The sequence below is a fragment of the Schistocerca cancellata genome, chromosome 1 (assembly GCF_023864275.1).
Source record: "Schistocerca cancellata isolate TAMUIC-IGC-003103 chromosome 1, iqSchCanc2.1, whole genome shotgun sequence".
Lineage (NCBI taxonomy): Eukaryota > Metazoa > Arthropoda > Insecta > Orthoptera > Acrididae > Schistocerca > Schistocerca cancellata.
In genome coordinates this window covers 1,038,768,080-1,039,056,437 of record NC_064626.1, presented here as the reverse complement: position 1 = coordinate 1,039,056,437, position 288,358 = coordinate 1,038,768,080, and the positions used below count along the sequence as shown (strand labels likewise).

The 288,358-nt window shown below is 42.8% G+C and overlaps 1 non-coding gene across 1 annotated transcript; it reads left to right on the top strand.

Moving 5' to 3' along the window:
* The first annotated feature begins 214,272 nt into the window (after nt 1-214,272).
* Nucleotides 214,273-214,375, top strand: LOC126097113 (U6 spliceosomal RNA). Its single transcript, XR_007522091.1, has one exon. It is a non-coding gene; the product is annotated as a U6 spliceosomal RNA (small nuclear RNA).
* Nucleotides 214,376-288,358: the final 73,983 nt, after the last annotated feature.

Genomic DNA, 288,358 nt, shown 5'->3' with positions numbered 1-288,358 from the left:
AGCTTCTATCCTCTTCTTGTCCAAACTATTTATCGTCCATGTTTCACTTCCATACATGGCTACACTCCATACAAATACTTTCAGAAACGACTTCCTGACGCTTAAATCTATACTCGATGTTAACAAATTTCTTTTCTTCAGAAAAGCTTTCCTTGCCATTGCCAGTCTGCATTTTATATCCTCTCTACTTCGACAATCATCAGTTATCTTGCTCCCTAAACAGCAAAACTCCTTTACTGCTTTAAGTGTCTCATTTCCTAATCTAAATCCCTCAGCATCACACGACTTAATTCGACTACATTCCATTATCCTCGTTTTGCTTTTGTTGATGTTCATCTTATATCCTCCTTTCAAGACAATGTACATTCAGTCCAACTGCTCTTCCAAGTCCTTTGCAATCTCTGACAGAATTACAATGTCATCGGCGAACCTCAAAGTTTTTATTTCTTCTCTATGGATTTTAATACCTACTCCGAATTTGTCTTTCGTTTCCTTTACGGTTTGCTTAATATACAGATTGAATAACATCGGGGACAGGCTACAACCCTGTCTCACTCCCTTCCCAACCGCTGCTTCCCTTTCATGCCCCTCAGCTATTAGAGCAAGGCAAAATTTCAGCTTTACTATAGCAACCAACTGCAAATTAAATTTCCAAGCGCTGCAAGGTCTGATTATTTTTTATGCTACTGTCAGCACCATTTTAGGTACGAGGCGTGTTAAGTAAGTACCGTTTTGAAACTTTAAAAAAGGCGTGTTAAGATATCTCAATAATTTTGTTTTTACATGAAAGCCTGTAACTTAATCTACTTTTCTACATAATTTCCGTCAATATTGAGGCACCTGTCATAACGTTGTACCAGTTTCTGAATACCCTCCTCATAGATGCCTGCTGCCTGACTTGTTAACCATTGCATCACCACTGTTTTGACTTCGTCATCGTCTTGAAGACGCTGACCGCCCAGGTGTTTCTTCAAGTGCAGGAAGGTAGTCACTGGGCGCAAGATCGGGGCTGTACGGAGGATGATCTAGAGTTTCCCATCGAAAAGATGTGATGAGATCTTTGGTCTTCGCCACATGCGGACGGGCATTGTCTTGCAGCAAAATGATGCCCTTGCTCAACTTCCATGGACTGTTGCTTTGATTCTGGTTGACGTAGGCCACCCATGTTTCATCGCCCTCAACAATTTGGCTTAAGAAATCATCACCGTCATTGTGGTAACGCTCGAGAAAAGTCAATCCACTGTCTAAACGTTTGGTTTTGTACACATCCGTCAACATTTTCGGTACCCAACGTGCGCACAATTTTCGGTAATTCAAGTGCTGCGTCACAATGTCATACAGAACACTACGAGAAACATTAGGAAAGTCATCCCGCAAGGAGGAAATCGTAAAGCTTCTGTTTTCTCTCACCTCATTGTCCACTTCCTGCACCAAACTTTCATTAACGAACGAAGAACGCCCACTCCGTTGTTCATCATCCACATTTCTGCGGCCATCTTTAAATGCTCTCACCCACTTTCTTACCATTCCATCACTCATAATGTTGTCTCCGTAAACTGTACAGATATCACGATGAATATACATCGCCTTTAGGCCTTTAGCACTGAGAAATCTTAAAACAGCCCGTACTTCACAGTCTGCGGGACTCACGATTATCGGAGGCATCTTAAACATTCAATACACAACGTAAACAATGCAAAATTAGACACTAATGGCGTCAGTACGTAGGTTAAGGTACAGGCTTTCATGTACAAATAGAATTATTGCGATATCTTAGCACGTCTTTTTTAAATTTCAAAACGGTACTTACTTAAAAAAACACGCCTCGCACATTATCATCCGTGCATGGCTAGGCTTTCTCACCACAGTACACAGTACGAAACCTTCAGCAGATATGAACTGAACGAGAGTATTTTGAATACGTATGGTGTCACATGGCTTGAAAATATCCATCGTAACCTATTCCGAACGCGAAAAGCTGTTCTGATGGATCATTTTATATTGGAACCAGTTCCAGTTCTAACGTAATCGTCAGATACGAAATACACGTAAATCTCAGCCAATGTGTTTTGGCTCCAGCCATGATATCAATGATATCAAAAATACCATACACAGCGTCTGTTAATTTGATAAGAACCGGATGATGAAAATTTTTCGTACCCAATGGAGATCCGTTGCGATTAAAATAGTTGCAAAATAAAGTGATTAATCACAGTTGTTTTTAATAGTGCACTTTGTTTTTAGTAGTGCACTATGGCTATCAACACAGAAACCAGAATAATCTTTTTGAGATTTCCGGTGACGCTTTCCCCCAGCAGGTAATTTATCGGTGAATTTGTTTGCAGCCAGTTATCGACAGCTTTAATACATTTGAAGATTACATTTGAAATCATAAAATATGAAGTAACGTTTATTTGCTAATACTTCTGCGCTGAATACTGTCATCTGACAGACCTTTATGAGCAAACATACTAGTAACACGAACGCATTTTACCTAAATTTACATTTTCGTATAGACTGTAAAGTACGTCGTTACTTAAAAAAAAATACGTATCTATTATGACAGACAGAAACTATTTACACAGACGAATCTATATCCCCAGGGCGCATTAAAGTACGATATGGGTTCCATTCGGTGTGTAGGTACAGGTCTACAAATACAAAACAAACCATAAACTTCTGTAAGAGTTATGATACATCCACACAGTAACACTTTACTTAAAATGGTATTCGAAGGTGAGCATAGAGTTATCTGACACACATGAATGAGAATAAATGTACACACTCAGTCCGATTTCCCTACGCAAAGACACTCGAATCATCAATTCCCAGCGAAAAATTCATTAAAGATGTCATGTCATCTACATAGAAGTGCATACATTTTTCAGTACTCAGATTGTCAGTAAACAGTAGGTAACTCTATAGCACATGTTTTTGATAAAAAAATAAGCCGATTACATTCTGTTTTGCAGAACCTTAGAATTTTCGGAGTGGAGCTTCTTTGATATTATTTCTATCAGGTAGAGGCGTCAAGAGCAGAAGTAATACTGAGATAAAATTTGGCTGCAGCAAATTGGGTACTTTGAAAATAACATTCTTGAATTTATTATCAGACATACAAAGTTCTGTAAATTTGGAGGATATGATGATTCTTGCAACACGTAGAGGATCCTACACTACTTAGCCTACATACTATTGTGCGAAATAGTAGTGCTTCTGTTATTAATAAGTGTGATGTAGCATTCCTTCGGACATTCACGCATGCCGGTTAAGGAGTCCCCTCGTGTAAAGTGGGAAATCTGGATTCGAGTACCAGTTCAGCATGAATTTTCACCTCGGCATTCCAATATAAAACCGAAGCTGGTTCATATTAGCAACTGTGAACAAATTTCCTGTACATAGCATCACCTGAGGCTACGTATAGGCTGGTTATCAACATTGCTGTCTTGTGATAGCCAACCACAAATCGATGTTCATGACAGTCAGTGTTAGCATTATCTGCAGAATGTTTAGCATAACACATAAGTACGAATTTTTAAACTAAATTCAAAATGGGTACTTACGCCGACGAGCCAAATCATTATGACCCTGCCGACAGCGAGACTAATGCCTCCTGGTGGCTTTTCGGTGACGTGACGTGGTAAGGAAAGTAAGCAAACGGAGCAGAAACGAATGGGGGACCATTCTAGCGACGATACGGGGCATAAATTGGGAAAAATTATCGTATGGCATTGGTGGCCGGCAGTCTCCACCTGAAGAAGTTCGGCTGCCAAGTTGCAAGCATTTTCAGTTGACGCCGCACTGGGTGACTTGCGTGTCGATGATGATCAAATGGTGATTAGAACAACACGCAGTCTCCGAGTAGAGAAGATCTCCATCCAGGTCGGAAATAGATCCCGGGCTCCTCCATGCCAGACGCGCTGACCACTAAGCTAACGAGAGGAGTATAACTGGGGAAATACACTGACATATGTGACTCTGGCAGAGGGCGTACTGTTATGGCCCGACGCCCGGATCGAACATCTCGTAAACGGCGAAGCTCGGCAGCTGTTCGCGTACTACTGCCGTGAACATCTATGGAAAGTGATAAGTGGACGGTGACACCACCGACAACCGTTCAGTTGTTGGACGTACACGCCTCGTCACACAACACGGAGGTCGGGGACTTGCACGCTCTATAAAGGATAGACGGCGATCTATGGCAGATCTGATGCCAGAGTACAGTACTGTTGCAGACACGAGAGTGTCCGTGCACACCGTTTAACGCAAATTATTGGACATGGAACAACGCAGCAGAGGACCCCGACGTGTTCCTATGATGAGTCAGTCATCATGAGCTACAACTCGAGAGGGCATGAAATCTTCTTGATTGGACCGTGGATCTCGTTACACCGAGCAGACTGTCGTGTCCGGATGCACCGCCTTCCAGGCGTACGGCAGCTCGAAAGACGCATCGCGCCGCACAGGCAAGTTAGTGTCGGTCGTGATTTAGGCCTGCTATGGGGGACATTCACCTGGGCATCCATGGTACCTGTGGGCTATGCGAATATTATTGTGGAACCTCTGCATCTCCTCGTCCTTGATGTCTTCCCAGACACCGATGACATTTTCCAACAGGATAACTGCTGAGGACGAGAAAGTACTGTATGTTCAAAAATGTTTAAATGTGTGTGAAATCTTATGGGACTTAACTGCTAAGGTCATCAGTCCCTAAGCTTACACACTACTTAACCTAAATTATCCTAAAGACAAACACACACACCCATGCCCGAGGGAGGACTCGATCCTCCGCCGGGACCAGCCGCACAGTCCATGACTGCAGCGCCTCAGACCGCTCGGCTATCCCGCGCGGCAAAGTATTATATGAAACAAGAAAATGTGTCATATGTACACTGGTCCGGAAACACTTTTCTTACACGTTAGGACTCATCTCCTTCAACACTTCAAAGACCGTTAATCATTGGAAGCAAATGGGAATAGGATATACCAGCGTATCACATAAAACTCTCTTTTTTTCGAACAAATTATGTAGAATGATCTCTTGAATACGCCTAAGGTAAGTTGTAATCTTTAGATTCACCACCTAAAGATACAAGGCACTGAAATGGACTGCCCTGCCTAGAGTTCCGATCTGAACCCAAAGGAAAATGATTTAAAACGTCGATTTCGCTCCAGACCACATCGGCCAATAGCAATGCATTCTCTGGTTTTGGCTCTTGGGGGAGAATGGGCAGACATCCCTCCATAGAATGGAATTTTCACTCTGCAGTGGAGTGTGCGCTGATATGAAACTTCCTGGCAGATTAAAACTGTGTGCCGGACCAAGATTCGAACTCAGGACGTTTGATTTTCGCGGGCAAGTGCTAAACCATCTGAGCTACCTAAGCACGACTCACGACCCACCCTCACAGCATTATTTCCTCCAGTACCTCGTCTCCTATCTTTCAAACTCCATAGAAGCTCTCCTGTGAAACTTGGAGAACTAGCACTTCTGGAAGAAGGGATATAGCCTGGGGGGTTGTTTTATCCTTTCTTCAAAAATGGTTCAAATGGCTCTGAGCACTATGGGACTCAACTTCTGAGGTCATCAGTCCCCTATAACTTAGAACTACTTACACCTAACTAACCTAAGGACAACACACACATCCACGCCCGAGGCAGAATTCGAACCTGCGACCGTAGCGGTCTCGCGGTTCCAGACTGTAGCGCCTAGAACCGCATGGCCACTCCGGCCGGCATCCTTTCTTCCGCAAGCTTCACAGGTGAGTGGTGCTTGTGTATCTCAGATGATAGAGCACTTGCCCGCAAAAGGCAAAGGTCGCGAGTTCGAGTCTTGGTCCGGCATACAATTTTAATATGCCAGGAAGTTTCATTCCGCCACAGAAATTCGGACGCCTCACTGAAAGAATCTCTAGCAGAGTCCAAGCCGTTGTAAAGGAGTAGGAATTTCACACCCCTTACTAATGTTGCGTAATAGGTGTCTGGATACCTGTGAACAGATAACGTATATTTGAGAAACATCTATGTACGGTGCTCGGTCTGAACAGTACAGGAAGGAAGTGAAACCAGAGTTGGCGCCGGCCGCGGTGGTCTAGTGGTTCTAGGCGCGCAGTCCGGAACCGCGGGACTGCTACGGTCGCAGGTTCGAATCCTGCCTCGGGCATGGATGTGTGTGGTGTCCTTAGGTTAGTTAGGTTTAAGTAGTTCTAAGTTCTAGGGGACTGATGACCACAGAAGTTAAGTCCCATAGTGCTCAGAGCCATTTTTGAACCAGAGTTGGCGTGTGGTCGATACGAAGATTCTTAAAGACAGAGCACCGGTTCTGAATTCAGAATGGTGAAGAATGTGTTCATCAGTGGTTTTTTTCTTTTTTTTAAGGATTTACGAAAACAGCAGTTATCTAAATTAGGACGCCCGCACCGTGATGTGTGCCCCGCGCCTACTGAGCGCATTTCAGTGTTTTAACCACTGCATCGCCTCAATCAATCAAGAGGGTGTAAAAGAAACCTTACGTCTTCGATTATTTAGCTTGGACAAGATATCATTAGCATTTGGAGAGCGGAAACAAAGTGGTGCGATCAAATCAGTGCCGAAGACGCAGGTCGCTGTGTTATCGCTCAATCTAATCGCCGCGCTTATCCTCCTCGACGACTGTTGACTGCATTGAAACCCATGATATTTACAGAACAAAATTCTTGCTCGATCGCTTATATTCTTCGTCATTATCAGTAGCCGTTGCTGAGACCGCAGAGATAAGTTGAATCTCCGGGAAATATCACTCGGGAATCTCGAAAGTTGACTTGTCTTTCCACGGTCGTTAAATACTGGAGAACTTGTAAAACAAAGATGATGATAACAACATTCGTCAATGTGAATTACCTGACGTTAACAACTACTATGCTTTCTACCCCTGTTAGAAAGGGATACACCTAAACAAAAGAAACCTTTATGTATTTATAATTGTCTCACTCTCTAAAGGTGAAATGAAGTCTTAACGTATGTCGTGTTGTCACAATAAAATGGTTACAACTCAGACATAAAATTAGCCGAATTATATTAGAAATGAAAATTAATTTACTTTAATAACACAATTCGAAACCCAAGCGGCCGTGACTCAAGATGTAACGGCGAACGTCACATGGGGACTGCCGTTGACATACGGCGGGAAATATGCAGTTCTCAAACCTCTGGAACGGCAGTTCGTATCTCGCCACTGAAGCACACATTACGCAGCTGTCTGAATATAGCAGTTACCTCATTTTTCTGGTCATGGACTTTCATATGGAACTGTGTTGGATTGTACAGAATGTTCCCGATTATATGGCTGTATATTATGCGTGTATAGTTCTGTGATTTCTTAAGAAAAAAATAAAAAATATCCTGAAATCAACTACAATTGGAATAAACATTTTCGTTTAGAATATTCTGTTTTACTTATGACTCATGTTATACCACGCTCATCTTCTTCCCCATGTGGCCTTGTCCCGCATCGGTGCAGGGTTGGTGGGGTTATTAACGGATCTGGCACGGTTAATTTAAGGGGTGGTCGTATGCCTTTCCCGTAGCCAGCCCGTTACCCCCCCCCCCCCCCCCCCGGGGCAGGAAATGTGTACCCTCATGTCTCCGTGTAGTGCGATTCACATGTAAGTGATAGAAAGTTTTCTAAATGTCTGCAGATAGTGTAACTGAAGCGGGACTTGGGTAGCAGCTCGGTTTATAACTAGTGGTATACGGGAAACCTCCTGAAACCATATCCAGGCTAGCTGGCACACCGACCGTCACCGTTAATCCACCGCGCTGATTCGATTAGACAACGGTGCACCTCCCCGTTCCCGTAGCGGCGCTTTAACGCGCACGGCTATTCGGGCGCGTAATAGTGTTTTGGCTGTCTGGAAATTGAGAACCGTCGCTAGAAAAAGTGAATGAAGTACAGAAACATAAAAAAATTGGATGATTATTTTCCGTAAGTAAACTAAAAGCAGTAGGTACGAAATGGATAGTGTTGTAAGGATAATTTTCTGCATTTATATCTAAACTCTACAAGCCACTTGTGGTATGTGGCGGAGTGTACTTTGTGTACCACTGTCATTTCTTTTGCGATACCAGTCTCGAATGGTCCGTGAGCAAAACCATTGTTGGTAAGCCTGTGTGTAAGCTCAAATCTCTCGAATCTTACCTTCATGTTTTTTTCTTTTTCCGCGAGAGACAAATAGAATTAAACAATACATAGTCTGAGTCTTCTAATAACAATCCTCCTGGGACCTTTACCAGTAACCTACACCGCGCAGCAGAATGCTTCTCTTGTACCGTCTGCCAGTAGAGTTGGGTGAGAATCTCTGTGACGCTTTCACAGTTATTAAATGAACCTGTGACGAAATGCAACGCTGTCCTTTGGATCTTCCCTATCTCATCTATCAGTTCTATCTATTTCCGGCCGCTGTGACCGAGCGGTTCTAGGCGCTTTAGTCTGGAACCGCGCTGCTGCTACGGTCGCAGTTTCGAATCCTGCCTCGGGCATGGGTGTGTGTGATGTCCTTAGGTTAGTTAGGTTTAATTAGTTCTAAGTCTAGGGCACTGATGACCTCAGATGTTAAGTCCCATAGTGCTTAGAACCATTTGATCCATTTCAGTTTTATCTATTACGATCCCGGACTGACGAGCAATATTCAATATCTGTCGAACGATGGTTTTGTAAAATTGATTACACATTCTGAAAGTCCTCCGAATAAATTTCAGTGTAGCATCTACCTTACCTGCGATTACTTACATGTGGTCGTTCCACTTTAAAAACGCTTCAGATATATAATGGATGTGAATGCATCCAGTGATTGTTCTACTGTCCCCTTATCATACAATAATGGCTCTTCCTGAGTATTTACGTGTATTACTCTCATCTTTATGTTGAAGTCAACTGTAAATGCCTGCACCAAGGGCTGACCCTGTAGTGTTGAGGCTTCTTTACATACAAGGTGATTTTTACTAATGTTTGAAAACCTCCGAACCGACGTAGATGACGCCGATAGAAGTAATTTAATATGTAAATGTGATGTGTTGTATACGTAGAAGCTACAAAATTGTCTTCGCTGTAAGCAAGCAAAAGCAGTTATTATTTTGTATTTATTTCCTTTTGTCCTTTCTTGTTTTGTATACATACTTTATTCAGTAAAGAAAGCGTAGGTCGTTTACCACTAACGGTGCCTTTCTGAAACTTCTACTTATTCACTTGTGACGCAATACGGTAAATTTTTGTTATACTGTACGCTGCAAATTAACCAGCAGAGACCACGAGCCCGGTAAATGAAATAAAAATTCTTACATCAGCAGTGAACACAAAACTTTCTAACGCAATGCACAAACCACTGTCTGGAGGAGGCAAGACTCGAACCCTCAGCCCGACGCGCTAAAGACGTCCATGCTTGACCTGGGTTGGGACGATCAGATGCGAGTAACATGTAAATATTGCTGTATACTTTGAAAATACTTTCAGCACAAAAATTATGTACTTTTGGTTATATGCTTCTTTCGGTTACCGTTACAGTCTCGTTACTTAACTGGGATAATCGGAATTCAGCCGTTTATTGTTATGGAAGATTCTGATTCTGGCCCTCCACCGGCAGCGATTTTAAATCACGTTTATTGGGGTCGTAACTTACGTTTTCTGCTGCGTTTTCGGCCGGCCGCTGTGGCCGAGCGGTTCTAGGTTCTCCATTCTGGAACCGCGCAACCGCTACGGTCGCAGGTTCGAATCCTGCCTCGGGGATGGATGCGTGTGCTGTCCTTAGGTTAGTTAGGTTTAAGTAATTGTAAGTTCTAGGCTACTGATGACGTCAGATGTTAAGTCCCATAGTGCTCAGAGCCATCTGAACCATTTTACTGCGTTTTCGGTAGTCGATTTACAACCGATGTTGGTTTCCACGGACTACGTGGTTCGCGACAGTAACCTGCCTCGTTTGTGACAGTCTTGAAAATTTTCAAGCGAGCTTAAAGTAATTTTCAGGCTCGCAGCCGGTCGTAGTTAACTACACCCCGCAATATTTCGACTGCGTACCTCCAAGTCATTCTCATTTGAGTAATCGAACACTGGCCAAGATGTCCTTCGTTCCGCAACTACCCGACAGACGGCGCTTTCGCATGTGGAACCGTGGAACTCATATGTTCTTCGTTTTGCCGCTCGCCGCGGCCATCGGCGTACTCTGTCGTCTTCGATTTGAGGAAATTGTACACACTGATAATTCCACGGATTTTTAATAACAGAGTCTCATAAAGATGTCGCTGTATTCAGAGTCCATGGACTGTCCGAAGGAGATACAATTTTCGACAATGGCAGATTTGCTTGTTAGCAAAAGGCAAGTGAAGCGTTGATGTTCGTGCCTAGTTTGTGTCTGTCTATTACGCAAAACACAGTTTCTCCGAAACTGGCATAGATTTCTGCTCCGTCCCACCAGTCCACGAAACGGCCATAATTACCGATAACAACAAAATATTCCACGATGAGAGAGCGCGCGAGGCGTCGCTAACCTGTAGCACGTCCGCCGGTCTTTGATCGTCGCCGGGAGAAATAAATTTCGGTTTGACGGCTCGGAGCGGCTCATTACTCAGGCGAGATCACAGCGCGGTCGGCACTGGCGCGCCATTTATCTGGGCGCGTGCACCGTGCGTGTCCCGGGGCCGCGCGCGCGCAGCGGACAGCGCGCCGTGCGCTACACGCCGGTAGACGCCGCGCCGGGTTCGCCTCTTCCTTCCCGTAGCAGCCGAGCCCGGCCCGGCGCGGCCCAGCCCGGCTCATTACCATAATCGAAGCGGCCTGGCGGCCGGACTGTTGCGAATCGTGAGTTGTGGCTCCTTATTACAGTAATTGTGCGCGCGCGCCGGCCGACACGCCCGCGCGCCTCGCTGCCGGCCGCACGCCTCCGCACCTGGGCCCGTGTCGGCCTGATGATGACGGTGCACCGCCCCGCCGAAACTGTACCAACACACAGCCTGCTCGCCCTGTCCTACGCAGAGCCGTGCCGAGATGATCATGCGCCGCTCCTGGCAGAAGTGCCACCTCTTCCTAACCCTGTAAACGCTTCAAATGGCTCTGAGCACTATGGTACTTAACGTCTGAGGTCATCAGTACACTAGAACTTAGAACTACTTAAACCTAACTAACCTAAGGACAGCACACACATCCATGCCCGAGGCAGGATTCGAACCTGCCATCCTAGCGGTCGCGCGGTTCCAGTCCGAAGCGCCTAGAACCGCTCGGCCAGAAAGGCCGGCTCCCCCAGTAAAACTAATATACTACCAGAAATGAACATTAGAATACCTGGAAAGACCATGTCGATTTTTATCCGATGACGGTATATGCTCTGCTGTAAGGATCATGAAAGAAGGTTGCGTACGTGGAAGATGCTTCGAGACGCTGGAAGGTTTCAGATAGACTATATAATGGTAAGACAGAGATTTAGGGACCGGACTTCACATTGTAAGACATTTCCAGGGGCAGATGTGGACTCGTTGCTTCTGAACTGCCGATTAAAACTGAAGAAACTGCAAAAAGGTGGGAGTTTAAAGAAATGGGACCTGGATAAACTGAAAGAACCAGAGGTTGTAGAGAGTTTCAGAGAGAGCATTAGGGAACAATTGACAAGAACGGGGAAAAGAAATACGGTAGAAGAAGAATGGGTAGCTTTGAGAGATGAAATAGTGAAGGCAGCAGAGGATCAAGTAGGTAAAAAGACGAGGGCTAGTAGAAACAGAAGAGACATTGAATTTACATGATGAAAGGGGTAAATATAAAAATGCAGTAAATGAAGCAGGCAAAAAGGAATACAAGCGTCTGACAAATGAGATTGACAGGAAGTGCGACATGGCTAAGCAGGGATGGCTAGAGGACAAATGTACGGATGTAGAGGCATACATCACTAGGGTTAAGATACATACTGCCTAGGGGAAAATTAAAGAGACCTTCGGAGAAAAGAGATAAAAAAATGGCTCTGAGCACTATGGGACTTGACAGCTATGCCCATCAGTCCCCAGAACTTACAACTACTTAAACCTAACTAACCTAAGGACATCACACAACACCCAGTCATCACGAGGCAGAGAAAATCCCTGACCCCGCCGGGAATCGAACCCGGGAACCCGGGCGCGGGAAGCGAGAACGCTACCGCACGACCACGAGCTGCAGACATAAAAGAGATCAACTTGTATGATAATCAAGAGCTCATACGGCAAACCAAGCAAAAAGGTGAAAGCAGTATATAGAGGGTCTATACAAGGGCGATGTACTTGAGGACAATATTATGGAAATGGAAGAGGATGTAGATGAAGATGAAATGGGAGATATGATACTGCGCGAAGAGTTTGACAGAGCATTGAAAGACCTAAGTCGAAACAAGGCACCGGGAGTAGACAACATTCGATTAGAACTACTGATAGCCTTGGGAGAGCCAGCCCTGGCAAAACTCTACCATCTGGTGAGCAAGATGTATGAGACAGGTGAAACGCCCTCAGACTTCAAGAAGAGTATAATAATTCCAATCCCAAAGGAAGCAGGTGTTGACAGGTATGAAAATTACCGAACTATCAGTTTAATAAGTCACAGCTGCAAAATACTAACGCTAATTCTTTACAGACGAATGGAAAAACTGGTAGATGCCGATCTCGGGAAAGATCGGTTTGGATTACATAGAAATGTTGGAACACGTGAGGCAATACTGACCCAACGACTTATCGTAGAAGATAGATTAAGGAAAGGCAAACCTACGTTTCTAGCATTTGGAGACTCAGAGAAAGCTTTTAACGATGTTGGCTGGAATACTCTCTTTCAAATTCTGAAGGTGGCAGGGGTCAAATAAAGGGAGCGAAAGGCTATTTACGATTTGTACTGAAGCCAGATGGCAGTTATAAGAGTAGGGCTGCACGAAAGGGAAGAAGTGGTTGGGAAGGGAGTGAGACAGGGTTGTAGCCTATCCCCGATGTTATTCAGCCTGTATATTGAGCAAGCAGTAAAGGAAACAAAAGAAAAATTTAGAATAGGAATCAAAATACATGGAGAAGAAATAAAAACTTTGAGGTTTCCCGCTGACATTGTAACTCGTCAGAGACAGCAAAGGACCTGGAAGAGCAGTTGAACGGAATGGACAGTGTCTTGAAAGGAGGTTATAAGATGAACATCAACAAAAGAAAAATGAGGATAATGGAATGTAGTCGAATTAAGTCGGGTGATGCTGAGGGAATTAGATTAGGAAATAAGACCCTTAAAGTAGTAAAGGAGTTTTGCTATTTGGGGAGCAAAATAACTGATGATGGTTGAAGTAGATAGGATATAAAATGTAGACTGGCAATGGCGTTTCTGAAGAAGAGAAATTTGTTAACATGAAGTATAAATTTATCAGGAAGTCGTTTCTGAAAGAATTTGTATGGAGTGTGGCCATGTATGGAAGTGAAACGTGGACGATAAATAGCTTAGACCAGAAGAGACAAGAAGCTTTCGAAATATGGGGACAAGAGGAATTTGTGGCACAACTTGACTAGAAGAAGGGATTGGTTGGTAGACATGTTCTGAGGCATCAAGGGATCACCAGTTTAGTACTGGAGGGCAGCGTGCGGGGGGGGGGGGGGGGGGGGTAAAAATCGTAGAGGGAGACCAAGAAAGGAATACACTAAGTAAATCAGAAGTATGTAGTTTACAGTAGTTACTCGGAGATGATGAAACTTGCACAGGATATAATAGCATGGAGAGGTGCATCAAACCAGTCTTCGTACTGAAGACAACAACAACAACAACAACAACAACAACAACGACGACGACGACGACGACGACGACGACGATAGATGCCACCTGGGTGGTAGATGTACTGATAATGGTTTCAACGCCATCCGCCAGCAATTAACACAATGGCATATCTACCAGATCACCATCTTTGTCTATCCTTTAATAGCAAATGTTTACAGCCAATGTGGTGCCAACGTATGAAGCAAGCAGGTAACCATGCCACGGAGACGCATTCGTGCTTCCTACGGCCAAATGAGCCATTTTGAATCGGGTCAAATTGTAGCCTTCCGAATGGCGGGATCGACCCTTCAGAAAATTGCCACACAAGCTGGATGTGCTGCGTCAGTTGCGCAAGGATGCTGGTATCACTGGTCTCGTGAACATTCTCACACCTGTAGACGAAGTTATGGACGTCCAAGCAGCACAGACGCCCGCCACAATCGACATACTCTAAGGGCAGTAGTGCCGGATCGTACAGCTATCTCAGCACTGATAGAGGGTTTCTGAGCTCAGATATGTCATCACTGACTGTTGCGAACTGGTTATTGCCGGCCGAGGTGGCCGAGCGGTTCTAGGCGCTACAGTCTGGAACCGTGCGACCGCTACGGTCGCAGGTTCGAATCCTGCCTCGGGCATGGATGTGTGTGATGTCCTTAGGTTAGTTAGGTTTAACTAGTTCTAAGTTCTAGGGGACTGATGACCTTAGAAGTAAGTCCCATAGTGCTCAGAGGCATTTGAACCATTTTTTGAACTGGTTATTAGCAGTGAGACTACGGGCACGCACACCTCTAGCCCATCTTCCACTCACACTCATATGTAATGCGGAATTGAATACTGAATGTCAAGAGAGGCGGACCTGCCAGTGCGGGATATTATTGTGCAGTCAGTAGCGATGCAAACAGCGGAATTGGTTGGTGGGGGACTTTGAAAGTGGACTAATCATTCGATGTTATCTGAGGAACAAATCCATTAGGGGCATTTCAACCCTTCTAAGGCTGCCAAAGAAAATTGTTGCTGATGGGACTAAAATGGAAACGGGAGGAAACAATCAGAGCTAAACCAAGATCGGGCAGACCTCGTGTACGGAAGGGCAGGGAGTCGAACATTGCCGAGAGTGGTTATAAAAATTTCATGGAATCAGCGGAAGGAATCAATCGTGCTGGTAAGAGTCCACTGAGCACAGTGATTGTGCTTATGAAGATAAAAAGAATGGCGCGAAGTGTTTGAGCCGTTCTACGTAAGCCATACACTTCTGTAAATGCTAAGCGACGGTCAATGTGACGCTGTCGGACAGTGGATGACTAGAAACGAATTAATTGGAGTGATGAATCACGCTCTATCCTGTGTCAGCTCGGTGGATGGGATTTGCTTTTGGCGAGCGCCTCGAGAATGCTACTTGCCATCATGTGTAGTTGAGCAGTTAAGTACAGGTGAGGTGGCGTTACGGCATGGGGGTGCTGTTTTGTCATGGTTGGGTTGTGGTCTCCTTAATGTGCTTAAGAAAACGTTAAGTGCTGGCGAATATGAACATATTTTGCAGCATCAGTAGAGAGTACAGTAGAGGAATGTACAGAGAGCATTATTGTATCAGCTTGACAGTGCACCCTGTCATAAAGCACCATCTAATTCCTAATATTGATTGATCTGCCCCGAGTCCCGATCTGAATCCAAAGGAAAACCTTTATGATGGGTTACAACATCGACTTCACTCCAGACCCCAGCGTCAACATCACTGCCTTCTCCGGTTTAGGAGTTTGAAGAAGAATGGGCTGCCATTCCTTCACAGACTTTCTGACACCTCACCGAAAATGTCCCCAACAGTGCCTAAGTCGTCGTGAGGGCGAAGGGTGTACACACTTCATATTGCTGTACATTAATAGGTGTCTGGATACTTCTGAACAGATTGCAAGTAAGGGTGGACGCACGATCGCAGATGCCTGATCAATCACGCTGCAGATGATCAATGACAGAGCGCACGTTTGTTGGCACGAGAGTACAACTTAGGTGGACAAAGCATAATTGTCTGTGAGCACACCGACTAACACCAATCGTATCAGCCACAGATAACTGGAAGCTTTTATAGACAACCTACATCAGTAGCTGTGGAATGCAGCATGATCAGGAAGCGTTCATTTTGTACCGAAAATATGCACAGGATCAAATTTTGTTAGTGACATTTTTGTAATCTTAGTAGGAAAGGAATCGTGCTGTTGCATTCAAGTGCACGAAGGTTGAATCACGGGCTGGTAATTCATATTTTCTTAAAATTCGTTCAAGCCTTTTCATAATCATTGTAATTCGCGCAGTCTTTGCCCCATTTTATAATTCTACGCACGACTGAAAATAATGTGCTGTGCTATATATCTGCTTCCTAAGTCGGCTTGTTCCTTTGTCTCATTTCACAACGTCTCTTATTTCGCTCGGCATATGCGAGCTGAACCTATCCGCACTAGACGTTTGTGACTGCTTGAGTCAATTACAGCTCCTAGACGGGTTCTCAGTCGGCTAAGTGCTATGGAGCAATATGTCTAGTCCGGTTGTAGCTACACGTTGACAATCTTGGCCTGCTCTTCAAATACCAACAGACGTTTCAAAATGGAGTTAAATTTTTGAACACTCAAAGTTAAATGAGCTATGCGTCTCTAACCTTGTCACAGAATGTCGTTGCTGAATTTCGATACCACTAGAAGGGCACGTAAACACAAAGTAGCAGAACTCCGGGGACTCCAATACTTGAAAGTTAAACGGCGCAACAATGAATTTATATATGTAGTGCAACGCTCGCAAACGTTCGTTCACGGCAAAGAGGTAGCAGTCTAAAGCTTTTAAGAGCGCACTATTATAAGAAATTATTTTGTCTACGAAAAGGATTGTTTGTAATACTTTTATTCCGACGTGATCTATACACTGTGAATCCACATAGCTCCATAACTGTTGATGTGTTTAAAAATAAACAGAAACAACTAAGTCGTAGCTTCTTTTCTTTCTACTGGTAACGATCGGTTTCGGTTATCATAACCATTCGAATAACTTAGGGGATTGCAGCCAGGAGACATCTTGTCGAAGACGTCACACAGCTGCATTCTCGTAAGTTATTTGAGCATTTTATGCACTGGGAGAAGCTCAAGGTACATCATATCCATTAGCTGACCACAGTTAATTAACCCAGATCGTACGAGAAGACGGTGCCTCGGAGCCACTGTGAGTTATCATGAAGCAGTCATCACCGACTGCTGAGCAGTTATTACCTATTCTTGAAACTTCTTTGCCGATTAAAACTCTCTGCCGGAAGAAAACTCGAACACGGGATCTTTGCCTTTCGCAGGCAAATGCTCTATCGTCTGAGCTATATAAGCACGACTTCCGTCCTCACATTCATATTTCCGCCATCGTGCTTGTACAACTCAGCTGGAGAGCACCTGGCCACGAAAAGCAAAGGTTCGAGTCCCTGTCCGGCACACATCTACATCTACATCTACGTGATTACTCTGCTATTTACAATAAAGTGCCTGTCAGAGGGATCATGCTGTCTCTCTACCGTTCCACTCTCGAACGGCACGCGGGAAAAACGAGCGCTTATATTTCTTTGTGCGAACCCTGATTTTTCTTAATTTATCGTGATGATCATTTCTCTCTATGTAGGTGGGTGCCAAAAGAATGTTTTCACAATCGGAGGAGAAAATTGCTGATTGAAATTTCATGAGAAGATCCCGTCGCAACGAAAAACGCCTTTGTTTTAATGTCTGCCACTCCAATTCACGTATCATGTCTGTGACACTATCTCCCCTATTTCGCGATAATACAAAACGAGCTGTCTTTCTTTGTACTTTTTCGATGTCATCCGGCAGTCCCACCTGATGCGGATCCCACACCGCACGGCAATACTCCACAATAGGGCGCACGAGCATAGTGTAAGCAGTCTCTTTGGTAGACCTGTTGCACCTTGTAAGTGTTCTGCCAATGAATCGTAGTCTTTAGTTTGCTCTACCCACAATATTATCTATGTGATCGTTCCAATTTATGTTATTTGTAATTGTAATCCCTAAGTATTTAGTAGAATTTACAGCCCTCAGGTTTGTGTGGCCTATCGTGTAATCAAAATTTAGTTGATTTCCATTAGTACTCATGTGAATAACAATCTAAGACGGCTACTCAGATTGTCTCCTATGTCGTTAATACAGATCAGGAACAACAGAGGCCCTGTTACACTTCCTTGGGGAACGCCGGATATTACTTCCGTTTTACTAGATGACTTTCCGTCTATTACTACGAACTGTGACATTTCTGACAGGAAATCACTAATCCAGTCGCACAAGTGAGGCCATACTCCGTAGGCACGCAGTTTGGTTAGAAGACGCTTGTGAGGGACGGCGTCGTAAGCCTTCTGGAAAGGTAAAAGTGTGGAATCAATTTGACATCCCCTGTCGATAGCACATATTTCTTCATGAGTATAAAGAGCTAGTTCTGTTTCACAAGAACGATATTTTCTGAATCCGTGCTGACTATATGTCAATAAATCGTTTTCTTCGAGGTACTTCATAAAGTTAGAATACAGTATATGGTCTAAAACCCTACTGCAAATCGACGTTAGTGATATAGGCCTGTAATTCAGCGGATTACCCCTACTTCCCTTTTTGAGTATTGGTGTGACTGGAGCAATTTTCCAGTCTTTAGGTACCGATCTTTCTGTGAGCGAGTGGTCGTATATAATTACTAAATATGGAGCTATTTTATCAGCATACTCTGAGAGGGACGTGACTGGTATACAATCTGGACCGGAGGCCTAGCCTTTATTAAGTGATTTAAGCTGCTTTGTTTACCTAGGATATCTACTTCTATGTTTCTCATCTTGGCAGTTGTTCTTGATTGGAATTCAGGAATATTTATTTCGTCTTCTTTGGTGAAGGAGTTTCGGAAAACCGTGTTTAATAACTCTGCTTAAGTGGCACTGTCATCAGTGACTTCACCGTGGTTATGGCGCAGTGAAGATATTGATTGCTTCTTGCCACTGGTGTGCTTTATTTATGACCAATCTCTTTGGGCTTTCTGCCAAATTTCGAGACAGAATTTCGTTGTGGAAATTATTAAAAGCATCTCGCTATATTTCGAAGTTCTGTAAAACTTTGCCAATCTTGGGGATTTTGCGTTCTTTTAAATTTGGCAAGCTTTTTTCGTTGCTTCAGCAACAACGACCTGACTCGTTTTGTGTACGATGCGGGATCAGTACCATCACTTATTAATTTATGTGGCATATATCTCTCAATTGCTGTTGATAATATCCCTCTGAAAACATTCCACAACTTTTCTGCACTTACATGATCAGATCGGACTGTCTCTTAAAAAGACGTCAAGAGCATTTTTATCAGCTTTTTTAAATAGATATACTTTGCGTTTCTTTTTGATGTGTGTAGGTGTAACGGTATTCAGCCTAGCAGCAACTGCCTTGTGGTCGCTTATCCCTGTATTCGTCTCAACACTCACTATTTGTCCAGGTTTTATGTGCCAAGAAGTTTCGTATTAGAGCACCCTGCGTTCCAGAATGAAATATTCTTTCTGATTATTTGTACAAGCAAAAATCGCTGACGTTCCAACATGCTGTTAAAGTTTATGCGTTTGGCGCATTTCTTGACACTTACTGCGTATTGAACAGTGTACCCAAATATCCGTAAGCCGCACAAAAATGGTTCAAATGGCTCTGAGCACTATGGGACTTAACATCGGAGGTCATCAGTCCCCTAGAACTTAGAACTACTTAAACCTAACTAACCTAAGGACATCACACACATCCATGCCCGAGGCAGGATTCGAACCTAAGACCGTAGCGGTCGCGCGGTTCCAAACTGTAGCGCCTAGAACCGCTCGGCCACACCGGCCGGTGTAAGCCGTACATTTACAGGGAGCCTGTGGCCTGTAAATTTGGTCCCTTTCATTCCGTAGCACCGAAATACGAGCTGGTCGTAACAAATTTTCGAGCTTATTCATCCTGCACTTCCACCATTTGTTGCCGACATCTTCCGCTTCGTAATAATGATATTTACAAGTCGCTGGGCGTTTGTGACACTCACTTTTACGTGTTCCCTTTGCGGCTTTAGGAGACAAAAGCAATGTTCTCTGCTCGTTCGACAGTGAATCCGATGCTCAGCAGTCTATAATTACGAGGCTGTAAAGCCACTTGACGACAATTAGCCACCTATCCTGACCCACCTCCCCTCTTCTCTCCGTCCCCACACTCACTGACCGCCCTTTCAGTGCAGGCATCTGCTCGCGGTTGTCTGCGGAACTGCTAAGAGACACCCGAGGTGAAACAGCCCGCGAGACGTCTAGTGATAACGGTTTGCGACTGTCTTCCGTTAACCCGGAGCCGATTCCCGCGAAAATATCTCCGGCGGACAGGCGGCAGTAAAATTGTTCCCGGCAGCTGCACACAATGGCTGGAACTCGCGCTGCCAAGGAAGTGCCGTCATATTACAGTCCTGGACTGCCTCCTGGCTCCGCGAGGTATACTTCTGTCCCGAAGTACTGCTCCAGTCTGCAACCGCGGTGGTGGTGATGCGCACCGCGACGGTAGCCTGTAGGTGACCGGTTCTTCCTAGCACAGATGTCCTCAACGCACGGTTGCGCCCTTATGAGAACGGTTTCGTACTGTACTAACCTAAAAATATCATTAAGTGAAGCAAGAGACTACAAGGGACAGAGGGGGGAGGGGGAGGGGGAGGGGGGAAGTATGTTTCCTGACGCAGGAATATGATAAATACTTGTCTTAGAGGTAACGAATCGCCACACATCGAAAGATGGCTTGCAAAGTACATAGTGTAACCCAAACTCTACTGTCAAAATTTCGGTGACAGTTGTGGGAAACTTTCCTAGTATTCTTACATAACCTCGTCAGCCCTTATGTAATATATATGCTACACTCAACTTCTATTTTCTCCTAGCTTACGCAGTAAACTAGACTCTCTGTGCTCAATTGCAGCATACACACATATCAAAAAATGTTTAGCATCACCTCGGTTCCGAGAGTTCCGGAACCTATACAGAAAATTGGAATAGAGATAAACGTAAACATCGTTTCTGCCCTTCTTATTGCTCATGAAAACCTTACATTGCATTTTGTACCACCATACAGCGAGACCTTCAGAAGTGGTGGTGCAGATTGCTGTATACACCGGTACCTCTCATACCCAGTAGCACGTGCTCTTGCATTGATGCATGCCTGTATTCGTCATGGAACACCATCTGCAAGTTCATAAAGGAACTGTTGGTCCAGATTGTCCCACTTGTCAACAGCGATTCGGCGTTGATCCCTCAGAGTGGATGGTGGGTCACGTCGTCCATAAACAGCCCTTTTCAATCTACCCCAGGCATGTTCGATTGGGTTCATGTCTGGAGAGCATGCTAGCCACTCTAGTCGAGCGATGTCGTTATCCTGAAGGACGTCATTCACAAGATGTGTACAATAGGGGCGCGAATTGTCGTCCATGAAGACGAATGCCTCGCCAATATGCTGCCGATATGATTACACTGTCGGTCGGAGGATGGCATTCACGTATCGTACAGCCGATAGGCTCCTTCCACGACCACCAGCGGCGTACGTCGGCCCTACATAATGCCACCCCAAAACAGCAGGGAACCTCGACCTTGCTGCACTCGCTGGACAGTGTGTCTAAGGCGTTCAGCCTGACCAGTTAGCCTCCAGACACGTCTCCGATGATTGTCTAGTTGAAGGCATATGCGACACTCATCGGTGAAGCAAACGTGATGCCAATCCTGAGCGGTGCATTCGGCATGTTGTTGGGCCGATCTGTACCGCGCTCCATGGAGTCGTGGTGGCAAAGATGGACCTCGCCATGGACGTCAGGAGTGAAGTTGCGCACCATGCAGCCTATTGCGCACAGTTTGAGTCGTAACACGACGTCCTTTGGCTACACGAAAAGCATTATTGAACACGGTGGCGTTGCTGTCAGCGTTCCTCCGAGCCATAATCCGTACGTAGCGGTCATCCACTGCAGTAGTAGCCCTTGGGAGGCCTGAGCGGGGCATTTCAGAGACAGTTCCTCTGTATCTTCTCCATGTCCGAACAACATCGCTTTGGTTCACTCCGAGACGCCTGGACACTTTCCTTGTTGAGAGCCCTTCCTGGCACAAAGTAACAATGCGGACACGATCGAACCGCGACATTGACCGCCTAGGCATGTTTGAACTACAGACAGCACGAGCCGTGTACCTCCTTCCTGGTGGAATGACTGGAACTGATTGTCAGACCCCCTCCGTCTAATAGGCGCTGCTCATGCTCTGAGCACTATGGGACTCAACTGCTGTGGTCATAAGTCCCCTAGAACTTAGAACTACTTAAACCTAACTAACCTAAGGACATCACACACATCCATGCCCGAGGCAGGATTCGAACCTGCGACCGTAGCGGTCGTGCGGTTCCAGACTGTAGCGCCTTTAACAGCTCGGCCACTCCGGCCTGTATCTCTAATACAGTATCCAAAGTCAACGTCTATCTGAAGGAGTTCTGGGAACCGGGGCGACGCAAAACTTTATTTGATGTGTGTATAAGGGGCAATCAAAAAGTTTCCGTTTGAGGGCGCGGCTGCTACGTATTGCCAGCGTAATGGGACTACGTTGCGGGTATACAAGCACCAAAGTGTAGGCAAAGGATTAGGGTGGCATTCGTGTCTTTCCGACGTGCGTGCGGTAAATGTGGAAACGCGAACTATGGTGACGTTATTACCAAAAGCGTCCAAACAGGACTAACATGCTGTTATTCTTTACTTGGCTGTGGTAGGACAAACGCCAGTAGACAGCCATGGGGGAATGAAGAATAAGTATGGGCCTGCTGCTTCATGATAACGCACACGTGTGCGGCAAAAGTTAAGCGAACTGAAGTAGGATACACTCGAACAACTGCCCAGTAATTCTGATCTCTCCCCATGCGATTCTCACGCCTTCGGTCCCTTGAAGGCCTTTTCAAGGATCGTCGACGATTCCTGTCGGACGCGGATGTTCAGCAGGCAGTTACGGACTACTTCACGAAGCAGGACACTGTGTTTTACCTAACGCGTATCTTCAACCTGTGCGGCGGTGGGATGATTGCCTCAATGCTCACAGCATTTTATCTGATTAGGATACCGTTTTTTTGATCGATCGGCCTTTATACTTTACACGATGTGCTTTCTGTGCATCAGCTGCACTCGATTCTGCATGTTCCCAGCAAGCAGCGTCAGCTTGAAAAAGCTGTTTGTCGCAGCGTCAGCTTGTCTCTTAAAAAATGTTGATTTCTGTTCGTTTTTAGCGATTTTGAACTAGAATGTGATTAGAATGTCCTGCCAAATGGAATAAGTGGTTTTTTATTTCAGTGGTAGCCACCTGGTCCCTATCGCCCATTAGTGGGCGTTCCAGTTATCGTGGTCGGCAGCAGGCGGTAAGGATTATAAAAAAACATTTTAATTGAGTTTTTATAAAGCTTTAACCTAATGTATTTGGTAAAGTAATTATTAATATGTGCTTTAACTTGCTCTAGCTTTGCTTTATGTATTTTATAAGGCAAAGTTGCTTTTCTACTTCATAGATTACCACTACTGTGGAACAAGTGGGCAATTAGAAAATTTCCTTACTGACAGAGATACAAAGGCGCTAGGTAAAAAGGGTTGACTACCCCTAGTTTATTTCTTCACAACAAAACAACGATATATTTGTTTCGATGAAGCGCTGGGTCTACATTCGGCAGCGACGTATACTTGTATACCTCCACATTTTTCATAATTTTAGGTTTTTCACTTCGAGTTTTCTGAATACTCCACACATTTCAGTTATTTTCTAACATAAAAATTATTAGTTTTGAGCATGTCATAATGTTGGTGAATAATACAATTTTTTTAAAAAAATTTGCATTTCCTTCTTATTTTGTGCCCGATCAATGCATTGTCCGCAAATATAAACTCTTCATACATAAAATCGACACTCTGGGCTGAGGAGGACGAGGAACACATGGTCTCCGATGTGTCGTTACGGAATGACTGCACTTCACCGTATAATGCACAGACGATATTAATGTCCTTGGCGATAGTAGTGATATGGGCGTTAGGCGGTCCTTTAAGGCATGTTTCTGCGTCTAACATTTGATCTACTCGTGCTGGAGACATCATCAGAGGCAATTGTTTGGGCAACAGGTCCTAGCGTTTTGTCTTAAGCGAGTTAGGGGAACTATGGAAAATCTAAAACAGGATCACTGAACGGGAATTTGAACCCCCGTCATCCCGAATGCGAATCCTGTGTCTTAACTACTGCGCCATCTGGGACAGAAAGGAGGGGGAGAAGGGACGGAGTACTGAGGAAGAATGGATAGTGTGAAGGGCGATAGGTCGGAGGGACAAGGGAGGAAAGAAACTCCGCCGCTTCTTCAGTGAAGCATTCCTACATGACTTTTATTCTTCTTACTTTCATGCTGGTGGAGGGTATAGAAAATTGAATTGCTCGTGACAGATGAAAACAACAAGTTATGCTTCATCTGCTTTATTGATTCATTTGTACATCAAAAAATATACATGAAGAAAAATTTCTTATGTTTAACTAATCTTAAATGAGTCTGAGGAGACTTCAGGAAGGACTGTTCAGATTTAAGTGCGAAGTCCATAGGCGCGGAGGACGAGAGCGGACTGGCTAAGATGGTACAGCATGGACTGCAGACGTTTTGGAAGGAACCAACAACGTGATACGGGTAAATCTGGATGAAAACTTGACACGCTGTCAACAACTCAATTATTATAATGTCTTTTATTCCGGTTTATCATTATTTTTACGATGACAGTTGATTTCTTTCTTACGAATATTTGTAGACTAATCACTGTGGCAAATCAATCAGTAGGCTTCATGTGCTGTACTCAGCGTTCATATTAACGAGGTGACTGTGTGCAATACATGAAACCGAATGCAACTACGATTTATCTGCACATGTTAGTAAACAACGAATCTCACTGTCTTTGTTAAAATAAATGCAGCAGCAAACTGAATTTAAAAAAAAGTATTAAATCTGGAAGGCCGTTTCTTTAAGCCAAATATTTCAGACTGCGAGACCAATATCTCCACGGGCGAGGTTTGGAACTCTCGACCTCTGATGTCGAATAGGTGTGCAGTGTCTCAATCACATTGCCAAGTCGTTCGGTGCAAGCCAAGGAACATTGTGCACAGGCATCAGAGAGGATATCATATCACCATAATTAGTAATGTGGTTATATGATGGCGATGCTAAAACCCAAGCTAAAACATAATACTTAACAATAGTTGGAAGCCATCCTGCTGAAACCTTATGAAAGTTTATTCGCTCAAAGTAATTAGAGCGTTTTCAAAAAAATGGTTCAAATGGCTCTGAGCACTATGGGACTCAACATCTTAGGTCATAAGTCCCCTAGAACTTAGAACTACTTAAACCTAACTAACCTAAGGCTGGATTCGAACCTGCGACCGTAGCAGTCCCGCGGTCCCGGACTGCAGCGCCAGAACCGCTAGACCACCGCGGCCCCCGGCAGAGCGTTGTCTTTATAAGGTTTTCCATCTTGCAAGTTACAAAAGCACTGCATTTTTCAGTGACAGAGATTGTCGACAAATTTTACTTGAACAGGAAATCCGTTACTGCCTTTCACCGTACTGCCCATTTTCATGCCGAGGATGCAAATGTTAGCTGCCCATGTTCGTATTTCAACCAAATGCCAAAAGAGAGAGGGAGAATTTCAGGTCGATAAATAAGAAATGCAAACTAGTCTTCGGGCTCGAGATAACAACAAGAAAACGGTGAGCTACTACAGATTTAGATGATAGGACCCGATTAAAATGTGCAGAAGAGACTACTATTAGAAATAAAGCTAGCACAAAAGTCTACGAAGAGTACACAGCACAAAGACACAGATCAGGGTCACGTGTAGGCCAGTTTCTTCGAGCTACGATCTACAGCCAGAAAGGTTTCCAGCTTCTCGGAGAGGAGGAATTACGCAAAAAAGGCCTGAGACCCTGAATACTACATTTTACACAGGATAATCTGCTAGTAAAAGATACTCTTATATAATTACTTCTTCTTACTTTACATGTCTTGTCATCTTCCGTATAAACGAATTACTATCTGTAAACATCTGAATAACACTTGCTTTTTGTGTGTACTTTGTCTCATATCAGTTTTGATTCACGGACACAATGTAAACATAACAAACAAATAAAATGTTGAAGCATTATAAGATGCATTTTGCTACTTGTAATCATTTCCAAAATGTAAAACTAGTACAAGCAAAAATTGTTTTCTTTATTACAATGATACGGTAGAGGATGAATTTTTGATGCAGTTACCGTGTCTGGCCGGTTGGTCGTAAATAGGGCGGACAAGGTTCTTGATGTTTATCAGAGAGACGCGTATTATCTGCGATGTTGTACAAATTTTGTCCATGTTTCATTATTTTGAAGAGAGTGTCGACGTGATGACAGCATCATACGCACTATGACTATCTTGCTCGTGCAGTGCCATCGACAAAGATAAGGAAATCACGTTAAAAATTTAAAATCACTCTTGGTAGTTGTCTTATTCGACACGTCTTCCCTTTTTCCGAGAACTATGTGGGAAGGAAGAATTTGGCACAAGACAGTTAATCCGAATCATATCGAATCATATTTTAGACCACAGAAAGGATGTAACAAAACAATTTTGAACTGTCTCATGCAGCAATAGGAACTATGTTGACGGGTCATATTAACATGGTACCTTTTAGTCATGGACTTGGTAAACAGAGCTAATAACGATGCTCAAGCAATTTACTTTTGTTTTCAGGAACTAAGCCTTAATTTAACGTACATGCCATTAAGTAGTCACTATAAAGACGATACACGTTTAACCCTTAGAAACATATTTCGCCTTCGCAATAAACAGTTAATCTTTCTTCACTTCGTTTCGTCTGCAATAAATAATTCTCGAGATCTGTCCACGCAATAATCTTTCAGCTAGAAAAAGTGACACATTGAAACACTACGCGCTCCTGTTCTCTGATAATCAATTACTTTTTGCCTTTTATACCGTTGCCGCTGCAGTGGAACTCCTGCTACAAGAGAACATTCTTTAAAACTGAAACAAAACTTCTGCTACGTTCCCGTAAAATTTTGAATGGCCATAGGGTCTCATAAAATATCAGCTATTCTCAGAGCAAGTTTTATGTATTTATTGGCCCTTTTTTCTCTTGTTAATTGTCAACTGAGCTTGTGCTTCTTTCCTTACCGAAATGCAGTTTTTTTTAACTTTTTCCTTACGTCACGTAAGAATACCAGTCTTTTATGACGAAAATGTTAAATTTTCGATTATAAAGAGACATTGTTATCTCTCAACGTGGATGCTTAACACCCGCGTCTGCAGCTCGTGGTCGTGCGGTAGCGTTCTCGCTTCCCACGCCCGGGTTCCCGGATTCGATTCCCGGCGAGGTTAGGGATTTTCTCTGCCTCGTGATGACTGGGTGTTGTGTGCTGTCCTTAGGTTAGTTAGGTTTAAGTAGTTCTAAGTTCTAGGGGACTTATGACCATAGATGTTAAGTCCCATAGTGCTCAGAGCCATTTGAACCATTTGAACTTAGCACCCGCAAAACCTGGAACACCGATGTGTTCGTTTCCGACTTGTACGTATGAGAACGTTATATGCACGTATTAAGAATTCATATTTCATATTTCTAAATACATAAGCAATTTTTTATCATAAGATAAAAAGCCAAAACACGGTGTGTGAAAATATCAAAAACAACCTCCCCGCGACACAATATTCACACTTTTTTAAACACGCAGAAATCTCAGACGTACCAATTTCGTAAAACGTCCATATATTATTTTGAGGGAAGTAGTACAGTTGTTCTGGATAAAAATGAATATCAGGATGTAATCTACCATTAGCAACGAGGGTATTAGAGACGGAAAACAACCTTGCGTAGGCCAGAATAAGGAGAGAGGAGGAAATTGCTTATTTCATTTTCCAAGTAACTTCTCTGTCATTCGAAATAACAGATTTAGAACAACCATAATCTGAAAGGTGAGACGTGGATGTGGACCTGAATTTTCCGTCCCTCTGGTGCGAGTGTACCCTCTTAGCACTGCGTCCTCTCTTGGACAAATTCGTTTAGCTATCGCCTTAACCACACGGAATATCCTCGGAGAAGCCCACAGAGTCTCGTTTGTCAAAGTGTAGAAAATGTACACTGAAAATCTTACTGATAAAGAAACGCCAGAAGCGCCGCAAATTCTGGAACCATCCAACGGGAAAGGCAGTGTTGTATCAACTAGTGGTGACTTGTTATGAGTCTTATCAGTGAATTTCATTTTTTTTAAATCAAGCAAAAAAATTTAAAAAAGAGAGAGAAAGAAAGAGCTTCTTTGGGAGGTTAGCCACAAGCGAATGGAAGGTATAAAATATCGTGAAGCGAAAGAAGGAGCCGGCTCACTGTTATCTGCAGCGCTGCATAACACATCGCATTGTCTCACTGGCGGAATGATATAAAACAGGACAAGATAAGAGTCGTTATGCCGGTAAAACAGCTACCGAATTTGTAAAGTTGCCTGAAATAGGGGCACGGCCTCAGTTTGCGGTTCTCAGTGCCTGCGAGAGAAAAGTTAAGCATTTACGTAAAAGCCAAGACATTCAAACTTTGGATTAGTCGTGCTATGTCGCTGAATGTTGTTAACAGCTTTATTTGTTAAGGTATCAGGCATTAATAACAGCCCTGTGTCTTGTACGCACGGAAAGGAAATAAATGCACTGACGAACGTCAAAAAACTTATGCAAATAAAGCAACGACGATTATCTCCACAGAGCGACAAACACTATACTCTCTGGCTCTGAAGGCCAGAGTAGCACTTGAGAAACATACCACGCAACAGAAACCAGCAGCGCAAAGAAAAGTATTAGTATAGGCTCATTTGATGCACCGGTAATAAGAATTACTAAGAAAGTGAAGAAAGCATGCATGACGTGCAAATAATTAGAGAAATCTGAAAACGATGTCGTTTACTGTCGCCAATTTGCGGTACTGAAGCAACGGAAAACGCAACATGTATAGAGAATAGAAAGTATGAAAGGCATTGAAAAAATTAAAATTCAACAACTTACAAACAAATACTCAAAATTAAGCCTTCTATTTAGTTATTATTTAAGTAGCTTTGTTCAAGACTGTACGCAAAAATGATCGTCGGTTAAGCAGTAGATGAGCGAAAGGTCCCTCCTTACTTAACGCTCCACATACAATACGTTGTTTATAGCGGTTGTCCATAGTTATACAGGCGAATGTCGTAGAGGATGCGATTTTATTAAATATAAAAATTTACTTTCATATAGCACAGCTGTGAGTTGTGATGGAAAAATTCACCGAGATTTGGTTCTTTTCAAAGATGTTTTAATCAGTCACTTAAAATAACATGACTACTGCACTGTAATACTGTTGTCGGTAGTCGCAGTAAACAATTTCATATTAATACTGAGACAGAATACTCACGAGTTATTGCATGTAGAAACATATGAGATGTTGGTTTTTGACCTTAAATTTATTTAAAAAAGGAATTTTTTTTAATAAAGTGGCATAGTGAAAACATGAACATCTTGTATGAAGTGGAAAAATAACGCAATGTATTACTCGTATGATTGTAGTCGTTGAATACATATTTTTAAAAACAAAATCCCAGTGGCAACTTGCTGTATTTTTGTAGGATTGCCCTTTTCAGAAACGAAAGAAAGGCATTGTTCTTCTTCTTCATCAGTAATGTGATGGTGACAATGACAAAAGTACTTGTAAAATATAAACTTTCACGGCTGGAAATATACCTAATAAAATGTTGCGGGCTATTATGCCGTGATCGAATGGATTTCACCTTAAAACACAACGTTTCGTACCCATCTATGGAGGAAATTTTCAAGGGGAATCGTAGCTTCTTTAAATGTCGGGTTCGCACTCTGGTAGTCAGCATCGGGCCAGAGAGTGAATCGGACATTCAAAGAAGCTTCGATCACCCTTGAAAATTTCCTCTGCAGATGGGGGCGAAACGTTGGGTTTTAAGGTGAAATCCATACGACCACGGCACTATAGCTCGGAACATTTTAAACTGTGAATGACAAAATCTGTTGAGTTAGTCCATGACACTGTAGGAAATGCAACAGTAGGATGACAGGGCAGAGTGACTGTCATTAAAGCGGTTACACCAGCGAGAGCTTCTGAAAATTCCTTACTAGTACTCTGCTGACCCAGCTTCCTTCCAAGTGCTAATCCTCCCTACCCCACAAGCGACATTTGCAACAGAGTGCAGAACGATTCTACTTGCCACCAACGAATATCTCACGTGAGGACAGGCGCGGATCAAGGTTCGGTTCTGTCTCTCAGCCCCTCTGCACCCCTTCCACACAAACACACACACACACACACACACACACACACACACAAAGCACAACTTCCCGTAACGTTCATTTTTGGCGTAAAACAAATGCCTACAATTTTAATAACATGAACAACACCACATATTAAATACTTTAATATCATAATAAAAACGTATTTCCATTTGTGCTTAGTAACTCGGTTTAGCATAACTTCCAAAAAATTGTAATTCAGAAAAATATAGTATTTGAACGACAGCCTACTGATAATTTGAGAGGTACAGTGTGCATTCACCATTATCAGCACTACGATTATGAAGTCAGGTCTTCAGACGACGACTTTGCGACGTGTAAACGAGGCGAGTGGAAAGTCGTTCCACCTACGGTCTTGAGGCCGGTCTTCTACTTCCTTTGTAGAGGCTTCTTCCCTTCCTTCTTCCTGTGCTCTCGCAAATCGCTTCGGATTTGTTGTTGACAGCCTGTGAACGTGCGACTTAATCTGGCTTAAACGTTACCGGTTAGATCGAAATCGCATCCTAGTAGGCAAGGTGGTCTCTCAAGAAACTGAGAAGTGCATTGTGAAGCTACTGATTTCTAAAACTCCTAGCCATTTTTGAGATATTGTAATTCCATCTGAAATTTGGGAATTGATGTATTTAAAAAAACAGGGTGCTTCCACTAAAATACAGGTTTTTTGGGGTTTGGGGGTGGGGGAGGGGGTACGTGTTCGTAAAATTCACAAAGAGAAAAGAAACCACTGTCGTTTTTGCCTCGTTACATTTGCGAGAGGAACAACAGTGATACAAGGTGGCTCTGCAACGCACCATATTGTGGTATGCACGGTATGTACTCGTATCTGGAAGTAGATGTACCTCCTTCTCCGACACATTTCATTCACGTGCGCCTAGATACATGAAACAAGTTGAAGATTTCGACCCAACGAAGAGCTGAAAATGATAAATAGGGTAAACATTTCCGATAATATGAGACAAATACACGGGGTCATAGTCGGCGGTGACTCTGTGGACGGCGTATGAAAAACCTCTCCACATAGGAAGAAAGTCATCCATGAGTAATTCCCGATTGGTTAATCACTACACCGACCGAGGTGACTTAGTGGTTAACGTTAAGCAGCTGGTTTCATACCCGGGCTAGAATTCCGTGGAGTTGACTCAATGGTTGTGCGAATCGTGCGTGTTCAAATGTTCAAATGGCTCTGAGCACTATGGGACTTAACTTCTCATGTCATCAGTCCCCTAGAACTTAGAACCATTTAAACCTAACTAACCTAAGGACATCACACACATCCATGCCCGAAGCAGGATTCGAACCTGCGACCGTAGCGGTCGCGCGGTTCCAGACTGTAGCGCCTAGAACCGCTCGGCCACTTCGCCCGGCGTGCGTGTATCTTTATATAATATTGAAGAGCGTGATACAAAAGGCATTAAAAATTAGCGCCTACATGAAATTAAAAGATCCTGCTTCCACTAACTAATTTAGCTAGTCTGCGTAAGTGCGTCACCGACAAGAAGTATACAGAAGGTCGTGTATAAGTCTTTTCGTTAAGAAATTGACAGTTTTATTCCTAGATTCGTAATATTTTGTACACTTGACTCATTTTCCTTTTTCTTTTCTTTTCTTGTTTTAGAAGAAAAAAGAGATGATCACCATCTACATAACACGGCAATTTTTTTTTTTACAGATAATACATTTAGAAAACATTGCATTAAAATCGTAAAATATAAAATTTCAGAGTCGGAAATGACACACTTCTTAAAATATTCCGTGCTATTCTGTAGTGGGCAGATGAATCGGATGAATTTCTTTTTGAAACCAAACGCTTCGTCTCCATCTGCGCACGTGTTCTGGGAAGGACAATTGGAGTATTACGTCCCGTCGACAGCACCTTCGGTAGAGATAAGGCTCAGATTACGAATGGATGAGGAGGGAAAGTGGCCGTGGGTTTTTTCAAAAGAACCATCCCGGCATTTCCCTGGAGCGATTGAGAGAAATCGCGGAAAAGCTAACTCTGCATGGTCGGACGGGGATTTGAATCATCGTCCTCCCCCAAGCGACTAGAGTGCGCTAACCACCGAGCCACCCCGCTCGGCGACGGATTCAACGCTGCTAGACGTGCAACTGAAATATCTCACCAATACTTTGCTAAAGAATGGATACTCGTCTGCGGAGATAAAAATAGCGTTAAGACAGCCATGAAATGATCATAGCGATGTACAGGCGTCTGCAAAATCCAAGGTTTTCTTGTAGCTCATAAAAAAAACGTCGCTGACAGCATAGAAAAGATCTTGACGATCCGGAATATCGTTATGATCTACAAACCGACCCAGAAAATACAGAAAAGGTGGTCAAGGATGCTAGCAAAACCGCTGGAAAAAGCAGGAATTTTCAAGATACCGCGTAACTGTGCAGAGGTGGGCGTGGGTAAAAAGAGCGGTCAGGAAACGACTAAAGGAATACAAGGGCAACCGTTGAATGGGAGAAACTGCAGCCACAAGCTGATACTACGAAAGACTACACAGAGAGGCCAAAGAGATTACTAAACAACCCAGCATTTTTGAACGGAAGGGGGAAGGTGTGACACAATGACATCTGGATTCTGCTGCCGGAGAAGGCACGATAGCAATATTGGACTGTAGCAACCGACAACGGCCAGATTAGAGTTTTCAAAACATGTGACGTCACACGTCCGTATGGGGGCATACGGAAACGCAATTTTACGTCAGTTTGTAGCGATCCGCGTCTGAAGATGGCCTGCGCACATAGCGACGACATGTTGGGTTTTAACAAGAAATTCATTCCGCAACGGCATAATAGCCTGTAATACTTCAATAAGCGTGACTGCATTAAGAAACATACTACGGAAGCAAACGAGGGCTTCCACGACAAAAGTGAACATTAATGAGGGTTCCACCTGCCGAAACGATTAGGAAACACTGGGTTAAGGCAAATGCTGCAATGATTCCTTTGAAAAAGACGCGGCAGGTTGGCTTGTCCATCACTGTCTGCTTGTGCTGCGTCGTTCGGTATGTAATGACTTCACGGCTGACGAGACATAAAATGCTTATCTACCTTCCCAGCTACTAACTAGCACACTTTTCACAATATAAACGCAATCACCACACATTTAATATTATTATTATTGATATTATTAAAATATTTATACATTACTGAGAGCCAAGGTGAGTTAGAAGGTGAACAACTTTCTCACCTTAACAGAGCAATTAATCAGAATGTCAGACGCTACAGTAAAAGTTATACAATCTTCTGATGACTAATAAAGCATTTACTTAGTAACTGGTTTGTCGTGATATTGTACTAGTAAATCACTGTTCTGGACAGAGGTGTGGCACAGCCGGTTGTCTCTTCTGTCGCGCCCCCTCCACCACCAAATATATGTGTGTTTACTGTTATCGACGTGAAAGTGTGACAACCTTTTCGAAATGTTTGCGAATTGTGTAAATGGGGCGGCACGTGTCCACCAGCACGGTATTCACCTTGTCGGATGTGGGAAACGGCCTAAATTAAAACAGCGATCAAGGTGGACTGTTGACTGTTGGTAACGATCATTGACTTGTATAACGATTTTATGTCATTTATAGACAAAATTTATCGTGAGACCGAAATTTATCGGATCTTTTGTAGCTGCCACGTGAAAGACTTCACATTTTTTGCTGTTAACGGCCAAATGGCACTTTTCGCACTAAGCAGATATCTTGTCTAAATCATTTTCTCGTTCGATTCTAGCCCTTTCAAAACCAAGGGGGGGGGGGGGGGGGGGGTACTTTATGCCTACCTTCTGAAAAAAAAACTACAATCTTGTCAGTTGTCTTACGTTTTAAAATGCTGAAAAAAATATTTACTGCTTTTAGCGAGTTGTTCTAGCAGATTCCATACATGTTTGAAATTTTTCAATTAAACTCCACGCAAAGCTGTAAGTAATCATACCAGATGTCACTTTCCCCAGTGAACGTCGTATTGAATAATAGAGGTTCAGAGCTCTACCTACACATTAATATTTCTTTAAAAAATATGTTTAGAGTAAAATTTGGCAACAATGAAAGAAGTTGGCATTTCTTAATTCTTTTTTGTTTGTGGTGACCACGAAGTTGGTAGAACACGATATTGAAAGTACACTGATATTGCTAAGAGTGTGATAACAAGTATTTTCGTGTCCTGGGTCCTACTTACACAACAGTACCTCTTTAAAAAGTTTGTTGTTAATGTAACTCAATAATGATTGAAGAATTTTTTTATTTGCTTCGGTTCGGCATAAAGTAACACCCCCCCCCCCCCGTCACCCCCTGGTAACAGGCATTATGGATAGTGCCTTGGCACTACTAGGGTTAATGTTCGAAATTAATAATCTCCCCACCCTTTCCAACTCTGATCCTGGATACTCTCTTTTTTCTCCACGATGACTCATTCAAGAAACGAAGTCGTAATACTTTGTAAGGGGTCCGTAGGCCCTTACTATAACTTTGCACTCAGCACAGGTCGATAGGACGAACAATCGATTTTGACGTGTTGCGAGAGCGAGTGTCGAGATGCGCTAGAGTGGTTGGCGGGAGTGGTGTGTGTGTGTGGAGGCCATTATTGGAATACAGGGTTTTTAACCGAGAAGGGTGTCACCATCGCCGTGGTTAGACCCCTAAATAATAAATAAATACCGGGAAAGTGATGAAGTATCTTATAAAAGTGATCAGTGACGTTACTAGTACCGATATTTAGTTTCCCGTCTACCGCGTCGGCCTAACCTTGGAATGCAGTGTTGGATGCGGTGATGGATTAGCGTGTGACGATAATGGCAAATGAAGAAACCCTGTGCTGAGAGTAGCCGTAATTAGATATGTATGACGAAGGCAGTGGCTCTCTCCTTTTTGTGTTTTGAGAAGAATATTAGTTCGTAATTAGTAAAACTGTGTTGGTGTTCCTTATTACCATACATTCAGTATTATAGTATTGAACAGGACGAACTGGAAAGTAACAACTTCCGTAGCAGTCAATTCCGATTACCAGCCCCATTAGGTTCACGGTCATGTTAATAATAACTACTGGGCTGCTATTCGATCAGATCAGGTCGGGATAAAAACGGAGGTGTTACAACTTGCAGCTACGCACCTTGTGGTGCGCTGTGGAGTGCTTTCGGCTAAGTGTTTTGAGACTTTTTTTTTGTCGCAGAGGGCGTTTAACTTGAGTAATGAGAACACGCAGAATAGCATGTCAACGTGTCCAGCTGTAGCCAGGGTGGTCGCAGGGGGCAGCCACGCGAGTTAAAACAGCGGAAAATAAAAACGAAGCAACAGGAGTGCGGTGCGGACTCGGGACTCGCAGGCGGCTAATGCTCGGTTCAATTGCCCGGCGCAGGCGAGATGAACGCCGGCCGCGCTCCTGCTCTTCTTTTTCCCGGTCCCGCTGTGCTGCCCCCCCCCCCCCTCTACTTTTTTTTGTGGGCCCTCCGCCCCTGGCGTCGACGGCGATTAGCTCGCGGGCGCGGGGCCGGCCGCCCTTCCGCCACACGCCGGTGACAAAGGAGGGCCGCACGGCCGTTGACTCCGCTTCCTCGATTACCAGCTGAGGATTATCGCGCGGGATCTCGTTATTATTGCCTACAAACGCGGCCGCCGTGGCCATCCGTAATTACAGTCGGCAGGGTTTCCTGCGCGCCGCAATAAAAAATAATAACGGGCGACGCCGAGGGGACAAGCAACGGGAGTGAGAGAGAGAGAGAGAGAGAGAAAAAAAAAGGTAGGAAAAGAAGTAAAGGAAAGCGAAAACCGAGCAACAGCGAGTGGGACGACAGCGGCCGGCAAAGTGGCGGGTTAAAAGGCTGGGAGCCCCGCGGCGACAGCACCGCTTAAATGCGTGCCGTACCGCGATCTGGGCCGCTGCTATCCGCCGCGAATCGCTGGCACCCGAGGTGGCGATCTCGCACCGCCGTGCAGTGCCGTGCCCGGCCCTCGCTGGCGAGAGGGGCTACTTAGGCCGCGTCTCGACCGACTACTCGTTAGCTATGCCGCCGCCCGCCTGCCAGAAGATGGCTATCGAGACGCGAGCACGTAGCTCGGTGCTCAGCTTGCAAAGGGTGCAGCATTTCTGCACTGTTTCGAGATATACACTATCAAATTACGTACACACTGCTTTCTTTGCCGTAAATCTACACGATGTACTCCTCTGTCCAGTGACGTAAACTATGGCAAGGTAACTGAGGCACGTGTCCTGAGGTTGAAATACTTGTGTATATTGACACTTCTGCGCAGTTTGGTGCTCCTTCTCGGATAAGCGGCTTTTCGAATGGCTCTAAGCACTATGGGACTTAACATCTGAGGTCATCAGTCCCCTAGAACTTAAAACTACTTGAACGTAACTAACCTAAGGACATCACACACACCCATGACCGAGGCAGGATTCGAACCTGCGACCGTAGCAGAAGCGCGATTCCGGACTGAACCGCCTAGAACAGCTCGGTCACAGCGGCCGGCTAAGCGGCTTTCCGAAGGTAGCATATATGCACACTAAGAATTGGTTTCCCGCCTAGCAATGAAACACAGCATGCTTAAGTCTACGACAAGTGTTACTAGAAATTATTTTAATAAACAGTGTGTTAATGGTAAAAGTGCTGGTATTTCCATTGGTGACTGAGGACAGTGTAGTGAACAACGTTACATAAGTACCGGGTAATCAAAAAGTCAGTAGAATGTGAAAACTGAATAAATGACGGAATAATGTAAATAGAGAGGTACAAATTGACACACATGCTTGGATTGACATGGGGTTATATTATAACCAAAAAAATACAAAAGTTCAAAAAACGTCCGACAGATGGCGCTTCATCTGATCAGAATAGCAATAATTAGCATAACAAAGTACCCCCCCCAAACGATCGCAATACTACAATTTGCAGCCAAATAACTATACTTGTTACGAGTAGTATGTTTTTAGGTTGGTTAGTAACGTCTGTTTTCTCCTAGACAGTAGGTCAGGTATTGAAGTGTGGGCTCTTGGACACAAAACGGAGAGTTTATACTGACAGGCGTAGTCCTTTTAGCAGCGCATTTATGACCACACAGAAAACATCAGGTAGTAGATTACGTGACATGTTTGTAGGAAGACTGTAATATGCAGATAAAAAAAATCTAACACGCTGAAGCGGGTACATAGTAAATCACCAATTATCACAAAATCTGTATTTATACCCCTAACACCATCTATGTTGAAGACTGAAAACATTGTGACCTGTAACTTCTTTTCTGACAATTTATTTTACCTTTTTCACTTTAGTTTCCTCATCTTCAGACGAGATGTAGGTTAGGTTGGAATGCGGCAATTGGTCATGCTTTGGCAAAGTCTACGAATGTGAAAGAAGTTTAGTTCGAGGTCTAGGTTACGTTCGAATGTGACAGTAAAAAGCTTGGATGATGTGAGTGATTTGTGGGTTAGACTGTGGTCTAGGTTAGGATGGAATGTGACACTTTGGTTGTAAGTTGACCATACCAACGAATGTGAAGACAAAAAGCCTGGTTGGCGTGACAAATTGATGTGTTCCTCAGGCTGAGGTCTTGGTTAGGATGGAAGGTGATGGTTTCGTTGTGAGTTGGCGAAGCCAACGAATGTCAAGGCAAAAGACTACCTGAAGTGTCTTAGGCTCCACAGAAATGTCAACACATTCTATCTCCGCAATCTCCGAACAAGTATCACTCTGCACCATTGTCACGAACCCCGGGTGAAAAGAATTAAGGAGGACAAAAGATAAGGTGAAGTGAGAGGGTGTACCAGTAGGAGAAGAAGTTGTACAAGTAGTAGAAGTAGTAGTAGTAGTAGTAGTAGTAGAAGAAGAAGAAGAAGAAGAGTAAGTAAGGGAAAGGAGTGTGTAATGGGACGTCCTCCTCTCACATTACGTTTCCTTAACAGTAGTTGTTATACCAGTATTATTTTTCGAATTTTGGATAGGTCAGTATTATCTTAGCTGCTTGTCTAAAAACTTTCATATAATTTTATACACAGTATGTTATATTTCAAGCTAAAATTTATGAAAAGGAATTACTTTATTTTGGATGTTTAAATGATAAATACTACCTCTGAATGTACACTTAAAATTAATTTTTTTATAAACATTTGAAATTACAAATTATTTGGCCACTTAAAATTTCTATTATTAATTACGCAATCTAGTACTGTTTACGATCGTTATTTTTGGATTCGTTTATGAAATAATAATCATAATTAATAGAAATCCATTTGTCAAGCAAAATTCTAAACCCTTTGGAATAAGATTATCACCACAGAGTAAAGTCGTAGTAAGCATGCCTCTGATGTGATCGGATGTATTTTTGTATTTTGGGCGAACAATGTAACTTCGGCTTTGTTAACGTGAAAATTAAAAAGAATGTATGATATACTAAAATGTGACAAAATATACTATTGTAAAAACAAAAGTTCTGCAACAACAATCTTCAAAATTGTTTAGATCAATTCAACTATGAGAACCTAAAATGAGAGAATTTCTGCTTCATGAATCAGACCCCTAGATAAGAGGAACTGGAGACAACTATACAAGAAAAGATACGTAAACTAAACAGTTTATTGTCATCTTAGTCCTCTCAAATCTTCAGAAAATACTTTGCTTATTATGTACAATATCTTCAACTAGGAAGGATTAGGTGGATTACAACTGCAAGGCACAAAGATAGAAAGGGAATGGACATCTATGAAAGTATACCATGAGGAGATTGAGACTGACCTGTGTTGAGCAACAGTTCCATACGAAGCACCTCTACCGCCTACGGAGACGATTTCTCTCGTATTTTCGGCTCCTAGATGGAGACGGCTTTGAGCTGATCAGTAATGCAACAACGAAAAATGAATCTCTTTATTGTTGCTAGCAATACGATTTCAGAGCATATGTTTCTCGTGTTTTGAATTGTATAAAGGGCGATCAAGAAGTTTCCGTTCGAAGGTCGAGCAGTCCAGAATCTGTGTGCCAATCAGGCAAAATCGCCGTAAGCACTGAGGCAACCATCCCACCGACGTACCAGATTGAAGGCACCCGTATAGTAAAACACCATCTCCTGCTGCGTGTAGAAGTCCGAAGTGCCTGCTGCACATCCTCCTCCGACACGGATCGTCGACTATTCAAGGCCTTTTTTGAAGGGACCGATGGCGTCATAATCGCATGGGGAGAGATCGGGACTACAGGGCGAGTGCTCAGTTTCTCCCACTTGAGTTGACGTAACTGCTGCGTCACGGCATTTGCGATGTGGGGACGTGCGTTATCATGAAGCAGCAGCGCCGCTACACTGCGGTGGCTTTCGACAAACATTCTGGAACATACATCTTCTTCATTTTCTGACGGGTGTCTACACGTGTTTGTCCTTCGGCAGCCAAGAAAAGGATGGTCCTGTTTCGAGGCTTTTGGTAATAGAGTCGCCATAGTTCACGTTTCGGCATTACCGCACGCAAGTCGGAAAGGCACGAATGCTACACTAATCCCTTTCCTACGTGTCGGTGCTTGTATCCCCACGTCAAAGTCGCGTTACGTTGTATACACGCTGCAGCTCAAACGGAAACCTTCTGACTGCCCTTTATATCATACAAAAATTAATCCTTGGAACGTGTACCTTTTACTTCTTTGTAAATTCGTTTTGATCTCCATCAAATAATAAAAAAAGCTGTGGTATTTTGCCATCGGCGCCAGTTACCCTACGCAGATGCTATACTGGTTCTAACCTGATTCATTTGGTCTTCCTTGGTTATTCATTTGGTCTTCCTTGGTTCTGTTAAAGCGCCCCAGAGTACTATCGGAGTGGTTCACATGCTATGGCCACACTCTTACCTTTTTCTCGTCCATACGAGCGAGAGCTCTTCCTCTAAAGATCTAGATGCAGACTAGACGCCGCCAGACTGTAATCTTCAGTATTTTATACTGCCATCCTTTTTTGTTCGCACGTAAGAATCCTATATACGATTCGAACCTCAACCTGTTACCACGCTCTAGGCGCTCAGTCCGGAACCGCGCGACTGCTACGGTCGCAGGTTCGAATCCTGCCTCGGGCATGGATGTGTGTGATGTCCTTAGGTTAGTTAGGTTTAAGTAGTTCTAAGTTCTAGGGGACGGATGACCACAGATGTTAAGTCCCACAGTGCTCAGAGCCATTTGAACCTTTTTTTTTCTGTTACCAAGCAATCTTTCGTATTATATCAATACAACATAATAATTTACCATGAGTGGCTGACTAACGAACTAATACTTGGAATTCGAAAGTCCATATATGTAACTGCCTAATACGAATGTAACACGCGTACTGTTACTTGTTATACTACCCACAAACGTGAATTGAAAGATATGCAGCTAAGCGACTTCAGTCCTTCTAATAAATCAAAAATTAAAAAAAAAACTTCATTTAAAACTCTTTTCGTAGCCCTATTTCTTTTAATCCATTATGGATTAAAATGAACTGCCTATGACAGTGGAATATAATTTTGTGTGTTAACAGAATTGCTGCAACCAGTCACTATTGCTATTTAGTTAAAACCAATAACTAGTTGCGATGAGTAACTAGTCAACATCATGTGATTAGCTACGAGGTTTTACAGAAGTCTATCCGACAGTTCTCGTTCATAGGCGCCCAGCTGTGTAAAAATGGGGAGTTAAACAACGAAACAACAAAACTCATATGAAGGTCAAATACAGTTTCGAACTCCTTCGTGTCGATGTTTGGCGTAATTGTGCAGATAGAAGAAAGAAGCACATTAAGTCCACACGTCATGACGAGCGTTTTATATATCGTAGACACACTGACAAACGTTTTTCTAAGATTCATGATAATTAATGGAATTTTGTGGCAATAAGCGCGAACTTGACAAGGTGTTTACATTTTAGGAGGGCATACCAAACAAGGTAGATAAGAGACATATTGTTTTGGTGTCGAATGCCTTCGAAAAAATATGTTTGTTATATGGTATCGAACATGAGAGGTAAACATAGGAAAAAGGTCGTCTTGTGCTTGTTGTATAATAAATGCGAAATACAACATCAATCCTCTTCTCGTAACTGCAAAATCGAGTTACAGACCTTCCAGATAGTCGAGTGACAGATATGGGGCATTATACCTTTGAATAGACGTACAAGAAGCTTGTTACGAGATTCCAAAACGTGTTTCTAAAATGTAAATTCCGTTGGTGTCAGATAGAAACTTCGAATCTCACTAATAAAAAAATGGTTCAAATGGCTCTGAGCACTATGGGACTTAACATCTATGGTCATCAGTCCCCTAGAACTTAGAACTACTTAAACCTAACTAACCTAAGGACAGCACACAACACCCAGCCATCACGAGGCAGAGAAAATCCCTGACCCCGCCGGGAATCGAAATCGGGAACCCGGGCGTGGAAAGCGAGAACGCTACCGCACGACCACGAGATGCGGGCATCTCACTAATAGTTATACTGCTGTCACCTGACACAAAAACTGAAACAACAATTACGTACTCATGTGATGTAAAGTGTCACATTAAGTCATCAACACTACTGCTTCCAGGTGAAGGGAATCACCACGGTGGACGTGTGCACCATATACAGAAGCATATCATCCTATGCTATGTCACATCAGTAAAATGAAATAAAATAGCGTCAACAATACAGTACCCTTACATCATAAATTCTCTTGCCCATTTTTGCTGCCCATACTTGTTCAAATGACATCAAACCTATTGTGACGATAAATGGCGTGTCTGCGACACGTGCAACTTCCGCATGTAGAAAATACAGCACCCGACATCGATGAGCGACCAAAATTATCTTTTACCGATTTGCATACGGCGAAGTCTGTTCAGACGTTGGTCTGACCGCTTTGTTACAGTAGAAATCAAACAGTGTCGTTTTATTCCTGGCGCTGTGGGAGGAGATTAGTGTTTAACGTCCCATCGACAACGAGGTCATTAGAGACGGAGCACAAGCTCGGGTTAGGGAAGGATGGGGAAGGAAATCGGCCGTGCCCTTTCGAAGGAACCATCCCGGCATTTGCCTGAAGTGATATAGGGAAATCACGGAAAACCTAAATCAGGATGGCCGGACGCGGGATTGAACCGTCGTCCTTCCGAATGCGAGTCCAGTGTGCTAACCACTGCGCCACCTCGCTCGGTTTTCTGGCGCTGTGATTGACTGTTGTCTCTTGATGGATGACACGACCAATTTTGAAATAGTTATGTGAAAAAGTACTGTTGCATGTGCCTAGAATAATTTATAGGGACTATCTAGAATTTGAAGTAGCAGTTTAAACCGGATTCTCAAATCACTGCTGCAAGCCGTGATGAAATTGTGCGACTACCTACCAAGTGTTTCAATTGTTTATACAGACCATTGGCTGTGATTTCAACTATGTTTGGCTTTACTCAATCTGAACGGGATTACTTACGTGAGCGGGTCAGACAGTTAGTCAAATGACATGGGGTTTCGCAATAGTACTCCTTCCTTCGTTAAGGTAAGACACTTTAGCTGTACGGTGGTAATAACAAACACGTCGCTTGGTATTTGTTAGAATACTAAGAAATAATGTTTAAGGGACTTTTCCCGGCCTACATTCCTCTCTACAATTAATATATTTAGAAACGGTTAAGGAAATGTAAGATTTTTTTTTCAGTATCTGTATGCTAAGGATTACGCCTGCTACACTGCTGTGAAACCAGTACAAGGTGACTTTTCTGTAATGTATACTACGAGGTGGGATCTCTGGGACACCTATGTTTAAATCTATGTATTCCAACAACTCTGTCGGTAATAATTATGACGTCCCACAAAATTCTCTTTCCTTGATTTCTGATCTCTTCCTCAGCTCAAATCGAAGCTGAAAGAAGATAACCTTGGAGGCTGAAGGGAGACTGGAGCATGTCTGCTTGTTAGTGGTTTGCCAAAATTCAGCACTTCAAAGTAGCGAGATTAAATCTCTGCTTGGTGAAAACTCCGAGGTCATTGCCGAAGCAAATGGTTTATCATTCTTAACGCAAATGACATATATTAAGGTGCAACATTGAAAAAATGCACTATTATGCACAGTAGGGTAATATTATCCACTAAGGCAGGAAAAGGTAATGGATATATGGGAATAAATTGTAAAATGTGTCATGATAAGTATAAAAAAATCAAAATATGCAGTATGCTTGAATTTATTTCCTATAAGGTCAAAATATGCAAACGTGCACAAGAAAACTCTATCTTGCAATGACAATACGGGTGCTACTGATTTCTGTAAAATTATAAAATTTTATCTGGCTTTCATGGATAGCCGCGCCCGTTAGCATGCCGCATGATGAACCACTGAAACATTTAATACAGACGTAGAAAACTCTTTGATTTGTATTTAACTATCAGTCGCAGTTCTCGTGACACTGTCCTTTATCGATTAAGTACCTATCGTGGTAAGGATGCTATAGCAAGATGGTTATGTATCTCTTCTTCATCTGGTCTGCTCGTGTGAGGTTTCCTCTCTAACAGAAGACACGATCAACTCTTATGATACCACTACGAGAACTGCAAAACAGGCCTCCCTTTTGATGACTGATATTGGTATGTCCGACTAGAATAATGAGCTGGAAGTTCCCAGAGTTGGAATTAGCAGTCTAAATATAGTTTGCATACGCTGGCTGCCGAATATCTATGGTAAAACTGCGCCATCTTTCAAGTGTTTGCAGTGGTATCATAAGAGTTGATCGTGTCTTCTGTTAGAGAGGAGACCTCACACGAGCAGACCAGATGAAGAAGAGATACATAACCATCTTGCTATAGCATCCTTACCACGATAGGTACTTAATCGATAAAGGACAGTGTCACGAGAACTGCGACTGATAGTTAAATACAAATCAAAGAGTTTTCTACGTCTGTATTAAATGTTTCAGTGGTTCATCATGCGGCATGCTAACGGGCGCGGCTATCCATGAAAGCCAGATAAAATTTTATAATTTTACAGAAATCAGTAGCACCCGTATTGTCAATGCAAGATAGAGTTTTCTTGTGCACGTTTGCATATTTTGACCTTATAGGAAATAAATTCAAGCATACTGCATATTTTGATTTTTTTATACTTATCATGACACATTTTACAATTTATTCCCATATATCCATTACCTTTTCCTGCCTTAGTGGATAATATTACCCTACTGTGCATAATAGTGCATTTTTTCAATGTTGCACCTTAATATATGTCATTTGCGTTAAGAATGATAAACCATTTGCTTCGGCAATGACCTCGGAGTTTTCACCAAGCAGAGATTTAATCTCGCTACTTTGAAGTGCTGAATTTTGGCAAACCACTAACAAGCAGACATGCTCCAGTCTCCCTTCAGCCTCCAAGGTTATCTTCTTTCAGCTTCGATTTGAGCTGAGGAAGAGATCAGAAATCAAGGAAAGAGAATTTTGTGGGACGTCATAATTATTACCGACAGAGTTGTTGGAATACATAGATCTGATACTGTTGTATACGAATGAGAAATTAGAGCAACTTTTAGTGGCGAAGATGAAAAGGATATCGAATTTTTCAACCATACACTTTCCCAAATTTCCTCATTTAAGCATTAATCTGTCACTTCTTCCAATGGAGAATTTGGATAATTATTTACCAGCGAAGAAATGCTCCTATCGGAGCACAAGAAAGGCGAATATGCTCCTGTTCAAAAGACTGACTGGAAAATGGGGTACCAGCTGCCTCGTTCTACATTCCTCAGCACCTTTAAAAATTTTCCAAACATTTTGTCATGCGAACAGATCCGACACTCTTTTAAACATCTCATTTCCACAAGCTCCCCCAACCCACTAGTCCATGGCAGTAAGTCCACACACACTTGCCCATTCTCACTCACTTATTCTGCCCACCTCATTGTCATTATCACTCTGTGTCTCTCTGGTTGTCACCATTTCCCGTCTCAGAGCCACAGTCTCCTTCGTCCCGTCCTGCTAATACCACCTCCTCTCATTGTCACAGTCTCCCTCTCGCTCTCTCTTACTGCTACCATTTTATTTATTTCTTCCCACTGCTGCTATCTCTTCTCATTGTCATTGTCGCTCTCTTCTTCGCTGTCATTGTCATAGACTCTGTCTCTTATTAACACTGTCTCTCACCCATTTACACTTTCTCCGTCTCTTTATTCCTCTCTCACTTGCACTGTCTCCTTCACTCTTTCCCTAGCCCTGTTCTATGACTGTGAACTATGTTCCCAATGCCATGTGTCCCTCTCTTTATCTCACTCTTCCCTCGTCTTCTTCACTCTTTCTATACCACAACAACTGTCTACTATCGTCCAGCATTTATTACTTCTCCATCTCCCTCCCATTGCCACTGTCCCCTTCTCTTTCAGCATACAAACATGCGAATATATTCGCATACCAAACTTTTGGAAAAAAAATTAAAGATGATGAGGTATACGGAATCAGTCAATAGGAACCCCAGCTTCTCATTCAGAGTCTTTTAAACAAGAGCATATTCACTTTTTCTGTGCTCCGATAGGACCATTTTTCCTCAGGTTTCCTTCTTTTCTCTGTTACAGCAGGACATATCACTCATATGAAAAGAACTGTATGGGTCAGCAATATTTTGTAGTTTACTAATGTGAAATTTAATTTTACGTGCACAAAATTTTGCATGTGCTTCAGTATTACCGGATGGTAACGGTGACACTTTACAGCATATTTCTCCGTGCTACGTCGCTTTATAAACTACGTTTTCGCCTCTCACCGGATTTTACGTGTGCATTTTACGTCAATTACGGGAATTTTGAACCTCTGTATCTCAGAAATGTATACGGATATCAACAAAATTTTCGAGGTTATACGTGATCGAGATTTCAGGAATATATTGTAGAAAATTTATCCATTTGTGAGCATAGCCGTCTTCAAATCTGCGGCTCTGTTTTGGTACGAAAACAATGGTAAGAGACCGTTTTACGAGGTTTTCTAATGAACAGCCTACGAACTAACAGTGGCTACGTAAGTCTCTTATGGCCCACCGTAGACCACATCAAATGTAAAAGAACCAACCGATTTGCTCCATTTGCCTAAGGAAAATATTTTGACCCTGTACTGTGGGTTAGTGACACTAAGACGATCCTTCTACCGGATATACAAATGGTCTCTGGCCCAAGGGCTGTCCAAAACACTTGACCATACCACCCAATCACCAACAGAACCCGAGGTATAAGCCACGAAAGAGTTCCGGGTTTTTATGCGCGGAATTATGGAACATATTAGATAGTGCGATTTATCGTGTGGTTTTCAGTGCTATGAGTTTCCGAAGAGATATCCTGTTCGTCTTCATTGCAGCTCTTTTAATTTAAGCAGTGAAGTCGCATCTTTGAGAGAATTGGAATCTGTCAGGAAAGAAAGGAATTCGGAAGGAATTGGCTACGGCCTACAGTAAGGGACCAACATCGCTCCTAAATTGAAACTGGGAAACCACTGAAACACATTTTCAAGGTTGCTGGCGGATGGATTCGAACCACCTCGTCTCCCGAATCCAGGGGTTTCTACCTCAGCGCCTCAACGCGCAGATTACTCCGATCGTTGGAGAATTTGGAAAAACTGGTTGTTATACATTGTTTTAAAATAAAATGCATTAAAATGCATCACAACAAAACAAAGAATTATGATACTTGTATGTTTTTCCTTCAGTTCTGCATGTCTGATCATTTTCTTGTGCATGAATGCATGCATATTTTAAGATTTAATTGTGCATGGAATTCATAGCTTTAGTTATTATAGCATAATAAGAGCGTAAAAAAATTTTGGACGAAAAGGCTGGGGGAGGGGCGCGAACGCAGGACGTTGGCTCGGAGGAATTCAAGCAGCCCGCTGAAAAAATCTTTTAGAAATGGACTATAGACTGTGCTATCATCACACACCCCTGCTGCCGTCCAAAATCCCCTCCCCACCGTTCCGTATCGGAACTGGTTTTCATAATTGAGTACCGCCCGGGTGAGCAGACTAGGCGGTTTTTTGCCGTTTCGACTACTAATGACAGATTTTCGAGGAAATTTTCTAAAGAAATGGAACCATGTATGTTTCGGCGATATTTTTGTTCAAAAAATGGTTCAAATTGCTCTGAGCGCGATGGGACTTTTAACATCGGAGGTCATCAGTCCCCTAGAACTTAGAACTACTTAAACCTAACTAACCTAAGGACATCACACACATCCATGCCCGAGGCAGGATTCGAACCTGCGACCGTAGCAGACGCGCGGTTCCGGACTGAAGCGCCTAGAACCGCTCGGCTACCGCGGCCGGCTATTTTTGTTGATCAATGCGATATTCGGGCGACACAGGCAAGTCCTAGTGTGTTTTTATGCACATCTTTAATGTAATGTTATTTGTAATATAGTTTACTGAACTATCGCAACCCAAAAGCTCTACCAGTCTCCACAAAACAACTCCTGTGCTTAAACAGCTGTAGATAGGTAACTAGGCTTTTATAGTAATGCGTACATAATTGTAACTTACCGTAATGCAATGGACGAATCAAACAGTTTTCCTCTTCTCTCTTGTTACAGACTTATTCACTATTAGAAACTGTCGTAATAGCACACAGCACAAAAACAATAAACAGCAGCACTTACGTTAAATCCATCTGCAAGTAAGAACTGAACTGACTGACGAGACAACAGCTGAGCTCACGTAAGGCCAAAAATGCACAGTAGCTGGTCTTGGATAAATCAGGAATGGGCTACAATCGGTACTGCTATCGATGTAGCGGTAATTAAAAATCTACCAGACGCAAAAACTAAAAAAGAAAAAAAAATGTTCAAATGTGTGTGAAATCTTATGGGACTTAACTGCTAAGGTCATCACTCCCTAAGCTAAATTATCCTACGGACAAACACACACACCCATGCCCGAGGGAGGACTCGAACCTCCGCCGGGACCAGCTGTACCAGATGCCTTGCTGGCTATAGATAGTGCGTGTCCCTTTCTCGTCGTTGCTTGGAAATCAAAACATCTTTCAGTTACACTATACGGCAACTAGGTCGTGTGTAACTTCGTTTAGGTGATAGGGGTGATCCGAACCGCCCGGGCCCTCTTTTGGCTACGTCCTTGTGTGTGTGTGTGTGTGTGTGTGTGTGTGTGTGTGTGTGTGTGGTTTCTCACCAATAACAGCGATATGACTACATAATTATCCGCCTGAAGGTGATACGGAACGTAGTAAACAGAATGAGATCGAGGAACAACAGGAATTGTGTACAGTGAAATAGAAGAATAAAGGAGGGCAAGTAAGTAAATTATGAACCATGAGCAGCTGTTTACCTCAGACACCCATTATTGTTCCCATGTGAGTCCATCGCAGCTGCGAATACACGATTGCGGCGTCGAAGTCTCCCTGTGCTTCTCGTCTGGGAGGCTCCATTGCTGAGAAGGAGGGGATTAATGTTTAACGTCACGTCGACAAAAAGGTCTCTTAGAGACAGACCTCGGATTAGGGAGGGACGGAGAAGGAAATCTGTCGTGCTCTTTCACATGAACCATCCCTCCATTTGCCATAAGCGATTAAGGGAAACCATGGAAACCCTAAATCTGGATGGCCGACTGCGCTACCTCGATCGGTCCCATTGCTGTGTGGCGGAATTTACCGAATACATACAGCATATAAGCGAGATGGCTTAAGAACAAGTAACTAGACACGTGGTGCGAGCCAGCTAGCGGCTATGCTATCGCGTGCTGGTCGCCGAGAAGATCCTCAGGCGCGCCCTGGGCCACAACTTCCGTGCCGCTTGACGCATTTTTTCGGCAATTACCGCCGGCATTACGGTTTCCCCCGCTGGCAGTGACGGTCGGCGCTCGCGAGCAAATTAACGCACGCAGGAATCATTTCCATGCCACGCAAACAGGAGATTGGAGGTACCTCGTCACTTCTTTCAGCATCTGCATAATTTTTCAGCAGCTACATAGGGGGAACCTCGCTTTCCGAATTCCTTGCTTATGACACTTGACAGCTGCAGGAGAAATGCCCCAGGCTTGCAGTCTATCACCGGTATTATTCAATCTGTACACGGGACAAGCAGCAAAATTAAATAGTGGAGAAACTTCACAGAGAAGAAATAAAATCTTTGAGATTTTCCGCCGGCCGAAGTGGCCATGCGGTTAAAGGCGCTGCAGTCTGGAACCGCAAGACCGCTACGGTCGCAGGTTCGAATCCTGCCTCGGGCATGGATGTTTGTGATGTCCTTAGGTTAGTTAGGTTTAACTAGTTCTAAGTTCTAGGGGACTAATGACCTCAGCAGTTGAGTCCCATAGTGCTCAGAGCCATTTGAACCATTTTTGAGATTTTCCGATGACATCGAAATTCGCCAGAGATGGTAAATGAATTGGAAAATTAATTGCGCGGAACGGATAGTGTCTTGAAAAGATGTTGTAAGATGAGTACTAATAAAAGAAAAGGAAGGGTAATGGAATGCAGACGAAATAAATCAGGCGACGCTGAACGAATTAGATTAGAAAATGAGACACTACATGAATTTTACTATTTAGGTAGCAAAATAACTGACAATTTACATCTACATCTCCACGATTACTCTGCAATTCACAGTTGAGTAACTGGCAGAGGATTCATCGAAGCACCGTCAACCTATTTTTGTACCATTCCACTCTTGAACAGCGCGCGGGAATTTCGGACACGTAAATTTTTCCGTGCGAGCTCTGATTTCTTATTTTAGTATGACAATCATTTCTCCCTTTGTAGGTGGGTTCCAACGAAATATTTTCACACTCTGACGAGAAAGGTAGTGATGAAATTTCATGAGAAGATCCTGCCGCAACGAAAAAGGCCTTTGTTTAAACGACTGCCACCCCAACTCACGCATCATATTCGTGACATTCTCCCCGATTTCGCCGCAATACAAAAAGAGCAACCTTCCTCTGCACTTTTCCGATGTCATCTGTCAGTTCCATCTGATGTGGATTCCACACGGCACAGAAATACTCTAGAAGAGGGCGTACAAGCGTAGTGTAAAGCAATGTCTTTAGTAGCGCTGTTGCAATTGCTACGTGTTCTGCCAATAAACCGCAGTCTTTGGTTAGCTTTCCCTACTACATTATCTATGTGATCGTTCCAATATAAATTATTCTTAGTCATAATCCCTAAGTATTTAGCTGAGTTGACAGGCTTTTAGATTTGTGTAATTCATCGCTTAACAGAAATTTAACGGATTCCTTTTAGTATTCATGTGGATAACTTCACACTTTTCATTATTTAAAGTCAACTGCCACTTTTCGCACCATACATATATCTTGTATGTAATTTTGCTATTGTGTGGCGTGATAGAGGATGGGAGAGGTGATAACAACCGCAGGCTTGAAAACATTAAATCAAATGGATATGGTAAATGCAGACAAGAAGACTTGCACTGGATAGACTAGAGTGTAGTTCTGCATCACAAAAATTAATCTAAGGAATTATTGTAGGAATCTGATACGGTTTTCATAAGCAGATTCACGAGGCAGGTTTTTGTATCTCGTTACGCATTGTACACAAGTTGTCCGGCCGTGCACACTCAACGCTACCCTTGCGAAGCCGAGGCGGGTGGCTTGTATTAAATAATTCTTACAATTGGTTAGTACTTTATCGGTAAATTACTGTGCTTTAACTGGCAATCTCCCTTGACGGGCCTTGATGCCCCCTCATGAAACCAGTGGCATCTCGCCCCTGTATTACGCGATTTGGATAGCTTCGGGGTGTTTGTTCAGTTACTACATCCGGGATGCCGTTGCAAACAGTTGGTCGTGCAGTAAACATTTCAGTATCTCTTCACCTGCTTGTTCCAACAACACCTGAGCCACGTACGTTTCTACTACACATGCCTGCTTCTATGACACTGAGTGTCCATTGTGCTAATATCTATTCCATATTACGGGAATAACTTTTGCATATCACTGTCGTTCTTTATACGGTCTCTTCCCAACCAAGTTTCGTAATCGTCAGTGGGTTTTTATTTCTTTCGCTATATTATGTCTGTTGATTTTTCAACTAATAAAAGATTTGTTGTTAGAAAAGATCGACTTGGAACATGTGGATGACATACAAAATTAAGCCCACGGGCAATGACAAAACTTTCCGGAAAGACATTCGTTAACATGTGCAAACAGAAAATAACTGCGTTTTGCATCAGGTTGAGTCCACCTGTTTTCGTATTGTTTTCTCAAAATGCGGTCACGTCAAGAGAAGGGAGTAGTGACAGCATTCAGCAGTGTGAAAACTTGTTCTTATGACGCTTTAAGAAGACAATAAACGTGTTTTTGTGAAGACACACCACTAATACATAGAAGTTTTAATTGTTTATTACATCAGACCTTAGTGTGCAGCATATCCTAACATATGACAACATGATGGAAACACAAACGTCAATATTCCTTTTGCTCAAGTCGAATGACGGTTATTATTTATCGTACTGTGTAAAACTGGACGAGAAAAACAATTCAGTTGTACTCCGAATAAATTATTGTTGCTTTCATTTGTTAGAATGCACCTGACAAAGAATTAAAGAAAACTGTGCACACAGGAGTTTACATCTTATGATGTAATAAATGTGGTACGTAGCTATGGAGGCAATGTTGTGCCTGGCTTTCAATTCTGAGTACAGAGTTCACCAGCTATGTTGTAATATCTGTGGCTTTCTCTGACCGTCTTCCAGAATATAATTATGTGACAGTGTCGTAAAGAAATAAATCTGAAGGAAGGAAGATAAAATTTTTTACTTATGTCTCCAGCAAAAGACAGGCCCTCCTCTGAAACACAAATGCCACGCCCCCCCCACCCCCCCCCCCTTAAAGACACTCTTTGGGAAGAGTCTGAAAACTCATGCATATTTGGTGAGTTCGCCACTGGAAACATTACTCCAGAGACTACGAAGCCGCTGTAGATCTCTGTAATGTAATGCTGTGTGAAACAGTAGGACCATCTGTGGTTACATTCCTCTTTGTGAATTGTATTTCGTCCGTAAAACTAAAACTTACTACTTTGCCACCGTACCAGAAGTCATCGGTTCCATTGCACAGTACATTTCTCTGGAATTATCGTGAACTGTGTGAGAGGCACGATTTCTTCTTTTAGTCTATTTGATAGACACATTGCACCTTTTTAACAACACGCCTATCAGAGCAGGAAACAAATGCTTTCTCAGAAATCTTCACCAGAAGGCTAATTTAAGTGCATCGTTTCGGTATAAGGCGGGTGTCTTACTATCGCATACTCTGGCCGCGATAAGTGGATAGTTCTCTCTCTTGGTGTATGACACACATGTTATAACGTATTTGAAAGGAAAACGTTACGAACTTATAGCCGCCCGGCGCGCTTCTCTAAACAGTCGCTAAGTGGGATGGTTGTCAATCTCTTAGAAATCTAATTTTCGATCAGTTGTTATGAGGAAGCAAAAATTAATTTCTGGTACTTACAAGTGTAAAGTATTATCGCCCCTGTCTCATCGATCTAGGCGTGCAACGACATTCACATACATGGATACTTCTACTTAATGTTTCGAACACAGAAGACCGCATGATCTTACGTCGAAACTTCCGTCCACTGACTGCGTTCATCGAACACAAACACGCAATATACTAAGGTGTCAAGAAGAAGGCAACAAATCCGTGTACTTAATGTGAGGTATGTATTACTGACAGAAAACCAGAGAAAATATTAATATACTCAATAATACTGGAAGTTCACGGACAGCGCAGAGATTAAAATGATGTCAGCACATGAGTTTCTTGTACTGGTGCAGTTGAATAGTGACAAAACGGAGAGTAAAAGAAATAAACAGATGAAAAACGAACTGAAATGCTTAACTAAACAGAAATTTAAAAATGATGATTCTAGTGTACCGGATTGCGACAGATTACAGTCACAGTGAACTAACAGTTTCGATGTACGGTACGGAAAAATGCGTGTTGATACTGAATTGACAAAGTAGTCTTGTATTGGATTATAGTAGATAAAAAAAGACCGCAACGATGACGTTACTGAAGGTACATAGGTAACATTAAAAAACATCGAAGTGCAATATGGAAGCTTGCAGCTGAAGATAGAAATGCATGGAAAAATTATTTAACAGCCTATACAATTACAGACTACAGATAATGATAGCGATTCGATATGGGAACCACGTTGTCATCGGCATGTGTCTAGCAGGTAAAGAATTTCTTCTCTCAAATGACGGACCATGTTGCTGTCTATAAGTTGTAAAGCAGGTAGAAGACGTCTTCATAACATGTAGATTCTTCGAAAAATGTTCAAAATACGCAGTGTCTCTTGTGTAACTTAAAAGAAAGGAGCCACAAGGGATAAGAGTGGGCGGCGTCGGTGAACACTTGCAAAACCCAAAATCTAGCACGGTGGTGCAGAAAATCCCAGAGAGAATTTCACATCGAGGTAAAGTCGCCTGTCGCAGTTGCAATGAATTACATACACAGCTTACGGAGTTTTTCTTTAGTAATAACCCATATTGCTTTCATTATTATCTTTTCACTCGTAAAAGACCTGTGACATTACTTATCTTTAGACGCGCAAGGGAAGAGCTTGACACTTTAGACCATTAGACGTCTGGTTTTAATGTGCCATTAACAGAGGAAATCTGGTTCACAACCGTACTCTGTGAATCACTGTGAAGTGCATGGTGGAGGAATAGGTTCCGTTTTACCAGTTATCAGGGCATCTTTCCGTTCCACTCACATATGGAAGAAAAGTTTCTTAAACGCCTCGTGCTCGCTAGTCTAGTCTTCGCGATCTGTACGGGAGATATATGCAGGGGTTGTAGTATATCATCACTTACACTTGGATCTTGAAATTTAGTAAGTACACTTTCATGAACAAGTTTGCTTCTGTCTTCAAACCGTGACCAGTTCAGTTCTTCCAGCACCTTCGTCACACTCTGCCAAGGGTCTAACACATCTATAACCATTCGTGCTGAGCGCCTTTGTATACGCTCAATAACCCCTGCTTTCCTATTTGCACGAGTCCCACACTTTTGAGCAATATACTAGGGTGGGTCGCACAGTTGTTTCGTATGCAATCTCCTTTGTAGACTGCCTGCGATTCGTAGTAACCTACGAATGACCCGACCTCTGCAGTCTCCTTTACCTACGACTGAGTCTCTCTGAGCCTTCCATTTCATATCTCTACAAATTGTTACATCCAGGTATTTGTACGAGTTTACCAATTCCACCTGTGACTCGTTGATGCTGAAATCATAGGAGAATACGCTTTTTGTTTTGCAAAATACAAAATTTTACATTTCTGAACAGTAAAATCAAGTTTCCAATCTTTGCACCACTCCGAAATTCTATCAAGAACATCTGAACAGCTCTTTTCAGGCAGCACTTAATCACCGATTAGTGCATCAATTACGAGGTTACAGATAATATTGTCTGCAAGGCCGTTAACATACAACATGAAGATCAAGGATCCCAACACACTTCCTTGGGACACACCCTAAGTTGTTCCTACATTTGCTGGTGACCTCCCTTGCAAGATGCGTTTTCTATACGAAGAAATCGTGAATCCAGTCACGAACTTCACTTGATATCCCATTCTATAACAAGCGCAGGTGCGGCACTGTGTCAAAATGCTTTTAAGAAGTCAAGAAATGGTACAGCAAGAACTTCGTGCTGGTGTCGAAGTGGCGCAGTTTCTACCGAATGACACGAAATGAAGGGCCTGTGTAAACTCTTCGCGGGGACCGTGAAGTTCTGGCGTGCTTCGCCGACGCGCATTCCCAAGGGGACTCCAGCGTTGGGGGAGCGCGCGTGTTTTTTTTCAGCGGCCGGCTGCGGTTTTCGCCCGCGGCCGTGTTTTTCCCCGCGCGGCCGCCGATACTGTGTTATTAGGGGTCACCAGGAAGTGGGGGTGGCGGTGCGGGGGCAGGGGGAGCCGGAGCAGAAATCATTGCGTTCTTCCGGTGTTCCACATGACGGAGTAGCAGCGTCGGAGCGTGACCACGTGGGAGCGGCGCGCAACCCGCTCCGCGAGTGCGTACACTCAGCAGCTCGTCACCCACGCCATGAGTGTCAACACCTCCGCAACGTTACTACACAGGGTCTCTTTTACAAGGTGCTGAAAACACTCGCCTACAGCTGAAATGGAGAGTGTTAGTTGTGCCTCAACACGGTATTACTGCGGTGTCCGTGGTGTCAAAAATAAGGTATGCCAGACTGACATGTGCTGGTACAGTATCAGCACATCGGTTTTAGTTTCCTTCGGCTCACCTCTAGAACGCCTAGACCACATTCTTGTAGCGGAATAATTTATATATATACATTCTCTTTTCTACAGACAATCCTCGTCGTTCAGAAGAGGATGGCAAAAGATGAGAGCAGTCGAAAACGCTATTAAGCAAGCGATGGAGGAGTATTTCCGAAACTCTGACAGTACAATGTCTTTCGTGAGCTGAACGCGTCGTATTCCATCATGGGGAACTCGTTCAGAATAATTTCACTGGAAAACAACACAGTTGTTAAGGTGAAACTACTGAACTGTCTCGTTAACAACTACTTGTTAAGATTACAAACTGCCGCCGGAGACATTAAGTGTTCTGTAAAACCGCCAGTCTCGACTAAAAAGGCATTGTTGGTAGCTACGTAAACGTTCTGAGCCTACAATAAAACTTCGTTACAAATTGTTGCACAAAGGGATACAGGTAAGAGTTTTAGTTTTTCAGGCTCTCAGAAAATAAGTTATTGTTTCTATTACTTCTGATAAAACACTGCAATCGTTTCTATGAACCCATGTACTTATATACTCTGTGAAGTGCAACACAGGTGGTGCTTGGTATGGCAGCAAATGTTATGCTTTTTTCCCGTTCCAAACACCTACAGAGAGAGGGAAGGGGTGCTTGAAAGCTTCTGTAGGTATTGAAATTAGTCTGATCTTGTCTTCACGATCCCGCTGGGACAATTGGGGCTGAAGAATCTCTCTTACGGCCGGTTATTGAAATTTTATAATATCTTCAAGAATCTTCTAATTAAGGTTTGTCAACATACACACGACGCTCTTCTGTGAATCAAACAAATCTGTTACCATACGTGCCAATCGTCTTTGTTTATGTTCAGTATCTCCTGTTAGTTCCGTCTGTTATGGGCCCCACAGACGTCACACGTCTAAGATGTGCAACGCAAGTGATTTGCAAGCAGTTTTCTTCGTAGAGCGTATGTCTCAGCGTAATACTGAGTCTATAAGCAGAGTCAACAGCCAAAATTATTAGTAAAACGTCGACGGCGCAAATTATGCATTGAAGAATGTCCCACCGACATATCTCTGTAGGCAAATATGTCATAACAAAAAGGAAACGTAGGCACTTTGTTAAATGGTAGCCGTTCAAATCGAACAAATATTGTAATTTATTTCACAATTAGTGACACACTTGTTGTAGCATTGGCTGACATGTTTTTCAACTCTGAAATGCCTTGTACGACGCGTTTCACGCACGAAAACATGGACCGATTGTTACGTGAGAGTGACGATACACAGTCAACGATACGGTGATTCAAGATGTCATTGCAGATGCCACTGCCATTTTTCGTGGGACAGATCTACGCATTCTGGGCAACTGCTTGGGCATGTGGGCAGAGAAAGCGACAAGCACTGCGGACGGCGTCACAGGAGCGCGGCCGGTGCGGAGCACGTGCGCTGACAGCTGTCGCAGCGCGGCACTGACCTGCTGTCCGGCGACTTCGCCCAACGGCCCGCCCTTCGAGTTGGCAGCCACCCACGCCTCCGCGAATGTCTCCATAGCGCTCTGAAAGTCCATATTCGGCGCAGCGCGCGCAGGAAATCCCAGCGGGCGCCTGGGAGCCGGCGATGCGCAGCGATCCGGTGCGACGTCTCGCCGCACACGTCCCACCCGCTCGGCTGCCGGGCTCGCACTGAGGCGCGCCGTGCGCCTGCCGCCCGCCAGACAGCGCGCGCGTCGTCCGCGCATCGCGCTGCGGGAGGGGCGTGGCCCGCACGGGAGGGGCGCGGCCAGCGGGTTCGCGAAGGCGTGGCCTCGGCGCCGGGGCGGGCAGCGTCGCGAGGAGGGGGTGGCGCCGACCACGCCCAGCCGCCGGCAGCGCCACGCGGGAGGGGAACGGCGCCAGCGTCCCGGCGCTGTCAGACGCGCTACGCCGCCGGAAACGGGCAGACGGCCGCTGTCTGGGACGCAGCGATTCGGATAGGCCGCTGGGAAATAAACGCAAGACCAGCGTCAGCAACGCGCAGATTTACAGAGCGCAATTTACCTTTTTCCGCTTTTTCACAATACTTGTGTCATCGCCGCTCCCGTAATTATGTTTAATACTAAATATCAGATTGTGTCTGTTGTGTAGTTTTCTTGTAAGCGAAAGCTTACATTTTTTGAGCTCTGCCTCCGAAAACAGCTTATTTTATTTTATTTGCTGCGTTTTACAACTGAGCTGCCAAAAGTGATCGACACAGGCCAATTTTTTCACCAATATTAAACTCTACATGTACAAAGTATGAACCTTTTTCATTTCTTCTTATTTTAACAAAATTTTAACCATTAAGAAACTAATTAGGAGGATTAGGCAGCACACTGATTTTCTTTTTGTGCAATAACCACGCACCAAGGGGTATGAATGTGCACGTGCGTTATCGTGATTCAACAGCCATGAATTGCCTCGCTATATTTCAGGCAGTTTCCTTCTCACATGTTGTCCACAAAAATTTTCTACGTTTACCTTTTACTTATGATCTTCGAAATACTCTCCTCCACAACTGATACACCGCTCCCAACACCGTTTCCACTTCCGGAATCAGTCCTAAAGTTAACAATCTGTATACGAAGAAGATAGGAAAACGGGGAAGAGTTTAGATTTATACAATGCCACCACTGTTGCTGTCCAGGAGGGAGTGCTTCAGAAAGACTGAGTCTCTCGCTCGTGGGATCGTCCGATATACTACAAGTCGCCATGTATGGACAAGTGCCTCAGGTACTCAGATGGCGTGATACTACACGACGGTTAGGTTACTCTACATGGCAACGTGTCCTCTCCTCTATTTCCACATTTCTCTTACAATTTAATACTACTTTCTAATGAACACTTGTTTCGCTACTCTCTGATGACAATTCATTTAGTGATTCATCGTTTGTCGTTCTTCGTCTGTGTCACTGTCGTATATTCTGCTACCACTACTACTGTCTTCCGCGCTGCTACTATTGTCTGTGGAATCACTCGTCGCCTACGCTCGTTACCACCTGTTCTCTCGTCGCTTCAAGAACTCTTTATGCAGCGCTCTCGATATTGTGTCTGCACAGTCGCTGAGATGATCGGCCCACAACGCCTGCTCTGAAAGTGATTGTTATGTCGTTGTGTGAATTCACTAGTTGTTTTTCTTGCGACCAAAAGTCACGTTATACAAATACGTGTTTTGCAGTCCTTCTCTCTGCACAGGCACAATCAGCTTCGTGACGGAGGCTATGACAAAGCATACGCGGGTTTATGGCTCATGGGCGATTAAGAAATGAATCTTACCTTGGGTGGAAGTGAGAAGTTTCAACCTCAATCACTCTTTGATGTTGGAAAAGAATGCATATATCCTATGGCTCTTTCACAGCTGTCCCACTCCCTTTGCCACGAATTCACTCTCCGACTTTTGATCTCTCTAAAGGTACGTATTTCTGCCAGCCTATATGATGCTGCGTGATACTTAATAGTTATCTCTGTCGGGTACATCCCGAGCACCACGCACAGTGCCCTCCATTAAGGTTATGCCGAAAATCCCCGATAGCCGCATGAGCACACTCTCATGCCAGCACCTTTCCACCACGGTATTAGCCGCGGAGCGGTGTCGAGGTGCCCACATGCTGCCAGCAAAACGAATTGTTCACTCGAAGAGAGTGCAGTGGTATACCCGAATCAGAGTCATGGACAGTGTCTGGTACACTGTGTTGAACCTGTAGCTGTTCTGAAATGTTAACTAAAGTTTAATTCCTGGTTCAGGTTTATGCCCGAGTACCTTGTAGCCATGTTTCCTTTTACGGTGTTACCATCTAGTTTGTAATTTCCCTTTCAACATAATGTAGAAGACTTCATTTGCCACAAGGGTGCATCTAAGATGCCTATTCAAAAAATTCCGGAACTTATTCCGTAAAATTTTTCTACGCTTACCTTTTATTTATTGTGCGTGGCCCCTTCGAAATAGTCTCCTCCACAATTGATACACCCCGTTCCCAATATCGTTTCCACTTTCGGCAACAGTCTTGGTACGTCTCTTACTGAATAACGCGAAGCGCCGTGTGTGAATTTTCTTTTATCTCGTCTGACATTGCAAATCTTCCTCCTTTCAACGTGGTTTTCAACTTGGGAAAGAAAAAAAAAGTCCGAAGGAGTGAGTTTTGGGGAATACGGAGGATGAAACATCACAGTGATTTGGCTTTTTGTGCAATAATCACGCACCAACAGGGATGATTGTGCGCGTGCGTTAACGTGATGCAAGAGCCACGAACTGTCTCGCTGCACTGCAGGCCATTTCCTTCTCACATTTTCTCCCGACAGTAGCATCGATGAACAGTTTGTTCCTGTAGCACGAATTCAAAGAAAACTATCAACATGGCTTTGACATTTGAACTGACCTGACGAGCTTTTCTAAAGGTCTTGGAGAAACTTTCCCGATCCATTGTGAAGTCTGAACCTTGGTCTCAACATCGTAACCGTAGACCCACGTCTCATCATCAGTTACAATACTGTTAGGGAACATCTCGTTCTCATTTGTGCGATCAAAACACTCTTCACAGGCTGCGAGGCGAAGGTGATTTTGGTCTTGACTCATGAGCAGTGGGACGAACTTGGCGGCAACACGATGAATTCCAAGATACTGGGTCAGTATTTCATGACGTTATCCAATTGGAATGTTACATTCTTCTGCAATCTCTAGCATAGTCTTTGACTGGCATGCACAATTCCGTTGCCGTTCCTGGCATGAGCGTCTTTGGTAAACGTCGAAGGGTATCCTAATCGAGGGTCATCTTTAAGTTCCGTGCGACCATTTTTAAACCTTGCAAACCGTTCGTAACATCGAGTACGGCTTAAGCACTCATCTCCGTAGGCTTCCTACATCATTTAGTCTGTGCCTGTAAAGGTTTCCTTGAGTTTCAAATGGTTCAAATGGCTCTGAGCACTATGGGACTTAACATCTGAGGTCATCAGTCCCCTAGAACTTAGAACTACTTAAACCCAACTAACCTAAGGACATCACACACATCCATGCCCGAGGCAGGATTCGAACCTGTGACCGTAGCAGTCGTGCAGTTCCGGACTGAAGCGCCTACAACCGCTCGGCCACCGCGGCCGGCTTTCCTTGAGTTTCACGCGAAATTTAACACATACGCGTTGCTTCTCTAACTTTGCCATTTCGAAATTCGCAAACTGTGCGATACAACGTACCCAATACAGCACTGAACAATAACTAAGAGACATACAACAATGAAACTTCTGGCAGTTACATACTAAACACATACGTGTGCAGGGATGCCAACCGTATTCCACTCCAACACACCATTAGCACGAAATTACGAATTTTCCGGAATTTTTTGAACAGACCTCGTATTTCCGCCTCATCAGTTGCTCATGGTCTGCAATATTGCTGTAGTTTTCACTTCAAGCTGCTCTCTCGAATTAGCCGCTGTGGCAAAAAGGAGGTCGTCAGCATACACGACCACTTCTGTGCAACAATTCCCTCCCACTAATCTCATAGTAGCGCTTCAGTGGTAATGCTCCAGAATGTTTCGAGAATAACTGAATTAAAAAAAACACACTAAATTAAGTGGCAGCTAAAGTGTTATATTTTTTCGTGGATGTATCTATGTTTCGTAATTTAGAGCCCAAAAGCTGTTTAACCGGATATCTGCTATTTCCAGTGGCGAATATTAGCAGTTCGAGATGTGACACGTGATCTTACAACTTCTAAACTGTCTTTCCCGGCCCCAACCGACGGCTCTTCCTCTCCTGTTGTACGCCACGAGACGGCGTCCTGTATCCAGTGGGACTGGAGCTACTGAAAGTGACAGGTCAGTCTTTCTGTAATACTTCTAAATGGGTTGCGGTCGGGGCCTGCTTCGCTAATGTCCAAAGTGAGTGATTTTCTGCTTTTACGCGTCTACTCCGCAATTCAAGCTTAAAAGCCTAGCAAATGGTTCATCGGACCACTTCCACACTGCGTCTCTACCGTTCCACACTCGAAAAGTGCGCAGAAAAACCACATCTATTATGATGGTCATTTCTTTCTATGCAGTTGGGTGTCAAAAAAATATTTTCGCAATCTGAGGAGTGGGTGACTGAAATTTTGTGAAAAGATTTCGCCCCAACGAGAAGCGCCTTTGTGTTAATAATGTCCACCTCAACTCGCGTATTATATCTTGACAATCTCTCCCTTATTTCGGGATAATACGAAACATGCTGTCCGTCTTTGAACTTTTTCGATGTCCTCTGTCAGTACAGTCAAGTGAGGATCCCATACTGCACAGCAATCCTCCAGCCGATGATGGAAAAATACAATTAGGCAGTCTCTTTAGTAGATCTATTACATCTTGTAAGCTTTCTGCTAATAAAGCGCAGTCTAGGGTTCACTTTCCCACAACATTATCTGAGTGATCGTTCCAGTGTTAAGTTGTTGGTAATTGTAATCCTATAGGTATTTATCTGAATTGACGTCTTCTAGATTCGTGTAATTTATCATGTAACCGAAATGTAACGGTTCCTCATGACGTACCCTTTCCATTATTTAGTTGAAACGTCCCCTTAGAACAGTTATACAAGACTGTGCTTTAACTGACACACAATATTTTTAGCGCAACGCAATCTGACTTTCAAAAATCCCTACAAAAGAATGGCCCTGACTAACATTAAACTATACCTTTCACAAATCACTTACCTCACAAAAATCTTCATTACTCGAACTACTGCAATACAGCGAGCGCCACTACTGCCAGCTAAATAAAAGATTCAAACTACGGAAGGCACTAACAACTGATAGGCATAGTCAGCAAATGAAAGATTTTAATAGAGAACAAACATTGTATTTACCTTAATAGTCATAATATATGTAACAGTTCATAACATCCATTCTTACAAGTATCAAAACTCCGCCATTTCTCTCCCCACATCCACCACTGCTGGCGGCTCACCTCCAACTGCGCAACGCTACGCGCTGTTCACATCCAGCTGCCCAACACTACAATGGCAGACAACAATGCAAACTAGCCACAGACTGCCCACAGCAGAGCCAGTGATTTTCATACAGAGCGCTACGTAACGTTGCCAATAAGAAAACATAAACAGCCTACTTACATAAAGAAAACATAAACAGCCTACTTACATAGTGTCAATTGCAACTTTTAATACCATACAGCTATCTTGTCTGAATCATTTTGCAAGTGGTTTTGATCTTCTGATGACTTTACTAGACGGTAAATGATGGCATCATAAGCAAAAAACTAAGAGAGCTGCTCAAATTCTCTCTTAAATGATATATGAAGATTTTAGAACAGCAGACAGCCTATAACACTTCCTTGAGGAACGCCAGTTATCACTTCCGGTTTACCCGATAATTTCCTTTCTCACAGGAAATCAGGAATCCAGTCGCACACGTGAGACGGTAGTCCATAGGCACGTAATTTCATTGGAAGTCTCTTGTGAGGAACGGTTTTAAAAGACTTCTGAAAATCTGGATGTGTGGAATCAATGTGAGGTCCTCTTTCGATAGCACTATTACTTCATAAGAGTAAAGAGGCTGAGCTGCCCAACAACGATATTCTCTGAATACGTGCTACGTGTGAATAGATCGTTTTCTTTGAGATCACATAATGTTCACAGACGGTATGTGTCCAAAAATCCTGCCGCAAATCGACGTCAGTGATATGGATCTGTAATTCAGCGGATTACTTCAAAAATGGTTCAAATGGTTTTGAGGTCATCAGTCCCCTAGAACTTAGAACTACTTAAACCTAACTAACCTAAGGACATCAGACACATCCATGCCAGAGGTAGGATAACTACCCGCGACCGTAGTGGTCGCGCGGTTCCAGACTGTAGCGCCTAGAAGCGCTCGGCTACCCCGGCCGGCCCAGCGGATTACTCCCATATGCTTTCTGTTGGGTGTGACCTGTGCAGCTTTCCATTCTGAAGACACGGATCTTCCACCGAGTGAGCGGTTGTATATGATTGTTAAGTGTGGAGCTATGTATGAGCACATTCCGAAAGGAAGACTTACCTTTATTAAGTGATTCGGGTTGCTTCGGCACACCGAGGATATCAACTTCAATATTACTCATGTTGGCAGCTGTTCTTGACTCGAATTCCCGTGAAAGTAGATCTTTTCTAGCTCCTGTTGGAAATAAGATTTGAAAAGCACTGGTAGGAAGTAGGAAATGCTATTAATCGGAGCAGGAAATGATATATTCGAAGGGCCTGAGTTGTGTTCCTAAGGCTGATTTGATTATCTGACAGGACTAGATGTTAAAACATTTTCATGGAATGCCCCATTTTTTCAAAGTGCGCGTTCCCGTGCGTGGGCATGGAATTCTGACCCCCCCCCCAAAAAAAAAAAAAAAATGGTTCAGATGGCTCTGAGCACTATGCGACCTAACTTCTGAGGTCATCAGTCGCCTAGAACTTAGAACTAATTAAACCTAACTAACCTAAGGACATCACACACATCCCTGCCCGAAGCAGGATTCGAACCTGCGACCGTAGCGGCCGCTCGGTTCCAGACTGTAGCGCCCAGAATCGCACGGCCACTCCGGCCGGCGGAATTCTGACAGAGTCACTTGCGGTTTTGACGTTTACCGATATTGCGTATCCTCGGTAGGCCAAAATCTGAATTGTAAACAAGACGCACTTGGCGCAGCCTAATTGAAGCCAATGAATGATATTTCTTTCCGTGGATAACTTAAATGTTTTCAAAAAAGTTTCGGGCTTGCTACCTGTCATCATTACTTACAATGCGCGATATTTCGACTGTGATACTGCCACTCATTCTCGTGTGAGGCGTCAAAGACTGAAGAAAACTTTCCCTGTCTCGCAATTTTATTAGCGCGCTGTATTTACGACGGACTTTCTATAATAATGCAACACATGTTTTTTCTTAAAGCAGGGTGGTTTCATTCAAGATTTCAGTACAATGTATTATTCCTCATTCTTTTGGCTACAAAACACTATTTTTTAACATAATTAAAATGATCTAGGAAGCGATCCAGAGCATCCCACCCATGTGACCATACCACGCCATACCACGCCGTCTTTAGTGTCATGTCCTCAAAATCTTCCATAAACAGTTGTATGCATCCCAATATTAAGTTCATGACGGAAGTTGGAAAGGATGGAAAACTTCCGTTTTTAGATGCCTTGGACTACAGGAGGGATTATGGGACATTAGGACGTAGTGTTTATCGTCATTCGCATACGTCATACACATACGGACCGATATCTTCATGCATCAAGTTGTTGCATACGTCGTATCAACGCAACGGGGTCCTACGTACATTGGCAAAAAGAGCTTACGCCATCTTACATGCAGACAGTTTGACACAAGAAGTGGATCATCTATAAGCTGTGTTCAAGCAGAATGGTTATACTGACAATCAGATCCGTCGTTCTCTACAGATTGCACCAACAGGAGACAGAAGCAAATAGGTGGCATCCCTATCTTTTTTGGGGAGCGTATCTTCAAAATTAGGAAGAATTTTGAATAAATTTGATATTAAAGTGTATTCCGTCCGCCAGCTAAAACCAGAGCTCTGCTGGGCTCAGTGAAGGATGATTGGGGGTTGAGAAATTCCGGGGTCTACGAGATTCCCTGCCATTGCGGGAAAGCCTATATTGGACAAACGAATCGTACGATCCAGGATCGTTGCGTGGAGCACCATTGCCACACGCGTTTATTTCAGCTAGAAAAATCTGCAGTGGCGGAATATTGTCCTACTAAAGGACCACTGCCTCGTGGTATTGGGACTGTGTAGTGAAAGAAGCCATTGAAATCCGGCTGTCTGACAATATTATAAACGGAGATAGGAGGTATCCTTTAAGTAACAATTGGAGGTCTCTTCTATTTGAAACAACGGTCCCTGTATCGGTCATCAGAAACCGTGAATAATGTTCGATATCGATTTATCGTTTCCGCGAGCTTTCACCACCGGTGCTATGTTATGCCTGTCGCTAGAGGGCAGCTATGTTCGCGCACGCGTGGTGGACCCACGGCCGGTGTATAACGGAGCCGCCGCGGCGTGTTTGATTTCAGTTCCGGCGTGATAGAGAGACGGCCTACTCACCTGAAGATGGCGGCCAGGTGTCCAGATGTCGATATGTTCCGGATGGAGACCAGACTTGAATACAATCAGTTATTACGCCGGGAAAGTTTACGGAGCCACAAAAGCTAGGTATTTTACCAGCAGGCTATACTCTTTATCTGTCAACGGCCTTGCCGCAGTGGTAACACCGGTTACCGTCAGATCACCGAAGTTAAGCGCTGTCGGGCTGGGCTGGGTGACCATCCGGTCTGCCGAGCGCTGTTGGCAAGTGGGGTGTACTCAGCCCTTGTGAGGCAAACTAAGGAGCTACTTGATTGAGAAGTAGCTGCTCCGGTCTCGTAGACTGACATACGGCAGGGAGAGCTGTGTGCTGACCAAATGCCCCTCCGTATCCGCATCCAGTGACACCTGTGGTCTGAGGATGACACGGCGGCCGGTCGGTACCGTTGGGCCTTCGTGGCCTGTTCGGACAGAGTCTTTATATTCTTTATCCACTTTATGGTTTTTGCATTTAACTGTCAGTTTCCTTTTATACTACTGTCTAGAACATAAATTTTCTTCTGAACTCTAACTGTAGCTGGGCGAAGTCTTTAAACAGACTATCTAGAGATTATATAAGCTCTGTGTGTGTTTTAAACATACTCATTCTTAGTGACAGGTGATGACATCTCGATGATTGCAAATACAAATCAGTGTGGGTGCGCTTATGATAAAGTGAATGTCACTCTGAATGTCCAACCAAAGCATCCAGGAAAGACAGACAACTATCTTTCTTTACTTCCGTAGTAAACTGAATGCTCTTATGAATGGAGCTGAGGAGACGTAAAAATTACATTAACTTATCTTCTTTGTGAGAGCACACTACGAAAGTATTGTCAGCAAACATCCTAAATGCAGTTGGTTTAAAGACTGCTGATTCCAGTGCTCTCTCGTCTCTCAGAAAAAAAGAGAAAGAGAGAGAGAGAGAGAGAGAGAGAGAGAGAGAGAGAGAGAGAGAAGTGAGCCAACAAGCGAGAAAAAGGGTTTCCAATGCGATCCCACCAGTTTGCTTAAAAAATTCTTGGCTGAACACAAACTGAAACAAAGCAGTTATGTCCACCAGAAGTTTGTCATCATTATCATCAAAAATTTTGTGAGAGGGTCCTTTACACAGTGCTATAGTACGTCAAAGCTAACTAAATAGCCCAAGCTACTTAGACGAAGAGCTGTCAGACTATTGCTAAAATTGTTGCATTTTCTATACACCATGTAAAAGACCTACACCCTTTTAGAAAATATAAAGGTGAATAAAAAATAGATGCAGAAACCAGAATATGAGCCAGGACCCTCGATATCATAATTTGCGCCTCTATCCTCTATACTACAATTCACAGATGTCGCAACAGATGTATGCTTCATATCTTACGATGTCCTGAAGAACCACCCATATGTCATTAACGGTCATTTACTTGTCACAAATCGTACCAAAAACAGCGCAGTTATGACATTTTTTCACTGCATCGGTATCTTCGAGTGGTGTACTTACACAGCGTGCATGTTATTCTTCTAAAAGCACGAAGTACGAGAAGTCTTTAACCAAGAATATGTCATTTCCAGTTTTTTTGTTAAATGACACGTTTTCGAGAGATCTGCACGTTCCGGAGCGAATGGAATAACACATGTTCATAGCATGTAAGTTATAACATAAAAACCACCAGATACGGTTTTTGACTGCAAACGACGTAATACAATACGGCCTCTCCCAAGTTCTATTTGAGGCGAAGTAAGGCATCTTGCATCTCATTGGGCACATCCCTTTCCACGGATAAAAAATCTGACGTGTCTGATTCTGACTTTCTTGCTTGAAAATGCCCTACAACATGAAATTCCACGTTATACCGTCACAAAACCAGAACAACTGTTCGTCCACGAATGCTTTCACGTTTCGTCTGCGAACGGCAGGAATTCTGGTCACTTGAAGACTTTGCACAACGTCAGGTAAGCTTCGACGACGGAATGAAGAAAAGTTTTACATCCGAACGAAGTGTCGAATCCTCTATTTCAATAATGAAAGTGAACGCGCTTCGTCATTATGCATGAGAGTATGTTCAATGTAAGGTTGCTTTGAACATCAGAGTACTGCGCTAAGCATACTCATACATACAGCAAATCAAGCCCCTTACGGTAGACAGCGGACCAGTATCATGCCCTTCCCCTATTCCCTCCCTCCACATCAGCGAACAGTGTGCATGGAGAGCGATTGGCGGTAAGTCACCGTATGACTCCGGAATTCTCTGATTTTCTCGTAATGGTTATTTCGCGAGATGCAAGAGGGGGAAGTATTACGTTGTCCGAGTCTTCTAGGAACGTATCCTCGCGGAATTTTAACAGCAAAACATTCCATGATACACAAGGCCTCTTTTGTCGCATCTGTAACTGGAGTCCGGTGAGAATTTCCCGGAAGCTCTTGAGCCTGCAGAACAAAACCGCACCTAAACACGCCGCTCTTCTTTAGATCCTCTGTTTCTTCTATCAGTTCTACCTGGTAAAGGTACCTGACGGGGCAGCAGCAGCCTACTTAAGAACTTGTCGATGAGGATTTTGTAAGCTACCTCTTTTGTTTCTGAATTACACTTCCTTAGGGCTTTTCCAGTGAATCTCAGTCTGACATCTTCAGAGAGACTGTTGTGTATGAAACTAGCAGCGCGGGTTAACCGTGGGGCTAGGGCACCTTGCCACGGTTCGCGCGGCTGCCCCAGTCGGATGTTCGAGTCCTCCCTGGGTCATGTGTGTGTGTGTGTGTGTGTGTGTGTGTGTGTGTGTGTGTGTGTTTTGTCCTTAGTGTAAGTTAGTTTTAGACTAAGTAGTGTGTTAGCCTAGGGACCGATGCCCTCAGCAGTTTGGTCCCATAGGAACTTACCAGAAATTTCCAAATATACGCTATGTGATCAAAAGTACCCAGACACCCCAAAAAAACCTACGTTTTTCATATTAGGTGCATTGTGCTGCCACCTACTGCCAGTTACACCATATCAGCGACCTCAGTAGTCATTAGACATCGTGAGAGAGCAGAATGGGGCGCTCCGCGGAACTCGCGGACTTCGAACGTGGTCTGGTGATTGGGTGTCACTTGTGTCATACGTCTGTACGCGAGATATCCACATTCCTAAACATCCCTAAGGCCACTGTTTCCGATGTGATAGTGAAGTGGAAACGTGGAGGGATACGTACACCACAAAAGCATACAGGCCGACCTCGCCTGTTGACTGGCAGAGACCGCCGGCAGTTGAAGAGGGTCGTAACGTGTAACAGGCAGACATCTATCCAGACCATCGTACAGGAACTCCAAACTACATCAGGATCCAATGCAAGTACTATGACATTTAGGCGGGAGGTGAGAAAACTTGGATTTCACGTCCGAGCGGCTGCTCATAAGTCACACATTACGCCGGTAAATGCCGAACGACGGCTCACTTGGCGTAAGGAGCGTAAACATTGGGCGATTGAACAGTGGAAAAACGTGGTGTGAAGTGGCGAATCACGGTACACAAAGTGGCCGATCCGATGGCAGGGTGTGGGTATGGCGAATACGCGGTGAACGTCATCTGCCAGCGTGTGTAGTGCCAACAATAAAATTCGGAGGCGGTGGCGTTACGGTGTGGTCGTGTTTTTCATAGAGGGTGCTTGCAGCCCTTCTTGTTTTGCGTGGCGCTATCACAACACAGGCTTACATTGATGTTTTAAGCACCTTGTTGCTTCCCACTGTCGAAGAGCAATTTGGGGATGGCGATTCCTCTTTCAACACGATCGAGCACTTGTTCATAATGCACGGCCTGTGGCGGAGTGGTTACACGACAATAACATCCCTGTAATGGACTGGCCTGTGCAGAGTCCTGACCTGAATCCTACAGAACACCCTTGGGATGTTTTGGAACGCCGACTTCATGCCTCGCCTCACCGACCGACATCGATACCTTTCGTCAGTGTAGCACTCCGTCAAGAATGGGCTGCCATTCCCCAAGAAACGTTGCAGCACCTGATTGAACGTATACCTGCGCGAGTGGAATCTCATCAAGGCTTAAGGATGGGACAACACGATACAGAATTCCAGCATTGCCGAAGGAGGGCGCGAGAAACTTGTAAATCATTTTCAGCCAGATGTCCGGATACTTTTGATCACATAGTGTATGTGTGAAACTAGTAGGAGACTACAGATTTCCTACGCCGACAGTCATGCCCTGGTCAGCCTTTGGACGTTGACAAGTGACGCATAGTGGCGATGTTGTGGTAGGTAACACTGCACTTAATTGGCAGCTATAGAGTAAGCATGTTGCTAACCAGTCTGAACCAGTTATCATCCAATTATTCTTACATCGTAGTGCGACCAAGCTCATTTCCATTTTTACGCATTTTTCAACCAAAATTATCAAGTAAAAGTGTTGCATTACTTGTAGAACGCCCTTCGTATTTTTCACTTACGGGAAATACTGCCAGAGCTAAAAGACACATAGTGACCACGAAATAGTTGGATTCGACCGGTGTTCGAAGTATTAAAAGAAAACTGAACATAATATCACGACAGAAGAATAGAAAAGCTGAGGAACTAAATTTCTTTCTGTGAGGTCCTAAGGCTGACGGCCTAATGGAGTACATTTATCAAATATATGTTACTCTTAACGCGAATTTCATTTTGAAGTTGATTCCAACGATCAAATTAAATCAAAATTCTATTGCCCAATTTTCCATCAGAATTTTATTCGATCAGACTATTTTTCGTGTCGTTTGAAAGAGCAGAGATTCACGCCTCCCATCCGCGCCAACCGGAGACAGAACTGAGCAGCACTGAATGCAAGCTTGTGGCCGCAGTGTAAAGTAGGCAGTACGTCTGTTAACAGCAAGTACTGCCTGCGAATTGAACGAGTTTGCCTTCAGCCAAGATTGAAAGTACACACCGTTGACATCTGCACCGCCTTGCAGATATTTCCAGTGTAGTACAGATATAATTGTAACTAGGAGTAAGAAGTCACACGAAATACAGTTACTCTGTAACGAGTCAGCGCAGACCACGGCTCCCTTCTACAAAAATAATCAGAAACTGTTCTTCACTAACCTTTGAAATGTTGTCCGTTCAGTTCGGGCTCACAGTGTATAACAAACGTAACCAGTTAAATCTACAAAATTTTATTTTTAATTTTAAACGACAAATGTAGCTAACTAGCACAGCGTTATTCGTAAGGATGTCATCAGTTGCAAAATTTTGTCACATATGAAGACACATTTTAACCAAACATATTCGAATCATGAATAGATTGTATTGTATTGTATGTTAACCGGGGACCTAGTAACGACAGAGAGTCTCCGTCCCCGCCACAGCACAGCCCACAACGACTACCGCATTCCACTTCACCCCTCCGCTGCCCCACACCGAACCACTGTTTCAGGGTTATTGTGCGGTTCGGCCCCGGTGGACCCCCCCCCCCCAGGGAACCCATCACACCAGACGAGTGTAACCCCTATGTTGGCGTGGTAGAGTAATGGGTTTGTGTGGTCGTCCTTAGGATAATTTAGGTTAAGTAGTGTGCAAGCTTAGGGACTGATGACCTTAGCAGTTAAGTCCGATAAGATTTCACGCACATTTGAACATTTTTTCTGGACGCTAGAAAATGGGGTGGCAAGTATAAGACGTGTTCTTGTGTTTGAGTTCAATAGAGAGGTGACCGCAGTGGAGGCAGAAGAATTTGTGCCGCGTATGGGGATAATACCATTGGACAGAGCTCAGTAATAAAATGCCTTTGTGCCGGCCGCGGTGGTCTAGTGGTTCTAGGCGCCCAGTCCGGAACCGCGGGACTGCTACGGTCGCAGGTTCGAATCCTGCCTCGGGCATGGATGTGTGTTCTGTCCTTATGTTAGTTAGGTTTAATTAGTTCTAAGTTCTAGGCGACTAATGACCTCAGAAGTTAAGTCGCATAGTGCTCAGAGCCATTTGTACCATTTTTAAAATGCCTTTGTAGTTTGGAGGAGGATGGTTTTGACATTAGGACTCTTCACATTCAAGAAAATCTTCGGAGTTTGATGAAGATCGTTTAAACGCATTTATTCACAATTTTAGTGAAAGGGAGACGTGGAGTCAGGTGGTTCGTTGCAGAGTAATATTTCAAAAAACTGGATTTGGGCACTGTGGGACTTAACGTCTGAGGTCATCAGTCCCCTAGAACTTATAACTACTTAAACCTAACTAAAGCACATCACACACATCCATACCCGAGGCAGGATTGGAACCTGCGACCGTAGAGGTCGCGCGGTTCCAGACTGCAGCGCCTAGAGCCGCTCGGCCACCCGACCGGCAGTAATATTTCAGTTATGGTTTGTTCAACGTCAGTGTACTCGAGAACTTGCAAATGTGAAGAACATAATCATTCCACTATCGTGAGACATTTTTATGCAGTGGGAAAGGTTAAAAAATCGGATGTATGGGTAATGCACGCTCCAAGCCAAAATAAAGAAAAATCGGCGTCTCTGCTTACTCGTCATCAATTGACTCGTGCATAGCAGCAACTGTTCCTTTCATGTATCGTTACTGGTGACGAGGAATGGTGCTTTTATATTAACATACAGGAAAAAAGGAACGCTTGAGCAGAAACAAAGCAGCAACTCCCCGTACAAAGACGTGCCTCATCACAAAAGATAACGTTATGCATCTGGTGGAACAGTGACGCTGTGGTGTTCTGCGAATTGCTTCCCTGAGGTCTAACCATCACTGCTGACTTTCACTGTCAACAACTGAGAAGTTTTGCAGACGCAATCCAAAGATCAAAGAGCAGCAAGACTGTGTGAAGAGATGTTACTCCACGAAACGCCTGCCCACATTCTGTTAGACTGACAAAAAGCACTATATAGAAGTTGGATTCGGAAGTCAATTCGTACCCATCTTATTCACCTGATCTTTCCACCTTTTCCGCTCTTCATCGAACAACCATCGAGGAATTTCCTCCGAAAAAGGCTCGACGAGTTCTTCGCCGCAAATACACGTGATTTCTACAGTCGTCGAATCGGAAAGTTATTCCAGCTGTGGCAGCCTGTTGTACACGGTGAAGGGGAATATGTTATTGATGTTAAGTCCCTTTAACGTGTACGTGTGGTGTTTATTAAAACTTGTGCAAACTACGAACTTGTGCAGCAACCTAATTTGTTTGAAAAGCCGTGCATAATTAAGAACCAGAAATGTACCACTGTAATATAGTTGCTAAACTGGAATGATGATTTGCGGGCGGCAATGGCGATAATTAGCCTCCGTAGCTGAGTGGTCAACTAGATGGCTGTCATATGGGGGACCCGCGTTCGATCGATACCGACAAGGATTTCTACTTGGTGAAAGGGTTGGTACGGGGTCCACACGGCCTCGTGATGCCAATTAAGGAGCTACTTGATCGAACAGCAGCGGCTCCACGGTCTGGAAAGTCCGAAAAAAAATCGGGAGAGCGGTGTGCTGACCACATGCCTCTCCATACCGTATCTGCATGACGACACGGCGGTCGGTAGACATCCCGTGGGCCTTCACGCCCCTCGACGAGGAGCTCATTTTTAATGGCGGTGGTTAACGCTGTTTCATTACAGATCTCATAGCTGGAACTGCATTTTAGCGTTCAAGATGGGCGCCGTTACAGGCTTGCGAGGAAGCGTCGCTTACATAACACGCCAATATGGCCCTTCCCAAACTCATATTAATCGGTTCACAAAACTGTAGTGCGTTACTGTATCTGGGGTCTAACTGCATGCGTCGTGTAACATCGGCCTTCGACAATGCACGAAAAAGTGAAAGCGTTAGATCATATCTACGAGTGTTTAAACAATCAGTAAGCACGCTGTTTTTTCTCAGATTTTTCCGCTTTCTCTCAGTTAAAAAGCCAAGTATACTATCTAGTACTATCTAGACGCCGTCTTGTAGCCGTCATCTCTGTTGTATCCTTCAGTACAGAGTTACCAGCACTAATTTCATCTTCCACTGTGGATATGTAAATAAACGCTAAATCAGCAATTTAGTCATTACAACTCACGACTTATAGCGAGTAAAAGTGCCTGTATAGGCAGCTTTAAGTCTGTGTAATAGATGTCTGGAGCTGAACATGTGGACTGACGAAGAATTTGACGAGTGTAAAAAGCACAGACACGACCTTTATTAAATCTGTTGAAACGTAAGTATTGTATTCGGACAAAAGATTCACAGCGAAGTACAGCATATTTGAGCTTAATAGTTGCTTATTAATTAGTTAATATCTGGAGCTAAGTTGGAAGGGTTGTGCCGAACAGTTTTCATACCCATAGCATCAGTGTACCTTAGTGTCTCAGCGGTTGAACCAACCTACAAATCCGGAGATCTTAGATGCCATCTCCTCTCAGTCTTAGAATTTTTGTCGTTTACTTACCCCTTAGTTCTCCTCAGGCAGTGTTTATCAGTGTGAGAAACGATGGGTTGCCCGATGGTTTGGAGTCCATGCTGAACTGTTTGTCCCCCTATAAATGTTTGCGTAATACGCAAAACATGAACGCAAACTACAGAAAAGCGTCATTAGAGTGATAACTAAAAATAGTAACCGAGCTCCCTGAAAAGATTTTTTTAAACAGATGGAGATTCTAATTAACCCTGTGAGTACATCTACGAATCTGTTATGCACGTCAATAAATATAGCAGCACTTATCTCACGAGGAGCATCATTCATGATCATGGAACAATAACCAGACTAAACTTGCATTTACCAATTACGCTCAGACAGATATATTTGCTACGAAATCCCCAAACGGAATAATTCGTATCTCTGCCGACCGCGGTGGTCTAGCGCTCCTAAGCACTTCAGTCCGGAACCGCGCTACTGCTCCTACCTCTGGCATGGATGTATGTGATGTCCTTAGTTTAGTTAAGTTTAAGTAGTTCTACGTTCTAGGGGACCGATGACCTCAGATGTTAAGTACCATAGTGCTCAGAGCCATTTGAACCATTTGAATTCGTATCTTTCAAATATCTGCACCTGACATCGCTACCCATGACATAGTTGTCATAGAGCACTCACTAGAATGTCTCAGAAGGAAACCGCAACTGACTATATACTGAGACTTCAAACGCGTTAACTTATCTCAACTTGCAGCTGACGTGCAAGAAATAGTTTGGGGGACGTCTTCTATTCCCTTCCCGGACATACTTCGTGGATTTACTAACGAACTTACTCAAACTTATGACAAATATTTTCTCCTAAAGATCGGAAAAGTAAGAAGGAAACCTGAGCCCTGGCTAACTGAAGAACTAAAACAACTCATGAATAACAGAGATGTTGCAGATCTGGCATACAAACTGCGCCCCACGTCTGAAAATCATATTGCTTACAATAAGAATTGGAAAAGAGTCAGTCAAGCTCTGAAAAACGCAAAACTCGGGCATGCCCGTACATTAATAGACAACAAAGACAGGCCAGCTGTCCTAAGGAAAAACCTGTGTAGTCTTGGTACAAGCAGAGTAAAAGCTGCAGCTGATAGCATTGTCCCAGCTAATGAACCGAACCAGTACTTCACTTTACCTATAATCACAATTGAACCACAAACGAAACATAGACTCACTTATTACTTCATGGGTGTAATCGACTGTAGCTACGGAAAATTCTATCTAAAGCATGTTACTTTGAACCCCGACAAAAAATTCAGAATATTGGCTCAATTGGCTCTGAGCACTATGCGACTTAACTTCTGAGGTCATCAGTCGCGTAGAACTTAGAACTAATTAAACCTAACCAACCTAAGGACATCACACACATCCATGCCCGAGGCAGGACTCGAACCTCCGACCGCAACGGTCACGCGGTTCCAGACTAAAGCGCCTAAAACCGCACGGCCACACCGGCCGGCAAATTCAGAATATTTATGAGATGAGCATCTACTGGACTCGACGGCATCACAGTCCAAATGATGAAGCTTACTATTGACCCAATGCTGCCCACTATAGCAGATATCTTCAGCCACCCCTTAGCCACAAGTGTTTTCGCTGAGGCCATGAAACAGGGACTAGTTAAGCCATTTCCTAAAATGGACATTGTCACAGCACCCTCAAACCGACCTGTCTGCATTCTTTCAGATCTACAGCCCACGACCCACTAACAAACTACCTAACAACAGGCAGCCAACTAGGCGAACATTCAAACAATCTATGACACGAATACCAATCAGGTTTCCGTAAACATCAAAGCACATGTGCCTTAATAAAGGTAACAGATGACACGAAGCATGCCATGGCTGCACAGGAGGCGACCATCATGTGCTTCTTAGACTTCAGCAAAGCGTCTGACAATGTCATCTTCAACATTTTACTTGAAAACTTAGCAGCCTAAATCTCTCGGAAAGTGCAGTGCAATGGTTTTGCTCATACATGAGGTGTCGCCAACAATGCCTCAAGTCCGAAACTATACGGTCATAGTGCGACCCCCTCAGGGAACTCCCAGCCCCATGCCCTCATTCTTCCCCTCCCCTCCCCTCACATGACGTAATCCAAGGTGGGGCTCCGGGAATAATGGCGGGAAATACGCACAGTGTGTGTCGAGCTACTGGACTGGGAGGACCACACGTTTCCCTTTCCACCCCTCCCCTCGAAATGGCGGGAAATTGCAATTTTGGTAGGAAATTAAAAATGGCGGGAAATTCAGATTAATTGGCAGAATATCAAATTTTTTGTACTCACCTTGATGTCTGGAGACCAACTGAACTGGTCACAACAGCACCACCAGAATGCACTGTTTGCCACCCCATCCCCACTGGCCCATTTTCCCTCCCCTCTTCCACTTGTGAGGAAGCATCAGTCTGTGTTGGGCTGCCCAATAGGATGGATGTAGATATTTACTATTTTGTATACAGTGTGGAATATTGTTCATTTAAACAATATGAGTTGCCATTGATCGAGCGCTAGACAGTGGCTCCATCCACTCCCGTCAGTAATTGATAAATGTGGAGTGGATATCTTCGCTGCTAATCTGGCACTTGAGAGTTGCTCCTTCCAGTCCAGACAATAACATAATGTGTGAAACAGAGGTGGAAATAACAATAGAATATGAAGCTATCCATGACGTGCAGCAGAGGAACTTCCTACCAATTTTCAAGCGCATAACTGATACTAGACAAACGTAAACAAGGATAATAATAACAATAATAATGAAACAGTGTCCCTCTCTGCTACTGCAATAGTTTTATTTTCTTTATTGTATCGCTGGTCTTCAGCTGAAAGACATAGATCATAAAAAGAAGACATTAAAAATAACATAAAGGAGAAAATACGGTGTCCAGAGATATAAAAGAGGGGGGTGCATTATGAAGATAATAGACCAAAAGGGGGGGACTGTAAAACGGAGATAAAAACCATAAAAAAGTAGTGCACACAAAAAAACCACACACTGGGACAATCAAAAGAACACAAGGTGAAGCACAAGGCGAGCATAAAAGTATCGACAGACAGCATAGCACATAACAGTCACTGATAGAAACACTATGTACAAGTCCAGCACATAATTAAAATCACAGCTCTCGACGCACAAGAGAACAGCACCAAACACAACACTGATGTATCACACTGATGATGATGAGCAAACAGAGGATCTATCAGGCGCCTAGAGATGAGGGAGAAGGGAATAAGGGAGGGAGGGGAGGAGAGGGGGAGATGGGTGGTTGGCGCGCTGAAGAGGGCCAGGAAGGGAAGGACGTGGGAGGGAAAGAGTTGAGGATGGGGTGCAGGGACTCGGGGGGGGGGGGGAAGGAGGAAAATCCGCTGTGGGAGAAGGAGGGGAAAGGAAAAGGGGGCCCTGCGGGGGGGGGGGACAAGGCCAGGTTATAGTCTGAAGGAAGGGTATATGTCATGGCGAAGTTTATCATCCGGGAGGGGGAGGTGATGGGAATTGCCCTGATGAAGGAGTGGAGGGTGTGGAGATGGAGAGAGGGAGGGATAAAGCGATAGAGGCGCGGCAACAGGTAGGGGGTGGAGAGGAAGGAAGAAACCAGGGGGGTGGGGAGGATCAAGCCTGTGGACAGTGGAGATGTTGGAGGAAAAGGAGGAGGTGGGGGAAGGGGATGAGGTCGTACAGGAGCCATGTGGAGGAAGGAAGGCAGATACGGAAGGCAAGGCGGACCACATGGCGTACGAGGATTTGGAGGGCCTTGTAAAAGCGGGTGGGTGCGGAGATCCAGGCAACGCTGGCATGACATAGGATAGGACGGATGAGGGATTTGTAGGTGTGGAGGATGGTGGAAGGATGCAATCTCCATGTCCGGCCAGACAGGAGTTTCAGAAGGCAGAGGCGGGAATGGGCTTTCTAGTTGATGCTCAGGAGGTGAGGGGTCCAGGTGAGGTGACGGTCGAAGATGAGGCCAAGGTGGGGTTGCGACACTTTTGAGGAGCGACAGTTGTGAGGAGACCCGGCCGAACAGGTAGCGGGCGGTCTACAGAGACACCATGCAGGTAGCGCACCGCAGTTCAGTACTGCATCATCACATCACTGCCGTCACACAGGAGTGCATAACGATCGCTGCACGCATGAGGCAAAAAGCATGGCATCTACACAAGATCCGACCAATCCTGCAGGAGTATTTCTGCAAGAACATCATTTGCTAATGAACGATGGGAGCAAATTTTTACTTGCAGATGACGACAGAGGACCAAATGATAGGATATTGGTGTTTGCCAGCGAAAGGGGAAAATTCTGTTTAAGAGACTGCAATTCGTTCTTTGTCGATGGAACGTTCAAAAGCTCCAGCAAGCAGATTGGACAGTTATTTATTGTTCATGCCAATATTTCTAGTTCTGAGGAGGAACCAAACACAATTCCAACTGTGTACGACTTGCTACCCAATAAAAAGCGAGAAACATACTATCGGCTTTTCACAGCTGTTAAGAGCAACGTACCTGGATGGAATCCTGTAGCTATCATGATGGATTTTGAAGCTGCAATCATCCAATCAGTAACACATTTGTTTCCCGATGCAAAAATTAATGGCTGCAACTACCATTTCAATCAGTACGTGTGGAGGGAAGTGCAGAATTGCGGCCTTGTTGCTGCCTACAAGGAAAACGAAGAAATTCGTTTTCACATAAGATTGTGTTCCACTTTGGCTCACATTCCCCTTGACATGTTAGATGATGGGTGGCTGCGCAGTCAGGAGAGCACACCAGATAATGAAAAACTGCAGGTTTTTTGCGACTAATTTGTTGAACAATGGCTGGATAATGAAGACATGCCAAGAGGTATATGGAACTGGGCAGGAAGGCGTCACGGCACCAACAGTGTTTCAGAAGGAAGGAATCGGAGGATACATACATTAATTTCGAAGATTCATCCAAATTTTTACTCCTTAGTAAAAATTCTCAGAGAAGACGCAGAATATCATGGGCACCAATTGGACCGACTAATTTTAAATCTAAGTGGGAAAAGAAGAATGAAGTCCGCAACTAAGACAGATGAGATAGTTTCTAAGACTCCTACAAGACTCCAAGTTGACGGCAATATAAAATCATTCCTTACTTGCGAGGCCTATGCACAGAAATTACAATGAAAAGGAAATGGCTGAAGCTACAGCAACACTTGTAAATATTGAAAAAGGGCTTCAGTTCACGCCGATAGCCCTATTGTAAAAATTTTAAATAAATAATCATCCTGTAAATATTGTAAATAAATATAATGCGGGACGGAGAAAGACTACCTCCTCGTGGTGTTCTGTGGAAACGACACAAAGTCAGCTAAATGTCTCTAGCAAATCGTAAAAGATTCGCTAATGAAGTCTGAAAATTCGTAGCTTTTCTAACAGTCACAATCAGCATTTTTGTGTAGAGAATTTTAGAAACAATGTCTGTTTGAGTGGACGATTACATCTTGTTTCAATTCATAAATTGCATTCCTTAACGCTAATTGCTAGCAGGACTCATATTAGACCTCAGTACACTTCCCTGCGTGGTACGGGAAAATTGCGGTTTATTTCGAAATAATTAAAGAAAAAGTTTCTACCGAGAACCAAATTCTTTAGTTGGCTCCCCTTAATATATGGTAAAAGGCTGCCACTCCTATCATATCAAATTTTGGGTGAGGGGTTCAAAGATGGAAAACATTTTCGGTTTCTATATTTTCTGTAAAATACATCGTTAAGTATGAGGTTGAGCGAAAATTATGCCCTCTGTAAGATTAATCAGAACAAAAATTCCAATGGAAAAGGTCTTACGCATAACTGTTCTGCAACTAATGGTTGACATGATATCGTGAGGGCAAAATCAGCTCCGATTTCTAATTTGACTAAGGCTACTCTTCCTTGCCCAAAAAAATTCTGAAATAATGTAAACTGGTTGCACGGGAGGAATGTGAATGTCCCTCGACAGCTGCCCGGGCCGGCACAAGCAGAGCGTTCAGTCACACTAAGCGGCAGCAGGTAGTGGCCGAGTAGGTAGTGGCTTAGCATTTGCGACACAACCTGTGCCGGTCCCTCAGCATACCGGACTTCTCACAAGTGTCGCCACATTCCAGTTTCTCACAAGTGTCGCTTCTCACAAGTGTCTACAACTCGACCAAAGTATCTCAGGGTGGGGGTGAGCTGGGTCGGTCGACCACAAAGAGTGAGGTAGAAATCGTGGAGACGGAAGGAGTGGGTGGTGCGGCCTTTCATGATTGCCTGGGTTTTGGAGGGGTTGAGACGAAGGAACCACTGGTTACACCAAGTGGTGTACTGGTCAATGTGGGTTTGGAGGGTGTCTTGGGACCATTGAAGGGAAAGATAGCGGTGTCATCAGCATATTGGAGAACGTGGACAGGTGGGGGTGGCTTGGGAATATCAGCCATGTACAAGAGATAAGGGGAGAGAACAGAGCCCTGGGGGACGCCAGCAGTGGGATAAAAGATACGGGAGTTGGTGTTGTGGAGGGTGACACAGGATACTGCTGCACTAGTAACATCTTGCATCCTATATACAAGACTCCTGTAGCATTTGGGAATGAAACACGAGTCTAAAATAGGATTCTAGCCAACAGAAATATAGGAAATGAATCGTGCGATATTTATTACGAATATAGTGTCGTTAGCTAACCTGAACACGGTGTCTCAAGACAAAAAAGAAAACTGACCAGTCACCTCCAGTCATCTCCGTCTAGTCCAGCACAATCTGTGTACTGTGTTCCTGGAGAGCTGTCACGCCGAGAAGCCACCGGTCGCCGGAGGCCAGGCTAATCCGCATCTTTCTGTCGCTGCCCGACCCCTCGTTACTCCCACCGCCGACCGCGGCACAGAGGGAGTCAGGCACCAGCGGCTGGGGCGTATACAGATATTCCATCCCTGACGTAGACCCCATAGTTTAAAAAATCCAAAACGGGATCGTCGTTTTGTCAATCCACCTCAAATTTATCAGGTGAAATGTAGATGCCTTTCGTTTATACGAGTTATTTTCGAAAACACAAGAAATCGGACCATACACGCATTTTCACATTTACTGAAATATCGTTAGTTGTGAAAATCCTGTACAACACTATGGCATAAGCTATATTTCCTCTAAGCATTCTCTCATCAGGTAAAAAAATCTGTTCTTATCTGTTCCGTCCCGCATCACAGGGCTAGAACATTAAACTCTATTTTGTCCCATGGCGGAGGGCTAAGAGCGTCCTCTACGTCTGCCACAGGATGCCTCCTCACGTTTGAACTCTGTCAAAGTAAACAAATGTATCGTCACATACGAAGTCTCTCAAGGTAGAAGCACAGAATTTTTAAGTATCAGCTTCATGTTACATATCACTTTATGATTTCGGTAGTATAGCTGATTTTATTACGATGATCATGTCTCCCCGTTAAAAGATCTCGCCACAACGAAAAAACGCCTCAGCACCCACCACAACAACCTTCGAATCATATCCATGGTACTCTCGCCCTCTCTTCCACAAGCCAGGCACCACGTCATTGATATCAAAATGATAGGCTAATTAATAAATTTCGTCATGAGATTTCCTTTCCCTGTAGTCGGATTACATTCACCAGGTAACTGTTACAGACGATTCCATGACATTTCCGGAGGCTTTCCACAGGTTAGGTAGTCACTTCCTCCGAAACCAAAATGGTGGTAACCGTCGTCAGATAGCGAAGACATTCGAAGCTAATTGCTTTCTGTTTCTTCGTTTTCGTGCTGGTGGAAGTAAATCACTTAGAATTCAGGTATACTGCTCCCGAACTATTCCTGCTGAGACCTGTTGCTTTATGGGGGCAGTAGGATCTTTCATTCTCTTCCCCACCCCCGCGACCCCTTCAGCTCCAGATCACATGTGAACAGCTGTCATCGGGTTACGAACCTCCGCCCACGCATCAGGGCTGTTCTGCTCTCAGCTGAAAACCCATCACTCCCCAGATTCACAAAAGTTGTCCTATTCCTTCTCAGAAGGAGTGGGCGCTTAAAAGTCGCAGGGGTGTATTCCAGGATGTTGAGCAATATGTTTCCCCTCATCTCTCCTGCAAACCGAAACGTTCTTAGATGTGTTTTCGAAATAAACCGGGGAGGCTGACACATTGAGCAATAATAAAATACCTGTCTACTGACCGCAACATCCGAAACGTGTGCTCGCCTGCAGACCCAGGTTTCCCTCAGAAAAACGTTCCTATCGGCTCCCGCCAAATTAGTGGGCGAATGATTCGAGAACTCGAATGGGAATCCTTGGAGGGAAGGCAACGCTCTTCACGAGGAACACTAATGAGAACTGACATTTGAAGCTGACTACCACAACATACATTTCGCTTATGGAATCTCGAAGATAAGATACGACAAATTACGCTTATAGGGAGACATACAGGTAGTTTTTTACCCTCGCTGTTAGGAAAAGGAATGACTAGCAGTGGTACAGGATATCCTCCGCCACACACTGTACGATGGCTTGCGAAGTAAGCATATAGATACAAATTTAGTCTACCTTTTAAGATGTCAGTCCGTCCATTTATTGACACACAAAATTCCCAGAAGAAAGTTTCCTCTTATTTATCGATAAAACAAGAGACAAAACTTCAACTGCTGATGTCTTTCTGCAGAAACCTTCGAATTAGACTTAATTTTTCAAGGCAGTCACTTCGTGAGGTGTATGTGAGAGGTGGTAATATGTTTGCCCACAGCACTTGGAAGTAACGGTATAGAGGTCATCTCTCAACTGCCCTTTCGTCACAGAAGAGCTTACCTGCCGTATTCTCACGAATCTCCCAGTCTTCAATATACGGCTTTTGAACCCATCAGTTTCGACGAATCAGAGACGTCCCCCGCCACGTTACAGACCCCTGATAATTCTCTCTAAATACCATCACGCTCCGACAGCACTGTTCCATTAGTCAGAAGATCGTCTGGTCCTCCGGCCGTCACTGACTAGGTAGAAAGCTATCACAAGGAGAAAAGTAGCAAACTAACGTACAGGAGGAAATTCATGCAGAGTATACATGGACTGCCCAGAGGAATTCAGTAGCATAACATCTCTACAATTTATCGATTTCGAATGACTGATTACAACGAAGGGCCAGAGAAACAGGTACGCTTGCCTAATATCGTGTAGGGCCCCCGCGAGCACGCAGAAGTGTCGCAGCACGACGTGGCATGGACTCGACTAATATCTGACGTAGTGCTGGAGGGAACTGAAACCATGAATCCTGCAGGGCCGTCCATAAATACGTAAGAGTACGAGGGGGTGGAGATCTCTTCTGAACAGCAAGTCGCAAGGCATACCAGATATGCTCAACAATGTTCATGTCTGGGGAGTTTGGTGGCCAGCGGAAGTGTTTAAAACACAGAAGAGTGTTCCTGAAGACACTCTGAAGCAATTCTGACCGTGTGGGTTGTCGCATTGATCTTCTGGAATAGCCCAAATCCGTCAGAATGCACAATGGACATGAATGGGTGGAATTTGAATATATTAATACCTTCAGCTGCTGACGGGCGTTGATATACACTCCTGGAAATGGAAAAAAGAACACATTGACACCGGTGTGTCAGACCCACCATACTTGCTCCGGACACTGCGAGAGGGCTGTACAAGCAATGATCACACGCACGGCACAGCGGACACACCAGGAACCGCGGTGTTGGCCGTCGAATGGCGCTAGCTGCGCAGCATTTGTGCACCGCCGCCGTCAGTGTCAGCCAGTTTGCCGTGGCATACGGAGCTCCATCGCAGTCTTTAACACTGGTAGCATGCCACGACAGCGTGGACGTGAACCGTATGTGCAGTTGACGGACTTTGAGCGAGGGCGTATAGTGGGCATGCGGGAGGCCGGGTGGACGTACCGCCGAATTGCTCAACACGTGGGGCGTGAGGTCTCCACAGTACATCGATGTTGTCGCCAGTGGTCGGCGGAAGGTGCACGTGCCCGTCGACCTGGGACCGGACCGCAGCGACGCACGGATGCGCGCCAAGACCGTAGGATCCTACGCAGTGCCGTAGGGGATCGCACCGCCACTTCCCAGCAAATTAGGGACACTGTTGCTCCTGGGGTATCGGCGAGGACCATTCGCAACCGTCTCCATGAAGCTGGGCTACGGTCCCGCACACCGTTAGGCCGTCTTCCGCTCACGCCCCAACATCGTGCAGCCCGCCTCCAGTGGTGTCGCGACAGGCGTGAATGGAGGGACGAATGGAGACGTGTCGTCTTCAGCGATGAGAGTCGCTTCTGCCTTGGTGCCAATGATGGTCGTATGCGTGTTTGGCGCCGTGCAGGTGAGCGCCACAATCAGGACTGCATACGACCGAGGCACACAGGGCCAACACCCGGCATCATGGTGTGGGGAGCGATCTCATACACTGGCCGTACACCACTGGTGATCGTCGAGGGGACACTGAATAGTGCACGGTACATCCAAACCGTCATCGAACCCATCGTTCTACCATTCCTAGACCGGCAAGGGAGCTTACTGTTCCAACAGGACAATGCACGTCCGCATGTATCTCGTGCCACCCAACGTGCTCTAGAAGGTGTAAGTCAACTACCCTGGCCAGCAAGATCTCCGGATCTGTCCCCCATTGAGCATGTTTGGGACTGGATGAAGCGTCGTCTCACGCGGTCTGCACGTCCAGCACGAACGCTGGTCCAACTGAGGCGCCAGGTGGAAATGGCATGGCAAGCCGTTCCACAGGACTACATCCAGCATCTCTACGATCGTCTCCATGGGAGAATAGCAGCCTGCATTGCTGCGAAAGGTGGATATACACTGTACTAGTGCCGACATTGTGCATGCTCTGTTGCCTGTGTCTATGTGCCTGTGGTTCTGTCAGTGTGATCATGTGATGTATCTGACCCCAGGAATGTGTCAATAAAGTTTCCCCTTCCTGGGACAATGAATTCACGGTGTTCTTATTTCAATTTCCAGGAGTGTATATCAACGGGGACAGGTGAAAATGTGTGCCCGGCGGGCTCGAACCCGGGATCTCCTGCTTACAAGGGATACGCTCTATCCATCTGAGTCACCGAGGGCACAAAGGATAGTTCGACTGCATGGACTATCTCGCGCGCCTCCCGCGAGACCCAAATTCTCACGTTGTATGTCCACACACTACATTCGTAGTGTACCACCCCAACGCATTCAGTACTCGTGGAGGACATTCTTACCAAGTCCCGTAAGAGTTCGGGGAATATGTGTGCATCCGCACAGAAGAAGAAGGTCAAGGCCGGTGTTGCCAGAACTACATACAGACACCATATCCATATAATGCATATGAATGGGTGGAGGTGATCAAACAGGATGATTACGTAAATGTCCCCTCTCAGAGTCGTATCTAGACGATCAGGGGCCCCATATTACTCTAGCTGCACACGCCCCACACCATTACGGGGTCTCCACCTCCTGACATGCTGGGTCCATGGATTCATGAGATTGACTCCATACCTTTACATGTCCATCCACTTGATACAATTTGAAACGACACTCGTCCAACCAGGCAACATGTTTCCAGTCATCAACAGTCCAATGTCGGTGTTGACGAACGCGGGTGAGGCGTAAAGCTTTGCGTCATCCAGTCATCAAGGGCACACGACTGGGCTTTCGGCACCGAAAGCCCATATCGATGATGTTCCGTTGAATGGTTCTCACGCTGAGACTTGTTGATGGCCCAGCAATTAAATCCGCAGAAATTTGCTGAAGGGTTGCATTTCTGTCACGTTGAACGATCCTCTTCAGTCGTCGTTGTCCCCGTTCTTGCAGGATCTTTTTCCGGCCGCAGTGATGTCGGAGATTTGTTGTTTTACCGGATGCCTGACATTCACGGAACGTTTGTGAAATGGTCGTAAGGGAAAATTCCCACTTTATTGCTACCTCGGAGGTGCTGTGTCCCACAACTCGAGCGCCGACTATAACACCACGTCCAGACTCACTTAAATCTTGATGACCCGCCATTGTAGCAGCAGTAGCCGATCTAACAATTGCACTAGACATTTGTTGTGTTATGTAGGCGTTTCCGACGGCAGTGCCATATTTTGCCTGCTCACATATATCTGTATTTCAATAGACATGCCTATACCAGTTTCTTTGGCGCTTCAGCATATAAACATTCCTCCTTTACATGACGTAATCTCCTTTGTCGCATTCCTATGACTACCAAACTAGAAATACGACGGTGGAATGATGTCCGAGTGGTTGTTGAGAGCACAGTCTCTCTCTCTCTCTCTCTCTCTCTCTCTCTCTCTCTCTCTCTCTCTCTCTCCAAGTTATTTTTGTAACACAGAACTGAATAAAACTACGAACTTCAAAAACTTCCCTAACGTCATCTGGTAGAGAACTCACTAAGATTTTACCACGTCTCTCTCTTCCAATATATCCGGAAACAAATAGTGTGTGCATGTTGACATCGACCATACGTGCTGATCCGATTAAATATACATTTATCAGTCCACTGGAGCAGGCGACCAGTGATCGATGTCGCTTCCACAGACCTGTGTAAAGTTTTGTCGCCTGCACTGGAGGAAGACCACGACCCGCCAGGTTAGCCGAGAGCACTAATGCGCTGCTTCTTGGACTCGGGTAGGCGCGTCGTCCCCGGATCGAATCTCCCGGCAGATTAACGACGAGGGCCGGTGTGCCGGCCAGCCTGGATGTGGTTTTATGCCGGTTTTCCACATCCCACTAGGTGAATACCGGGCTGGTCCCCACGTCCCGCCTCTGTTATACGGCTCGCAGACATCCGAACACAATCGTGCTATTCAATGGCTTACACAAGACACAGAGAGCTGGAATACACAAATTCCGTCCCGGGGGGTACAACGTGGCGGTAGGATGGGCATCCAGCCACCCCTTAACATTAACCTTGCTAAATCCATTCCTAACCATGCCGACCCTGCGAAACTACGGAATAAAGGCACCAGCGAAAGAAGTGGCTCAAATGGCTCTGAGCACTATGCGACTTAACTTCTGAGGTCATCAGTCGCCTAGAACTTAGAACTAATTAAACCTAACTAACCTAAGGACATCACACACATCCATGCCCGAGGCAGGACTCGAACCTGCGACCGTAGCAGTAGCGCGGTTCCAGACTGAAGCGCCTAGAACCGCTCTGCCACCGCGGCCGGCGCGAAAGAAGTGAAAGAGGAACTGGAGGAAAGGCTTCTTATGTTGGTTTCATAAGCAGATTGAGTCATTGTTTTTTGATGTAACACACTGAAGCAGTGTATAATTACAGCTGTGTACACAGCTACATATTTTGTTTTTCTGTCATGACTTCAAAGTCAGTGTAAGGTGCTAAACCAACATTAACACATTTAGATCCGTTGGGTCTCATACAAAGCTGGGCATCGCTTTGTGTAAATTATGCTGCTCTCACAACACGCAGAGTGGTTGAAAGAAAAGACAGAGGCAGTTTTTCCTACTGACAAAAACGTGAAAGACATCGCAACATACGGAAACTGGAAGAGTTGGCAGCATTGTGGAGCGTTTCAAACAGCTGTCCAAAGACCTCTACACTTAATCTCATCTTCCACAGTTATGGGGTAGCAGATGACTTGGTGTTACGTTTTGAAGAGACCTATAGCACTGATACCTCATATTACAGTCACGTACATGATCACTGTTTCTGTGCTGGCCATCCCCGGAAGGTGTTGCTCCCACCTATACTTTCTCCATCTCAAACAAGTGGTCTCAGTCAGTCACTATGTAGTAATCAACAGCGTACCTGTGGACGGATGAGATGGAAAAGACGCCATCAATATGGAGTGATGTACTGTAATAAGCATCGCAGTTAATAGTGTGATCAGTTTTAGCTATTTTACCAGTTTTTCTGTAACTTCAGTGCCAACCAATGACAAAGCCACATGCTTCCCAATTTTTGTACCATCACTAAACCACCCCTCCACTACTTTACGAGTACCATATAATAGATTCTGATGTAGAGATGTGCTTGTGCAGTACGTCCATTAGTTGTTAATTCTTGGACACATACACCAAAGTATACCAGACAGCGTCCTATGTTGATGCAATTAGATTATCTACATATTTCTATCACCTCGATCACAGTGTGGAATTTAAGATTACGATTGGTCACCTTTCCCTATGTGGATGGGAGTCACAGAGTATTCCCGCATTCTTAGGATAAAGTTGGATATGGAAGATCTCCCCACACTGTCTTTGACCAACCCTCCCTGCAATACTGTCATCGATTTAATTTGCAACTAACCAGAAATAGGAGGGTTCTGTATCCATTACATCCCACATTACATGTAGTCCATAGCTGCCGTTCGCCGAAGACCGTTCCTCACGAATCATAGTCATGGCACCCATCTAAGGGCACAAGATCTCTTCAGATGTGTGCATTTCAAGGAGTTTAGCACCCGTTATTGGTGTACAGTAGATATGAGAGTGTTGTTGTGATGTAACAGACAGTTAGGAATAAACATGTGGTTTACGCATGATAGACGGTCGGAGTTTGAAGCATTTTACGTAAATCAGCTGTGCTATCAATTTTGAAGTATTGTTCTAGTGTCTGGGGTTAGTACCAAGATAATATTGGCAAAATGGAAATGACTGTAAACATAAACACATGCCCTCCTAAGGCTACACAGTTAAGCACTTAAACAGGCTATAGTGTATAAGCCATATGGTTTCCGAAATATTGGTCATGTGGAGTGCAATCCTCTTAACACTCTAATGCATGACATATTTGTCCAACATCTGATTTATGTCCACTATGTAAGTTTTCTATCCCTCTCGCTATGGTGACCGAATTTAACATGATAAAACTACTTCCTTCTACACGAAAGAAAAACGTACATGCTTTGTAATACATGCACAATAACAATATACTTTTTTTCGTGTAGAAGGAAGTAGTTTTATCATGTTAAACTACTTCCTTCTACACGAAATAAAAGCATAGATGCTTTGTAATACATGCACAATACACTTTCCTGAGATGTATAGCATAGAGTGCTCACATCTCATTACAGTTCAGAAATAATACACTACTGGCCATTAAAATTGCTTCACCAAGAAGAAATGCAGACGATAAACGGGTATTCATTGGACAAATAAATTATACTAGAACTGACATGTGATTACATTTTCACGCAGTATGGGTGCATAGATTCTGAGAAATCAGTACCCAGAACAATCACCTCTGGCCGTAATAACGGCCTTGATACACCTGGGCTTTGAGTCAAACGGAGCTTGGATGGCGAGTACAGGTACAACTGCCCATGCAGCTTCAACACGATACCACAGTTAATCAAGAGTAGTGACAAGCCAGTTGCTCTACCACCATTGACCAGACGTTTTCAGTTGGTGAGAGATCTTGAGAATATGCTGGCCAGGGATGCAGTCGAATATTTTCTGTATCCAGAAAGGCCGTACAGGACTTGCAACATACGGTAGTGCATTATCCTGCTGAAATGTAGGGTTTCGCAGGGATCGAATGAAGGGTAGAGCCACGGGTCGTAGCACATCTGAAATGTAACGGCCACTGTTCAAAGTGCCGTCAATGCGAACAAGAGGTGACCGAGACGTGTAACCAATGGCACCCCATACCATCACGCCGACTGATACGCCAGTATGGCGATGACGTATGCACCCTTCCAAAGTGCGTTCACCGCGATGTCGCCAAACACGGATGCAACCATCATGATGCTGTAAACAGAATCAGGATTCATCGGAAAAAAATGACGATTTGCCATTCGTGCACCCAGGTTCGTAGTTGAGTACACCATCGCAGGCGCTCCTGCCTGTGATGCAGCGTCAAGGGTAACCGCAGCCATGGTCTCCGAGCTGATAGTCGATGCTGCTGCAAATGACGTCGAACTGTTCGTGCAGATGGTTGTTGTCTTGCAAACGTCCCCATCTGTTGACTCAGGGATCGAGACGTGAATGCACGATCCGTTACAGCCATGCGGATAAGATGCCTGTCATCTCGACTGCTAGTGATACGGGGCCGTTGGGATCCAGCAAGGCGTTCCGTATTACCCTCCTGAACCCACAGATTCCATATTCTGCAAACAGTCATTGGATCTCGATCAATGCGAGCAGCAATGTCGCGATACGATAAACCGCAATCGCGGTAGGTGACAATCCGACCCTTATAAAAGTCGGAAAACGTGATGATAGGCATTTCTCCTCCTTACACGAGGCATCACAACAACGTTTCACCAGGCAACGCCGGTCAACTGCTGTTTGTGTATGAGAAATCGGTTTGAAACTTTCCTCATGTCAGCTCGTTGTAGGTGTCGCCACCGGCGCCAACCTTGTGTGAATGCTCTGAAAAGCTAATCATTTGCATATCACAGCATCTTCTTCCTGTCGACTAAATTTCGCGTGTGTATCACGTCATATTCGTGGTGTAGCAATTTTAATGGCCAGTAGTGTACTATGCTCACATCAGTCCTATAAAATGATTGCCAGCAATGAAAATTGCATTTAATGAGGAAACGGACAAATGGATAGCGGCAATATTTAACATGTGAAATTACACACCCTGCTGCACTAACTTCATAAACATTACAACTGTCAACAGGGTTTGCAGTCTCTCACTAACCTCTCTCAGTGACTTAGAAGAAGAGTTCGAAACATTTTATGTAAATAACATGTGCTAACAGTTCTGAAGTATTGTTCCGATATTTAGTGTCCATACCATTGCAACGTACGGGGGGGGGGGGGTTATTGTATAATTATCGATATACTGAAAAACATCTATTGGTAGTCTTAGTCGACCATGAGTTGCTGTCTGACTGAAGTTGGCTCTGTTTAAACGCGCGGTTATACCCCCAATATCAATTGCATAGAAATTACCAATGAACTCTAATTATTAAACAAAAATATGGTGATTGCTACCTACGAAATCAATAATGCGGTGATTAGCATATGATACCAAATTAAGATTTATTCAGGATGAGCAATATTTCAAGCATAACATGACAATACAATACACTCGCTAACCTAACTAGCCTAACATTGGCACAATGCATGCTCTTTTCTTGACTACTAAAGTCAACACTGAACCCGCAAGTGACTCTATTGAAGTTCTGCCTGAACGGACACAGACTCAGAGAGCGCCAGTCAAAGAGCTAGCGGAATACGAACTCATTTAGAATTAAAGTGCCCTACTTTGGCTGATGATTACTATTATCACCGTAATTCTCCCTGATGATTACGACGGTTGGCCCAGCCAACGTCGTGATGCCGTCTTTCCCGTGAGCGAGCTTGGCTTTAATCTCCAAAGTGGACGTGGTTTGCGGCCGTAAACTCCTGTACTCAAGTGTTCAATTGTGGAGTCCGTCACTAGTCAATACTCAAGCTACTTGCACATATGCCAAGAGTAGTTGGTCGACTCAAGTGCGCGGCAGCAAAGGTACACTTCAGATTGCATATGTCACCACAAGTTAGTACAAATCTGTTTCTCTCCTCAGAGGAACAGATAATGCTACGTTTGTGGAGTCGTATGCTCTACACTATTCAGACTTGGAGAGTAACCACTGGACTCAATGCCGGTAACTTCTCCAACCTACTTCTCTCCACGCTCTCCAAGCAGGGCAGCCAGACACCGCGACTGCTCTCCTCCACAGCCGACCCCAGAGTCCACCTTCAGAGTTTTTGCAAACCTGGCCGTTCTTCGCTGCATGGATCCGTGCGCGTTGGTAGCCAATCACGACACAGACTTCCATGTATCCGTGCGCGTTTGTACCCAACCACGACACAGAATTCTCCCGCGGTTACTGTTGCCGCCAAACTTCTAATACGTATCTTTACGCTCTCTGTGCCAATCCCGTCACAGTCTTCCGCAAATTTTCCACTGTGGCGCGAAATCGTCTTTGTCTCTTTCGCATATAGCTCATTCTCGCTTCTTGTTGTGATGGCCCAGCCTCTCCCAACGTCTTTGGTGGTCTGAAGTGCCAGCTGACAAAGGGGTCCGGCCGCGGCCATCCAGTTAGTTTGACATGACCTAAACACCTTCCTTAGGTGTTCCGGCCGTGTTCCAGCCTTTTAGCCCATCTCGTTAGTCTGACATGACACACACAACTTCCTTTTCTGTGTCCATTCTCTCCTACCGGTGGGCCAATTATCAATTATTATTCGGTGTATTAGTACTGATTTAGCATCATGTAAAATGTTAAAACTGCTACCTTACACCATGAAGATATATATAATATAGAAATGATTGTGGAACTCAAACAATTTCCAAGGGGTATATGGTTAAGCACTTGAACACGCTGTAATGCTAGAGCTGCGTAGTTTCCGACCTATCAGTGGTATGGAATGTGACGCTGTTAATATCCAGTGTAAGAAATACATATTTCCCTGCAAGTTTCTCTCCGATGAAAATGGAAATGAAATGGGCATATGGCGTCGTTGGGCGGGAGTCCCCATCCTGGGAAGTTCGGCCACAAGTGCAAGTCTTGTTTCAGTCGACGCCACAGTGGGCGAATTGCGCGCTGGTGATGAGGATGAGACGAGGATGAGAGCAACACAATACCCAGACCCCGAGCGGAGAAAATCGCCAACCCGGCCGGGAATCGAACCCTAGCCTGCTTGCATGGGAGACGAGCTCGTTACCACTCAGCTAAGCAGGCGGACTTCTCTCCAATAAACTACAGTGGCAAACTGTAACGCAGTAAAACAATTATCTAGCACACCAAAGAAATATCGATTCTTTGTAACACAAACACTACATAGCTTCCCGGAGGTGTATGACGCCTGCTGTTTACAAAGTTCAAGTTTGATTACGATTCGGAAATTGTGATACGCTCACAGCAGTCCTATAAAATGATCGTCAACAACCGGAAACACATATAAAGAAACAGTGACGTCTCACGAGGAAATAAATACCACAATCAGTAGCCAGACTAGATCTAACAGTGTTATCGCAGTTCACTACTCCCCTAGTAACCGTCCTCTTGCACACAGAAGTCATGGTCTGATATTAGGTTGTATTGGTCATACGCGGGATAATATTGCTGTTTCGCTTTGACACCATGTCTCTAGAATGCCTCCGCATATACAGGGTGTCTCATCTAACTCTGCCACCTCAAATATCTCTGGAACAACAGTAGATATTCAAAAACAGTTTTCACCAGCATGAACGTACGGCAGGGTCTTAGGAAACCAAACACTATGCAAAATTTTAAAACGTAAACAAATACTATTTTCAACACAAACTTGTGTATTTTTAAATGAACACCCCCTATTATTTCGTATGCTATCCCTACCATTAAAAATCACAAAAATAGTGGCGTTGGTTCCATCGCAATACGGCAATTACATCCCGAGAAACTACGAAGCGAAGTTGACGCTCGAAATACTGTAAATGAAGCGCACAACTAGCGCACGTTTGGGACTGGATGAAGCGTCGTCTCACGCGGTCTGCACGTCCAGCACGAACGCTGGTCCAACTGAGGCGCCAGGTGGAAATGGCATGGCAAGCCGTTCCACAGGACTACATCCAGCATCTCTACGATCGTCTCCATGGGAGAATAGCAGCCTGCATTGCTGCGAAAGGTGGATATACACTGTACTAGTGCCGACATTGTGCATGCTCTGTTGCCTGTGTCTATGTGCCTGTGGTTCTGTCAGTGTGATCATGTGATGTATCTGACCCCAGGAATGTGTCAATAAAGTTTCCCCTTCCTGGGACAATGAATTCTCGGTGTTCTTATTTCAATTTCCAGGAGTGTAAATGAAGCGCACAACTAGCGCACGTCCTGAGACTTAAGCGTGCACCTCACGCTGCCGGTAATCGTGATGTGACTGACGTACTACGTTAGTGGGGTGTTAATGTATGGTGTGATATTTTATGACAACACATCATTGGTCCACATGTCATTGTTGACACTGCTAAAGGGGGATAGTTTAGCCCCTTCTTAAGCTGTACCTTACTTGAATCGGTCCACCTCTTCATGTGTTTTCTTGTGGCTTGTTACATTTGCCGTCATCTAGTCGATATGCCGGCCTTCAGTGTTGGAGAAAAACTAGATATTATTTTAATTTATGGTGAATGTCACAGAAATGCAACCGCAGCTGTGACACTGTATGCTGAACGCTACCCACATCGGCGGTGCCCGTCACGTCGAACCATTGGCAACATCTGGAAGACACTCACGGAAAAAGGGAGCTGGGCTTCCACAAAACGTCGACGTACAACGCCAGCGACTGGTAATGGAAACGAAATTGCTGTTCTGGCTACTGCAGCGCACAATCCTCAGGTGGTTGTATGAGAAATTGCTCGAGGTGTACGAATAAGCCACAGTAGTATGTGCAGAATCTTGCATCGGCATCGGTTTCATCCGTTCCATATCTCACTACACCAAGAACAGTACGGGAATGACTTTGAATCCAGCATTGCATTCTGTCGTTTTGTGCTTCAGCAGTTGCAAGAACTCCAGTATTCGTAAGCAATACATTGTTTACGGACGAGGCTTCATTTGCAAATCACGGTAATGTGAATCTGTGGAACATGCACTACTGGTCTGTGCAAAATCCCCACTGGATTCGCCAAGTTGCTCATCGGCGACAGTGGAGTGTCAATTTATGGTGCGGTATCATTGCTAACTGTATTGTAGGTCCCTATTTTTACCGTGGAACATTAAATGGACAGCGATATGCATCATTTCTTCAAAACACACTAGCGCTCCTTATGGAGGATCTAGGATTGCAAACTCGTCTATCAGTGTGGTTCCAAAATGATGGATGTCGCATACACAATGCAAAAGTTGCCAGAGACGTTCTAGAAGCGACATTTCTACATAGGTGAATGGGGCGGGGAGGTACTGTGCGATGGCCAGCAGGGTCCCCAATTAGACTTCTTTATCTGGGGCACAGTGAGAGACAGAGTGTATCAAGAAACCCCAATGACAGCAGAGGATATGCAACATCGTATTACTGCAGTGTGTGCGGCAATATCTGTGGAAACTCTACTATCTGTGCAACACTCTCTCTTTACTCGTCTGCAAACGTGTATTGACGCAAATGAAGGGGACTTGGAACATATGTTGACGTGACACAGTTTCATTGATCAAGATGTGGGTGTAATTTCTATGCTGGATGTAATGGACAACAATACAGTTTCTGTGGGCGACAGGGCACTAGTAAATGTGTGTGTAGCAAAGTGAATTAAAATGTGTTACCTCTATTTGTAGCTCTAGTTGTCATTTCGCTAGAATAAAAATAGATTTACAATTTGAAAAACGTAACTTATCGTTGGACGTGTTACTTGTTCGTTTTTGTGGATTGTGCATAGCTTCCCATTGTGTGAGCCCCTGACACAGGCAGTGTGAGGTGCACACTTGAGTCACAGGACGCGAGCTAGCTGTACGCTTCATGTATTTCAAGCATCAACTTCGCTTCGCAATTTCTCGGGATGTAATTGACGTATGGCGATGCAACCAACGCCATTATCTTGTGATTTTTCATACTATTGATTGCAGACGAAATAGTAGGGGGCGTCCATTTAAAAATACACAAGTTTGCGTTGAAAACAGTATTTGTTTATGTTTTAAAATTTCGCATAGTATTTGGTTTCCTAAGGCCCCGCCGTACGTTCATGCTGGTGAGAACCGTTTTTGAATATCTATTGTTGTTCCAGAAATATTTGAGGTGGCGGAGTCAAGTGAGACACCCTGTATATACACTCACGCTCATAAATAAAGGATAATGCTGATACATGGTGAAACAATGCTCTGGTGGGCGGTTTGCAGGTTTAAATCACCTCGGGGTATGACCATGCGGTGCATTTGACCTGCGGTCGTCGCACGGTGGCGCTGGCAGCAGTCCACATATGCAGAGATGTGTTGGTGCATGTTAGAGTACGGTCCAGCGAGTAAGTGTGCAGACGTTTTCAGACGTGCTAATGGTGACAGTGTTAAAAATGACTAAAAGAACACAAATTGATGACGTTATGAGGGGTAGAATAACAAGGAGACTGGAGGCTGCTCAAACAAAGCAGGTCGTAGTACGAGCCCTCCGTGTGCCACAAAGTGTGATCTCAAGATTATGGAAATGATTCCAGCAGACAGGAAATGTGTCCAGGCGCTACAATACGGGACGTCCACAGTGTACAACACCACAAGAAGACCGATATCTCACCATGAGTGCCCGCAGACGGCCACAGAGTACTGCAGGTAGCCTTGCTCGGGACCTTACCACAGCCACTGGAACAGTTGTCTCCAGACACACGGTCTACAGACGACTGAACAGACATGGTTTATTCGCACGGAGACCTGCAAGGTGCATTCCGCTCCTGGTCACGGGAGAGCCTGTAAAGGCTGGTGTCTAGAACAACACAGTACATGATCATTGGAACAGTGGCCCCAGGTTATGTTCACGGACGAGTCCAGGTATAGTCTCATCTGGCGTGAACCAGGAACCAGATACCAACACCTTAATGTCCTTGAAAGGGACCAGTATGGAGGTCGTGGTTTGATTGTGTGGGGTGGGATTATGATTGGTGCACGTACACCCCTGCATGTCTTCGATAGAGGAACTGTAACAGGTGAGGTAATCGGGACGTCCTTTTGCACCAGTATGTCCGCCTTTTCAGCGGGTCCCACCTTCCTCCTGATGGATGATAATGCACGGCCCCACCGAGCCGCCATCGTGGAGGAGTACCTTGAAGCAGAAGATATCAAGCGAATGAAGTGGCCTGCCTGTTCTCCAGACCTCAACCCCATCGAGCACGTTTGGGGTGCTTTCGGTCGACGTATCGCTGCACGTCTTCAAACCCCTACGTCACTTCAGGAGTTCCGACAGGCGCAGTTGCAAGAATGGGAGGCTATGCCCCAGCAGCTGCTCGACCACCTGATCCAGAGTATGCCAACCCGTTGTGCGGCCCGTGCACATGTGCAAGTGATCATATCCCATATTGATATCGGGGTTCATGCGCAGGAAACAGTGGCGTTTTGTAGCACATGTGTTTCGGGACGGTTTTGTCAACTTATCACCAATACCGTGGACTTACAGATCTATGTCATGTGTGTTCCCTTTGTGCCTATGCTATTAGCGCCAGTTTTGTGTTGTGCCACGTTGTGTGGCGCCACATTCTGCAATTATCCTTAATTTATGAGCATGAGTGTATAAGAAGGTTATGAGCTTTTCAGATGAGTAATCAAAGCATCTATCTGACAGTAATCTATGCAGATGAACCGTGATGCTGTGAGTGATACTACTGTTTCGTCTACAACGCCAAGTTTATAAACAGGAGCTACATGTAATACAGAGTTCTGGTGAACTGTTGTGTGGTATGCGACACTTGTAGCTTCACCTCCTCTCATTGAATAGGACAATGGACCTCTGTTTTGTCATTGTGGACAATTTTGATTAATTAACACTATCGCAGAAATTTTATAATTTATGCCACTGTTTTGTAATTATTACCCCATAAACAATGTGTACTTACGGCATTAGCTAAGTATCTGAAAATGCCAGCCGAGGCTGAGCCATGGAAGCTCATTCTAAATAGATATTCCGCCGAAAGCAGAATTTTTGGTCGGCTGCCATATGAGGAAGGTATATGGCGCTCAGGGAGCGAGGTGAGATGGCTCGCAAGAAGCAAGTGAGACTGGGTCATAGCTGGGATATGATGACAGAGTTTGTGAAGGCCTGTATTGCCATGTCTAGCTTGGCGGTTGTGCCCCATGTTGTTCTTGCCCTGGCAATGCAATACTATTGTTATTATCCCTAAAGTAGACCCCAGGATTTGTTACATCTCAGGCTGAACTTGAAAGTAATCAATGTTACTACTGATGTAATATATGTCCTTACACTCTCAACCAATGCTTTGTGACCACCTTATCCTGAGCTTCCACTTCTTAGTGGTGTGAGAGAAAGATAGCCCCTCAATGACAATTAGAACCTTGCTGCCTCGGCGAACTGTAATATTTATATGTATGATGTGCTGTAGTTCTTGAAACATGAGCAAGCGCGTCGTTTTTCATAACACAAGCAGGCACGCGGTGCACTTCGTGCATATGTAAAAAACAGCTGTCTCTATGTTAGCAAGGTAGACATGTATGAACAACAGCACAGTTTAATCCTAGTTTAATGAAACGACGATAAAATAGGCTTACATTATGTGACCTAAATCACTGTTCAATTAATTTTTAAACTCTCATTATATCACTCAGTCCCCATGTACAAGTGTTACCCAGAGTAATGATCAACTCGATCCATTAAACAGCACAGTTCCATCGGATGTTTGCCAACCGCTTATTTGATAACTAACTATCTCGCAGATAACTGCCTCACTGTGGAACTGGAAAGAAGCAAGAATTTTTCATTTCTCCCACTTTCCAAACTCTACTGAAAGCTAATCACTGGAGGACTCAAGCCTCAGGATCCAGAGCTGTTTGCGGTATTCCATTTAATGAAATTGACTTAATACTTTCATTGTAAAAGACTACCCTTTGTGTAATTAATTTTTGTTGTGTCGTCTAGGGCGCAAATTGTTGAAGTGGTCTTATTGCCTTATATTTGTTAGTCGGCACTTGCTACTAAAGTGACTAAATTGGAGGTCCCCTTGTATTTTGGCCTCTAATTTACAACTTTGCCAGTCTTAAATGTAAATATTAAACATGGAGACTTCCTTAACATTATTGTACCTAGTCTGCATATCGGTGGCTTGTTTCTCCGCTCAGTGCAGGTCCTGTGAAGATCTGGTAATTGTATCTTAACTAATAGGATTTTCTGTATCTCAGGTGCGCATACCATATTTGTTATCTAAGTCTGGCTGGGTCCTTCCAGCCGCAGGAACATACTGGGGTCACTTTGGAGCATTCGGTCGGTTCCATTGGCTTCCTGGTTTTCGCAAAGGGAGCATACACATCAGAAATGCAAGCCGGTGCGTGTTACGGTGTCAAGGGTTTCTCAGTCTTTACATAGAGCCTGAATCTCAATACGTGGATCCTGTAGAAAATTGTTTATTGTCAGAAATTATTGTGTACACTTTTGCCTCTGTGGCTTTGAGATTTGATCTAACATGCGTATTTGCTATCTTCTCAGATGCTGATGTGTCTCCTGTTATAGTTTATAAGCGAAATAAGATGTTCAAACTGTCCATTTCTTTTGAAGTGAAATTTTAATATTGAATGTTTGTAATTTCTTTTCGTATTTGCGAGTTTGTGCGAGTTAGGGCCTCTTTGGATTTTTTCTAATTAATTATTGGTTTGTTTTCGGGAGTGACATCTATGCTCCTGGAAATTGAAATAAGAACACCGTGAATTCATTGTCCCAGGAAGGGGAAACTTTATTGACACATTCCTGGGGTCAGATACATCACATGATCACACTGACAGAACCACAGGCACATAGACACAGGCAACAGAGCATGCACAATGTCGGCACTAGTACAGTGTATATCCACCTTTCGCAGCAATGCAGGCTGCTATTCTCCCATGGAGACGATCGTAGAGATGCTGGATGTAGTCCTGTGGAACGGCTTGCCATGCCATTTCCACCTGGCGCCTCAGTTGGACCAGCGTTCGTGCTGGACGTGCAGACCGCGTGAGACGACGCTTCATCCAGTCCCAAACATGCTCAATGGGGGACAGATCCGGAGTTCTTGCTGGCCAGGGTAGTTGACTTACACCTTCTAGAGCACGTTGGGTGGCACGGGATACATGCGGACGTGCATTGTCCTGTTGGAACAGCAAGTTCCCTTGCCGGTCTAGGAATGGTAAAACGATGGGTTCGATGACGGTTTGGATGTACCGTGCACTATTCAGTGTCCCCTCGACGATCACCAGTGGTGTACGGCCAGTGTAGGAGATTGCTCCCCACACCATGATGCCGGGTGTTGGCCCTGTGTGCCTCGGTCGTATGCAGTCCTGATTGTGGCGCTCACCTGCACGGCGCCAAACACGCATACGACCATCATTGGCACCAAGGCAGAAGCGACTCTCATCGCTGAAGACGACACGTCTCCATTCGTCCCTCCATTCACGCTTGTCGCGACACCACTGGAGGCGGGCTGCACGATGTTGGGGCGTGAGCGGAAGACGGCCTAACGGTGTGCGGGACCGTAGCCCAGCTTCATGGAGACGGTTGCGAATGGTCCTCGCCGATACCCCAGGAGCAACAGTGTCCCTAATTTGCTGGGAAGTGGCGGTGCGGTCCCCTACGGCACTGCGTAGGATCCTACGGTCTTGGCGTGCATCCGTGCGTCGCTGCGGTCCGGTCCCGGGTCGACGGGCACGTGCACCTTCCGCCGACCACTGGCGACAACATCGATGTACTGTGGAGACCTCACGCCCCACGTGTTGAGCAATTCGGCGGTACGTCCACCCGGCCTCCCGCATGCCCACTGTACGCCCTCGCTCAAAGTCCGTCAACTGCACATACGGTTCACGTCCACACTGTCGCGGCATGCTACCAGTGTTAAAGACTGCGATGGAGCTCCGTATGCCACGGCAAACTGGCTGACACTGACAGCGGCGGTGCACAAATGCTGCGCAGCTAGTGCCATTCGACGGCCAACACCGCGGTTCCTGGTGTGTCCGCTGTGCCGTGCGTGTGATCATTGCTTGTACAGCCCTCTCGCAGTGTCCGGAGCAAGTATGGTGGGTCTGACACACCGGTGTCAATGTGTTCTTTTTTCCATTTCCAGGAGTGTATTTCCTGAAGTAATATTAAATGTTTAAAAAAGCGTGGTAGTAAATGCTTTTCATGTTAGCGCCCTGATAAAGGCAATCATTTCATGAGCATTATATCATTTCCTTGTTTTAACTTCCTTAGACAGATGTTGTGACATAATTAGAAGATTATTTATCTTCTTTCTTGTTAATTTTATAGAACACAATTGTGTGGCTTCAAATTTTTCCTTGTTGTCAGATCTAGGTCACTTAACAATTTGTATTTTTATCATATGGTAAATGTTGTTGAAGAGAAAGCCCCTGGGGTCCAGTCATTCCATTTGGGTCCTTTCCCGGACGCCCTAAGGGCGCTAAGAGAGTGGTTGTTTTGCTAGAGAAAGGGTGGGAGGCAAACATTTCTTCCCCTGTTGACAACACCTCTCACCATTCATTTGTTATATATGTATTACTATGTACTAGTAAATAGTATTTAGCCGGCCGAAGTGGCCGCGCGGTTCTGGCGCTGCAGTCTGGAACCGCGAGACCGCTACGGTCGCAGGTTCGAATCCTGCCTCGGGCATGGATGTGTGTGATGTCCTTAGGTTAGTTAGGTTTAACTGGTTCTAAGTTCTAGGGGACTAATGACCTCAGCAGTTGAGTCCCATAGTGCTCAGAGCCAAATAGTATTAATTAAGTTATGTATGCCAGAAAGCCGTTGCAAAGGATGGGGGCGAGATGTTTCCCGGGAATTTCATTTCTTGGACGTGATCAGTTTCAATATGAACTGATGAGAATCCGTCAGCAGGTGGGCTACGGAAGAGTAGTGGATTTGGCAGCCTGCTTGCACGCCGTTTCAGATAGACCGTTGACCCTCATTCTTGACAGCGCTATCGAGGTAAGTGGAGCACTTAACACTTGTTCAGCAGCTCTTGTATCATTGCCACGGAACTCTGAATTTCTTAAGGCCAGCCAACTGACCCGAAAGAAGGTGTCTAGCGTCCAGGCTCCACTTACTCACCTGGGTAATCGACCTCAGGCAGCCGCAAGCAAGCATGGAACAGGCTCGTTTAATTGATCAGTTGCTTGGCTAACTAGAGAGTTGAAGATGGACGTTAGCGTTCCAGTTTAGATGATATGGCATGGGGGAGTGAAGGAGGTGCTTTGGCCACCATGAAATTAGAGTAAATTAGTGGTTCCGAAGGGAGATAGCATGAAATAGACCCAGCGTCGAATCTTTCGCCAGGTTGCATAGCCATGTTGTTCATTTGCTTCAGGGAGTTGCTGAACTTTCTATTGATGATTGTGCAGGTTGAGTTTATCTTGTGGTTGTTTGCTTTGAGTTTCATGCCGATGCCGTTGGGTATGTCACATCGTGTTGTTCTCCATCCGTCAACGCATGAATATTTTCAGAGATTTTGCAGAGGCAAGGGTCATTGCATGGTTCAAGGAACGGAATATTCAGTTGAAATCATCCACCTTTCATTAATAGTGAAGTTAAGTGCAAACATTTCTGCCATGTGTGGGCCCCTGGGAAACCTCTGGCAAGGTGTATTGAGGAGATTCACACGATGGTGTCTGCCTTAGAACTACAGGTTGGAGAGTGTGAAATTGTCAAGAACATATTGGAACGTATGAAGTCTGACGATGGTTTACGTGTAACCTTTTCGCAGAAACCCTCGACATTTATGGAATTAAACGCCTTGGTCATTGACAGTTAAGGTCTGAGGTTTTCTGACAAGCAGTGTGGGGGACTTAAGTGAATATTACTTTTCTGATCAGGTAAACAAGAGGGAACCTGTGAACTTTGAGAGAGTCTAAGGTGAAAGTTTGTTTACAATGTGGCAAAAGGGAGCATTCTGTGTGTGAGTGTCCAATAAAGAGTGGGCCAAGGCCAAACTGCTGATGCCATCAGAAACAGGCAAGAGGGTATGCCCCCGTCCCACTGAAGCACAATGCTCGTATTAGGCCGGTAACAAGTCAAGTTCACTCCTCTGTTTGTGCCCAACTCGGTAAAGAACCTGTGTGCGCGTTGCTCGACTCTGGCAGCACAGTCTAACTCTTGGATTATAGTTGGTATCTTGAATTTAGAGCTCTTTCATTTGTGCATTTCGTCTCAGATATGTCTGACTATCAATAGACAGATGTTTCTGATAGGTAAGTTGCACGGCAAGCGTAGAACACTCGACTTTTCATCGTCAATGGTTTAATTGTAGTTATGAACCTGTATGTTAATCTTATTTCGGCACTTGATTTCATACAGCGGACTGGTCTGCTTCTTCTGCTGCAGCAGTCGTGCCATTTTTTATACCATTAGTAGTCGCTGCAGACCATCAGTCCCTGTTTAGATAAATATAGATTTATAACCAAAAATCAGCAAAGTAATAGGGAATATGTAATTTACTGTGCTTAAATTTTAATGGCAGCTTGGACTTGTACACGTCCTGAAGCAAGCAGGAAAGACAGCAACTGCAGCAAATCTCTTTGTCAAGTGCAGCTGTGTGTCTGTTGTTAGCAGCTTGAATTACTGAAGAGCTCATACTTCCAACAGTCAGTAGGGAATGGAATATGACCATAGGCCGTCGGCGAGTATGTCTTGCACAGTTGTAAGCAGCACACAACTTTTCGCACACGTCGACATTTCCTTTCGTTTTGTTGTTCTGCTTTGCTCATCTCTTCATAAACACTGTCATCGTAGTGGAGACTGGATACAATATAACGTTTTTGCCTTTTTTAGGAATGTGTGATACATGAGTGCAAGATCTTTGGATGATAAACATTTTTGAATCCTCTGGATGCTTGCTCGGCTTCCTGAATTCAAGTAGTAATTCCATTCTCCAAGAATAAATTAACAGAACAATTAACTAACCTGTGCCTAACAACACAAGGTAACTAATAGAAAATAACACTGCGATAATAAGAAACTCTTGACAATAAACTATAATATGGTTTCCATTTCACTGTATTTCCTAAAGGCAACAATGCAAATTACATCGAACGCCATGGGTCACGTAGGTCTGTCAGTCCGCAGCTGCCGAGCATTCCACCACCGCTGTCCTAATCCAGATGAAACAAAGGAGTCCGCAGACTGTTAGGGTTGAATTTTGCCCTTGTAAAATGATAGCGTTACGTTCTTGCGAAGGTTTTCAGTGGGTGAATAGTGTTCAGCTTCAGCACGCGAATTTTTAGATTAGTTATTAAGACTGGTCAGAGCTAGTGAACTTCCGAAAAGTCTGGTTCATATCCCTGACTCCTTATTAATAAATTTATTGCTACTAACAAAATTAAATTTAACATCAGCCTCATGCGGCGAGCTCCGTATAGTGTTCCCTTCCCCCAAGAAGCAAATTTTGTGGGAATTAGTGAACGGTATGCACCATGATGGGGTGATCAGACTCTCAACATCACCGTCTACCACCCCCATATTTGTTGTTCCTAAGGGGCAAATTGTGGAGTGCCGACCGGTCATGGACTATAGGGCGCTGAAACAAAAGGTTGTTCTGAAATCCGTTCCACTTTCCAACCTTCATAATTGTTTTACTTGGTTTCTTCACCGTGCTCGCATGAATCAAGCGTCTTAGCAAATTCGAACTGAGGACTCTAAATGTTTTACTGTCTTCGTGGCTCGACTTTAATCTGTATGGATTTAAGCGGGTTCCCTTTGGTCTGTCGACTGGAGCCGTAGTTTCGTCGCGTCTCTTGGATATTGTGTTGGGCGAACTCAAATTTAAGTCCGTTTATAATTACGTGGGTGATGTTTTTGACTGTAGTACCACATATCCAGAGCATCTCCAGCATCTGGAAGAGTTACTGCCCCACCTTAGAGGGGCTGGGTTCACGGTGCTGTCTATGAGACAGCGCTCACCAGGTCTACGTCGAATGCACAAAGACCGTCACTTGCGTGCAGGTAGAACCTGCTTTCATCGCTGAAGACCATGGCGCGCCATTCCATTTTCCCACGTGATCCTCTGACGGCACCAGGCGAGCCACGCACGTCGATACTGTCGCGTGACTGCAAGACGGGCTAGAGCAGGGCCGCACAAGGTGCATGCACCGGTGCATCGCACAGTGCAGAGTGCAGAAGACGGCTGCGCTATGTCGACGACGGTGCAGACCCCCCACTCCTCGGCTTTGCGCAACAGAGCTGCCTCTCACTTCCTTAGCTTGTGTCGCTAGCGCCGCCTGTCTCGACCTGTTTCAAAGCTTTTACCCTGTTGTCTTTGTCATTGCCAAATACTAATATACACTAGGTGGAGAGCTTAGTTTGGTGTACCGGTACAAAAGATTTTTATTTAAACTGTAATGGTAACAATTTTAAATTTGGTTTCAACACAAATGTATATTCCTATGTGCTCTTTATTTTATTTGCAATTAGCTACTAAGATCTGGAACAAGAGATTGGCTGACAGCAATTCTGAGAGAATTTTTTAAATTACAATTAGAAATACTCGCACGCAATCTAGTTTTTGTACAAGACAAAACAGAAAAAAACCTTTCACATACACAAGTGGAACCAAACATAGAAATAATCTTCGCTGCTTCTCTGTGTAACTTGCGAAATTCTTCCTTCGGCAAATTCTGGTAGAATTGGAGCAAACCTTTTGTATTGTAAAACACATCCTTTCGGTGAACATCGCTTTGCATATCAGTTAGTTCGAAATGTAAATCTGGAGGCGCATCTTCAATACCCATCGAAAAAGGTTTCACAAAAACATCGAGAATTGGCTGCAGGTAGGTAATTTCCTGAAACAATAACAAAGCCAATGTTAATAAATGAAAGTAATGTAAGCCGTTGTTTCGAAGTACTAAAATGTGATAGATTTTAATAAACATGTAATGTGTACTATTGGTTTTAATGTAATGTTACACTTGCATATGTAACGCAATTTCCTTCGTTTAGCTGTATGTAATATATAGGCACATTACCTGGAATCGGTCGTTAAACGCATTTTCAAGGGATTGTAGCACCTCGACGTATTTTTTAAAGTGCGCTTCTTCCTGCACAGATGCTGTCAAACAAAAACATAGTACCGTTTTGATTAGAGCGGTTATAAAAATCAGGCTGTTTTAATAAAGGTACAATTTGTATCTCGCTTACCTAGTTCAGGAAAGTGTTGCGTATTTTTCTCTGAAAGGTTGTTTTTGAGGAGCTTCAGTTTATACTGGAAAGCGTTTATTTTGATGATCATATCGTTGATGAAATTGTTTTCTTTTTGGAGTTTCAGACTTAAATTATTTAGGAGAGCCATAATGTCTGCTAAAAATCCTAAATCAGCTACCCATTCAGGGTAATGAAAAAGTGGCTCCGGACGTCCTTTGCTCTCCAAAAACTGAGCCACAGTGTGGCGTAGTCGAAAAATTCGGGAAATCACTTTCCCTTTGCTCAGTCAGCGCACCTCAGCGTGGTAGGGAATATCTGGATACTCCTCATCAAAGGAAATCAAAAATTCTTTGAATTGACGATGAGTGAGTCCATGAGAACGAATGTAGTTCACGATACGCACCACTACCTTCATCACATCTTGAAGACCGATAACTTTCGCACAAAGAGCCTCTTGGTGTGCAAAACAATGAACGGAAGGTAAATTCGGCATGTTAAGTTTTTTCCGCAGTAGACCAATAAACCCTTTTGCTTTACCGCACATTGCTGGCGCCCCGTCTGTGGTTACGGAAAACAGCTTTTCCCAAGGGAGTCCTATTCCTTCAGCTACCGTTTCAACAGCTGCTAAAATATCCACCCCTGTAACAGTGTCCTTCAACGAAATCATATCCAGGAGCTCTTTCGTTACATGTAGGTCGTCGTCCACGCCACGCAAAAATATTGCTAACTGAGCCGTGTCGTTAATATCCGTGGACTCATCAAGTGCGATGGAGTACGCTAGGAAGTTTTCAATTTTGGCTGCCAGTTGTTCATACAAATTCTCAGCAATGTCGTTGATTCTCCGATGCATTGTCATTCTGGAAAGTGGTATTCTGCTGTACGCGGGAGCTAATGTGGGATTCATTGTCTCTACTACGTCCAACATAATGTTTTTTATTAATGGCCCGTCCATAAACGGCCTCCCAGCTCTTGCTAAACGTAGAGCAACTTTGTAACTAGCTCTGAGAGTCCTTTCGCAACACCCCTCATCTTCTTCACCCTAAAGTAGAGAAAAAAAGATATGTTAGAAATAATTTATGCGAAAACGAAAACTAAGGAATCTAAACAAATGTTATTTCGTTTCGCGTGACCTTTAACCAAAATATATATGCTAAAGTACTTGCAACAAACCTCGTTTGTAGATACAGAATTCTCTTCTGCAAGAGTTTGCAACTTCTGTAATTCTTCCTCTCTGGCATCCCCTGTTATATCACTATACTGTTCTAAATGCAATTTGCTGTAGTGCCTTGCAACAGACGATTTTCTGACAAACGTAATTAGTGTACGACAGATTAGACATTTGGCTTTATCGTTACAACTCACAAAAAAGTGGGAGAGTTCCCATTACGGTTTAAATTGACTTTCGGCAATTTTCCCTTGTTTTAGAGCAGATGGTTCCATTATTCCGTTAATTGTCTTGCGCTTACGTATTCCAATGTTGACTAAGCCGTCTGGCAGCGCATTCGGCAACGCACAGCGTCGGCCTCACCTAGCAAGCCGAGTTGAGGCGAAGTATGCCGAGTTGAACCGATGCACTGTGCAGGCACTCGCTGCACCTTGCTTTGCACGCGTGCGGTTTTCCGTGTTCGTGCGGCCCTGGGCTAGAGGTATCTGTGCTCGTAGTCCCATTGCTAATAACCGGTTAACAACAGTTTCTGCTGACAAGTCCGAACTCACAAGTCGTCCTATCTGTGCTGGGGTAGCTGTACGATCTCAAGCTTCTTCCCTTACAATATGACGATCCTGGCAGGTGTCTGTGCTGCGTGGACGTCCAGAACCTTGTCTGTGGGTGGGAGAATGTTCACTTGACCACTGATAGCAGCATCGTTGTATAACTGACGCAGCACGTCCAACGTGTGAAGCACTTCTCCAAAAGAACAATTCGGCCACTTGGAAGGGAGCAATATGACCTCTTTCAAGCGCGCTCAGTTGGCTGTAGGAAGTACAAATGCGTCTCCGTGGCATGGCTGCCTGCTTGCTTCACACGTGTGCACCACACTCAGCCTTCTGGCTGTGAGCATTCCCTATTAAAGGGTAGACACAGATGGCGCTCTGGTAGCTATGTCACTACGCTCTCTGTTGGTGGACGACGCAAAAACCAATATCGGTATCGGCAACACACACACACACACACACACACACACACACACACACACACACACACACGCGCACGCACGCACGGGGCGTGCGCGCATTTTGTCCACTCGGAAACAGAGTATTGTCTTGTCCTCATCATCATAGACGCACAACACTCTCTACGCACGGGGCGTGTCCGCATTTTGTCCACTCGGAAGCAGAGTATTGTCTTGTCCTCACATCATAGACGCACAACACTCTCTCTGTGGCGTCAACCGAAAGGACTTGTAACTCAGGGGGCGAACTTCTGCAGGTGGGGACACCCAGCTATCAGTGCCATTGTATAATTTCATTTCATTCATATATTATGTCCGGAAAAAGGTTCCATTAATTACAGAGGATGTAGTACGCATCAAGGGAAGAAACAAATGTCATGGTCATAAACCTCATCTTCGGAGCTTGCCTGCGTGTGTATGAGGAGTACATCCTGCACACCGAGGACGTTAGTGGGAGGCAAATGAGGTGGACGACGTTGAAACCAATATCAATACATCTGCTTTCCTCTGGGCGGGATAAGCCATCATCTGATTGAAATCGACGTCATCTTTCTAGGCGTACTAATTTTTTTCCAGCAGCACACACACACACACACACACACACACACACACACACACACACATACACACACACATGGACCATGTGCATGTTTGAGTTGGTATCTACCATGCACCCATCTCAATAACGTGTACAGTATTTCACAGCGTACTGCAGAAGTTTATGCAGTGTACTGGTCAGATATGCTATTTTCAGCTTGTGTACCCGTAGTGTTTATATGACGCATTGTTTGTTACGACGCAACAATACATTATCGTAATCTGATTCTGTGTCCGTCACTGGGCGTACAACTCCCAATGGAGGCCTTCTATTCAACACCGGAGATGGCAGATACAGTCTTCTGCTACAGGCAAGCAGATGGAAGCAACTTACGGGCATATAACATTATATGTTGCCAAATACCCTCTCTGCCGTCACCGTCTGTAAAGATGTTTAGTACCCTGTTCCAGTGAATTTCGGAAACAGGATCCTTGCACAACGAACCCGGTTTCATTACAGAGCTCGAATCACTTGCACAACTGATATAGAGTAACGGATATTAGAACATGTGGAGGACAACCCTGGCACGAGTGGTTGCAAAGTAGCTTCAACGGAGGATGTTGCTAAGTCTTTTGTCTGGACAGCTCTCCATGAACAGCTGCTCTATCCCTACCATGTGCAGCGTATCCCTCTGCTGCCATATGACCAGCCCACCAGATTGCAATTCTACCAGTGGTTTCTCCAAACGTGTACTCATGATATGCAGTTCATGGTGAAGGTGTTGTCTACTGATGAGGTGGCCTTCAGGAGAGACTATGTTGCAAATTACCATTAGATACATGTGAGCGACGATTCCAACCTGCATGCACTTTGAGACGACACCAGCATGTATTTAGCATGAACTTTTGGGCAGCCATCCTTGGGGCAGACTGCTATGCTCTACTTTCTACACAAATCATTAAATTGTGGTAGTTATAGTCACTTCCTTTGGAACCAGTTACCTGTGTTCTTGAAGAATGTACCATTACTTGAACGACTGCAAATGTGGTACATATATGATGTGGCACTGGCCCATTTACCACTTCAGATGGATAGGTCGGGGAGGGCCAATACTTTGGCCTGCCCGTTTTCCTGGCTTTGATCCTGTGGACTTCTGGCTTTGAGGAAATGTAGAGATCTTCGTGTAAACGGTCCCCATAGGTGATATGGATACACTATGAGCACGCATGTTAAATGACTGCGACGCAATCCGGCAACAACCACAGGCAATCCACCGAATGCCTGATTCCTTGAGAAGTAGAGGGGAGAGCTGCACTGCAATGGCTGGGGGTCATATCGAGCACATTTTGCGAAGATTAGCGCACAGATATGATAATCAAGGTTAGTAGCGGTACAAGATAATAAGTCCAAAGGTATGTTTATAGGAATTCTTTTCCTTCCATTGCTGCAGATTACATCCCCTGTAAATAATGCAACCTTTTGGCGGTCATCGTGAAGTTGTCTATCTATATTTTTAAAATGTATTTTCGTTGTTGTTGACTGATAACAACGTCCTTTTGAGTAGTCCCCGCCCGGAGATCCGAATGGGGGACTATTTTACCTCCGGAATATTTTACCCAAGAGGACGCCATCATCATTTAATCATACAGTAGAGCTGCATGTCCTCGGGAAAAATTACGGCTGTAGTTTCCCCTTGCTTGCAGCCGTTCGCAGTACCAGCACAGCAAGGCCGTTTTGGTTAATGTTACAAGGCCAGATCAGTCAATCATCCAGACTGTTGACCCGGCAACTACTGAAAAGGCTGCTGCCCCTCTTCAGGAACCACATGTTTGTCTGGCCTCTCAACAGATACCCCTCCGTTGTGGTTGCACCTACGGTACGGCCATCTGTATCGCTGAGGCACGCAAGCCTCCCCACCAACGGCAAGGTCCATGGTTCATCTCTCTTTCAAATTCTGAAGGTGGCAGGGGTAAAATACAGGGAGCGAAAGGCTATTTACAATTTGTACAGAAACCAGATGGCAGTTATAAGAGTCGAGGGGCATGAAAGGGAAGCAGTGGTTGGGAAAGGAGTGAGACAGGGTTGTAGCCTCTCCCCGACGTTATTCAATCTGTATATTGAGCAAGCAGTAAAGGAAACAAAAGAAAAATTCGGAGTAGGAATTAAAATCCATGGAGAAGAAATAAAAACTTTGAGGTTCGCCGATGACATTGTAATTCTGTCAGAGACAGCAAAGGACTTGAAAGAGCAGTTGAACGGAATGGACAGTGTCTTGAAAGGAGGATATAAGATGAACATCAACAAAAGCAAAACGAGGATAATGGAATGTAGTCAAATTAAGTCGGGTGATGCTGAGGGAATTAGATTAGGAAATGAGACACTTAAAGTAGTAAAGGAGTTTTGCTATTTAGGGAGTAAAATAACTGATGATGGTCGAAGTAGAGAGGATATAAAATGTAGACTGGCAATGGCAAGGAAAGCGTTTCTCAAGAAGAGAAATTTGTTAACATCGAATATAGATTTAGGTGTCAGGAAGTCGTTTCTGAAAGTATTTGTATGGAGTGTAGCCATGTATGGAAGTGAGACATGGACGATAACTAGTTTGGACAAGAAGAGAATAGAAGCTTTCGAAATGTGGTGCTACAGAAGAATGCTGAAGATAAGGTGGGTAGATAACGTAACTAATGAGGAGGTATTGAATAGGATTGGAGAGAAGAGAAGTTTGTGGCACAACTTGACTAGAAGAAGGGATCGGTTGGTAGGACATGTTCTGAGGCATCGAGGGATCACAAATTTAGCATTGGAGGGCAGTGTGGAGGGTAAAAATCGTAGAGGGAGACCAAGAGATCAATACACAAAGCAGATTCAGAAGGATGTAGGTTGCAGTAGGTACTGGGAGATGAAGAAGCTTGCACAGGATAGAGTAGCATGGAGAGCTGCATCAAACCAGTCTCAGGACTGAAGACCACAACAACATTTTCGTTGTAGTGGTATCATAATGGATTAGTGCGATAATCGTTTTGTCGTTATGTATTAACAGGAACATTAAAACACGAGGAACAAACAGCAGTCCAGAAGCGACTACGCAACGCTGCTGCCGGGCGGTAGCAGTCAGCTCGGGCCAGGGCAGCGCTGTTGCTGCTGAGTTACTATTTATTTTCCGTTTTTCCTGTCCCTATAAACACATATTAAAAAACGAATATCGCACTAGGCAAATTGGAGGCTGCTCTATCGAATGGGTGTGAAAAATTTCGCTTTAACAATAATTTTGTTTAAAACGGGAAACAAACGGACGCTGCCATTGACGCTGGGCGTCGCATGAAAGGCAAGATGAGCTGTCTCTGTTTTGGATGACCCCAGCCACGCACTACAAAAGCAAATATCTGCCATAACACCAGAGAAAATGCGCCCGTCGACTCTTAAGACAGACATCCTTATATGTCCGCCGCTCGTGGTCTCGCGGTAGCGTTCTCGCTTCCCGAGCACGGGGTCCCGGGTTCGATTCCCGGCGGGGTCAGGGATTTTCACCTGCCTCGAGATGACTGGGTGTTTGTGTTGTCCTCATCATTTCATCATCATCCAGGAAAGTGGCGAAATTGGACTGAGCAAAGATTGGGTAATTGTACGGGCGCTGATAACCACGCAGTTGAGCGCCCCACAAACCAAACATCATCATCATCAGACATCCTTATATGCAGGGTGAGTTACGCTGGACATAACACTCCTTTTATTTAGTGAACGGCCACGGATTTCGGAAAGCGGTTTCCAGCAAATTTTAGAGCGTCGAGGGATACGTATCATTTTGTTTGGTTAATGTTTTTAACTCTCATATCAACGGAGATATTGAGGGAAGTAGGTTTTTTTAAATGGAACCATATACTTTTTGTAACTGCAATCGAAAGCTCTTGAGAAGACAATTATAGCGTTTGTTCTCGTTGACGTTGAAAGCTGTCTTAAAGAGGTTCGAGGAATGTCCAAGAATTTGAGAGCATCGTGGCCGGAATCGGCATTAGCAGTGCAAACACTACCAAGTAGAGCTCTCGTGCTATGGTGTGTCAGGATGTCGACACTTTTGCTGCTTTACTTTTCTGCATTGCACGCTGCTCATTTCTGCTCCAACATTCCTTGCGAGTTGATATGTACCCCAGTTAGGAGAAGTTGGATATAGCACTTTTATTTGGGAATGTAAAAGAAATGCCGTAAAAACAGTACAGCGGTATAAGGCTGTCTATCTGGATCGGTAGTGTCTGACGCGCCAGGCAGCTGCACGAATTATTAAGAAAGGAGGACAAGAAAGAAGACTGCAGCTGATACGGAAAACGAAGAAACTGTTCTGGCTACGTCGCTATTGAGTGCGCGCAGTGGTACGAAACATATTGCCAAGGAATGTGAAATCAGACAGATGAGTGTCATTCGCATCCTATATCGATAGAATTTCCATCGCTATCATCTGTCATTACGTCTGACACTCAACGACCGTGGTTTAGAACTTCGTACAGAATTTTGTCGGTTTGAACTTCAGCAACTGCGTGTGCTCTTTAGCGATGAAGCAACGTTTACTAACCATGCTATTGTAAATTTGCATAACATGCACAACTGGACAGCCCAAAATCAACACTGGCTTTGTCATGTGCCACAGCAACGTCCCTGGTGCGTAATCGTATGGTGCGGCATCACAGGAAGTTACACTCTGGGACCTTTCTTCATCTCAGGCATTGTAAATGGACATTCGTAGGCACACTTTCTGGCGAACATAATGCTGGTTGTTCTAGAAGAGGTACCACTGGATATTCGGCAGTGTATGTGTCTGCAATGCGACCGTTTCTTAGATCACTCGTCCCATGTTACAACGCCAATGCTGAATGAGAACTTTCCTGGACGTTGGATACGACGAAATTCTAATGTCAAATAGCCTGCGAGATCTCTCGATTTGACTCCTCTTGATTTTGTTCTTTGGGGAGCTCTAAAAGATGCAATCTATGACGAAGTCCCAACTACGCCAGTGCATGGTCTACCACATCATCCACTGTATGTACATCTGTTCATAATTCTTTCGAACGGCGATTGCGAATGTGCCTTTCAGTCGACGATCAACAGATTGAACACATGATTAAATAAACGATGAAGTTATTTTTTTAGAAGATAAAATTTATGTTATATGATGGTTACGAAATCATTGTTAATAAATTGTTTATTTTATTTACGTGTGTGTGAAATTGCACTGAAATGTCAAATCAATCGACAGCCTGTATTGCACGTAGCTTGTAACACTGTCATTAAGCGCTTATTTTCAGCTTGAGACGACGTTTCGTTAAAAAGAATAATTATTTTGTGGTGTCACCGAAGTAGTTTTAATAAAGCTTTTAGTTCAACGAATGTATCCTATATGATATAATTTAGAGCAATGTAGGTAGACACAGTTGTCCGGCAGCATGCATTTCACCTCTAAGAAGCACACAACAATTACAGGAAAAGATAGGTCAAATCATTATTCTGACATTTAGATGTTTAATAGAATAGTTACTTTTTCCAACGTATGAGAACTCCTTATTTCTGAAGAATGCACAGTTGGTTTCTCTGTTTCAGATCACGTAAATCTGAAAGGACAGATAACCATGAAATAGTTTTCCTAAGCCCTTCGTCATAAGCTAGATTCTCGTCTATGTTGTATTTCCAAATACAACCAAATACAACTTTCGTAGGTGAATCTGTATCTAGGTCGTACGCTGGTTCAAGGGAAAATAAAGATTTATCTCGTAGTGCACGTCTACGTTATAGTTTCACTGTCAACGTTAGCAAAGACTGTACGCTGTAACTGAGTTCTCAAGAAGAGCTATCGAATGTAGTTATAGGAAGTGTACGGTTCCGTTAAAAAAAAAAAAAGAGTACGTACCTTATTACCTCAGTTGATACCAATGCTAAAAACAACTAACCAAGCAAAAATATACGTACCCCTCGACACTTGCCGAAAACCGCGTTTTCATGTGTGTAACCGTTCACGAAATAAAACTACGTAACTCACGCTGTATATCAAAGCAGCAATGGTTTGTACGTGTGAGATATTTTTTTTAAAGCAAACACCTCTCTTGCGACAGCTCTGTGCAAAAGGTAAGAGTTTCGCATTGCTAATTGCGGGTGAACCATGTTGATTTCTCGAAATCTATCGGCTCAGATGCTGAATGTTGTGGCAGAATGGCCTTGGGAATACGTTTCAGTGATGTAGTTTCTGTGCTGTTTATGAATTGCATTTATCTCGCCATTGGGTGTAGCAAATCATTGTTTCATTCACCTAAAAGGCTCTATCTTACATGATTGTGCACTGTACGTTGAAGAACTGATCTTTGTGTGGGTACGCTAAAGGCAGCGTGTGTTTCATGTCACTTTAATCGATATGGGCTATGCTGATTTTGAATGTGTGGTGTTCAATAATAATCCAAGTTATTGCAAGCCTTACATCTTTTGTTTCAAATCCATACATGCCATATATTCAGTTGAATAAAATGCAATTCTTCTGAGAATGTTTTGTGTAAGTGTGAAAGCCACAGACTAAATATTTTCGTGGCCATTTCAATTTATATTTAATTCAGCACTACTTTTGCTCGTGAAGAATATTCATAAATAAGCCACTCTTTGTATTATTAAGGTACTTTTAGATCGCACAAGGTAGGTCACCTCAAGAAATTTGAAAGGGAAGCTGCATCACATTCTGATTACATGTTTTGTGATAGGATAATATTACAAGCTCACATGGGAAAAGACATTCATCTTCTATACGAATGCACAAACTTGGACCTGTATATTACGAACTCGAGAAAAGGTGGATGCTGGGAAGATTCCATCTGGTTTCAGTAAAAGGAAAGTTAGGAGTGAGCAGTATTAAATTATCTGAGATGTCAAATGTAACGTCCGTTGCGCTAATTAAGTATCAGGGTCTGAGAAACACAGCTGAGAGTAGTCAGACTGCTTTATATTAGCTAGGGCTTTATTATTTTTGTAAGCTGGACAACCTTTCTGTAGGACTTAATGACCACCACTGTTGCAATTTGGCCGAGCGTTTCTAGGTGCTTCAGTCTGGAACCACGCGACTGCTACGGTCGCAGGTTCGAATCCTGCCTCGGGCATGGATGTGTGTGATGTCCTTAGGTTAGTTAGGTTTTAGTTGTTTTAAGTTCTAGGGGACTGATGACCTCAGACGATAAGTCCCATAGTGCTCAGAGCCATTTTTTGTTGCACTTTAAAATACAGGCAAAAATCTTCACTACACCGACACCATAAAACTGCCTCACCTTCCAAAAATGATTACAACCGAAGACTGAAACTGCAACCAGCCACTGTTTCTGAATGAATGACTCATTTCACCGTATGGCTAGGTCCACCGTCAGACAGCAGTGAGGATTTCTCGCACAAATTTTGCAGTTTAGCCTGTAACTAACAGAATAATCAGGATACTGAGATTTACAAACGCTTTTGCGTTATGTACCGGTTCTATACCACGAGAAAGCTTTTTTTGTACGTTACAACGTAGAGGTCGGCTTCACGTAAGTGTGATACCCTGCATCAAGAATTACAATGAGGACAGCATGGTGGTCACGTGTGTTTATGTGTGTTATGTTTACATCTGACGTCGTGTCAGGAATGTGATTTAGGTGGCTGTAACTAAGAACAAGATGGTCCAGTGATGGTATACTTACACACCTACAATTTCTGTTTTTACAAAATTTCTTATTCCTCTCCTGCACCGTAGAATGAAACATTAGTGTCAACGTAAGACAGATTTTTTTATGCAGGATAATATTTAGTTTTTTTCTGCATTAACTAATTAACAAGTGACATGTCGAAACTTACCCTAATTTTTTTTATACGGGAAGAACCGTTGAAAGACACACAACGTCAAAATTTTAGCTTCTAAGACATAAAGCAAGTTTTTTTTAATGTAGAAATTTTCACAATTTCTACCTTGCCAGGCGGCTGGAGAGCTGTACGCCCCTACCGCAGCTGTAGCGGATAGTACATGTCCGCCGGACGGAGTGGCCACGCGGTTCTAGGCGCTACAGTCTGGAACCGCGTGACCGCTACGGTCGTAGGTTCGAATCCCTGCCTCGGGCATGGATGTGTGTGATGTCCTTAGGTTAGTTAGGTTTAAGTAGTTCTAAGTTCTAGGGGACTGATGACCACAGCAGTTAAGTCTCATAGTGCTCAGAGCCATTTGAACTAAGTACATGCCCAACAGGGAAACATATCCTCGGTTGACGGCACAGCGGTAGACAGGTAACGCGGCACAAGACGACCACAATTTGTAAAGCGAATTTCTGTTTCCTTTGATCGTTTCTCCAACACAGTTGTTCACAGTTACCATTCGCTCGAATCAGCAGCTTATTTAATAACAAAAATAATAAGTTGTTGCTGTTGTGATATCGCTAACTGTTAAGAATGGAGAAAAATTGAATTAATTTCCTTTGTGATTTATTGGCATATGCTTGCTAATGGCATCTTCTGTGTGCAGGTTCCAGAATATCACAGAAACGTGGAATACAATTAATGCTTAAACCTTGTAAAGACGATATATCAGAGTCCTCATTGGTGGAAGTCTTCTGTAATGTAATATCGCACACTGCCTTTATTTTCTTCCCTCGGCTAGACAACTATGTAACAACTACATCTGAAACAGTAGCCGCGCGGAATGGCCGCGCGGTTTAAGCCATCATTTCACGGACTACGCGGCCCCTCCCACCGGAGGTTTGAGTCCTCTCTCGGGCCTGGGAGTTGAAAGGTCTCTGTTGGATTACTTTCATGTTAATTTCTTAACTCTGTTGTCATTTACGGCATAAATTCCTCTTCTAAATTTACTGTGGCGTTTCTGACTATCTGGGAGGAGACTGAGTAGTGGAACGTGTTACTTTTACACATAAACAAGAACGATCTGTCACACTACCACACTTTAAAACACAGTTTATATTTTAATTCATGTCACACAGTCTCATACGGAACCTACATCCGCTTTCTTTTATATACTGTATATGATAAGATACTGTCATCCCCCTTCCCTTGTGTGTGAAAGGATGAATGAGCAAATGTATTTCTAGTTGCATGCTTGAGGGTAGCAGACAAGCCTGTCTGCTAGAGAACAGTAGGACCAACGTCGGAACAGGTAGCTACGCTTTCTAAAAGCAAAGAGGTTTCTATCCTTAGTATGGTCCTGTCCGTCATTTGTCATGTTGGTATAGGAAGCTGCCCCTCTGGCCACTTCCGTTTTGTATTTGTGAGCCACCCTCAGAAAGGGACCTCGTCAGTCTGTCCATGGCGAGCGTCTGAAGTGGTAAGATCTCCGGCTTAGTGCGTGTCTGCTAAGTCCGTAGGACAATGGATTTCTTAAGTTCAGCCTAAATGAAAATTTAATCACCTTTATTTCAGGTTTAGCTCTAAAATATCTAATGTTATCTTAAATTGCAGCGCAGTGTAATTCTCGTGTGAAGTTCAGAATATATTCCGGTAGTTGCTTTGTCACTACTTAGTGAGTGAAGTGGAACCACGTGTTGATCAGTAACTCTAACTAAGTTCATCAATCTTAAATGCGAATGTGCGTGAGATTATAACGTCTCGTCTTGACAATATTTTTCAATATAGCAACTTTTCTTTATGTTCAACCCACGTGGGGTGTACTTTGTGAAACCAGTACAATTGTTTGTCCCATCAGGTTAATAGTAAGACGATAGTAACCAGTTCAAGGTTTTTCTTTTGTAAATTGCTTTTAGATCTAATTTATTTTAATTATCAAAATTATTGTGGAGTTACACGCTTTGTGTAAACCAAGTTGACCACGTGAAGCATGTGGTGTAATCATCAAAGTAGCCCTCAGCTATTCTTTTCGGGAAGATTTCACAAAGAGTTAATATGAATTTAGTATACTAGTGTGTGGTAATTACATGACGGACAGGATTGTGCTACGAACGTAACTTCTTTGGGTGAAAATTGGATCGGTTGGTAGTGGTTAATTTTCTCTTGAATATGTTTCAACGTTCTTTGTGTGTTGTTTTATGAATGCAGTGTTGTATGCAGTCTCCCAATCTTGGCTCCATATTTGATGTGTTCCGTAAGATTACAATCTCACATTTTCACAATCCTAAATAAGGCACCAGTTTAGTTAGGAATTCAAGTTTAATATGCTGAAGTTTCAATGATCAATGTTAAAATAAATTTCCAAATATAAACTGATTTATTTCTTTTTATTTAAATTCTCTTATATATATATATATATATATATATATATATATATATATATATATATATATCACCGATTATCGTATGCCTATTAAAAGATTATAATTCATGTTAGTCTCGTTGGGAATTTGGTAAGCTAAACTGGATACCTGGTGAAACAGTTGCGCAGTAATGCAAGGTTAACTTCCCCAGACAGCTCACATCTTTTAACCCGCATTTTTTGTCTATCAGTTCAGCTTACATAGCAAATTAAAGCAACAACGTTACGGAGTGTGTGTTGTTCTTAGCGTTTAAGTTTCTTTAAGTTGTGTGTAAGTCTTGGGACCGATGACCTAAGCAGTCTGATCCTTTAGGAATTCACATACATTTGAACATTTTGCCGGCGGCCGAGCGACTCTAGGCGCTTCAGTCCGGAACCGCGCTGCTGCTATGGTAGCAGGTCCGAATCTTGCCTCGGGCATTTGTGTGTGTGTTGTCCTTAGGTTAGTTAGGTTTAAGTAGTTCTAAGTCTAGGGGACTGATGACCTCAGGTATTAAGTCCCATTGTACTTAGAGCCATTTGAACCATTTAGCAACAGTTCAGCTGCCAATATAAACTGCATGATATTAAAAAATTAATGATTTGAGATATTTTTGGTATTTTTTAAGCGCTTAAAATTCAAGTGCGTGCACTTCGTGCTACGTCTGCTTATTCGCCGATTCGAGCGCTTTGCAGGAAGGGCTGTGCAAACCGCTGTTGTAAGCGGTTCTTCGCTCTGGAAAAATGAGTAACTTCAACATTTACTAAAACATACTTACAGTTGCGCCTTAGCAGCTAAATTTCCGGCATTGCATTCCTTTCAGTGTATTGTACCTGCAAGAAAAATTTCAGGGTAGGTTTCGATACGTCGGGTAGGACCACTTCCTACTAAGATAGCTGTGGCATAGTACATACTTTTGTATCAAAACAAAATGACAGTAGCAGGAATATTTGATTTCTTAACTCTAGTGGGTCATTCAAGATACAAACAAGGATGTTCTGAATAAGTATTTATTTACAATACTTCCAAAAATATCATTTTTACTCCTTTTCCAGCAAAATGTAATATTTTCAAGTTTTCTTCATTGCTATTCTCTGTGCCTCCATGTTATGCCATGTGAGCAGCGAAAATTGATTTATTTAACTTGTTTAGACTGAATTGATCGATCTGTTCTTTGAATCGTGTGCTAAAATTCCAACTACTTCGGTCAATATAAAATGTAGATCTTGCAGAACAGTTCAATTTATAAATGTCGGATTTGTAGTAAGCTATATTCATAAATTTAAGTTGTGAATTAATTTATCTTTTATTTTATTGCAGTAAAAGAAAGCATACATTAAAAACGTTAGCTGGCTGCAGTTTTAATCTTCATTGATATTTCCGAAAACAGCTGCGGTTCTCTCAAGCCATCATCGACAAAATAAGTTTATAAAATATGTATATCGTCAAAGTAAGTTCATACGACGAGGTATTCGCCACTCGCCTTGGAGCGCTGTAGATGTCTACGACTGTTAACATACGCTCATCTGGCACTCGAAGACATAATTCATGCCATCACTGCTTAGGTCATCGGTCCCAAGACTTACACACAAAGTAACTTAAACTAACTTACACTAAGAACAACACACACTCCCAGGCCCGAGAGAGGAATCGAAACTCCGGTGGGAGGGGCCGCGCAGTCCGTGAAGTGATGGCGTAGACCGCGCGGCAATGACATAATTCACCTTACGGATCGGGGTGGCGACGTGACGGAATCACTACATTTACATGCCACACTACTTCCGGAAGACAATAACCGAATTACGGAGACCGTTTTTCGCTTTCGTGTTTATATGTTAAGGCCTAAAGCGGCTTTGGTAGACCGGTCAATACCGGTTTTCCGATCGCCGGTTGTTTTATATAAATGCCGCCTGGGAAACAGCTGTTCCGTCTTCTGGTTTAGTCATCACAATTTAATATTAGAGATGGAGAATTCCATGCTCAGTCTCATATTTCAACTTCTCTTTCACTGCAATACACGTCACTCCGAGAAGAGTAGTCGAAAATTGAGGCGTTGAGATCGAAAAGGGGATCTGTCACTCATATCAGCGCACACTCCGCTGCAGAGTGAAAATCTCATTCTGGAAACATCCCCCAGGCTGTGCCTAAGCCATGTCGCCGCAATATCCTTTCTTTCAGAAGTGATAGTTCTGCAAGTTTAGTAGGAACGGTTCTGTAAAGTTTGGAAGGTAGGAGACGAGGTACTGGCAGGTGTGAAGCTGTGAGGACGAGGCGTGAGTCGTGCTTGGGTAGCTCAGTTGGTAGAGCACTTTGCCGCGAAAGGCAAAGGTCCCGAGTTAGTCTCGGCCCGGCACACAGTTTTAATCTGCCAAGAAGTTTCGTCATTGAAGTTGGTTACAAAGTCTATATGAAATGCTGCTGTTAGTGAACACCTCAACCAATTTCCGAGCCAATATTGTGAAGGGAACCGTATGCTGTGGAAACTTGGAGTCGCGTACCTCACGAAAAGACATTGCTCAAAGTGGCAGATAAAGCCGTTTGTCTTCACTGGGACAAACAACACGAAGTGGGCAGTAGCTGACCCCAGTCGTCTAGTGTACCAACATTACAATTTTCTGTATAAAACAAAACCCTTACACGCTATGGAGACTCGCAAGATGAAGACATCCGTATTCAAGAGACTGCACGCCCTCGAGTGGCTTAGTATAACACCGTTTATCTTAATCCCATGGAAAACGTTCGGGACCTTTTGGAACAGTGGGTGAAACGCTACAATCAACATCCTCGCAATTTGGAAGGTTGTAAGTAGGCTGTTTATGTTTTCTTTATGTAAGTAGGCTGTTTAGGTTCTTATATTGGTAACGCCGCCGCCACGTAGCGCTCTCTGTATGAAAATCACTGGCTGTGCTGTGTGCAGCCTGTGGCTAGTTTGCATTGTTGTCTGCCATTGTTGTCATGAACTGCTATAGCTGGATGTGAACAGCGCGTAGCGTTGGACAGTTAGAGGTGAGCCGCCAGCAGTGGTGGATGTGAGGAGAGAGATGGCGGAGTTTTGAAATTACATATATTATGACTTTTGATGATATTAAGTGTTGGGCAGCGGCAGCTGGATGTGAACAGCGCATAGCGTTGCGCAGTTGGAGGTGAGCCGCCAGCAGTGGTGGATGTGGGGAGAGAGATGGCGGAGTTTTGATAATTTGTAATACTGGATGTCAATTATGAATATTAAGGTAAATACATTGTTTGTTCTCTATTAATATCTTTCATTTGCTAACTATCCCTATCAGTAGTTAGTGACTTCCGTAGTTTGAATCTTTTATTTAGCTGGCAGTAGTGGCACTCGCTGTATTGCAGTAGTTCGAGTAACGAAGATTTTTGTGAGGTAAGTGATTTCTGAAAGGTGTAGTTTAATGTTACTCAGGGCCATTCTTTTGCAGGGATTTTTGATAGTCAGATTGCATTGCGCTAAAATTATTGTGTGTCAGGTTAAGCACAGTCGTGTATAATTTGTTCTAAGGGGACGTTTCAAGGTGTTTGGCGTCTAATCAGCAATGAGTGACTTCAGCTGATACGTCATACCTGAATAACTTGTGGACTCCCTTTCTCGTTGAACTGAGGTCACAGTGAACGCGAGGCAGTGTTACACGCACGTCTTTTCTGCTGAACAATTATTGATAGCAGTGAAAGTATGCGTTTTAGAGACCACTTTATTTGAGCTTTTTTTCTTGTTTTCGTGGGCTCTAGTGAGTGGTTATAGAGAAAGTGCCAACGCCCTTGCCACTCTGGTAACGCCGAATTCCGTCAGATCACCGAAGGCTGTCAGGCTTGGCTAGCACTTGGATGTGTGACCGTCCCGTCTACTGAGCGCTGTTGGCAATCGGGGTGCACTCAGCCCTTGTGAGACAAACTGAGGAGCTACTTGACTGAGAAGTAGCGGCTCCGGTCTCGTAAACTGACAACGGCAGGGAGAGCGGTATGCTGACCGTATGCCCCTTCGTATCCTCATCTGATGACGCCTAAGGGCTGAAGATGACACGGCGGTTCGACACGTTGGGCCTTCAAGGTGTGTTCGGAAGGAGTTCAGTTTAGCGATTCACTGAGGTCCAGTGTGGGCTGTGATTACCCTGTGACAGCGAAACATCGTCATCCGTGAAAATAATTGGAAATACTACTATGGGGAAGGTGTATAACGTATCAGAGTTTTCAGCACATGTCATTAATCTAGATGAATTTGCAATAGAAGCCAGCAAAAAAAGGGTTGGGCTAAAATAGGTGGGATATCACTACTTCACCTTCAAATAACAATTACACAAACATTTAAGACGGAACGATAAACCAATCGAAATTGCGAATTTCACCTTCGAATTAATATTTGATCACCGTTTCATTCAGAGCCGTGACAAACGGCAGAGCAGCTCCTGATCGGAGTGGAAAGTGCCTTTAGACTTTACAAACGAGAGCGGATGCTTCGTAATTGACAGCAGTGGCCGGTTTAGTGGGAAATTCCGGAAGCTTCGGCCAGACACAGTGTCCACGAATAGCCCCGTCCCTGAGGGTCCATCGCGAAACCGCGCGGACGGCCAGCCATCAAGGAGGGGGTAATCCAATAAGACACTCATTACCTGTCCGGAGCGCAGCTTGGCGCTGGCCCGCTAATGTAGTTGGGCGCCGCCGCCGCCGCCGCCGCCGCCGCCGCCGCCGCTGCAGTCCCCGAGGTCGATAGAGCGGACGCCCAGGCCACGCGCCGCCCGCAGTCTGTCAGTGAAGACAGCTGCCGTGGGACCCGCCAGTGTACGTAGCGGAAGAGTCGCATCTACCCAAATATGTCTGAGCCGTCTTAACTGTAGGGGGTCCCCGTAAGTCATCCCACGAACAAGGGACACCTTTGAACTCGAACGCTCGGAACCATACCAAACCAAGCTTAGATTAACACTTGATTATAAAAACAAGTGGTCTGTGTCGTTTCCATGAAAAGCTCCGCACGTGTCTGCTAGCGCAGTCAGACGGTGGCATGTTGTAGCTGCACAAACAAGTGTACGAATTGCGTGAATGGAATAGCAGTACGAACTCGTCTCTTGGAGTGGTCACTGTAGAAACTGTGGTTACTGTAGAAACTGTGTTCAGTGAATCAAAACTAGACATGATTGTCTTAATGAGATTTCCGCGATCGTTCATTAAATAAAAATATGGCATTTCAGTCTTTTGATCGCTATTTTTTATATTCTATTACCGGTTTTAGGCTAGCTGCCCATCTTCAGATCTATCAGACAAAGTTAAAAATATAATTAACAAGAGAGATACAGTTAGTGATAGAAATATCTTAGTTACAAAAAGAAATTTTGGAACGTATTAAATGCCAACATACCATATATATCAGTTACAGAGTAACTGGTCACTACAGAACTATCGGTTCTCTGTCATAACTAAAGTAAATTTTAATCTGTTACAACCTTATAATGCAGTTTTAGAGAAATCTGATTGCTAACAGTAAAAAGTGCCCTCTACGTTTAAGAATTGTGTATATGTTATTATTTCACCGTACATATTAATGGCGATTATACTTTTTAATAAAACAATTTTTAAAGTAATAACATATGAATAATCTTTTTTTGAGAGGACCATGAACCGAAATAATTTACAAAAAATGGTTCAAATGGCTCTGAGCACTATGGGACTTAACATCTATGGTCATCAGTTCCCTAGAACTTAGAACTACTTAAACCTAACTAACCTAAGGACATCACACAACAGCCAGTCATCACGAGGTAGAGAAAATCCCTGACCCTGCCGGGAATCGAAACCGGGAAATAATTTACACAAATTTAAAATTTCTTTATGAAGAAACTTAAAAATATAGTTAAGATGTAGATATTCTTTCGAAAATGTGCGTTTCCTCTTCTTTGTTTTGATTGGTGGTGGAGAGGATTTCCCTACGTCAGAATGTATACAACGCCATATACAACGCCACGCCCCAACCCCTCTTCCGTCACGCCCAATTCACCTCGCCGCCAGTATCCTGAGGGCCGTTCCTCTGCACCTGGTACTTACTGGAGCGTGCTGTTGCATTCAAGAGTAAGCCAAAAACAGGTATTTAAAAATCTCATAATAACTCCTGTGCATAAAATCTCTTTGCTCATTAAGTAGTAGGCCTGAGGCTATTCTTTGACGAGCGCATATTTCAATCCCTTCGAGCACGTTGAGATATAGACTTTTTGGAGCTTTATGTAGTACCTCCATTTCTTCATTTATATTAGTCACTTCATGTTTACTACCTTTTACATGTGCTCCAAATGCTGTCCGATTGCTATGACTGCAATGTTCCCTGTATCGAATTTCAAAATTCCGCCCTGTCTGTCCTATACAGGGTGTTACAAAAAGGTACGGCCAAACTTTCAGGAAACATTCCTCACACACAAAGAAAGAAAATATGTTATGTGGACATGTGTTCGGAAACACTTACTTTCCATGTTAGAGCTCATTTTATTACTTCTCTTCAAATCACATTAATCATGGAATGGAAACACACAGCAACAGAACGTACCAGCGTGACTTCAAACACTTTGTTACAGGAAATGTTCAAAATGTCCTCCGTTAGCGAGGATACATGCATCCACCCTCCGTCGCATGGAATCCCTGATGCGCTGATGCAGCCCTGGAGAATGGCGTACTGTATCACAGTCGTCCACGATACGAGCACGAAGAGTCTCTGCATTTGGTACCGGGGTTGCGTAGACAAGAGCTTTCAAATGCCCCCATAAATGAAAGTCAAGAGGGTTGAGGTCAGGAGAGCGTGGAGGCCATGGAATTGGTCCGCCTCTACCAATCCATCGGTCACCGAATCTGTTGTTGAGAAGCGTACGAACACTTCGACTGAAATGTGCAGGAGCTCCATCGTGCATGAACCACATGTTGTGTCGTACTTGTAAAGCCACATGTTCTAGCAGCGCAGGTAGAGTATCCCGTATGAAATCATGATAGCGTGCTCCATTGAGCGTAGGTCGAAGAACATGGGGCCCAATCATGACATCACCAACAATGCCTGCCCAAACGTTCACAGAAAATCTGTGTTGATGACGTGATTGCGCAATTGCGTGCGGATTCTCGTCAGGCCACACATGTTGATTGTGAAAATTTACAATTTGATCACGTTGGAATGAAGCCTCATCGGTAAAGAGAATATTTGCACTGAAATGAGGATTGACACATTGTTGGATGAACCATTCGCAGAAGTGTACCCGTGAAGGCCAATCAGCTGCTGATAGTGCCTGCACACGCTGTACGTGGTACGGAAACAACTGGTTCTCCCGTAGCACTCTCCATACAGTGACGTGGTCAACGTTACCTTGTACAGCAGCAACTTCTCTGACGCTGACATTAGGGTTATCGTCAACTGCACGAAGAATTGCCTCGTCCATTGCAGGTGTCCTCGTCGTTCTAGGTCTTCCCCAGTCGCGAGTCATAGGCTGGAATATTCCGTGCTCCCTAAGACGCCGATCAATTTCTGCGAACGTCTTCCTGTCGGGATACCTTCGTTCTGGAAATCTGTCTCGATACAAACGTACCGCGCCACGGCTATTGCCCCGTGCTAATCCATACATCAAATGGGCATCTGCCAACTCCGCATTTGTAAACATTGCACTTACTGCAAAACCACGTTCTTTATGAACACTGACCTGTTGGTGCTACGTACTGATGTACTGTAGAGCAATGAGTCGCATGTGAACACAAGCACCGAAGTCAACATTACCTTCCTTCAATTGGGCCAACTGGCGGTGAACCGAGGAAGTACAGTACATACTGACGAAACTAAAATGAACTCTAACATGGAAATTAAGCGTTTCCAGACACATGTCCACATAACATCTTTTCTTTATTTGTGTGTGAGGACTGTTTCCTGAAAGTTTGGCCGTACCTTTTTGTAACATCCTGTTTAATAACTGTCACATTCAGCACATTTGATCTTATATACTCCGGAACTGTTGTATTTCATCTGCTTTGTCATTGCTGGTTTACGTCTTAGTCTACGTGCCATTTGCCCTTTATTCTAGAATGCCACAGCGATGTTTTTTGGAAAGCATTTAGCAATTCTTTCCGACGCACTCCCATTGTATGTGAGGGTGACAAACTTTTTCTTAACTTTAATTTTCCTGGAATCGTTACTGATACCCACGGATATGTTTTTGATCTTGTTAAACATACGTGTAACATCTTGTGTCCTGTATCCATTAGCTGCTGCTACTTGCTTAATCATCCCTAGTTCTTTCTGCAACTCATCTTCCTTTAGTGGCAATCTCAGGGCTCTGTTGCACATTGCATGAAAGTACGCTCTTTTATGCTGTGCCGGGTGGTACGACGTCGCTTCTATGGTGTTGTCGGAACAATAGCGATCAAAAGGCTGAAATGCCATATTTTTATGTGTTGAGTGACATTATGAAAAGAATTAATCCTACGGGTATGGTCCAAATATTAGAGACGAAGTTGCAAAGAGCATAATATGGGAATGAAATCGGAATCGAGGATAGAGAATTCGTTGATATACTATATAACACAATAATTCAGAAATGTAATGGGGATGATACAGAAAAACACGACGTTATGCTGGACAGATATACTGATTTTTAAGGGCAAGAAGAACCTCTGTTCAAGCAGTACACAGTGTTCATCCCCAGAGCAACAGGAACAGTCCAGTCAAAGTGAGAACGAACTATCTCCACCCGAACAGTCGATGCCCAGAGTTTTAGAAAATGCAATGATGAGCGAAAGCATTATGACCACTGCCCACGGCGAGGCTGAATGCCTCCTGGTGGTCTTGTTGGCACGTGACGCAGTAAGGAAGGAAAATGATCGGAAGCGACACTAATGGGCAGTCATTATTGCGAAAACAAGGGCCACAAATGCGAAAATCCACTGATATAAGAGGTTTTGACGAAGGGCACATTGTTATGGCACTGCAGCTGTAAACGAGAATCTCTGAAAGCACATTGTTATGGCCGTGCGGTTGGAAACTAGAATCTCTTAAACGACGAATCTGGTCGATTGTTGGCATACTACTGTCGTGAGCACCTATGGAAAGTGGATGGAAGGTGGTTGAAGGGTGGTGAAATAGGGAGTAGGACGTGTGATACTGGTCGACTACGTCTCATCACAAAACGCAGAGGTCAGAGGATCCCCCGCTGTGTTCAAAATGGTTCAAATGGCTCTGAGCACTATGGGACTTAACATCCGAGGTCATCAGCCCCCTAGACTTAGAACTACTTAAACCTAACTAATCTAAGGACATCACACACATCTATGCCCGAGGCAGGATTCGAACCTGCGACCGTAGCAACATCACTGAACCGCCTAGAATCGCTCGACCCCAGCGGCCGGCCCCCCGCTGTGTAATCCAGGATAGACAGCGATCTGTGGCAAATCTGACAACAGAGTACGATACTGGTGCGGGCACAAGTGTTTTGGATCACACCACTGAAAGGCCATTGTTGAACATGGAGCTCCACATCACACGACCCCTACGAATTCCTGTATTGACCCAACGACGTCGTTAGCTATGATTGCAGTATCGCTGAGTTTCCATCGTGGGCCAATGTAAACGTGTCGCCTGTAAAATGAATTACGTTTCTTGTTATATCAGGTCGATAGTTGCGTCTTACTCGCCGTCATCCAGACGAATGGCTGCACGAAACATGCACCGCACCACAGATGCAGTCCTGTGAGAGCAAAACTATGCTATGGGGTACATTGAGTTGGGCTTACATGAGATCTGTGGTAGTAATCGAAGGCATCGAGACAACAATGAACTACGTGAACATTATTGCGGGCCACTTGCATCGCTTCATTCTTGAAGTCTCACCCTACGACTATGACATCTTCCAACAGAATAATTGTCCTTGTTGCAAGGTCAGAATGCTGATACGGTGGTTTGAGGGGCATTATAGTATACTCATATTGATGTCTTGGTCAGCAAATGTGTCTGATCTGTACCCATTGGAACATACATCCGGCGCCAACTGCGTGCCCGTAAATCACCATCATGTAATTTGCGGAAAGTGCTTGACCTCTGCGTGGACATCTTGTGCCACATACTTCTGGAATCCTGGCAAAGTTTTGTAGAAATCCATACGAAGGAGAATTTCCGTTGTACTGTGTTTGAAAAGTGAAACAACACGTTATTAAACAGGTGGTCATAATGTTTTAACTCATCGGTGTATTGATGACAGCACATTAAAGAATATTTATGAAGATTATTCCAATGGTTGCTTCAATTCCTATGTCATACTAATGAGGCACTGTATGTGTATTAAAAGTAAATCAAATTGCAGATTGATTGTAAATTAGGCATCTAGCAAAAGGCGAGCAGGAGCTCGTTTCAAAGTAAACAGACTATCGCAATAACAAACTATAAAAGAGCATGTAATATCACAATTTGATAGAGCAAGGTCATATGGATCTGTAATTCCCTATTGGCATCTGCAAATGTGGAGTCTAGAAACGCCTAAAATGGTTGGCTTGGACAAATTGAAAGCTTAGATTTCTTTTATCGATAATCTTAAGACTGAATATGGCTTTTCAACCAGGCATATTGCTACATTTGTCACACATAAGGATATGGAAGTCGATAAAAATTTACATCAGAGGCCACAACAGTATGTGGCAGAAGTGAATATGGTTATGACAGAGCAGGATGTGGAGAAAGGAAATTTTTGGAGCAGTGACCAGAGTCAGTTCCAGTATGAAATGTCTTCATCATCAACACTGTCTCGCAGAGGAGAGAAAACAACAGCTAGTGTGTTGCAGGCTATACCAAGCTCTACCCACAACTACACGATTGATGTGGCTTTACCATTGACAGGAAGACTAACAAACAACCTGTACATCTGTTTCCTAGAGGCACAAGGCACTTTCGGGCCAAATATTTCAAAGGCACTAGATATAACCTTCTCACGAAACATTCGTGTTGAGGCAAGCAAAAGTCGAAAAATGACTAAAGAATACACGAAACGTTTTATAATTTCAGTCCTTGGAGAACATATAACAGGTGAAAATAGCCTATTGCTGTGTGATTCCTGATTAGGTCATACAGATTGTATCCTTCTAGATGCAAGTTATCCAAACAAAAATGCTATGTTAAAGATTGTTGTTGTTGTGGTTGTGGTCTTCAGTCCTGTGACTGGTGTGATGCAGCTCTCCATGCTACTCTATCCTGTGCAAGCTTCTTCATCTACCAGTACCTAGTGCAACCTACATGCTAAAGATACTGTCACTAAAACCACAAAATATTGCCAACCCCTTGACATCTAGTTCTTTCAGCTATATGAGCTCTGTTTAGAAGGATTGCTGATTTTGTAGGCTACATGTGCCAAACCATAAGTAAAGATACATGGTCGCTATTTCTTCATCAAACATCACCCTGTATATCAGTTTTCTGCACCTCATATTGCAATATGCTTAGCGAAAGACGAGTTATGACATGATATAGCCATATCACAATTTGAAACTGTAATTAGTGTGACATTTGTTATTGGAATCCTTGAATGCAAAAGGAATTTCAATGTAAAAGCGTGGCTTTAGTGGGATGTGCACATTGTCCTCTTCCACATTGTTTTAACAATTTCAACGAAATCCCTCATCTGTACTATGAGGCTTTGAGGACTAATATAAGGACTATCAGATGTGTTGGATAGGCCTATGTCTGTTTTACGCTATTATAATTGCTTTAAGTAGAGTGGCTTTAGTGATACACTGACATCATTTAATTATCTACAATTTCCCTTCTTTGGTATTGATATCATGTTACTTTGTTTCCCTATATTAGAATATTACTCGTAGTAGAATGCAACGTGTTCCACGGAAATGATAGAAACCACAGTCTTTTTAAAGGTGTACCTTGTAAGACCTTCTCTGTCTCCACAATCAGCAACACATGCTCACTTTCCCCTTTCCTGTAGCTCATGAACGGTGCTTCGTCCCCTTCCCCTCTCCCCCTCTCCTACCCCTTTCTCACCATACCACACACAACCGCTTCACTGAGACGCTGAAAGGTTTTTTCGTCTCGTCTGTGGAGCTTCCGTGGCGCCGCGTGAAGCCTCAATCATGGTCTCTTCAGTAGCTCTCACTCAGAACGTGAAAATGAACCTGGACCTTAAACTGGCCGAGAGCTTTGCACCTCTACAGAAAAAAAATCCCTTTTCCCGCAATGTGCACGAACGACACAATCTTCACGCCATCCTGAGCCGACCACAGGGCTCTAGAGGCGCTAAATCTCCCCTTCTACATGACATGTTTCTGGAATAAAAAAGAAACCTCTAATTCTTGGTTTTTTAAGTTTTCGAAGAGGGGGAAGGTGATTTTCTCCGAAGTTGCGTCGCTTCCAATGCCAACAAGTGAACAGATACAATCTAAATATATTTATCTAAATCACCTGTGCCTTGGAACTTCTTAGTCCTAGCTATGAGGTGTAATAACAATTCAATCTCTAAACGTTTCTCAGAAGCTGGAGTTTCTCATACAACCAAGACAGCCGATGGAAGTGGTTCACAGGCCTATTTACAGTATTGTGAATTTTTATTACATGTGGCTCTGCACACAATGCCCAGCTTATGACTCCATTCTGTAGATGCGTTTCTTCAGAACGTGGCCCCCAGCCCAGGCTTTGGCGGGCTCCATGGCAGGTAGCTTGGCATTGTTCTGCTGGAGACCTGTCTTGATAAGGGGCTGCCATGTCTGCTCTGTACTGCTGTGGACCTGTCCGGCAAGATTTGCTAAGGGACAGGCTTGCTGACAATTGCTTTCAGCTCCCAACATGCTGTTTCTACGAGCTAAGAACCATAAAAATACCTTATGCTTTTAGCGTCCAACCAGGCTCCATCAACGTCTGCACAGGCCATTAACATTCTAGAGTCTTGCTCAATGCAAAGCTGAGCACTAAGGTACAGTGGGTAGCGACACTCGCGAAGAAGGAAGAAGAAAAGAGCTTCCAGATTTTTTGTTATCACTGCAATAAACCTGGTCACACTGATGTAGAATGTAAAAAGTAGAATTTAAACACTGGATTGTAAAACATCTAGGTGTTACAAGTGCAGCCGAAATGAGCATAATAGACCACAATGCAAGGGAAGCTAAGAGTATGAAACATGAAGCGGTTGTGTGTTACCATCACAAATTGGCCATAAATTAGAGCCATAGATGCGAAGCAGGGAAAGAAATTACGACACCATATTGCTACTAACTACAAATGCAGTTACAGTTATTACCAGGTGCTAGGTTGCATATAACACTCATAAAAAAAGGGAAGCACACCAAAGTATCAATGCAAGGTGCAGTAGACACATTGGGAATTACGTACCTAAATTTAATAATGACAGAGTAAAGTGACAGTGAAGCACGAGTTCCATATCATAGGAAGAAGACTGGGTACTGCTTATGATGATCTAGTAGGGAGTGCCGTCCTGAGGACACAAAATGATGTAATTAGCTGTGATGAGAAAGCAATTAGAAACAGGGTCCAAGTCTTTTGCTGCTGGTTATACCCGAGACGGTAGCAAAGCTGCATGTCAGTCTTCTGAAGACTGTGGATCAAAAAATGGTTCAAATGGCTCTGAGCACTATGGGTCTTAACTTCTGAGGTCATCAGTCCCATAGAACATAGAACTACTTAAACCTAACTAACCTAAGGACACCACACACATCCATGCCCGAGGCAGGATTCGAACCTGTGACCGTAGTGGTCACGTGGTTGACTGTGGATCAAATTACAGCTTTAGGTAATGAAAGACACATTGATAGACATGATAGGAGACGTGTTTTGAGATAGTCCATGACTCAAACTGCAGACTGAAAATCAAAGACATATCCTGAGGTGAACACCGCTGAGTTACCTTTAAGACAAGATAGCTCGGCACCAAAAAGGGACACAAGAACTTGTCATAGGGAAGGAAAGATTTCAAGAATATGAGAATGAAAGTGTGGTCCAAGTACACTGTATTCTTTTTGCTGTCTATGCAGTTGTCTAATTGCAACCATTAGTCATTTTCAAACACATATTTCAAGATTTATGATTCATTTCACGATCTAAATTCGCCAATTGCAAATATAAAAAAGGAATACATGTTTTCGTTCTCAAAACACAATGAGGATGTGGATCCCCACATAAACAAAATTTAAAAAAATTTAAGGATACACACATATCAAAAAAAGTTTTGGATCACCCCAGTTCCCAGAGCTCCAGAAGATGGACGTTGACTGTGGATATTGTATCACAAACGCAGTCTCTTTGACTACTCAGAGATGTTACTAAACTCACGCAAAGATATAAACAACCATGCTTGAGCAGCGCCTATTAGACGGAAGGGTTCCGACAGCCGATCAGTTCAAGTCATTCCACGAGGAGGGAGGTACATGGCTCGTGTTGTCTGTGCCTAGATGGTCAATACCGCGCTTCGATTGCGGCCACATTGTTAGTTTGTGCCAGGAAGGGCTCTCAACAAGGGAAGTGTACAAGCGTCTTTGAGTAAACCAAAGCAATGTTGTTTGGACATGGAATAGATACAGAGAGACAGAAACTGTCGATGACATGCCACGGGACGTCGTGTTACTACTCAAACTGTGCACAATAGGCTGCATGATGCGCAACTTCACTCCCGGCATCCATGGCGTTGTCGATCTTTGCAACCACGACACCAAGCAGCGCAGTACAGATGGGCCTAACAACATGCCGAATGCACCACTCAGGGATGGTATCACGTTCTCTTAACCTATGAGTGTTGCATATGCCTTCAAAGAGAGTCATCGGAGACGTGTTTGGAGGCAACCCACACAGGCTGAACACCTTACATACACTGTACGAGTGCAGCAAGGTTGAGTTCCCTGCTGTTTTGGGGTGGCATTATGTGTGGTCGACGCATGCCGCTGGTGGTCATGGAAGGTTCAAATGGCTCTGAGCACTATGGGACTTAACATCACAGGTCATCAGTCCCCTAGAACTTAGAACTTCTTAAACCTAACTAACCTAAGGACATCACATACATCCATGCCCGAGGCAGGATTCGAACCTGCGACCGTAGCGGTCGCGCGGTTCCAGACTGAAGCGCCTAGAACCGCTCGGCCAGGTCATGGAAGGTGCCGTAACGGCTGTACGTTACGTGAATGCAATCCTCCGACTTATAGTTCAACCATATCAGCAGCATATTGCGAGGCATTCGCCTTCATAAACGACATTTTGCGCCCCATCATGCACATCTTGTGAATGACGCCCTTCAGGATAACGACATCGCTCGAATAGAGTGGTCAGCACGTTCTCCAGACATGAACCCTATCGAACGTACCTGGGAGAGACTGTAAAGGGCTGTTTATGGACGAAGTGACCCACCAAACACTCCGAGGGATCTACACTGAATCGCCATTGAGGAGTGGGACAGTCTGGACCAACAGTGCCTTGATGAACTTGTGGATAGTATGTCACGACGAATACAGGCATGCATCAATGCAAGAGGACGTGATACTTGGTATTAGAGGTACCGCTGTGCACAGCAATCTGGACCACCACCTCTGAAGGTCTCGCTGTGTGGTGGTACAACATGAAGTGAAAAGGGCGGAAGTGTTGTTTATGTTGATCTCTATTCCAGTTTTCTGTACAGGTTCTGGAACTCTCGGAACCGAAGTAATGCAAAACTTTCTTTGATGTATGTACTTAGAGGCAGGGTCAGATCAAAGTAACGAAAGAGAGATGATTACTCCCAAACGTGAAGTCATGTCAGCCAAGTACATAGCTGAATCTATCGTCTGTGTAAGGGACATGTACTCTCATTGTAGTGAATAAGAGTTAGAAATCGGTAAAACTCTGAAGTGCATACTGTGATTTATTTCATCTAAAAGGTGACAGTGACACATTTTCCTATACAGAAACGGCAAGGCAAGAACTCGTGATACAGCCTGTACACAAAGGGCAGATTGTAAATCTACATCCGTATAGATTACTGGAAGTGTAGAAGGGAGCATTACTGGAGCAAATCGAGATGACGATTAGTGAGGATATAGTTGCTGAAAGTCAAATTCCGTAGTACTACTGAAGAAATAAGATGCTAGTGGAACTGTGCAATATGGATTCGTAACAGACTATAGTAAGCTGAACGCAATTTCAGTCTGAGAAGGATGTTCCATCCCCATCACCAATGAGGTACTGGATCAACTAGAAAAAGTCAGCTGTTTTTCCACTTTCGATTTGGCCAGTGGAAACTTTCAGGTATTAGTGGAACCAACAGACAGAGATAAGACAGCATTGGGTGTAAATTTTTAGCATAATTACTAAAGGATACCAATGGGCCTTAAGAATGCACCAAGTACATTTCAGAGCCTGATGAATATTGCTTTGGCAGGATTGCAGAAAACAAACTGTTTAGTGAATTTCGATGACATCATTTGAGTAGATATAATTTCTAGGTTCTGAGTCAGGCACTCAAAATATATTAAAATTATGCACAAAAATTGCTAAATTTTCAGTTTCTTAAGAATAAACATCATATCTAACGTCTCCTACTTTAATGCTAATTCATTTAATCAAAATTGTGTGTATAAAAATATCAAAATTTTCAAATTTGCTGCATTTTATTTTTATTACATTCCCCATTCTTAAAAATCAATTTAAGAATGTAAGGGAAGTGAATTCTCTCAGAATAAAAGAGTTTTATAGGTAAATTTTGTAATATTTTTAATTAAAAAAATAGTTTGGGGCATAAGTCAAAGAAACTACTATGCCATGACTCATGTGAAAAAAATATACGTACCAGCACAGTGGCGAATAAGAGTAAGAATCCAGAATGCGATTTTCACTCTGCAGCAGAGTGTGCACTAATATGAAACTTCCTGGCAGCTTAAAACTGTGTGCCGGACCGAGACTCGAACTCGAGAACTTTACCTTTTGCAGGCCATTGCTCAACCAACTGAGTTACACAAGCACGACTCACATCCCGTCCTCACAGCCTTACTTCTGCCAGTACCTCGTCTCCTACCTTCCAAACTTTACAGAAGCTCTTCTGCGAACTTTGTGCAACTAGCACTCCTGAAAGAAAGAAGCCACAGCCAGGGGGCTGTTCCCAGAATGCGATTTTCACTCTGCAGCAGAGAGTCCGCTGATATGAAACTTCCTGGCAGATTAAAACTGTGTGCCGGACCGAGACTCGAATCGAGATTCTTGCCTTTTGCGGGCAAGTGCTCAACCAACCGAGCTACCACAGCATGACTCACACCCCGTCCTCATGGCTTTAATTCTACCAGTACCTCGTCTCCTACGTTCCGAACTTTACAGAAGCTCTCCTGCGACCCTTGCAGTACTAGCACTCCTTTCTGAATTTGAACCATTGTAGTATGAAGACATTATTGCTCTATCAACATGTGAATCTAATCAACTTAACGTTTGACTAATTTCATGAACTAAAGCTTGAAACAGATTTGTTTAGTATTTTAGCATATTCACGCCAATCCACAAGTACCACATTTAGGTATATGTATTTCTTCTGGATCATTATTTATATCTGCAAAAAAAATGTATGACCTGACTCATTACCCTCTTCATCTAGATCCTTTGAACATCGGTGACCTGATGTTTCATCTGCCTGTATTCAGCTTTTCCTTGAAATTAAAATGCCAGGATTATTAACACCATAGGCAGACTGAGTATCAATACATTTTTGCCAGAAATAATATGCTACCTCTGTTACTTCAAATACTGTATTTTTTGCCCCATTACAATAATATGTTATATGCTTTTACTCCATTTATACATAGTGTTTCATAGCTTCCAAATGTACCTTGTACACCACGAGTAGGGCTCTTCATTAAATTTAAAGTCTGTACACTTAACTCACTGTTTATCTCAAAAGTATGTATAACTGAAATAACATCAATTTCTCTTAGAATACAGCATCACTCACTTAAGCTGCTTCAGTTTGTGATGGAATATCCAAATAACCAAAAACATGCAAGTATTTTATTATTTCGCTCTTCTCATCTGATGTTACTATTTTCACAAAGAACAGTAGAAGTAGATTCATTTATATACATTTATAACATTATAAGATGTGATGAATGTATAAAAAAGTTTTCTATTAAATGGAGTCTCTCATCAAGAACAACCTTATATACAGTGGTAAGCAACCATTTGTGATAACTGATAAAAAGTATAATCCTTGGTTTAAGGATAAGGATGTTGCTGAAATTTTAGAATATGGGCAACCTCCAAATGGTGTAGAAAAACATGTAGATGATTATGATAGGAATAATTGTCTGATCTTAAATGGATCTTTGACTCAGGCAGCCCTCAAAATTCACAACTTCACATTATATTTATCAATGAATTTGGTCTATGTTCTTTAATTTTTAAATCACAAAAAGAGGAAGCTATATCACTTAAAGAATTGGTTACTAGTGAAGACTGGCCTTCAGTCTGAAATAATGGAAAATATCAGATTAAAAATGAAGTAAAACAAATGTATCAAGCTCAAATAACTCACTTTGAAAATTTAAATAAAACTCAATAAGATTACATACAAAATTTAAATGGATTAGTAGAGAACAGTTAAGGAATAATGAGAACAAAACAGAGAAATAGGTAGATTATTACTACATACAATACAACAAACTGAAAAGCCTTATTTGAGACCAACTTTTGTTCTTTTAAGACAACATGATCAAAACTGTGAATGTAATTATTATGTCATTAGTAGAGTTCGTATTTTGCATATCATTTTTACGGTATCTGGTGTTGTATCTTTATGAACTATAATATTCTGAAGGTACTGGGCCACTTTAAATTGAAATTTAAAATGTATATATTTGCATATTTTTGGTGGTAGCGAATATTATTATCAAAATTATGGGAAATGGCCATAAAGATGTATATTTTTGACGTTTAGAGGTCATATTAAGGTTTATTTAGTTCCCTGACATCCCAAGATACTCCCAGAATATTAGGCCAATAATTTTCCAAAATGAGATAATAATGGACGAGACATCAGAATAAAAGCCTTTCAGGTAAATGTGGGTAGCTTATGGATGGGCATAGCCTTGTTTTCCCACTTAATTAGCCTTTTGCATAAGGATGTTAAAGACTTGTGAGGGTTCATTGTTGCAAGATGGATTACTGGAGTAGGTACATACTTCGGTATTTGTTGTCTGCAGTTAATGTATGTTCAGGTCACTCACCTGATCTCTGCAGTGGGCCAACAATGCCCTACTAATTGTTGTTGGCATTTCGGAATATGAATCATCCTTACATGTGTTTCCATGCCGTTCACACCAACTCTTTGCTACCTTCTCCAAATTACAAATATTACCAGCCCAAAAAGCAATAATTTATGGAAATGGATCGGGGGCAATAATGCTTTCACAACTGATGGAAAAATAATATTCTGACAACTGTGTGAAAAAGACGTGATTAAATTTGTTTTTTTTTCTTTTTAGATAATTTTTCCAAGAAATTAAAACAATTATTTAGTTCATTTGTAAGTTTGTGTGCATGTTTTCTGTCTACAAATAGGAAGGAACAAAATAAACCTTTAGGAATTACATTCAGCGTTCTTGTAAATTACAAAAAAATGTTAAATGTTGTGAGGGGATCGTAGTTCCAATTTTTAGAAACTTATTTGTAGTCTTAATTCACTTTTTGAGTGCCCATCGCAGGTACACACTGTTCTCTTACATATTTGTACAATTGTACGTACTTATTGATATTTATTCACTTCTCCAACGCTTTAGGTCAGGTTTGAGAAAATATTTTACCTGGTTCAGTATAAAAAGGGATCTCAGCACCTGAACAATGTCACCAAGCCACAGTTAAAACCGTCACAGCATACATTGCCTTGTGAGGCTTTAATAAAAGCAAACATCCCCTTGGACAACCTGGAGAATGAAGGATTAAGGACTTTCTTGAAAAAATACACAGGAAAAGATATTCCCATGAGTCAATACTCAGAAAGAACTATGTGGACCCATTGTATGAACAGGTAAGGTTTTTTGGTCGTTTTTATGAATGTAGATATGTGAAAGTCAATGGACATAATTTGGTATATACGTGGGACAAAATAATAGTCATTTAATTTAAAAAGCTAGAAAAATAAATTTAAAATATATTTGAATGTTTATTTTTGTAAAATGTATATTGTTACTTGAATATAAAAAAACCTAAATTTAAAGTGAGTGAATGTTTTCAAGAAAGGAAAAGACAAATGAAAAATGGACTTGAGAAGGAGACAGTCTGTCTCGATACATTCATTGTAAAACAGAAAGTAAATTTGTTTTTAAAGAATATAATTTTTTCTGTGAATTAAATGACTGTTATTTTGATGAATGTATATACATAAGAAAATAGTCAAAATATAGATAGGTGCTAAAATGGATCTCCTATGTAGTGCCCACATGTTTATGTATATTTTTGTAATTTAGTATTTCTATTACAGAGATTGGAGAATATTAGGAAAGACATTGGCAATTCTCCAGTCTGGCTATCCGTTAACGAAACCACTGATTCTGGCGGTCGGTATATGGTGCACATCATAGTTGGAAAACTCTCTGCTGTTGACGCTGGATGAGGACACGTCATACTGCGCAAAGAAGTGGAATGAACGACACATGCCGCTATTGCATGCACAGTGCAGGAAGCACTGGATAAGTTTCGCCAATATTGATTACTTTAAAATAAATTACAGATAATATAAGAGTGCTGTTTTCTGCATCATATCCCAAGCCAGTAATTAGTTTTCACATTATGTCCTGAGCCAGTAACAAAATAATAAAAAATGTGTAAAATTTGCAAAATATTTTGATTTTCTTGCAGGCCTGCTGTGGAGAAGTCAAGATCAGAAACGTAGGGAGAACAAGGTTTTGGCCATTGTGACAGTTAGTGCAGCATATATGATGAAGGCCACAGTGTGTCTCTGGGTGTTACCCTAAAATTATTCAACTCACGTGTCTGGCTCATGGCATCCATCGAGACGCTGAAGAGGTCAGAGCCATACTGCCAGAGATCAGCAGCCTTACATCTTCGTCAAAGAAGTTTTTCATCAAGGTGCCAGGTGGAGTGAGAGCTTTCTAGACTGCTCACCCTGACTGTCCTCTGCCACCAGAACAAGTCTTGACGAGGTGGGGAATGTGGACTTCAGCTGCAAACTATAATGCAGACAACCACAGAGAAGTTGAAGAGGTATCGATGTGTATGTAGTTCTGGATAAATTAAACAAGCAAACAAAACGAACACAACATAGAATTCCAGTAATAAGCTTATTTCTCTGTACAGCAGTTTTCAGCCTGAAACCGATATTCACTAGATTACTAATTTCTTGTTCCAGGTCCTAAAGGGTTTTGAAGATGGCGAAAATTTAGCCATACCAAAAGCAAAGGACGCCTTGAAGAATTCCAGTCTGTTATACAGACTATTTTTCAGCCGAGCACACTTTGGTGGCCTTCGAGACCTGATTGAGAAACCAGAGACTCGTAACATGGAAGTTACGAAGGCAGTGGCTCTCGACAGACTCAGGACACAAAGCAAGAATTGTCCTGGTCGGATCTCCATAGAAACCGTGGTTGACCTACGAATCGGAAGTTCGCTCAGTTACTGGAAGAAGAGAAACACTCCAAGAATCTAGATGATTTCACGTCATCTAATGTCACTGCCCTTAAATCTTTACCAGTAGTGTCAAGTGATGTGTGGCGAAAGGAAAAATGTTCATCTAGAGAATATGAAAAATGTTGGTAGTTCAAACGAACTCTAATTTTTAGAATTTACCAAACTTATCGTGTAAGTACCTATGTTATACTTCATTTTATTCATTGAATTATAGCCATTATTAAAAATATTTTATTGTTATTCATTAATTTTCATAAGTAAGATGCATATTTTAAAGAATTTATTTAAGAGACTTGAATAATGAAAGAATTTTATCTGCATATTTAAAGGCACACACTGGAAGTAAGAGCATATTTTCACTGCAGATTTCGAGGAGTTTTGCTTCTTATTCGTGTGTTTTAAGTATGTATGGATCCAAACACTAGTCATTAAAATACAAAACAAAATTTACAAACACAGTTATATACATTTAAAGATAAGCAGTGAAACTGTGAAGAAGTATTGAGACTTGGTTTCACTCCCAGTTCAATAAATTTATCCCAAAGAATCACCAAAAATTTGAATGTCGTCTGTTCTCATAACCATTTCAATATTTCACTCAGCTACACAAAGGAACAACTGATTAATGATGTAATTAGGATTGAGTTAATATAAGATGTTTAATAATGTCGCAACACATTGAACAAGAAGAACGATCTGTTAACAATTTATCAATAAATTCCTTATGAAACACCTGATTACAATTACTTTTCACAAATTGACAGTTTTGAAAAATGGCTCTGAGCACTATGGGACTTAACTACTGAGGTCATCAGTCCCCTACAACTTAGAACTACTTAAACCTAACTAACCTAAGGACATCACACACATCCATGCCCGAGGCAGGATTCGAACCTGCGACCGTAGCGGTCACGCGGTTCCAAACTGACGCGCTTAGAACCGCATGGCCACACCGGCCGGCGACAGTTTTGATCAGTTAAGTATATAGAGCAGTCTTTGCCTTCAGGCTGTCCCATTATTTCATAATTTGTTGCCATTAACCTTTGTTTGAAAGATCCAGATAAATTTTGAGAATCCAAAATCTTATACCAATCAACTTCATCTTCAAATTCTATTATAAAATCTTTAGACAATCCTTGATCACTTAATATATCCTCCCTATTCAATTTCCTTGAAACTCTCTCATAAAAGTTTCAGATAATTCTTGCGTCACTAAATTATTTTTTCAATTCATTCTATCTTGACATCCTCTCATAAAATCTTCTGATAAGTGTTGTTCACTTGAAATATCTTCACAGCCTAATTAGTCTTGAAATTCTCTAATAATTACTCAGATAGTTTTTGATAAAATGATATTTTTTTTCAGTTTACCATATCCTCAAATTCTCTCCCAAAAAGTTCAGATAATTTTCGATTCTTTGGTATATATTCACAGTCTGATGTCTTGAAACTCTCTTATGTAATTTTTATTTAAGTGTCATTGAGATACCACATCCCTATTACTCTCATTTGGGAATTTTCTTATGAAATTTGCACTTTCAATGCAATATCATATTCCAATTCATTTTGTCATGAAAATTTCTTATAAAATCTAGAGATGAATTTTCATTAGTTGTTATGATAGACCAGTTTATTTTGTTTTTAATTTCTCTCATTAAATCTTCAGACAGTGTATGAAGTCCTGATATAAAATTCCAATCAGGTTCATCACATAGATGAAGATTCTTTTTAATAAAACCAACAACTTTATTTTTATATACTTCAGTTTTTTAAAGCAATATACATCAGTCTTCAAAACACATATTTCTTGAATCGTATTCAGTCCATCCAGTATACTGTTCTTTTTTAGTCAAGAATATCCTTATTTCTTTTGCTGTAGATTTTACACTACGATTAATCTCATTATTGTTGCTGTTGTTGATGATTAAATCAGTAAGTCATTGTTTAGAAAATTCTTTTGCTCTCGCATTAAATTCACTAATTTTTAGAGCTTATAGGTTCACCAGTCTTAAGATTTATTTTTTAACAAGAAAGTGAAGAACTATTTGTTTTGATGAATTCATTCAGAAGGAACAGTATCCACATATTTGAACAGAAAAATATATTGATTACTTTCGATATTTTGTACTTTATACTTTATTTATGGAAAGATTTCCAGAAGAAGAACATCCAGACACCTCCTGCTGGAAATCTGAAACAAAATAAGAGAGATTATGGTTTATTCATGATGCTAAAAACTTAAACTCTTTTGAAAATATAGTTTTTCGTCGCTATAAAAACATTATAAGACTTTTCTACAGAAAAATATATGGTTACTGACAATAATTTTGATTTTTTATATGGAACTGCAGAGGGGAAATATCCTCTTGCTGAAAAATTTAAACTTCATAACAGAATTGGACAAGAAGAGAATAGAAGCTTTCGAAATGTGGTGCTACAGAAGAATGCTGAAGATAAGGTGGGTAGATCACGTAACTAATGAGGAGGTATTGAATAGGATTGGGGAGAAGAGAAGTTTGTGGCACAACTTGACTAGAAGAAGGGATCGGTTGGTAGGACATGTTTTGAGGCATCAAGGGATCACAAATTTAGCATTGGAGGGCAGTGTGGAGGGTAAAAATCGTAGAGGGAGACCGAGAGATGAATACACTAAGCAGATACAGAAGGATGTAGGTTGCAGTAGATACTGGGAGATGAAGAAGCTTGCACAGGATAGAGTAGCATGGAGAGCTGCATCAAACCAGTCTCAGGACTGAAGACCACAACAACAACAACAACAGTGATACATGGTAAAATTTTTATCTATTTATTTGACAAAAGCGTAACTCAAAAAATTTAACCATGGAAAAGCAAATTTAACCACTCTTATCCTGGCTGATGCCTTTTAAAGGTATTTTAAAGTTATTAAGACGTTCACTGCTCTTACATTCGTTGTAACCCTGTGGTGCATGATATTTGAATTTACTAAAGATAATAACTACCATCTTAATTTAGGTACATGGATCAGAGAAATTTAGATTCCATTAATTGAGACAGAGAACATGTTGATCACAAATGATATTTTATTCATCATGATATTTCAGGATTCACAAAGTTAAACCCTGCAAGAATTAAAGAAATTAGGAGACACATATGAAACTCTTTAAGTGATCACAGTTTAGAATATACTGAAATGAAATATGATAATCCTGTTACTTCTGAATATGAATACATTCAAAATGAAGCAAAACCTTCTGCTTCTAATAATTTAGTTCAAAAACATAAATTTCAAGAAACTAGTAATGAGGTTACAAATAAAAATTCCTAATGAAATCAAAGATTATTATATCAGAGCTAAAGAAATATTTCATGATTACCTTAACTGCACAAAAGAATAAAAAGTAAGCTAGTTTCCAAAAACTATTAAACAACAAACTATAGAATTTGAAAACAAACAAAAAACATAAGAAGAACAAAAATCACAACTTCAGCAATTAAAATGGAAAGATAAGGAATACATACCACCAGAAATGTTGTATATGATGATGTGGAGATCAAGAAAGAACAGATTATTTACATTCTCACATCTAAGCAGTCTGTCAAGAACAATTATTACAGAGTTGTCATGTTCAGTCAACATTACACTTACAAGGTAAATTCTCTACATACAACAGTGCTAGACCTTATATTGACAAATTGTTGTATGTATTCTTTCAAGAATGTTGTTATTATAAGCTTGTAGAAAGCATAGTAGAAAAATATTTAGGTCTACATGGAAAAAAATAAAGAAATGTGTCAAATGTACTTTAATGATATATCATACTATATCAAATGTTTCCTTGAAAATATGAACAAATATGCTAACTTGATAACTTTCTATAGAAGCACAATATATTCTGATATATGAACTCAACAACCTATAGAGTTTGATCCAATAGTCACTGTGCAAGAAATTGTGGTATAGATGAAGACTGGAAAAAACAAATAATATAAAAAATAAAAAATGATTAATAAGATAAAAATAAAAATGAATAATAAATAAAAAATAAAAAATAAATATCAGTAAGTAGCTACATTATCAGAAATATCTAAATTGACTATACCACATTCAATCATCTTCGGAATGATGGGTATTTCATAAGTTTTTAAAAAACCTATAAAATGAATGATTTTTCATTGTTAACTAATTTTTTCTATATCAAAATTACTTAATGCATTATGGTACACATCAATTATTTTGCCTAGTTTTCTTTACTCGAACACCCCATCCACTTTATTTGTTATCCACTGCTAAATTATGTCATCTTAGTCCTGTATCTTTCATTTGTTTGTCATGAACTGATTTTGCAATAGGCGCTGGTTCACTTGCTGATGAACCAATTGTCCTAATGCTGCCAGTAAAATTGGAATAATTCTTTCTTCACGTTTTGTTAGCCCTGAGCCTTACTTCCTTTGTATTATGTATTCAACAGTTTTTTTGTAAGAGGTATGCCTTGCATTATGAGTACATTTCCACCTTTTTTTATCCCCCCTCTTTTTTGTGCATTACTAAAAAAATTATCAATACTATCTAACTGTTCTTTATTTTATTTTATTTTAATTGCCTTAGCTCTAGTTTTGCCATTGGGTAGCAGTTTGTAATTAATGGTGAAGTTATTGATTTATAAGATAAAAATTCTAGTGAAGCATGAGAAGCATTGATTCTTTGTTTTGCTGCTAACCAAAGTTCTTCATCTGCTTCAAGCTTTTTTTCCAAATTTTCCTCATTTCTATAGGTGATGTAATGTTGTTGACAAGCATCACCTAAGGGATTAATTCGTTGAACTTCTCTAGTCAACCTTTCCTCTAGTTTGGTCCCTGGATCACACAATCTCTAGGCTGGCAGATGCATTTCAAAAGGTAATTCATTAGTTAATGTGTTAACTAATCCTTTTCCAAAATGCGTGTGGCAAGTTAGTCAAATGGCTCTGAGCACTATGGGACTTAATGGTAAGTTAGTCAAAAATCTTCTGAGATACCAAATTCCTTTTGGATTACTGACCATGAAATCTCTAAATTTGTTTCTAATATTTGTGTCATTCCTACTTTTTCACTATGGTAATTTTTATTTCTATATAATTCTTCTCCATAAATTACTGCCAAACTAATGATTAATTCATGCATATAATTCATTCAGACATATTCCACTGGTTTTATTTTATTTGGATTATTATCAAAATATAATACTCCTGAATGGTACAATATATTCACATAATTTGATAATTCAGCAGCATCAAACTTACTGTTTACATTGTCTTTAGTAATCAGTTTTTTATTTAAAAGTTTCAACAATCCATCAATACTTTTATATTCTGTTTCACCAATTTCAAATTTATCTCCAGAGAATCAACTGGCAAACAATGAACAAAATTAAATGTACCAACTGGTTGTATTTCAGAAACTTCATCTTCCCTGTGCTTAATATACTTCAACATTCTTTCACTTATGTTTATATTTATAACATCAGTTTCTATTTTTAAGTTTTTCTGTTCTTCATAATTAATCAGTGCACTCTTTATTTCTGATTCACATGATGTGTGATCAAACTGTGGACTTTCATATTGTTTTAATTTCTCATGTTTGTTATTTCAACGTGTATTCTCATTCACTGAGTGTATAATTGTACATAGCAGGGTTATCATCAAACCATTCGTAATGCGGACATAGGTATGCCTTCAATGGATATGGAACTTTTTTTCAATTGTTCAATTGTTTTTCTGTCTAATTTAGCTTTTTTGACAACTTCCAGAATGTATGCATTCTGTGTACGAAGTCCTTTTGGACGATCATATTTTGCAGACACTTACTATAGACAAAAAAATTAACAAATGTAAAAAAGACTCCAATATGATATTTGTATATATACCTTTATTGGGATTCCTAATCACATCTGTTTTAAAAAATCCAAACTGATTCTCATTCTGGCATTTACTACAATATTCTTTAAAATCACTACACTTTAAATCACCATCAACAAACACATAGTAATTTGTGTTATCTTTTCTAACTTACATTTTAAAAAATTAGATTATCTCTCATAAATTCTTTTGATATTTTTTCATATGTCTGAACTATATAAAACCTACCAATTTCTTAATGTCTGCCTCTAGTAAAATATTACCTAACCATACCCTATTTTCGAGAATGAAATAATCGAATACTACAAGTGAATTACTTTACATCCATATAATGGTATGATTTCTTCATTATCTTTATAAAAGTAGTAATCTTTTCACCATTTTTATCTTCGACTTGTTTATACATTTTTATAAATTCTTGACATTGTGCCTGATCTAAGCTTTCAGAGTAAAAATGCAGACTATTGATTTTCTTCTAATTCAACCAGCCTGAAGCTAGGATGTAATTGCCAATCACTTACGTAATTCGTCCACTTGACCCTGTTATAGCACATCACATAGAATTAGGCAAGAGCTTTTCATCGTTATTTTCTGATTCGTCTGTGAAATTCTTAATTTTGTTTAACAGTCAGTTATCATTTGTTTAATAATATTTTTATTAGTAGCAAATGAGTCACCTATTTCAATTGAGTAACAAGTTATCTGTTCTCTGTAGCTAGCTATACAACTATTGCAGTGTTCCACTAGTTGGTTTGTATACAACATTTATAACTCTAAATTTCACATTGAAAACTTTACAAAAGCCATTTAATGAATTCAAATATTCTCATTGAGGAAGATGAAACTTAAAATAGCATTATTATTGAAATTTATGTTAAATTGTGGATGTAAATTATAGTTCTTGAAAGGTGCTTGTATTTAGAGGCCAAACTGTGCGAACAATGTTCCTAAAATTATTTCATTCAAATAGGTCTACATAAGTCTAACTGATGGAATGTTTGTAGAGCATACTGATAATTTTTATTGAGAAAATAATATTACAGCTTCATTTAAGTGTGAAGTTAATTTGGTGGAGCACTAATTCATGAACCAAATGTCCCATTCATATTCCAGTTCACAGTAAAATGCAGGACTTAGAAATAACTATAACAGATGAAAATGATAATTTAGTTGACCTTGATGGTGCTAGAATGACAGTTGTTTCATAAATGGCTCAATAAAATTTCGTCCTTATTAAATGAATAATATTGAATGCTACCAGTTTTACTTATTCCCTGCAAATGAGAAAAGTAAATGTAGCCTTAATGTTCCTGACAAGGATAGTGAAATTAATATCTACATTGGAGATGCATGGCTTCAACTTAATCATCTCCACTTGTACATGAGCCTCAAGGTTGTTCAGGCTGATGGATCAGATTACTCAACATATATTTTATCATTAAAAGTTGTTAAAATTTCATCGTTGTTTCTCGAGCAGCACATTCTGGGAATCATATTAATGACATAAATTGGAAAATTCGTTATGAAATTACATGGATTTATATCAACACTGCCTTTCAATTGCATAGCTCATTTAAAATCTAGGAAAGATTCTTCATCCATGAAATAATCGTTTGGAAAATGTAAGTTCCATATTTCTTGTGGATACACTTCATTTCTTACATTCTGAAGATACGGTGGGCATAGCACAACATGATCAAAAAATGACAAATCTAGCTGCTGATTATTTTTGTGATTTATCCAAAATGTAGTGAATATGAAGCAAGATATAACGTTGTTGCTTAATTTTGTGGTGTAAGCAGAACTGATAGACAATAAAAGTGGTTTAAAAGCTGTGAGCTGTCTGGGGAAGTTAACCTTGCATTATTGCGCAACTGGTTCACCAGGTATCCTGTCTAGCTTACCAAATTCCCAACCAGACTAACATTAATTATAATCTTTTAATAGTCATACGACAACCGTATATATATATATATATATATATATATATATATATATATATATATATATATATATGAGAATTTTAATAAAAAGAAATAAATCAGTTTATATTTGGAAATTTATTTTAACATTGATCATTGAAATTTCAGTATATTAAACGTGAGTCATAACTAAGCTAGTGCCTTATTTAGGACTGTGAAAATGTGAGTTTGTACTCTTACGGAACACATCAAATATGGAGCCAAGATTGGGAGACTGCATACAACACTGCATTCATAAAACAACACACGAAGAACATTGAAACATACGCAAGAGGAAATTAACCACAAATAACCGATTAAATTTTCATCCAAAGAAGTTACGTTCTTAGCACAATCCTGTCCGTCATCAAATTACCACACATTGGTATACTAAATTCATACTAACTCTCTGTGAAATCTTCCCGAAAAGAATAGCTGAGGGCTACTTTGATGATTACACCACATGCTTCACGTGGTCAACTTGGTTTACACAAAGAGTGTAACTCCACAATAATTTTGATAATTAAAATAAATTAGATCCAAAAGCAATTTACAAAAGAAAAACCTCAAACTGGTTACTATCGTCTTACTATTAACCTGATGGGTCAAACAATTGTATAAGCACGTGGTACTGGTTTCACAAAGTACACCCCACTTGGGTTGAACATAAAGAAAAGTTGCTATATTGATAAATATTGTCAAGACGAGACGTTATAATCTCACACACATTCGCATTTAAGATTGATGAACTTAGTTAGAGTTACTGATCAACACGTGGTTCCACTTTACTCACAAAGTAGTGACAAAGCAACTACCGGAATATATTCTGAACTTCACACGAGAATTACACTGCGCTGCAATTTAAGATAACATTAGATATTTTAGAGCTAAACCTGAAATAAAGGTGATTAAATTTTCAGTTAGGCTGAACTTAAGAAATCCATTGTCCTACGGACTTAGCAGACACGCGCTTAGCCGGAGATCTTACCGCTTCAGACACTCGCCACGGACAGACTGACGCGGTCCCTTTCTGAGGGTGGCTCACAAATATAAACAGAAGTGGCCAGAGGGGCAGCTTACTATACCAACATGACAAGAGACGGACAGGACCATACTAAGGGTAGAAACCTCTTTGCTTTTAGAAAGCGTAGCTACCTGTTCCGACGTTGGTCCTACTGTTCTCTAGCAGACAGGCTTGTCTGCTACCCTCAAGCATGCAACTAGAAATACATTTGCTCATTCATCCTCTCACACAGAAGGGAAGGGGGATGACAGTATCTTATCATATACAGTATATAAAAGAAAGCGGATGTAGGCTCTGTATGAGACTGTGTGACATGAATTACATATAAACTGTGTTTTAAAGTGTAGTAGTGTGACAGATCGTTCTTGTTTGTGTGTAAAAGTAACACGTTCCACTACTCAGTCTCCTCCCAGTCAGTCAGAAACGCCACAGTAAATTTAGAAGAGGAATTTATGCCATAAATGGCAACAGATTTAAGAAATTAACATGAAAGGAATCCAAAAGAGACCTTTCATAACCCCAACGCTCCGAGAAAAGACTGTGCAGGGAATTTTCTGGCCATGCTAGGACATTCCCAAGCAGGCTTCTCACACCCAACTTAAACCAAAAATGTAAAGAAAAGGCAAAAGATCACCAGCTACTTGCTAAAACACAATAATTTCAACACATCTATAGAATCTACCAATTTCTAAGAGAAAAAAAATCTGTGACACCTATTTAAAAGATAGTGTAGACCTAATTCGGCCAGCAAGTAAAACAATGGTTCCTGTGTCATTAACATGAAAACAATTTCTGGTTGTTACCCTTATGGAGTTCACCAGTATTTGCTCATTGCAAGAGCCACCTGGTCACAGGAAAATTTATGACTGTTTATTAACAAGTAAAATTTATGAAAATAGCAAAGGTGCCACAGCAATTTAAAAAACATGAAAATAACATCAGTATTATAAAGCAGAACATTACAATGCACAATCCGCAAAAGCAAAAAAAAAGATAAGAGAAAAAACATGTTTTACAAAGTGGTTATCGCAAAAAAATTCTATATATTATAAAACTAATAATTTGTAGAATTAAAATAACTATGTGGCACTAATTTAATCGCTATACTATATTTCAATTAGTTAGCAAACAATGAGCACTGTGTCATTATACTGAAACTATAATAATTATGTGATTGTTACCCTTAAGGGGTTACTCACAATAAATATGCCCCATGCAAAGGCTAATCGATCACAGTTCAATGAGAATGAATAGCTATCTGACTGATAAACGAAGCAATGCCACTTGAATGAATTTACGAAACAAAATATCACAAATCTAACACATCACACAAGAACAAACATTGATCAATAAAACATTACAATAGTCAACATCTTTAAAAAAAACACCAATAAATAAAACATCTGCAAAATACAAGTCAAAGTCTAAAAAAAAACAATAAATAGAACACCTGCAAAATACAAGAGTCAGTCTAACAAACACCAATAAATCGAACACCTGCAAAACACACGAGTCAAAGTTTCTCTGACAGAAACACACGTATATGCATGAACTAAGAACCGTATAATCACTGTTCACTGACACACTCAGTAATTCCACTGTTCCGAGGCACAATGTAAGGGGAAGGGGGGGGGGGTTCGTCGCCGCAGCTGTCAGTAGGGATTTTTGTCCATCTGTTGCGTGCAATCCCAGCGTCTCTGTCCTCTCATGAAGTTTCTCTCGGTGGCCCGTGTCACGTACATCTCGATTTGGTTCCATGTTTGTGTTGTCAAATTCGTGCGGTATCCTCGTTTGACACGCCAGATTGATATTCCTGGGCAAGGATGACACTTAATGGCTCTTCCTTGTGCCACCCTTGGCAAACAAAGAACATCGAACTAAGATTTACTGTCGCTTGACAGTGGGCATCCGTCAGGAAATGTTGATAGGCGTCGTTGAAGTCTGCCATTTTCTCTGGACAGTACCTGTCAAAAGGCTCCACGCCCCTTTATCCCCTGTCTTCTGTCGTTTCACAGCGCCTGTCTCGCCACGGTCGCGTGCATGTGGTGCGTTGCCAGCAGATGGATTTCCGCGCGGTGGACCGCTCCCACATCTCAGGTCACCGCCTCCACGACTGGGGCGGCCGCCCATTAGCTCCAGGTGCAAGGGAAAGTGTTTGTCGCGTGCCCTTCTTTTGTTGTCGACCGCGCTCCCGAAGTGGCCCGGTTGACAGCGTGTCCTGCTGGGAAACCCGCTAGTTTACAACTAGCCCTCCTCCTCGCTTCTCCCGCTGTCTCGTAAGAGTTTAGCCGGTTCGCTTTCACGTTCTCAACTGCATTCACAGAAAGTGTTCATCATAGTTATGTGATTACAAAATGTCATACATAATACCGCTTAGTATTGTCTTTCACAATTTTTTAAGAACAAAAGTGAGACTTATTATTTTTTTTAAATAAAAAATTACATGAATCGACAATATAAAAAATAAAAGTTAAATGACTTAGTGGGGCGGCGGTTGACTTGTGAAAATTAAATTTTGCTGTATAAATGTTTGAATGTTGAATCAGTTTCATGCTTTTAGAATGTTGTTAATGCTGTCTTTCGCCGTTCTCAACACTGGCTCTCTATTTACTTTTTAGCACCAGAAAGTGATTTAACAAAACGTGGAGCCTGTAATTAGAGTTCCTAGTGCCCACTTCATCTGAGAATACCATTATAGCTGCAGTTTATAGCTCTGAGGAATTAGGAGATTGTCCGAGATTTCTAATCAAAAAAGATTTTCCAAAATAGTTGAGTATATTCTGAAATTCACTGATAAAAACACAAGTATCCCTACAACCTAACTAACAGAGCAGTTCAGAGTCTAATGCGCTGATGCAACTATAAATGTCCGAATTAAATGTTAAAAAGAATGCTCGCCAAAATTTGATGAGAATATTTCATCAAACGCCACGCTAAATAATTGGTAGAATGTCTGTCCCGCGACGGCACGTGAAAATACGACAATACGCAAACTGAAGCTAGATAATGAAAATCATCAAAGAATTAACCCTTCACTTGAAATAATTTCATGGTTCCGCGTATCTCTAGTAACTTAATACGGCACCCGAGGCTGTTTGTAGCAGTGATACCGAAGCGGCGCGACTCCCGACACAGCTGACGTGCTATTCAGCGTCTGGAGAGAACTGGGGCCTTCCTTCCTCGCGCAGCGTTCTTATATATATAGCCACGGTGCGGACGGCTAAGGGAACGCCTGCTCAAATCGGCTCTCCCGACTAGCCGCTGGGCTAGTAACGCACCACTTCAAGTTACATAATAATTTATAGCTTCTTTTGCTGATGGCCGATGAAGCTCTTAATTTAAACGTGCATTCAGCATGCAGGTAAGTATTGATAATAAAATTTTGACGTGGCTAAGTTAAATATTTTGGGCGAGAGAATTAATTAAATTACACTGCACGCAGTAGATGAGCTCTGAACTGGCCCTTTTGAGATCCGCTATCGCTATAATTTTATAGGTATTCAAAAGAAACTTTTCACATCTTCACAGTCATAGCGGACCTCCAACCTATTTAAATATAAACATCCTAACCTTATTTATTAGCCTACTTACTCTATCTTGCTTCCTTCAGTTTTGAGATGAAAACCAGAAAATCATGAATTTCCACTAAAGTCTTAATCTGTGAATTCCAAAGTACTGTTTTTATTAAATCATTATGAAAGATGAATCTAAATATAAATTTTGAAGTCTCAGCTCTTTTCTGTTGCGCCAATGATTTTTTTTAGAAAAACGTCCAAATTTCGAAAATGGCTGAAGTTATCGAATTGATATTTAACACATATTAATTTAGTATTATTCCTGACATGCTAGAAAAGTTTTAGGTCATTTGCTTGATTTTTAAGGTATTGCGCAACATTTATGACGTCAGAGCTAGTTATAGCAGACTGGCTGGCACACAATGGAAACTGATGTGAATTTACTACAGCGTGAGTAGGCTGCTTCCCTACAACTTGACAATATAAAAAAATAAAAGTGAAATGGCTCAACAGTATAAAAATTAAATTTAAATCAACTGACAATATAATATCTAAATCCACATCACTAATGTGGTTCATTTGCGTGTTAAAAAATCAAATGCTACTTATTAATTCACTAAAATGAATAGGATTATGCCTTGAGGAAGTATAGGACAGGACAGCATAGGGTTCACATGTTATTTACACACACACACACACATGCACACCTGTTGCTTATACTACAAACTAACTACCCATAAACATGTATTACTCAAAATTCTACATCTATCCACTACTAGTTAAACCAACAAGCTACTTCAATGCTACTTCAACACCGCGTTTATACCACTTACATTGTTCTAATTCGTCCTCTTCTTGACGCTCACGGCATACGTCTTGTCACATGATAAACATGGAGAAACGTTCCTTAAACATACATAGTAGAAAGAACAATGGTTATTTGCACATCAAAACATTTATACCAGTTCACACACCTGATAAGAGACTCGCAATTATACATTAATCATACTCATATGTTTATACATAAAACAGTAAGACAATTTCATCTAAAATTACGTTATCACAAGAACTAATCACGCAGATGACTCTGAGAAGGGAAAAAAAATTTTTTATACATTTTCTTATCCATTTCCTTCCTTCTTTAAGTTACCTTTCGCTTCCAAATCAGTTATTTCGCCTGTGGTGGTCATTCTGGATTCATTTCTCATGAATGGCAAAATTGTGGTCACCTCTATTCTGTAAAACAGTTTCATCTTAACATATTGAACTTACAACAGACACAAAAGATCCAAATCCTCCTGTAGTTTAAATGACAAATGTTTTGCTTCATCCTTATTACCTTAAACCAAGCTTTCCTTCGGTCCCATAATCAAAATTATTTAATCTTCATCTACCTTCAAGAGGGAAATTTCCTCAGTACAAATCATATAGGCTGCAGTGCATCCCGCACCAGCGAAAACAGTATGCTGTAATGCTCACAGCATCAGCAAAACACATAAACGTCGCTTTTCTAGGACAAGTATTAACGCAGAATAATTTTTCAGGCTCTGGCTCAACATCAGTCAAGACTACAAAAAGGATCCATATTTCTGTTCCATTCTCCATTTGTTGAATAACAGCACGTATTTGACTACCACAATAAAGGACCATGTAAATTACACAAACCACAATTCTTCTTTCGCCTTGAAGGGAATCAATATACTGACGAAATCCACAGACAGCACTTTACATAGTTAGCTATAAAGAACAAAAAAGACGTATATCATCAATAATATATTAGCGTATATTGGGAAGCCATTTGTTAAGCAATCGTATTATCGCATCCTGTTTTCAAGATTCCAAAGTTACTCATTCCTTTCTCAGAGTTCTCCTATCTTAAAATATTTATACAACACGGATACTATAGTAAGAGATCCTCATTTATACTGACAGATATAGAATAGTAATAGATAGATAGTAGCACTGAAAGCAGAAAATCGGAAACAAGGCTACTAACAGCTGGGGACCTGGGTTTGCCAGACCCATAATACCCACAGATCGGATATTCCCCTGAGTTTTGCATTAATTCAACACAGATCTTGCTTCCCTCAGGACCGACTCGTTTCAATTTATACAAAAAAAAAACATAAACAGCATTTCACTCGTTCACAAAGAAACCTTTTATCTTCACATTTGAACCAACCTCAATCCTAATTGCACAAGGAAAGAAAAAAAATTAAAAATATCATTTCAATCATTCACATAGAAACATCTTTATCATTATTTTTACCAACATATTATTCAAAATGCATTTATCACAAATGTAAACTAATCAATTGTTTCTCTTCACCATCCTCTCTACTCCTCACTGTCCTTTCTACTCATTTGCCATGTCGCTCATTTGTTCTGATTGGGCACCTTCTGCGCTGATCGTTTGTCATTGCCGGTTCTGTTCATTTCCATTTGCTGGATTATGTCTAGGGTTAGCTGGCCGAATTTCAACATCATGTGCTCCGCCTATAGTCCTATTCCCAACGTGTTCACCGTAGTATCGATTCTGGTTGCCGTAACTGTTGCGTTCACGATTCTGTCCACGTCCTCGATCATTTCCGTTGTTCCACCTGTGTTCGCGACTGTTACCCCAGTTTCTATACGGCCGGTCCCGATTATTGTTCCGTTCGCGTCGCGACGACCAGTCACGCCGTTGATTAGTACTACGGCCACGACTGCGGTCGCACTGCTGTGCCCCGTAATAACTTTGTGCCTGATTAGGCGGGCATTCTGCTGTATTATATTCCAACTCTTGGAGAAGTGTCTTAAACGTTTCCACGTCCTCTTTGCATCGTCCCCCAAGAATGACGTGGCGCAAGTGCATCGGCAATTTGGTGATGCATATCCTAATTAGTTCCGCAGGCCCGTATGGGTCGTATAGAAATTGATTTGCCTGCAGCATGTGGACGAATAGGCGTGCTGGGCTGCCGAAACCAGACTGGTTCAAATTTGGCAGCATAATTATGCCATGCTTGACCCTATCTTGTGCCCCTTCCGACCAATAGGCGGACAGAAAGGCTTGTCGAAACTCCCGAGTGGAGTTACAGTGACGCGCTGCCGACCTCATGCGAATCGCCGGTTCGCCTTCCAAATAGCCACACATATATTCTATCTTATGTGAACTTGCCCAGTCGGGGGGAAGACAAAACTAAAATTGCTCGAGCCATGCTCGTGGATGTATTCCTTTTTGCGAATTTCGAAATATCTCAAACTTTCACACCGTAAGGAAATGTTTGAAATCAAATCCCCGCATTTCCTCCCGGCGAGGCCCTTGAATGTTTCTATTTTTCTCATGTCTGCCCCTCAAAATACATTCTTCCCTGTCGTCAAAATCTCCCTCGTGGCCGAAGTCCCTCTCTGCACTGTCCGTACGGCTATTTTTAGTGCAATTGGCGAGTTCGGAATCACACGCCATGCGGTTTTCCAGATGTGCCACGCGTTCTTGTAATTCGCCTGTTACAGCTTTGTGCCGCCTGTTCACTTCGAACTGTCCCTTATGAAATCTAAGAAGCAAACGCACTTCTTCGGTCTCTGCGACCGCTACCGGTGTAGTATTGTTCTCGCTTTCCGTCACCTTCATCATGCCTACGATATCCGCTAATGCCGCAATCTTATCATGTATTTGTCTGTTGTCCTCTGCCCCAGTCTGCTTCAATTGTTCTACTTGCTGTTCGAGAGCGTGAATCGCTTGACTGTTGTCCGCTACTGTGTTGCTAATGGACGCTGGACAATGCGTTTCCGCCTCCTGGACCGTCGAGAGTACCTGCTGGTGTTCTCTTTGGCATTCTTCTCTCAGTGCTTGGAAATTCCTAAGTAGCTGTTCTTCGCTCTCTTTCGATTCTGCATCGCGACTCTGCTTGCCCTGTTCTAAGGCTTGCAGACGATCATCGATTTGTTCAAATCTACGGCCTAATTCTTTCATAATATCACTTTTTATTTCACTTGCCAGATTGTTTATTCTTTGTGAGATATCATCGGACACTCCCTGCATCGACTTGTCAACTTTATTCGTCTGCTGGATTGGTTTTTCGTCTTTTTGTTGGCCTCGTTCACGGATCGATTTTTCAGATGATTCTTTTTGTTCTCGGAACGATTTTTCTGATTTCTGCATCATTTGTTCGCCTAGCTCGCGGATCGATTTTTCGGATGATTCTTTTTGTTCTCGGAATGATTTTTCTGATTTCTGCATTTGTTCGCCTAGCTCGCGGATCGATTTTTCAGATTTCTGCGCCATTTGTTCGTCTAGCTCTCGGATCGATTTTTCAGATATCTGCGTCATTTGTTCATCTATCTCTCGGATCGATTTTTCAGATTTCTCTGCGTTTTCTTTATTTCATGAGTTCTGCCAAATCAATTTGGTTAGTTGGAGGCAAACTAATTTCTGGCTCTGATATGAGCCCATTCGTCCTGGTTTGCATTTCCTCTGAAGTATTCCCCATTGCATTTTCGGAACCGTCTGGCATGTTAATATTCGAAATCACATTATCCCCATGGTCCATGTTGCTTAAGTTGTTGGACCGCCTACTTTTAGCTTGGTTATGAGTCTGCATTAGTTCAAATTATGCCTGGTATGCAACACACTAATCAGAATAAATGTATCCCGCAAAAATTACGACAGTCACACAAATGGTACCTAACTTAGTACGCACTTTTTTACACACACATCAAATTTATATCTTTGATCGAAGTCAGTGCAATTTACAAGCGAGAAAAAAAACGCATAGATATAAAACACACAAATATAGAAAACAAAACAAGACAAACAACCCAACGCCGCTCAACAACGCCGTGAATCTTTTGAAAGTCTGCTCAGAAACAACGCACAAGTTGTTTGAGCGCTGCAGGGTAAAAATTAAGATTGTACAACTTTCGCAATCTAACGTTTAAGAGATTCCAGAGTCTAGCGAAATCACAGAACAGCGTCGCCATGTATAACGTTGTTGCTTAATTTTGTGGTGTAAGCGGAACTGATAGACAATAAAAGCGGTTTAAAAGCTGTGAGCTGTCTGGGGAAGTTAACCTTGCATTACTGCACAACTGTTTCACCAGGTATCCGTCTAGCTTACCAAATTCCCAATCAGACTAACATTAATTATAATCTTTTAATAGTCATATGACAACTGGTGAAATATATATATATATATATATATATATATATATATATATAAAAGAATTTAAATAAAAAGAAATAAATCAGTTTATATTTGGAAATTTATTTTAACATTGATCATTGAAATTTCAGCATATTAAACGTGAGTCATAACTAAGCTGGGGCCTTATTTAGGGCTGTGAAAATGTGAGTTTGTAATCTTACAGAACACATCAAATATGGAGCCAAGATTGGGAGACTGCATACGACACTGCATTCATAAAATAACACACGAAGAACATTGAAACATACGCAAGAGGAAATTAACCACAACCAACCGATTAAAATTTCACCCAGAGAAATTACGTTCATAGCACAATCCTGTCCGTCATGTAATTACCACACACTGGTATACTAAATTCATACTAACTCTTTGTGAAATCTTCCCGAAAAGAATAGCTGAGGGCTACTTTGATGATTACACTACATGCTTCACGTGGTCAACTTGGTTTACACAAAGAGTGTAACTCCACAATAATTTTGATAATTAAAATAAATAAGAACGAAAAGCAATTTACAAAAGAAAAACCTCGAACTGGTTACTATCGTCTTACTATTAACCTGATGGGTCAAACAATTGTATAAGCACGTGGTACTGGTTTCACAAAGTACACCCCATGTGGGTTGAACATAAAGAAAAGTTGCTATATTGAAAAATATTGTCAAGATGAGAAGTTATAATCTCACGCACATTCGCATTTAAGATTGATGATCTTAGTTAGAGTTACTGATCAACACGTGGTTCCACTTTACTCACAAAGTAGTGACAAAGCAACTACCGGAATATATTCTGAACTTCACACGAGAATTACACTGCGCTGCAATTTAAGATAACATTAGATATTTTAGAGCTAAACCTGAAATAAAGGTGATTAAATTTTCAGTTAGGCTGAATTTAAGAAATCCATTGTCCTACGGACTTAGCAGACACGCACTTAGCTGGAGATCTTACCGCTTCAGACGCTCGCCATGGACAGACTGACGTGGTTCCTTTCTGAGGGTGGCTCACAAATACAAACGGAAGTGGCCAGAGGGGCAGCTTCCTATACCAACATGACAAGAGACGGACAGGACCATACTAAGGGTAGAAACCTCTTTGCTTTTAGAAAGCGTAGCTACCTGTTCCGACGTTGGTCCTACTGTTCTCTAGCAGACAGGCTTGTCTGCTACCCTCAAGCATGCAACTAGAAATACATTTGCTCAATCATCCTCTCACACAGAAGGGAAGGGGGATGACAGTATCTTATCATATACAGTATATAAAAGTAAGTGGATGTAGGTTCCATATGAGACTGTGTGACATGAATTACATATAAACTGTGTTTTAAAGTGTAGTAGTGTGACAGATCGTTCTTGTTTGTGTGTAAAAGTAACACGTTCCACTACTCAGTTTCCTCCCAGTTAGTCAGAAACCCCACAGTAAATTTAGAAGAGTAATTTATGCCATAAATGACAACAGATTTAAGAAATTAACATGAAAGGAATCCAACAGAGACCTTTCAAAGACTTATAAGATTCTTTGAGTTATAGAAATTTGTAATACCTAACTCGAAATAGTAATTACCACTCAATACAGCAACATCTACAGTTTGTATTTCATAGAAAGATACTAGAAGTTTTGTATTTTGCTATGTGTTGCATCAGCTCGTACTTTGGTTCCCATTTATCAACAGCTACACAAATTTCCATAAACTCTACAACAGTTCTACCTTCATTTGGAAGAGTATCTTTTATTTCAATTCCAGCGACATTGTAATCAGACCATTTATGAACAGTGTCTCGAGCACTACAAGACTACATAAAAATTACAGAAAGAGCTCCCTCAAACATGATCTTCTTATAACATTTCAAAAATCTACCAAACATTCCAAGTCAGAAAGCTCCTCATTTTTCTTGCTCTTCATTTTTGATTGTTAAATATGACCTGCCATGCTTATTTTATCAGCAGGAGATGACATCAAATGCAACAAAACAGATGATGAAATAAAAGGACACTTATGTCTAGACAAAATATTACTTTCTTTCTTTCTTAATAATAACTGTGATTTTCAGTTTTTTGAAATATTGGAATATTAATTTAATAGGTATTTTTACTCTCACTCAACACTACAATGGCTCATATTTTTTTGCTCAAATGAGTCAGATCTTAGTAGTCTTCTTACAAAATCTTCTTTTATGCTCAAAATATTACAAATTTATGTTTAAAAACTGGTTTCATAGTAAAAGAATTCGTTTCTCTCATTTACTTGAATTTATTTTTTCGTGAAAGGGGACTATGAGACAAATGATGAAATAAAGAATTTTAAAATTTAGTTGCCTTTATCTACAATTTTGATGAAGTGAGCTAGAAATAAAGTAGGGAACAGCAGATGTAGTTTGCAGATTCTGAGTCATCCACTGAAATGATCAAAATTATATACAGAATAGCTAAATTTTCAATTCTTTCGAGAGCAAAAATCATATAAACACGCAAATGATTTTTATCTTTAGAAAACTGAAAATTTAGCTATTTTTATATACAATTTTGGTATATTTTAACTGTGTGACTCAGAACCTATAAATTATATCTACTAACTTGCTCTGCAGTGTCATTGAAAGACCATAGTGAAAAGCTGTAGGAAACAATAGATGGGTTACCGGCACATTGATTAAAATTACACTCAAAGTGTGAATTCTTAGGACAGGAAACTACATTCTTTGGATGCAAAGTAATGGCGAAAGGTGTAGGGGCATACGCGTATTATGTGGAGAAGGTGAAAAACTTTCTTGTTCCAAAATCCACCGAGGAGATAAAAGGGAATTTAGGGTTAGCTTGATATTACTATTGGTTTATTCCCAAGTTCAGTAAGACTGCAAGTCCACTACATAAACTGCTGAATACAGGAGTATCATATGGTTGGGGTGATCAGAAACAAGGTGGACTTAAAGAACTAAAATTGAAATTAGTAAATCTTCCAATGCTGAGCTACCCAGATTTCTAGAACCTGTTTATTGTGACTACAGGTGTCAATAGAACCACACTGGGATAAACTCTGTCACAAGGGAAAATAGTTGCTGGTATGCCAATAGCATTTGGTTCACTGCCATTGAATAAGGCTAAAAGGAGACATTCTCTAATGGAGTTAGACTGCTTAGCGACTGTACAGGGTACAAAACAGATTAGATCAGGGGTTCCAAGTAATTTTAAGTTGCTTCTGAATAATTTCGATATTTTTTGAGGTCCTAAGAAACCACTTCATTCCTAACTAATTACCCATAAAATAATATGAAATACAACACACAGGCATAGTTGTGCTGAAAAATCAACGGGAAAATTACATTTTCCATCTGGGCCAGCTTTTTAGTTTCATTCATCTGAGGAGCAACTTCTATGAACAGTGTCTTCAAAGCAGGTAGCTGTCATTCTTCAGTGTTATTCGCTGTTCCAAAAATTCAGTTTTGAAAATGATCATCATCATCATCATCATTTAAGACTGATTATGCCTTTCAGCGTTCAGTCTGGAGCATAGCCCCCCCTTATACAGTTCCTCCATGATCCCCTATTCAGTGCAAACATTGGTGCCTCTTCTGATGTTAAACCTATTACTTGAAAATCATTCTTAACCGAATCCAGGTACCTTCCCCTCGGTCTGCCCTGACTCCTCCTACCCTCTACTGCTGAATCCATGAGTCTCTTGGGTAACCTTGCTTCTCCCATGCGTGTAACATGACCCCACCATCTAAGCCTGTTCGCCCTGACTGCTACATCTATAGAGTTCATTCCCAGTTTTTCTTTGATTTCCTCATTGTGGACACCCTCCTGCCATTGTTCCCATCTACTAGTACCTGCAATCATCCTAGCTACTTTCATATCCGTAACCTCAACCTTGTTGATAAGGTAACCTGAATCCACCCAGCTTTCGCTCCCATACAACAAAGTTGGTCGAAAGATTGAATGGTGCACAGATAACTTAGTCTTGGTACTGACTTCCTTCTTGCAGAAGAGAGTAGATCGTAGCTGAGCGCTCACTGCATTAGCTTTGCTACACCTCGCTTCCAGTTCTTTCACTATGTTGCCATCCTGTGAGAATAAGCATCCCAAGTACTTGAAACCGTCCACCTGTTCTAACTTTGTTCCTCCTATTTGCCACTCAATCCCTTTATATTTCTTTCCCACTGACATTACTTTCGTTTTGGAGATGCTAATCTTCATACCATAGTCCTTACATTTCTGATCTAGCTCTGAAATATTACTTTGCAAACTTTCAATCGAATCTGTCATCACAACTAAGTCATCCGCATATGCAAGACTGCTTATTTTGTGTTCACATATCTTAATCTCACCCAGTCAGTCTATTGTTTTCAACATTTGATCCACAAATAATATGAACAGCAGTGGAGACAGGTTGCAGCCTTGTCTTATCCCTGAAACTACTGTGAACCATGAACTCAATTTACCGTCAACTGTAACTGCTGCCTGACTATCCATGTAAAGACCTTTAATTGCTTGCAAAAGTTTGCCTCCTATTCCATTATCTTGTAGAACAGACAATAACTTCCTCCTAGGAACCCGGTCATATGCCTTTTCTAGATCTATAAAGCATAGATACAATTCCCTGTTCCACTCATAACACTTCTCCATTATTTGCCGTAAGCTAAAGATCTGGTCCTGACAACCTCTAAGAGGCCTAAACCCACACTGATTTTCATCCAATTGGTCCTCAACTAATACTCGCACTTTCCTTTCAACAATACCTGAGAAGATTTTACCCACAACGCTGATTAAAGAGATACCTCTGTGGTTGTTACAATCTTTTCTGTTTCCATGTTTAAAGATTGGTGTGATTACTGCTTTTGTCCAGTCTGATGGAACCTGTCCCGACTCCCAGGCCATTTCAATTATCCTGTGTAGCCATTTAAGACCTGACATTCCACTGTATTTGATGAGTTCCGACTTAATTTCATCCACCCCAGCCGCTTTATTGCACTGCAATCTATTGACCATTTTTTCCACTTCCTCAAATGTGATCCTATTTCCATCATCAATCCTATCCCATTCTACCTCGAAATCTGAAACTTTACTGATCGCATTTTCACCTACATTGAGAAATTCTTCAAAATATTCCCTCCATCTGCCCAAGGCATCCACCGGATTCACCAGCAGTTTTCCTGACCTGTCCAAAATACTTGTCATTTCCTTCTTACCTCCCTTTCGAAGACTGCTAATTACACTCCAGAATGGTTTTCCAGCAGCTTGACCCATAGTCTCCAACCTGTTTCCAAAGTCTTCCCACGATTTCTTCTTGGATGCTGCAATTATCTGTTTGGCTTTGTTTCTTTCTTCAACATAACTTTCTCTGTCTACCTGGGTTCTGGTATGTAGCCATTTTTGATACGCCTTATTTTTCCTTTTACAGGCTGCCTTGACTGTATCATTCCACCAAGCTGTTTGCTTCATCCTACTTTTACACACTACTGTTCCAAGACATTCTTTAGCCACTTCTAGTACTGTGTCCCTGTACCTTGTTTGAAAATGAAGTTTCAAAAAATTATGTGAAGCCAAACATAGTTTCCTGGTAAATAGCTATTGTTTTGCAATTTATGTATATTTGTTTTACAGGTTTACACCAAAATTCGTTGAAAGATGCAGTTATACAAATATGTTATCGCCATTTAGAGTAAAGGCTTTGAAAGGTGGAAAAGCCCGGACAGCTGAATGGTCAGTGTGACCAACTGTCATCCTAAGGGGCCCTAGTTCGATTCCCAGCTGGGCCGGGTTTTTCTCTGCTCAGGAACTGGGTGTCATGTGGTCGTCATCATCATTTCATCCCCATCTGGCGCGCAGGTCGCCCAATGTGGCTTCGAATGTAGTAAGACCTGCAACAAGGCGGCCAGACCTGCCCCGTAAGGGGCCTCCCAGCCAACGACACCAAACGCTCATTTCCATTTCATTTCCAAGGTGGAACAACTTTGCAGCCACATCAGTCCATCCCATCACTGGAGAAACTTCAAAAGACAATATTAAGAAACACATCAACTTTCCTGCAAATTCCTTTCTAAATTCCATTATAAAATTTTAAAATAATGGTCCAAATGGCTCTGAGCACTATGAGACTTAACATCTGTGGTCATCAGGCCCCTAGAACTTAGAACTACTTAAACCTAACTAACCTAAGGACATCACACACAGCCATGCCCGAGGCAGGATTCGAACCTGCGACAGTAGCAGTCACGCGGTTCCAGACTGAAGCGCCTAGAACCGCACGGCCACACCGGCCGGCCTTTAAAATAATGTTATGGTCTATACCAGAATAACTCTGTATTCAAGAATTGTTGGAAAGTTAATAAATTCTTGACATGCAATGTCTTTTTCAAAGGTATCCAGTTTGTGATGGAAAGAAAATACACTTTTTATAAGATCACATATTAATTTCCCATTTCCTTATAGCTTAGTATTCAGTGCACTTAAATGTTTCAGAATGTCTTTGAGGAAAGCCACCAGTAGCATACTGCGTTCGTTTGCTGTGAATATCAGATGTTTCCTTGCTTCTGGTGTATGCAGGTCATCTAAGAAAGAAGATACTTCCTCTATTATTTGTCAAAAATGTTCAGTCACTTGACCTTTACTTAGCCAACGAACATTATTGTGCTGCAGTAAATCGGAATGAGCCAAGTCACATTCAGATAGAATCTCTTTGGGCTGTTAGTGCTGAAAAGCAGAACGAGATCTCATAAAATTAATAAACTTGGTCAAGTTGTCCATTTATTCTTTCAGAGTGGCACTAACTTTTCCACAAATGTCTGCTTGATGAACCAAGTATTAATAAGATAACAGCTACCATTGTTATCCTTGATTCTCTTTACTGATCTCTTTCCTTTCCCCACCATTGCTGAGACCCCATCAGTTGAAAGCACAATGTTTCATGATGATGAGCTTCATTAGTAGAGGAAACGTTTTATGGAACTGCTCATGACTTCTCTCATAGTGTTGCTTTAAATTGGCACTCATAAGAAGGGTGACAGTAAGGCAACCTCGAATAGCTCCAGGTCCATCAGGCAGCATTACTGTTCAGTCGACTCCATCAAAAACATCTCTACTTTCACTACTAACTTCATGCTTTTAGGATCCATTTTCATGTAAAAAACATTATAAGTCATGACAATGAAAAAACAAATCCAGAACAGCTCCATACGAGATCACATGAGCTGCTGCTGAAGTGACAAAATTTCTTTGGTTTATTTAGATTTGTTCCTTATAAACGTACTGTCTCTAGGCATGGAGCACTTGCTGACACACCACAAATGAGTTGCTTCCATGTCAAAATGTATGTTGACATGTCGCAATGCGGCCATGCTCTCCACACGGAACCATCCCGGCATTTGCCTTAAGTGATTCAGGGAAATCACAGAAAATCCAAATCAGAATTGCGGGACGTGGGTTTGAAACGTCGTCTTCCCGAACACGAATCCAGAGTGCTAAACCCTGCTCTACCCCGCTCGGTTTCACGGTAAACGTGAACCCTTCACATATCTAGGGATACTCGGCTGTCACGGCTATTTGTATATGTTTCCAGACACATAATTATATGAAGTTTTCTCCTACAAAGAAATATCACCTGCTTTACCTCATGTTTTAAGGAAAAAAAGATATTTGCAAGATATCGGTCCCAGCAAAAGATCTCATCTGAAAATTTGGGCCATAATTCTGATAGTGCGCAATTACGACCATCCGAATGTAAAGCACCGGTTGTTTCTCATTCGCTACGACCTAGGTAACGAGTAAACATATTTATGTACATATGTAAGCTTTCCATTTCCGGCATATTTATAAATACATTGACTTGTGTTTACAAATGTGCTGTGGATTTGAAGGGCGATTGTCTTTTACTTCACGAAACTAATGCAGTCACAAAAGAAACACTGACAGCAGTGGACAAAATTAAGTAAAATATATTTCACTTCAACGCCGACAGCTTTAAAACCCAAAGAAAATAGTGCCCAACAGTGACGTAAATGAAGAAGGAGCCCTCCGCTATTTCTTTAACGACGCCCTTCGTTTCGCTCATTTACACTGCAGATGTGAATCGGAACATAAAAATATTCAGAACAAAGAGATCTCTGACACCAGCTACAGGTTAGAAACCGAGTAATTCAACATAATGAACAAAGAATTTTACCATAATCATACATGGTGACCTACAAATTGTCTTTACAGCATAAGACTTTAATAACTTTAAAGTTATATCAGATATTAAAAAATGGCTTTCTATGTGTGGTAACTCATAAGTTCTCCCCGATGATCCAATTTAGATGGAAATAGAACTCGAAAATGTGGTACAAAGAGGACGCCACAGCGGAATGTTCAGCGTGTGGCCCGGACCATTCTGACGACTACCTATACCCAATTGCAATGAAACTTTCGAACACGGTACAGAAGGCACCCACCATCCCGACCAACTGTTCGGGCTTGGCATACGTCATTTGTGAAAGCAGATAGTGATCTCCATAAAAAGGGGACGGGACGCCCTTCTTTTTCAGATGCCTACGTGGACAAGTCGTTTGTAAAAAGTCCGACAAAATCGATGCGTACGTGGGCCAGAGAGATGGAAATGAGACGATCAACACTACATAATGTCTTGCATAACAGGTTACGTTTATGTCCCTACAAGGAGCAGCTGCCTCACGCATTAATGCCAACGGACAAATCTTAGGGCGAACAGTTCGCAATGGATATGCTAGACAAGATGATGCAAAGAATCACTTTTTGGAAAAGACTTGTTTCTCAATGAAGCAACGTTTCATGTATCAGGCAAACTGAATCATCATAATGTTCGTACAAGGGGTTACAGTAATCACACATCTCACGTGAAATAGAAAAAACATGCCCAAGGTCAGTGTCCGGTGCGGACTGGTGCACGGTTGCATCACTGGTACATTCTTTTTCATCGAATCTGTTACAACGTCACAAGAGCTTGCTGTGTCACAACTAAAAGAAGTGCATCCTGATTTCATATTCCAGCAGAAAGGGGGCACCACGCCATAGTCCCTAAATGTCCGCCAATTTCAAGATGAAAAGTTTCGAGACAGGTAGATTGGACGAGATGCTCCAGTTCGATGGCCGCCACGATCTCCCGATCTCTCATCACCAGACTTCTTCCTGTGGAGTTTTTAAAGGATCTAGTGTAGCGAAGCAAGCTCAGAGACCTGCAAGACTTGAAGGCTCGCATTAACAGTCCATTTGAATATATTACCGTGGAGATCTTAAACCGTTAATTGAGAGAAACTGAATTCCGACTAGACATTATCCATACCACCAAAGGTGCACATAGTGATATACACTGAAGCGGCAAAGGAACTGGCGTAGGCATGCGCATTCGAATACAGAGACATGTAAACAGGCAGAATACAGCACTGCAGTCGGCAACGCCTATATAAGACAACAAGTGTCTGGCGGAGTTGTTAGATCGGTTACTGCTACTACAATGGCAGGTCATCAAGATTTAAGTGAGTTTGAATGTGGTGTTATAGTTGGCGCACGAGCGATGGGACACAGCACCTCGGAGGTGCGATGAAGTGGGGATTTTCCCGCACGACCATTTCACGAGTGTACTGTGAATATCAGGAATCCGGTAACACGTAATATCTCCGACATCGCTGAGGCCGGAAAAAGAACCTGCAAGAAAGGGACCAACGACGACTGAAGAGAATCGTTCAACGTGACAGAAGTGCAACCTTTCCGCAAATTGCTGCAGATCTCAATGCTAGGCCATCAAGTGTCAGCGAGCGAACCATTCAAGGAAACATCATCGATATGGGCTTTCGGAGCCGAAGACCGACTCGTCTACCCTTGATGACTGCATAACACAAAGCATTACGCCAAAGTTGGGCCCGTCAATACCGACATTGGACTGTTGATGACTGGAAACATTGCCCGCTCGGACGAGTCTCGTTTCAAATTGTAGCCAGCGGATGGACGTTTACAGGTATGGAGACAACTTCATCAATCCATGGACCCTGCATGGCAGCAGAGGGCTGTTCAAGCTTATGGATGCTCTGTAACTGCGTAGGGTCTGTGCAGTTGGAGTGATATGGGACCCCTGATGCGTCTAGATACGACTCTGACAGGTGACACGCACATAAGCATCCTGTCTGATCACCTGCATCCATTCACGTCCATCGTACATTCCGACGGACTTGGGCTATTCCAGCAGCACAATGCGTCACCACACACGTCCAGAGTTGCTACAGCGTTGTTCCAGGAAGACCTTTCTGAGGTTAAACACTTGCGCTGGCCACCAAACGCCCCAGACATGAACATTATTGAGCATATCTGGGATGCCTTGCAACGTGTTGTTCAGAAGAAATCTCCACCCCCTCGTTCTCTTACGGATTTATGGACAGCTCTGCAGCGCTCATGGTGTCAGTTCCCTCCAGCACTACTTCAGATATTAGTCGAGTCCATGCCAAGTCGTGCTGTGGCACTTCTGCGTGATCGCGGGGGTCCTGCATGATATTAGGCAGGTGTACCAGTTTCTTTGGCTGTTCAGTATATATGAACGAGGATACAAAATTTTACGAGTTACTACATTTTGAAAGACATTATTAATATCTAGTATAGTTTTAAAGGCGAAGTCTTAAACTGCAAAGATAAGTTATAAACATCCTGTATTTCACAAACCTCTTATTCACTCCACTGTGCAGTACTCAGCGCTCGGGCAATAAGCGGCTACAGTGGGGTGGAGGGACTGACAGACAAGCGACGCAAGCGTATTTTAAAAGTTGTACATTCAGAAGGTCATAACTGCTTAGTACCAGAACCATGACCCAAATTTTCGCACGGGAGCTATTGCTGGGGCTGATACCTTGTAAGTCCTCTTTTTCCCCTCGGAACACTGGGTCGAGTTGGTGATGTTCCCTTGTTGATTTTAACCAATACTACATCCTGTAGGAATTCTGAAATACGCTGTGTACAGAGTTGAAAGAAACGACAAAGAAAAATTCAAGTGCCGACCAAATAGTGAACATCTAGATCTACGTTTTCGATCTACTACCGCATCTGTACTAAGCAAGTCACCTTACGACTCACGTAAGTCAGAGGCAGTCGTGAATGCTAAGGGCTTACTCTGACCGGCGGCCGATCCTGGAGTGGAGGATGATACGGGAGGTCCGACTACGCAACAGTTGCGATCGGCCGCTAGCCACGAGGCGAGCTCGGGGCTTTACGGCTGGTGGCCGCCCTGGTCTGGGGGACGCCCCACAGCTGAAACAAAGAGAACGGCCAGAGCCGCGTAGAGCCGCCAAGGAAGCGCGCCGCGGCCGCGGCTGCTTCAAGTGGCCATTGTACAGCCCTAAGAGGATTATCTCCGGGTAAATCTAAAGGGCGCCGGGTTTACGGCCGGCAGGGGCGGCTCACGCTTTGAATTCCAGATCAAGGTACATTTGTTGAGGGGGATAGGCGGCCGCATGAAAAAATTAAGAGGGTAGCGAGGCATGGGGCGGGCCGCTGCGAGAAGTGGATGGGCGGCTGGCTGCAGGATGGCGCCGGGGGATTGCGGGGGGGGGGGGGCGAAGGGGAGTGGGGGGAGCAAGTGGGAGGTGAGCCGCCGGCGGGGCGGCGTTGCCTCGTCGGGGGATTGACGCGCCACGAGATTCGATATCGGCAGTCGATAAAAGGGCAGAGTGTTATCGATACGCACCTCTAAAACCTGTCAACCTGGATCTGCTCTTAAGGATACACCTGCCGGCTTCAAATGGCTCTGGGCACTATGCGACTTAACTTCTGAGGTCATCAATCGCCTAGAACTTAGAACTAATTAAACCTAACTAACCTAAGGGCATCACACACATCCATGCCCGAGACAGGATTCGAACCTGCAACCGTAGCGGTCGCTAGGTTCCAGACTGTAGCACCTAGAACCGCACGGCCACTCCGGCCGGCCAATACACCTGCCGCTCCCATTCTTTCCCACATTAACAATACTATGAGCAACCAGCGTTTGTAATCATTGAGAAAAATAACTATAAAGCCGACGAAGTCAACCATCGAAATAAGTCCTAAGCGACTGAAATCAGCTGACAAAGGTTAAAGGACTTTCCTCAAAAAGATTTAATTGGGTTACATTACGAATGAAAACACATACGACACTGCAGTAATATTCTGCAAATAATTGTAACAGATCAGCAACAGCCATCCACACAAAGGCCACTAGCCAGTCATTCCATGATATTCCGAAGACCCAAAGAAACTGCTACACCTGACTAATATCGTGTAGGGCCCCCGCGTGCACGTAAGGGTGCCGCGGTGCACGCAGGAGTGCCGCAAAACGACGTGGCATGAACTCGACTAACGTCTGAAGTAGTGTTGGAGGGAACTGACACCATGAATCCTGTCCGCCGCTCGTGGTCTCGCGGTAGCGTTCTCGCTTCCCGTGCACGGGGTCTCGGGTTCGATTCCCGGCGGGGTCAGGGATTTTCACCTGCCTCGAGATGACTGGGTGTTTGTGTTGTCCTCATCATTTCTTCATCATCCAGGAAAGTGGCGAAATTGGACTGAGCAACGGTTGGGAAATTGTACGGGCGCCCCACAAACCAAACATCATCAGCACACCATGAATCCTACAGGGCCGTTCATAAATCCGTAAGAGTACAAGGGGTGGGGATCTCTTCTGAACAGAACGTTGCAAGGCATCCCAGATATGCTCGACAATGTTCATGTCTGGAGAGTTTGGTGGCCAGCAGAAGTGTTTAAACTCAGAAGAGTGCTCCCGATCCCACTCCGTAGCGATTCTGGACGTGTGGGGTGTCGCACTATCCTGCTGGACCATACGAATATAAAGCACCGGTTGTTTGTCACTCGCTCCGACCTACTGCAGCCGCTTAAGCCCGAGCACCAAGTACTACATACAGTAAAGAGTGGGGTTTCGCATTGTCCTACTGGAATTGTCCAAGTCCGTCGGACTGCACAATGGACATGAAGGGATTCAGGTGATCAGACAGGATGCTTACTTACGTGCCACCTGTCACAGTCGCATCTAGACGGAACAAGGTTCCGTATCACTCCAACTGCTGAAATACTAAACACCTTTTTCCAAAGCTGTTTCACAGAGGAAGACCGCACTGCAGTTCCTTCTCTAAATCCTCGCACAAACGAAAAAATGGCTGATATCGAAATAAGTATCCAAGGAATAGAAAAGCAACTGGAATCACTCAACAGAGGAAAGTCCACTGGACCTGACGGGATACCTATTCGATTCTACACAGAGTACGCGAAAGAACTTGCCCCCCTTCTAACAGCCGTGTACCGCAAGTCTCTAGAGGAACGGAAGGTTCCAAATGATTGGAAAAGAGCACAGGTAGTCCCAGTCTTCAAGAAGGGTCGTCGAGCAGATGCGCAAAACTATAGACCTATATCTCTGACGTCGATCTGTTGTAGAATTTTAGAACATGTTTTTTGCTCGAGTATCATGTCGTTTTTAGAAACCCAGAATCTACTATGTAGGAATCAACATGGATTCCGGAAACAGCGATCGTGTGAGACCCAACTCGCTTTATTTGTTCATGAGACCCAGAAAATATTAGATACAGGCTCCCAGGTAGATGCTATTTTCCTTGACTTCCGGAAGGCGTTCGATACAGTTCCGCACTGTCGCTTGATAAACAAAGTAAGAGCCTACGGAATATCAGACCAGCTGTGTGGCTGGATTGAAGAGTTTTTAGCAAACAGAACACAGCATGTTGTTATCAATGGAGAGACGTCTACAGACGTTAAAGTAACCACTGGCGTGCCACAGCGGAGTGTTATGGGACCATTGCTTTTCACAATATATATAAATGACCTAGTAGATTGTGTCGGAAGTTCCATGCGGCTTTTCGCGGATGATGCTGTAATATACAGAGAAGTTGCAGCATTAGAAAATTGTAGCGAAATGCAGGAAGATCTGCAGCGGATAGGCACTTGGTGCAGGGAGTGGCAACTGACCCTTAACATAGACAAATGTAATGTATTGCGAATACATAGAAAGAAGGATACTTTATTGTATGATTATATGATAGCAGAACAAACACTGGTAGCAGTTACTTCTGTAAAATATCTGGGAGTATGCGTGCGGAACGATTTGAAGTGGAATGATCATATAAAATTAATTGTTGGTAAGGCGGGTACCAGGTTGAGATTCATTGGGAAAGTCCTTAGAAAATGTAGTCCATCAACAAAGGAGGTGGCTTACAAAACACTCGTTCGACCTATTCTTGAGTATTGCGCATCAGTGTGGGATCCGTACCAGATCGGGTTGACAGAGGAGATAGAGAAGATCCAAAGAAGAGCGGCGCGTTTCGTCACAGGGTTATTTGGTAACCGTGATAGCGTTACGGAAATGTTTAACAAACTCAAGTGGCAGACTCAGCAAGAGAGGCGCTCTGCATCGCGGTGTAGCTTGCTCGCCAGGTTTCGAGAGGTTGCGTTTCTGGATGAGGTACCGAATATATTGCTTCCCCCTACTTATACCTCCCGAGGAGATCACGAATGTAAAATTAGAGAGATTAGAGCGCGCACGGAGGCTTTCAGACAGTCGTTCTTCCCGCGAACCATACGCGACTGGAACAGGAAAGGGAGGTAATGACAGTGGCACGTAGAGTGCCCTCCGCCACACACCGTTGGGTGGCTTGCGGAGTATGAATGTAGATGTAGATGTAGAACCGCACACGCCCCCACCGTTATAGAGCCTCCACCAGCTTGAAGTGACCCTTGCTGACATGCAGAGACCATGAACTCATGAAGTTGTCTCCATATCCGTACACGTCCATCCGCTCTATGCAATTTGAAACGAGACTCGTCCAACCAGGCAACATGTTTCCAGTCATCAACAGTCCAAAGTCGGTGTTCACGGGCTCAGGCGCGGTGTAAAGCTTTGAGCAATCACCAAGGCCTTCGGCTCCGAAAGCCCATATCGACGATGTTTCGTTGAGTAGTTCTCACGCTGACACTTTGTAAGTAGGCTGTTTATGTTTTCTTATCGGCAACGTTACGTAGCGCTCGGTATGATAATCACTGGCTGTGCTGTGTGCAGTCTGTAGCTAGTTTGCATTGTTGTCTGCCATTGTAGTGTTGGGCAGCGGCAGCTGGATGTGAACAGCGCGTAGCGTTGCGTAGTTGGAGGTGAGCCGCCAGCAGTGGTGGATGTGGGGAGAGAAATGGCGGAGTTTTGAAATTTGTACGACTGGATGTCATGAACTGCTATGTATATTATGATTTTTCAACAATATTAAGGTAAATACATTGTTTGTTCTCTATTAAAATCTTTCATTTGCTAACTACGCCTACTAGTAGTTAGTGACTTCCGTAGTTTGAATCTTTTATTTAGCTGGCAGTAGTGGCGCTCGCTGTATTGCAGTAGTTCGAGTAATGAAGATTTTTGTGAGGTAAGTGATTTGTGAAAGGTACAGGTTAATGTTAGTTAGGGCCATTCCTTTGTAGGGATTTCTGAAAGTCAGATTGCATTGCGCTAAAAAAAATATTGTATGTCAGTTTAAGCACAGTCTTGAATAATTGTTGAAAGGGGACGTTTCAACTTGTTGATGGCCCAGCAATGAAATCTGCAGCAACCTGCGGTAGGGTTCCTCTTCCTGTCACGTTGAACGATTCTCTTCAGTCGTCGTTGGTCCCGTTCTTCCACGATCTTTTTCCGGCCGCATCGATGTCGGAGATATGATGTTTCACTGGAGTCCTGATATTCAAGGTAAACTCGTGAAATGGTCATGAGCTGGTGCGTTGCTGGCGCGCGCGTTCTGGAGGGGTTTGCGTTCGGGTATCAGCTGTGTGAGCGACAGCGACGTGTGGCGCTGGCGAGTGACCGAGTCGGTACGACGAAGGAGCGTGGGCAGCTGCTGCAGCGTGTTGAGCCGTTTGAACGCAGATCCGCTGCCGATGGTGATTGGGATTTCCTGGAGATTTGAAGGACAGATTTCCTTCGCGTCTGTTACATGTTACTCAAAATGAACGAACGGGAGTCGTTGAATAGTTTCTTGGTGGGTGCTGTTCACGTTAATTGAATACCCGAGTGCACTGAAAACTCTCTTGGTTGTTTCAGTTATTTGTTACTATACTTGGTCAGGGCGCCTAATATGTTCATGGTATTTCATGGAGTGCTAGCTACGCACAACAACAGACTTGAAGCCGTGCTTAATGTGTAGCTAGAGGTCATGCCAAATAGTACGTAAGTCTGTGCCTGACGTTCAAGAGCGGGCCGAAATAATTTTCCTATATCCTGTGCCTATGTTATTATTTTATTTCTTTGTTCTAGAGAAGTAGCTATCTAATTTTAAGAGCCGTTACTGAGCAAGTGGTCACCTAGGTTAGTCCGGCTTGGGTTCATTGGTGCCGTGTATAATTAAAGGTCTATTTATAACCAGTTGGGCAGATATGTTTGTCTGTCTGATGCGCCAGAATGTTGTCTGCCGCTGATGTGTTTATGTTTCAGATAATTGGCAGTGGTCGACACGAGCAAACTCCGATCGGTGTATCACGGTGGAAGAGGGAAATTTAAGGACCTGGATCGGTGTCTGTGGTTACGTTGTTAGTGTCCTGCAATTCCATCTTTCCGGTGGAGCGTTGTAGTTTTCTGGAAGCGTTGTAGCCCAAAGTTGAGTATAGTTCTATTTCACCTTCTCGTCCGTGAATCTCCTCTATCTGGTAACACCTTTCGGTATGCTCGCGTCCATCACTAATCTTCAACGTAAAAATTGTAACGGCTCCATGTTAAGACTATTTAATATCCTGTTATTATATTCTGGCCACGATATGTATGTGAACCTCGTACCTGTGAGTAATAATAAAGAGGAGCTTAGCCAAGTGCATTAATCTGATAATACTTTTAATTTGTTACAGTTGCTTAAAATAAGTCCATGGAAGCAGTTTTAGAATTTGACTTGGAAGCCATTTCCTATATAAGTCATGAAGCATTCAGTCATGTCAGTTAAATGTGACTAATGGTGGTTTGATGAATATTGTTTTAATTAGTGAAAATTGTTTATAGCTAGATGTTAGGACTTGCTGGCCATGAAATGTAGGTGAACCTCGTACCTGTGAGTAGGTCTGATAGTAAAGAGAAGCTTAGTCGAGTGCATTAATCTGATAATGCTTTTAATTTGTTAAAACTAATTAAAATCAGTCCATGGAAGCAGTTTTAGAATTTGATATGGAAGCCATTTCCTATGTCAGTCATGAAGCATTCGGTTTGGTCAGTTAAATTTTATAAATGGGTTTTATGAACATTGTTTTAATTAATGAAATTGCTTGAGTAACTTTTGGAAGGTCTGGATCTGTCACGTTTAAATGCATTAATGTTCCAATCGAAGTACCGCTGCTGGTTTTGTAGGCCAAGTGCCTTTTATTATAATCGTGTTACTCTTTGTTTCATTAACAGCATGTGTTTATAATAAAGAAGTGTTTGGCAACTCCAATTGGTTATGTTTTAATTTCGATGTGTCGAAAGGAATAACGCATCAGGTCTTATGAGAAAATGCCCACTTCATTGCTACCACGGATATGCTGTGTCCCATCGCTCATGCGCCGACCATAACACCACGTTCAAACTCACTTAAATCTTGATAACCTGCCATTGTAGCAGCAGTAACCGATCTTACAACTCCGCCAGACACTTGTTGTCTTATACAGGCGTTGCCGACCGCAGTGCCGTATTCTGGCTGTTAACATATCCCTGTATTTCAATACGCATGCCTATACCAGTTTCTTTGGCACTTGAGCGTATTATGAATGATTTTAATACCATAGATAAAACGGACAGGGGACTCTAATGGACTTACGTGAATAATTAGACAGTTTCGTTCATGGCACAGTAAATGGTAACATGTTACCAAATGATAAGGCAGAAAATAACAACATTAATCTCAGCCAAAGTCGTTCCATTGCTGAATGCTTATTGCAATGAATGTATTGTCTTCAACAATAATATGTGCCATGATATAAATGCACGTAAAGTGGAAAGGTTTTATCTTCACTGTAAAATGCCATGTTAGCTTACTTATGGATTCTCCCCTTACTTCTTGGTAGAAGAATTCCATAGTTAATGTTATGTAACAAGTACATTGTTTCTTTTCTACTGATTTTTGTATATTTCAAAATAATTTTCAACTTACTGGCCATCTTCAGGAAACGACTGACTAGCGTCTGAAAGGGACACTATTTCTTGGGTGACCAAGCAAAGATACAATCCACTTGCATAGAGCGTTATGCGTCAAACGTGTTTCTTAATGTTAACATTACACTTAATACAATGGGTGATATTAAGCAGAATAAATAATTAAAGTATAGAATAATACACGTTAAGTGGGTATAACACTTAAGATTGTGAGGTCTTGCTGGAGACACAATTAAACTGAGCATTCTTCATTTGTGCCGGCCGCTGTGGCCGAGCGGTTATCCGCTTCAGTCCGGAACCGCGCTGGTGATACAGTCGCAGGTTCGAATCCTGCCTCGGGCATGGATGTGTGTGATGTCCTTAGGTTAGTTCGGTTTAAGTAGTTCTAAGTCTAAGGGACTGATTACCTCAGATGTTAAGTCCCATAGTGCTTAAGGCCATGTGAACCATTTTATTCTTCATTAGTGTTGTACAATAAACACGCTTTTGAACACTGTATAGTAAACTTTAGGCAATGGACAATGTTAAACACAATAATTAAAATACACCATCTTAGAGTATTACAGGTTATACGGTTATGATGTCGTACTTTGTGAGGTCGTGACACTGGTTAAGAACTGTCTAACTGAGCACTAATAGCTTACGTTGTCCAACAAATATATTTTACATTGTAAATTGCAAATTTATGTTATGAGCAATATTAAACACATGTTTTTGGGTATATGGGTGGTTGATTCCATCACAAACCGCCACAATGACACATACCGCTATGAAAAAATTAAAACGCAATTGAACTTTCTATTCCTTACTTTGCTTACCTCACAAACTTCAACAATATAACTTGTAATACTCCAATATTCTGTATTTTAACCATGTACTGCGTTAAACATTGCCCAGTGCATAAAATGTTGCACAACATAACTTATATGCTCAGTTAAACAGTTCTCAACCACTGTCACGACCTCACAAACTATGGCATCATAATCATAAAACCTGTAATATTGAAAGGTCTCTGTTGGATTCCTTTCATGTTAATTTCTTAAAACTGTTGTCATTTACGGCATACATTCTGCTTCTAAATTTACTGTGGTGTTTCTGACTATCTGGGAGGAGACTGAGCAGTGGAACGTGTTACTATTACACGTAAACAATAACGATGTCTCACACTACCACACTTTAAAACACAGTTTATATGTAATTCATGTCACACAGTCTCATATGGAACCTACATCCGATTTCTTTTATATAGTATATATGATAAGATACTGTCATCCCCCTTTCCTTCTGTGTGAAAGGATGAATGAGCAAATGTATTTCTAGTTGCATGCTTGATGGTAGCAGAGAAGCTTGTCTGCTAGAGAACAGTAGGACCAATGTCGCAACAGGTAGCTATGCTTTCTAAAAGCAAAGAGGTTTCTATTCTTGGTATGGTCCTGACTGTCCCTTGTCATGTATATGGTATAGAAAGTTGCCTCTCTGGTCACTTCCGACTGTATCTGTGAGGCACCCTCAGTAGGGGCTCATGCCAGTCTGTTGCGGCGAGGGTCTTAAGTGATAAGATCTCTGACTAAGCGCGTCTCTGCTAAGTCTGTAGGACAATGGATTTCTAAAGTTCAGCTTAACTGAAAATTTAATCACCTTTGTTTCAGGTTTAGATCTAAAATATCTTATGTTATCTTAAATTGCAATGTAGTGTAATTCGAGTGTGAAGTTCAGAATATCTTCCAGTAGTAGCTTTGTCACTACTTTGTGAACAAAGTGGACCACGTGTTGATGATTCATAACTCTAACTAAGATCATCGATCTTAAATGCGAATGTGGGTGAGATTATAACATCTCATTTTGACAATATTTTTCAATATAGCAACTTTTCTTTATGTTCAACACATATGGGGTGTAATTTGTGAGACCAATGCCACGTGCTTATATAATTGTTTGACCCATCAGGTTAATAGTATGACGATAGTAACCAGTACAAGGTTTTTCTTTTGTAAATTGCATTTCGATGTAATTTATTTTGATTATCAAAATTATTGTGGAGTTACACTCTTTGTGTAAACCAAGTTGACCACGTGAAGCATGTGGTGTTATCATCAAGCTAGCCCTCAGCTATTCTTTTCAAGAAGATTTCACAGACAATTAGTATGAATTTAGTACACCAGTGTGTGGTAATTTCATGACGGACAGGATTGCGCTATGAACGTAACTTCTTTGGGTGAAAATTGAATTGGTTGGTTGTGATTAATTTCCTCTTGCATATGTTTCAACGTTCTTCGTGTGTTATTTTATGAATGCAGTGTTGTATGCAGTCTCCCAATCTTGGCTCCATATTTTATGTGTTCTGTAAGATTACAAACTCACATTTTCACAATCGTAAATAAGGCACTAGTTTAGTTATGAATCAAGTTTAATATGCTGAAATTTTAACAGAACAATGATCAATGTTAAAATAAATGTCCAAATATAAAGTGATTTATTTCTTTTTATTTAAATTCTGTCTCTCTCTCTCTCTCTCTCTCTCTCTCTCTCTCTATATATATATATATATATATATATATATATATATATATATATATATATATTATCAGCAGTTGCTGTAAGATGACTATTAAAAGATAAAAGATTATAATTAATATTAGTGTGGTTAGCAATTTGGTAAACTAGACTGGATACCTGGTGAAACAGTTGCCCAGTAATGCAAGGATAACTTCTCCAGATAGCTCACAGCTTTTAGCCCACTTTTATTATCTTGAATATCAGCTCCGCTTTCAGAACACCTTAATGCATCAGTTTTACAATATATAAGGTTTTGTGTTTTAATTATTACATATAACATTGTCCATTGCCTAAAGTTTAGTTTACATGGTTAAGAAACATGTTTGTTACACAACATAAATGAAGAGTGCTGAGTTTAACAGTTTCTCAGCCAATGGCAAGACCTTGCAAACTTTACTATCATAACCATTTAACCTGTGATATTGTGTACTTTAATTATTTATCTGCTTAATATTGACCATTGTGTTCAGCGTAATTTCAACATTAAGAAACAACTTTAATGCACAAAACTCTGTGCAAGCGGATTCTATCGTTGCTTATAATGTTTGGTTACCTAAGAAATAGTGTCCCTTTCATATACTAGTTAGTTGTTTCCTGAATGTGGCCTAGTAAGCCAAAAACTAATTTGGAATAAACAAGAACTACTGAAACACAAACATTGTACTTGTTATTCAACTTTAAATACTATCTTAACAATTAAGACTAGTTCATCTTAGCACTTAAGACTCTTTGGAATGATGTAAGCATCTGTATGCGATAGTGTTAAGCTGTGATGTGTTTGTCACTGTGTTCTGTGAGTCAGACAACTGAATTTCCAATAAAAACGTAAGTAAAGGCCCTGGTGAAATGATCTAAATATGCAAATCGCTTAATGTCAACATTAAAATATATGTATTTCTTACAGCATTGTACTTCGATACAGAAACTCACTGCCACACACAGCAAACGAAATCTAATCACATTTTAAATTAATGCAACGTACATGTAACTGGGATGCACCTGATGCCGAAACGCGTCGTGCTGATTAAATATTAATAAAAAGTGACTGAAGCAGCAGAATTACTCCATAAATATTAAACAATACTTATTACTTTCTTTCACAAAGCACTTTTCGGCTATTACGCCATCAAAGCCTCTCTAAATTTGGCCATAAAACTTAAGTTAGGAACTTTAAAGCGTAATTTTATTACACAACACTGATGGACACATTTTGTTAAAGGTGAAGACAGCACTTCAGTTCCGAAAAGGAGTTAAATATACAAATTCACTTGAACTCTGGCAAATTCTACACAGGTCAGTCAGGCAGGGCAGTGCGCATCCACTTTAAGAAACACCATAGAAGTTCGAGACTTATAAAAAGAGAATGTACTTTTGGAGACCAGCTGCTTAAAGAAAGCTTTAGTTACAAGATGCAGTATGAAGTCATTCATTACGTTCGTAAAGAAAGGAAAATGAACTACCTTGTAATAACAGAAATTAACAAACATATGTCTATTTGCTCAAGCATATTACTGAATGGGCACACACAGTTTCATTATTCAGCACTTCTAACAGCAGACAGTACTCATAATACCAGCCAAACCCTGTAAAATACACTTCCTACTCACATCCCCCTTCTTTCCTTTACTTTAGTTTCTATAGTTTCATACATCCTTTTAAAAATTTTTACTTTGTATAATCACAGGTACTGTGTTTACCTATTTAATCTCTCTTGTGTATCTTACCTGTTTGTAATATTACACCTGTTAAACTTTTTTGTTCAGTTGATTCGCCTGGAACATATCACCATTGCTTATTGTTCAATTTATTTTCTTCTCAGAACAGTTGAAATTTGTTATATATTTCATTGTTTAAAGTGTCACATATTGTATCCAAGTTCAAAAGTTTTTCATCGCATTTTCACTGAAATAACTCCTCTCGTTTTAGTCCTGAATCAAACATTACCATCTTAGGAAACCAAATGAGATACTCTGTAAAGACATTAGTTTAGAATCTTTGATTCTAAAGAACGTTTCACAGCCACACAAATTTATCTTTGCACTTGGTACCTGATGATGTCATAACAGCCGAAAACCAGTTTGTAAAAGATAATAATAAACCCAATTGTTGTTGTGGTCTTCAGTCCTGAGACTGGTTTGATGCAGCTCTGCAAGCTACTCTATCCTGTGCAACCTTCTTCATCTTCCAGTACCTACTGCAACCTCCATCCTCTTGAAGCTGTTTAGTGTATTCATCTCTTAGTCTCCCTCTACGATTTTTACCCTACACGCTGCCTTCCAATACTAAGTTGGTGATCCCTTGATGCCTCAGAACATATCCTACCAACCGATCCCTTCTTCTAGTCAAGTTGTGCCACAAACTTCTCTTCTCCCCAATTCAATTCAGTACCTCGTCATTAGTTAGGTGATCTACCCATCAAATCTTCAGCATTCTTCTGTAGCACCACATTTCGAAAGCTTCTATTATCTTCTTGTCCAAACTATTTATCGTACATGTTTCACTTCCATACATGGCTACACACCATACAAATACTTTCAGAAATGACTTCCTGACACTTAAACCTATACACGATGTTAACAAATTTCTCTTCTTCAGAAACGCTTTCCTTGCCATTGCCAGTCTACATTTTATATCATCTCTACTTCGACCATTATCAGTTATTTTGCTCCCCAAATAGCAAAACGCCTTTACTACTTTAAGTGTCTCATTTCCTAATCTAATTCCCTCAGCATCACCCGACTTAATTGGTCTACATTCCATTATCCTCGTTTTGCTTTTGTTGATGTTCATCTTATATCCTCCTTTCAAGACACTATCCATTCCGTTCAACTGCTCTTCCAAGTCCTTTGCTGTCTCTGGCAGAATTACAATGTCATCGGCGTACCTTAAAGTTTTTATTTCTTCTCCATGGATTAATGTACCTACTCCAAATTTATCTTTTGTTTCCTTTACTGCTTGCTCAATATACAGATTGAATAACATCGGGGAGAGGCTACAGCCCTGTCTCACTCCCTTCCCAACCGCTGCTTCCCTTTCATGTCATTCGACTCTTATAACTGCCATTTGGTTTCTGTACAAATTGTAAATAGCCTTTCGCTCCCTGTATTTTACCCCTGCCACCTTCAGAATTTGAAAGAGAGTATTCCAGTCAACATTGTCAAAAGCTTTCTCTAAGTCTACAAATGCTAGAAATGTAGGTTTGCCTTTCCTTAATCTTTCTTCTAAGATAAGTCGTAAAGTCAGTATTGCCACACGTGTTCCAATATTTCTACGGAATCCAAACAGATCTTCCACAAGGTTGGCTTCTACTAGTTTTTCCATTCGTCTGTAAAGAATTAGAGTTAGTATTTTGCAGATGTGGCTTATTAAACTGATTGTTCGGTAATTTTCACATCTGTCAGCACCTGCATTCTTTGGGATTGGAATTATTATATTCTTCTTGAAGTCTGAGGGTATTTCGCCTGTCTCATACATCTTGCTCACCAGATGGTAGAGTTTTGTCAGGACTGGCTCTCCCGAGGTTGTCAGTAGTTCTAATGGAATTTTGTCTACTCCTGGGGCCTTGTTTCGACTCAGGTCTTTCAGTGCTCTGTCAAACTCTTCACGCAGTATCGTATCTCCCATTTCGTCTTTATCTACATTCTCTTCCATTTCCAGAATACTGTCCTCAAGTACGTCGCCCTTGTATAGACCCTCTATATACTCCTTCCACTTTTCTGCTTTCTCTTCTTTGCTTAGAACTGGGTTTCCATCTGAGCTCTTGATATTCATACAAGTGGTTCTCTTTTCTCCAAAGGTCTCTTTAATTTTCCTGTAGCCAGTATCTATCTTACCCCTAGTGTGATAAGCCTCTACATCCTTACATTTGTCCTCTAGCCATCCCTGCTTAGCCATTTTGCACTTCGTGTCGATCTCATTTTTGAGACGCTTGTATTCCTTTTTGCCTGCTTCATTTACTGCATTTTTATATTTTCTCCTTTCATCAATTAAATTCAATATTTCTTCTGTTACCCAAGGATTTCTACTAGCCCTCGTCTTTTTACCCACTTGATCCTCTGCTGCCTTCACTACTTCATCCTTTAGAGCTACCCATTCTTCTTCTACTGTATTTCTTTCCCCCATTTGTGACAACTGTTCCCTTATGCTCTGCCTGAATCTCTGTACAACCTCTGGTTTAATCAGTTTGTCCAGATCCCATCTCCTTATTCCCACCTTTTTCAGTTTCTTCAGTTTTAATCTACAACGCATAACCAATAGATTGTAGTCAGAGTCCACATCTGCCCCTGGAAATGTCTTACAACTTAACACCTGGTTCCTAAATCTCTGTCTTACCATTATATAATCTATCTGATACCTTCTAGTATTTCCAGGATTCTTCCATGTGTACAACCTTCTTTTATGATTCTTGGACCAAGTGTTAGCTATGATTAAGTAATGTTTCCTTCTCCCTCTTTTCCTACTCTCGAATTCCAGTCACCCATGACTATTAAATTTTCGTCACCCTTCGCTAGCTGAATAATTTCTTTTATCTCATCATATATTTCATCAATTTCTTCATCATCTGCAGAGCTAGTTGGCATATAAACTTGTACTTTTGTAGTAGGTGTGGCCTTCGTGTCTATCTTGGCCACAATAATGCGTCCACTATGCTGTTTGTAGTAGCTTACCCGCACTCCTATTTTTTTATTCATTATTAAACCTACTCCTGCATTACCCCATATTGTAGAGTATTACATTAGTGTCGTGTCTGTTTTCATTCACAATGTACTATAAAATATTCTACCAAGAACCAACGGAACAGGCAGTAAATGCAGTTTAATCGAGTCATTGTAGATAATCTATCTATTCCTCTGGGAGAACAGTGCTCTATAGCAGTTTAACTGTAGTACACAATCATAATACGCAAGTGACTAAAGGAATCCTACGGTACCGTTTACAAAGGGACATTTGTTAGTTGTAACCAAAAAGTAATGGTAGGGTCTTATTCATGATAAGGTAAAAAATAATTTTTATGTAAAAACTCTTAAAGCTTTTTAAATAAAACAAACGTTATTAACATTCTGCATCTTCATTCTTCATGTCTACAACATTATTTCTCAATTTAGCCACCGTGGTGACGAAACACATTTCTCCCAACGAGAGATCAGTTTGTTGATACTGTCACTGTAGAATATTTGTCTTTTTTGGAAGAGCCACAACCTCACTTCTACTTGCACCGCTTCATCACTATCAAAATTAAATCCTCGAAGGTAGTCTTTAAGTTTCGAAAACAGATGGAAATCGGATGGTGTTAAGTCGGGATTGTATGTAGGATGATCGATGACAATGAACCCAAGACGTCCGATTGTTGCAGATGTTGCAGCGCTCGACTGTGGTCTGGCATTGTCCTGCTAAAGGAGAGGATGAACTCTTCGAGTTCGGAACTCGATTGCAGCACGCAGCACGCAACGACATAATTACATGTTACACACCGCCATGGTACGTATTATAATTCAGAGCCCTCTAGCGGAGGAACCCGGTAAATGCGTAAGCTTGAAGAATAAATATGTAAAATGTTCATAACTTTTATTTCATTTAAGAAGTTTTACGAGTTTTTACATAAAGGATTTAGAGACATTTCGTTTCAGTACGCTCTAGTAGAAGTGGGTCGCTGACGCGGTTACTTAAATTTGGAAAATTAACATAAATTTCTTTCAAACAGCTACCTTTAATGCGTTAATTTACGATTTTCTCCAAGCAACCAACAATAAACCATTCGTTTTCATCAGTTCATCTGTAATTTTAAAATTACACAGTTCAGGTGCTAAGGCACCTACGGAAAGCATATTATCCCCATCAAACACTATGTGATCAAAAGTATCCGGACACCTGGCTGAACCGCGGGACTGCTACGGTCGCAGGTTCGAATCCTGCCTAGGGCATGGATGTGTGTGATGTCCTTAGGTTAGTTAGGTTTAAGTAGTTCTAAGTTCTAGGGGACTGATGACCACAGTAGTTAAGTCCCATCGTGCTCAGAGCCATTTGAACCATTTGAACACCTGGCTGAAAATGACTCACAAGTTCGTGGCGTCGTCCATCGGTAATGCTGGAATTCAATATGGTGTTGGCCCACCCTTAGCCTTGATGACAGCTTCCAGTCTCGCAGGCATACTTTCAATCAGGTGCTGGAAGGTTTCTTGGGGAATGGCAGCCCATTCTTCACGGAGTGCTCCACAGAGGAGAGGTATCGATGTCGGTCGGTGAGGCCTGGAACGAAGTCGCGTTCCCAAACATCACAAAACTGTTCTATAGGATTCGGGTTAGGACTCGGTGCAGGCCAGTCCATTACAGGGATGTTATTGTCGTCCAACCACCGCGCCAGAGACCATGCATTATGAGCAGGAGCTCGATCGTGTTGAAAGATGCAATCGCCATCCCCAAATTGCTCTTCGACAGTGCGAAACAAGAAGGTGCTTAAAACATCAATGTAGACCTGTGCTGTAATAGTGCTACGCAAAACAACAAGGGGTGCAAGCCCCCTCCGTGAAAAAACGACCACAACATAACGCCACCGCCTCCGAATTTTACTGTTGGCACTACAAACGCTGGCGGATGACGTTCACCGGGCATTCGCTATACCCTCACCCTGCCATCGGATCGCCACATTGTAAACCGTGATTCGTCACTCCACACAATGTTTTCCACTGTTCAATCGCCCAATGTTGACGCTTCTTACACCAAGCGAAGCGTAGTTTTGCATTTACCGGCGTGGTGTGAGGCTTATGAGCAGGCGCTCGACAATGAAATCCAAGTTCTCTCACCTCCTGCCTAACTGTTACAGTACTTACAGTGGATCGTGATGCAGTTTGTAATTCGTGTGTGATGGCCTGTATAGGTGTCTGCCTATTACACATTGCGACCGTCTTCAACTGTCGGCGGTCTCTATCAGCCTGTACGCTTTTCTGCTGCACGTGTCCCTTCACGTTTCCACTCCACTATCACAATGGAAACAGTCGACCTAGGGGTGTTTAGGAGTGTGGAAATCTCGCATACAGACGCATGACACAAGTGACATCCAAACACCTGAGCACGTTCGAAGTCCGTGAGATCCGCGGAGTGCCCCATTCTGCTCTCTGACGATGTCTAATGACTAATAAGATCGCTGTTATGGATTACCTGGCAGTAGGTGGCAGCACAATGCACCTAATATGAAACACGTATTTATTTGGGAGTGGCCGAATAGTTTTGATCACGTAGTGTACTTGAAAATAAGGGTTGAAGCCGGCCGAGTGGCCGAGTGGTTCTGGGCGCCACAGTCTGGAACCGTGCGACCACTACGACACAGGTTCGAATCCTGCCTCGGCCGTGGATGTGTGTGATGTCCTTATGTTAGTTAGGTTTAAGTTCTAGGGGACTGATGACCTCAGCAGCTAAGTCCCATAGTGCTCAGAGCCATTTGAACCATAAACGTTGAATTTCGAAACGAAATGTGACATACATAAAATGTTTAACGTTGAATTTTCGTCGAAAATCTACCTCGAGTTCCATAATAGTAAAGTATACATTAAGAACTTAAGTACCCTGGTGAAATAAAGTATTACTGAACTGGATGTTACTTGAAGGAAAAAACAACATATGACAGGACAGGAAAAGAAAAATATTTTCATGACGGAATTTAGAGGTATTTTCAAATGATCTACAATCCTCCTCCACGCAGGTCGTGATAATAAAATAAGATTATTAATAGTTATAGCAGAAGGATGTAAGCTGTCAACCTGCGTACATTCCATAAGAGGGAAGAACGGAAGCCAATTGTATTAGATGATGACCTCTATAGTGCTCATTCCGCTAGTTCACAGAGCGTAGATTTAGATGAAATGTACGAGTGTAATTGCTACTACTTAAAGCAGTGTATTTGAAACTCATGTCTGTAATGTTTACAACGTCTTACAAAAGATACGAAGCACCCATAATGGGAGGAGGAAGTGAAATGAGACTTCGCGGGTTGAGAGGGCTTGTAATGTTATTTCAGTGATTACAAAATCAAGTCAAATTTACAAAGAACTCGGCAGTATGTGCCCACTTATCAGTATAACAGTCCAACCCCTCTGACCTAGACGAATGCATTGATTGTGTTGGGAAGAGTGCCATAAAATCGTTGTACATTCTCCTGAAGCTAGCTGGCCCACAGCTGTTGTAAGACTGGTCCTTGATATCCGGTATACTGACGTCCGATATAGCCCCACACACTGTCTGTCGGGGACAGATCTGTGGATCTTGCTGGACACGTGCGTAGCAACATGTCTACTGTTCACAGCCACAGTTGTCGTGTATTGACAAGCATTGTTCTATTGAAAAATGGCACCGCTGTACTGTAGCATGAGAGGTAACACAGGAGGATGCGTGACGACCATGTAGCGTTGTGCCGTCAGAGCTCCCCCAGTCACTACCAACCGTGGCCTGAAGTCGTACCTGGTAACTCCCCACAGCATGACACCAGGAGCAACGCCGCTGTGACTCTCCAAAACATTGGAAAAATTAGATGTGTCCCCAGGTCACCGCCATATTCGCCTATGATGGTCGTATGGGGTAGGGCAGAACCGTGATTCAACGCTGAACGCAGTGCAACGTCACTCACATAGCAGTCGATGCTTCCCATTCACGGCATCACTGCAAACCGTTAGTGTCGTGGTGTTAACGGCAGCCTGCACAGAGGACGGTAATTCCCCAGTCTGGCTGTTGTTAGTGTGCGACCAGTGGTGCAGTGTGAGGCACAATGTTGCCGTCAGTTAATTACTTCTTCTCTGACGGTGGGTGCAGATACGAAGTGATTACAACGTGTTTTGTGCACTATACGGCGATCGTTCCTTGTAGTGGTCAGACGAGTTCGACCGGAAGCTCGAATACGTGTATGCCTCTCTTCAGGCTCCCTTGCAGTCCAACACCGGGCCACTGCCACATCTGCCTCCCCATAAATCTGGATGGGGCACGATTCGACAAGCCAACCAAATGGAGACCCACAATGAGGCCCCTTTCAATCTCTTTTAGGTGCTGATAACGCCGTCTCACACGAGTACGCAGCATCCCTGTATTCTTGAGACTGATCACTCGACGTTTGATGGTGTTCACACTCCTTATGGCCTGGTAACAACGCTAAATGCGAACAATACTGGCCCTCTGCTGTTCCTTACATATATAAACGACTTAGGAGATAACCTGAGCAGCCGTCTCAGGTTGTTTGCGGATGATGCTTTCACTTGTCGTCTAGTTAAGTCATCAGAAGACCAAAACCAATTGCAAAACGATTTGCTTAAGATATCCACATGGTGCGAAAATTGCCAATTGACCCTAAATAGCCGGCCGCTGTGACAGAGCGGTTCTAGGCGCTTCAGTCCGGAACCGCGTGGCTGCTGCGGTCGCAGGTTCGAATCCTGCCTCGGGCATGGATGTTTGTGATGTCCTTAGCTTAGTTAGGTTTAAGTAGTTGTAAGTTCTAGGGGACTGATGACCTCAGCAGCTAAGTCCCACAGTGCTTAGAGCCATTTGAACCATTTCAATTTTTGACCCTAAATGATGAAAATTCTGAAGTCATCGATATGAGTGATAAAAGGAATCCGTTAAATTATGTTTACGCGATAAATAATCAAATCTAAATGCTGTAAATTCAACTAAATACGTAAGAATTACATTTACGGACAAATTAAATTGAAATGAAAACATAGAAAATGCAGTGGGTTAGGCGAATCAAAGACTGCGTTTTATTGGCAGTACACTTAGAAGATGCAACAGATCTACTAAACAGATACGGTCGTCCGTCCCCTATTGGAGTACTGCTGCGTGGTGTGGGATCCTTACCAGAGAGGATTAATGAAGAACATCGAGAAGGTTCAAAGAAGAGCAGCACGTTTTGTATTATCGAGAAGAGAGTATCACTGATATGCTGTGGGATTTGGGATTGAAATAATGAAAACAAAAGCGTTTTTCATTGCGGAGGGATCTCCTCATGAAATTTCAACCACCAACTTTCTCCTCCATATGTGAAAATACAGGGCGCGACAGCGTTTATAGTAGAATATTAAAAACACACCATCAGGCAGTAACTTAATTTTATTTATTACCTCTTACGTCAATTAATAGTTAAAGGTATGCCATTTACTTATGTGTAAGTCATTGTCCATTGCGGGGATTACTTTTTGAATATGACTCCTGTCAAATGATGCCCCCTCTGCACAACACATTCATCTATGCGGCGTTGAAGCTTTCCATAACTCGGCGTAACGTATTCCCTGGGACATGCCGACGGACGTTCTGATGCAATCCTTCAACTCAGCAGTGGTGGCACAACGTGTTCGGAACACTTCTAGCTTCAGGTAGCCCCAAAGGAAAAAGTCTGCACACGAAAGGTCAGGTGAGCGAGGCGGCCAGGAAATGTCACCAAAACGGGAAATTACTCTAATGGAAAATGTCTGTCGCAAGAAATCCATGCAAATTCTGGCTGTATGCGAGGTCGCTCCGTCTTGTTGAAACCATAATTGTTTCACATCCACATCGACCATACCTAATTGGGGAATAGCGAAGTCTTTCAGCATCTTTAGATAGAGTTCACTGAGGGGGCATCATTTGACAGGAGTCATATTCGAAAAGTAATCCACGCAATGGACAATGACTTACACATTAGTAAACTGCTTACTTTAACTATTAATTGACGTAAGAGGTAATAAATAAATTACAGTTACTGCCTGGTGGTGTGTTTTTAATATCCTACCGTGAACGCTGCTGCACCCTTTATTTTGTTGACGCCGACCTACATAGAGAGAAACGATGATCATAATAAAATAAGGGAAGTTGAAGGACGCACGGAAGGATATAGGTGTTTGTTTTTTTTTTGTTCTTTTTTTTTCTGCGCGCTGTTCGAGAATGGAATAATATTAGTGTGGGTGGTTCTATGAACTCTCTACCAGGCACTCAAATGTAATTTGCTGAGCATCCATTAAGATGTAGATGTAAATGTAGATGTGGAATACTAATGTAGTCCGTTGGCCGTTTTACCTATCAGAGAGAACTGCAATGTACTTTCCGATTATGCATAAGAGTGCGAAGGTACATTGATATCCGATCTGGTCTTCTGGGTGCTTCACTATTTTTTGTCGGGCTGTGTACTTCCTTTCAGGTGGTGAATATTTTCCTAGACAATTTCTTTGCTAACCAAGTGAGCTTTCAGGCTAAGTAATTCGCTCTTAGGTGATATTAAAACAAAAGGCCCTGCTTCTCATTGACGGGTGTATCACGATCGGGGCGACAGTGGTAAACGTGAAAACCAGTCATGGATCAGTTTTTGACATCTTGCACGATACTTTGAACATGACAATGTAACTGCCCATTGGGTTCCGTAACTGCTCACGTTCATTCAAAAGCCCCGCCTAAACGAAGTGATGGTGCAAATGTTTTAGCTTTGTCAGGACAATCCACATTCATATAACAGCCATTAGGCTACATGTAGAATCATAACCATTTCCGGGCAAAGTGACACTGAGTGATTTTTTGAGACTGCCAGTGCTTGGTGCTAACAGATCATGCTCGTAAGGGGCAAACCATCACAGGCCAATACTACCAAAATACGTATAACGACATTGCCACGGGCAGTCAAGACGAGGCGTCGCAGAATCTGTCCATGGGGTCTCTTTGGTGCACGTGAAGGGCCCAGCTCATTCTGCATAGCGGACAGTAACTCATGCTGATTCCTTGGGTCTAGTGAATTTTGTCTCATCCCTTTAACCTCTTGACATGACACCCAGTGACTATTTACTCTTTTCTGAAATGAAGAAATCATTTAGCTGCAGGAAATTCCAGAAAAACGACGACTTCATTTACAAGATGGAACGTTTCATGAACAAACAAAATGTAGACTTCTACAAACAAATCATTCGTCGTTGGGAAGAATGTGTCACGTGAGAGGACGCCGCGCCGAGCGCTCGTTTCGTGAGAAACACAATCATCTTGCATATCCTGAACTGAACGTGAAGGTGATGTTGTTGTTCACTTACTTGGAGCGTACAAGCAACTGTAACCAGTCTCCTGTACTGATCTTTCCTGACTGGTTACAGTTACTTATGCATTACAAATCATATTCGTAACACTTATGGTTAGCTCTAATCTAAAATGATCACATTAAATGTAAAGAAAAATCCTCAGGAACTATAATTAATACACGAAGGAGCCGGCTTTAAAACTATTCGTTCGACCGATTCCTTAATATTGCTCGTCAATCTACGACCCTACCAGACTGGCTTAAGTGAGATAAGAGAGAAGAGCCATATAGAAACAATGCAATTTGTCACTGTTTCGTTCATAATGCGAGGGAGCGTTACTGAAAGGCTCATAGTAGACTTTACAAAAGGTGTGTTGCCCATCGCTGAAAGGTTTACTGTTAAAATTTTGAGAGTGTTCATTCCAAAGAAATTACATTGACCATATCTTTCGGGTGTCTAACCTTTTTTCGTCAGGCAATGTCTATTTACAAGTAGACATTGTAGCCCTTACTACACTGCAAAACGTATCATGTTAAAGTGATATATCATGTAAAAGTGATGTGACATTATGGTGATTTAACACACGTTTTACAAACTATATGATTAGGAATTTACAGTACGCACCATGTGACGACAACTTGTAATACCCTTTCATCAGCCTTCCCTATCTAAAGGAAATGTTCTAAGCAAATTTTACAATCTTATTTTCAACACTTAAGTAAGAAACATGTTACAGAACGTATCAAGAATGTGACAAGGTGTGTTACACTAAAATGTGGTCTTGATCGGCCTCTATATTCTTAACGTACAGAATGTGAGTGAGTTACGATTCCGACTTCAGCAAACGAGAGTTCATGTCTGGTCACGCCTCTTCTACGTGCCCTAATCTGACCCACAGTGGTGGCAAGATAATCGTTTAAGTTTGTTCTTTAAAGACAACTTCTCTGAATTTATCCAACGGAGTTTCACAAGAAATAAGTCGCCTTTCGTCCAAAGATACAGATTTAAATTCTCCAAGTATTTCTGTTATGGTTATTTTGACTTGTTACAATACTAGCAGCGCGTCTTTGAATCGCTCTACTGTCATGCCTGATTGATAAAGACTTTGAGAACTAAAGAAATAGTCCACAATTTGTGACACTCGCTTCTTGTGTCAGATTTCCTTTACGAATTGATTGCCTTTTTCCCGAACCGTTCCACCATATCAAGTCTTCCATCCCTCTTTTCTAATAATGACTTTAAGTGACCGTCTCATTCCTATCCCTTCTTAGTATTACCCCTAAACACTAACACGATTTAATGTGCTCACGATGCTCATCACTAATCCTCTAATCAGATACTATCGGGTTCTTCCTCTTTGCTGTAGGCGTTATGTTACATTTATCCCCATTGAATGTGAGATGCCATTCATTAGACCAAGTGGAACTTGCGAACAAGTCTTTCTTCTGTTGCTTATGATCGTCCAACGACGATACACCCTGCCCTCCCCCTGCACACACAGCATCATGTACGTGCAGTCTTACAGTGCTCCTGATCCTTCTCATATATCGTTACGTACATTGAAAGCATAGAAGTTCCATTACTCTTTCTTGGGGCATAACCGACGTTGTTTCTGTTTCTCTGGAACATTCACTCTAGTATAACATGCTTACTTTTCTTGGTCATGTAATCCTCAAGCCAGCCACATATTTGAGTAGATACTCTGTATGACCGTAGGTTGATTAGTAGTCGACAATGTGCTACAATCTCAAGTGGTTTTCAGGAATCTTGGAAGACACAAATTAACCGCTCACCTGCATCCGTTGTTTTCAGCACGTATTTTACCGAACAGATTAATGCACTGTGGACGGAACCCTAGCACTACACGCACAGGTGCAGTTTGCCAGTTGGACGGCCCCGAGCCTTCCTCATGCTGCACATCAAAATTCGTAGCGAACATTGTGCCATCTGCCCTCTGTTGGTGGCCACATAGACTGCACAAGGAAGGGCCTCTGCGATGTCCTACCACGTCATTTACGAATACTGAGCTATTGTCACTCCACAAAAGCACCTTGCATGTTTTTATGCGGTGTAATGCCCAATATTGCTTTCATCTAGTACCACTGTCTTCGTTGGTCCACTGTTCGCGCTCTACAGTGGCAATTTCGATGAAAGGGATGTTTCCAATGCCCTGCAAGAAGAAATCGGCGATTCCATTTCAGAAGGGAAGCTGATGATTCCATTATTGATCCAGATGTTTGTATAGCTAAATTCTCAGGTAAGTAAAAATAAAACAAAATAATGTAATGAAGCATTTGAATCATTGTATCGCCTAAACGAACATTCGTAAAACAACTGTGCTAGTGTAACGTACACAAAGAACTATACACAATATGTGTCTGCAAAGTTTTCAAATGGTTCAAATGGCTCTAAGCATTGTGGGACTTAACATCTGAGGTCATCAGTCCCCTAGAACCTAGAACTACTTAAACCTAACTAACCTAAGGACATCACACACATCCATGTCCGAGGCAGGATTCGAAACTGCGACCGTAGCAGCAGCGCGGTTCCGCTCAGTCACAACGTTCGGTTGTAAAGCGTGATTCGTTGCCGCTAAGTGTCAGAAGGGAAGAAAGTGCAGAATATAAACACTGGGATGGTGTCCAAATATACCACACCAGTATCTGCTAATTTTGGTATTTTATAACAAGACTTTTAACATTAGCTAAATCCGGTTCCATCATTTCAAATGAAAAGTAATACACATATGTTGCATTCATAGTTGCGAAACTATTATATTCGAAAACTGTATTAAAAACAGAAATCCAGCTGCCCTATCCAGGGTGACTCTCGAATGCGTTAATACGGTTTGTTGTTGTTGTGGTCTTCAGGCATGAGACTGGTTTGATGCAGCTCTCCATGCTACTCTATCCTGTGCAAGCTTCTTCATCTCCCAGTAACTACTGCAACCTACATCCTTCTGAATCTGTTTAGTGAATTCATCTCTTGGTCTCCCTCTACGATTTTTACCCTCCACGCTGCACTCCAATACTACATTGGTGATCCCTTGATGCCTCAGAATATGTCCTACCAACCGATCCCTTCATCTAGTCAAGTTGTGCCTCAAATTCCTCTTCTCTCCAATTCTATTCATTACCTCCTAATTAGTTATGCGATCTACCCATCTAATCTTCAGAATTCTTCTGTAGCACCACATTTCAAAAGCTTCTATTCTCTTCTTGTCCAAACTAGATATCGTCCATGTTTCACTTCCATGCATGGCTACAATCCATACAAATACTTTCAGAAACGACTTCCTGACACTTAAATCTATGTTCGATGTTAAGAAATTGCTCTTCTTCAGAAACACTTTATTTGCCATTGCCAGTCTACATTTTACATCCTCTCTACTTTGAGCATCATGTCCCCAAATAGCAAAACTCCTTTACTACTTTAAGTGTCTCATTTCCTAATCTAATTCCCTCAGCATCACCCGACTAAATTCGACTACGTTCCATTATCCTCGTTTTGCTTTTGTTGATGTTCATCTTATATCCTGCTTTCAAGACACTATCCAGTCAACTGCTCTTCTAAGTCCTTTGCTGTGTCTGACACAATTACAATGTCATCGGCGATCCTCAAAGTTTTTATTTCTTCTCCATGGATTTTAATACCTACTCCGAATTTTTCTTTTGTTTCCTTTACTGCTTGCTCAATACAGAGATTGAATAACATTGGGGATAGGCTATAACCCTGTCTCACTCCCTTCCCAACCATTGGTTCCCTTTCATTCCCCTAGACTTAGAGCTACTTAAACCTAACTAACCTAAGGACATCACACAAATCCATGCCCGAGGAAGGATTCGAAACTGGGACCGTAGCAGCAGCGCGGTTCCGGACTGAATCGCCTGGAACGGCTCTTCCACAGAGGCCGGCTGCAAAGCGTGTTTCGTTGCCGCTAAGTGTCAGAAGGGAAGAACATGCCGAATATAAACACTGGCATGGTGTCCAAATATACCACACTCGTATCTGCTAAATTTAGTATTTTACGACAATACTTCTGAGATTAGCTAAATCCGGTACCATCATTTCAAATGAAAAGTCATACACATTTTTTGCCTTCATGGTTTCGAAAAATGTAGTAAGAACAGCACTGCAGCTACCCTATCTAGGGCGACTCTCGGATGCGTTAATACGGTTTAGACGATTTTAAATGGCGCATGGTGGTAACTGACTTGTGGTCGTGGAGCGGACGCGGGTAGCATTTCTCCTACCCGCGCAGACCTCTAGCTGCCACCTTATATAAGAATCAATGAGCAAATAAATATATGCGCGCGTATAAAAACGGGCACTACTTCACAGGCACCTTCAGAGGGGGACGGTGGCCTCTGGGCACGCTCAGGGTTTGATATTAAAACATTCCAAGGAAACAAAAAGCCGGATGGCGACGCGACGGCGCTCCGCTGCGGCCGGGATGGCCGCTGGCTGCGGATTCCTGCGCTCGCGTGCGCCCGTCTCTCCCCACGCTCCGCGCTCAGACCTCGCAATCTCTCCCGCCGGCACCGGCGCCGCCTTTTTCAATCTCATCCATAAATTTTCATTGCCTCTCTTCCTCTCTTAGTACAAACAATTTCCTTCGGCATCCCAACAATCCGTAACTTAAATCTGCGTTATGTTTTCTGCCAGTATAAAAGGGCACGTCTGACAGCAGATCCACACCAAGGTGATCCCGTGTCCCTGGTAGAACTGCCGGAGCTTCGTTCCCCTCTATCTCCCGCCCCTCGCCATACGTCCATGAGGTCACTACTCGAAGGCAGAACGGAAACGACTGTTGTCCACCGAGATCTGATACAAGAACTATATGCGTTAAACGTTTAACACTTGTCAGTACATTGACACAAGTGTTACAAACCGGTTACTTCAAAGACAGTTCCCAACCTGACGTCCTCTACGTTGTATTCCACTGACCCCAAACTACCGCTGGATGGCACTTCAGTGGTGTCAAGCGAGAGCCAATTGCAGGACAGGGTGCAGGTCTGTTGTGTTTTCTAATGAAAGCTGGTTTCCCCTCGGTGCAAGAGAAGGCCATCTGTTGGTTAGAGCGAAAATACTCTGCTGGCCATTAAAATTGCTACACCAAGAAGAAATGTAGATGATAAACGGGTATTCATTCGACAAAAATATTATACTAGAACTGACATGTGATTACATTTTCACGCAATTTGGGTGCATAGATCCTGAGAAATCAGTACCCAGAACAACCACCTCTGGCCGTAATAACGGCCTTGATACGCATGGGCATTGAGTCAAACAGAGCTTGGATGGCGTGTACAGGTACAGCTGCCCATGCAGCTTCAACACGATACCAAAGTTCATAAAAAAGTAGTGACTGGCGTATTGTGACGAGCCAGTTCCTCGGCCACAATTGACCAGACGTTTTCAATTAGTCAGAGATCTGGAGAATGTGCTGGCCAGGGCAGCAGTCGAACATTTTCTCTATTCAGAAAGGCCCGAACAGGACCTGTAACATGCGGTCGTGCATTATCCTGCAGAAATGTAGGGTTTCGCAGGGATCGAATGAAGGGTACAGCCACGGGTCGAAACACATCTGAAATGTAACGTACACTGTTCAAAGTGCCGTCAATGCGAACAAGACGTGACCGAGACGTGTAACCAATAGCAGCCCGTACCATCACGCTGGGTGATACACGCTTCCAATGTACGTTCACCGTGATGTCGCAAAACACGGATGCGAGCATCATGATGCTGTAAACAGAACCTGGATTCATCAGAAAAAAATGAAGTTTCGCCATTCGTGCACCCAGGTTCGTCGTTGAGTACACCATCGCAGGCGCTCCTCTACGTGATGTAGCGTCAAGGGTAACCGCAGCCATGGTCTCCGAGCTGATAGTCCATGCTGCTACAAACGTCGTCGAACTGTTCGTGCAGATGGTTGTTGTCTTGCAAACGTCCCCATCTGTTGACTTAGGGATCGAGACGTGGCTGCACGATCCGTTACAGCCATACGGATAAGATGCCCGTCATCTCGACTGCTAGTGATACGAGGCCGTTGGGATCTAGCACGGCGTTCCGTATTACCCTCCTGAACCCACCGATTCCATATTCTACTAACAGTCATTGGATCTCGACCAAAGCGAGCAGCAATGTCGCGATACGATAAACCGCAATTGAGATAGGCTATAATCTGACCTTTATCAAAGTCGGAAACGTGATGGTACGCATTTCTCCACCTTACACGAGGCATCACAATAACGTTTCACCAGGCAACGCCGGTCAGCTGCTAATTGTGTATGAGAAATCGGTTGGAAACGTAGGTGTCGCCACCGGCGCCAATCTTGTGTGAATGCTCTGAAAAGCTAATCATTTGCATATCACAGCATCTTATTCTTGTCGGTTAAATTTCGCGTCTGTAGCACGTCATCTTTGTGGTGTAACAATTTTAATGGCCAGTAGTGTAGTTGAGGGCCTGCAACCAGCCTGTCTGCGTGGTAGAAACACTGGATCTACACTGGAGTTATGGCATGGAGTGCGGTTTCATATGACAGCAGGAGAGCTCTTATGGTTATCCCACGCACCCTGACTGCATATCTGTCGTCGGAACAGCATCCCCTGTTGTGTTTTCCATCAGGGTAACGCTCGTCTACATAACGCTGTTGTAACCCAACATGCCCTACAGACTGTCGACATGTTTCCTTGGCATGTTCGATCATCACTTCTGTCTGAATCGAGCACGCACGGACATCATCGGACGACAAATCAAGTGTCATCCACAAACAGCATTAACCGTACCTGTATTGAACGACCAAGTCCAACAGGCACGGAACTCTGCCCCACAAACTGACATCCGGCACCTGTCCAACACAATGCATCCTCGTTTGCGTGCTTGCTTCAACATTCTGGCGGTTAAACCGGTTATTAACGTACTAGCGTTTCACATCTGCAGTGGCTTATTTCGCTCTTATATTAACCTGTGATCTTACAAAGTTAATCTCTTATATATGATACCTGGACAAATGCATTTCCGAAATTTCAGTACTCTACATTAATTATATTTTGTTGTTACGATTTCTCTACATACTTAAGGTCCAGTTCTAGTGGTCTTAATACACCAGATGCCTCAGCAACGCGAAGCTTCCATTAAATGTTAGATCAAAGGAATATAGCCGTCTATTGGCACAACGACTAACAACCCCCCCAATGAAACTTCCTGGCAGATTAAAACTGTGTGCCCGACCGAGACTCGAACTCGGCACCTTTGCCTTTCGCGGGCAAGTGCTCTAACAACTGATCTACCCAAGCACGACCCACGCCCGTCCTCATAGCCTTGCTTCAGCCAGTACCTCGTCTCCTACCTTCCAAACTTTACAGAAGCACTCCTGCGAACCTAGCAGAACTAGCACTCCTGAAAGAAAGGATATTGCGGAGGCATGGCTTTGCCCCAGCCTTGGGGATGTTTCCAGAACACTCCGCTGCAGAGTGAAAATCTCTTTCTGGAAACATCCCCCAAGCTGTTGCAAAGCCATGCCTCCGCAATAATCCATCAGTCACCGACACGCCTTTCCGCTCGGGAAGCAGCGAGTTAGACCGCGCGGCTGGTCGGGAGGGTACAATTGAGGTAATACTTATCACACTTAATAACTGTTCATCACTGAAATAATCGTCTGAGCGAGGGCTTACGAGGTGCATTCAAGTTCTAAGGCCTCCGATTTTTTTTCTAATTAACTACTCACCCGAAATCGATGAAACTGGTGTTACTTCTCGACGTAATCACCCTGCAGACGTACACATTTTTCACAACGCTGACGCCATGATTCCATGGCAGCGGCGAAGGCCTCTTTAGGAGTCTGTTTTGACCACTGGAAAATCGCTGAGGCAATAGCAGCACGGCTGGTGAATGTGCGGCCACGGAGAGGGTCTTTCATTGTTGGAAAAAGCCAAAAGACACTAGGAGCCAGGTCAGGTGAGTAGGGAGCATGAGGAATCACTTCAAAGTTGTTATCACGAAAAAACTGTTGCGTAACGTTAGCTCGATGTGCGGGTGCGTTGTCTTGGTGAAACAGCACACGCGCAGCCCTTCCCGGACGTTTTTGTTGCAGTGCAGGAAGGAATTTGTTCTTCAAAACATTTTCGTAGGATGCACCTGTTACCGTAGTGCCCTTTGGAACGCAATGGGTAAGGATTACTCCCTCGCTGTCCCAGAACATGGACACCATCATTTTTTCAGCAATGATGGTTACCCGAAATTTTTTTGGTGGCGGTGAATCTGTGTGCTTCCGTTGAGCTGACTGGCGCTTTAATTCTGGATTGAAAAATGGCATCCACGTCTCATCCATTGTCACAACCGACAAAAAGAAAGTCCCATTCATGCTGGCGTTGCGCGTCAACATTGCTTGGCAACATGCCACATGGGCAGCCATGTGGTCGTCCGTCAGCATTCGTGGCACCCACCTGGATGACACTTTTCGCATTTTCAGGTCGTCATGCAGGATTGTGTGCACAGAACCCACAGAAATGCCAACTCTGGAGGCGATCTGTTCAACAGTCATTCGGCGATCCCTCAAAACAATTCTCTCCACTTTCTCGATCCTGTCATCAGACCGGCTTGTGCGAGCCCGAGGTTGTTTCGGTTTGTTGTCACGCGATGTTCTGCCTTCATTAAACTGTCGCACCCACGAACACACTGTCGACACATCCATAACTCCATCACCACATGTCTCCTTCAACTGTCGATGAATTTCAATTGGTTTCACACCACGCAAATTCAGAAAACGAATGATTGCACGCTGTTCAAGTAAGGAAAACGTCGCCATTTTAAGTATTTAAAACAGTTCTCATTCTCACCGCTGGCGGTAAAATTCCACCTGCCATACGGTGCTGCCATCTCTGGGACGTATTGACAATGAACGCGGCCTCATTTTAAAATAATGCGCATGTTTCTATCTCTTTCCAGGCCGGAGAAAAAAAATCGGAGGCCTTAGAACTTGAATGCACCTCGTAAAAGGAACCAGAACAACATCTCATTTTCACGTAAACTTCTTCGTAAATCATGGAAAAACAATCAGTTCTTTTAGCGCAAGTCTAAAGTTCCTCAACTGCGAAATAGCTGGTGCTAAGTGCGAATAACTCCAAAAATAGCTACACCAGAGTTTTTAAACTTCAGACCAATTTATCTGATGTGAAATTTTCGAAGTCCCAACGTTGAAAATATTTCAGTGTTTGCTAGTGCTCGCACTAATATCACAAGTCCATTACTTAATGCTTAGAAAAATCATACCACACTTTAAACGTGACCTACCGCCAACACATACGTTCTCGTGCTAAAAGATGTCAAGCCTGACTTCCAAACGAATGCCAACCATACAGTAAAAAGCCCCGTGAAAAAAGGACGTCCCTATTTAAACCTTTGCTTTGACGTGAGTCAAGAGCATACACTTCTGACTTCGTTAACATACTTAAAACTATAAATTTAATGTTAAATTAATGTATCATATACGAATTTTCACGTAAATTTCCTCAGATGTCTAAAGCTGTTCTTAGTTTTTATCTAATTCAAACAGTTCGTTCAGAATACTGCTTTATCCAGACAACCACCACTTTGTGTTGTTCTGTTACTAATAATTATAGACAATGAAAACTAGGTATTTCCTTCATCCATAACTATCTCTACTTGCAACTTCCGATGTTTCTCGTCTTATTTATGCGTAGTTTAGGTTTTTACGCCCAGAATATACTTGCCGGCCTGTAACTGAAAATAGGCAATGTTTGTAAAACAAATCTCCGATAACAGTCCGACTGTGTTCAATGAGACCTACCTGTAGACCCTTATTCGTAAAAGTCGCCTAAGGCGTTGTCGAGACATTAATTTTTTATTTCATTTTACACATAAGATATTTAACACGAAATAACTTAAAAACTACATTTCGTGTCGAGTGCGCGTTTTCACCCGTGCACTTTTTTTAAATTTTTCTTTGTAACTGTATTACTGGCTTCTCTGTAACTAGTTGGTTTCAGTTTTAATTGCATTTGATTTTATGTGAGATTCGGCATAAATACCGCGACTGCACCTGGGCTCTTCAGTAGTTGTGTACTCACCTGATGATGGCCGGACGTCTCTGGGCCGAAATATCGTGGCAGAATGTCGACGGGATCCGGCTGCATACCCGGAAATTATTAGAAGCATTTGATTTTATTTATTGTTTTATTGTGGATATTCACTCCAGCTATGGTGGCAACCTCTCCATGTTTCACTCTAACCACCGGAAACTCGGGTTTTTCCCGGCCACGCGGCCACAGCATGCATTTATCCGACGAGCAGTCTAAAATTCTCACTTTTAGAGTGTCCGCCAATGACTGCGGCTCAAAGGATCCCACCATCTATTGATGACACCACAGGTTTCGTGCGGACTTGTTCGGCCTCCACCCATTCCTGGCTGTCGAACACTCGTGCTGGCTCGACCTCCCCTCTTGCTAATATCACGACTAGATGCACGCGGGCGGCTACGTCTGTTTTTAAATTTCATCGTCGCTATTACCAGGATGTACCATCTCAGGTAAATACAGAAACTCACAGTCACATTCCAGATTTTCCCATTTGTGAACCCCTCTCCCCCATCCCACTCAAACAAGCCCTTCTGGTTTGGGTCTACAGAGTGAAAAGTAAAAAATAAACAAAAAATAAAAAGTCTGTGAGTGAAAAGTGTTTTGGAAAACTGTTACTCCACAATTGGAATGGGTACTCCGTACCTCGTTTTATGAGAGTCCTCTCTTTATGATTTTCTGTGGCAGCGGTTAAAGGCGATAGGTTCTTCATTTGCTGACACATGTTCTACTGCCCCATGCGTATGTGTACAGGGGTTCCAAAGGCTTTGTATCAGACGTCTAGAGGTGACAGCTCGCGTCATGGGGAACAACCTTTGATAAAGACAAAATGTTTGCTGACACTTACCGGCGACACTGGGTATCCTTTAATATTCACTGCCCTTGGGACGATGTTTCATCGAACTAGCATGGTCTACTAGCCAGGCGTGCTGCATACTACCTACCTCAGTAAACTGATAGAGTGATTTGCAACAAGAAAATCTCAAGAATGAGTGCCTCTAAGCGGAAGCACGACATAAACTTCAGTTTTGCTCGACCTACCGTCTTTCACATGGAGCATACGACTGCAAGACAGGCAACACACATTGTTTACGAACTCCACGGAATGTATGCATCCTGCCGCATCTCACGGGTATAACCAGTCTTAAACGACACCTTGCATCGTTGGGAAGCATCGAAAGATATTTTCTCTCTAAAAGTTGTCCGCTACGACGTGATCTAAGAGCCCTAGACGTTTGATGCAAAGACTTTGAAACACCCTGTATATTGCGGTAGTGAACAGAGGAGTGACGAGTATAATTTCATTTATTGGCAGATTATTGTTGAAATCAGAAAAAATAATTTGCTTTCGTTTATAGTCCCTCTTTTATTGTATCTAATGGCAAAATATTTTGGCGCCAAAAACCATCATCAACAAAAGCCTCAGAGTGTGTAGTGAAAATATTATCTAGGAAAGATTTACAAAATATCACGTGATAATTGTCCTTGGTTCCAGAGCTAGTTGTTATTAGATAAAGTAAAAGCGCGACTGTAGACTAAAATAATTTTTTAAAGGAATTTCGCTTTCTGCAAGACGCCCTTGTAGTTTCGTTTTCACCCAGACACATTTCAATACTTTTTCTGCTATCTTCGGCGGGTTTATTTGTTTATTTTTATTCTGACATGAAGTTATTGGACGTTTATGATAGTAGCTCTAGGTCTACTACACAGTCTACAGGCAAGCTGCTGATCGCGTAGTAGACCTAGAGCTACTACCATAAACGTCAAATAGCTTCATGTGAGAATAAAAATAAACGAATAAACCCACTGAATATAGGACAGAAAGTGCTACAAGATGTCTGAATGGAAACGAAACTATAAAGTGTCTTGTATAAGGTGGAATTTCTCTCCAATTTTCTTAGCGAGCACTGAAATAAGAAGAATTGCAGCATTCACAAGATGATTAATTTTTTTCTGATTATGTTGGTCGTTGTTCCAACCAACGGCACGGCGGGATATGTACTGAAAAAATAATCTTTACAACAATAGTCAGATGTGCTGATGCCCCAGGAACATTAGCTTGTCGAAAATTAGTATAAATTAAAAAACAGACAGGTAGTTTACCGTATGATAGAACTCGTAACTTCTTAGCATATGTCGCACATCAGTTTTGTCACACTACAATTCTGGAATTAATTTACTCACGAAGATTACTTGGGTCAGTTTTTTCCCATCAAGGCGCACAGCCGAAATTGCTTGGAGAATTAGCGGAAGAACTTATGCTTTTCCTGTGCCCATCCGCAAGTTTTGGAGAATATTCATGGTGTTGTATTGCGGACGGTTAGGTGAAACTGATGTACACTGATCACTTTACGCCAGTTTAGTTTGGTTACTTGTTGCTGGTGTACGCTTGAACCAAGATCATCTGCTGGTAACTCTGTGTACACCACGTGAAACTCCGACTGATTTGATGGTTTCTATGGGTTTATTCGAAAAGACACGACTGCCGACATCTGTGAAATTAATGCCACTGACTATACGCTTTCTAAAAAGTGTTAGTCTCACGCATATTAATTATATTATGATTTATCATACTTTTTTTCGTCTGACAGCGTTGGTCTTTCAGCTACAAAAGTAAATGGTGTCAACATGTTGGCTGCTGTAAAGCTTGTCGATCTAATTATTTGACTGTGTAAACTTTGTAATCACTCAGCCAACAGTAGCCTCAACATAATACAAGTTGTTTGCTGTAGATTTTACACAACATTATGGTATTGAACATTCGCCTCTGGCTTTGTTGACATTCTACTCTCATCCTTCACATATTTTACAACGCGATCCTTGAGTACGTACATATGGAGCAGATATTTTGTGTACGGGGCTGGACACAAATACATTGGCAGACCAGTGAGTAAAACTGAGTCAGCTAAAGACAGCTACTTACTTCATACTGTTCTTTAAAAGCAGAGCACGAGGAAGACGTGCAAGTGATGTTTAACTGACGACCTTTATCTAGAGGGGCAGCAGACCATAGGCATGAGATCACGTCACCTTGTCGGATGAATCAGATTTCTTGTTGCACCCGATCGATGGTCGTGTCTTGTTAACCGATGATCCAGGGGAATGACTCCTCGATACACACACTGCACCACGGAGTCTGTCCGGTGGAGGCAATATTACGGTGTGGGTGGACATTCACATGGACGTCCGTAGAATATGTGGTATTAATCGAAGTCACGCTTTTTACTGCAGTCGCTGGAGAACGTAAGCCTGTGGTCCATGAAGACGCAAATTAAGCAGCCGTGGAACGGGTTACAAAGGGTGACAGACGCTCTTGAGAAGGACAAAAGTCTGCACACAAGTGCCTGGATTATGAAAAGATGTCGCATTCGCTAAGATCGTTATTGGCATGACCTGCTACGAGTTCGTTGATCGTGCAAAACATTCCTGCAGTGAATAAATTTACGCCACCAGATCTGGGGAAAACAGTGCTATATAATAGCTAGTAACGTTAGTCGGTATGTTCTTAATCTAATGTTATTACAATAGTACTTTTCGACTCCTCGTCCATCTGCTACCTGTCATAATAGTCGTCGCAACAATGACCCCAGACCACCTACGACACAACAGTGACTCCAATCATCCGGAATCTGTGTGTTAACATGGAGAAATCCTCGATTATATTATTCTGAAAATACTGCTAAGAGAAAAATCAGGAATAAAGTACGCTGCTAGTCATTAAAATTGCAACACCATGAACGCGACATGTGACAAACGTCAAACAGACTTGAGGTGTACCACATGCTTGTATGTGCAAGTGGCCAGCCTTTCAGCACACCACACCAGCACAAAGTAGATAGGAGCGACATCGTCTACATTTTTAGTATACAGGGCACTTGAAAGTCTTTGCAACAAACGTCTATTGGTGACATCATGGGAAACAACTTTTTTATTATTATTATTAGAGCCAAATGTTCGCTGATGCCTCCCGGCAATGTCACGCGTCGTTTAAGACCGGTTATGCCTCTGAGAGGCAGCAGTGCTTAGGCAGTCTCTGGCGTTCGTATGCAATGTGAGTCATCTGTTCCATGGGAAATGCGGTACGCGAGCACAACTGAAGATCTTGATGCGCTTCTAAAATATCTTTCTGTGCTCAGAGACACTCATTCTTAAGGTTTGCCTAATGAAAAGCACTTTGTCAATTTACTGGGGTAGATAGTACGCAGCTCATCTGGTCAGTAGACCCTACCAGTTCAGCGAAATTTCGTCGGCCCAGGGCCGACCATCGTTGGTAAGCATCGGCATAAACTCTGCCACTAACAAAAATTGTTGCCCATGAGCTGGTCTACGACCCATAGACACCTGTTGAAAAGACTTTGAAACATCCTGCATAGACAAAGATTACGTAGCTGGTTTCTCACTCAGAAATCATTTCTGAATGCTTATGGGAAGATAATGTTAAGCGTCGTGTAGGACGGAGAAATGTCTATGAGCACTTCTCAGAGTTCGACAGAGGCAAGAGTGTGGGGTATCGAGACTGCAGTTTTTCGTTCCGTGATAATGCTGCTTAACGCTGCTCGGAATTCCACGACTATCAAGCGAATATGGGTAGAGCGTCTACTATATTCGGTCAGAATCGTGCAGTTTAGGAAGTGGATTACGGTGGAGCCACCTACAGGCGATCATATATGTTACGCCTTACAAAACACAACGTCGCACGTTGTGAGGCAAGCCGACCAGCCGGCGTGAGAAAATAGTTGACAATGCAGCACCTAAGCGGAAGGAAGCGAAAGCCTTTCCATACCAGCAACCGCAGAAGTCTGTAGTACGCGTGCTACAAACTGTAGCAAATCCCAACTAAGTTCAAGTAGTGGGGCAAGGTTCGTACGAGGGCATGCTGCGTTGTTGCCAAATTTATTCAAGATGGCGGCGATGACGCCATCCAAGATGGCGGCATGTAGACTTGGCGACAGCGCATGACGTCATCCAAGATGGCGGCTTTTGGCGGGAAAATAGGTCAATTGTGCTATGTCCACTAACCTAACCTCAGGAAGAAATGGCGGGAAGATTGAATTTTGGCGGGAAAATAGGCCAATTGTGCTAAGTCCACTAACCTAAGCCTCCAGAAAAAATAGGCGCAAAATTCGAATTCCCACAGGATAATGCAAGCAAATACTGTACTTATCTCTATTCTTATTGATTATCATTTATTAACATTCATTATCATTTATTGTTATTTTTTATCATTTATTATTATTTATTATCATTTACTATTATTTATTATTATTGACCTGCCTCCACTAGAAAATTCCCTCCAAATTCAAATTCCAACACGATAATGGCTGCAAAACCTTACTTTTGTTTATTATTCATTATCATTTATTAACATTCATTATCATTCATTGTCATTTATTATCATTCATTATCATTTATTATCATTTATTATCATTTATTATTATTATTATTAATTATTATAGGCCTACCTCCACTAGAAAATTGCGCCAATTTCCAACACGATAATGTCTCGAAAACTGTACTTCTATTTATTACTATCATTTATTATTTATTCAAGATGCCCAATTTTCTCAGCGAGAAAGCCATTTTCCTTACATCCATAACAAAAATCTATCAAAAGTTCAAATCCCAACACCGTAATCGATCACACGTACGAACTTCCTCTGTCACTTATTTTTTTTCACTGGTAGCCTATCAGAAGCACGTCAAATAATGAACTGCACTTATAGTAACTTAAGTCACGTCCTTTGATTTTGCAGGGGGGAATGGACTGAAGACTTTATTTCAAACAGTATGGTCATCACTTGTTCTCCAACACAATCAGCACACATCTTTGATATCGCAGTGCAGTCGCCACGACGTCCGCTCTCCAACTGAATTAGTTCAAATCCTCGCCCCCCTCCCCCCCCCCCCCCCCGGCCAGCGTGCAGAGACACTGCCAACGCTTGTCACGTGAGGTGGACTGCCAGTACGCTGGGGGCGAGCCCAGCGATCACTCCCACATCGTAAACATGCTTTCGCTGGACAGGCTGGAACATGTCTTAGTCACAGCGGTCCCTTGTCCGCTCACCACGTGTATTCGTCGCCTCCGGCGTTTCCCGCCAAAATTGTTTGCCTCGGAGCTGAATCACACAACGGTCGGCCGTTCCCTTCCTCACTTTTGGCGCCGAAGTGGTTTTCCTCGGCACGTTCAAACCTGTCATTGCCGACCGCTCACCGTCCACCCCGTGTCCTTTTGCGAGCGAGAACGCAGTGCCACACTTTTGGCGGCAAAGTTTGCTCGACAGTGGAATCTGCCATGACTGTATAACAGCACGTTTGGTCGGCTCTAGAATGCTCGCTAATTGACTCTCTCTCGCGCGCGTGTTATAACTGTACAATCTCTGCGCCGCCGCCCCACTTACGTCAGACACCCTCCATACATGCGACGGACATAGTCTTCTGTAAATACCTAAGTACTTAATTCCATTTCAGTTGTAATCATATTAAATAATTCAATTTACAATTTCATATAGGTATGCAAGGTTGTTCAACTACCTAATTTCAACTACTTTTTGAGGACCATACAGCCACCTCTTCCTAGGAACCAGCGCCGAGTTTGAATTCTGGCAGTAAAGAAAGGTCATTTCCGCTTTCTTTACCAACCTGGCCACTTGTACTATCCTCAGACACCCGACCGCCACTTCCTCCTAGGAACCAGCGCCAAGTTTGAAATGTGCCAGTAAACAAAGCTCACTTGCGCTTCCGCCACCAACCTAAGAAAATTGTTGCAAACGAAGCTTATCACCACTAAACTAAGCCACCAGCACTCAACCTCATCCTACACATTTTAGGTAAAAGGACTCACCCTCCACTAGGCCCATGGATGGAGGAACCAATTTACTTTATTTAGGAATGGAGTATATATTTCACACTGACATGTTCCACACCATACACACCTGCAAAACACTCCTACATAGCTCATTTATAATGCTCTAGACACACGCTTGCTAATTGCAAACAGTTAAAAATAACTCATAGCACAGCCTACAGACATGCGAACCACTCGTAAATAATGCAAAACATTTGAGTCCAAATAGCCAAACAACTCCTAATTTTCGGAAATAATTTCAGTCCATAGGCTGACGGAAGGTGGAAAGAGTGTACTTTATTTATTTGGGACATATCTTTTTGCATCTCCTTGGTTTCAATATATAAGGCTGACATAAGGCAGGTTCTGAACTCCAGTAGTGCACTACACAAGGCAACACAACCACACCCACCAAGATGTTCATTCCAATCCAGACCTCTAACTCCTCTACAGATAAATTTGTCCAGTTATTTGTTGACTCACTCACAGTCTGATCAGATTGCAGTTTTTGCGCAAAAACCACTCAGACTGCGCTCTGCTGCTCGGGGAAGTAAGGAAGGACTGCACTCTATTTATTTGGAGCCCTTTTATTTAGTCGTGGAGTATATTTGTCACAAAACACCCGCACTGATCCAACTGTGGTCATCTGACACAGGCCACAAACACGTAAACAACTCCTAATTTCACCACAAAATAGCAAACAGCTCTTAAATAATGCAGTACACAATATCAGCAGACGAGCTCTGTACTCTTAAACTCTCCAAATAAAGCACCGCACAGTGCACAGACATGCTTGCAAAATAGTGCCACAGACGCGCCGAAAAACACCCAGCTGCCAAACCGACCAAAAGTCTATGCTCGGCCTCCCCCAAACATCACCTCAACACAGTCGCATTCGCGTCTAACACTGGAGAAATTGATATGACCCGTGGTGGACGGTGATGGTTGGCAATGACAGGTTTGAACATGCCCAGGAAAACAACTTCGGCGCCAAAAGTGTGGCAGGGAACGGCCGACTGTTGTGTGATTCAGCTCCGAGGCAAACAATTTTGGCGGGAAACGTGCGGAGGCGACGAATACACATGGTGAGCGGACAAGGGACCACAGTGACATCAAACTCGGCAAGTTCCAGCCTGTCCAGCGAAAACATGTTTACGACGTGGAGGAATTGCTGGGCTTGCCCCCAGCGTACCGGCAGTCCAGTGCGAGCAGCCGGCCACCTCACGTGACAGGCGTTGGCAGTGTCTCCGCGTGTTGGCCATGGGGTGGCGAGGATTTGAACTAATTCAGTTTGAGCGCGGACGTCGTGGCGACTCCACTGCGATATCAAAGATGTGTGCTGATTGTGTTGGAGAACAAGTGATGACCATACTGCTTGAAATAAAGTCTTCAGTCCATTCCCCCCTGCAAAATCAAAGGACGTGACTTAAGTTACTATAAGTGCAGTTTATTATTTGACGCGATTCTGATAGCCTACCAGTGAAAAAGGATAAGTGACGGATAAAGTTCGTATGTGTGATCAATTATGGTGTTGGGATTTGAACTTGTGATAGGTTTTTGTTATGGATGTAAGGAAAATGGCTTTCTCGCCGAGAAAATTGGACATCTTGAATAAATAAGAAATGATAATAATAAATAGAAGTACAGTTTTTGAGACATTATTGTGTTGGAAATTGGCGCAATTTTCTAGTGGAGGTAGGCCTATAATAATTAATAATAATAATAATAAATGATAATAAATGATAATAAATGATAATGAATGATAATAAATGACAATGAATGATAATGAATGTTAATAAATGATAATGAATAATAAACAAAAGTAAGGTTTTGCAGCCATTATCGTGTTGGAATTTGAATTTGAAGGGAATTTTCTGGTGGAGGCAGGTCAATAATAATAAATAATAATAAATGATAATAAATAATAATAAATGATAATATATAATAAATGATAATGAATGATAATGAATAATAATAAAGAAAGGTAAGGTTTTACATGCATTATCCTGTTGGAATTCGAATTTCACGCATATTTTTTCTGGAGGCTCAGGTTAGCGGACATAGCCCAATTGGTTTATTTTGCCTCCGAAATTCAAACTTCCCGCCATTTTTTCTCTAGGTTAGGTTAGTGAGCGTAGCGCAATTGACCTATTTTCCTGACAAAATTCAAACTTCCTGCCTTTTTTTCCTGAGGTTCGATTAGTGGACATAGCACAATTGACCTATTTTCCCCCCAAAAGCAGCCATCTTGGATGACGTCATGCTCTGTTGCCAAGTCTACATGCCGCCATCTTGGATGGCGTCATCGCCGCCATCTTGAATCAATTTGGCAACAATGCAGCGTGCCCTCGTACGAACCTTGCCTCACTACTAGTTCAACCCTTGAGTGTATAAATAGCTAGCCACTTCCATGCTGAAATCATCTTGTGTTAGTACAGCAACACGACCACCACAGCGCTGTGACCCTTGGTGTGTCATTCAGAATGTTGTACAGGGTCTGCGTGCCCCGAGACACGTGACGCGGAGCCGCCGCTGGTATAGGGTCAGCCGCGTCCTGGGACGGCTCGTCGGCCACACCGCTTCAGAAGTTGGTCGCTGCGTCACCTGTTGCCGCCAGCGAGGCGGTGCTGGAGATATAGGGAGTGCCTCGGTCGCCATCGCCTTAGCTGCAGAATCCGGGAATGTAGCTGACAGAATCGGAGGCGTGCCTCAGCCATAAAGTCACTGGCGGGGAGCCATAATAAAAGAATTTGAAAAGTAAAAACAATATAACACAAGACATTGTCAATGGTCTGACCTGCCGCTATACAAAGGGTGTCCGATTGCTGCCAGCACGTTCTCCTCATACCCCAGTTATTGACAGTATCTGTTCAGAGGCTGCCGAGTGCCTGTCACACCAACATTCTTCAGCCACTATGATTAATTCTGGCAAAGAGTTTAAACAACGTGGAATGACGTACCCGTATTTGTCATCAACGTAAAGTTCGTCTCAGTGCATAGCCGAGTTAAAGCTCGTGTTACTGCTAGACGTGGCAGCTCTGAGTATCAAATTTCGCATTACTCCCAAATTTAATCATGTATTCTACCTGTTATATTGCATACGCGAAACAGGAAAATTTTAGTGATTTGCTACCCTTCCTAGTGTTGAAATAATAATGGCTAGCAGTGTACATACTCAGATCTCCACCTAACACTCGGTGCAGCCGATCATGTGCTGACTGAATGTGGCTCATATGCGAGAAAAGCCACTGCTTCTTCCAAACCGAACGTACAAACATTTCGTTATTTGCTATACAACACCGCCAGTCCACTTCCTGCCGTGCCTCTCATATTCCATTTCCTAACCGTCCTCGTCATATCCTATCACTATCTTTACCTCCTTCATTAACTTTGGCAGACGGTCTTTCGACATCCTGTGGGCATGTTAAAACCACTTCAGCTGTTGCTCTTAGACCGTCTCACTTCAGCTGTCTGTTCATCTCTTGGGAAAAACTGTCCAGAGGCTTTGCATTTAATTTTTTTCCAAATGGCCCGTTTTCGGATCCTGTCATTCCTAATCTTGTTTTTAGTTTTTCGCAGGTTTCTCATTTCTGCTCTTTGGATCTCTTTTTTTCTTCATTTACTCAGAAGATCCGCAGCCGTAAGTATTTAGGTAGATTTCAAAACAGTCGACTATCTTCGAATATTGTCCCATGTGAGGCGCGCAGTCACATGCGTAATTGCGATACTGTGGGCACGCCCTCTATCGGAATGCCGGTCTGCGGTGTTAAAACAAAGGTGCCAATAAAGCTTTTCGCTGTTCGTCTCGTAAGGTGTAACATGTCTTCCTTCTGAAAAAAATTAAAGAAACCACCAGTTCCCATGCCTTAGCCAGTTGAACACCTCTAACGTGGTTAATACGATCTTCCATCAAACGTATTTCACAGATTCCTTAAAAACAGAAACCCAGAAGCACCTCATCGGGGCTACAATGTCCGTAGCAGATTAATCCATAGAATGTCATGTGGGGATAAAATGCTCTGCTACGACCGACTTCTTAGGCTGCGAAGGGCGAATGAGGTTATCAAAACGAACGTATCTTTCACATACCGTGAGTTTGCTCTGACCAACATAGTCACCGCACTAGCATGGTATTCTGTAGATTCATACAGCGGTAACCTGTGCGAAAGTGCCTTCGCGCCAGTTTTTTTGTATAAACTTAATGAAGTGATCCAGCAGTCTCCCAGTCTAAGACGCTCGCCTGAAGATGGCTGAATGGTAGTCATCTACCTTCTTTCCGACATCTCTTTCTTGCTGAGGAAGTTTCATCTGACTGCTTTTAACAGATTACCTGCTGCTTCTGCACTTTATAATGATTTCTTCTTGGATCTTATTTTCATTGCTGATAGAGCCCGAGCACTTAAATTTATAAACTAGTGTCTCCTTCAGGTGTGAAATTACGCCCTTCTTTCTGTAATTCTAATCTTTTTTTCGGCGGAACTAGGTTTCTTCTTCTGTTCTCCTATCGAGAAATCGGCATGTTTGAGGTTTTAGTCGCTGGAGGCTTCTGTCACAAGGACGTCTGCAATAGTCAAGGTGGGCAATTGAACGGGTTTCAGTTTTTAATTTTGGATGATCAGCTTCTTTTGTAACTTTGTCGCCCTATAACTTTATCATCCGCTCAAGTTATATTACAAAAAGAAGCGCACTGAGCACTGCTTACCTCCTAATGATTTCTGCAGATTTGTGATCTTCTGGTCTCACTGAATTCCACAAATTTACCTACAAAATCTGGCCTACTCCATTCTATAATGTTCCAGACTTCGTATCTTGGGACTCTGTAAAACGCCTGTTTCATGTCCTGTAAGTAACAAGAGAGGTCTTGTTTATTCTCTGTGTTTTGACTAGCCATCCTAAGACTGAAGATGAACCCTTGGGTACCTCTGAGCGAAGAAAACAGTGCGTTCTCATAATTTACTTTCGACCTCGTTCCTCAATCTGGTTTATACTATTCTTGAGCAGTTCTTTCTAGGTACCGGAGGCAATGAAATACCTATAACGGTACAGTACTCGCCATTATACCCTCAACAACGGGTATGATCACAGTGGTTTCACATTCTCTAGCGATTTTCTCTGCTCCCATTATCCAAAATCATTTTCAGATAGCACATCATTTGGATTCTTCCATAATATTGTAATAATTTATCGTGTGATTTTATCGTCTAGCAGCCTATATATATTAGATCTCAACAAGTAAACTCAAATATTTTCCCGTGGTAGCGTGTGGAGGCAGACGAAGTCCAACTGCTTTGTACGATGTGCACCCATAAGTGAATTTTTGTGTTTTACACTAGTGAGGTATCCATTAGTTTATCTAGAGTTACCTGATTCATTGTAGGATGCTGCTTGATCTCAAAGTGCCGTCATAGTCGACATTCATCTGGGGCGTCATGGCTCAAGGAGCTCCGCACTTGCACGATAGATACAAAAGAACTACACTCCTGGAAATGGAAAAAAGAACACATTGACACCGGTGTGTCAGACCCACCATACTTGCTCCGGACACTGCGAGAGGGCTGTACAAGCAATGATCACACGCACGGCACAGCGGACACACCAGGAACCGCGGTGTTGGCCGTCGAATGGCGCTAGCTGCGCAGCATTTGTGCACCGCCGCCGTCAGTGTCAGCCAGTTTGCCGTGGCATACGGAGCTCCATCGCAGTCTTTAACACTGGTAGCATGCCGCGACAGCGTGGACGTGAACCGTATGTGCAGTTGACGGACTTTGAGCGAGGGCGTATAGTGGGCATGCGGGAGGCCGGGTGGACGTACCGCCGAATTGCTCAACACGTGGGGTGTGAGGTCTCCACAGTACATCGATGTTGTCGCCAGTGGTCGGCGGAAGGTGCACGTGCCCGTCGACCTGGGACCGGACCGCAGCGACGCACGGATGCATGCCAAGACCGTAGGATTCTACGCAGTGCCGTAGGGGACCGCACCGCCACTTCCCAGCAAATTAGGGACACTGTTGCTCCTGGGGTATCGGCGAGGACCATTCGCAACCGTCTCCATGAAGCTGGGCTACGGTCCCGCACACCGTTAGGCCGTCTTCCGCTCACGCCCCAACATCGTGCAGCCCGCCTCCAGTGGTGTCGCGACAGGCGTGAATGGAGGGACGAATGGAGACGTGTCGTCTTCAGCGATGAGAGTCGCTCCTGCCTTGGTGCCAATGATGGTCGTATGCGTGTTTGGCGCCGTGCAGGTGAGCGCCACAATCAGGACTGCATACGACCGAGGCACACGGGGCCAACACCCGGCATCATGGTGTGGGGAGCGATCTCCTACACTGGCCGTACACCACTGGTGATCGTCGAGGGGACACTGAATAGTGCACGGTACCCATCGTTCTACCATTCCTAGACCGGCAAGGGAACTTGCTGTTCCAACAGGACAATGTACGTCCGCATGTATACCGTGCCACCCAACGTGCTCTAGAAGGTGTAAGTCAACTACCCTGGCCAGCAAGATCTCCGGATCTGTCCCCCATTGAGCATGTTTGGGACTGGATGAAGCGTCGTCTCACGCGGTCTGCACGTCCAGCACGAACGCTGGTCCAACTGAGGCGCCAGGTGGAAATGGCATGGCAAGCCGTTCCACAGGACTACATCCAGCATCTCTACGATCGTTTCCATGGGAGAATAGCAGCCTGCATTGCTGCGAAAGGTGGATATACACTGTACTAGTGCCGACATTGTGCATGCTCTGTTGCCTGTGTTTATGTGCCTGTGGTTCTGTCAGTGTGATCATGTGATGTATCTGACCCCAGGAATGTGTCAATAAAGTTTCCCCTTCCTGGGACAATGAATTCATGGTGTTCTTATTTCAATTTCCAGGAGCGTATTACTCCACTTACAACACACTTTCTCCACGGAAGCACACGAAGAGTTCATTTCAGAAGTATTTCTTCCATTGACCGAAAGGTTTTTTTCAGTTTGAAAAATCCCTTCGCTCAGTCAGTTGCAACAGCAGCATTCATACTAAAACTAGAATGATGCAGAGAAGATTAGCATGGCTCTTGCGTAAAGGTGACACGCAAAATTGTTAAGCGTTTCAAATTTTTGATCACCAACCCTAGTCATTAATGGTAATGCTCTACGTTAAACACAGTGTGTAAAATTCTTTGGGGTACAACACAATAGCATGTTAAAACGGTGTCAATAAATACATAAAATAATCAAGAAAGTCTGTTCAGCTTGCTTGTGTTAAAAGTGTCTCTCACTGTGTTAGTTTAAGGACAAGGATATTCGCTGATTTTGTATGTCTTCACTTCCTGTTGTCTTAGGGAGTTATGTTCTTGGGCAGAGCAGCTCGCGTAAAAAAAAAATATTTATCAGACGTGTGTAAAATAGATAACCAAATATCTCGCAGAAGCCTAATTAAGGATCTTGGAATGCTTAGACTCACTTCCCAGTACACTCATTCTTTATAATAAATATTAATTTCAGATGAACGGAAGATACGAAACTAATTTTCTTGTAGACTTTGCTTCCTTGTCTAGGGCTGAGAGTGGACTTCCATATTCTGGTGCAAGGTAAACGAAACGCTCCCATTTAATATGAAGCGAGATATTGGGAATCCATACAAATTCAAAAGATACTTAAAAATGTTCTTCATTAGCCATTCCTTCTATAGATTGTATGATTACATGGATTCAGGAATTACAAACTCCTAGTAGCAATATAGTAAGTAACAATGTTCATTGTAAAGCTGTGTGATAAACAGTGGTGCATTGTAATTGAGTGTTTGCTATAATAGATGCACGAAACTATTTTCTTTGAAAAATATCAATGTAGTCAAGTAAGTATTAATAAAATAGATGTAAAAAGTACAATGAAGGGATGGAACAGTCTGGTAATGTGGCAGGAGAAGAAGTGGGGCACGATACTGAAGACATGTGGGAGCCAATATTATTCGTACATCTTATTCACGGAGGGTACCACTGCCTAATAGTTATTGAGTGAACAGGGTGTTTTTCTGCTTAGGTTGTTATTTATTTAGTCTTCAATAGAGCTGTGAAAGACTTGTTATCAACTAAGGCGGAAGGCATAGAAAACATTCCTTTGGAGTTTCTAAAAACATTGGGAGGGGGGAGTAGCAACAAAACTGCTATTCAAGAGATTTGTAGAATTTGTGAATCTGCGGAAATACCATCAGACTTTCGGAAAAATATCACTCACACACTCCCGAAGACAGCAAGGGCAGATAGCTCCGAGAACTGTTGTATGTACAATCAACTTAACAGCTGATACATCAAATTTATTGACGACAATAATATACAGAAGAATGAAGAAGAAAATAAAGGAACTGTTAGATGACGATCACTTTAGCCTTAAGAAATGTAAAGGCACCAGAAAGGCATTTCTGGAGTTGGGACTGATAATGGAAGCAAGACTGAAGAAAGATCAAGATACGTTCACAGGATTTGCGACCTGAAAATACCGTTCCACAACGTAAAATGGAGCAGGATGTTCGAAATTCTGAGAAAAGTAGGAGTACACTGTAGGAAAGGCAATATGTACAAGAAACGAGAGGGAACAGTAAGATTGAAATATCAAGGCCGAAATGCTGGACTAAAACGAATGTAAGACAGGGAAGCAGCCTTTCGCCCCTCCTATCCAATCTATCCATCGAAGAAACAGTGACGGAAATAAAAGAAATATTCAAGAGAGGGATTAAAATCCAGCATGTAAGGACGTCATTGATTAGATTCGCTGATTACACGGCTATCCTCAGCGACAGTGAAGAAGAAGAAGATGACTAGAATGAATAATCTAAAGAGAATAGAATATGGACTGAGAGTAAACCGAAGAAAGGGGAAACAGCGAAGAGAAGCAGAAATTTCACCAGCGAGAAACGTAACATCAAAATCAGGCATTATGAAGAAGACGAAGTTACGGAATTGTGCTACCTTGTAAGCAAAATAACCCGTGACGGACGAAGCAAGGAGGACATAAAAGGCAGACTAGCACAAACAAAGAGGGAATTCACTGCCAAAAGAATTCTGTTTTTTGTCAAACATGGTCTGTAATTTGAGCAAGAAATTTCTGTACGTTTGGAAACAGCATAATGTATAATGGACTGAGGGAAAACTGGGAAACAACAGAATCTAAGCGTCCCAGATGTGGTGCAATATAAGGACGTTGAAAATTAGGTGGATGACGAGTAAGGAGGTTCTCCGCAGAATCGGAAAAGGACTTATTGAAAACACTGACAAGAATGAAGAAGATGGATTACCCAAAAGAACAAAAAAGAGTAAATATCAGCTGTTTAATAGAGCTTAGGTTGCAGTACCTTTTTACAAAGCAGCAACTTTCCTACTTAGCTGTCGTAAGCACAAACAATATTATGCGATCTAGAGATTATTTATTTTTATTAGTGTGTACAGATTTAGTTTTTAAGAGAAAATTTTTCATTAATGTATTCCTCTACTAGTTCCACATACCTTAAAGTGTCTGTTCCTTGGTGGGATCTACGGAACACGCTGAATGAATGTCTCAATGAAAGCAGTGAGTGAAAAGGACACAGTCGTCCCTTCAATGTCCTTCCATTACTTCTTCGCCAGAGGACAGCACGTGAACTATGCCAAGGAATAAGCTACAACTAAAGGCAGTAAAATGTGCCCTCTAGGCGTAGGAAGATCTATAATGGAACAATCCTCCAGCTAAACGAAACTGAAAAATGCGAATGATTCAGAGTTTCGCTTGCGTATTTTGTCGCATCAAGAGGGCACTTTTCAACAGCGACAGGATTATATTTTGGGCTTATAAACGGCATTATACTTCTTATGAGCAGCAATAGGTGATCTGAAAAAATTGAAAAAATTGTTTTCTGCTTTACGGCAGGTCTTGTCTTGGGGGAGCCTCGTCAGAGACGTCCACCGCATGAGCGTCTAGGGAAGTGATTCCAGTGGTGGTTTCCCGTGGACTTCAACTGATGATAATGAGGACAACACAAAGACCCAGTCCCGGAGCGGAGAAAATCTCCGTTAATTATTCTAATAGCTGAAAAATCTGCCGTCATTGTACAGTGACTCTCGACCGCGTATGATTGATAAAATTCTTACACTGAAAATATTTGGGATGTTAGTAAGTTATACAAAACTGCAACCGTCACTTTTTTGAATAATTATGTTTTTTTTCCAAGAACCGGTTTTCGAACCTTTTCAGGTTCGTCTTCAGATTGTTTCAGGAAGTTACGTCATTATTGCTAGCATAATTCTGGGTGCTGGCTTGCGATAGTATAGGCGGCAAGATATGGTATGTAGAGGGGTTTTTTGTCAAAGGCCAGTCGGATTGGCTTCCAAACCCCATATTTCTTGAGTTCTTTCTCCTATTCTTCTGTAACTTTGTCTAGAACTACGTTGAACATAATAGGAGAGAGACCATAATCTTGTCTCACACCTGTCTGAATGTCGAAGGGTTTATTATTGTTATTATTTACTTTTTAAATAGATGTTTTAGTTTCAATTGTCGTTTCACTACTCACTAATATTTCTCTGTCGGCTCGTGGTGAAAGCGACACGTAAGTCCTTTGTACTGCCTGTTTACAGAACAATAAGTTAAAAATTAGTTATTCAACTGTGTTTCATTTATTAAGACCAGTTGATATACCTTATTTGCAATAACATTTTCTAGATTATATGTATTATTTATTAGTTTTAGAGCCTAGTCGATACTTGAAATACCTTGGAGAGTTCATCGAACCGACATGTATAGAAAAAATCTCACAGCAACATCACCTACAAAAAATTAAAAAAGGATTAGGATTAACGCAAAACCTCTACAACGAAAAATCAATGTCAAGAGGGGCAAAAATTCGACACTACAATAATATCATAAAACCAGCAATCCTCTACGCAAGTGAAACACTAACTCTTAACAGAAAACTTGAAGACATCAAGAAAGAAGAGAGAAAGATCATCAGGAAAATTCTAGGACGAAGACATGCACAAGACGGTTATAGGCTACGATCAAATAAAACAACAGAAAAGTTTTCAGACGCCGAAATTGATATTAGGAAAAGACGAATGAAATTCTTTGATCATCTCAGCCGACTACCAGAAAATCAACTGACGAAGAGAATAATAGATTATGTATCCTCAATTAAGAATTCCACACCTTGGCTTGATGAAATTCGAAAGGACCTAAATAATGCAAACTTAAGACCAGCCGACATTCTAGAAAAAGACACCTTCAGACACAAAGTAGACAAATGGTAAGTTATATCAGAGCAACCAAAACAAAAACAGTACAGACCAAAGTGGTCGGGTGAGCGTAGACAAGCCTTTTTGGGGAACAATGAAAGCCTATTGGAAGAATAAGAAGAACTCAAAGACAAACTGATCGAATTATTTGCTTAACGTCTCTCACTTCTGTGGAGAATTCGCCAATAATAATAATAATAATAATAACAAATAAAAACAAGATAACGTAGAATATGATTAACCTCTCAGGCTCGAATTATTAATAATATACGTCGGAATTTAGAGATTTTTGAATTACAGTTTATCATTCGTTTTACTAAATGACGTGTCTGCAGAAAATAAACATTTTTTCACATAATTCTGTGACAGAAGAAATAACGCTAAGCTGTCATAATATCTTCGTTTCTAATTCCAATAAGCTAATCAATTTACGACCCAAGGTAACTATTCGTTCGAGTAACTAATATTCACTTCTGCCGCATTTCCAGTTTGCCATTTTCAGGCATCCGTTCAATATAAATGCATCACTGAACTGCAAAGCAATAAAGAGAATGAAGTTCAGGTTACAAATCATACCGTCATGCAATAAAGACAGTGAAGCTTAGGTTCCAAATCATGTCCCAGCTGTGGGACTTTTTTAAATAAATTATACTACTGATGCCTAGATGAAATAACTGTCACTTGCAGTTAAAATCACAGCAGTGCTATCGCTCGTAAGATGATGCCCAAGCAAGGACTGTGGTGTTCCAACGACCGCCGGATTGGCGAGTCCTTACTGTGATTCGGTATAAGCGCACGCGTTTTCCTGCCTTTGGGGCTGCCTGATACACACGACAACACATTGTTCTGTCGTAAAGAAACAATTTAGGTGCTCGCTTGTATGTGGTGCGTAATGTGCGTCAGAAACAACAGCGGAGGTGCTGGCTTACAGGGAGAAGGTGCCGCCGCTTCCGAATTCGGCTGTGATACTCGGAGACGAAGAGGACGCCGTGGAGTGGCGCGGTGCTGCGCAGGGCCTCCCAGGTAGAGCCGGCACGTCCCGCCTCAGGAATGGACATCACTCAAACATCGGCGCAAAAACACGCCCACCGGCAGTCTATCGGCTTTCGCGGGCGCCCCTCTTCTTATTATGGAGCCGGCCGTGTTTTTACACGTGGCGCGCCCAGACGCGAAGCGCCTCTGAGCGCAAATCACGAGAGAGGCTCATCAGCAGCTCTAACAACGTCCAGCAGAGCCGGCCTTGAATTAGGAGATCTGGCTAATAGGCAGTGGTGAAGGCGAAAATGTCAGGGCGTTCCGTATCACCTCTATAGCGCAAAGCTGCGTAACAGTATCTTTTTTTTTTAAGAACAAAAAGTTTGCACGGATGCATTTTCTTTGCAAGGAAGAGTGGAATCAAGTTCTGTATCGTTAAATGACAAAGTCCAAACAAATGGCTTTTGGAACAGAGAGTGACTCTTGTTGGGTGCTCACCGATTCATCACACAGCAGCCATTTAAGATCGATTTACAATGGACAGTGCTATGTATTTCAGACGACAGGATTCGCAAATCAATGGAACCGAAAGTCGCCGTGTAGGGTGTTCGGGAGGAAAGATTTATGGCTTTGGCAGGACGGTGGCAAAGTCTTGCGATGGATCGGCTCCTCTATATTTATACGAGCAACCTGCCGCGGCTTCGCACGGGTAGCACTAAGTACGTAAGCGTCCCCTCCCTCCTCCCCCCACCCCCGTCTTGCTCCCTGGAATCTTGAATACAGAGTTCTTGCTCATCTCTGGGATATAATACGTTTTTAGTATCGTCTATAAAATTAAAGTCTCTTGGCATGGTAAGTCTCGAAATTGAACATTTGTACAAAAAATGGCTATTTTCGAGAGAGAATTGTCTCACGTTTCCCCCCTCTACCATCTCTCTACCCTCCCCCCCCTTACCCAAACTCCCAGGCCCCAGGGAAAATTTCTACGGACTTTCATGGCTAAGTATCTATGGTTGGCGACTGGTCAGGCTTAGCCGCAATAAATTATGCACACAAACATTTCTCGTGAATCAGTCTACCTATTGGCAGTTGTAGACTGAAAGTTGCAAAGGTACATTTACAGCCTTCATATATTTACAAAAAGCGTTTGACAACGCTGACTGGAATATACAGTTTGAACATGCGATATACAGTGTAATTTTTTCCACCGTGTACAAACTCTAGGGATTGCTCAGTGAGAGGATACGGAACAAAACAGGTCTAATGAACTTATTTCCTGAAATGGATGGTTTCCGTGCAAAATACCATTTATTCAGTCATACATTGTTTCAGAGTCTGCGATCTTAACACGCACTATACCATGCAGCCATAGATACAGAATGTGTCGAACATATTTTTCATGTACCTCAACGCATTCGTGTACGCGCCGTAGAATGTTCTGTCTCACACGTTCACATCGGCCAGGCTGCATCCGGACAGTGTCAAAGGCAGCATAAATACGCTGCTCCAGTGTCTCCACATCTGCGTATACGATACTTTGGCGATGTCCCCATAACCATAAATCGCACTGGCTGAGATCTGGTAAACGACCGGGCTATGCAACTGGACCTCCTCGTCCGATCTATCGACCAAGGAAGAAACGACTGAAATGCGTCCGGACGTTAACGGCGAAGTGGGCTGGAGCACCACCATGTAGCAGCCACACAACCCTTCGAAGCATCAGTGTCAGTTCTTCCATATGGGGAGGCAAAGTCACCGGCAAGAAATCAAATTACGTACAGTAGTTCCTGAGATTAAGCTTCACAATAATTCAGACGCAAAAACGCGGCGGGGAGAGGGGGGGGGGGCTTTAAATAATTTGTGTATCAATATACACGGTCCAGTCACGTTCGACGTCTACCTGCAATGACCATTCACTGACGCCAGATGGCAGCAACACTAGCAGCGGACGGTATGCAAAGCTTGTCCGGGGAACGCGATAAACAGTGCATTTATTGTCGTAATGCGGAAACGGGGCGATTTACCTGACATCCAAACGGGCGTGATCATTGTCTTGAGGCTCAAGGGTGGATGCATTTTCGAAAAGCTAAGTTTGTAAACTTTTCGTGTGCCGCCGCGGTTAAAGCACGTAGCGCATGGGAAAATGGCGCTATGTAAACCGGCACCGAGGCAACAGTGGTGCGTAACGGGCCATATATGAAAGGGGTGAATGACGGCTGCGGAGATGTGTATGGGCGAATAGACGTGCAACTGTTGAGCAACTGAGAGCCCAAATGAATCAATGGGTACCAACAACATCTCGTCAACGACTGTTCAGCGAGCGATGCTACGTATGGACCTCTGCAGCAGGTGCCTGGCTCATGCACCCGTGCTGACTGCTGTTCACCGGTGACGGGGGCTGGAATTTGCAAGCCAGCGCTGCACTGGACGGCCACTGATTGTCGACAGTTGGCCTTTTCAGATAAATCACGTTTTTTGCGCCATTGGAGAGATGGCTGCGCCGGCCGGAGTGGCCGAGCGGTTCTAGGCGCTACAGTCTGGAATCGCGCTGCTGCTGCGGTCGCAGGTTAGAATCCTGCCTCGGGCACGGATGTGTGTGATGTTCTTAGGTTAGTTCGGTTTAAGTAGTTCTAAGTCTAGGGGACTGATGACCTCAGATGTTAAGTTCCATAGTGCTTAGAGCCATTTGAACCATCTGAACAGATGGCCGCTGACGCGTACGGCGTAAAACGTCTGAAAGCAAACACCCTGCGTGCGTTGTGGTGCAGGGAATGTTTTCGTAGCTCCCCCTGGATGATTTCGTCATTCTGGAAGGCACAATGGAGCAACATAAGTATTCCTGGGGACCATATTCACCCCTATATGCAGTTTGTTTCCCCACGGGACGATGGCATCTACCAGCAGAACAACACAACGTGTCACAGAGCTCGCAGTGTACGTGCATGGTTCGAAGAGCACCACGTCGAGTTTACCGTACTCCACCGGCCAACAGGCCCGCTGGATTTAAACCCAATCGAGAATCTGTGGGACCACCTCGATCGGGTTGTTCTCGCCATGGATCCTCAACCGAGAAATCTAACACAGCTTACCACGGCACTGGAGCCGGCATGGAACCAAACGTACCCGTAAGTGCCTACGAGAACCTTATTGACTCTCTTTGTGCATGTCTCGCGGTGGTCCGTGGTGCAATAGGTGGTTAATCGGGCTTTTGACAGGTCGTCGCATTAATGTGACTTCACAGTGTGCACCCGAATTTGCAGTTGTAAGTGTTGCTTACCAACTATGGCATTCACGCGAATGGAATAAGAAAGGTTTTTGATAATATTGGTAAGATGCACCATCCGCCAAGCACTTTCCAGTGGTTTACGTAGTATTTATATACACATAGACAGAGATTACCATACAGTTCAGTGACTCGCAAGCGACTCTCGACCGGTGCATTAACATTGTCTCTTTGAAACAACGATGCTCGACAGCTACTGCTCATATTATACATTCATCTATTGTTTTCTAAGTCCTATTATAGTTCACAGAATTAACGTTTAGAAGTATAGTACCAATAGTTTATCCACTGTAATTGACTAGTTAATTACGAATCAACATGTTATTCATTACAGAAAAGTAGAAAGTACGAGGAATATTACACAGACTATCTATGAGAAACTCTGAACACTACACAAATCCACCTCCGTAGTTGAACGGCCAGTGTAGCTGACTGCAATATGAAGGACGCGTGTTCGATTCCCGGCACCTCCAAGGGGGACTGGTATGACGTGCATTAAGCGTCGTGAGACCAACTGAGGAACTACTCGGTCGATTAGCAGCGGTTCCGATGTCAACAAACCTGATAACGATCGGCACAGCGCAGTGCTGACCACAGGCCCCGTCACACCGCATCCGGCGGAGGATGACGCGGCGGTCAGTCGCACTCGTTTGATCCGGCTAAGGCCAGAACGCGGAACTTACTTACATCAGTTACAAAACTAACAAAATGAATTATCTTACCTATGTAGCTGTGGTATTACAGTCTGCTGATGCTTCGTTTTCGTGATTCATTGCGATAGTTGCATGAGCTTTTGATATTTATTTCGAACGTTTTCCTACAAAAAGCTGAAAGTAATAAATTTTCATATTTTACCATATCTGGACACTAAAAAAATAAGAATATAGATACATAAAAAACACTTTAGTGAAACTTGCTTCAATACTCTCTGACGGAGAAAAATAAAGCTTTTCGTTGTTATTTAAAACTAAAACATAACAAGACGCAAAGGATGAAGTAAAACAGTCATATGTATTGACAGTAAGTACTGTCTTCTAAATATGATCTGTTGCATTTGTATGTAGCTACTATTCCAAGCAAATAATTTTCGATATTTTTAAATATTTCTTCCATTTCCCAACTGTGTGCAGAACTTAGACGTCGCCGGCCGGGGTGGCTGAGCGGTTCTAGGCGCTACAGTCTGGAACCGATCGACCGTTTCGGTCGCAGGTTCGAATCCTGTCTCGGGCATGGGCGTGTGTGATGTCCTTAGGTTAGTTAGGTTTAAGTAGTTCTAAGTTCTAGGGGACTGATGACCTCAGCAGTTAAGTGCCATAGTGCTCAGAGCCATTTGAACCACTTACACGTCAAGAATATCCATCGCTATTTCTACTTCGGCCAATAATGGCTTCAACAACTATTGCTAATTCCTTAATCCTGATAACCGATTCCGACGGTCATTCAAAGTCTTCAGCGTTCAGTATTGGACCGAACGATGTGACGTTTATTGTGAACACAGAACCGTTTGACGGAACAATAGGTGACGTTACGCGACGTGGCATTACGTTGACGTCCAGTGTGAAACGAATGTCAACTCTCTTTTTTTTTTATCTCTCATGGGCACGCTATACAGTACGCACGTTTAATTATAAGACTATGTCCAATCGTAATTTCATCACATATTATTTTTTTCTGAGTGCCCCAATGTTTCAACGACCATTACAGTCACTTTCACACAAATACCACAAATCAAATGATTCACTGTTACGGAATATCTAGACGTGCCGAATTGAGGAGGATTACGCAAGAGCAAGTGTTGAAGGTGTTGTACAGCGAAGTTTGACGTAGAAATAAAGAGCACTACGCGAATAACATACGGAAAGTAAGAATCTAGGCATCGAGATTGGCTCCCTATGATCAGGTACACTCACCCATTACAGCTACGACGGAACCATATTCTTCTAAGAGGATACATTAAAATAAATAGTAACCCTTTGCTCCTAATTCACCAGCTGTCCGAAGGTATGGAAATCGACCGAGTGTACTCCAGAGGCCTTCCGTACATCAGAGCCAGAAAAGTAATAGCCGACAATTTCAATATCATCAAAGCGTGGAAATAGCAATGGGAACAGTCCTCGCACAATTTGTATTTATGGCCTTCTCTGCATCACAATAACACCCAAGGCTTCCACTGACAATGGAAAATATCGACCAGCCTCAACAGAACAAGAACAACCCATCGTAGATGTATGGACTTGCTACAGCGATGGAAAAAAGGCCCTTCAAGAGCGTCAGCGTGACTCCGCTACGTTAAATCAGAATAACGTGTTTGGTATTACTCTGGGCAGCGATCCTGCTTCTTTGCGGTGACCTAAGATGGAGTCGAGTACACATCCAGTGACACTAGAGATTTGTGTCGTTTTCTTTTTTACACTGACGGAAAAAAATCGCAACACCAAAAAGTAATTAAGGTAGAATAATGTAATTATGGGAATATATTAGTATAGGTAACATATTTAAGTGATTAACATTTCAACACCACGTGTTACGCAACCACGAGAAAAGCCATTGCAAATGTGAAATGCTGGTACATTAATAACCGGTGTAACTGCCAGAATGTTGAATTCAAGCACCCAATGTCGTACAGGCGCCGGATGTCAGTTTGTGGGATGGAGTTTGTAACGGAACATATTAAAGGCTTTACTGTACCGAAGTATGCGATACCCTCCAAATTCAACTAGTTTATCGAGTATTTATGATTATAGAAAAGTTATTGTGTGTGTTAACAATGATTGCATAACATGTCTGCATAAACAGTCAACCCATTAAATTATACTGAGTAACTGACCCACACAAAAGTTTATATCACTTGATCACTGATACAGCAAATGTCATCATGTAAAAACACTAAGTTCATCTTAAATAATTAATATGAAGTACGAAAAATAGTGGCCAACTTAGGTATTTTGGATCTCCTTAAATAAAAATCACCCAGTGAAACCTATTTGTTCACTAGGAGCGTTTTCACTCAGTATTCACGAAATCAATCCTATTTTAGACGAAAACCAATGTAATTCTTAATAATTCATGTTATTTACTTATTTATGCAAATTAGAGAAGTCAATTGACAAACTTCTAAAAAATGGCCTTTTTGTAACAAAGAATTGTTCTGTCAAGTCAACAAACCTGTCTGTCATTTTAATAACATGTTAAATTACGTCACTCGATGCAAATTAATAACTTTTCTGCAATAATTATGATAACAGATGTACATGTGACTTGTAAACTATATCTCTTTTTAGTAGTTCTTTGACAATGTTATAAATACAAGCAGCAAGAACGGTCGGGAGGCAGTCGGAATGTCACTTTGGTAAAGTGTGTTTGTGTGTTATTGTTTGAGGTGGATAAACAATGCAAAGAACATGTAACGGAAGTACTACTTCGTGTTGAGTCATGGTCTTTGGTGGACAGTGGAATCAAGATGGCCACCAGAATAATAAATATTTGAAGTTTACATATTTGTTGGTTTCGTCAGTTCTTTACCATCAAAAGCACATAAAACACACGGGACCTCATGTTTTTAACCCTAGACAACCAGGTGTAGAGCCAGCATCAGCATCGAGAGACAGCAGCGATCCAGCAAGTAGCAGCGATTACTACAACACAATGCATTTTAATGGCGCCAACCTAACATCAAGTGCTAACAAGCTCCGTAAATGAGAGTGAAATAGTGCGATTATAGCAATTAGCAATATCTACGACCAGGCGATCATTACAAGTTCCATGCCTGTTGCACTTGGTCGGTCAATACAAGGACGGCTAACGCTGTTTGTGTAGGACGCTAGAGTTGCCGTCCGATGATGTCCCATATGTGCTCCGTTGGAGAGAGATCTGGTGATCGAGCAGGCAAAGACAACGTGTCGATACTCTGTAGAGCATGTTGGGTCACAACAGCAGTACGTGAGCTAGCATTATCCTGCTGAAAAGCCGGCCGCGGTGGTCTAGCGGTTCTGGCGCTGCAGTCCGGAACCGCGGGACTGCTACGGTCGCAGGTTCGAATCCTGCCTCGGGCATGGGTGTGTGTGATGTCCTTAGGTTAGTTAGGTTTAAGTAGTTCTAAGTTCTAGGGGACTTATGACCTAAGATGTTGAGTGCCATAGTGCTCAGAGCCATTTGAACCATCCTGGAATGATGTTCATGAATAGCAGCACAACAGGTCGAACCACCGGACTTAGTGTAAATTTGCAATCAGGGTGCGTGGCATGACCACGAGAGTGTTTCTCCTACTGTCAAACGAAGTCGCACCCTATACCATAACTCCGGCTGTAGGTCCACTGTATCTAGCACGGAGGAAAGTTGGTTGCAAGCCATCAACTGGCCTCCTAACCAACACAAGGCCATCACTGGTACCGAGGTAAAATCAGCTTTCATCAGAAAACGCAACAGTTTCCACCCCGCTCTCCAATGAGTTCTCGCCTCACACCATGGAAGTCTCAAATGGCAGTGGTTTGGGGTCAGTGGAATGCACGCTACAGAGCGTCTGGCTGGGAAGTGTCCTCAAAACAACCGATTTGTAAGAGTTCGTTAGGTCGCTGTGGTGCCAACTGCTGCTCAAACTGCTGCTGCAGATGCTGCATACACCGAACAAGGTGGTCTTTCCTCTCGGTAGTGCCACGTGGCCTTCCGGCTCAAAAATGGTTCTGAGCACTATGGGACTTAAATTCTGAGGCCATCAGTCCCCTAGAACTTAGAACTAATTAAAACTAACTAACCTAAGGACATCACACACATCTATGCCCGAGGCAGGATTCGAACCTGCTACCGTAGCGGTCGCGCGGTTCCAGACTGTAGCACCTAGAACCGCTCGGCCACCCCGGCCGGCGTCCTTCTAGTACCCGGTCTTCTTGCAATTGTGCATTCTTGTAACCACCGCTACGGGAAATCATGTACAGTGGCTACAATCCTACCAAGTTTTTCTGCAGTCTCGCAGAAGGAACATCCAGCTTCTCATAGTCCTATTACACTACGTCGTTCAAACTCAGTGGCGTGTGGATAATGGCATTTTGTCCCCTTAAAAGCTTTCTTGACTGACATCAGCTCACCACGTCCTATCTCAGGGGTAACTAACACTCACGACAGTTACAGCGTTCATTTAAAACAATCGTAATTCGCATTCTTCTAGTGGCACAACTACCCCACTCTTATGCGACTGGGGCGAAATTTTATTAGAACTCATCTTTCGTACGTAGAAAACGCTTACCAACTTTCGTTTACGTGGCTCGATTCCTTCTTGGTGCTGTGATCTTTTCTCCACCAGTGTATAAAGACTTTTATATCTCATTTGTAACTAATATTTATATTTTGCGTCTATGAAGATATGTCAGTCGCTACGCCGTACATTCACTAATACTAGAAATGTAACGATCTAAAAGTCACCATGATCGAATGATAGCGCCTGTTCCTGTAGATAAGTGATTTCAAACATTCAGATTGTTATTAAACTCTCTTTTAACAATTTCCTTAAAAATGTACTGAATTGTAGTTTCGGTGTTCCATTGTTGCTATCAGTTTCATGTGAAATCTAACTCTAAATTTTCAGAACCAGTCATTATCAAAGTTCTAATGCTTTCGCTGAGTAATCTTCCGAGCTGTGAGCAACTTACATCCTCATGAGCCGTAGTCAAACCGTGGAGACTCCCTTACAATTTTAACCTCTCCCCACTCCTCTACATTTTCCTCCTTTACCAAATTAAGTATTCCCTGAGGTCTCTGCAGGTGTTTTATCAATCAGTCCTTTCTCTTAGTCAAGTTGTGTCATAAATTACTTTTCTCCCCTGTCAGGTTCAGTACCTGAGCATAAGTTACCCAATCTACCTACCTAATCTTCTTCAGTCTCTTATAGTTCTGTATTTCAAATGTTTCTGTATGGCCCACGTCTCACTTCATTCAGGGCAAATACTTACAGAAAAGACATCCTAATACTTAAATTTTGTTACATGTCAACATATTTAGCTTTTTTTTAACCTCTTTTCTTGCTATATCCATTGTGCCTCTCACATTATCTTTGCTTTTGCCGTCGTCAGTTACTCTGCTGTCTAAACACAAAAATTAATCTGCTGCATTTAGTTTTATATTTCCTAATTTAAGTCCCTCGTCATCCACTGATTTTATTCGAACATATTCCGTCACGCTTGGTTTATTTTTCGTGGTGTTCCTCTTATAACCTCTTTTCAATACACTATCTATTTTGTTCAACTGATCTTCCATATTCTTTCGTGTCTTTACGGAATTACAATGTCGACCATAGCTCCCAATATCCACTATGGGAGGTGGAAGCAGGAACGCCAGTGGACGTTAGTATGCATCCCATAATTCGAAACAGCTATTGTCGCTTCCAAATTGCTCCTTGGTTTCCTTTCCTTGGACTGTAAGGTTTCCGTGTAAGTTGTAGATAACATTTCGCTCGTATATTTTATCCATGCTGCTTCCAGAATTTCGGCGAGTGATTTTGTTACATTTTTTTAATATTTATTTAACACCTGTTCTTGTTGACGATATAGTAGGCTTATGGTCACTGAATTCCTCCTCTTTGTTAACTCATTTCAATTCATAATCATTCGTGGCAACATAAACATCGCCGTCGACGCTACCTGGGTGAACACTTTACAATTCATAACAGGTAGAGGAAGGCAGGTGGGAATCAAGGGTCCGGTTCTAGGGGGAAGCGGGTGGGGGCGGGGTGTCACAATTCGTTACTTTCTCCTCCCACGACAAGTTACTTGCAGTGATCTCCATTTTTAATGAGCCACAGATGCCTAAGATTTAAATAATAATAACTGAAGTATATAAAAATTGTATAAGAATGATAAAAGTAATAATAAATTGCTTACTGAAAGAGTATTGTATCGAGCACATCTCATGTAATACTTGTCTGGAACATTTATTTTACGTTCATTTAATGCAGCAGGTTACTCTGTTGCTGTTTGCTTTACATAAATAATAGCTGGGAGAGATAATGCCTAGGAAACCATTATCCATTAACTTCAGTTTACTATATTTCACATCAGCACCCTGTGCTATGTTGTCACCATAGTTCCCTTCAAGAATAAGTTCTATGATGTGTAGATGGATTATAAATTGAATTATTGGTAACTAGAGAATCAGGGTAGCTTGTCTTATTATTTCTTTGTAGAAGCGCAGCAATTTTCAGTTGAATTTTATTTTTCACACCTGGGTTGTGGTCTGAGCTGGCCGTACGTAATAAACTTCCCGCTCTGCTTAAAATGTATGCTCCATGATAGGTCGAGTAAAATCCAGGGCGGGAAGTTACAATGGCTTTTTTATTCGGATGTCGTCCGGTAAACTTCGGAAACACTGAAATTCTGGTGGTTTGTGGGAGCCCACTGGATTGGATGAGTAGCTGGCATGATTGGACGAGTAACACCCACACCCCGTAGAGACCCTATAAGCAGTGGCTAACATTGCTTTTTAAAATTTTTGAAAAGAACCTTTAAGCTGTGACCACAAGGCGAGTGAGATGTGCTCTCATAAGCGTTCCTAGCGTAAGTTGATTTCTGTTAGGATGGGTTCAGTTATTTCGTAATATGATGTACTCGTAGTTGTTGATTGACGTTCTTAAATTCAACCTCAAAGAGTATTTTTCTAAGATCGGTAGCTCCTTCATTTGCAAAGCATGAGTGCGGTCTCATGTGCCAAATCATTACTCCAACAGTTGCTCGGACTATCAGAAGTTGAGTAGAATTACTATCAAGATCGATATATAAATTTACGGTGATGAATTTAACGATTTTCCTCTGGGTTTTTCTTTGTTTTTCAGAATGACTTTAATGTGCTGGTTCACTCATCTTACTATCACACTTTAGTTTTCTATGCCAGTTTTTGAGCTCTATGATGCAGGCAAACCAGGGAACACATTAGTGGTATGAGAACATGTCGAAGATTATTAGAATCTTCGCCAATAAGGTGAACTTCGTTTCTGGGCCTTTTTCATTCACCCGTAATGGCATTGTCCATTGGCTTTGTACTTTGTGTGCTTTCCTCTTGTAATTTCCTACATAGTTGATGTAAATGATGCGATGTTACGAGTGTTTAGAGCTTGTTATGTTCCCAGTGCCGTCCCTGTAATGATCCTTTCCCAATGCTGATATCTGTTGGAAATCCATGCCCGTGAGGAACCATAACGATAAGTTCGTTCTATTTATGATACATGATGATCGTGTTGAAAAAAGGGCAGCTTAAAAGACACTAAATGTTAAATCTCATGGAAAGTAATTCTCTTCTCGTTTTTCCCACCAAGTGCATTCCGCCATCGTCCCGCATCCTCTGTAAGGTCTGTAGTGATGGCAACGAAAAATCTGGCACATTTCATTCCTTCACCCGTTGTGCAAAAATTATAATCCAAATTCCCTTGTACAAATGTCCGATGGGGTTCTTTCCGGGTGATCTGGGTGGCCAAATCATTCCCTCGAATTGTCCAAAATGTCCTTGAAACCAATCGCCAACAATTGCTCATTCTCATCTATAAAAATTCCGTCGCTGTTTGGAAACATGAAGTCATGAATGGCTGCAAATGGTCGAGAAGTAGCCGTTCATAGCTGTACCCAGTCAATTATCGGTTCAATTGGACCAGAGGATCCACTCCATTCCACGTAACACAGCCCACACCAATACTGAGCCACCAACTTGGACATAGCCTTGTTGACAACCTGGGTCCACGGCTTCGCGGCGTCTACGCCTCACTCGAACCCTACCATCAGCTGTTACCACCCGAAATCATGACTCATCCGACCAGGCCTCGGTTTTCCAATCGTCTAGGGTCCAACCGAAACGGTCACGAGTCAAGTGAGAGGCGCTGCAGGCGACGTCGTGCTGTTCGCAAAGGTTCTCGGGTCGGCCGTCTGCTGCCACAGCCCATTAACGCCACATTTCGTTGCACTATCCAAACGGATACGTTCGTTGTACGTCCCACATTGATTTCGTAGTTATTTTACGCAGTGTTGCTTGTCTCTTACCACTGACAGCTTTACGCGAACGCTGCTGCTCTCGGTCGTTAAGTGAAGGCCGTCGGCCACTGCGCTGTGGTGAGAGGTAATGCCTGAAATTTGGTATTCTCGGCACACTCTTGACACTGTGCATCTCGGAATATTGAATTCCCCAACGATTTCCGAAACTGAATGTCCCATGCGTCTAGCTCCAGCTACCATTACATGTTCAAAGAATTTTAATTCCCGTCATGTGGCCATAATCAAGTCGGAAACCTTTTCACGTAAATCACCTGAGTACAAATGACGACTCCGCCAATGCACTGCCTTTTTGTACCATCGTCATCTGTATATGTGCATATTACTACCTCATGAATTTTGACACCTTAGTGTATATTGGCAACTAAGTTTCACAACTTCGAACTTTGTACACTATAAAATCGAAGTGGTCGCTCACCAAGTTTAGACTTTCATTGCGCACCAGGATTGTGAACACAAGTCTGAAAAACTGTGGGGTTCATATTGGCGGAATGTAATATTTTTCAGTTGTTTCCGCATGCATTCGGGAAAGGACCTCTTTCTCTTACTCATTTTTATTACCGGCGTCCACTCTCCATTCGTCTTGCCTTAGCCTACCCCTTGTAGCTGCAGGTTCCACTTGTGTATTCACGAACTGTGGTATTTCTTTTAATTTGTTTAGTTTTATGTAATATCCACCAGCTACATACTGTTGGTACAACTGCGTATGATGCACCATTTGTATTTACATTTTACGTGCATGTATGTTGTTGTTTTGGTCTTCACTCCGAAGACTGGTTGGATGCAGCTATACACGGTACTCTGTCATGTGAAAGTCTCGTCATCTCCGAATAACTACTGCTCCCTACATCCTTCTGAATCTGCTTATTGTATTCATCTCTTGTTCTCTCTCTATAATTTTTACACCCCCCCCCCCCCCCACTACTTATCTCCAATACTAAACTGGTGACCCCTTGATGTCTCAGAATGTGTCCTATCAACCACTGCCTTCTTTTAGTCAGGTTGTATCACAATTTTTTCCCCAGTTCTATTCAGTAATGTCTCATTAGTTACATGATATATCTATCTAATCTTCAGCATGCTTCTGTAGCACCACATTTTAAAAGCTTCTATTCTCTTCTTGTCTAAACTGTTTATCGTTCATGTTTCACTTCCATACATGGCTCCATGGCTGCATTCCAGAGAAAGACCTCCAAAAAAGATTTAAGTCTATATTCTACGTCAAAAAATTCTGTGCTTCAGAAACGCTTTTCTGACCATTGCCACTCTACACTGTATATCCTCCCTACTTTGCCCATCACCGGTTATTTTTCTGATCAAATCGTAAAAGTCACCTACTACTTTAACAGTCCCGTTTCATAATCTAATTCCCTCACCATCATCTGATTTAATTCGACAACATTCTATTGTCCTAGTTTTGCTTTTGTTAATATTCATCTTATATCCTCCTTTCAAGACGCTGTCCATTCCGTCCAACTGCTCTTTCATGTCCTTTGCTCTCTCTGACAGAACTGCAATGTCATCGACGTACTCCGAAGCTTTTTTTCATTTTCCTTGAACTTTAATGCCCACTCTAAAATGTTTATTTAGTTTCCTTTACTGCTTGCTCAGGGTACAGATTGAATAACATCGGGAATAGGCTGCAAACCTGTCTCATTCCTTCTCAAGCACTGTTTCCCGTTAGTGCCCCACGATGCTTGTAGCTGCCGACTGGTTTCTGTACAAGTTGTAAATAGCCTTTCGCTCTCTGTATTTTACCCCTCCTTTCTTCAGAATTTCGAAAAGATTCTTCTAGTCAACATTGTCAAAAGCTTTCTCTAAGTGTACAAATGCTGGAAACGTATGTTTGCCTGTCCTTAACCTATGTTCTGAGATAATTCGTAGGGCCAGTATTGGCTGTCGTGTTCCTACATGTCTCCGAAATCCAAACTGGCTTCTACCAGTTTTTTTCGATTCTTCTGTAAAGAATTCGTGTTAGCATTTTGCAACCATGACTTATTAAACTGATCGCTCGGTAATTTTCACACGCTTCAGCAACTGCTTTCGTTGGAATTGCAATTACTACATTCTTCTTGAATTCTGAGAGTATTTCGCCTGTCTCATAGATGGAAAAGTTTTGTCACGTCTGCCTCTCTCTAGGCTATCAGTATTTCCGACGGAATGTCGTCTACTCCTAAGGCGTTGTTTAGGTGTTGTCTCAAATTCTTCTCGTAGTATCGTATGTCCCATCTCATCTTTATCTACGTCCTCTTCCATTTCTATAATATTGCCTTCAAGCTCATCTCCTTCTTACAAGCCCTCTGAATACTACTTCCACATTTCAGCTTTCCCCTCTCTGCTTAAGACTGGTTTTCTATATACACAAATACACACTGTTATATGCAAAGATGTAAATATTTAAAAGAAAATGAATATTGATCCCTGACTCTTCTAGGTAGATTTCTGTGATATGATAGACCCTTTTATCAATCTTACTTAAAAGATAATAATGAATGCCAGTAACGGAACATTCAAATGTCTGAACTTGAACTGTGATTGCAACTGACTACATATTAACATTACATTACTCAAATTGCCTTCTTCTACACTGTCATGAGTTTCCACTAGGAAGTCTATAGCTTCAGTTTTAAAGAGATAACTACGGTAACATCCATGTCCTAACCACGTTTTTATTATGGAGTTCTGGGACCGCTTACTCAATCAGACACCGCAACAGCACCGTGTCCTCGGCAGCTTCGGCTGAGTATGGTCATAATATCTTCCTCTGTTTCTTTAGATTACTCCCTGTGCCATTCATACGGTGCTTCTTGACACCTTTTCCAATTACTAGAATTGCCGTCAGTTATAGAGGTAGTCAGTAAATGGGTGCCTTTACCTGGCTTGATTTTTTTTTTTTTTTTTAGCCAATCGGGCAGCAAACATAGGCATGTGGGTTAGCTTGTAACTGTTCGAAAGTTCTCACCATTTCAGAGATTCTTAGTTTTCATACAAATTTATTCTATGAAATTTTAAAATTCTCTCGATGGAGCGTAGACAGTAGTCGGTATAAGATGTTTCGGTTTGCAATATTCAGGCCGTAAGCACCAAGCTTACGTCCTGAAGACGGTGTAAATTATAGACCGGAACTGACTGCTAACCAGAATAAACATGTTATGATCGAAACTGTTTACTGAATTTTAATATTCTCCAAGAGTTAGCAGAAAGATGAGGAAATTAATATGTGTAATCACATAAGCACCTGTCTCCGTAGCCGAGGTCGGTAACGCACGATTGTCCAGATGCTCCCAACCCGCAGGTAATCCTGGTGGTGGGTGAAATTTTCACTCGCAGCATTTGGCAGGAAAGGGGAGAAGGGCAAGTGACGTAAATTTCCTGATCTTCAGTTTTTTGTGCCAATGTTCTGGATTAAATTCTAAACCTCTCCGCAGATCTCATGAAGTGAGGGCATTTGATGCTGTTACTCGTGATCTACCAGTCGAATGAGGAGGGTAATCTCAGCAGCACGGTTGGTGCTATTGGAGTAGGCTATCTGCCAGCACAGGGATTTACACTCTCCTTTCCTTTCATCCATAACAACAAGCACTTGTCATAGACGTTAATAACAGTTTCTGAAGTCGCATTGGAACGACACCAAACGGATTTAACAGTTTACAACAAAACCAGTCAGTCTCGACCGCAACAAATATTTTTTTTTTTTTAATTCCAGTTTCGGTCAAACGGGGCCTATTCGGACCAGACTCTTCGCTGATGATTCGTGCAGCAGGCTGCACTTAGAAAAAAGCACCAGTCGACAAATAAGCAGTCTGGACGGACTTCGTAACAGGTCGGAGGAAGGAAATGGCAAACCACCTCCACTAAGACTTTGCCAGGAAGGGCGATGTCGATGCAGGACTCCCGCATCTGCTCCACTACACTCATTCCCTGGGTATGTTAAACATATTAAACGCTTTTAGTAAAATGATTTTTTAGGAGGGTGCGGCTCACGACTCGATTAAGCGGAATTCACGCTCTATCCCACCCCCCTGGTTCTGCGTCTGGAGGAAGGTGACGGTAAACCCATTCCCACTACGTGCTTTTGTAGGACAGCAATTCGTGTTGCCGAAAGATTTCTGGTACTCAACGACTGAGTGTGAGACTTTGACACTGATTGCCGCATAAACCAGAAATCGCAAGCATTGTTTTAGCAGCTGAACTTGCAACAAAAGCCGAGTTGGGTTGGGTTGTTTGGGGAAGGAGACCAGAGAGCGAGGTCATCTGTCTCATCGGATTAGGGAAGGACGGGGAAGGAAGTCGGCCGTGCACTTTCAAAGGAACCATCACGGCATTTCCTGGAGCGATGTTAGGGAAATCACGGAAAACCTAAATCAGGATGGCCCTACGCGGGATTGAACCATCGTCCTCCCGAATGTGAGTCCAGTGTGCTAGCCACTGTGCCACCCAGCTCGGTGCAAAACCCGACTGAGGAAAATAGCAGTGATGTCATTGGCAGTTAGCGGATGAACATTTCCAGCTCATGCGTTGACTTATCGTCGTTTCACAGTTGACGGAACGAAACAGGAATGAACACATTCCACAATGCATTCCACTCAGCGACATTCACACTGGCTGTCGGCGGAACGGAGCGGGACATCGAGGTTGAGGTTCCTCGGGATGAAAATTTTATGATTTACGTTGGTAAAGGGAACAGTGTAATCGTCTGCAAAGATCAAATGTTAAACTGTTTTCGCATGCCCATTAAAAATGTAGTAGTGGATTTTCTTTTGTTGTCACGACACGTTGCAAATGATCAATAACGAATTGTATATTACGAGGGTAGTTCAGTAATTAGGAAACTCATTTTTTTCTGGAAGCAGGTTGGTTTTATCCAGGATTCCAATACACCATATTATTCTACATTCTTTCGACTACAAAACCATGTTTCTTTAATCTTCCTCCACTGCGACGGTCTTACGCCACCTTACTGGGAGTGCACGTATGCCGCATGGTACTCTACTGGTCGACTTCGAAGCCAACATTTTGCTAAACTCGCCATCACTCACGTACTGTTCCATAAAACATTGTCACGATCACCTTTGTAACACGGAAACAGTTCCGCATAAGTGGTCCCTCTTTGCTCTTTATGGTCTTCTGTCAGGCGGCGAGAAATCTTTTAGTACCGCAGCTAGTGGAAGAGTGTGGCAGCACTAGTAACAGATGCTCCCAGTCGTGCAGCGATGCGTTTGATTGTGATCCGTCAGTTAACTCTATTGGGAGTAGCCCCACTTTCCTACGTTGCAGGAGTCACTGCTCCGTGTAACCGTTTGACACGCAGGAGATCGGACAGGTCTGCGCAACCTTGACGCGATGATTACAGATGCCTCGCCGAATGACTCTCCGTGCTTTTGTTTACTACCGGATCTCTGTAGACAGTCTCCAAGCGCCTAAGAGTATCTGCGATGGTCTGGTTTTCCGCCAGACGAAATTCAAAGGCAACTCTCTTCTTGGATCGCACCTCCGTTACAGACACCACTTTGCAGCCAACGTAGTACCTCGGCTCCACATATCGGAACCTATTGAAGCTACAGGGGCTGAATCGGGAATATTCCAAGATTTCCCACAGCAAATTTCGCATTTTTTCAGCTGAAATTGTCTGCTAAAAGAATGTGTTGGTTTACTTAGTGAACGGCCCTCGTACTTCGATTAAGCGTTATTTCTTAAGAGACGTGAGGTATCTGAAATCGAGAAAAGTTTTTGGTTTCACAAAAATGTACACAGAAAAGCTATCGTTGCGTGTAAATTCGAACTATATTGATGAACAATTTTCACGACGTAACCTTTTTCTAGCAGTGATAAATTTAGAAAAAAAGAAAAATTTACTTCCTATAGACGTTCTTTGATAAAAAAGAGAGAAAAATTTATTTCCTATAGACGTTCTTTGGCACGTGGAAAAATAAAATACAACTGACAAGGTAAACAGCCACTGTGTATTACGTTGGAAATATTGTTTGATGTGTTTGTACGTACATATTTTCGCTAGAAAACGGATGTCGATGTTTTGAAATGTCATGACGACACCTTGTTTCACTTCGCAGCGTTTTACGATACAGACTTAAACATTCACATCGGTTAAGAAGTTTGTTTTGATATTATTGCTAGTTTCTTAATCCTGATAGTATATTCCGAGTTTTCATATTACGGCTCAAATGGCTCTGAGCACTATGGGACTTAACTTCTGAGGTCAGCAGTCCCCTAGAACTTAGAACTACTTAAACCTAGCAGATTAAAACTGTGTGCCGCGCCGAGACTCGAACTCGGGACCTTTGCCTTTCGCGGGCAAGTGCTCTACCAACTGAGTTACCCAAGCACGACTCACGCCCCGTCCTCACAGCTTAACTTCTGCCAATACCTTGTCTCCTAACTTCCAAACTTTACAGAAGCTCTCCTGCGAACCTTGCAGAACTAGCAGTCCTGAAAGAAAGGATATTGCGGAGACATGGCTTAGCCGCGAAAGGCAAAGGTCCCGAGTTCGAGTCTCGGTCCGGCACACAAATTTAATCTGCCAGGAAGTTTCATATCAGCGCACACTCCGCTGCAGAGTGAAAATCTCATTCTGGAAACATCCCCCAGGCTGTGGCTAAGCCATGTCTCCGCAATATCCTTTCTTTCAGGAGTGCTAGTTCTGCAAGGTTCGCAGGAGAGCTTCTGTAAAGTTTGGAAGGTAGGAGACGAGGTACTGGCACAAGTTAAGCTGTGAGGACGGGGCGTGAGTCGTGCTTGGGTAGCTGAGATGGTAGAGGACTTGCCCGCGAAAGGCAAAGGTCCTGAGTTCGAGTCTCGGTCGGGCACACAGTTTTAATCTGCGAGGAAGTTTCATATCAGCGCACACTCCGCTGCAGAGTGAAAATCTCATTCTACTTAAACCTAAATAACCTAAGGTCATCACACACATCCATGCCAGAGGCAGGATTCGAACCTGCGACCGTAGCGGTAGCGCGGTTCCGGACTGAAGCGCCTAGAACCGCTCTTCCACCGCGGTCGGCTTTCATATCACGAGTTGTATCCGCTGCAGAGTGAAAATCTTATTCTACTTAAACCTAACTAACCTAAGGTCATCACACACATCCATTCCCGAGGCAGGATTCGAACCTGCGACCGTAGCGGTCGCGCGGTTCCGGACTGAAGCGCCTAGAATCGCTCTTCCAACGCGGTCGGCTTTCATGTCACGAGTTGTATCTCATGACATCACCTTCACCGTTCGGTACTGGAATAAGCGAAGTACGTCGTGTCGACGTTCCGTCTATTATGAACCATCCACCATTGGACGGTGACGTCGCCTGACGTTCCGTTGTGTCGCGATTTGGCCTTCACACAGGGACCCCTTCCAAGTCGGGCCCGCTGTGAGCGCGGCGAGCGCTACCCGGGTGCCCTCTCGGCACCTGAGGCGGGCCGGCACGGCCGGACCCGGCCGGGCCGGAGCGGGCTTGACGCAGGTTTAGGGCGCGTTAAGGCAGGTATAATCCCGCTGCCTCCCGCCGCGCCTCGCCGGGCCGTCATTCTTAACATTTCTATCCGCGGGACACGTTTTTATGGCGCGGTTGCCACACGCTCGACTCCTCTACCGCCCCGCTACGCCGCTGGCGCCGGCGGCAGTGGGCCCAGCTCTCGCCTGCCTGCCCGGCCCGCGCCACAGCGCGCGACTTGTTGCGGACAAGTGCCACGAACAAAGGAGCATCGCGCCGGCGCCCCCGCCGCTGCTCGCCCGTCACCCGCCCCTGGCCGCTGCCACGTCAGCCGTCACCACCTACTCCGCCCAGACTCCGTTACCTCGCGGAGATGTGTGCAAAGAGATGCGCCTTCCAGCACCATCCCTCCTGTTTACCACTCATACTTTACCTTTTCGTATTCACTGTGTCCTGCAGCCATTATGAATTTCACCAATGGCATTTTTAAGCGAGGGGCATTAGTAAGTAACGCAACACTACTTTTTCTCCGCCACTTTCGGTTGAAAACATGCGGAATTTGTTGTGGAACATCGTGAAATTTTCCCGCTTCAGCCCCTACAGTTTCATGTACACTACTGGCCATTAAAATTGCTACACCACGAAGATGACGTACTACAGACGCGAAATTTAACTGACAGGAAGAAGATGCTGTGATTTGCAAATGACTACCTTTTCAGAGTATTCACACAAGGTTGTTACGTGTATACAATACAAGTGGTGAAGTAGAAACATAAGCAGATTTACCAAAGTCTTTATTAGCAAGTTCAAACATATGGTAGGTACGATAGGCAATTACATCTCTCTCAGTAAAACTTTAAAGTCCAGGAACACTTGACACTTTACAAAAATATAGAAAACATAGGACTTACTACAACAGCTGGGGACAAGAAGGATCGTATTCCAGTGAAGAGTGTTGCAGCCCACAGTCTCGTCGATGGACCTTGTGTATTTCTTGGATGTTCTCTTAATTTTAGCTTGGACATAAACGACACTTTCTCACATGGAAATGGATGGTTCACTGTAGCCGTAGTGAGAGGTGGTAGCGGAGTGTCTAGTGTACCTGGACTTGAAAGTTTTAATGGTAGAGATGTAAATTGCCTATCGTACCTACCATATGTTTGAAATTGCAAATAAAGATTTTGGTAAATCTGCCTATGATTCTACTTCTGCGCTTGTATTGTATACACGTAACAAACGAAAACTTAATCCTAATGAATCTGTATTTATTTGGATTAAAGGTAAGGCCGGCCGGTTTGGCCATGCGTTTCTAGGCGCTTCAGTCTGGAACCGCGTGACCGCTACGGTCGCAGGTTCGAATCCTGCCTCGGGCATGGATGTGTGTGATGTCCTTAGGTTAGTTAGGTTTAAGTAGTTCTAAGTTCTAGGGGACTGATGACCTCAGATGTTAAGTCCCACAATGTTCAGAGCCATTTTTTTGATTAAAGGTAAAGGTGTGTGTGAATATGTAAAATTTGTTGGTGATTGTACTGTATATTTCCATAAATAAAGATCTGTAGTGTCAGCCACTAACCGGACAAGGGTACATCTCGAACCGGGGGCTCAAGGATGCAACTGTTTGAAAAATTTCATAAAGCAACGTGCTGACATGAGGAAAGGTTCCAACCGATTTCTCATACACAAACAGCAGTTGACCGGCGTTGCCTGCTGAAATGTTGTTGTGATACCTCGTGTAAGGAAGAGGAATGCGTACCATCGCGTTTCCGACTTTGATAAAGGTCGGATTGTAGCCTATCGAGATTGCGGTTTATCGTATCGCGACATTGCTGCTCGCGTTGGTCGAGATCCAATGACTGTTAGCAGAATATAGAACCGGTGGGATCAGGAGCGCAATACAGAACGCCGTGCTGGATCCCAACGGCCTCGTATCACTAGCAGTCGAGATGACAGGCATCTTATCCGCATGGCTATAACGGATCGTGCAGCCACGTCTCGATCCCTGAGTCAACAGATGGGGACGTTTGCAAGACAACAACCATCTGCACGAACAGTTCGACGACGTTTGCAGCAGCATGGAATGTCAGCTCGGAGACCATGGCTGCAGTTACCCTTGACGCTGTATCACAGACAGAAGCGCCTGTGATGGTCTACTCAACGACGAACCTGGGTGCACGAATGTCAAAACGTTATTTGTCGGATGAATCTAGGTTCTGTCTACAGCATCATGATGGTCGCATCCGTGTTTGGCGACATCGCGGTGATCGCACATGGGAAGCGTGTATTCGTCATCGCCATACTGGCGTATCACCCGGCGTGATGGTATGGGGTGCCATTGGTTACACGTCTCGGTCACCTCTTGTACGCACTGACGGCACTTTGAACAGTGGACGTTACATTTCAGATGTGTTACGATCCGTGGCTCTACCCTTCATTCGATCCCTGCGAAACCCTACATTTCAGCATGATAATGCACGACCTCATGTTGCAGGTCCTGTACGGGCCTTTCTGGATACAGCAAATCTTCGACTGCTGCCCTGGCCAGCACATTCTCCAGATCTCTCACCAATTGAAAACGCGTGGTCAATAGTGGCCAAGCAACTGGCTCGTCACAATACGCCAGTCACTACTCTTGATGAACTGTGGTATCGTGTTGAAGCTGCATGGGCAACTATACGTGTACACGCCATCCAAGCTCTGTTTGACTCAATGCCCAGGCGTTTCAAGGCCGTTATTACGGCCAGAGGTGGCTGTTCCGGGTACTGATTTCTCAGGATCTATGCACCCAGATTGCGTGAAAATGTAACCACATGTCAGTTCTAGTATAATATATTTGTCCAATGAATACCCGTTTATCATCTGCATTTCTTCTTGGTGTGGCAATTGTAATGGGCAGTAATGTAGTTTCGACTGGTGGCGGCTCTACACGTATCCTTCAAAACAGCTTCTATAGCGGAAGTGCGTTCTAAACAGAGAACTGTCGTTGAACTTCTTTTCGCGGAAAACCAGAGCATCACAGGTATTCATAGGCGCTTGCTCAATGTTTACAGAGACCTGGCAGTGAAAAAAGCAGGATGAGTCATCCGTCATCATCTCAATAAGGTCGTGCAAACCTGTCGGATCTCCCGCGTGCTGGCCGGCCGCACCCAGCTCTGGCACCAGCAATGTTAGAACGTGCAGACACCCTCATTCGAGTTGTTCGACGGGTAACAATGCATCAACTCGCTTCTCTACCAGATGTCGCTATTGGTAATACTGACTCAAACGTCCACCAGTTGGGGTACTCAGAAGTACATGCCCGCTGGGTTCCTCGCCGTCTAATAGGTATCGTGACACTTTTTTGTCGAAGATCGCCACAGGTGATGAATCACTGGTACATCACTTCGAAACGGGAACAAAACGGTTTTTTACCCCGAAGAAAAAGTGTAAAGCCACACCTTCAGCAGGTAAAATCATGGTGACGATCTTCTGGGACTGTGAAGTGGTTATTCTGTTTGGTGGCATCTCTCATGGTGCAACGGTCAACTCTCAAGTATATTGCCGGTCGGTATGGCCGTGCGGTTCTAGGCGCTTCAGTCTGGAACCGCGTGACCGCTACGGTCGCACATTCGAATCCTGCCTGGGGCATGGACGTGTGTGATGTCCTTAGGTTAGTCAGGTTTAAGTAGTTCTAAGTTCTAGGGGACTGATGACCTCAGATGTTAAGTCCCATAGTGCTCAGAGCCATTTGAACCAATTTTCAAGTATGTTGTGCTACTCTCAGGACACTGAAGACTCGACTTTAGCGTGTTTGTCGCCACAAAAATTCAAGTCAATTTTTCCTTCTCCACGACAATGGATCTCCTCACGCAAGTCTGCGCACCCGAGAAGAGTTCACAAAACTTCGATGCGCTGTTCTTCCACATCCTCTCTAAAGCCCGGGTTTCGTAGCTTCCGACTTCAATCTGTATAACTCAATGAAGGAAGTACTCTGTGGGAAGCGGTACATGGATGGTGGGGAAGTTATTCCTGCAACACGACTTTGGTCCGACGTGGAATACTAGAGTGGTACCATGCCGTCATACAGGCCCTCCCAGTAAGATGGCGTAAGCCTGTGACATGGAATGGCGATTATGTTCAACAATAGTGATTTGTAACCAACATAGTGTGGAATAATATGATGTATTGGAATCGTGAATAAAACCAACCTGCTTTCAGAAAAAAATGTGTTCTATCACGCATTGAACGCCCATCGTAGTCCATAAGCAGTACATAAACATGGCTACCTTTTTTTTGGGTTGTACTGGCTGCAACAGTAACGGATTTCATGCCTATACCCGTCGTACGGTATATTATCGTGCCCTCATAGAATTTCTGCACACTTTTTTTGGAAGGTTTTCTTGAATTTTTATTTGTTTTCACCACGTCTTCCTCATGTTAAAGACGAAACTTCACATGTAAAGCACCCTGCCTCAATTTGTAGGACAACGAGGATGTGCTGAAAACTATTTAAAAATTCAATCAAAATTTCAAAAAAGTCTTCAAAAATTATATGAGGGCAGCAGAGTAAATCACACGCCGATAAAGATGGGCATGTAGCCCGACACTAGCCGGGCAATAAAATTTCGGCAGATATTTGAAATTTCGTTTCTACAGTGTGTAGGTGGAGTCAGTTCAAACGAATGCTGCTCATCACGTCTTTCACGCAACTCCTGGTGTCGACGGAAAGCTATGGTTTGTTTTCCGTTGCAAACAAAACGATTTTTAAAGCGGAATTTTACGTGCTCATCCGAAAGAATGTCCCAAAATTAGTCTAGCTCGATATTAATATCATCGGTACGCATTAACGGAGACAGTAAAACATGAAGAGTAATCAGTAACCCAGTTGCGACTGCGCAGCGCTGCTGCATGGCTGTAGCAGTCAGCGCTGACGAGGGCGGAGATGTCACTGCTGGAGTTCTGGTTATCCTTCGTGTTTTACAAGCCAAGTAGATCTTGCCCATCACAAATTTCAGTTTTGCAACTAATTCTCAGGCAACAAAAAATTTTCAGTAAGAAATTAGGTTCTATCTTCGTATATTTTAAAAAAGCTTATGACTTCATGGACCAAAAATCTCTATTCCACATTCTGACAGAACAAGGTCTCGACATCAAAACCACAACATTTATTACTGTAACATTAGTGACTCAAAATATGAAGTAAAATTCTGAGAAGAAATTTCGGAATATTGTGAAACTGAAGGATAGGAGGAGGATAAGAGTGGAGAAACTTCAGGATAAGGAAATCAGGCACAAGTACATAACAGCGATCTCAGAAAGGTACCAGTTAGTTGAATGGAAAAGGAATGGGCAAGGTACAGGGACACAGTACTAGAAGTGGCTAAAGAATGTCTTGGAACAGTAGTGTGTAAAAGAAGGATGAAGCAAACAGTGTGGTGGAATGATACAGTCAAGGCAGCCTGTAAAAGGAAAAAGAAGGCGTATCAAAAATGGCTACATACAAGAACCCAGGTAGACAGAGAAAGTTATATTGAAGAAAGAAACAAAGCCAAACAGATAATTGCAGCAACCAAGAAGAAATCGTGGGAAGACTTTGGAAACAGGTTGGAGACTATGGGTCAAGCTGCTGGAAAACCATTCTGGAGTGTAATTAGCAGTGTTCGAAAGGGAGGTAAGAAGGAAATGACAAGTATTTTGGACAGGTCAGGAAAACTGCTGGTGAATCCTGTGGATGCCTTGGGCAGATGGAGGGAATATTTTGAAGAGTTGCTCAATGTAGGTGAAAATGCGATCAGTAATGTTTCAGATTTCGAGGTAGAATGGGATAGGAATGATGATGGAAATAGGATCACATTTAGGAAGTGGAAAAAATGGTCAATAGATTGCAGTGCAATAAAGCGGCTGGGGTGGATGAAACTCATCAAATACAGTGGAATGTCAGGTCTTAAATGGCTACACAGGATAATTGAAATGGTCTGGGAGTCGAGACAGGTTCCATCAGACTGGACAAAAGCAGTAATCACACCAATCTTTAAACATGGAAACAGAAAAGATTGCAACAACTGCAGAGGTATCTCTTTAATCAGCGTTGTGGGTAAAATCTTCGCAGGTATAGTTGAAAGGAAAGTGCGGGTATTAGTTGAGGACCAATTGGATGAAAATCAGTGTGGGTTTAGGCCTCTTAGAGGTTGTCAGGACCAGATCTTTAGCTTGCGGCGAATAATGGAGAAGTGTTATGAGTGGAACAGGGAATTGTATCTATGCTTTATAGGTCTAGAAAAGGCATATGACCGGGTTCCTAGGAGGAAGTTATTGTCTGTTCTACAAGATTATGGAATAGGAGGCAGACTTTTGCAAGCAATTAAAGGTCTTTACGTGGATAGTCAGGCAGCAGTTAGAGTTGACGGTAAATTGAGTTCATGGTTCAGAGTAGTTTCAGGGGTAAGACAAGGCTGCAACCTGTCTCCACAGTTGTTCATATTATTTATGGATCATATGTTGAAAACAATAGACTGGCTGGGTGAGATTAAGATATGTGAACACAAAATAATCAGTCTTGCATATGCGGATGACTTAGTTGTGATGGCAGATTCGATTGAAAGTTTGCAAAGTAATATTTCAGAGCTAGATCAGAAATGTAAGGACTATGGTACGAAGATTAGCATCTCCAAAACGAAAGTAATGTCAGTGGGAAAGAAATATAAACGGATTGAGTGCCAAATAGGAGGAACAAAGTTAGAACAGGTGGACGGTTTCAAGTACTTAGGATGCATATTCTCACAGGATGGCAACATAGTGAAAGAACTGGAAGCGAGGTGTAGCAAAGCTAATGCAGTGAGCGCTCAGCTACGATCTACTCTCTTCTGCAAGAAGGAAGTCAGTACCAAGACTAAGTTATCTGTGCACCGTTCAATCTTTCGATGGGAGCGAAAGCTGGGTGGATTCAGGTTACCTTATCAACAAGGTTGAGGTTACGGATATGAAAGTAGCTAGGATTATTGCAGGTTCTAGTAGATGGGAAAATGGCAGGAGGGTGTCCACAATGAGGAAATCAAAGAAAAACTGGGAATGAACTCTATAGATGTAGCAGCCAGTGCGAACACGCTTGGATGGTGGGGTCATGTTACACGCATGGGGGAAGCAAGGTTACCCAAGAGACTCATGGATTCAGCAGTAGAGGGTAGGAGGAGTCGGGGCAGACCGAGGAGAAGGTACCTGGAATCGGTTAAGAATGATTTTGAAGTAATAGGTTTAACATCAGAAGAGGCACCAATGTTAGCACTGAATAGGGGATCTTGGAGGAACTGTATAAGGGGGGATATGCTCCAGACTGAACGCTGAAAGGCATAATCAGTCTTAAATGATGATGATGATGATGTGAAACTGAAACAAGACTGAGACAAGGTGATGAATTCTCTGCATTACTTTTCAGCTGTGTCTTAGAAAAAGCGGTCTAAGAATAGTGGAAGTAAAATCAGAGCTTAAAATTAACGAACCAGTCAGATAAGGAAGAGCCAAATTGCCGGGCGGGATTAGCCGAGCGGTCTAAAGGCGCTGCAGTCATGGACTGTGCGGCCGGTCCCGGCGGAGGTTCGAGTCCTCCCTCGGGCATGGGTGTGTGTGTTTGTCCTTAGGATAATTTAGGTTAAGTAGTGTAAGCTTATGGACTGATGACCTTAGCAGTTAAGTCCCATAAGATTTCACACACTTTTTTTTTTTTAACGAGAACCAAATTAGAACGGGAAGCACAGCTTTCGAAAGCGACGTGGAGATTCTGTCATCACATTCAAATGGCTCGAAAACAAATAAAAATTATTAAAGGGACAGTTGAAAGAGAAAGGCACGAAGCATCTTTTTTGAAACTAAAATACATACCCAGCAACAAAATGGCACTCAAAATTCCAGAAACTAAATACGGGAAAATCGAGAGAGTTTCTTAGTTCAAATATTTAGGCGAAATCATTCAAGATACCGGCCTGGAAACGCCAGGTTTCGAAATTCATTGTCGCAAAATAATAACGCCTTTCAAGCTTACCAGACATATCTGTCATAAAAAACATGCTGCTCAAAATACACAAACTGATACACTACAAAACAGGGGACCGAGATACTAACCTCAAACAGGGAGTAGGAGGCTAATCGGGAAAATTTTAAGTCTAAATTATACCGAAGAAAAAACACACAGATTCAGAATAAATAAATAAATTGACAAGTATTCCAGCAGGTATTCGGATATGAAAAAATTCAGATCAAAATTCTATCGGCATTTTAAAAGAATACAACCAGTCAGTCTTAACCAGGGATGGAACACTAATACAGAATGACGCTTTTGCACAGTGACATTTCTGCAGGGTGTGGGGCTTTTGCTGCGATAAGCGGCTTTTCACAGGTAGTCTGTTTGTGAGTTGGTAAAGTCAACGATTGTGAAAGCAGAAAACCTAATTGTGGTGACAGACTGATCTGTAGCTTAGGCCGAGGTCTATGTTAGTTTTGAATGTGACGGTTTGGCTGAGAGCTGACGAAGTTTACGAATATGAGGTTAGTCTGGAATGTTGCGCGTTGGCGAAGCCATCGAATATGAAAGTAAACAACGCATGAATTGTCTTGAGCTTCGTAGAAATGCCTTCAAATTTCACATCCACACAAGTGTCTCTCCACACACAAAAAAATTTTTTTTAACAATAAATATGAAAATATTTAGTCCGAAAATTCACGACTGGACAGTTGGCATGCAAGAAGAACACAACAAGACCAGAAAACTCGGTCTGACGACCGAAAAAGAACTCAATCTGAGAGAATGAAATTAATGTGACGACAAAGTAAAGTTGAAACATAGTTCTGAGAAAGCCCAAGTTGTGCATTGCCTAGTCCAGCGGGACCCAAACGTAAATAAAATCGATTTTCACATTCATTTTGCTTTTCAAACTTTGAGTCCAACTTTTGGAAGTGTGAAAGTCTAAAAACAGCTGTCTTGCTCTCAGGAGCAAGCCATTAACATTACACAGCCGATTTACTTTGATTTTAGCACTAAAGGAATTAGTCAGATGTAGAATATTGTCACAAGACATCTACTTCTACATCTACATGGGTAATCTGCAAATCACATTTAAGTGCCTGGCAGAGGGTTCATCGAACCACCTCCACAATTTTCTATTATTCCAATCTCGTATAGCGCGCGGAAAGAATGAACACCTATATCTTTCCGTACGAGCTCTGATTTCCCTAATTTTATCGTGGTGATCGTTCCTCCCTATGTAGATAGGTATCAACAAAAGATTTTCGCATTCGGAGAAGAAAGTTGGTAATTGGAATTTCGTGAGAAGATTCCGCCTTTCTTTTAATGATTTCCAGCCCAAATCCTGTATCATTTCTGTGACACTCTCTGCCGGCCGGGGTGGCCGAGCGGTTCCAGGCGCTACAGTCTGGAACCGCGCGACCGCTACGGTCGCAGGTTCGAATCCTGCCTCGGGCATGGATGTGTGTGTTGTCCTTAGGTTAGTTAGGTTTAAGTAGTTCTAAGTTCTAGGGGACTGATGACCTCATAAGTTAAGTCCCATAGTGCTCAGAGTCATTTGAACTATTTTGTGACACTCTCTCCCATGTTTCGCGATAATACAAAACTTGCTGCCTTTCTCTGAACTTTTTCGATGTTCCAGTCAGTCCTATCTGGCAAGGATCCCACACGGCGCAGAAGTATTCTAAAAGAGGACAAGCGTAATGAAGGCAGTCTCCTTAGTAGTTCTGTTACATTTTCTAAGTGTCCTGCCAGTAAAAAGCAGCCTTCGCTTAGCCTTCCCCCCAACATTTTCACAAGAGGAGTCTTACGTGGTGTGTACTCTCTCTGAATGTTATTCATTCGGTTATTATTGCTTCATATTGGTTCTTTTCAGAAGACTGAATCAGATACTCGATATTCTACATCTACATTTATACTCCGCAAGCCACCCAACGGTGTGTGGCGGAGGGCACTTTACGTGCCACTGTTATTACCTCCCTTTTCTGTTCCAGTCGCGTATGGTTCGCGGGAAGAACGACTGTCTGAAAGCCTCCGTGCACGCTCGAATCTCTCTAATTTTACATTCGTGATCTCCTCGGGAGGTATAAGTAGGGGGAAGCAATATATTCGATACCTCATCCAGAAACACACCCTCTCGAAACCTGCGATGCAGAGCGCCTCTCTTGCACAGTCTGCCACTGGAGTTTGCTAAACATCTCCGTAACGCTATCACGGTTACCAAATAACCCTGTGACGAAACGCGCCGCTCTTCTTTGGATCTTCTGTATCTCCTCCGTCAACCCGATCTGGTACGGATCCCACACTGTTGAGCAATACTGAAGTATAGGTCGAACGAGTGTTTTGTAAGCCACCTCCTGTGTTGATGGACTACATTTTCTAAGGACTCTCCCAATGAATCTCAACCTGGTACCCGCCTTACCAACAATTAATTTTATGTTATCATTCAACTTCAAATCGTGTTGCACGCATACTCCCAAATATTTTACAGAAGTAACTGCTACCAGTGTTTGTTCCGCTATCATATAATCATACAATAAAGGATCCTTCTTTCTATGTATTCGCAATACGTTACATTTATCTGTGTTAAGGGGCAGTTGCCACTCCCTGCACCAAGTGCCCATCCGCTGCAGATCGTCCTGCATTTGGCTACAATTTTCTAATGCTGCAACTTCTCTGTATACCACAGCATCATCCGCGAAAAGCCGCATGGAACTTCCGACACTATCTACTAGGTCATTTATATATATTGTGAAAAGCAATGGTCCCACAACTCTCCCCTGTGGCACGCCAGAAGTTACCTTAACGTCTGTAGACGTCTCTCCATTGATAACAACATGCTGTGTTCTGTTTGCTAAAAACTCTTCAATCCAGCCACACAGCTGGTCTGATATTCCGTAGGCTCTTACTTCTCCGGAGTCGAATGCTCCGTGTCACTGTAAATTACTCATCGCGAGGAGAATTAAGGAGATGAAAGTACTTCCTCGATTGCAGTGATATCTGACTTTTCTTTCTGCGTATATTGCGTAGTCTGTATTGGATAATGGCCCCCCGGAATCTATTGTTTTTACGACACGGGATTTCTGACCGAGCCCAGAGGCCCTGATATATTTCCGCCTGCCATTCAGCGGCGTTGTCCGTCTGGAAGGTAACAGATCTATCGGCTGTCGCGCGGCCGAGCCACAAGTCAAGACGTCGCCGATGTAATCAGGCCCCCTCTCTGCCTGCCCTGCCTGGGGAGCGGACCTTAATCCCGCCTGCCCGCAGCGCGGCGCGGCGCGCGCGCAGGTAGAATTCTTGGTGGTCATCAGATATCCGGCGAGATTGGTTCAGCGTAGCGAAAGCCCGGCCCGGTTTTTTGGGGGCACGGGGACCGCGGGCGGTGCGTCTGGAGGCCGGCTGGAGGGGGCGCCAGGTCCAGTACGGCTCCAGGGCGGCACTTTTACAGCCAGAGCAGGCGGCGGGCGTGCGAAATAACAGCCCGAAGGCTTCTCAAATACAGGGTAGCGCAGGGAAACGGGAAATTTCGAAATAACGTCATTTCCATGACAAAATTCATAAAGCTAGTATTTTATTAACGAAAGTGAATGTATTCAGTATGCCATTATTCAGTATGTCTTTACAATCAAAATGTCCAAAAGTGTCTCTTTACTTTTTGAAGATGACATCGGAAAGAAGTGCTCCCATTCGGCGTTCACACTCTAACAGCCTGTTATGAAAACTCTGGAATGCGCGGTGTAGCAAATCTTGGGGAATGGCAGTGATTTTGTTTTCAATGTTCTCCTTCAGTTCATGGATTGTTGCAGGACGTGTACGGTACACCTTGTCTTTAAGATATGCCCACAGGAAGAAGTCGCACAAACTAAGATCAGGGGATCTCGCAGGCCATGCAATGTCACCGTTACGTGAAATAATGCGTCTTCCAAACAATTGACGAACTGCTGCCTTCGATTGTGGAGCAGTGTGTGACGTGGCTCCGTCCTGCTGAAACCACATGTTTTCAACGTTAAGATTAAGCTCGTACAGTCTCGGTGTAAAGAATGTTTGAAGCATTTCAACATATCGAGCGGATGTTACTGTCACTGCACTACCATCCTCACGTTCAAAAAAAAAAAAAAACGGCCGATAACACCATGACATGATACAGCACATCATATTGTGACCTTGGCGCTATGTAGTGGTCGCTGGTGAAACTCACAAGGATTCTCCTGTGCCCAATAACGAAAATTCTGTTTGTTCACGAATCCGTTCAGGTGGAAATGGGCTTCGTCTGATATCCATAAGTTACCAAGAAAATTCGCGTCCTCGTTGATTTTAGCCAATATCTGGCTACTAAACTCCATACGTGACGCTGGGTCTCGTTCATGTAAGTGTTGCACAACTTATAGGGATGGAAGTCTAATGCGTGCAGTATTCTTTGTAAGCTTCGTAGCTTAATCCCTAGCGAAGATGCATGCTGTCAAATGGAGCGGCGAGGACTTCTCTCGATTGCGGCTCTAGCAGCTGCAATGTTCTCTGGTGTACGTACCGTTGGAATGCCACATGGAGGTTTCTTTTTCAAGGCAGATCCTGTTTCTTCAAAATTACGCACCCACCTTGTAATCGCATGCGCAGATGGGACACGTCCATGACGTTCAAGCTGGTAATGCTGTCGAAATGTTCTCTGCGCGGCAGTCGCACTATCACCATTTTTGTAAAACGCTCTCACACGTACTGCACGTTCCGCACCAGTCCAATTCTCCATGATTGCTAAATGGCAATGCGTTCACATCAATTGTGCAAAGTTTCGAACATCTGCCGGCGCTACAGTGCTGCCAACTGTAACGTTCAAAATTTCCCGTTCCCTGCGCCACCCTGTACAAGCTGAGGCTGACACTGCGCATGCGCAGAAACCGACCACTGTGGCGTTGTTTGCTAACATCAGTTCTTTTGCCTTTGGAGAAATGCTAGCATTAACCTGATTAATGATCATGTCATTATGATAAAATGCCAGTTTTTGGGAATTATTTGAAAACTGCTTGCTTAGAAACAATGAAAGATACGACCCAGGACGGACAAAATAGATCCTGACTTCTTCCTCACGTACAGCAGCCATTGACGCACTACTGCACGAATGCTTTGGTTATACTCGTAATACTGAACGTATATAACTTTCTCCATGTTACATTCGTTTAGATGCCTGTACATTGCTAATAGTACAATTCAGTATCTTATTCAATTATTGTACTTATAATCAAAAATCTGTGGCACAGATATTACGATAAATCATCCGATTCCGGTTGTAAGTTCGGTACTATTTAGGATGACAATCATGTCTACAGATGATGGTTAGTTTTTGTGACAAGCTCAGCAAAAGATTACTCAAGGTTGCTCGAGTTCACAAGTGGACGCAAGCTGGAGAACCAACAAATTTATGCCTCTGCTAGCAGTATTTACCTTAGCTGCGATAAGCTGTCGGCTGCATGGCTGCTCTCGTCCTCTGAAAGTCCTATTAAAGCTAATCAAAATCTTTGCTGGTTTTATCAGTAGAAACTGTCCTATGTTCTTGTTGGACGAGAAAACATGCACTCATCACTAGTCTTGAAATATGGCGATACACACACTCATGGATAGAACAGCGTGCATATGATAATACCCCCTCATTTCTCGCAAGAACATTAACTATGTTCCTGTTTCGTTTCTCCGCTGCTGGAGCTCAATGACGCTACAGCTAATACCTAGCTGAATGTCAGCCGAAGTGAACGCACTGTTCACACCAAATTCCTCCTTTGCTTCGTACTGAGCATGACGCTGGTTCATAGGAGAGTCCCTGAAATTTTCGGTCTTGTGTCTCTCGCAGCAAAATTGTCTCCATTTGGGTCCTTTCATGCTCCACGTCAAGGCTTTTTCCGACCAATATGAATGTTCCTTTCATCTTGTGGAAACTATCTGTGCCAGTCGCAAAGGGCCTACCATCAAAGTGCATCGAAATTTCGGCACTTTGCTCCTTCCTAGTTCATGTCAGACAATCAGACATTTTTTGCCCACTCCAGACACCTAAGAGTTACACGCGTCCATCATGAGCATACCACACGCAGTTCATGTGATCGACTGCATCGCTGGTCTGTTTGTATCCATCTGGAAATTCTAAAGATTCTTTCTGTACCACACCACTGGCCCACTACCTGCCCTCTTCGATGAGTCACCCAGCATGTTGGCTAACCCTCGTCATGGGTCGCTTTAAGAGTGTTCCGTTGTACTTGGGCCGCGACATCTCAACTCACATCTGCTCCCAAACTAAGACATTTCCTGCAGCAGCTTTTTTCTTCTCTTTTTGATTGACATGCAGTATTTAGGTTCGGTGTGTTAATACTGTCGACTGAGTGTCATTTTGCATTGCATACTGTACATTTTAATAGGCAAATCTGCTCCTTTTTGCCGAAGTATGTCAGGTGGCATATTCACCTCCCTGTTACGATGTATAAAATCTCTCATGTAAGATGTGAAATTGACATTCATTTAATCTGCCACCTTACAGCCATCAGGAAATGAAAGAGAGTATTCCAGTCAGCATTGTCAAAAACTTTCTCTAAGTCTACAAATGCTAGAAACATAGGTTTGCCTTTCCTTAGCCTGTCTTCTAAGATAAGTCGTAAGGTCAGTATTGCCTCGCGTGTTCCAACATTTCTACAGAATCTAAACTGATCGATACCCGAGGTCGGCTTCTCCCAGTTTTTTCATATGTCTGTAAAGAATTCGTGTTAGTATTTTGCAACTCTGACTTATTAAACTGATAGTTTGGTAATTTTCACACCTGTCAACATGTGCTTTCTTTGGGATTGGAATTATTACATTTTTCTTGAAGTCTGAGGGCATTTCGCCGCTCTCATACATCTTGTTCACCAGACAGAAGAGTTTTGTCATGGCTGAATCTCCCAAGGCTATCAGTTGTTCTACTGGAACATTGTCTACTACCTCCTTAGAAAAAATAAATTGCATTTTTTAAGCAATAAAAATTATTTGATCGCGTATCATCTGCGCTTTTGTGCGACTAAAGCAAATACTTTGGATGTAAGTACACTTTACGCGAACAAATGTAAATAAATCTATACAATGATCGTTATTTTATATTCAATAGAACGTTCTTCATCATGAACAAAGACAAGAGTTCCCTGTTATTACTGGTATGCGCAAAAATGTTTATGAATAACAGAAACTTGTTTTATATGAGCTCGACGAAATATTGGAGCTACGTTTGATACTTCTTTTTAGGAAACTTCGTTTTCCATCGCTATATGATAAATCTGTATTATTTTTTATTTTTAATACAACATCCCTCTGTTTCACGTCACAAATCAATAACTGTGGAATAAAACCTGAATTAGACAGTGACAGTTTAAATTTTGCTATAAATACAGATAATTTTTAAACAAGAGACAGGAGAATAACTATAGGTTTCGCTGCCCTTTACGTACCCTCAGTCAGTGTGAAGAAGTTTCACCACTTCTGGTTTGTAGGGGAATCCAGTAAGACGGTGATCGCATACGCAAGAAAAGCGATCCAAATGAGGTGACGCCCGATAGGTATGAAACACACTTAACTACTGGTAAGCGGTTACGATCTTAACTGACCAATGGTACTAGGAGAACTACCGCAGTCTACCCTTACTTATGACAGTCTATGACAGCCTACGGTAGTTTACAACTCAATCAACAGCAGAATGGGTCGATCAGGAGACCACAGTGACTTCGAACGTGCACTAGCATTTTTCGTTGTTAGAGTGTGCCCCACTTTAACACGCCTAAGAAAATGCTAAAGGCGGAGGAACATGGTTTGTGGACAATAATATCTCTGCTTGCTGCAGCACGGACACTTCCTTGTAGACCGAGGACTGCGTCATGGCCAACCCATGATGTTTATGTTCACATACGGAGGTTAACTAGCACTAGTTTATAGTGTTGAAGAAGCATCTCTTTCTACAGAGTACGTAACAGTTACTGCTTCTTGCTTCTATCGTTCTATTAGAAATAAAGTAATGTAGCAAGCGTGATCTTTTGTCCACTTATGTAAACTCTGATTCTATCACTGTGCATTACATATGACGACCTTTTATTCTCAATCTAAAAATGGTTTGTAGTTAAGCCGAAACTAGCAATCAATAATTATATCTGTGATCTCGACTATTATAGGTTTTTCTGAATCCACAGTTTTAACACAACAGATCGCTTGTCTCTAAATTTGACTGTATAAAATAATAAGATTCATGAATTTGACTGACCTCCACAGAGTCTAGACCTGAGCTCAATGGGACATATTTGAGATGTGTTAGAACGTTAACTTCGCTCCGGACTCCATAGTCCAATATCACTCACTTCTCTGGTTTCCGCTCTTGAGGAAGGACGGGCTGCCATTCCTCCACAGACATGTGGACGCCTCATTGAAAGTTTTCCCAATGGGTTATAAGCCATCATGACCCCATACTCCGTGTTAATATTCAATAATATGTGTCCAGATACCTTTTATCACATAGTGTATTTTTCTTACTGTTATTCTCCTAAAAGGTAGACGAAATATCAGAAACAGAAACGGTGTATACCTTTTGTAATACCTGATCAAAGAAAATACATACACTATACTTAAATATAAAACGAAACAAATAAATGTTTAACAATGAAAATTATTTCAACTGGAACAAAGGCTGATCTGTTGCAGGAAAAAAATAATTTCCAAAGTTATTTGTCACTTACAAAGCAAACTAAGGATAAAGTGAAAAGGTGCTATTTATTGCCTTATAAACATTTTTTGAAGTGTTTGTAAGTAATTATTTCCCCGAATAGAAAACGCAGGTGTTTTGAAATATTTAGACGAGACGTTTCCTATTCTTCCATTTTTCAGGAGTGGTGTCGAAAACTTACCATACGAACTTTGTCTGGAACATCAATTACGGATTTTGATTTGGTCATTAAAACCTTATCATCATTGCCTGATCCTACATAATGTTACGGTATTTCCATTTCTTCGTGCAAAGTGTAGATGTTCATAGCCTAACTTTCATTGTAGAGGTGGAAAGCTGCACAGCATACAGTTCTCACAGCACACGATATTTTGATGCTGCCATTTAAGCGAAAACGACCCCTCACCACAGGCAAAACTCGGTACAGGAGTAAAACGCCAGGGGCGCTGTAGTAGACTCCTTGCCACGATTAGTGGTTAATGGCAAGAAAATCGCTCATGGAAAAGGGCTTAACGTAACGTGTAAGATCCGTTTATTCCAGAGAACCGTTGAAGTCGAAATGTAATCTATTTAAATCATTTAGGAGACAATCTGGGCTTGTTTGCAGATGATGCTGCCATTTACCGTCTAGTAAAGTCACCAGAAGATGGTGTACGGCACAGTCCGCCGCCTCCCTATAGGTTCGCCGTTTGAAAGGGCCCATGATCACACAAACACCCAAAAAGTGCTTGAAATGTTATGCGATGTGATTGGTGTCTGTGAGGGTACTTGTTCTGGTATAGCCGTGCTGCCTTTCGACCGTTTCAACCTGCTTGGCCGTAAACAGACACCGTCTCGACTTGTTCCGGCATGAATACCGACCATTCTGCTGCTTACAGCACGCTGCGTCAATCATACAGCCTGCAACACACAAGGAACACACAGCACGTGGGCAGTGGAACTGTCATTCGGCAGAGCCATCTACCGTGGCACTAGCTGTCATTCGTCAGCATCATTTGCCACGGTAGATGGCGCTAACCAATGGCAGTTCCTCTGCCCACGTGCTTCATGCATTTCCGAACTTACTTTCATAGGACCCTTTTCCCTCCACTTCCAGTCAGGAATCCGTCCATGCAGTTTGTCGGTTTTATTAATTTATACCCTGTATATTCCCTAAAGAGCAGTTAATTTGAAAAGAGTTTCATGTGCTACTGTGGTTCATACTGTTCTTGTGTTTCCCCCATTTTTAAAGTAGATTCTATGAAGCGTATTATAAAATGCGCTCTTACTTGAAAGAAAAAGTATTTCAGACGCACATTTTCTTCATCTAGTTATGAGACGTATATTATGAATGTTTGGTGGTCCTTATTCTTTTGTTATATGCTATATATTGGACTACAATACTCTGAGATCACTCATTATTAGTGAATCGGCCTAGCGTAGTGGTTACAATCATTTCGAACACGAGGTTAGTATCTTAGACACTACATGAAGGTATCGTTTTGATCTGCTTATGCAATCAAAATTCTCGTGATGACAACATTTTTGCGTTGTTCCATGTCAGACATTTTTTGACATCTTTATGTTTGCAAATTCTTTCGGTGTTGGTCTAGATGCAGAGAGTCAAAAATGTCAGGAATGTTTTGAGAGTTGATAGTGCGCATAGAAATAAGAAAAAAAATCTCCAGTAAACATATATCTGGGAATTTACAACTAGTGGGAGCTGAACACTTGTTGATAGAAGCGGCTGAAAGACTTTTCGATGAGGATATGAAAACAGTCGTTATCGTTCTGTCCACAGGTTCAGTAATGTGTTTTGGTGTCTTTGTGTATCACAGTGCTCTAGGTACACAGTGGTCTGAGCATTACGTAGTCTGCAGTCAGCTGAGTCATTCGAGTTGTGTTATACTGCGATACCTTGGTGTTAGTGAGTGTTTGTGTGCAGTGAATTACTCGCAACTCGTGGCACACAACGTGGTGTTGTGGGGAAGTGGGCTAAATAGTAAGGCCTTGAAAACTATTTTTGCGGTCAGCCAGAAATCGATGAAGAACTGATTGACCATAGTTTCCAGCGTGCTAATTCACATTCTTCTTGTGCTCACTGAAAGAAATATTACTACTTTCTATTTCGTTAGGGGGATCAGGAATATGATTATAAATAAAAGTTTTGTTATCTAACTGATTCATATATTCAGGAAAAGTTCACAAGCACTAACATAGCTATATTCCTCATAATAATAATAGTAATGTCTCTGTCATAAACAGCACTATGGAAAGTTCAGAGGCAACTTCTACGGTAAGTTCCAATTAAACTGTCTTTCGCCCTTACTTCTGATAACCAACGTTACTTGCTCGCCACTAAGTGGAAAATAATGTCACCACTTGACTCGTGGTTTTGCTAACATTACGGAGGGCACACAAACAGGTACTTCCGTGATATCTAAGTGATCCAGGACGGTGTTCAGTCCTCGCTAGTTCACTTCCTATTCGTACCGAAACTTGTGTTCAGTTGCAGCCTGGCTGTGACGTCATCTGAGGCAGCGCATAAGCCGGCCTTTGACTGACGGGGACCGATTGATAGCTGCGTGTGAAGTGTGTCTGTCACTGCCTCTCAGGCCGTACTTATATATGGGCGCAGCGGACGGCCAAACGGAACATCTACCGTCATCTACTGTAAGTCCAGGTAGCAGCATCTAAATGGGCGCTTTCTTGGACACATTATTTTATAACACTATTGTATATCAATTTACAACCTTCGTAATTTTTATATGATTGGAGCCAAGTTGCCTTTAATTACAGAAATAGTTTTAGCTTGAATGCATTTAAACTTTGACGGCTGGAGCAGAACATTACCCCTGATCTACTTCTTTAAGAGTCCTTGTATTGATTGTTATTTGTATCAAAGTCTTGAAACTTGTTATAGCTTTATTATTTAATAGATGAAATCAAGTGCTGTAATCAGAACTTTCTACCATTAATATAAATAATACTTAATCTGTTACAAATAAGGGCTTTTTGTTCCTGATTTAGTTTTTAATAAATTACTTGCAAACTGTTTGAGGTACCTAGACGGGGTCACATAGTTAATGTTTTTATATCAAACTCAAGCTTCATAAAAATTTTCATCTTTCTGAGTCTAATATTTAGCGCCTTCAATTTTTCGTAAAAACGGCGCTTTTGACCAGAATATTGCTTCAATCAAGTTGAGACTTGTAAAAGTTCATTGCGACATACATATGCACATTTTGAATAATTTCTGGCTTTCTAGCTTTACTATTTAGCGCCACTTGTTTTTTACTTAAAACAATGTATTTAGCGAAACATATTCATCTGATCACACTGAGATTTAACAATTTTAAACATTAATATGCTGAAGCATACAGTATATTGACACAGTATGGAAAAGCAACTTTAATTTTTAATTTCATTCTTAGACTATGGCGCCCTACTTTATATGCTAAGCACAGGTGCGTTATGATGACATGGCGCTAGTAGCAGTGAACTGGGGTAAGTCCCGGCACACTCGTTAGCCTCTCTCAAATGGTACAGCGCTTGCCTCAGTCAGTGTCCTACTTACACTCACAGATGACTTTTGCCTTTACTGTTATCGTGGTTCCATATATTGTTTTTTTCTCTTTTTACCACTTATTAGCAATAGACGGCTATTACTTCACAAGTGGTTTACTGCTATGGTTCAGCAAACAGAAGTAACCTGCGAGGCCATGCCCTCTACTCTCCAAAATACCTATATCGTGACAAGCAGTCGTGGGGTCACTGTTTCTCTAGCTCCTCGAAAGGTAAACAAACAGCGGAAGACCTCCCTCATACCGCACTCATAAGATGGAGGAGCGTGCTCAACACTTAGTGGTCAGATATTCTGGATCCGGTTGCGACGATTGGCAGCAACAGAACGCATGAGCCATCGTCTGGTGTGGTAATAGCAGTAGTGGCAGCAGTCGTAGCACCAGCAGCAATAGTTTATTGGTCCATGAATCATTCTTAGAAAAATTTTAGACATGTCGTGGCATTAGAGTTTGAGAAGGAAATATTAATATGTATTTGCGGGCAGTTACATCCTTATCTACATCCACACTCCGCAGCCGACCTTATGAAGTGCTGTGAAATGTGACTGTCACTTCCCCGCTTCCCTCTTTCATTCGCGAAAGACGCGCAGGAAAAAACGGTTATTTATAATCCACTGTGTGGCTTCGAATCTCTGTGATTTTACCTTCATGATCTTTTTGACAAATAAACGTAGAAGGAAGCAATATATTATTTAAATCATCTAGGATAATACGCTCATGAAATTTTAACAGCAAATCATAGCATGATACACAACGTCTCTCAAGTAACATCTGACCGTGGAGTTGGATGAGCGTCTCTGTGACGCTTTCTGAACGAATCCGTAGCGAAACACGCTGTTCTTCTTTGTATCATCTCTTTATCCCCGCGCTGCTGCTACGGTCGCAGGTTAGAATCCTGCCTCGGCTTGGATGTGTATGATGTCCTTAGGTTGGTTAGGTTTACATAGTTCTAAGTCTAGGGGACTGATGACCTCAGATGTTAAGTCACATAGTGCTTAGAGCCATTTGAACCATCTTTTTCCCCTAGCAATCATGTCTGGTACGGGCCCCAGAATGACGAACAATTCAACTATACTTCTTTATGCAATTTTGTCACATGATGACATGGTTGGAGACCGTGGCTGTTATCTGAAGACAAATGTTGATGGTGATGAGACAGCAACCAGCCAAAAATTTATTTTCAGTTCCTTTATTCAAAGGGTACCGTTACCGGTTTCGAACCGTTACGATTCAACTCCAGACGGTTTACATGCTTTCATTACAATGTTTTTTACAGATTAATTGTCCTAAAATATAAATAATACATAATTATAAGCCCACCACACAGATGGTTGCGTTACAGATTTTCACTGGATGTGACTTACGTGAAATGTCGGTTTCGATGGTTTGTTTTCATTTCATTCGTCCAACAGATGTGAATACACTCCCACTGCATTCTTATCGTTGCACACGTAAATTTTTCTCGCTGAACACTTTATATTTGTCACAGAAAAGATTTCTAGCGCACACCACATGTTTTGATACAAACATATGAGTGACAAAGATGCTATGATGTATCGTAACATCATGAAGATGTCCCATGTTTAAAAGAAAATCATAAATTCACTTATGCAACTGAAACGCCTTTTACACTAGTACAGAGAGACATTGATTTTGTGAGCTTTAGAGCGAATACTGTTACATTAATTACAAAAAAATGGTTCAAATGGCTCTGAGCACTATGGGACTCAACATCTTAGGTCATAAGTCCCCTAGAACTTAGAACTACTTAAACCTAACTAACCTAAGGACATCACACACACCCATGCCCGAGGCAGGATTCGAACCTGCGACCGTAGCAGTCCCGCGGTTCCGGACTGCAGCGCCAGAACCGCTAGACCACCGCGGCCGGCTTATATTAATTACAAAGTTGATCCATTTTTTTTTACATTTCATTGGGATCGAACAGCAACTTCATTTAAATTCCTTAAAGTGTATATTAATGTTTCTGTCAACAGTTGCAGTTATTTATTAGGCGACTCGTTTCGAACCCCTACAAGTTCATTTTCAAACCTGGCCCAGTGAGCGTACAAAAACATTACATAGTTGTCTGTGAACAGTGAATGCAAAAGTCATATTACATTAAAAAATTCAAATGTAACAGAAATTAATTTTCAAATAACTTCCGGGAATTGAGTCAGGTAACACTTCCAGCGACCGCCGATATTTCGGCGGGAGAACACCCCGCCATTTTCAAGGCAAACTGCAACGGACAGGCGGCGTACATGCAAATTTAATACCTCGGTTCTCGGACCGAAGCAGGAAAGATAACACACACACACACACACACACACACACACACACACACTGAACACTAGTGCCACCAAAGATGACCAAAGTCAGAGCTATCGATAGTGAGACTATGAATTCGCAGGTGAGGCAGCATTGACTCTGTTCCTCTGTTTTTTGACAAGGGAGAGAGCCGGATTCCAAACAGAGTTTAAACAGAAAACTCCATCCCTGTTAACGAGGTTGCTCGCTAATTTAATCTCAACTGCCTCCCTAATGACACTGTCCCAATAACTGGACGTGAATGCCAATATCCCGGTGTTATTATATAACATGGGGTGACCAGTATCCAAGCAATGTTCGGCAATAGCAGATCTATTTGGCTGCTGTAATCGTGTGTGCCGTTTATGCTCAGTACATCTGTCCTCCACGGTCCTGATAGTTTGACCAATATATGCCATGCCGCAGCTACAAGGAATACGATATACACCCGCCTTACGCAGTCCAAGATCATCCTTAACGGAACTCAAAAGTGCTCTAATTTTAGATGGAGGTCGGAAAACACATTTCACATCGTATTTCCGTAAAATACGACCGATCTTATTGGACGTGTTTCCTACGTAAGGCAAGAAGGCAGTAGACTTAGGTGTTGACTCAGAATTATCATCATTCACCCGATGTACAGTTGGTCGATAGCGCAACGCACGTTCAATCTGTCTATCACTGTAACCATTTTGACGAAATGTAACTTCAAGATGGGACAGCTCAGCTGACAAAGTCTCAGCGTCAGAAACGACATGTGCCCTGTGTACCAAGGTACGAAGTACCCCTTCACGCTGAGCCGAATGGTGACAACTATTAGCTTGTAAGTACAAGTCGGTGTGAGTACGTTTCCTGTAGACTGCATGTCCCAATGATCCATCATCCTTCCTCCTAACCAACACATCAAGAAAGGGAAGGCAACCACCCTCTTCCACCTCCATCGTAAAACGAATGTTCGGGTGGATCGAGTTCATATGTTCTAGAAAGACATTCAAATTCTCCCTACCGTGAGGCCAAACAACGAAGGTATCGTCAACGTATCTAAAGAAACAGGCGGGTTTTAAAGGCGCCGACTCCAATGCACGTTCCTCGAAGTCTTCCATAAACAAATTTGCGATCACAGAAGACAACGGACTACCCATCGCAACTCCATCTGTCTGCTCGTAATACTGGTCATTAAATAAAAAGTAAGTGGATGTCAACACATGCCTAAAGAGATTAGTTAAATCAGCACCAAACCTGGCTTCAATTAACCGCAACGAATCAGACAGAGGAACACGAGCGAAGAGAGAGACCACATCGAAACTCACTAAAATGTCAGAGTCATTCAGCCTCAGTCCCTCCAAACGACGTAAAAAATCAGCTGAGTTCCTGATATGATGTTCACACCGTCCTACTTGTGGACTCAACAGAGAAGCAAGATGCTTGGATACACGATATGTCGGGGCGCCGATGTTACTCACTATAGGACGGAAAGGAACCCGTTCCTTATGAACCTTTGGAAGGCCATATAACCTAGGGGGAACCGCACTATAGGTGTTTAGCCTCTTGATTGTGTCCTGCGACAAACCACTTTTCTTCAGGAGGCTGTTGGTCTTTCTCTCAACACTTTTCATGGGGTCAGCATCGACTCTGCGATACGTTGAATCAGATAGTAAACGTTGCATCTTTTGTACATAATCATGTTTATTTAAAACAACGGTGGCATTGCCCTTGTCAGCAGGTAAAATAACAATACTGGGATCAACTTTGAGAGAGCGTAAAGCAGCCCTCTCTGCTGCTGTTACATTACTCTTGGGTGGACGAGCCCTAGTCAAATCACGGCATGCCTCCCTCCTAACTTCCTCTGCAGCGTCAGGAGGTAGTTTGCAAACTGCCTGTTCAATTGAACTAATAAAATCAACTACCGGAAAATTCTTCGGAGTGGGTGCAATATTTAAACCCTTCCCTAGCACGGATAAGGTTGCGTCGTCAAAAGATTTCTCTGTGAGATTTATCACAGAACGTCGAGATATAACATCCGACTCCGCGCGATGAAAACGTTCTAACTTTGCCAAATGCCGGGCAGTAACGGAGTTGTACTCCCAGACAGCTTGGGTCCATGAGGCACCGCCCAACCAATCCCAAGTCAAATCAGACACTTCAGATGCAACCATTAAATGAAAACGATACAATTCTTTGGAAACAGAATCCAAACGTCGACGAGTAAAACGAATCCTTTCGCGAACAAGAGCCAAGCCAGCACGTTGCTTAATTCGATTGGCGGCAGGAGAATTAATATGGTGCACAACCTTAGCAAATGTTGGGGCATGATTTTCATCACGACACCTCAATAAAAACGACAAAGCACATTGCAGTCTAACTAGACAGCTACGAAGTTTATCCAACTTACGTAAACACCGATACATTTCCTCCCCGTAGAGGTAAACAATGTGAGACCTGAGTTTCTCCTGGCGTACACAACTTTCAAATAACTTCCGGGAATTCAGTCAGGTAACACTTCCAGCGACCGCCGATATTTCGGCGGGAGAACACCCCGCCATTTTCAAGGCAAACTGCAACGGACAGGCGGCGTACATGCAAATTTAATACCTCGGTTCTCGGACCGAAGCAGGAAAGATAACACACACACACACACACACTGAACACTAGTGCCACCAAAGATGACCAAAGTCAGAGCTATCGATAGTGAGACTATGAATTCGCAGGTGAGGCAGCATTGACTCTGCTCCTCTGTTTTTTGACAAGGGAGAGAGCCGGATTCCAAACAGAGTTTAAACAGAAACCTCCATCCCTGTTAACGAGGTTGCTCGCTAATTTAATCTCAACTGCCTCCCTAATGACACTGTCCCAATAGCTGGACGTGCATGCCAATATCTCGGTGTTATTATATAACATGGGGTGACCAGTATTTGCATGTACGCCGCCTGTCCGTTGCAGTTTGCCTTGAAAATAGCGGGGTGTTCTCCCGCCGAAATATCGGCGGTCGCTGAAAGTGTTACCTGGCTAAATTCCCGGAAGTTATTTGAAAGTTGTATACGCCAGGAGAAACTCAGGTCTCACAGAAATTAATTATCTGAATACAGACGTACCTGCACTAACAGTGCCTTAACTTAATAATAAATAGTGAGTGGCAACGGATGCTCTATAAATGTTCGCAGGATGAATGCCACAATCCCCACCTGCTTGTCACCATGTAAAATCGAACTGGAGGTCGACGTAGCCGATTAATGGACTAGGGACGCTGCATTGCAGCATGCGATAAGTTAAGAATTTGGTCGAACATAAAGCGTGCCCAGATGGACGAGGCCTATAAAGCAACCGTTCTAGAGAAGCGGGGCATCCGTGTTGGAGTCGTGGTCCGGCAGAAATTTTCAACTTTCGCCATCGCATTATCACATTAACCTGTGCGGCTGGAAGTCACGAGTTGCCAACCCGTCCTTTCCCTTTCCTTTCCCATCCGCTACTTCATATAAAGACACTCCACAGGCACGCAGTTTGATTAGAAGTCGCTTATAAGGAATGGTATCAAAAGGCTTCTGGAAATCTAAGAAATATGGAATCAATTTGGCATCCAATTCAGTTAGTACTTATTACTTCGTTTTCTTTCACAAGAACGGTATTTTCTGCATCCGCGTTGGCTGTTTGTCAATAAATCATTTTCTTTGAGGCAATTCATGATGTCCGAACACAGTGTGTGTTCCAAAATCCTACTGAAAATCGACGTTAGCAATGTGGGTCTGTTATTCAGCGGATTACTCCGATTTTCTTTCTTGGTTACTGGTGTAACTTGTCCATCTTTTCAGTCTTTAGGTACGGAATTCCCGACGAGCGAACGGTTGTATATGATTGGCAAGTATGTATTAGCGTATTCTGTAAGCAACCTGAGTAGTGTACAGTCTGGACTGGAGGCCTTGTCTTTATTAAGTGGTTTAAGCTGCTTCGCTGCACGGAAGAGAGCACAGATTCTGGCTGTGACCGCAAATGTGATTTCGTCCGACACTGTGGAAACACCGAAGCGCAGAGGGAAGGAGCGTTTCATCGTACGGGGCGTGTTTTTTTAAGTAAGTACCGTTTTGAAATTAAAAAAAGACTTGCTAAGATATCTCAATAATTTTATTTTTACATGGAAGCCTGTACCTTAATCTACTTTTCTACATAATTTCCGTCAATATTGAGGCACTTGTCATAACGTTGTACCAGTTTTTGAATACCCTCACAGTGTGTGTTCCAAAATCCTACTGAAAATCGACGTTAGCAATGTGGGTCTGTTATTCAGCGGATTACTCCGATATTCTTTCTTGGTTACTGGTGTAACTTGTCCATCTTTTCAGTCTTTAGGTACGGAATTCCCGACGAGCGATGTATCAAAAGGCTTCTGGAAATCTAAGAAATATCATCTACCGCCTGAATTGTTAACCACTGAATCATCACTGTTTTGACTTCGTCATCGTCTTGAAGACGCTGACCGCCCAGGTGTTTCTTCAAGTGCAGGAACAGATGGTAGTCACTGGGCGCAAGATCTGGGCTGTAAGGAGGATGACCTAGAGTTTCCCATCGAAAAGATGTGATGAGTTCTTTAGTCTGATTCGACATGTGCGGACGGGCATGGTCTTGCAGCAAAACGATGTCCTTGGTCAACTTCCATAGATTGTTGTTTTGATTCTGGTGTGACGTAGGCCACCCATGTTTCATCGCCCGTAACAATTTGGCTTAAGAAATCATCACCGTCGTTGTGGTACCGCTCATGGAAAGTAAATGCACTGTCTAAACGTTTGGTTTTGTGCACGTCCGTCAACTTTTTCGGTACCCAACGAGTGCACAACTTTCGGTAATTAAAGTGCTCAGTCACAATGCCATACAAAACAGTACTAGAAACATTAGGAAAGTAATCCAGCAAGGAGGAAATCGTAAAGCGTCTGTTTTCTCTCACCTTATTGTCCAATTCCTGCACCAAACTTCCACTCCGTTGTTCATCATGCACAGTTGTGCGACCATCTTTAAATGCTCTGACTCACTTTCTTACCATTCCGTCTCTGTAAACTGCACAGATCTCACGATGAATATCGATCGCTTTTAGACCTTCAGCACTAAGAAATCTTATAATAGCCCGTACTTCACAGTCGGTGGGACTCACGATTATCGGAGGCATCTTAAACACTCAGTACACAATGTAAACAAGGATGAATCAGACTGTAATGGCGTCAGTGCGTAGATTAAGGTACAGGCTTTCATGTAAAAATAAAATTATTGAGATATCTTAGCACGTCTTTTTTATTTCAAAACGGTACTTACTTAAAAAACAAGCCTTGTATTAAGACTCAGAGTTCACCGATTTCACAAGGCCTGCTCCACCTGTTGACGACTGTGTGACAGGAAGAAACTAGCGACGCAGATGGGCTGGAACCAGTCCCCTGCGAAACAGTGGCGGCTGCAGCCCCACGTCATTCTGGACTAGGGCTCGGAGCAGGTAGCGGCCAGAAACAATGGTCCGGAACGAGGCGGTGGATCAGCCCCAGAGATAAGCCCCGCAGCTGAAAGACCCGCCCCTGGATCCCCGGCTAAGTGAAAAATGAACCACTTCCAAGAGGAGTTCCTGCCGGCGCTCAAAGGACCGCCTCTGGCATTACATCGGGGTGAGACTGCGATATAACGCCGTCCTCAGCTTTCTCAACAGACGTGCAGGTACCGCCTGGGCAATGAATTTCCTTCCGTCCCGAAGCACTCGACCGCCCGTGGGGCACTAAATACTGCGTAAGAATAGCCACTTCGTCAACAGGTTGTTGATTTGCACAACACAAGTAAAATAAATCGCACCATTACGACGATGTAATAGATTTACCCGCCGTTTCTCCATTACCCGGCTTTAGATGAGAAAAAGGTGCTTAAGATGCAAATGCACTGTTGTAAACTGATAGAGTTCGGTGAAGTAAGCATTTAGATATTGAAGCAGACTGGTGTCAACTACAAGAAAAAGGAGGCTAACAAGCAAGAGTAAAAGTAGGAATATGAGACCTGATGACATAAAGAATTAAAACTGGGAAAGGAGTTAGACAAGGCTTCCTCTTTCACCAACTCTGTTTTATATCTTTTTTATACAACTGTGTTAAATGCTGCTTCCAAAAACGGAGTTGTATGACAATAGAATGAAGGAATGTAAGATTACGCAATGCGTTTTACAAGCAGCGACACAGTCGCGAAGACACCTTACAGAATTTCTTAGATTCCAGGCAACGATCACTAACAGCTATGATGTATATTGCAGAGTGAAGCGTAGAATGAAAATTTGCACCAAGGGCGGGATTCGAACCTGGGTCTCCTGTTCACTAGGCAGATGCTCTAACCACCACGCCACCCTGGCAAAGTGCTTTCCCATTCAGGAGAATACCAAGTAGGCTGATGCATGAATCACAATTGGGATTAAGGAGAGGGGCACGCTACAATAGACCATGCTTTGCACAACTGCAATTCTGCAAAGCCACCGTGCCAGAGTGGTGTAGTGGTTAGCATATCTACTTAGTGAACATGAGATCCGGATTCAAATCCTGTCTTTGGTACAAATTTTCATTCGTCGCTTCAGTCTGCATATATACACCATAGATATAAAGGACTCTCGAACCATATAGATACGTTGATGATACCTTCCTGATATGGTCGCATGGTGAAGATACACTACAGCAGTTCGTCGATCACATGAATGATGTCCATCCCAACATTAAATTTACTGTCGAGATGGAAAAGCACGGCAAGCTACCATTCTCGGATGTTTTGGTAGAGCGGAAGGCAGGAGGCCAGCCAGCTTGGTCATTCAGTGTACCGGAAACCAACACACACTGATCGGTACTTGAACGCCAATAGTTTCCACCACCCTGTACACAAGAAAGCGGTCTGAACACGTTGGTTCATAGAGCCAAGATTATCTCCGACGACCACCTACAGTCTGAATTGTAGAAATTAAATCGTGTTTTTGGGGAAAATGTATGCAGCAAAAGAGACATCGCAAACGCTTTCAAGGGCATCAGTAGAAGTGGCCAAACGGACTGTATTCCTGCCATACTGTGGAGCAACCAGCAGCAAGTTAGGATGTCTGCTGCAGAAACGTGGGCTAAGACCAGTGTTCCGGCCCGCCCCCAAGATACGAGATATGTTGCCCCCTATTAAAGACGCCATTGCTCTTCGAGTGTCCGGCGTGTATGGTGTACCCAGTGAGTGTGGCAGCATGTATATCGGACAAAAATTCGCAAACAGCGTTGTACTAAGAAAAAGCGCCATATAAAACCAAGGTAGCTTGACAAGTCGGTCATAGCGGAGCATTGCCTAGAAAACGGACATAAAATACAGTTAGAAAATACAAAAGTGTCGGCTCATGCATCTACTTATTGGGACTCTATTATAAAGGAGGCGGCCGAGATTCGTTTAAACACCAACAATGTCAACAGAGACCAGGGGTACACACTTAGCAGAGCATGGGGGCGGGCGTTGGACATCGAAAGAAAGCAAAGAAAGATGCACGACGCGGGAGCGGCAGTTTGAAACGTGGCGCCTGCCCCTGGAGCCACCTGACGCCACCGGTGCTACTACGGGCAATAACTCCGCTAGCTGCCCGGGTCGACTTACGCGCTCGCGCCACATTGGGTCTATCTCATGGGCTGCTGATGATGTCATCATGCCTATATGAGCGAGAAACCGTAGCAGCCCCAGCAGTCAGTGAACTTCTGATGACGATGGTGGAGATGGCCATCGAAAGTTCGAGGATTTTATTTGAACTGACGCGGCTTGAAAACCGAGAACGTTTCATTCATGTATGCCGTCGCGAAAGACTCCGAGGACGTACCATATAGTTTCATTTCATCATAAACAAATTATCATTAGACTATCGACTTCGGTCCATAATGACCGTCTTCTGATCTGTCAAAAAATAGCAAATTATAAAATAGTCAAAAGGTGCAAATTGCATAACGTAGAAACCAGGGGCTTAAAAATCTGACGAAAGATACCTGACCAAAACACAAGAAACATTACATTGTCGTAATGTGATTAAACCAAAGTGGCATCGTCATAAGATATAAACAAAGTTAATTTCCCATTGTGGAACAGCTATAACAATACAGTTTAACCCAGGCAACAGTGCTGAAAAAAACGGCAATGTGAATGATATATATATATATATATGCACTGAAATTATACAGAATTCCCTCAGTCACTACCAGCTATGCACTGAAATTATACAGATGGCTCCTGACACCATGTTGCCAGAACTAACTCCGCTATGAACCGCCATACTTGCCGACGGTTTGTACGGTGGTCTGAACGGGAGCCTTGGCACTGGACGGTAATTCCTTGGTCCAGATGCTGCTTGACCAATGGTGTGGGGAGAATTTTTTAGAGAGTCCATTATTTGTCGTCGGGTGGCAGTCGCAGATGTGAAGGGGTTGCGATGTGCTCGGTGCAGACGCGGTAGACCGGAACTTTGACGAGCAATGTGCCTGCCCTCACATTCACATGCACACCTACATCAGGTCAGTGTCATATCAGAATGCTCCACATATATGGATACTGTGCGATTCGACCGGACAAATGGAGAACGACAATGAGCCCACTTTCAAACCCTGTCAGGTGCTGATAACACTGTCTCACACAATTACGCGCCTTCTCCGTGTCCTTCGCAGCGATCACTCAACGTCTGACGTTGTTCACGCCCCTCATACAACCTAAGAGGCTTAGAATCAACACTAAAAACGAACAAGACCAAACCACTCTGATGTCCGTTCTACCAGTTCAAATGGTTCAAATTGCTCTGAGCACTATGGGACTTAACTTCTGAGGTCATCAGTCCCCTAGAACTTAGAACTACTTAAACCTAACTAACCTAAGAACATCACACACAGCCATGCCCAAGGCAGGATTCGAACCAGCGGTCACGCGGTTCCAGACTGTGGCGCCTAGAACCGCTCGGCCACTCCGGCCGGCGTTCTACCAGTCACAGAGAACTTCGGCCCTCCTCATTTGCGGGCTAGTCGATGGCGTGTATGTGTGCAAAGATACATTGATATCCAACCATGTCTTCTGGGTGCTTCATTTTTTTTTTCAGTGAATGTGAAGTCAACAAACGACACAGCTACATTTGCCATCCAAACCGTACCGTACCGTTGGTTCTTTTGTTTTTGTTTTTTTTTTCAGTGAAAGTGAAGTCAACAAAAAACACAGCTACATTTTCCATCCAAACCGTACTGTCTGACTACTGTCAATTAGAAAGGGCTTATGACATCCCATGAGCTGTAGCAATCCGTCTTCATTACGTAGTAGTAACTAATTTGTTTGAGATTTTATGAATTTGATAAAGGAAATTGACACAATCACTATATAAAAACAAACTCGGAGAGCATCCATTTGACATGCACCCACAGCCTGCTTGGGAGTGGACTGCTTTAGAAATTCGGAGATAAGCATTTCGGGTCGAACATAAAATTTCAACGCTTCACTTTTTCAATGGTATTTCGTCTAAGAGGTAATCCAATGTTTTGGAAGCTGTCTTTTCAACATGTTAAATATCTTTGCACTCTTTGACATCTCAATCAGATCATGGGGATTTTTTCCGCCCACCTTCGACAGTCGTTAATAAAGTTATCGCAGCTTCTTTCCCAAGTGTTCGTTTCCGGAAATAAAATGTGAATGATTAGTGTTTTTTATGACTCCGAAAACTGCAGGTGAAGAGTGCTTCGGCTGCAGGCAATGATGGAGAGCACATACCAGGGCGTTCACTAAGTAATGCAACATAAATTTGAAATTTGAAATTTCGGTTGAAAAAATGAGGAATTTGTTGTGGAACGTCATGGAATATTGCCGCTATAGTCCTATACTGTAGTGTTATAAAGCTCCAATAGGTGTCGGTGCTATATATAGCATTTAAACTGGCGTCTACAACGGAGGTACGTTCCAAGCAGTGGCCTTTCATTGAGTTTCTTTATGGGGGAAACCAGTGCATCACAGATATTCATAGGCGCTTGCAGAATGTCTATGGAGACATCGAAATGAACAAAAGCATGGTGAGTCACTGTGTGAGGCGTCTGTCGCCATCGTAATAAGGCCGCGCAAACTTTTCCATCGTCTCGCGTGTCGGCCGGTCGCACACAGCTGTGACTCCTGCACTTTTAGAACGTGCGGACACTCTCATTCGAGATGATCGACGGATCACAATCAAACACCACGCTGCGCAACTGGACGTCTCTGTTGGTATTGCTGACACACTTTTCCATCAGTTGGGATACTCAAAGGGCGTGCCCGCTTGGTTATTCGCTGCCTAACAGAAGCCCACAAAGAGCAACCAAGGACCATCTCTCGGAAACTGACTGCACGTTACGAGGCTGATCGTGACAGTTTTTGGTCGAACATCGTCACAGGCGTTGAATATGGGTTCATCACTTTGAAAGGAAAGAAAACGGCAATTCATGGAGTGGCGCAACCTCAAGTCATGGTGATGTTCTTCTGGGACATTGAAAGGGTTATTCTGTTTGAAATCCTGCGCCATGGTGCAACGATTAACTCTGAAGTGTATTGTACTACTCTCATGTCACTGAAGAAACTTGTTCGTCGTCACAAAAATGTGAACGAACTTCTCTTTCGCTATGACAACGCAAGGCCTCGCACAAGTCTGCGTACCCGAGAGGATCGCACAAAACTTCAATAGACTGTTCCTCCTCATCCGCTCTACAGCCCGGATTTCGCGCCTTCCGACTTCCATCTGTTTGGCCCAATGGATGATGCACTCTGCGAGAGGCGGTACGAGGATGACGGGGAGATCATTGATGCAGCCAAATGTTGGCTCCGATGTCGACCAGTAGATTGATACCATACGGGCATACAGGGTCTCCTAGCAAGGTGGCGTAAGGCCACCGAGATTATGTTGAAATATAAAATCTTCTAGCCAAAATAGTGGGGAATAATACGTACAGTGTATTGGAATCCTGAATAAAACCAACCTGCTTTCAGAAAAAAAGTGTTGCCTTACGTATTGAAAGCCCCATGCACTTTGTGATCGTTAGTGAACGCTCACCAGTCACGCTGTAAACCACGCTCACGTTTACGCACACGTCCGCTTTCACGTATCGTGTGAAGACTACTTTAGAGCAACCGGCCAGATTTGAAATGCCGGATTTTTAGTTCAGTATTCCTAAAAGACATTGTTGTAACACTTAGATTAGATAAAAAAAAATCATTCTTTGGGCTGTGCGACAGTCTTAGCTTTTACAAGTGTTCAGTACGAGGCCCAACACTATATGGTGTTGGCTGACTTCAGGTGCAGCAGTTAAATAGAATAAATATAATCGCACGTAAATGTAAATTAGACCTGAATTCACGACTTGGGAAAACTTGATAGCTAAATAAATTATTTTCTACTACGCCGCTGTAGCAGCCAAAATTCAATCGACATAAAGATAATTATGACAAAAATGTAACTGTATTACGTCATTTAAGAATGAGTGCGAACCTGAAACTCCTTTTGGCACAAATAAAGTTCTACACATCTACATCTACGTGATTACTCTGCTATTCGCAATAAAGTGGCTGGCAGAGGGTTCAATGAACCACCTTCAAGCAGTCTCTCTACCGTTCCACTCTCGAACGGCAGGTGTGAAAAACGAGGACTTCAATTTTTCTGTGCGAGCCCTGATTTCTCTTATTTTATCGTGATGATCATTTCTCCCTATGTAGGTGGGTGCCAACAGAATGTTTTCGCAATCGGAGGAGAAAACTGGTGATTGAAATTTCATGAGAAGATCCCGCCGCAACGAAAAACGCCTTTGTTTTCATGATTGCCACTCCAATTCACGTATCATGTCTGTGACACTATCTCCCCTATTTCGCGATAATACAAAACGAGCTGCCCTTCTTTGTACTTTTCATCCGTCAGTCCCACCTGATGCGGATCCCACACCGCACAGCAGTACTCCAGAACAGGGCGGACAACCGTGGTGTAAGCAGTCTCTCTAGTAGACCTGTTGCACCTTCTAAGTGTTCTGCCAGTGAATCGCAGTCTTTGGTTTGCTCTACCCACAATATTATCTGTGTGATAGTTCCAATTTAGGTTATTTGTAATTGTAATCCCTAAGTATTTAGCTGAATTTACAGCCTTCAGATTTGTGTGACTTATCGCGTAATCGAAATTTAGCTGGTTTCTTTTAGTACTCATGTGAATAACTTCGCACTTTTCTTTATTCAGGGTCAATTGCCACTTTTCGCACCATACAGATATCTTATCTAAATCATTTTGTAAGTCGTTTTGATCATCTGATGACTTTACAAGCATCATCTGCAAACAATCTAAGACGGCTACTTAGATTGTCTCCTATGTCGTTAATATAAAGTTAAGAAAAGTGGCTTGTTGCTGTATTTTTTACTATTCGGTTGGAGGATCAATTCAAAGCTTACACTTGTTTCTGTCTATCAGAGTTTGCTAGTAGTATAAGTGGAAGTGGTTACCCTTGTAACTTCCCATGGTCAAAATTATGACCCCAGGGATAACACCTCTTTGCCAGGACTCCTTAAAATCTTCACTTACAATGCTGTTACATGATGAGAGACTTAATGCCATCGCTAGAGATATGAAGGGTTCCAAGCGACTGTAAAAAAGTGTAGGTGATTCCTGTTTCCAAGAAGAATCGTCAGACAGTTTCACGTGGCTACGCCGCTAACGACCACAGGTTTTATGCTCTTGTACGATGTTTCTGCATAACCAGAATCTTCATTACAAAAATTAACATGGACTACGTAACGCAAATTGTGCAAAACTCAGCTCATTCTTTTCTTCTATGAAATTCAAAGCTCAATAGACGCAGGTCCCCTGGTTGATGCTGTGTTCCTTGACTTCCGAAACGCATTCAGTGCCCCTCCGTACTGGCGTTCAGTAAAGAAAAATTGAGTTAACCGAGAACTGAACGAGATCTGTGACTAGATTCTGGAATTGGTAGCATTTAAGACTCAACACCTAGTTCTTAACTGGACGATATTGGCAGATATAAAAGTAATTTCAGGAGTACTCCAAGGGACTGTTATAGATCCTTTACTTTTTGCAATAATGAGTGCTGTAAAACCGCCCTTACAAACTTACAGAACTTGTAGAGGGGACTGAGCAGCTAATAATTTGAATTGGAACCCATGACCGGAAATATAGCGTTTCCGTGCAATAACCATTAGGAAACACGTCGGTAACGCGACCACTTTCACAAGTTATTTGTTAAGCGTGACCCAGTACTAACACCGGTTCCCGTCAGATCACCGAAGTTAAGCCCTGCAGGACTGGGCTAGTACTTGGAGCGCGCGTTGTTGGCAAGCGGGCTGCACTCAACTCTTGTCAGGCAAACTTAGAAGCTATTTGAGTGAGAAGTAGCGGCCCCGGTCTCCTAAGCTGACATACGGCCGGAAGACCGGTGTGCTGACCTCATGCACCCTCCACATCCGCATCCAATGACGCCCGTGGGCTGAGGATGACACGCCGGCCGGTCGATGCCGTTGGACCTTCATATCGTGTTCGGGCGGAGTTTAGTTTTTAGTGACCCAATACAGCACTTGTCTTACAATTCCACTCATTAATAATCAACAAAATAAAAAGGAAACTTAATCACTTTTCACTGGCACTCGTGTTAACAGTTAAATTTAAACCGCTTTTGTCTTTTTCAAAGGAGGGTTCAGATTCTGATCCCTTACTACTAAGGTTCGATGTGGCGACCACCAAGTTGGTGCACACATTGTGTCTGCAAATGATTTTGTGGTACACGCGCTCTGTCACATTTAACACCTCTGCAGTACTTCCTGCAACGACCATAATTCGTGAGACGCATATTCTTTAGTCTCTACGGGAATCTCACAAACCGAACTCTTTAGTCGACCCCAGGGGAAAAAGTCAACTGGAATCCAATCTGGTGATCCCAGAGGCCACCTGGCCTATCCATCTGTATCCGAATCGTTCGCCGAGGTGTTCCCGAAGATGTGAAAAGTGAATGGAAGCGCCGTCATGCTGAATGAGGTTCGAACAACGTCAGAGAGATAGGACAGACGTCACATGACATCAGCTGTCAAACAGCTGTAGCACAGAAACGGTACGTTTTCGGATATGCGGTCTAATTCAATATATTGTCTTCAGTCCCTTCTACAAGTTCTAGAAGTTTGCAAGAGGAATTTCGGAGACCCGATGTATACAGAACTCCATCGACAAAATGTCGTCGGTTGTTGTGAGATATTTTCTGAGTATTTTGCTATAAGGGATCCGTGGTCTCAGGTGGCTTGTAACAGAAAAATTATGTGATTATGATTCACTCGGTCTGCCAGCCACAGGTATGGGAAAATACCTTCACATCAGTAAAGATAAACTTTAGTTTGAAAATGCGAAACAAAGAGTAGTATAACAACTCTCAAACAGATGCAAAAGTAGAGTGATGGTGTTGCCGTCGATAGGAGAACATCTCAACGTAGTATCGCTCTGCCGCCCCGTGAAACTAAATACGAGATGCAGTTCGGCAATAAACCTGTGCGTTCTGATATGTATTACTGTTAACGAACAACTAACTCAGCCGAAAAAAAAGACCGAGATAGAAGAGAACTGTACCGAATGCAATCTTGAGGTCGAAGAGTACAGTTGTCAATTGCAGGTACCTGAGCGAATGGAAAAAGTGTTTCCAAACAAGACACACTGTGCATAGCGTCGACATTTGCAGAATAATTGAGACGTTTTCAGTGCAACACAAATAGAAAGATTAAATACGGACAAGAAATCAAACAAAATTGAATTAGTCGGTAACGATCCACCGGAGACCACGGTTTCCTTGTAGCAAAATATTCAGAAAATATTCCAGAACAACCTCCGAGATTTTGTAGGTAGACTTCTGTTTCACCATGTACAGATAATCTAGTGGACGACCTTCGAAGCTCTGTAAGTCTATTCTCAGACGATGTTGATTTGTTTTAGGTAGGAATGTTACAGCGCCAGAAAGTTGTAGTGAATCGAACTGGCAACTGACCCTGAAGGTAAATAAATCATGCGTTCTGCTCATAAATATAAGAAGAGATTCATAACCGTTCGATAACGCTATTGCTGAAAATCGGTGGAATCAGTAATAACCGTAAAACAGCTAGAAGTACCTGTCAGGACGACGTAAGGTGAATTGTTCACGTGAAGCTAATTGTAGGAAAAGCAGATTCCAGGCTGCAATTCATTGGAAGAATCTTAAGGGAATGTAATTCATCCAGGAAGAAAGTCGATTTCAAAAATGGTTCACATGGTTCAAATGGCTCTAAGTACTATGGGACTTAACATCTGAGGTCATCAGTCCTCTAGACTTAGAACTACTTAGACCTAACTAACCTAAGAACATCCTACCCGAGGCAGGATTCGAACCTGCGACTGTAGCAGCAGCGCGGTTCCGGACTGAAACGCCTAGAACAGCTCGGCCACAGCGGCCGGCTCAAAAATGGTATAAGAGTCATTCCTGTGTTTTGCTCCCCACTCTTCGACCCTCACCTGACTGGGTTAATAGAAGTAATTGTTTCCGAAGTACGAGATAGTTACGGAAACGCTCATGAAACTCCAATGCAGACGCTACAAGAAAGAAATTTTCTGTCTAGGAGACGTTTATTGTTCAAATTCCAAGAGCGAGCGCTGTAGGTAGAATAGATTGACATATTTCTTTCCCTTATATACTGGGGCGTGCTTAAAAGTAATGTGTCTGGATTTCTAAAGCGAATACTCTTAAAGCTTTTTAACTAAAACAAACATTACTAACATTCTACATCTTCATTCTTCTTGTCTACATATTTGCAGCTCGCTGCCGCTAGAGGGCTCATAACATGTAACGTGGCGGTGTTCCGAATTCAAAGAGTCCGTCCACACTTGGATTACCCTCTCCTTTAGCATGACAATCCCAGGCCACACACGTGCGCTGCGACATCTGCAACAAACCGGCGCCTTGTGTTCATAAATTCCCGACTTGGCCCCATCCGTTTTGATCTGTTTCCAAAAACTTAAAGAAAGCCTTAGAGCACTTCACTTTGATGTGGTAAACCGGTGCAAATAGAGGTGAGGTTGTTGCTCCGTCAACAAAGCGAACACTCAGTGACGGTATCAACAGACTGGTCTCTCGTTGGAAGAAATGTTTTGGTCGCCAGAGTAGTCAATTGATAAATAAATATGAAGACAGGAAGATTGGTTCAAATGGCTCTGAGCACTATGGGACTTAACTTCTGAGGTCATCAGTCCCCTAGAACTCAGAACTACGTAAACCTAACTAACCTAAGGACATCACACACATCCATGCCCGAGGCAGGATTCGAAAAGAAATGGTTCAAATGGCTCTGAGCACTATGGGACTCAACTGCTGAGGTCATCAGTCCCCTAGAACTTAGAACTAGTTAAACCTAACTAACCTAAGGACATCACAAACATCCATGCCCGAGGCAGGATTCGAACCTGCGACCGTAGCGGTCTTGCGGTTCCAGACTGCAGCGCCTTTAACCGCACGGCCACTTCGGCCGGCGCAGGATTCGAACCTGCGACCGTAGCAGTCGCGCGGTTAAGAACTGTAGCGCCTAGAACCGCTCGGCCACCCCGGCCGGCAAAGACAGGAAGAAAAAGATGTAGAATGTCAATAGCGTTTGTTTTATTTAAAAAGATTTAAGAGTTTTTAAATGAAAACTTTCAGAGCCGTTATTTCGAGCACGCTCTCGTACATCTCACGTAATTGTCACGACGAGAAAATAAGAGAAACTGGAGGTCATACAATGGATTACATTGACATTTGCGAACTAAACGGTGAAGGGCGAAAATAATAGTAATCTCAAAAATACCCTACGTGATACACCTTAAAGTAGCTAATGGATTTTAGTTGTAAGTGAAGGGGTAAACGTGCTTGGTTTCCGCACCCAGTGTGTCACCTATTTGGATGCTTCTTGTGTTCCTGCAAATGAAGTGTTGAGTGCTATCGACGAGGGATTTCAGATTGATTCCGTATTTCTGGATTTCCGGAAGGCTTTTCACACTGTACCACACAAGCGGCTCGTAGTGAAATTGCGTTCTTATGGAATTTGTTTCAGTTATGTGACTGGATTTGTGATTTCCTGTCAGAGAGGTCACAATTGATAGTAATTGACGGAAAGTCATCGAGGAAACAGAAGTGATTTCTGGCTATCCCCAAGGTAGTGTTATAGGCCCTTTGCTGATACTTATCTATATAAACGATTTTGGAGACAATCTGAGCAGCCGTCGTCGGTTGTTTGCAGATGACGCTGTCGTTTGACGACTAATAAAGTCATCAGAAGATCAAAATAAATTGCAAAATGATTTATAAAAGATATCTGAATGGTGTGAAAATTGGCAGTTGGCCCTAAATAACGAAAAGTATGAAGTTATCCACATGAGTGCTAAAAGGAATTCGTTAGCTTCAGTTTCACGATAAATCGGTCTAATCTAAAAGCTGTAAACTCAACTAAATACCTAGGTATTACAATTACGAACAACTTAAATTGGAAGGAACACATAGAAAATGTTGGGGGAAGGCTAACCAAAGACTGCGTTTAGAATAGTGCTGCGCGGTGTGGGATCCTTACCAGGTAGGACTGACGGAGTATATCGAAAAAGTTCAAAGAAATGCAACACGTTTTGTATTATCGCGAAATATGGGAGAGAATGTCACAGAAATGATACAGGATTTGGGCTGGAAACCGTTAAAAGAAAGGCGTTTTTTGTTGCAACGGAATCTTCTCACGAAATTCCAATCACCAACTTTCTCCTCCGAACGCGAAAATATTTTGTTGACACCGACCTACATAGGGAGGAACGATCACCACGATAAAATATTCGAAATCAGAGCTCGTACAGAAGGATATAGATGTTTATTCTTTCCACGCGCTATAGGAGATTGGAATAATAGAGAATTATGAAGGTGGTTCGATGAACCCTCTGCCAGGCACTTGAATGTGATTTGCAAAGTATCCATGTCGATGTAGATGTAGAACTAAATTTAGAATTATATTTCCGAAGAGTCCCATGTAGTGCAGTTACCGGGAAGTGCATCGATTTCTCCGCGTCCTGGCTGTTGAAACCGTAACGTGCAGGTTTCGAAACGCGGGGCGTGCTAATTGCATTCCAATCCGGCAGCCACCAGCGCCAGCGCCCCCTTCGTCACCGCCCTCGGCTGACGCCCTGAACCCATTACCAGGCGGTGTTGTCACTCATGGCGACACACACCTGGCCAATTAATCACAGCTGACACGTGATCTGCGGCACAAGCGCTGCGTGGATTTGCGAGCACCGGCGAAGCCATTAAGGGTGAGTGGCTTCCTATGTCTAAATTCGAAATTTCAGTCCTGAAAGGTAGAAACGAGAGACGCGGTATTTTTAAATTGCTGAATGTCACTTTCTGACTCGGATGTTGAGTATGGAACTATAAAATCTATAGCTTTGACCGACTGAATTATGAATTTATCGTTTTAGGAACCTTGACATGATCTTCTTAGGTGGTCGGCATAAAATTTTACTTCTTCATAATTTTCTTATAACACTGATTTTATACTTCTCTTAAAACAATGCGGCGGATTGGAACTCGAACCGAGAACCTTGCTTGACAAGGCTCCCGTAGGTAACTTTGCGGATTACAGCTTCGTTTCAGCTTAGTTTTAAAATGAGGCAATTTCAGTGTGATTATCATTGCATAAAACACAAGGCAAGTCTGTACCTCCTTATTAACAAACAAACAGCTTTTCGTAAAGCCGGCCGCGGTGGTCTAGCGGTTCTGGTGCTGCAGTCCGGAACCGTGGGACTGCTACGGTCGCAGGTTCGAATCCTACCTCGGGCATGGGTGTGCGTGATGTTCTTAGGTTAGTTAGGTTTAAGTAGTTCTAAGATGTTGAGTCCCATAGTGCTCAGAGCCATTTTTGCTCAGAGCCATTTGAACCATTTTTTTAGCCTTTTCGTAAAGATGTGAGACAGTATTACTGTTTTTGACTGTTCTTGAGGGATGAAGAAGCCATATTCTGAGACAAGCATGAACCATAAGGTTCCTTCTTAGTGACTGGTGAGTGATGTGACAATGCCTAGTGATTGCTTTAATCGGCCGCAGCTTATTCCCACTCACTTCCAGCCTCGGTATATCAACAACCACTGTTCTCCAGAATGACGTCACGGACCTCAAGAGAATGGTGCATTCATTCGATGCCTCCGTAGTGGTCACCACACCCTCAACAGCTATAACTAATGTTTATCACATTTGCCTTTTGCTATGCTTGCCCTTAACCCATCATCACTGTTAAGTATGTTGTACATTCCTTTCAACAGGTTCTTACACCTGGGCACAGCGGCTATGTCGTCTACAAGCCTATAACCTTTAGCATTTGTGAGGAGGCAATGCGCCTATAGCATCTGTCAATATAATTCAATTCACCTTACGCGCCGAGAAAGGGGGCGTATCACAGGTTCCTCTTGCTGGAGACTCTGTGTGGGTACAGCCGGTGCTTGGCAGTTACCTGTAGCACAGGAGCACGCAACAGAAATTATTGTTCGTTATCGTATACGGGAAAGCAATGTAATATGTTCAGGTCAGAGACTGAAAACATGAATATTTAGTAGCTTCTGCATTTGAGTAAGATAACATTAATTTCTATATTTTTCAAGTTATTAATTAAGGTGTACAGATGTAATATAAATCACTGAAATGTCACAAATTATCGGCTATATTTCAGCATCATATTTATTACGTAATATAATAAAGCTGTATTAGTTTTCGTGTTTGTAATTACAATACTTAAAGGTAAAGGGAATTTTAAATCGGCACATTCGGAAGTGAATAGTTCTATTTCAAAAACTGTAGCTTTCCAGTTTATAGACTGACAGGAGGTGCAAAATGGCTAAGCTGGTATGGCTAGAGGACAAATTGAAGGATTTAGAAGCATTTATTTCTAGGGGAAAAATAGATACAGCCTAGAGGAAAATTAAAGACGCCTATGGAGAAAAGAGAGCCGTCTGTATAAATATGAAAAACTCGGAAGGGAAACCGGTGGAAGCAAAGAAGGGAAAGCTGGAAGGTGGAAGGAGTACATTGAGACTCTATACAAGTAGACCTACTACAGGGCAGATTACTCAAATGGAAGAGGACGTAGACGAAGATCAGATGGGAGACATGATACTGCGAGGAGAATCTGACAGAGCCCTGAAAGACCTAAGTAGAAACAAGGCACAGGGAGTAGACGGCTTTCCTGTACAACTACTAATAGCCGTGGGAGAGCCAGCCATTAGCAAACTCTTCCATCTCGTGAGCAAGATGTATAAAACACGCGTAGTACCCTCAGATTTTAAAAAAAATATATAATAATTCCAATTTCAAAGAAAGCGGGTGCTGCCAGGTGTGAATATTACCGAACTATCAGTTTAATAAGTCGTGTTTGTAAAATAATAAAACGGATTTTTTACAGAAGAATGGGGAAAATTGGTAGAAGTCGACCTCGTGGAAGATCACTTTGGATTCCGAAGAAATGTAGGAACACTCGAGGAAATATTTACGGTACGACTTCTCAGAGGAAGGTTAAGGAAAGGCAAATCTACGTTTATAGCATTTATAGACTTGGAGAAATCTTTTGATAATGTTGACTGGAATACTCTCTTTCAAATTCTGTGAGTAGCAGGGGTGAAATACAGGGAGCGGAAGGCTATTTGCAACTTGTACAGAAGCCAAATAGTCGTTATAAGAGTCGAGGGGCAAGAAAGGGAAGCAGTGGTGGGGAAGGGAGTGAGACAAAGCTGTAGCCTATCCCCGATGTTATTCTGTCTGTACATTGAGCAAGCAGTAAAGGAAACAAAAGAAAAAATTTGAAATTAGAATTAAAGTCCAGGGAGAAGAAACAAGAAATTAGAGGTGGCGGCTAAACTGTAATCTTCTCAGAGAAAGCAATGCACTTGGAAGAGCAGCTGAACGGAATGGACATGGCCTTGAAATGAGAGTATAAGATGAACGTCAACAAAAACGAAACAAGGGTACTAGAATGTAGTCTAATTAAATCAGGTGATACTGAGGAAATTAAATTAGGAAACGAGACAGTCGATATAGTAGATGAGACAACAAAATAATAGATGATGGCCGAAATAGAGATGATTTAAAATGTAGACTGACAATGGCAAGAAAATAATTTCTGAAGAAGAGAAATTTGTGAACATGAAGCATAGGTTGAAGTGTCAGGAAATCTTTTCTGAAAGTATTTGTGTGGAGTATAGCCGTGTGTGGCAGTGACACATGGAAGATAAACAGTTTAGGCAAGGGGAGAAGAGAAGCATTTGAAATGTGGTGCTACAGGAGAATGATGAAGATTTGTTTGCTGTAGGTCACGTAAGTAATGAGGACGTACTGAATAGAATTGAGGAGCAAAGAAATATGTGGCACAAGCTGACTAGGAAAAAAAAAGATCTATTAGTAGGACATGTTTTGAGACATCAAGGGATCAATAATTTAGTACTGGTGGGAGGTATCGGGTGGGGGGGGAGGAGTAAAATCGTAGAGGAGACCAAAATATGAACACAAAAGCAGAATCAGAAGGATCTAGGATGCAGTAGTTACTCGGGGATGAAGACATGAAGACGCTTGCACACGGCAGAGTAGCGTGAAGAGCTGCATCAAATCAGTCTTCGGCCTGAAGATTACAACAACAACATGAATAGGGAATTATAATAAACTTTCTCGTGTGAAGGAAATCTCAGTCCATCGTGGAAGAAATTGTCGTTAACTTAGATTCCCAGTTGGGACAGCTATTTCGATTTTTGTTCGACATGAGAGAATTTGCTGAGCCTCGAGTGGACAGCTCGCTGTGAGGAAACTGAGGGTTCCATCCGACGTCTGCGCCCACGACGACATTCAGATCGTTTTGGAGCAGTTGGCGAGTCCACGCTGTGCAGCCACTCTATGGCGCAGAGTCTGTGTAGCCAGTCCGTGCTAGGCTGCGCGAAGCAATTGTTATACTAGGTGGGGGGAGATAAAAACCAGTGCATAGAATGTATGCAAAAAGACTGCCGCGGGACTGGCCCCTGCTAATGAACATCGCAGAAGATGCTGGAAATGGCCACCGCCGACGTCGAAGCACTGCTGAGCTCGTTTAATCACACTGTGGGACTTGCATAATAGTTCTGCCTGAGCGATGGCAGCAATAGCATTTTCAGTGTTCTGCTGTAGCTCTTCCAGTGTGTGAGGATTATTTGAGTACTCCAAACCCTCTAATGTGCCCACAGGAAAAAATCACAGGAAGGAAGATCTGCGATCGATGTGGACAGGAGATTGCACTGCTTCTACTGATTGTCCTCTCCTCATCGAACACCTCACGTACTCGTCACAATGTTGTAAAGGCGGTGTGTGGTGTTGCTCCGTCTGCGAACATCAGACTTACGCACCAAGCACTAATCTTCAGAATATGGTTCAAATGGCTCTGAGCACTATGGGACTTCACATCTGAGGTCATCAGTCCCCTAGAACTTAGGACTGCTTAAACCTAACTAACCTAAGGACATCACACACATCCATGCCCGAAGCAGGATTCGAACCTGCGACCGTAGCGGTCACGCGGTTCCAGACTGTAGCGCCTAGAACCGCTCGGCCATCCCGGCCGGCTTCAGAATATGCTACAGCTCTTAAGAGTACCGATGGAGATTTTGAGAAGCATAACGGCGCATGTTCTGTGAATTCACATACCTGACAAGGAGAACAAGCCTCATTTGAAGAAACTGAAAACTTGGGATCCAAAAGTTCCGATTCGATTTCACTTAGAATCCACCGGCAGAACTCAACACGCGAAAGTTAGAAATCACTGTTTTCAGCATTTTCTGTGACGGGCAGTTCTCCTGATCATTAATGAGAGTCAGTCTTATAAATGTTTCCCGGGTCCGTTTTACCTTGCTCACCCTGAAGAAGTTAGAAACACGAGCCTCGGGTGATTGTTTTGGTAAAGGTAGTACAGCCTCAGACTTTCAAGCCAGAAACGGTCCAGGTGCTGCTTGTTTGTGCTGTAAAGCGGCTTGCTTACGAAAAGATTCAGTATATTTCAATTTACCTGCTCGAACATCACCCAGCTTCTCTAAAATCATACCTTAATATGAGTTACTACACTAAAGGCAATGTGTTTAAGTATGGAGCTGAGATATCAACAAAGGGACTGAAGATTATAGGTCAAGCTTTTAGACTGTTTTCGTGTTACCTATTCGAGTGATCTGCCACTCTTTGTTAGGTGAATGGAAAACAATTTTAACAGACAAAAACTTTAGGTAAGTGAAAGTGAGCACTGAGTAGAACCAATTGCATAATGATTTTGGCCATGGTTGAGTGACTGAACAATAAGTGACTCCCCATTTCACAGGCAGAATCGCCTGTACGAAACGAAGAGTCACCACCCTACACCCTGGTTCGTGTGCAACTGCAACAAATAAACGGCTAAAACGGTGAAAATCTCAGTTGCAGGTTGCCTACGTAACTTCTTCCAGAAGCAACAAAAATTTGTTTTTCGATATTTAATGTAATTACTGACCGAATTTAAAAATTTAAGATGCTGTCATAATCTACTTCATATACGTTAAAGGTTTAACACAATAAGTCAAAGTGCTAAAAGTTTGAAACTGTGTACATGTCTTTTGAGGAAGCGTAACTCAAGGAGCAAAAATTACTCTTACTATGTTCAAGCAGTATTTGAGAATGAAAGAACTTAGCTACCACACAACAAACTCTACACGTAACTTCCAACGTTAAACAGCCTTTCTTTTGCTGAAACACCCGACAAGACAATGAAAGGAAAAATGTTCATCTCTTACTATATTTTCGCAGTTCGTGCTGTAAACGTTCAGCTCAAGGCCTGACGTAAATCTATTCGCAACACATTTTGCTGACATTATATACATATACCACTGAATGTACCTGCAAAGAAATATATGCAGGGTGTAACTAAATTCCCTTTACAGACGTTGAGGCCTTGTAGTGGGGAGCAAGTCAGTTAAGTTTAGCGTAGGAACTCAGGTCTGGAAATGAACTGTTTTCCCACTACACGCAGAATAGCACAACACACGTTGTTTTCTGAATCCTGCTGCTTGCCGTCTGGGTCAACTTACAAGTAGGGTTCGATGTGACGATCACCGACGTCAACACAAACGCCTTACGTCTGTACCGTATTGTGGTAAACACGATCATGACTCTCTGGTTCTTCAGCATCCACCAGAGCCACACCTGCACCAGTAGGTCTTCCTCGGACGTCTCAGGGCTCTCGAATTTTATGTGATCCACAGGTAGTAGTCTAGCCGGTTCAAGTCGGGAGAACGTGCAGGCTAAGCAATCGGAGCACCACGACTTATCCACTGTTACCCCAATAGTTGTTTCAGATGTTCTTCGACCGCAAGGGAAAAATTAGTTGGTGTGCCATAGTGCTGTAACCATATGTCTTGACACACATGCAGTGGCACATCTTCTAAGGGCCTATGCAGTACGCCTTGGAGGAATCACAAACGCAGCATCCGTCAGATGTGGTGCAAGAAGGTATGGCCCAATCACACATCCATCCAGAAACCCTACCCAATCGTTCGGACTGTAACGCTCCTGAAACCCATGGGGGTGCGCAGCATGCGGGTTTTCATCAGCCCACACAAGACTCTTGCGGAAAAGAGAACACCTTCGCTGGCGAATTTGACTTCACCCATGAAATGGATGTGTTGTGAGAAGTCGGACCCGTCCCGTCCACACAATGGTGCAAGAACCACATGCAGAATTGGGCACATGAAGCAAACTCCTGTGGGGTGGTACTGGTGTGGCTGCTGCTCATACAGAACACGCCACACCCAGTCTACCTGCTATGTTTCTGGTACACGTCATTGCGTCTTCATTCACTGCATGGAGTACAGCCTCTTCGAACTTGGGTATACGGCACCGCAGTGTAGCACCACAGTCGGGCCTGTTGGTAGTGCATATACCCACCCCAATGCCCGCTGGTGCACCCCAGGGAAGAGGAAGTGTGGCGGTGTGGAACACGCTCCGCATGTAACCGACGAGCAGCCCTTTTAATGCACCTAGCTTCGTCGTACAATTATCGGTGTATTACACAAACGTGTTGTTCACCATAGTCAACATCAACAGACTAAAAATGAAACGTACGTACAACTTCTATCCCGTACTTTAGCGAATGATTACCACTGTACGTTAGTATAGTATGAATAAAGACCACAAACGGAACAGCAGAGCAAACCTTTCTGAGTATATCACAAACTTACATGAATGGCATGTAAAGCAGCCTGTAGCGAACATGGGACATCACGTGATCGGTGAAAGAGGTACATAATGTCCCAGTCAGCGGCGCAGAAAATGCAGTAGATTTGAATGACTGTTGTGGTATTTTGCATGTAGCGAGGAAACGATACGTTTTAGGAAATAAATGCCTATGCTAAATTTAATCGTATTGGTACCAACGTGTGTGAACGGAGTTTGGTTACACCCTGTATAATACTTCATGAGCTATTATGTCATAAACATTAAGATGCGTGAGAAACTAGCTTTTCTTAAAACGGAGTGAAAATTACCTAGACTAGACTCATCCAGTGTTTGATAATGAGGGTACTTAGCGACTTCCAAAATGCTGTAAACATAATTTCATATCTTTTCTAAACATTTTCCTACTTAGTTGTTTAATGTCAATTATTTAATGCAGTAACTCATTTGTAATGAGAGGCACCCACATGCCTTACTCATACTGTGGCATCAAGCAGCCAGGCCTGCAAGATGAGTGGTCTGCCAAGCGAGCGGATTCATTCTTATTTATCGAGTAACATGAACTCTCGTACTCACAATTAAGTTACAAATTACCCTCCTGTATGAATATTACGCAACAGAAACGCACATCTGACTATCAGTAATTTACAGAACTCTGACTGTTCACTACGCACTGACAATACCACATTTTCTTTCTTATTTAACGGCTTTGATCAACACGTGCCCATCGCACTGAATATGAATGGCGCACACATTATAAATTCTGGATATCATGACAACATACAATTCGAAGGAAAAGACCACCAATCTTTTTCTTTTCACTATCTTATTTATTCCGATAAATTCTATAACCTAAACACACAAATTCCATAACCTACAACAATAACACATTAGAAATTCCGCCCAGTGGGCATGGCTTTACATTGGTGATTCTCTATCTTATGGTCTCGTAATTATTTAATGCTACAGTGCACTTTCTGGATAGGATGGTGGATCTTTTGCTATATCTCACACTTCGACTCTCACAACCATCATCACGAAACTTGCCTCCAGACCGAAAGGTACAAAAGGAACATGCATAACCCACTACCTCTGAAACTACTTTGCTACTCTCCCATGCAAACCACACATACTTAAATTACATGACATACACCACACTGCAACATGGAATACAACATAAGGAATAGTCACAACATTATAATCACATCACTTTCAGCTTTCCAACTTCAATCAGTATTCATCCCAGTTTCACACGACACTGCCCCACTTCGTAACTTTTCTTTCCTAC